Below are 250,525 nucleotides of genomic sequence, written 5' to 3' on the forward strand. Positions count from 1 at the left end.
TAGTATGATTTAATTAATCCCATTTGGGAAGACAATGATTACTAAACTGGTTGAATTTCCTTTATTTGCCATAAAATTAGTATTTTAAGTTTAAGCATGGAAATCATTATTGATGCGACTGGATATATTGTAATTTATGGGAATAATGAGTAATAGGATTACTCACAATGCAATGAATTATTCATGATCTCATTCAACCTTGGTTACTAACACATTACTCTTCACTAGCCTTGGTTTGATTAATCTGGATACACGATGTTTCACATTAAACTAACCTCCAATTTAGATAGGGAGATTAAATAACTTGGAAACTATCAATCCCTGTGGTCTAGTTGATGCACAAAGGCATCACTGTAAGCACAAAGACAAATATTGGTCCTTTATAAGGAATGTTAAAATTACTATTGTGCACCAGTTGGGGAGTGAATGTTTGAATAGCACATTAATCTGTTCGCAATAATAATGCATTGCGCCAAATTCATAAATTGACTTACAATCTGAATTTTAATGATTGGCTCTTAAAACTTTTACCCTACGTTTTGCAACATTGCAAACCCTTCTAATGGTCTTTACCTAGTACTAAATGCTCATGGTTATACACAATCTTTAATCATTAACATCAGAGCACTTTTGTTCACCACCCGTAAGGGTATAATGAGAGATTCAGAGCAGAGTGCTGCACAGCTAATGAAAATCTCTTCCATTTCAGCACCAGTTAATCCTAAACCTCACCACATTCCTGCTTATGACTCATAGCCATGCTCCAATCATCACATCTACATCAGATAGCAAATATCCATTAAACCAAGCAAGTTGTTTCTCATTTTGTCAGTCAGTCATCTTTGGGATCAGTGGGGCGTAGCAAGCTAAAGTGCATCCGTAATCGGATTTGCAGAGAAAGCTCTGGGTCCAAATAAAAGCAATTAGGGCAAACCCACTCCCCCGCCCCACAAAGGATGACAGAGAATAATCGTATAATGAATTGTTTAATAAAAAGAAAATAGGAGAATAGTTTTTAAAAATTTTAATGTTCTTTGCCAAATTCTTTGTCAGAAATATACAAGATCATTTTCTGCTAAAGGTACATATGCAAATCACTAACCTTTAATGGGCAATATTTCTGAATAGCTGAACTATTGCAGACTGCTTGGTAAGGCACAATTTGTTGCACTGGAAGTGCTTTTGTTCTGGGTAAACAACGGCCAACGGTATTTCAATTTTAATTCCAATTGATGTATGTTAGCATTACTAATAGCTCAAGATTAGTCAATAGTGTAAAAATAAAATTGGAGGTTTTGTTCTGGAAAAAGCATCACAAGCGGTAATCCAAAAGCTAGTCAGACAGTTAACTCTTGCATTTCTAAAACATCTGAACTGAATCACAGAAAACACGAGGAGGCTACGCAGGGGTGAAATTGGTCAGTGCCAGCAGTGTGAAACAGGCTCGTAGAAAATCGGCAACTGGATTTGCAGCACACCCAACCTTCTTTTCACTGAAGTTGATAGGAAGATAGTTCAAAATCTTTTTGGAGAGTGATTTTCTAGTCTTGTCACTTTTGCTCGGTTTGAAGTAAAAAAAAGAATCTTGTCGATGTTTTCTAAGATATTGGAAAGTAAAAATTGCAGTGAAACATTGGTTGCTGATTGACTACGAACCTGCATCACTTTGATGACGTAGATTAATTTGACCCCCGCACATTTTCAGGCGGCACGGTAGCCCAGTGGTTAGCACTATTGCTTCACAGTGTCTGGTGCCAGGTTTGATTCCTGGCTTGGTCACCGTCTGTGCGGAGTCTGCACGTTCTTCCTGTGTCTGTGTGGGTTTCCTCCGGGTGCTCCGGTTTTCTTACACAAGTCCAGAAAGATGCCCGTTAGGTAATTTAGACATTCTGAATTCTTCCTCTATGTACCCAAACAGGCGACGGAATGTGGTGACTAGGGGCTTTTCACAGTAACTTCTTTGCAGTGTTAATGTAAGCCGACTTGTGACAATAGATTTTTAAAATTTGAACTCACAGCGCTCCTTCAAACTAGTTCTATGTAGTCGACACTGATTCCCTCAGAGCAGAAAGTGCCTCATTTATATCAAATGACCCACGTGGGTTACGCGACATCCGCAAGTGCAGTCTGCCCACAGGCTATCAATGTAGTCTACATAGCATTGTATTGAAATGGTGCAAGACAAATTAAATTTGGCCCATAGTGTCTTATCACAGATGTCTTACACAGTGCTGCAAATTTATTACAAATATTTTGGTGCCAAATATTTAGATCTGCACTCAATCACTCAAATACACTTTTTTGAGCAAGGTAAATGGCTGAGATTTTATGAGTTGGCTTTAACTTTTTTTTATTATACACTATTGCATAGTATATGGTAGTCCTTCACTTTGAGACATTTTATGATTCCTCATTAACAAAGAAGCTCTACATAATGTTTCTAAAATGCTGTGCTATTCAATTCCCCGATCTCCTTTTGTGGGCTCTTTACAATGTGTTGCATTCTGCACTGAGGGGGCAGGAAGGAAACTTGCTTGCAGCTCTCTGCCAACACTCTGTGACCATCTGCTGGAAGGTGCTCGAGAGCAACTCACAGGGACCCTCTTTCCCAGTTTTATTTCCCCCTGTGGAGAGGTTCCTGGGCTCTACTCAACTTTCTTTTTTTACAATGGTACTGTCAATTTAATGATTTACCATACAAGGAATTACAGATGGAAACAAGAACCTGCCGTACTAATACTCCTGGCTGTAACGTGAATTTGTAGGACCGGAAAAAAAAGATCAATCAAAGCTGTTGTTATTTTTATCTCCTTATTCTGTTTTGCATGCTACACTAATGTCATCTACTATTCAAACTGAATGTCAAGAAATTCTCTACAGAATGTATCAATGCTGGGAATGGGTTCACAGGTGGGATAGTGGATACATTATTCTTGGTATCAGCTAAAGAACAATTGGATAACGAAATGGGGTTGGATGACCTAAATTGGGGGGGGGGGGGGGGGAAATCAAATAGCCATTACCATCTGTATACATCTGATGATTTTGGAGGACTAATTCTGGGAGACAGTTTGGTATGCATATGTATTGGATGAAATTGCAATCTTCATCCCAAGAGTATCAGGAAATACATTGGTTTGCTTTTTTACATTTTTACCTTGTAGCTAGCATGTTGTTTACTTAATAAATTAAACTTTCATATTCTATTAATTGATATATACCTTTATTTTACACAATTATATAGTATGACAAAAGATCATACATTTAAAAAAATTTACAACAAATCCCTTTACAACAACATATGAAAAATAGACATGAACAGAACACAGTCCTATAAGTCGGCACAGACACCACCTGCAATTACTTACAAAAGTCAAATGGTACAACCAGCAGTACAAGCTTTCTTCCTTTAGTTAAACAGTGAGGTAGATATATTTTAAAGATAAAGCCAAACAAAGTACAGTATTAAGAACAGAACATTTACAATCTTAAAATGAAATGTTACTCCAACAGCAATATATTATACAAATATCCAAAGTTGCAAAAGGTATGTACCCTCTGAAATTTAGAAAGTCAGAGCTGCCAATGTTCATACTCTATCATCAGAGTGAACCTACCATAATGTTTAAGGAAATCCAACTGCTACCAATTGTTTCAGAAATCTTTCTTACACAACAGTTAGAATCACTAGAATCCTTAAGCCAATGGCAGAGTGAGAAGGCAAAGATAAAAAAACTTGTTGTAGGGCATTACATTCAATGATTTTCTTTATGCATCGTTATGCTGTTAGGGCAAAATGTATTTTTATATATGCATATAATTCCATTACACAAAAGATTTTACATGCAACTTAAAAGTAGATTAACATGAACTTTGAAAGCATAAATTGGAAGGCATAATGTCACCCCTTTTGAGGCGGTCAGTCTATCTCTTAAATATTTTCAATTTATATTGTGAAAAAAGAAAAATATCCCTGCAGGGTATTTTTACAATCAATTTGGGAAAAGACGAGAAAGCAAAATATTACAGTGACAGTTACTTGAAAATATGTGAACTGTAATTACCACCTAACATCAAGCCATCAAAAAAATCTGTAATTTTAAGAAGTAGTCAATAGGACATGCCAGAAGCTACTTTATTATGTGATTTAGAGAAAATAGTCAGTCATATGTGAATGATGTAACCGTATACCTTTCAGCTTTTACTCAACTGGCTACCATGGTTTTAATACAGGCTTTTGGGAAAATTAGTAAATTGGGAGGTTGCCCTGGTATGTGGAAAATTAAGAGTGTTAAAGTGCTAAATTGCTCACTCACAGCCATTTCTCTCAGAAATGTAGTGAATAAGGGGCATAAAAATTAGTTGTTTAATAGGAACCGGTGTCCTTGCTTTAGTGAAATGCCCTGGTCACTTTTCAGTGCCATTACTTCCACACTGGATTTTATGAAGTTTAATCATATTATTCTGCTTGGTTTTTTAAAAATCATCTTTGAAGTCACATCTATTTATAAGTCCTTCAGTTACCAGCTTTGGAAAAATACACAGATTTGGTGTAGTCTCTTCAGTGGTCAATGGTGTCAGGAAAAAAAAAGCTAAAATATGCCTTTAGTATCTTACCAAAATATAAAAATGGGCCTTCACAATTACTTCCAAAAGGATTGGCTCTCATTAAACAAATCAACTTCGACCACCCAATCAGAATTTCTGAGGGGAATGAGTAAAAAGCTGCAGCAAAGTAGCAAAAGTACATGATAAAATTCAATGGAAAATTCACAGTTAGCATAATTAATACACATCTGTATAAATGAGTTTTCATTTATGTCATTTTGACATTAAAGGGAAAATTCAGCAATCCTGCAGCATTCCTAATGGGAAAGCCACCTTTCAAAAGGGAGTGCGGGTCAGAGATTGGCGACATCACAGTTGGCACAGATTATCCCACCTGTGCTCAGTTTTGAGTTTAGCTCCCCATTGGCAGCGTTGGATCACTGAATCAGCCTTTAGAACACTTGCACAGAAATTCAGAATACAATAAAAAATATAGCTTATATGTTACTAAAATACTCTGTACTCTGCTCGTGAGAGTTCTATAAATGTTTATATACAAGGAATACATTATTAATTCATGATGTAAAATACATTCAACTGTACATTATGCAATAATCAGTACCGTGAAGAACACAGTTTGCTGAACTGCACGAAACTGGACATTCATGATACAGGACAACTCAGAGGCACGCTCACTGATGAACACCTGCTTTCAAAAATACATACAAATAAAGCCAGGAAAGGAATCTAGAGTGTGCTTAAAATGTCCCATTTGTATCTTAAAATATTAACTTCTGCCAGATACTTGAAAAATAATCAGTTTATATCTTCGAATACACCTGTCCAACTCATTTGAGAAAAACAGCAGAAAGCTATGATTTGGCCGACATTGTTAATTTCATAGGATCCCTACAGTGCAGAAGGACTCTGCACCAGCCCTCTGATAGAGCCCTCTACCTAGGCCCACTCCCTTCCACATCCCTGTAACCCCACCTAATCGTTGGTCACTAAGGGATAATTTAACATGGCCAATCCACCTAAGCTGCACATCTTTGGACAGTGGGAGGAAACCCACGCAGACGCGGGGAGAACGTGCAAACTCCACACAGTCACCCGAGGCCGGAATTGAACCCGGATCCCTGGCGCTGTGAGGCAGCAGTGATTTAAAATCAATTTTCTTAAATGCATGACTACCTGTTAATATTCCTGGAAATTAAGCGTCATGGTTGGCAGAATATTATAATGGGGGGGGGCACATCGGTATATTTACAATATTTCTCTGGAATCTGTTTAACTCGTACAGATTTCTCTCTACGTGTGTTGCTGTTATCAGAGGTTATGGCCGGCATTCTCTGCCTGTTCGCTCCGGCGGGATGCTGAGATCCCGCTCAGTGAATGGACTTTTGGCTGAGCACCAAACTCTCCGTCCTCACTGGAAGCGGCGGCAGGGCGGACTCAGATCAGAGAATCCCGGCCTATGTTTTTATCTTCTGTTAATCAGCATGTGGTGTTGCCATTTCTACACTCAGCAAGTTGCTGGTGTTTACATAAAGCCCCGAACAAAAATAAATAGCTGCATTCTAGAAATAAAGCAGCACTGAAAAAAAATCTGGTACAAATTTCACATTAGGAACCCATAAATGGTCAGCAAGTTCCCAACTCAGGGTAATTAGTAGTTTTGTCACATATAGTGTTATGCACTTGAGTTAAGCCAGTTTGCCCAAGTATAAAGCAACTTAGACGATTTCTTGTCTTGAAAATAGGATCTCTGGCTTTCAAAGGAAGATCTTCCTTTTATCCTCAGGATAATAACATCAACAATTAGCCACTTTGAACTTTGCCTCTATACTCCATTTCCTCACAACTGTTTCCCTGCGGATTAGGCCGTACTGCTGCTTGAACAGGGAGTGCTTTGTGTGCTGCCAATGCTGTGAGCAGTGCTGCTGTTTTCTGACGCTGGAGGAGATGTGGGGACCTGTTGCCTCCCAGCCGCTTCACCTGCAGACAGGAGACAATTGTCAATTTGTTGACCAATTCACCAGGTGCAAAGGCTTTACATAAATTTAGTCATGGGATGAATAACAAGAGAACAGAAGTAAAATATTTTCTCTTGAAAATAATCATTTTGTCATGCACAGCAACAATAATTATTCAATGCTTAGTGTGTGGGATAAAGTTCCAGGCTTTATGTTCATAATCATCTCCTGTACATAATTCATCCTTCTGCAGGACCAGTCAACACTTCAATGCATTAACAATTTAAAAATGGACATAGCTTTCGAAAGCCATGAAGCTCTTTTTCTCTCCATCCCACTATGGAGATGGTTTTGTTTAATCAGAATCCCTTTCCCAGGCCTCTCAGCTCTGAAACTCACTGCCAAGTAAAAATAATTCATCACAGATTCATGCGAAAATCAGAACAGGCCACGATCCCCTGCTGTTATTCCAGATTGGTAACTTAATTCCACATTTAACCATTTCCCGAGTCATGTAATGGTAAATACTTTGGGCTGAATTCTCAGTTTGGGAGACAGTGGGCAAGGTTCGCCGGGCGTGTTGGGCTCAAGCGAGACCACAACGCGGCCGGAGAATCCTGGGAGAGGCCTGCAGCAAGCCTCCGTACAGCCTCCGCGCTTCACAGGATTCACCGGAGTCCCAGGAAACGCCAAAGTTGGAACTGTGCCTCAAAAGGGCAAGACTGAATGCACTTGCGGACGTAGGTTGTAAACCTACTTACAATCTACCTACCCAGGATCCACTGGCCTCCCTCGATTCTCCGGCCTCCCCAGGGAAGCTGCAGCCAGACGTCGATCAGTGCGGGTCACACAAACGTGGTCCAGGCGGAACTGCACCCAGGGGTCTCCTGGGCTATCGGAGATGCCTGGGTGGTCAGGGTAAAGTGCAGGGTGGCTCCCTGACCCTTCCCTTGGAATGTGGGCACCTTGGCACTGCCCAGCTGGCACCTTGGCACTGCTACCTTTAAGCTCACTTAGAGATAGGGGGCACTGTTTGAAAATAGCGGCCGGATCTCTGAGTGCAGCTCCCCAGTGTTATAAAAATTCTAAGTGTGGGCTAAACCGGTGAGCAACTCCCCAGGACCGAAAATAGTGACTAAGCATCATTGAATAGTGATGGGGACCTCGCCAGCAGAGCTGACAGGAAACTCCCTGAAAAACCCGCTATAAGTTAACTTAGAAATTCTTTGGGAGAATCGCGCCCTATGGAGATGAATTGCCACTGCTATGCGCTCTCATTGGGAGCGGGAATCCAGAAGCGATTCACTATCTCTTGCCATGCAAATGTAAGCATGGTGGGGATTGAGAGAGATTCCCTCATGAATCCTGCTGTGGGGCCGTCATTTTGCGAGGTCCAGCGGCTGGGCAATTTTGCCCCACCATCCACCACTGGATTTGCCGGGTCGCCCCAGCCACAGTAGGAGGATGATCCAACCCCACCACCAGAGATCCCCTTTACGGAGACCCCTACCAGAGACCTCCCACCACAGACCCCCATAAGAGAGACCTCCCATAAGGGGGACACCAAACAGAAATCCCCCATTAGAGACCCCCACCAGAAACCCCACCATTACACTTACCCCCACCAGAGATACCCCCATAAGAAAGCACCACCCCTCATTACGGAGACCTCTGCCTGGAAGCTGGAGAGCAGTCCAGACAGGGACAGTGAAAAGATCACCCAGCTGTGAAACTAACTGCAATGTTTATAAACATTTAGCTATGATTGACAGCTCTTGGATCACATCAAAAGCAGTAAAGGGCTCTCACCTCTTTAAAGGGCTGTCAATCATTGGTAGATGTTTATAAATATTGCAGTTTGTTACACAGTAGGGTACTTGAGATCCATTCAAGCGTGAAGGGAAATGTCTGCAAGCTGTCTATCACAGCTAGTAAAACCAATTTCACATGGACATGAATGAAAACCCTGCAGATGAAAGATCTGAGGGGATTTAAACCCAACCTAATGTGGTTTTTGCTGTTTAAGAATTACGGGGGCTGCTTTTTCTGCCTGAGCTAGCAGGTGTATGACACAGGCAAGTTTTAAAGCAGTGAATTTTTTCACTGTCTCTCTCTGGACCGCTCTTTAGCCCCAAGCAGGGATCTCTGTAATGGGGGAGGGGTCTCTGGTTGGTGGGCTCTCTTATGGGGCTTCTCTTGTATGTTCTCTCTTATGGGTGGTTTCTGGTGGGGGTCACTGTAATGGGGGGTTTTGGATGGGAGGGGTTTCTGGTGGAGGTCTCGCTGATCAAGTCTCTTGTATGGAGGGTCTCTCTTATGGGTATCTATGGAGGTGGGGGTCTCTGTAATGGGAGTTCCTGGTGGGGGTGTCTCTGGATTGGGGTCTCTCGAGTGAGGGTCTCTGTAACGTGGGGTCTTTGTAATGGAGGGACTCTGGTGGGGGTCACTCTTATGGGGAGTCTCTGGTTGGGGAGGTGGGCTGGATTTGCATTGTGGGGGAGGGGCACCCTCCAATGGACTGTGGGAGCAAACTCCCTTAAAGAGTTACCCCCTTGGCCCATAGCAAGGTCCACTGCACCAGAGCCAAGTGAGAAATACCTACACCAATTCTCGCCTATGTGAATCCTGGTCCAGAGGACTGGAGAATCATACTGTCTTGGAGAATCTGGTGCCCAGCCCAACATTAGGTTGCAAATGAGTCAATTTGACCTATTTGCAACCTCCCCCTGGCGCGGGGTGGGAATTTCAACATCGTTGCCAACGGGGGAGTGAAGCATCGGAACGGGATCGTCAGGATTTTAAAAAAAATTTAAAGTGCCCAATTCTCTCTTTTTTTCCAATTTAGGGGCAATTTAGTGTGGCCAACCCAACTACCTGCAGATCTTTCCACGGTGGGGGTGAAATCCATGCAGACATGGGGAGAATGTGCAAACTCCACACGGACAGTGACCCGGGGCTGGGATCGAACCTGGGTCCTCGCCGCCGTGAGGCAGCAGTGCTAACCACCGTGCCGCCCGGTGAGATTTTGCCGTTGCATTGGAAACTCCTCTGCGGGGTGGCGAATCCAGCCCCTTATTGAGAGAGGAAAGCAGCTTTTGAGACTTAACTGGGCTCACTAACTGTGATAATCAATTCACCATTCACTGAGGGATGAATTCATAGTCTGCATTGCAATATATGAATATAGCCGAGTACTACTAGAACTGACTCAAAAAACAGCATTCTGTAAAAATCAGGATCAAATTTGGAACAAGCCTGGTTAGCAGAGTGAACATGGTGGGATGTGCAGACTATTGAGGGTCTTTAAAAATAATCAGCCCACTTTTACATTGAAACAAATCCAACTCTGAGCAGTAAACTCCTTTTGTTTTGTTCGTATCTAACTGAGATATATGCTTCTATATTACAAATCCCTCTCCAGGAAATCCGACTGATGTTTTTCCATTTGCTTCAGTATGATTTGAGTTTGCTTTGTCCGAGTATTTTAATCAGGAACATTGAAAATTCTACAATTCTTCAAGGATTTAATCAATATTTCATTTTCTTCCCCTAGCCAGTAAGGAATAACGAGTGCTAACAATTGTTACAGAAAGAAAACCGTTTTTGCAGGAGTAATTTAGCACCAAAAGCTTGAATGCAGATAACCGATGTTTAGCAAATATTTACTACCTTATGCTAATACAACGAATTGGAAGCATTTCACAAATGAGGCTCCAAGTAACGCAAGAAGCTAGACTCTAATCCTAAAGATTTAGGGGAAGATGCTCACCTTTTTGAGATGAACAAATTTGGATCTTTGGTCATAATTCATAACAGGCACAGAGAGATGGAGAAAAACATGAATTAAATGGAACAATGTGTCCTCAACGAGTTGTGCTAGATGACACTGAACTGAGTTTCCACCTCCAGGGCTGAATAATAGTAATTCAGACAGCTGTTGTATCTTCTGCTGAATTTCAACGGATATTTTAAAGGCAACGGGCTATGTTCAGTACAATTGCATTACAGTGGAATATTTTGCTATTTTCACCCTCCAGTACTTCTAAGCTTTAGAAGTAAGAGAAAGTGATGATCAGCTATCGTCATTCTCTCTTTAGGGGAACAAATATTTTTCCCCTGGTGCAGGTTTATACATGCCTCACTGTTCCCTGTAACTTAGGAAATATTTCTGACCTACAGTCACACAGCTGTTTTATAAAATTAGTGTCAAGAGAGATGGCATAACTCTTACGAACTTTCGAACAAGTAACTTAATTTTATTGTATTCTTGAAGCAGAATATGGACTTGCTCTTCGACCTGAAAGAGCAGGTCAACAATGTGACCTGCCAGCTGCTCAATCATTTCCCTATATACAAATTAACGATCAATTCAGTGTTTCCAGTCATCCTTGATAAAGATGGACTTGTGCATGTATCTTGTACAAAGGAACACTGTTGAATGATTGATTGATTACCAGCTGCCTAGAGTTAATAACAAGGGCAACTCGAGGAGTTTTTCTGTGCTATTAACAGAGCTTTGAATACTTTAGAAATAAAGCAAAACAAGCCTTTCCTCAGTAAACAGTGAAACCAACCAGCCTAACTTCAGGCACTGGGACGTAATAGCAAAGGAACAGAATTTATAGTACAGAGATAAAACCATTCTTACTCAACCATTACAGTTTAATTAATCTTACAGCTAGCATTCTAATATTTAATTGCATTACCATCAACTAACTGAAACAATGGCTGAGTTATGTGCAACACATCAAGCAAGTGAATGAAACAGAACTTGCCCTGAACGTTAGAATTTTACACAACAAGAAACAGCCATTCAACTGATTGCGATCTACTTAGTTCCATACCTCTGCTCTTGTCCCTTACCCTTTAAAGCTTTCTTTTCCCCTTCAATAGCTACAATAGATTTTGTTTACAGCACTGGCATTCCTAGCAAAGCTCATTGTAATTAAAAAAATAAAAATTCTCCTAACCTCTTTGTTCTTTTGGTGGTGATTTTAAATTTAGGCTCACTAAAAAAAGACACACCATCAATTAATGAATTTAATGAAGAGATGTGCTCAGAAAATTGTTCAAATTAGTACAGAAATGGTTTTGGGGAAATTAATGTGATTGAAGGTGAACTAATCTCCAGTGCCTGATAATCTTCATCCCAGAGTACTTAAGTGGCCCTAGAAATAGTAGACCCATTGGTGGTAATTTTCCAAAATTCTTTGGACTCTGGAATGGTTCCTACAGATTGGAGGGTAGGGTAGCATGTGTAACTCCGCTATTCAAAAAAATATGCAGAGAGAAAACAGGGAACTATAGACCAGTGAGCCTAACGTTGGTAGTAGGGAAGTTCCTGAATCCATTATCAAGAATTTCTTAGCACAGGATTTGGAAAGCAGTGCTCTAAACAGTCAGCATGGATTTACGAAAGGAAAATCATGCTTGACGAATCTACTAGAATTCTTTGAAGATGTAACTAGTAAAATTGACCAGGGAGAACCGGTGGATGTGGTTTATTTAGCCTTTCAGAAGGCTTTTGACAAGGTCTCACATTAGGAGATTAATATGTAAAGTTAATGGGATTACAGATAGTTCCTCAAGATGGTTAGCAGACAGGAAGCAAAAACCTGGAATAAATGGGTCTTTTTCTGATTGAAAATGAAATGAAAAAAAATGACAGGCAGTGACTAGTGGGGTACCGCAGTGATCTGTGCTAGGATCCCAACTGTTCACATTATATATTAATGAATTGGACAAGGGAACTAAATGTATTATCTCCAAATCTGCACATGACACAACGTTGGGTGGGAGGATGAACTGTGAGGAGGATGCAGGTTTGGTCAGGCTGAGTGAATGGGCACATGCATGGCAGATGCAGTATAATATGGATAAATGTGAGGTTATCCACTTTGGTAGCAAAAATAGGAAGGCAGATCGTTATTTGAATGGATGTCAGTTGAGAGAGGTGGATACTCAGTGAGACCTTGGTGTCCTCATGCAACAGTTACTGAAAGTAAGCACGCAGGTACAGTAGGCAGTAAAGAAGGCAAATGGTATGTTGGCCTTCATAGCGAGAGGACTTGAGTATAGGAATAGAGATGTTTTACTTCAATTGTATAGGGCATTGGTGAGGCCACACCAGGTGTATTGTGTGCAGTTTTGGTGTCCTTATCGGAGGAAGGATGTCCTTGCTAGTAGGGGGTGCAGCGAAGGTTTACCAGGCTGATTCCTGGAATGGCAGGACTGTCATTTGAGGAGATACTAAATTGGTTAGGATTATATTCATTGGAGTTTAGAAGAGCAAGAGGGATCTCATAGAAACTTAAAACATTCTAACAGGACTAGACAGAGTAGAGTCAGAATGTTCTCGATGGTGGGGGGAGTCCAGAACTAGGAGCCAAAATTTGATGGAAAAGGGGCAAATCTTCGAGGACTGAAGTGAGAAGAAATTTCTTCACCCAGACATGGTGAATCTGTGGAATTCACTACCACAGAAAATAGTTGAGGCCAAAATGTTGTGTCATTTCAAGAAGGAATTAGATATAGCTCATGTGGCTAAAGGGATATGGGGGGGGGGGGGGGGGGGGGGGGAGAAGAGAGGTATCAGCCTATTGAACTTGGATGATTAGCCGTGATCATAATGAATTGTGGAGCAGGTTTGAAGGGCTGAAGGGCCTCCACCTGCTCCTATTTTCTATGTAAATCAATACCTCTCGTCTTCAAATATTGTCCAATTAGGGTAACCAACACTGGAGGACACCCAAACTGGACACCTTTGTGACATGCCTTGGGTGACATCATCACTTTTGCACATTCCACTCCATTGGAGGACCATGACGTGTTTGGGGAGGGGGAGGGGGGGGGGGGGGGGGGGGGGGGGGGGGGGGGGCAGTATGGGGTCTATGAGGGCGGAAGAAAAAAGAATGAAAATAACTCAACCTTTTGCACCCCTTCCACATCAAGGTTGCTGCAGACAGGAAAGAAACAAACACAGATCCCTGCCAGTGCTTTACCAAGGTAAGTGGACTAAGGGTCAAAATGTTGGATATAGGAACATGGAAAATAGGAGTAGGAGTAAGCCATTTGGTCCCTCAAGCCTGCTCCATCATTCAACTAGCTCATGGCTGATCTACTTCAATGCTATTTTCTCACGATATCCCTGAATCCTTTGATGTGTTTAATAGCTAGAAATCAATCAATCAATCTCTGTTTTGAACAATCTTCCACAGTCCTGAGGTAGAGAATTCCAAAGATGCACTACCTTCTGAGTGAAGAAATTCAGCCTCATCTCAATCGTAAGTGGTGTACCCCTTATATATGAAGCCATCCAGTAACAGAGTGGCCAGAGGGGCTAAAGACCAGCTTGCCTGGTACAAAGCTAGATGTCTGGGAACCCTATTATCAATAGAGTATTTATAAATATGAAATGGAGCTTAATTATGTAGTGACAAGAGTGTGCAAGCCCACTAAGTACTCAAAAGTTGCTTTATTAACGCTTCTTGCTGAGCAATAATTTAAGTAAGTCAATGTTTGCTTCAGATACTGTGAAAGATCTTTTTTACAACTGGAAACATTTTTATGATACAGATCTTGCCATTTCCTGGAGAACATACACAGCCCAGAAGGAAGTACATTACACCAGGGGGCACTGCCAATGGAACTTGTAGTAAAGCAACAAAAACGTATCTTGGATTTATGTTTGGTCTGTGAACAATGTTAATATTTCCACTATTTAGACTCTGCTTCTGTAATTAATTATCACAGTTCAATCAGGTGGGAATGTCAACATATTGGGCCTTCTCCATAATTACTATTAACTCTAGTCCATCACCAGATATCAGGAGCTGAATTTATGTTTTTGAGTCTATTTACGTCAGTTTTTTAAGTCTCCTTCCACTCCTGACATGTTTGAGAGCTCTTTTATGATTACCTCACTTTTTAAAGGTGGACTTCACTAAAGAAAAACCTGAGTGGAAGTCATTTTGTTTTTGGAATCAGATTTGAAAGACCGTGAATGAGTGAAAAACAAGCATCACTTTCTCCAACGCTTCAGTCTTCCTTTTCCCTCAACTGAGGACTCTCCCCACACCAGGGTTTACGGGGTCAGCAAGTGTGCGCGTTCTATTTCACACACTTCTGCTCTCATCTCTTTGCTTCCCTCCCAAAACTACCCTTTGCCCTCATCTTCCAGCTCACCAGCCTCTGTATTCAATGGATCATCTTCACATTTCCATCACCACCAAACATATCTTCCCCTTCCCTTTCAGCATTTGGAAGGGACTGTTCCCTTTGCAACACCCTGTTCAATGCCTCAGTCACTCTGATGCGTCAACTATTTCCTTCATTATAAGGGTTCTTTAGGAGGTGGCAGCTTTTCCTCGACTTTCTGGCTCAACGATAAGGAACTAGGTCAGCAGCAGCAGCAACCCGGGGGGGGGGGGGGGGGGGGGGGGGAGGATCTCAAGGGGGTATTGTTTAAGTTAATTTGCTTATTGTTAATTTATTTTGTTGTTTATTGGGTTTGGGGGGGGGGGGGGGGTTGTTGCATGCGTTGTTACGGGTGCCGGGGGGTGTTTATTATTGTTATTATTGTTTTGTTGATATATATTTTTCAAAAAATTCCAATAAAAATTATTTTATTAAAAAAAATCTATTTCCTTCATTACATTTCCATGTGAGGAAGTTTATCATCAGGCAATGATTCTTATATGATAAGAGTCCGTCCTATATAATATAGTCCATTCTATCTATTCTTCATTAGCTATTTGATTTCAGCAGCTCCACTGCACTAAATTACTTGCATTTTCAAATAACCTTCAACAATTTTAAAACACAAGTGATTTGATAAATGCACTTTAGTTTTTTCCTGATATTAAATTATTCCTTTGGTTATTTATTTCTACATACTCTTGAAGTTCCAACAATATACTTTCTACTTCATGCTTTGGATTCATTCAAACTAGGACTGCATAGTTTTCCAAATTCAGAAAAAGGGATGAAAACTGTGATTTGTATGTTCATTAATACTTTAATCTAAGTTGGCTTCTATTGATTCTTCCCATCCCCATCGGGCAGGATGAACCTGCTGCAGGGCGATAAGTGAGTTAAATAATTGACAAGGTACATACCTGTGTGTGAGTAAATGTACCACAAAGCTCCTGTCAGAAGTGCACCAATTACAAATGCTGCAAATGCAATTCCCACGACTGATGGGGTATCCAGGCCGTAAATGATATCTGAAACGGAAAATGGCGGCATGACACAGATTGACAGGGTAGAAACCAAAACAAAAAATCTTCCAATAGGGTTATCATTTAACAAAAAGATTGAGGGGGTCAACTTTGTTGTTTATGAATCACGTCTGGTGTTTAACGCAACATATATATGCAAACTGTGGTGTAATCGACTTGATTTCAGGCTTGATTTAACTCTCTTGCATTGTGCTGAATATTTCAAACTTCTTCAAATACTTGACCGCTGACATGGTAGAAGAAAAACTAAGCTGTTGCATATGCTTTGGTCAGAAAATTCTGCCTTATTTCTCGGTTTGAAAAATCACAATTCAAATAGCACAAAATTTAGGCTAGACAGGAACAGCAAAATGGTTAGAAGTAAAGCTCCTGAGCATTCGGTCTGCAATCTTAAACTATTGGTAGAAATTGTACTTATTGGAATCAAGATAACTTCAGAGGCAAATTGCTTGTGAGGGACATAATATGGAGCAAATGATAACTGAATATTTTCTATAGTGCAGTAACTAACAGACGCTAGGTAAGCCTGCATGTTGAGCTAAATTGAACCACCCATTTAACGAACATCATCCTGTGTGGTTGATGAACGTAAGGCCTATGCACAGTAGTATGACCCCAGCCAGCAAGCTCGCCACTAGTAGGCTACCACTGTTACTTTGGGTTGTGCTATTTTCCACTCAGCACAGAATCACCTCTGGTCATGTTGCAGTTACTATTTCAAGGTAAACAAAACAGTATTTCAGACTGGTTAAGGCTAATTGCCCAACTCTTTCAGTATTATCTATCACAGATAAAAACTTTGGTCAGCCTGAATCAATCAACATCAATGATGGGGATGTATTGGATGGTCAAGAGATTGGGGTTCCATTTAAAAATGGGGGCCCGATCTTCTCCTGCACTCAGGAGCTCTGGCGAGCGGAGCTTCTCAGTGAAGGAAATGGGACTAAGTACGGCCTCATCGGGGAGTTCCCCACAGAATCGCCGAATATAACCAAAGTCTTGGCAGATAGCATGGTGTTTCTTCACACTTTGAGTGCCGGGAAACACCCGGCTTAAAATGTTTCTTACAGGACACTGTTCCCATTTGGTTAGATCATGCCCAGTTACTGTTTCTCCCTTCACAGATGCTCCCAAGTTTTTCCAGAATTTTCTGTTTTATTTCAAATTTTCAGCAACCACAGTATTTTTATTTTGCTTTGATCTTCACTGTACCTGATCTTCACCACTCTTATGGATATGCTTGGAATGAGGTTGTGTGGGAGGTGCTTGTGGAAGAGAGAATGTTGGGGGTGGGGGGGGGGGGGGGGGGGGGGGGGGGGGGGGGGGAAGAGAAAGTCTGGTAGCACGTGGGAAACCCAGGGGCTGGATTCTCTGATCCTGCAGTTATGTCCGCAGGATCCATCTGGTCTCACAACCAGAAAGTCGGCGCTGCCCCCGCACCAATCCTCCGTCTGGTGGGGGCTAGCAGCCGCACAGCGTGAAGCCCACAGTTTTACCTGCCTATATGGCCGGAGAATGGCAGGTCTGTGGCTGCGCACACGCATGGCGGTGGCCTGCAGCGGCTACGCTGTGCAACATGATGCCGGGCCGCGCCAAACACTGCCCCGTGACCAGCCTCGCCAACACCGCACCACCCCCTACCAGCCCTGATGAAGGCCCCCCACCTGCCAGCAGAATGGCTCCCCCTGCTGTGGCGACGCTGGACTCAGTCCGCAGCCGCCACGTGAGGTCCTCGAACAGTGTGAGCACACGTGTCCCACGCCGTTGGGGACTTGGCCCATCGGGGGTGCGTCTCAGGTGGCGTCCTGAGGCCGTCCATACGGCATGCAGCGTACTCCTAGCTTACGCCGTTTTTGAGGGGGCGGAGCTTCGGGGATTCTCCGGCCGATCGCCGAACACGATTTTAGCGTCGGCGATCGGGAATTCAGCCCCTTAAGTCTGCTTTTGAGTTTTCACTCCATAGTGTACGTTTTCTGTGATTGACAGGTTTCCTGCCCAGAAATCAGCCTGATTGACAGAGCGCTGAGGAGTTGAGAGGGGTGTGAAATGTCCAATCCGCAAAGGGTGGGTGTGAGGTGCAGGGCTATTGTTGGGGGTGAACGCGAGGGGTTGGAGGAAGCATTCTGCTCCTTCTGGTCCGCACGAAATACACTTCAGCACTTACAGCCTCTATTTGCTTTATTGCCAGGTTTTCCAAGGCCTGGGAAACCCAGCTGGTCACAGTCAAACTTGTAAAGCAAATTAAATCGGAGAATTTTATCTTCATTAACATATTTAAAATGCTAACTTGCACCCTGTGAGTGGGCTGGCTGCCCATCCCTTGACCTGCTTCAGTAAAATTTAGAAGTCAGTGGGTTGAGCCAGTTGCTGTGCGTACTCAGAATCTTTGCCCATTTAAACCTCACCTTACTGCACCTGTTCTCCGATAATAAAACTCCCCCCATGACCTCAGTTGACAATATTAACTAGTCTTAGTGGTAGAGGAAAAACATGAAAAGCTTGTGGTTTGAACTTGAGCTGGTAGTATAATTAGAAAAATAAAGGAAAGCTTTTCTATCTCCTAATTCTAATTGCACATTCATTTGAATTTCTAATACATTTCTAAAAAAAAATGAAACCCATCGATCTATTCCCTATGCACTGAGTTTCTTAACGTAAAATTGCAAGTAAAATATTCTTTAAAGATCGTGTATACAAGTTTTTAAATGCTGCTTTCTATACATTGTTGTTTTTTTTAAATACAGCAGTATCTGTGTGTTAGAAAAGTCCGTAACTTCGAAAATTGACTGTTCAGCCAAAATAACATTTAATCAGTCAACTTACAAGGCTGTGGTCTCTCTTTATTAATCTGGCTGTCAGATATCACTGAAAAGAACACAAATTAAAGTATTTAATAGAACTATTAATTAAAATGTTTACATTTTTATGAGCTAGTACAGTATTAACATATATAATTCTACAAAGCAGTAAAGAATTTAATCTGCACTTTTTCTCAATTTCCATGCTTTACCTAGATAAATTTCTGGAAAGAAGCTGCCTGTTTTTATTGGAGAATAATGAAAAGAGCAAAGGACATTTGACACATCTATACAGTAAACAATAACCGTTTGTTAATTTGAAGACATTGCATCATGTAAAAAAGGCAATTTATTCATGGATGACTTTAATTTTCATGTAGATTGGAAAAAAATCAAATTGGCAGAGGTAGCCATGAGTAAGAATTCATAGAGTGTATTCAGGACAGTTTCCTAGAACAATATGTTGTGGATCTAACTAGGAATCAGGCTAATTTGGATTTGGTCATGTGTAATGAGGCAGGTTTAATGAACAATCTCAGAGTAAAAGATCCCCTCGGAAGCAGTGACCATAACATGCCTGAATTTAGCTTTCAACTTGAGTGAGAAAATTTGACCAGAAACAACTGTGATATACTTAAATAAGGGTGATTATAAAGGAATGGGGGAAAAGCTGGCTGTAATGGACTGGGAAAGACGGCAAGACAGTTGATCACCAAAGGCAGGCGTTTCTGAAAATAGTTCATGACTCTCAACAAATGGCGGCACGTAATTAGTACTGCTGCCTCAGAGCGCCAGGGGCTGGGTTTAATTCCGGCCTTGGGTGACTGTATGGAGTTTGTACGTTCTCTCAGTGTCTACATGGGTTTCCTCCGGGTGCTCCGGTTTCCTCCCACAGTCCAAAGATGTGCAGGTTAGGTGGATTGGCCATAGAAAATTGCCCCTTAGTTTCCAGGGATGTACAGATTAAATTATGTGATTGCAGGTATAGGGTGGAGTGGATCGGTGCAGATTCGATGGTCTCCTTCTGTACTGTAGGGATTCCATGATTCTCTGAAGATACATCCCATTGATGAGGAAGGATTCTCGGAAGGGGATAAATCAGCCTTGGTTAATCAAAGAAGTGAAGGATAGTCTTAAATTGAAAGAAACAACATATAATGTGGCAAAGATTAGTGGTAAACCAGAGGATTGGGAAGTTTTAAAAACCATCAAAAGAGGGTAAACTAGCAAGTAATATAAAAATGGACAGGAAGAGCTTCTTTAAATATATAAAAAGGAAGAAAGAGGACAAAGTGAACATAGGCCTCTTAGAGAATGTGATTAGGGAAATAATAATGGGGAACCCGGAAATGGTAGAGGAGTTAAACAAATACTTTGTGTCAGTCTTCACGGTGGAAGCTTTGAACTCTCTGCATCTTCCAGAAGAAAGCTTAACCAAACCGGGTTATTGGGATCTTAATGTTCTTCCAATTAGTTTAATTTTCAACTCAAGCATAAGGATCTACCATTTATTTATATATATATATTTTTATACACCGGGGTGGGGTGGAGGCCGGGGGAGGGGGGGGGGGGGGGGGGGGGGGGGCAGAAGAGAGAGAACAGAGAACAATAGACCTATTCATTTGACGTTAGCAGTAGGGACAATGTGAGATTCTTTATAAAGATTGTGATAATTGGACACTTAGAAACAATTATATGATTGGGCAGAGCCAACATGAAAGGAAAATCACGTTTGACAAACCTGTCCAGAGTTTTTTTGAAGATGTTCCTTGTAATATGGATAAAAGATGAACCACTGATGTATTTGGGTTTTAAAAATGTATTCATGGGCCAGCATCTATTGTCCCTCCCTGAGGGCATTTAAGAACCAACCACATTGCTGTGGGTCTGGAGTCACAGTTAGGCCTGATCCGGTAAGGGTGGCAGATTTCCTTCCCTAAATCACATTAAGTGGATTTTTAGGACAATCAACAATGGTTTCATGGTCATCATTAGACTTTTAATTCCAGATTTTTATTTAATTCAAATTTCACCATCTGCCATGGCGCAATTTGAGCCTGGGCTCCCAGATACCCTGGGTCTCTGGATTTCTAGTCCAAACAATACCAAGACGCCACTGCCTCCCATTTTCAGAAGGTTTTCAATAAGGCTACACACAGGTGAGTAAACACAATTTGAACACATGGGATTAAGGGTAACATACTGCTAATGATTGAGAAGGTTAACGGACAGAAAACAGAGAGTAGGAATGAACAGGTCATTCTCAGGATAGCAGGATGTTACTAGCGGGGTACACGGATCAGTGCTTGGGCCACAGTTTCCCACAATCTAGAAAATAATTTCGATGGCAGGGGGTACCAAATGTAATATTTCCACATTTCTGATGACAACAAAACTAGGTGGGAATGTAAGTTGTGAGAAGGATTCAAGGAGGCGTCAACAGAATTTGGACAGGATAAGTAATTGGGCAAGAACATGGCAGATGGAATATAATGTGAATAAGTGTGAAGTTATCCACTTTGGTAGAAAAGACAGAAAAGGCAGATCATTTCTTAAATTGTGAGAGGTTGGGTAACATTGATGTCCAAAGGGTGTCCTTGTTCATGAATCATGAAAAATTAGCATGCAGGTGAAGCAAGCATTGAGGAAGGTAAATGATATGTTGCCCTTTATCACAAGGGGATTTGAGTACAGGGGTAATGATGTCTTGATGCAACTGTATAGAGCAGTGGTGGACACCACAGCAGTGTGACCCGGGGACCACATGCAGCCCATCTGGGTTCTGAGTACGGCCCACGAGACATTGTGTTGACTGTTGCCACGTGCAGGGTGCCACATTCCACTGATTTGCATCTGTGTAGTACTTTTATTATCAAAATGACTGAAGTGATATGCACATAGAGCAAGGGCAAATTAAGTGAGGTACATGTTGATTGCACATAAAGTAACTCTGCACTCCTTCTGCTGTTGTTTTTGAAGTTTATGATAGTTCTATTAATATGTAAATCATAAAGCATTTTCTATAACTCATTCTGAAATATTCAGCGTTAATTAAATTAATTTAATCTTATTCATGGGATCATGTTAGTGAAGCCTGATTTTAATCTTGTGGCACACGGAGATGAAGGAGAGCCACTCATGCGGTCCATTCACTAGCCTAGGTTGCCCATCACTGGTATAGAGCCTTGGAGAAACCACACTTGGAATACTGTGCATAGTTTTCATCTCCTTATCTAAGGAAGGATGTACTTGCCAGAGAGGGAGTACATTGGATATTCCCCAGAGTAAACCCTGGGATGGCGGGATTGTTAGGAGGAGACGTCGAGTAGATTGGGTCTGTATTCTTTAGAGTTTGGAAGCATGAAAAATGATCTCATTGAAACCTCCAAAATTCTTACAGGGCGTGACAGGGTAGAAGTGGATAGAACACTTCCCCAACCTTGGGACACAGTCTCTGAATAAGGAGCATTTAGAAAATGAATTTCTTTGCTCAGAGGGTGCTGAATCTTTGGAATTATCCACCCCAGGGGGCTGTGGAAGCTCAAACATTGCACATTTTCAAGACAGAAATCAATAGATTTCTGGGTACTAATGACATCAAGGGATATGTGGATAGTGGGGGAAATGGTGCAGAGGTAGATAATTAGCCAGTCTGTGTGAAATTTGGAGCAGGCTTTGATGGGCCAAATGGCCTATTCCTTCTCCTATGTTGCTATGTTCATGATATAATCACTTGACAGTAAAGTGCATTTGGTTTTCCTCTCCCCCGTTTAATGTTTAAAAAGCACAAACACATAAGTAAGTCGTTAAGATGTTTTCCACATTGAAAGGACTGCTTGTTTTACTTAGAAAACAAAGGATAAACCAAGGCCATGTGTTTCAAAAACATGTTGCACATAAAGGGATGTATTAATCATTCCAGATGATGCTTATATGTTGTCATTGTAACAATATGTTGACAAACAGATAAACTTTATAGGCTCTATAATTCCATTCAGGGGATAGGAACATAGGACAGTACAGCACAGAACAGGCCCTTCGGCCCTCGATGTTGTGCCGAGCCATGATCACCCTACTCAAACCCACCCTATACCCGCAACCCAACAACCCCCTCCTTAACCTTTACTTTTTTTTAGGACACTACGGGCAATTTAGCATGGCCAATCCACCTAACGCGCACATCTTTGGACTGTGGGAGGAAACCGGAGCACCCGGAGGAAACCCACACACACACGGGGAGGACGTGCAGACTCCGCACAGACAGTGACCCAGCCGGGAATCGAACCTGGGACCCTGGAGCTGTGAAGCATTTATGCTAACCACCATGCTACCGTGCTGCCCTAATATTGCAGGCTTGGAGGAATGAACTGGAGTTTAGGATGAACTGGAGTTTAGGAGGGTTGAGTGTGGGAGGCTGAAAAAGCCGTGGCCAATCCAATCCTGTCGGTTTCCTATCACGCAGGCATGGTTAAAATTACTCATAGAGGTTTTGGAATGAAGAACTAAGCTGAGATCGTGGGCGGGCAGCTCGGCATCAAAGTTGTGGAGGGACAAAGGACAATTACTTTGTTCTTCCCGGTGTTTATATCATCATAAGTGTGGCTTATCTAAGGCTGAACAGTGGACAAGTAATCTGACATCACAGGGGCAATGGAGATGTGGTGAAGGGATTGAACTGGGTGGTGTCAGCATAAATGTGGAAGCCACGTCATTTATTCCAGATGGAGAGGGGGATCTAGAGATGCCAATCGAACGTGAAAAGAGAAATCATTGATAGAAATGTTCTGTCTACCCTCAGCTAGGTAACAGTGGAATCAAGCAAGGAATATATTGGCTCATTCAAATGGGCTTCCAATTACAGGCAATTTATGGCTTTGCTTCCGAGGTAAAGACCCAGGCCATACGCAGTGATTTTTAAAAAAAAGTGTCTTCACGGGTTCTATAGCGATTGTGATTCTATGATTTTAGTGAAAACAATTGCTCTTTGATATCAAAATAGTTTTAATGGAGCAGATTTAAACAATAACATTCATATGTCCATGCAGTTATAACCATTAATCTTCATTTCATTGGTCTTTTTAAGCAAAGCACGTATTTCTACCACAAACTAATGAAGTCCAAATGTAAGTAAAAAAGAAAACATACAGTTCAACCCCAAATGTTTGAACTTTCACTTGAGGGGTAACGCCATAGGTCAATAATTTTTCTTGCAAAAAACCTATATACTCCTTCTACTTGTATCTTGGTATTAAGCTAAAATAACAAACCAATTACCATTTAAATTGTACAAAGGGAAATTGACCACATTGGAATTAGCTCTCATTTGAGTGGGAAAGTAAGTTGGTCATTATTTTAAGATGTTTTATGTGGTGACAGCCTTCTGTCTCATGAGATGATGGTTTGTGGCATGGTGGTCAACTATGCTAATCATTGCCTGGTGTAGCTCAAGAGCCCCACTCTGGCATGGCAGTCTCTGCTCTACTTGCTGTAAGATAGTGGGCTGAGAAGGTGCATGATTCACTGGCCTTTGTTTTCTTATTTGGCTAGATGAGCTTTTAATTTCTGAACTGTTCCCATCACTTATGTGTGCCTCTGCAAAACTGGAGTGTCTTCTCCAGCGTGCGAGAATGGGCAATATTTTTGAAGATTCTGAGCTGCACAAACGTCAGGGACCGCCTCTCAACCTCCATCGCTGAGTTCAAAGTGCTGTATTTGACACCAGCTTGATTGCAAGAGTTGCCAGAAAGATGACCTGTTTGGACATCAGTCTGCCTTTAAGTTCCACTCCAGATTATTTTTCTCAGGATTTTCTCCCTGATGTTGTTCCTTCCAATGTTTTCCATGCATGAAATATGCAATTATGATAAAATAGGGGCAGTTAAGGTTACAACGCAAAAGAGTTCAACCCATAGAAGAGTTGGAAGTAACCAAAGACAATAAGATGGATGATTCCTCGCCCTGATATCCTCTTTAAAATGATATTACAGCAGGATAATTTGTATCGCACAGCTGTTTCCTTCCCTAAAGATTATCGATCATTAATAAATGATTTTGCAAGTCTGTAGACAGTCAGTAGGAGGCAAGGGTGCATATGTTTCTTGGATGTGGGTCATGCTGCTTTTTCCTGCCCATCCCCAAGCGCCATTAGGATGTAGATAATTCTAAAATCAAAATAATTTACTTCTGCATATTCTTGATTGTTCTACCACTCTCCTTGCTGCAGTGGATATGGATAGAGTTTAGGTTATTTGCCGAAGTTTGCTGACAACAGGGTGCCACGTTGGCGCAGTGGTTAGCACTGCTGCCTTACGGCACTGAGGACCCGGGTTCGATCCTGGCCCCGGGTCACTGTCCGTGCGGAGTTTGCACATTCTCCCAGTGCCTGCGTGTGTCTCACCCCCACAACCCAACGATGTGCAGGTTAGGTGGATTGGTCATGCTAAATTGCCCCTTACTTCGAAAAAAAAAGAATTGGGTACACTAAATTTAGATAAAAAAAACATTGCTGACAACTTTCACAAACTCAAGCTGTACATGTACAAACATATGTCGAGAAAAATGAGATCAGATCATCAGATCCATTAATGCTCATTCCATCTGACTTAGCTCTCTTCATTTGGAACAAAGGGCTGAAAAATGTACTGAATTACAGAACATAATCTTTAAAACACCTGTGAAGGATCCTGCAAAATCTTTAATCTCATACAATAAAAGTGGAATTTGACTTCATAATAATTCAAACATAAAGTAATGAGCCCGGGTGGCATGGCGGCACAGTGGTTAGCACTGTTGCCTACGGCGCTGAAGACACGGGTTTGAATCCTGACCCTGGGTCACTGTCTGTGTGGAGTTTGCACATTCGCCTCGTGTCTGCGTGGTTATCATGTATAGGTTGTGTAGGTTAGGTGGATTGGCCATGCTAAATTGCTGCTTAATTGGAAAACAAAATAATTAGGTACTCTAAATTTTAAAAAAATGTTTTAAAACAAAAAGTAGTAATGAGCCTATTGGAAACAGATGGATTTGGAAAATGCAATCCCTGCACTGGTAAATTTCCTTTCCTCTGACATCATCTCTCTGACTTTCTAAACCACAATCATTGTCGCTCTCCTCAAAACCCTCTTAACCCATCATACTCTCTACCCATCACCTTATCATTAATTTCTGTTCCACCTCAAAAGGTCCTTGGACTAATCCTTACCTCTCTTCTTTGCCCATCTCTCCTGAAACTCTACATTTCAAATCCTCCATTCAGTTCTGCTCATTGTACAGGAAAACAACTCTCGCCAATAACAAGTGACCCTTTTTCTATGACTGTGATGATGGTGTGTTATCCCTTCTGGTCTTCCTCAACCTCTCAAAAGCAGCTGGCATGGTAAACTACAATCCAGCCCCAAGTCTACAAACTTCCACTTCCAAATACTTATATGTAGCCAACAAATCTCGAGTAATACTATTTCTGCCCTACCCTCCCCACTCTCCCAACATCACCTGAGTATTTATCTTTGTGACCTCCTGTCTTTTTTCTATATGGGGTTCACATAAAATATATGTAGGTAACACCCAACAGTACCCCAGCACTATGTCTATTGATCAGTGCTGTCTAACTTATATTCTGACATTATGGGCGTGATTCTCCCACCGTGAAGCGCGCAGCGCAGTCCTGTTGTGCCGGGAGGTTTTTGGGAGATGCACAAATGGGCTTTACGCCAGGTGCAAAACTCTGTGCGAGTTACGCGACCTGCGGAGCCCGGACCATCTGGATAATGCCCTCGCTGGGCAGTCTGGCACTGCCAGGGTCAGGGGCAGTGCCCTAGTGCCAGTTCCAGAGTGCCTGGTTAGCACTGTCAAGGAGTGGGGCCAGAAAGGGGCCATGCCCATGAAAGGGGGGGGGGGGTGGTGAAGGGGGGTGGCCCCTCTCTGGCCCCACTATGAAGGGGTGTCATGAAGGTTGGGGGTGTTGAGGGGGGAGGCCTGAAAGGGTGGCCATAAAGGTGGGGGCCCCAGCGACCCTATAGCATGGAACTGCATCCCATGTCTAGGATGTCTCACTAATTCCTTTAGGTTAACATTGGAAAGATCAAATTATTTGTATTCAGTATCAGCTCAACTCTCTTGCCTGTGATTCTATATCCCCTTCCTGAAAATTTACTCAAGTTGCACAAACCTGTGTAACTTTGATGTCATTGTTGATTCTGAGCTGAACTTCAAACTCATAGTCCATCAACCAGACCACTTATTTTCAACTCCATCCTCACATCAACACCATCTAATGAAAGCTTTATACAAGCTTTTACCACCTAGAGATTCAATAACACTAATGGTTTCCTTCCTCTCCTATTATTTACCCTCCATAGAATCTACCTTGTTTCACACTAAGATCCACGCACCAATGTCCATGTTGTCCTCCAATGTCTCCCTGTTCCATATAAACCTAATTTAAAACTCCCATCTTCATATCATTCCATCGCCCTTAGTCTTCCTTTCCTTTACAACCTTCTCACGACTTACATCACATCTTACAAAACATCCCACACCTTATGATCTTTTGACTCTGTCCTCGATGCATCCCCTCATCAGTCACATACCTTTCAGTCACCCCCGTCCTACTCTCTTCCTGGATTCCCTTTCCTGCTTTTAAAACTTTCTGAAAACCCCTTGTTTTTCCCTGCAACTTAGCCTACCAGCTCTAATGTGCACTTGTTCCTTGTTATTTTTCTTGGGATGTTTTGCATGCTGAAAATACTGCAAATGCAATTTGTTATTGTTGTCAAAAACTAGATTCCAATGAAGACTACCTAGAATTATTCAAAACAAATTGGGACAACTGAAGAAAGGGTCCTATTTAAAAATAAGTCCAAATTGTTAAAGCATGTTACATCTCTTTTTACCAGAGGGACCCCTGTTGCGTGCTTAGATTGTTTAGAATAATTACCTAAATCATGGTTCTTATACCTTAAAACCACAATGAACAGCAAAAATAACTTTCCAACTAGTCAATTCAATTATCCGTCTGATCGCGCAAATAGCAGATCTAAATGAAATCATGTTTGGCCATAATTCCAATATATGGCAAGGACTGTACAAATCCTTTACTGAACACGTCTTCATTGCTGTAGCTTTGAATCTCGTGGCCTTAAGACACTCGACATGAAACAGAAAACACTGATGACAATCTGCATTTGTACAACCCCTGCTGTAAAATATTCTTAAGGTGCTTCACAGGAACATAATCTGACAAAAACCGAACATGACAGGTGACTAAAAGATTTTATGAAGTGTCTTAAAGGAGGAGAGAGGCATGGAGAGGTGGGAAGGTTAAGGGAAGGAATTGCAAAACTTGGGGCCGAGACAGCTGAAGCCACAGCTGCTAATGGTGGGCAAAGGGAGTTGGGGTGTACAAGGGCTCAGGATTGGAAAAGTACAATTACTGATTACAGAACTCAACGTACATAATTGGTTATGCGAATCAACAGACAGGAATTGTGTGCTACACCTGTACACTACCGTCAGATTTTTGCTGTTGACTCACCTTGTGTGTTGGGTATTTTTCCACGAATAACAGCCAATGGCTTGGTAAAAGACTGTCTGTTTCTCATCATAGCCATTATTATTTGCAAATTCACATTTATACAAGCTTCATCAGGAGGAATGCACTGCAGCATGAAATAAACAAACCAAGGTCAAGGAAATACAAATCCAACATTTGAAATGCCAATGTGTTATCAGCATTGCGGAGGACTGGTTAAATTTTATTAACCAACATGAATTAAAAGTTTTATTGCTGAAATTTGCGAATTGATATATTTGATGCCAATCAATTATGTTTTGATGTCAACTGTGGCAAACGATCTACTTGAAATGTTTTCAGGGCATTACATTTATTTTCCTTCTACAAAAATAATGAGCTATTTGTCTGCAAACTTCTGTACAGATTGATTAATTGCATACTTTGCATTGTTTAGTTCATATTTTTGGGATATATTCATATTGCAAAAAAGGAATTTAATAAATCAGAACATAATCTAAACTAAACCCAGTAAACTTTCTTGATGGTACAGTACAGAGTATTGCTGTCAAACCTTTCATCTTGCACTCCTCAGGACAGACGCAAGAATACCAAATTTCAAAGGGAACATAATTTCTACTGCATGAGAAAAGAGGTGCTGATTGGTTATCAAGTTGGCTCTGATTGGTTGAGATATTGCCATCGTAAATACACCAGGGAGCTATTGACCCTCATGCTTGCATGCCAATCAGAAAACCAATTGTGGTACCCATCAGCAAACATACAGTAATTTGGCTTACGTTTGGCTAGAGTTTCTGCTCCCACTCTGGTCGGGCAGGTTCACTGATAGGAGCAGACAATATCACGAGAAGTACAAAGTCATGTTTCACGTTGGCATAAGCACAAAATGTGATTGCCCCCTCCATGACAGGGGACATTTCCTGATGTTGAACATTGGGAACCTTATTTGAATACATTACCAAGTAATCAACAGGCCAGTACATTAGAATCACCCCTCCCCCCCCCCCCCCGGCCAAATAATCCAGCCATGACGGCAGAATGGGGGTTGAGGGGGGGGGCAAAGAGTGGATAATGCCCTGGTACCCCCAGGGGTGCCTGGGCAGTACCGGAGCGAAAGGGAGAGGTTCCAGGGCCTTGGTCACTGTGCACTGGTGCAGCCTTTAAAAATGGCGCCCTTAACCTTGTGTTGCTGGTGGGGCAGGTGAATCGGAGGCCATCCTGCCGCGATATGTCATTTGACCCATTCCTTGATTTTTTGTTTTTAAAGTCCCGAGCTATATGGCGGATAAAACCGCCATTATTGTCAGCGGCTTCATTGCCGTTTTTCCTGCTGATTTCCAGAAAAATCTCGCCTGAAGGATGTGTTATCTTCAAGGGGGTAAGTGTCAAAAATCTTCTAACTTGGGTGTTATCTGAACACATAAGTAAATTTGATTATTCTAACACTAAAGAAACATCTAACTTATGTAAATAGCTTTCAATTTGCACCTTGCTTGAATGTATTATATTTCAATTTCAACGGTTGAAATAATATATTTAGAAATAGCACAAACCTTGGGGAGATTAGGAAATCCTTGGCTTTCAGCATCCTTTTTGCTGCATAATGTAATTTCACAATGAAGAAAGACTAAGGACATGTTGTAGATGGGCTTAAACACAAAACTGAACCTCTTTTTTTCCATTTCTGCATGAGGTACTAGAAAATCGAGCTTCTGAGAACTGTAGAATTTCACAGATTCCTCCTTCGGACAAATGTTTTCAATAATGCTGTACTCTGAATAGGCAACAGGGTCCGACGATGCAGAAATGTAGCAGGTCTGGATAACAAAACTAAGTTCCGGGTCAGATTTGGTAACAGACACCTACGTGGAAGAAAGAATAATAATTTCTTATGAGAATACTTTTAAATCACACTACAAACTCTTCAAATGAACAAGTCAGCTTCAAAGAAGAAGAAAATTCAGAGATAAAGTCTTTTGCCAAGAAAAGATTCACCCTTATCCTAATTCACTCTCTTGCAGAAACACTAATTTTATTTTACCACAGAGTGCCTTCGGGTGAATATTCCCCACTGCTTGTCTGCTCCCATAATGTTACTACTGGGGAGAGTTCATGAAGCACCTCTGTAGTAGTGAATAACAAGGCACAATTTCAGGTTGGCCGTAGGGTCATTTTCACATCATCAGCTGAAAAATGAAATGAAAATCGCTTATTGTCACGAGTAGGCTTCAATGAAGTTACTGTGAAAAGCCCCTAGTCGCCACATTCCGGCGCCTGTCCGAGGAGGCTGGTACGGGAATCGGACCACGCTGCTGGCCTGCTTTAAAAGCCAGCGATTTAGCTCAGTGAGCTAAACCAGCCCCAACAGCTGGAGATGCAGATCAAAAATATAATTCTTTATGTAAAGGGAGAATGTGTAGAATGGTGGCAGATCTCAATCATGTCTAACTCAGAAAATGACCATGTTATACTTTCTTAATACTACTTTAAAATTGATGGAATAATTTGGCTGTCACAATTCTGACCAGAATTCTCCGGTCGTTGGGATTCAATTTTCCGGCTAGCAGATTACCCCGGCCAGTGTGTGTCCCGTCGGCGTGGTAATGTCACTGAACTAGTAATCCAGAGGCCCAAGGGACAGGAGTTCAAATCCCACCAAGGCAGTCAGTGGAATTTAAATTCAATGATTAAATCTGCAATTAAAAGCTAGACTCAGCAATGGTAATCATTAAATGATTGTCACAAAAACTCATCTGGTTCACTAATGCCCCTTGGGGAAAGAAATCTGCCATCCTTGCCTGGTCTGGCCTACATGTGACTCTAATAATAATAATAATCACTTATTGTCACAAGTAGACTTCAATGAAGTTACTGTGAAAAGCCCCTAGTCGCCACATTCCGGCGCCTGTTTGGGGAGGCCGGTACAGGAATTGAACCCGCACTACTGGTCTTGTTCTGCATTACAAGCCAGCTATCATAGCCCACTGTGCTGGTTGTCTCTTAAGTGCCCTCTGAAATGGCCTCGCAAGCCACTCAGTTATGAAAAAGGGAATGGTACCAGATGGAATACCTGGCATCGACCAAGGCACCAGAAACAACAAAGGAATATCCGGCTCTCAACCTTGCTACAACAGAGAATGCAGGAGCAACATCAGAAGTGTCAATCTGGTGAAGCTACAACACAGGACAATTTGCATGCCGAACAGTTGAGCCAAGGAACTCCACAATGCACCATATTTAGTTGTGAATGGTGGTGGATAATTACATCTAACTGGAGGAGGAGGCTCCACAAATATCCTCATTGATTGGTGGAGCTCAGCACATTACTGCAAAATTGAAGGCTGAAGCATTTGCATCCATATTCAGCCAGAAATGCTGAGTGGATGTTCCAATTCAACCTCATCCTGAGGTCCCAACATCACAGATGTCAGACTTCAAACAATTCGATTCACTTCACGTGATATCAAGAATTGGCTGAAGGTACTGGATATGGTAAAGGCTGTGGACCCTGATAACATTCCAGCAATAGTATCCATGCTCCAAACTAGCCACAGACTTAGTCAAACTGTTCCAGTACAGCTACAACACTGGCATCTATCCAACATGATGAAATGTAGCCTAGGTCCTGCACACAAAAAGCAGGACAAATCAACCTGGCCAATTGCCGCCTCATCGGTCTATTTTCCATCATCAGTAAAGTGATGAGAAGAAGTCCCTAATTGTGCGATCAATTGGCACTTACTCAGGAATAATCTGCTCAGTTTGGGTTCCGCCAGGGTCACTCAGTTCCTGACGTCATTATTGCCTTGGTCCAAACATGGACAAAAGAGCTGAATTCAAGAGGTGAGATGAGAGTAACTGCCCTTGACATCAAGGCAGCATTCAACCGAGTATGGCATCAAGGAGCCTCAGCAAAACTGAAGTTAATGGGAATCGGGGGAAAACTCTTCACTGTTTGGAGTCATATCTAGCAGAAAGGAAGATGGTTGTATTTGTTGAAGGTCAATCATCTCAGCTCCAGGACATCACTGCAGGAGTTCATAAGGGTAGTGTCCAAGGCACAACCACAATTTGCTGCTTTGCTAACAACCTTCCCTCCATCAGAAGATCATAACTGGGAATATTCTCTGATGATTGCACTATGTTCTATTCCATTTGCGATTCCTCAGATACTGAAGCACTGTGTCCATATGCAGCAAGTCTTGGACAACATGCAGGCTCTTGGCAAGTAACATTTGTGCCACACAAGTGCCAGACAATGAATATCCTACAAGATAGAATCTAATAATCTCCACTTGACATTCAATGACATTACCATCTCCCATTATCAACATCCAGGGGATTATCACGGACCAGAAACTGAACTGGACCAGTCATATAAATACTGTGGCTGCTAGGGTAGGTCAGGGGTTGGGAATTCTGTGGCGAGTAACTGACCTTCTGATTCCCCAAAGCCTCACTACCATTTACAAGACACATGTCAGGAGTGCAATGGAATATTATCCATTTGCCTGGATGAGTGCAGCTCCAACAACTCTCATGAAGCTTGACCCTATCCAGGATAAAACAGCCCGCTTGACTGTTTTCATTCCCAATACCTCTGATGCACAGTGGCAGCCTTGTGTATCATCTACAAGATGAACTGCAGCAACCTGCTAAGGCTCCTTCGACAGCACCTTCCAAACCTGTGACCTCTACCACCTAGATGTACAAAAGCAGCAGATGCATGGGGACACCACCGCCACCAAGTTACCACAATGCCACATATCATTCTGATTCAGAACGATAACACCGGTCCTTCACTGTGGCTGGGTCAAAGTTCTGCGACTCCCTTCCAAGCAGCACCTTAGGGGTACTGACACCTCATGGACTGCATCGGTTCAAGAAGGCAGCTCACCACCACCTTCTCGAGGGCAGTTAGAGATGGGCAATAAATGCTGGGCTACAAGCAACCCGTGTAAGAATAAAAACAATTGTTGTCAAATCAGCTGAGTATTTCTGGCATTTTTTGTTTTCATTTAAGATCCTAAAGCTTTTTTTAAACTGTTTAAGTCTAAACAAAGTATTGTATTCACCATCATTAAATTGCAGATAATTTTGTCATTTTTATCGTCTCAATTCAACAGTACAAGAAGGTTGTATTTGCAGTTCTTCAAAATAGATGAGGGAATGTGGTGAGCAATGCCCATGGTCTTGTGTGTAAAACGTTATGGTAAGCTGGCAACTGTACTATTGCTCCATAATATGCCACGTATTAAGCTGCAGGTTTTAGTTCACTGGCAATACAGGTTATGTCTTCTCTTGGCTCTCGTTCTAAACTCCAAGAAACAGTGTATGATCATTGGAGCAATAGAAATATTACACGAGCAATATTTAAATGAACCCTTCAGGGCTTGTGAGGTAAATGTATCATCTCAAATACAACATGGTCAATACATGATTAAGCAACTGAATGCTCAGCCATTGCATTAATCTCATGAACATAAACTTGGTGGATTTGGGTGTTATTTGTAACACTGCGGGGTCCGGTGCAAGTGATCCGGGGGGGGGGGGGGGGGGGGGGGCGGCGTTGAAACGGACGAGGATGGCGGTGGCGGGGGGGATGCACTGACCCTCCTCTGTCGGTGTTATTGGGGAGGGCAGGGGTGTCTTTACTATCACTTAAGAGATTGGGTTGGCCATTGAATACAGCACCCTGACCTCCGTGAAGCCGGGCTTGCTGGCGTGTTTCGGCCCCGCCCTCCTCACTGCTCTTGCAAATCACGCCACCCTCCAAAGCAAATGGACTAAGTAAGGGAAGATCATGATGGGAACTGTGCTGGAACAGTTGGCATGATTTGCACTGATGTTCTTGCCCTAAATGGTAAGTAGTAATTTTTTAGGAGAATTCCACCCACTGTTTCACAGCAATCAGCAATGAATAGAATGCAAATAATCTTTAAATTGGGTATGGTATTAACAGGATAGTGCAACATGAAAAGTTGCTAATTTTACAACTACAATTATACATTGAAATGAAATTATGGTCAACGTTATACTTAGAAGAATTTCTTTGGTCAAACGCCCAATATCATTTTGGACTTACTATTCCTACATTTTTCCCTGGCAAACCAAAGAAATTCAAACCACAAATTAACCATCTGTTCACTCAAATTCACGCATCAGATCCAAAAGAAGAACTGAACAGTTCAGCTAAAACCACAGCCTGCACAATTGTTTAGCTCATTCCCAAGCGTGCCAGAATGATTACCTCAACAAATAACGGGTGATTCTCTGAAACAGTGTGCACGCCTTGTGAAGGAGTACGGAACAGATCTGTGTTGTACAGTTCCATGTTCAAAGTTGCATTCTTGATTTGTGTCAGAGAAGGGACACGAGAACGGGAAGGCATTTCAGATTTCTTGCTGGGTGTGAAGTAGGTACAGTTAAACTGAAACAAAAAGGAAATTACTCCTGAAATATCCATACAAGCTGGCATCAACAATTAAACCATTTCTACAAATTCTAGTACACCACAAACTCTGAGGTAATTTGGCAACAAATGAAATATGATTCAAATAATTAACTTTGAAAATCCCACAAAATTATGACTGCCACAACTTCTTTAATACCCTAGGCTGAGAAAATTAAACACTTCTCATCACTATTCAGGAAACCCTGTGCATGTCATTGCAAAGGTAGCATCATAGTGGGCAGCATTTTAAGGTCAGGATCCTGACATCAAAGGCATCCTGGATTGTTTACACCCCCCCTCCCCCCCCCACCACCCCCCCCCCCCCCCCCCCCCCCCTCCCCACCACCCAACTCCACTCACCTCTTTGCCTCCTGTGGGGATGCTGCCTCCTTGCAATCAACATCTGATAATTGACCTTCATTGGCCTTTAAGTTACCTTAAGTAATTATCCACTACATATTGAGGCGATGATCCTGCTCAATTTTTCCTCTAACTGCACAAATTAAGAAAATCCACTTGGGTGTCTACCTATGGGACTGCACCCCAGGATGAATAATTTCCAAAAAGCTAAATAATAACCGTGATACAGTTACGTTTGTAATAAATTATTCACAAGCGACAGTTTGCAAATAATTATACAACTTCATGCTGCAGTTCGAAGGTATGGAAATGGCCTTTTTAACATGAAAATGGCTTATTGTCACGAGTAGGCTTCAAATGAAGTTACTGTGAAAAGCCCCTAGTCGCCACATTCTGGCGCCTGTTCGGGGAGGCTGGTACGGGAATTGAACTATGCTGCTGGCCTGCCTTGGTCTGCTTTCAAAGCCAGTGATTTACATTAACATGCAGTCAATGGGAAAGGGGAAATAATTAACCTATTAGGTTTTATTATTTCGATTCTTCATCAATATTATTTATGCTGGTAATGTCAGCTTAAAACTAAAAACATCACACTCACTCTGCTTATAAACAGGGGCTGTCTGAAGTTAGAAAACAGTTTATGGCCAGCAGGTGTAGGGTTAATGGTATTATCAATTCTTATTTGGAGGAATGTGAATTTGAGAAGGCAGTTGTCCTTGCAAATATGCACATTTCTATGACCTCTAACCTGTACTGCTTGCACAAAATACTTCAGAATGTAAATAAAAAATACGTTAGACATTAAACAGCGTACCAGAACAGTTTTCGGTCTGTTTCCAATTGGGTCATCACCATCACCCGGGAAACCGTTGTCTCCAGACTCTTCATTATCACCATACCATCCACTTCCTTCAACAGGGTACTCTAGCTCAATCACAATCTGTCAGAGAAAATTCAATGGTTCGGAGAAATCATTTGGCATTGTTGATCTCCCAAAGCATTGTTCATAATCAACAAGTAAAGAAAATATTTTTTTCCCCTATAATCTGTTACAATTTAATTTGTACACACTCTGTTCTAGCGTCTCGGACGATTACATCTGCAGGAAGTGTAGCCAATTGCAGCTCCTCACAGGCCACATAGATCGGTTGGAGCAGCAGTTGGATGCACTTAGGAGCATGCAGGTGGCGGAAAAAACCATAGACAGGAGGTTTAGAGATGTGATCACACCCATAGTTCAGGCAGATAGATGGGTGATCGCGATAAGGAGCAGGCAGTCAGTGCAGGAATTCCCTGTGGCTGTTTCCCTCTCTAATAGGTATACCGTTTTGGATACTGTTAGGTGTGGGTGGGGGGGAATTGGCTTACCAGAGGAAAACAATAACAGCAGCCAGAGCAGTGGCACCCTGGCTGGCTCTGTTGTTCAGCAGAGAGGATCAAAGCGCAGAACAACAATAGGTATAGAGGACTCTATAGTCAGGAGCACAGACAGACACTTCTGCGGACATGAAAGAGACTCCAGATGGTATGTTGCCCCCCTGGTGCCAGGGTCAAGTATGTCTCTGAATGGGCACAGAGCATTCTGAAGGGGGAGGGGGTAAGGCAGAAGTCATGGTACACATTGGTACCAATGACATAGGTAGAAAGAGGGATGAGATCTTGCATCAAGAATTCAGAGAGTTACGTAGTGGACTAAAAAACAGGACCTCTCGGTTTGCAATCTCTGGATTTCCCCCAGTGCCACGTGTTAACAAGAAGAGAAATAAGAGAATAGCGCAGATTAATATGTGGCACAAGAGGTGGTGCAGGAGGGAGGGTTTTAGATTCCTGGATCACTGGGACCATTTCTGGGGAAGATGGGACCTGGACATGTGGGACGGTCTACATCTGAACCAGAGAGGGACCTTGCTGGCAGGTTTTCTAGTGCTGTTGGGAGGTGTTTAAACTAATTCTGCAGGGAGGGGGAATGGAGATTAGCAGATTAGGGACATAGCATGACACAGAAGAGCAATCAAGTCAAAGGGAATAGAGCGGTAGTAAGTTTCAATGGAGTAAGACAAGGCTGGATGGCCTCCACTTTAATGCCAGGAGTATAAAATAAAAAGGATGAGTTAAGGGCGAGGATTGGCACGTGATATAGCAGCCATGATGGAAATAAAATGAAATGAAAATCGCTGGTCACAAGTAGGCTTCAAATGAAGTTACTGTGAAAAGCCCCTGGTCGCCACATTCCGGCGCCTGTTCGGGGAGGCTGGTACGGGAATTGAACCGTGCTGCTGGCCTGCCTTGGTCTGCTTTAAAATCCAGCTGTTTAGCCCTGTGCTAAACCAGCCCCAGACGTGGTTGAGGGAGGGGCAGGATTGGCAGCTCAACATCCCGGGATATAGAATTTCAGGTGAGACAGAGGAAGAGGTGAAAGAGGAAGAGGCATTGCATTATTATTTAAGGAGTCAGTTATTGGGATAAGGAGACATCAAATTAAGCTTTGTGGGTTGAGGTTAGGAACAAAAAAGGGACATCCACGTTGCTAGGTGTTTATTATACATCCCAAGATAGTCAGCGGTAAATTGAGGAGCAAATATGTGCGCAATTCGCAGAGGTGTGTAAAAATAATAATAGGGTAATTATATTAGGTGATTTCAACTTTCTCAACATTAACTGGAATGGTCACTGTGTTAAGGGTTCAGATGGAGTGGAGTTCTTTAAATGTATACAGGAGAACTTCTTAGCTCAATATGTAGAGGGTCCAACAAGGGACGGTACAGTGCTGGACCTAATTCTGGGGAATGAAGCCGGACAGGTGGTTGATGTGATGGTGGGGGAGCATTTTGGTGATAGTGACTACAACATGGTACAATTTAAGTTTGTTATGGACAAAGAAATGGACAGGTTGCAAAAAAGGTAGTGGATTTGGGGAGTGCGGAATTTAGTAAATAAGGCAGGATCTGGCTAAGGTAGACTGGAAAGAGTAACTTGTGGAGAAATCTACAGAAGAGCAGTGGGGGGCATTCAAAAAGGAAATGGGGAGTGTATAGGCCTAACATGTTCCCTCTAGGGTAATTGGAAGGAAAAACAAGCCCAGAGAACCATGGATGACCAGTACATTCAGGATACAATGAGAAGGAAAAGAGAGGCTTTCAGTAAATACAAGGGAAGCAAATCAACATTGTGGAGTACAGAAAGTGCAGGATAGAGTTTAAGAAAAGAATTAGGAAAGCTAAGAGGGGATATGAGAAAGCTCTGGTTGGTGAAAGTAGGGAAAATCCCAAGATATTCCAATGGGAAGAGGATAACCAGGGAGAGTACGGCCCATTAGGGACCAACAGGAAAATCTGTGAAAATCTGCCAGAGGACATTGGTAGGATGTTGAACAAATACTTCATGTTTATCTTCTCCCAAGAGAATGAGGAGGTAGGAACAGAACTCGGGGAGAGAGACTATGAGGTTCTTGAGCAAATTGTCATGCTAGGTGACAAGGTATTGGAGCTGTTGGCGGGCTCAAAAGTGAACAAACCTCCAGGTCCAGATGTATCGAGTCCCAGGCTGCTGTGGGAAGTGAGGGAGGAGATTGTGGGGGCTTTGACCCAAAGTTATAATTCCTCTCTGGCCTCAGGGGAGATGCCAGAGGACTGGAGAAGAGTTAATATGGTCCCATTATTTAAGACGGGTTGTAGAGATAAACCAGCGAACTAAAGACCAGTGAGTCTCACGTCAGTGGTAGGGAAACTATTGGAGAAAATTCTGAAGGAGAGAATCTATCTCCACTTGGAGAGGCAAGGTTTGGTCAGGAATAGTCATCAAGGCTTTGCCAGAGGGAGGTCATGCCTGACAAATTAGATTGAATTTTTTAAAACATGTAAGCAGGTGTGTAGATGAAGGTAGTTAATTTGATGTAGTTTACATGGATTTCAGCAAAGCCTTTGACAAGGTCCCACATGGGAGACTTATAAGGAAGGCAAATGAACATGGGATACAGGGTAACTTGATAAGGTGATTTCAAATTGGCTTAGCTGTAGGAGACAGAGGGTGATGAGAGATGGCTGCTTTAGTGACTGGAAGCCAGCCCAGTGGGGTACCACAGGGACCTGTGCTGGGTCCCCTATTGTTTGTCATTTATATAAGCAACATAGATGACTATATCGGGGGTAGGATCAATAAGTTTACGGATGACACAAAGATTGGCCGGGTGGTGAACAGTGAGGTTGAGTGTCTTGGGTTACAGGAAGATATAGACAGCATGGTCAAATGGGCAGATAAGTGACTGATGGAATTTAACTCTGAAAAATGTGAGGTGATACACTTTGGAAGGAGTAATGTGACAAGGAAGTATTCAATGAATGGCCTGACACTTGGAAGTTCTGAGGAATAAAAGGACCTTGGGAGTGTTTGTAAATAGATCTCTGAAGGCAGAAGGGCAGATTAATAGGGTGGTGAAAAAGACATATGGGACACTTCCCTTTCTCAATCGAGGCATAGATTACAAAAGTAGGGAAGTCATGTTGGAGTTGTATAGAACTTTGGTGAGGCCACAGCTGGAGTACTGTGTGCAATTCTGGTCGCCACATTATAGGAAGGTTGTGATTGCACTGGAGGGGGTGCAGAGGAGATTCACCAGAATGTTGCCTGGGATGGGATAAGGAGACATCAAATTAAGCTTTGTGGGTTGAGGTTAGGAACAAAAAAGGGACATCCACGTTGCTAGGTGTTTATTATACATCCCAAGATAGTCAGCGGTAAATTGAAGCTTTTCTGCAATGCCTGGGAGGGTTGTAGAGGTGGATTGCCTCACATCCTTTACAAAGTTAAGAAGAGTGGTTGGATAGACTTGTGTTATTTTCGCTGGAGCAGAGAAGGTTGAGGGGCTACCTGATTGAGGTGTACAAGATTGAGGGGCATCGACATGGTGGATAGGGAGCAACTGTTTCCCTTCTTTGAAGGTTCAGTTACGAGGAGACACAAGTTCAAGGTCAGGGGCAGGAGGTTTTGGGGAGATTTGAGGAAACTCTTTTCTACCCAGAGGTGGCGAGGGTCTGGAATGCAATGCCTGGGAGGGTGGTAGAGGTGGATTGCCTCACATCCTTTACCTGGATGAACACTTGGCATGCTATAACATCCAAAGCTATGGGCCAAATGCTAGCAAATGGGATTAGGTGAGTAGGTCAGGTGTATTTCATGCATCAGTACAGACTTTATGGGCCAAAGGGCCTCTTCTGCACTGTGTGATTCTGCTCTTCCAATACATTGCTACTACTTATTTCACAATCTATTCAACTGTCCATTAGTGGTCACTCTGTCATTGTGCCCCTGCTATCTGTAACCTGTGCCATCAAATTTTTTTGCCTGGTCAACTCCTTAAATCCTTTTGCCTGGTCAACTCCTTAAATCCTTACTTTATGACAGCATCTTTTGTTTCTCTCCCAGTTTTTCTTTATATCCTTTTATGCCTCCATTCTGTGCCCATTGATTTATGAAAAGTATTGAGATGCAACTTTACGTGCAGAATGCTGTAAAAGTGATTGTTTTTCACTCTTTTCTGTTTGGATTTTACTTCTCTCCCTATAGACCTCTAATTCTTTCTTTCATCTTCTCTGCAACCATTTGTCTCTAATTCTTTTACAATATGCCTGTTATTCTCTTTCTAAGCGGAGCAGGAGCTGGAAAGAAATAAAATATCTTTACCACGTAACATAGTAAGCTTTTGTCACGAGAAAAGCATTAGTTCATCTCGGCAACCATTCAAATTTCTCATCGGGTTCCTACTATGATTACAGAATTAACAGCCCTGGATCCTGATCCTAACAAAAATTGATCATTTCTTTTCATAAAAATAATAGGTAGAGAGAAAATTAGCCAGTGGAGAGCGGAGATAATAATTCTGAAACTACACTTTGGGAGATAAAATCCAACATTTCAATTTTTCTTAGGTGCATTATTGTATTTTAAATATTGATTATGATTCTTCTAATAACTTCTATGTAGCTAATCATTTGTAAAATAAAGTAAAGTCACTTTTTAAAATAGAAGAATGATCTTTTCCCAGATATTGGACATTTTTTAAATCTTTCGTGGAAGCTAATAAATACCCATTGGTAGACAATCCGAAGGACAAGATGAGAAATTAATTAAGCTTCAGTCATCTGGAACAAATTTAAAAAGGAGCAGTATCCATTGTTTTGCTTACCGAGTTCAAATAAATGGTGGAACCATCTGCAGCAGAGTATTTAGTTGTCTCACAGCTTGTGAGTGAAGACTCCAAAATGTAATGTGTAGCGTTTTCCTCTGCTTTGCATTTTGGATCCAGTAGAGAAACCTGTGTTACTGCAGTTGCATCGGTCTAAAGAAAAGGTCACAAACCATATTAAAAATACACAATATTCTTACAGTGTACCGAGGATGTGATAACATCTTCCCCCTCTGAGTAAACATGTCCATGTTGCGAATATAGTCCAATGCTTTTGCATTAGTGCTTTACACCCATCAATTAACACATTTTTGATTTTTATAATATTGGCAGTTCGAGTCGAGTGTTGCGGTTTAGAACATAGAACATTACAGCGCAGTACAGGCCCTTCGGCCCTCAATGTTGCGCCGACCTGTGAAACCACTCTAAAGCCCATCTACACTATTCCCTTATCATCCATATGTCTATTCAATGACCATTTGAATGCCCTTAGTGTTGGCGAGTCCACTACTGTTGCAGCCAGGGCATTCCACGCCCTTACTACTCTCTGAGTAAAGAACCTACCTCTGACATCTGTCCTATATCTGGTTTGATGGGACTGCAGGAAAAAACTGATATTACTGGTATTGCAGGCAGCAAATTCTGGAACAACCCCCCCCCCCCCCCCCCCCGCTCCCCTCCCCCAGGCATTAAATTTTTCCAGCCACAAGTAAGACTGAATGGCAAATGGCACAGCAAATGTGTTCTTTCACATTTTTATGATAAAAACATTGAGTGATTCTTCCCCAAACTAACGTTTTCCTTTGAGACAGAGGCTGAAAATCAAAATCACATTTTCCTTTTAAATAAAGATACAGTAGATTTGAAAAACAACAAAGAATGACTAAAAGGGGTAAACATTAGAGCACAAAAGAAAACTAGCTAGAAATATAAAAACAGATAGTAAGATTTGCTATAGATATTTTTAAAAGTCAAAAACGTGAATGCTGGTCCTATAGAAAGTGGGCGCGGTTTAACGGATAAAAGTCCCGTCGTGGATGGGTTTAGCGGGGAAACGCTGGGAACCACCCCGCTATCGAACGAGACTGTTATTCTCATGGGCCTCGGCGGGAACCTTCATTTTCTGCAACCCCGGACTCCCCAACCTACCTCATAAGGGCAGGGCACCGCTAGGCCCGATCCCTGATGCAGGCAAAATGTCACCATGGCACTGCCAGAGTGCCAGCTTGGCAGTGTCATCTGGACACCCTGGCAGTGCCAGGCTGGCACCCAGGTGGCACTGCCAGGGTGCCACCCTTCCCTTGGCCGACTACACGGGAGCCTTCGATCACCTGGGAGATTCCCCCAAGTGCCGTTTCGCCTTGTCCCCGTTTGTGGAGACCAGTGCTAACTGGCACCCGGCTGGGGTCACCTCAGCGAGGCCGTTAGATCCTAAAGGCTGGTAAGCTCTGGCAGAGATACATACACGTGCAAATTTAGGTCCCACACATTGTGGGTGGGATCCAGATGGCGATCTCGCGAGCCTTGGGGAACTGGGTAAATCTCAGGGCAGGGGGGAGGGGGCCTGTAGCGAGATTTACCAGCCGTGTCATGTCCCGAGTTGTGCGCGACGTGGCCATTGAATCGCACCCAGTGAGTTTGGGGACTTAAAATGGAAAATAAGGAGTTTGCAAATGAACTGAACAGGTATAAACACAGAGATAGTTGATAACGTTGGTTTTAATTTTACAAAGTTCCCTAAGATTCCCTTAGATCGGAAAATCGTAAATGCAACTCCTTTATTGAAGAAGACAGGAAGCAGAAAACCATAGGCCAGTTCACTTAACATCAATCAAAGGGAAAATGTTAGAAGCTTTTATTAAAGATATTATACCAGGGCACTTAAGCAGGAAAGTAAGTTGTGAAGAGGACATAAGGAAGCTACAAAAAATATAGATAAGTCACGTGAGAAATGGTATACAATGTGGGAATATGAGAAAATGTCCATTTTGGCAATAAGAATAAAAAAGAAGCATATTATCTAAATGGCGAGAGATTTCACAGCTCTGAGGTTCAGAGGGATCTGGCCATCCTAGTGCTTGAATCACAAAAGGTTAGCATGCATGTGCAGCGAGTAATTAGCAAAGCTAACAGAATGTCATTGTTTAGAGTGAGGGGAACTGAATACAAAAGTAGAGAGATTGTGCTTGGGGAGACCACATAAGGAATAGTGGGTACAATATTGGTCGCCTCGGGTGTAAAGGTGTTGGAAGCAGTTCAGAGAAGGTTTACAAGGCTAGTACCTTAAATGGGCAGGTTGTCTTATGAAAAAAGGTTGAGCAGGCTTATGCTTGTATCTGCTGGAGTTTAGAAGAATAAGATCTGGAGGGGTCTTGACAGAGTGGACGGGGGAAATCTAGAACAAGGGGGTCACTGTTTCAAAATAAATAGAGTTTCCCATCGGAGATTGGGAGAGGTTTTTTCTCAGCAGGTCATGAGTATTTGGAACGTTCTTCCTCAAAAGACAACGGAAGCAGAGTCTTTAAATATTTTTAAGGCAGAACTAGATAGATTCTTGATGAACAAGGGGATGAAAGGTTATTGTGTGTGGGTGGGAATGTGGAGTTCAGATTACAATCAGATCAGCCATGATCTTATTGAATTGTGCATCAAGCTCGAGCGGCTGACTGACCTACTCCTTCCTGCTGCTAATTCGTATGTATCAATTTTTAAAATGTCACGGGGAGAAGCATTAATTCTTTCAAGGTGCATACTCAACCATAGCGTTTTATTGAAGAGTGCTAATGTTATTCTTGGTTGTGTTAACTTTTGATTAAAGGAACTCTTTTGTGCAAACACATAACTCGGTGTTTAGCCAGCAAGGAACAAAGTTTGATTCTTAACTGTATAGGACAGCCAAAGAACATGCCCACTGGGTTTTGAAATCTTGTATGACACTGTAAATGTGAAATGACAAACACTTCACAAATTATCATGGCAGGAAAAGCATGCAATGGATTTAAACAAACCTGCAAACTGCTCTTTTCAATTGAAGCTATCATTCTTTCGCTCTCACATTGAACAGACAGGGCCACATTGTCAATGGTCTGAATCTCTTCTGGTTCAGATAATCCATTCCTCATCAGTCTTTCAAATGTACTATCCTGGGATCTCTGAGGCAGCTTGTGAGCTGTGTCCACCCTGTCATAATCTTCCGGGTTCAAGGGAAACGGAAAGCGAAAGACATCTGGTAATCCAGGAAATGCCTGATCAGATGACTGCGGCTCTCTCAGAATTGAAAATCCTGTTGTAAGAAATGATTCAACCTCCTCTTCTTCAGCTATGGCGGAAAGAAAAACAAGTCAATAAATAATCTTGACTTCTTCTAAATTCAAAGTTTCAAAACCGGTTTTCATTTTCGAGATCTAATTTACTGCAAAATTATAACTATAATAAACCTGCATCTTCTTATTTCACTCAGAGCACCCTAGAATATCAAATGTTTCAATAAAGAATGATCTGAGTGAAATAAGATTTAACTCATTTGACTGTTTTGAAAGGACTGTGTGCCGATTTTCAAATAGCTAGCAGTACTGCTACATAATAAATAACGATTCTGAACAGTTGGAACATAGCACTATTGTACTATTTAATATCATAGTATGAAACAGTAACAGTAATATTACTGTGCTATTACAATGCATTTTATAATGCAAAAATGCAATCTGAACAATACAGGCATTGTCCAATATTTCTTGTAGACTGGAATGAACTTATGTGGGTGTACATCATATATGTAGATTGAAAATTTGACATTTTAAATGATTTAAAATCATAATTCAGTCTACATTAACCCATTCACCATTCAAACCTTTTACAGTACCTGCCTAAGAAAAGAGCATGAGATGGTCCAGCTTGAGAATTTTTCCATGAATGGCATCAATGATGCCTTGAGCAACATATTAGCTTTCTTCCCCAGATAGCTTGACCAAGTTGACAGACTCATTGCCAGGAAAATGCCAATGTCTATGAGTCAATCACACAGGATCCAAATAGGACTTCCAGCAAAATATCACAGAGTGAAGCTGGAGCAGGGCAGAGCATTGGAGCTGTGAGTATAAAGAAAAACTTGCCTTGGAGATTCATGGCTGAGGTGAATGTATAATGGCAGCCATTCACCACTGTATTGCATTGTACTATGTTGTTGTCCTTGTGGGCTCCACCTATGGACCATTGTATGTATTACACCGCATTGTATCATGTTGTTGCCCTTGTGGGCTCCACCTATGGACCATTGTATGTATTACACCGCATTGTATCATGTTGGTGCCCTTGTGGGCTCCACCCCTTTGAGGGAGGTATATAGAGCTGCTGCCCTGCAGGCGGCTCTCAATGCATAGCATTCGCAGGCAGGCACAGTTCTAGCTGATTAAAGCCACAGTTCACTTCAACTCTCCATCTCGTGTGAATTGATGGTCGCATCAATTTAATGAGCTACAACATCGCGATGGAAGCAGCCCTCAAACCTGACCGACTGGAACTCGACCCACAGGCCGCTGAAGCCAAAGGGATATTTTCGCACTGGCTCCGATGTTTCGAGGCCTACCTCGCCGCCTCCTCCTCGCCCTCCATCACCGACGAACAGAAGCTGAGCCTCCTCCACACCCGGGTGACCCATCGAATCTCCATGCAAATCGAGAAAGCGACCACATACGCAGACACAGTCGCAATCCTGAAACGGCAATACGTGAGGCCGGTGAACGAACTAGCCACCTCCCTAGAAGTAGCGTTTCAGAGCCTCAACGCTTTCCCTTTCGACCATGCGAGCCCCTCGTGAACACCCGACCAGAGCATGCCCCAGGCCTGTGCCGCGCGGCTGCCCGCCCAACCCGGGGGGCCACCCTGCTATTTCTGCGGCCAGCACCAGCACCCCAGGCAGCGTTGCCCGGCTCGGAACGCGAACTGTAGCGACTGCGCTCCCCTATCTCTGCTTTCCTCTTCTGTTGGGACTGGACTTCCAGTCCAACCTCAGGAGCCTGACCCTAAAGTTCGGCTGCCCCTACCCCCTCTCACCGTTTGTAGTCTCGCGACCCTGAAGGTCGACCCTCCCCCGCTCTTCGCAAATCTCACCGTCGACTGTAAGCCCATCGCCACCAAAAGCAGGCGGTACAGTATCCAGGACAGGACTTTTATCAAGTCTGAGGTCCAGTGGCTCTTGCGGGAAGGGATCATCGAGGTCAGTAATAACTCCTGGAGAGACCAGGTGGTGGTTATCAGGACCGGGGAGAAGAACTGGATTGTTGTAAACTACAGCCAAACCATAAATCGCTACACGCACCTCGATGCGTACCCCTTCACCTGGATAGCGGACATGGTGAATCAGATTGCACATTACCGGGTGTTCTCCACGGTAGATCTGAAGTTTGCATACCACCAGCTCCCAATCCGCCCGGAGGACCGCCACTACACGGCCTTTGAGGCAGACGGTCGCCTCTTCCCCTTACTCCGGGTCTCCTTCGGCGTCACCAACGGGGTCTCGGTCTTCCAAAGAACGATGGCGAGTTGTGGACCAGTAGGGGCTGTGGGCCACATTTCCGTACTTGGACAACGTCACCATCTGCGGCCACGACCAGCAGGACCACGACGCCAACCTTCAGAAGTTTCTCCAAACCTCCCAAGCCTTCAACCTCACTTATAACAAGGAGAAATGCGTTTTCCGCACGACCCGACTAGCCATCCTTGGCTATGTTGTGAAAAGCGGAGTCCTAGGGCCCGACCCCAACCGCATGCGCCCCCCTCCCCGCAGCTCCCCATCCCCCACTGCCCCAAGGCCTTAAAAAGATGCCTCGGGTTGTTTTCCTATTATGCCCAGTGGGTCCCCAACTATGCGGACAAGCCCGCCCACTGATCAAAGCTACCACCTTCCCATTGGCGACTGAGACCCACCAGGCCTTCAGCCGCATCAAGGCAGATATTGCCAAAGCCACAATGTGCATGGTGGACGAGTCCATCTCCTTCCAGGTGGAGAGCGACGTGTCAGAGGTCGCCCTCGCCGCTACCCTTAATCAGGCAGGCAGGCCCATAGCCTTTTTCTCCCGAACCCTAAACGCCTCCGAGATTCGACACTCCTCAGTGAAAATGAAGCTCAAGCCATCGTGGAAGCTGTACGGCATTGGAGGCACTACCTCGCTGGTAGCAGGTTTACCCTCGTCACCAACCAACAGTCGGTAGCCTTCATGTTCGACAACACACAGCGGGGCAAGGTCAAGAACGATAAAACCTTGAGGTGGAGGATCAAACTATAATTACGATATTGTGTATCGTCCTGGGAAGCTCTATGAGCCCCCAGATGCCCTGTCCCACGGCACATGTGCCAGCGCGCAAGGTAACCGCTTCCCGGCCATCCACAACGACCTCTGTCACCCAGGGGTCACCCGACTTTTCCACTACAGCAAGGCTCGCAACCTGCCCTACTCCACCGAGGAGGTCAGGGCCATGACCAGGGACTGCCAAATCTGCGCGGAGCACTTCTATCGACCGGATAAGGCCCACCTGGTGAAGGCATCCCGGCCCTTCGAGCACCTCAGTATCGATTTCAAAGGGCCTCTCTCCTCTACCAACCGCAACGCGTATTTTCTCAGCGTCGTTGAGGAGTACTCTCGTTTCCCCTTTGCAATCCCTTGCCCTGACATGACCGTGGCCACCGTGATTAAAGCCCTACATAGTATCTTCACCGTCAGTACCTGCCTCGAGCAGGACTACCAGTTACAACCCCCGGGGAAACGGACAGGTGGAGTGGGAGAACGCGACGGCATGGAAGGCCGTCCTCCTGGCCCTACGGTCTAGGAATCTCCCAGTTTCCCACTGGCAGGAGGTCCTCCCAAACGTGCTCCAATCCATTAGGTCACTTCTTTGCACAGCCACGAATGAGACCCCTCATGACTGCCTATTTGTTTTCCCGAGGAAATCCACCTCTGGGGTCTCGCTTCCAGCCTGGCTGACGACACCGGGGCCCGTACTTCTCCGAAAACACGTAAGGAGCCATAAGTCCGACCCCTTGGTCGAGAGGGTCCAGCTCCTTCACGTCAAAACCCAGTATGCCTACGTGGCGCACCACGACGGCCGACAAGATACAGTCTCCCTCCGGGACCTGGCACCCGCAGGATCCCCCATGACGGTCACCTACCCCCCCAACCTACACCGAACAGCGCCCCGCCCCTACATGGCCTCCATCCCCCTACTATACCCCCTTTCCCTATCGCCGAGCTGCAGGGATAAAGCTCCAGAAGACACGCTCCCGGGGTCCACACCCGTGCCCGCATCAACGAGTTCAACACCCATGCCCGCACCAACGAGTTCAACACCTGTGCTCCCCGCAGCGAAACCAGAACTCAGGCGATCATAGCGCACGATCAGGGCGCCGGACAGACTAAACCTGTGAGCCACTTCACCCCCGCTGGACTTCAGTTTTTTAACAGGGGTGAATGTGGTGAATGTATTATGGCAGCCATTCACCACTGTATTGCATTGTACTATATTGTTCCCCTTGTGGGTCCCACCTGTGGACCATTGTATGTATTACACCGCATTGTATCATGGTGGTGCCCTTGTGGGCTCTGCCCCCTTGAGGGGAGGTATATAGAGCTACTGCCCTGCAGGCGGCCCTCAGTGCAGAGCAGTCGCAGGCAGGTGCAGTTCTAACTGATTAAAGCCACAGTTCACTTCAACTTTCCGTCTCGTGTGAATTGATGGTCGCATCAATGGCCGAGCCACTGGCAAGGCGAACTAGAGCATACCCAGAGGGGCAGAGTATTGGAGTGAGTATAAATAATTTATCATGGGGTTCGCGGCCTAGTCACCAGGGAGCAGAGCTGGAGCGGACCCAGAGGGGCAGAGAATTGGATTTGAGAGTATTAAAAAAAACTTTTCTCGAGGTTTCATAAGCGTAGCCACCAGGGAGCCGAGCTGAAGCGAACGCAGAGAGCCCGAGCATTGGAGTTGAGTATATATAACTTACCTTGGGGATTCGTGGCCTAGTCACTGGAGAGCGGAGCTGGAGAGGACCCAGGGAGGCAGAGCATCAGAGCTGAGAGTATAAATAACTCATATTGGGGATTCGCGGCCTAGTCACTGGGGAGCTGACACCACAGAGGCGGCGCATCGGAGTTGTGAGTATAAATAACTTGCCTCAGGGAATCCGCTGAAGCTAAATAAAATCTGAAAAACCTACGTCACAGGAAAACTGTGACCTGATTGGTTGCTAGGGAATCTGCATTAATTTGAAAAAGTTTGAAAATCGAATTAACTAAGTAGAGATTGCTGCGCAGACGACGTGCTGTAGCTGCATGATGTGGGAGCTGGTAGATTCCATTGCGAGCTGCAGTGACCATATCTGCACTGTGTTTGCAGCTCGTGGGATTTCGGCTCAGAGTTGATGAGCTGGAGTCTGAGCTTCGGACACTGCGACACATCAGGAAGGGGGGGTTATCTAAACACTTTGTTTCAGGAGGTGGTCACATCCCGTAGTTAAGTGTCTCAAATTCGGCCAGTGGTCAGGGACAGCAGCGTGTGACTGCAAATGAGGCAAGTAGGGGTACTCAATTCAGAAATGGCGGAGCCTCAGCTCATGACCTTGTCCAACAGGTATGAAGTACTTTCTCCCTGTGTGGATGAGGAAATGGACTCTAGGGAGAATGAGCAAGTTGACCACTCCACCGTGGTACAGGAGGCCATTCGAGGGGGAGGGGGAGGGGGAGAAGGGCAAAAAGAAAAGTGGTAGGGGATTCCATAATTCGAGGACCCATAGCATCCTCTGTAAGTCGGACCGAGAGTCCCAAAAGGTATCCCAACCTTTTGGTTGATCCCTGCGGGACCCCACTTGCCACAGGCTTTCAGTCAGAAAAACACCCTTTAACCATCACCCTCTCCTTCCTGCCACTCAGCCAATTTTAGATCCAATTCAGCAAATTTCCTTGGATCTCATGGGCTCTCACCTTCACTGTCAGTCTCCCATGTGGAACCTTATCAAAAGCCTTGTTGAAGTCCAAGTAGACTGCGTCAGATGCATTTCCTCATCTACACACCTGATCACTTCTTTGAAAAATTTGATCCAAGTTGATCAGACATGACCTCCCCTTAACAAAACCATGCCGACTGTTCTTGATTAATCCCTGCATCTCTAAATGCAGATTAATTCTGCCTCTAAGAACTGCCTCCATTTGTTTCCCCACCACTGACTGGTCTGTAATTTCCTGGTTTATCCCCACCTCCCTTCTTGAATAATGGTACCAAATGGCTATCCTCCAGTCCTCCTAAATTGTCCCTCTCAACCTCTCACACTATGGCTACCAGAGGTAACCTCTCCTCTGGCCAGAGAGAAACTGAAAATTATTGCCAGTGTCCCTGCTATTTCCTCCCTTGCCTCACTCAACAGCTTGGGATACATTTTGTCTGGCCCTGGAGATCTGTCTACTTTTAAGCCTGCCAGACCACTCAGAACCTCCTCACTGTCTATGTTAATCTCTTTGATTTTATTACAGTCCTTCTCCCTGACTTCTATACCTACACTGTCCCTCTCACATGTGAACACCAACAGAAAGTATTCATTTAGAACACTACTTACATCCTCTGGCTCCACACACAAATTACCACTGCGGTCCTTAATGGGCCCTACTCCTTCCTTAGTTATCCTTTTATTTTTAATGCACTCATAAAATTTAGGAGTTTCCTCTATTTTACCCGTTTTTCCTCTATTTTTCCTTTCATGTCCCCTTTTTGCTCTCCTAATTTCCTTTTTAAGTTCTCCTTTGCACATTCTATACGCCTTGAGGGCTTCTGTTGTTTTGAGCCCTCGATATCGGCCACAAAACTCCCTTTTTCTCCTTATTAAATGTTGCATATTCCTTGATATCCAGGCTTCACTGGATTTGTTGGTCCCACCCTTTTTCTTGATTGGAACATGTTGGCCCTACACTCTCCCTAATCCTTCTTGAATGTTTCCTGCTGTTCTGTCACAGATTGACCTAAAAGTGTCTGTTCCCAGTCCACTCTGGCCAAATCATATCTGATCTTATTAAAATCAGCCTTCCCCCAATTTAGAACTTTGATCTCAGGCCCATCCTTCTCTTTTTCCACAACAATCTTGAATCTAATGGAGTTACGTTCACTGTCTGCAAAACGTTCCCCCACTGATACTTCAACCACTTGCCCAGCTTTGTTACCGAAAATTACGTCCAGGGCCGCCCCCTCTCTTGTAGGACCTTCTACATACTGGTTTAAAAAGTTCTCCTGGATGCATTTTAAGAATTCTGCTCCCTCTAAACCTTTCACAATATGGCTACCAGAGTTAACATTGGGCAAATTGAAACCCCCCACTAACGCTACCCTATTACTTTTATACTTCTCTTAAACTTGCCTATTGATCTGCTCTTCTATTTCTCTCTGACTGTCAGAGGGCATAGAGAACACTCCCAGCAATGAGATTGCTTCTTTTTGGTTTTTAAGTTCTACCCACTTGGCGTCAGTTAAAGAACCTTCCAAGATGTCATCCCTCTTTACTGCTATAATCGTCTCCCTGATCAAAATTGTGCCACCCCCTCCTCTTTTACCTCCTTGCCTGAAGATCCTGAACCCTGGAATATGGAGCTGCCAATTCTGCCCCTCTCTCAACCAAGTCTCAGTGACAGCAATGACATCATTCCCCCATGTTTTAATTTGTGCCCTCAATTCATCTGCCTTGTTAGTCAGGCTCCTTGCATTAAAATACATACCATCCAATCTTGCCAAACTCCCTTGTGACTTAATTGGTCAACGCATTCTATACCTTCCTGACTCACTTGATGTCTCTAATATTGGCTGTGTATCTATCCCTGCGGAACCTTCTCTCAGGATCACAGGCCTCTGTCAAATTAGTTTAAACCCTCCCCATCAGCACTAGCAAACCTCCCGCAAGGACACTGGTCTCATTTCAGTTCACGTGCAGACAGTCCACCTTGTACAGGTTCCGCTGTTCCCAAAAATGATCCCAACATCGCAGAAATCTAAAGCCCTCCCTGCTGCATCATTTCTCCAGCCACACATTCATCTGGACTAACTTTACATTTCTATACTCACTAGCATGTAGCACCGGAAGTAATCCAGAGATTATTACCTTTTGAGTCCTGTTTTTAATCAACTTCCTAGCTCTCTCAATTCTGCTTTCAGGAACGCATCCCTTTTTCTGCCTATATTGTTGGTACCAACGCATACCACAATATCTGTCTGTCTGTCCTCCCCCTTCAGTAAGCCCTGCAGCCTTTCAGTGACATCCCTGACCCTGGCACCAGGGAGGCAACATATCATCCTGGCGTCTCTTTTGTGGCCACAGAAACACCTGTCTGTTCCCATTGCAATCGATTCCCCGACCAGCCCTGACATTCTTCCTCTTTCCCTCTTGTGCAGCAGAATCACCCATGATGCCGTGAAGTTGGCTGCCCACTGCTTTCCCCTACAGAGTCACCTACCCCAACAGTATCCAAAATGGTATATTTGTTAGAAAGGTGGATGGCCACAGGGAACTCCTGCACTACTTGCCGTCCTCTACTTTGCCTGATGGTCACCCATGCCCTTTCTGCCTGCTCAATCCTCACCTGCGGTGTGATCACCTCACTGAATGAACTATCCACAACTATGCTCAGCATCCGGATGCTCCACAGTGAGTCCACTCTCAGCTCTAGCTCCAAAATGCAGTTAGCCTGTAGCTGTAGTTGGACACACTTCCTGCACACGTGATCACCAGGGACAACTGAAGTTCCATGATTATTCATTAATGACTTGGATAATGACATAGAAAGTCATACATCCAAATTTGCTGATGATTCAAAGTTAGGTGGCATTGTAGACAGCCGAGATGATAGGATAAAATTGTAAGGAGCTATTGATAGACTAGGTGAATGGGCAAAATTGTGGTAGATGGAATTCAATGTAAGCAAGTGTGAGGTTATCCATTTTGGACCAGGAAAGGATAGAGCAGAGTATTTTCTAAAGGGAAAGAGATTAGGTAATAGTGGATGTCCAAAGAGACTTGGGGGTTCAGGGGCATAGATCCTTAAAATGCTATAAACAAGAGCAGAAAATAATCAAAAAGGCTAATGGAATGCTAGCCTTTATATCTAGAGGATTGGAATATAAAGACACAGGGGTTATGCTGCAGCTATACAAAACCCTGGTTAGACCCCCATTTGGAGTACTGTGAGCAGTTCTGGGCACCACATCATAGCAAGGATATTTTGGCCTGGGTTATGTTACAGGGGGGGATTACGCAAATTAGGCCTTTTGCGTTAGAATTTAGAAGGTTAAGGGTGATTTGATCGAAGGATTTAAGATATTAACAGGGAACGACAAGGTAAATAAAGATAAACTATTTCCACTGGTTAAAGATTCTAAAACTAGGGTATAAATTAAGGCCAGACCGTTCAGGAGAGATGTTAGGAAGAACTTCTTCACTCGGGTGGTAGAGGTTTGGAATTCTCTCCCACAAGCAGCAGTTGAAGCTGGAACAGTTGAGATAGATTTTTGCTAAGCAAAGATATTAAGGGATATGGGCCACAGGCAGGTATATGGAATCAGGCCACAGATCAGCCATGATCTCATTAGATGGCAGGACAGGCTTGATGGGCTGAATGGCCGACTCCTGTTCCTATGTTTAATGGTCTACTGTTAGCAAGCCAACCATAATTGTATTTTTACATATAGAAATTCCGCTATTTTACAAAATGACACTTCAATGCATTGGTAATAAGGAAATATAAAATAGCAAATTTTATATATTCATACTATCCTTCAGTTGTTGTGCCTGCAATATATTTTCAGTTGTAACATAGGTGAACTGGATGACACCACTGAAGTGTTTCTTGAACAGAGTTAGGGAAAATGTGTGCTGATGTTCAGGTTCCAAAATTACAGAATTCCCTAATGCACAATTCCTGTGGAATGAACCTTTGTGCAAATGAGATGCTGATGAACTCAATCAGTACGTTTTTTTAAAAAGTGAACTGAGCCTCTAATATTGGAATGTTTACAAGCACAACTTCCTGGAGTTAACTTGCCGCCTTGTTATTTTTGTTTTAGCAGTTACTTATTATTATTAAAAATAATGACATTTTACAATGGATTAGGTTGTTTTATGGATTTTCCAGGGCATGCTTTTTGCCAATGTTTCTTTGACAGACCCGTGTAAACCAACAACCACTATTACCTAGAGGTTCGAGTGCAGCACACGTAATGGAGCACCATCAAGGGGCAGATGGCGGTGTAGTGTAATGTTAATGGACTAGCAATTCAGAGATTGGTGGACTAGTAATTCAGTGTTAATGCTCCCTAATGACATGGGTTCAAATCCCACCATGGCAGCTCAGGAATGGTGACCATGAAACTATCGATTGTCATAAAAACCCACCTGGAATGTCCTCAAGGAAATTGGTCACTCTTACCCGTCTTTCCTGCACTGATGAGATGATGCATGGATCGGGGCACCATTTTTAAATGCCTTGTAACCTCCTTACATCCTCGTCACAAATTACTTTCCTACCCATCTTTGTGTAGTCAGCAAATTTAGCAACCATGGGCGGGATTCTCTGGTCCCCGACACCGAAATCGCGTTCGGTGATCGGCTGGAGAATCCCCGTTTGTGCCGAAATTGGGGGCAGCGCCGCTTTTGCGATGCTCCGTCCCCTTCAAACAGCCTCAGGACGTCAGCTGAGGCCCTCCTCCGATGCCCCGCGCCCGATGGGCCGAGTTCCCGATGACGTGGGACACATGTCCTATTTATTTTCGGGAACTCAGTGTGGCAGCTGCGGATTGAGTCCAGCGCCACCACAGTCAGATGGGAGCCGTTCCGCGGGCAGGGGGGGGGCTTTGGCGTGGGCTGGGGGCACTAGTAGGGGTTGATCCGGGGGTGGTGAGCCTGGTCAAAGGAGGGCATTATATGGCAAGTCGGATCCGGGTGTGGCCGGCGCCATGTTGCATGGAGCGGCCGCTGCAGGCTGCCACCGTGCGCATGCTCGGCCATGGACCCGGCAATTCTCTGGCCTCATCCGCAGATAAAGCCAGGGGGCTCTACGCTGCGTGCCCGCTAGCCCCCCCCCCCCCCCCCACTAGATGGAGAATTAGTGCAGCTTTTGCACAGTTTGCTTGGGTGTAAAACGCCATTGTTCCCATGCCAGCGTCAGCACATAGCCTCTCAAATGGAGTATCCAGCCCCATATCTTCAGTCTTCTCATCCAAATCATTTGTATAAATTGGAGTAGGCTGTGACCCCTGCACTGATCCCTGTAGTGTAGCATTCGTCACATCCTCCCAACCAGAAAAAGACCCATTTAGGCCAACTCTGTTTCCTATTAGCCAACCAATCTTCAATCTATGCCAATGCGCTAGCGAGTATAGAAATAGGAGAAAGCACAGATGAATGCGCGGCTTAAGAGTTGGTGCAGGAGGGAGGGTTTTAGATTCCTGGACCACTGGGACCTTTCTGGGGAAGGTGGGACCTGCATAAGTGGGACGGTCTACATCAAAACTAGAGCAGGACTAACATTCTTGCTAGCGGGTTTGCTAGTGCTGTGGGGAGATGTTTAAACTAATTCGGCAGGGAGAGGGACACAGACTGTCAGCAGAATAGGGACACAGCATAATAAAAAAATCAAGTCAGAGGGAATACAGCAGTAGTAAGTTTCAGGAGAGTAAGATGAGGCTGAATGTCCTCCACTTTAATGCCAGGAGTATTACAGGTAAAATGGATGAGTTGAGGGCGAGGGTTGGCACGTGGAATTACGATATCGTAGCCATCACTGAGATATGGTTGAGGGAGGGGCAGGATTGGCAGCTTAACATACCGGGATATAGAATCTTCAGGAGGGACAGGGGAGGGGGAGGCATTGCACTATTAGTTAATGAGTCAATTACAGCAGTAAGGAGAGTTGATATCTTGGGGGTGGTGTTAAATGAAGCTCTGCAGATAGAGTTTAGGAATTTAAAAGTATTTATTATGGTCCCTCAGATAGTCAGAGGGAAATCGAGAAGGAAATATGTGCGCAATTTGCAGAAATGTATAAAAATAAAAACAGGGTAATTATAATGGCTGATTTCAACTTTCCCAACATTAACTGGGATAGTCATTGTGCTAATGACTTAGAAAGAGCAGAGTTCGTAAAATGTGCCCTTTGTGTAGTTTACATGGATTTCAGTAAAACATTTGACAAGGTTCCACATGGGAGACTTGTAAAGAAGGCAAATGCACATGGGATTAAGGGGAACTTGATAAAGTGGATTCAAAGCTGGCTGAGCTGTAGGGAGACAGAGGGTGATGACAACGGCTGCTTTAGTGACTGGAAGCCAATGTCCAGTGATGTACCACAGGGATCTGTGCTGGTTCCCTTATTATTCGTCATTTATATAAATGACTAAGATGACTATGTGGCGGGTAGGATCAGTAAGTTTGCGAGTGACACAAATGTTAGCCGGGTGGTTAATAGTAAGGCTGAGAACTGAAAGAGAAATTTCGGCTAGCCGGGGGAACGAGCTACGGTATCTGCAGCTCAAAAACTTCTTACGAAAGGAGTCAAGGACGTACCCACAACCTCCACGACAGACACTACTGGAAGACCTACTGGACGCAATTATCCTAGATAAAGGGAACTGTAGCGACATGTATGACCGACTGGTAGAAAGGGCCGACACCGTACTGAACGCAACAAGAAAGAAATGAGAGGATAACCTGGGGATTGAGATAGGGTGGGGACTCTGGAGCGAAGCACTGCATAGGGTCAACTCCACCTCCACGTGCGCAAGGCTCAGCCTGACGCAGCTAAAAGTGGTACATAGAGCCCACTTAACAAGAACCCGTATGAGTAGGTTCTTCCCGGAGGTGGAGGACAGATGTGAACGGTGCCAAAGAGGCCCGGCCAACCACGCCCACATGTTCTGGTCTTGCCCCAGACTTGGGGAGTACTGGACAGCCTTCTTCGAGGCTATGTCCAAAGTGATGGGGGTGAGGGTGGAGCCATCCCAGATAGTGGCGGTCTTCGGGGTTTCAGACCTGCCAGATCTATTCCTGGGGAGGAGGGCGGATGCCCTTGTCTTTGCCTCCCTGATCGCCCGCCGTAGAATCCTGTTTGGCTGGCGGTCAGCAGCACCGCCCAGAGCTGCAGACTGGCTGTCCGACATCTCGGAATCTCGCCAAATGGAGAAAATCAAATTCGCCATCCGAGGGTCAGACGACGGCTTCCACAGAACGTGGGAGCCATTCATTCAATTGTTCCGGGACCTGTTTGTGGCCAACGAACAAGAGGAAGAATAGCCGGGTGGCCAAGAATCAGGGGAAAATGGACGGGAATCGGGGAAGGTAGCCGGGGGGGGGGGGGGGGGGGGGGGGGGGGGGGGGGGCTACGGGTTCGTTATGCTTATTTATTTTTCTTGTTAATTTATTGTTTTTGTATTGGAGGGGGGGGGGGGGGGGTTACTGTTTTTCTCTGTTGTGATAAAATTTGTTGTTGAAAACTTGAATTAAAATTATTCCAAAAAAAAAGGAAGGACAAAGCCGCAAGTAACAGTCTGATGGCAAGCTAAGGCCCAAAACCAAATTGTAAATAAATGCCTATCAACATGTGCTTCGGCCATATTGGGGAATGTAAAATATGTATGCCGGTTAAAGGGGGTGGCCACAGTTGTTATTATGAAGATGCTTGCCTGTAAATATACATGTTAATTTTTGCGTGTTTTCTTTTCTAATAATTTGTAATTTGTTGGCTATAAAGTATGAAACTCAATAAAAAACATTTCCAAAAATAAATTTTAAAAATAGTAAGGCTGAGAGTCTTGGGTTGCAGAAAGATATAGAAGGGATGGTCAAATGGGCAGAAAAGTGGCAGATGAAATTTAATCCTGAAACATGAGGTGTTAAACTTTGGAAGGAGCAATGGGAAGTCCTTAAGAACAAAGAAACCTTGGTGTGTTTGTAAATAGATCTCTGAAGGCAGAAGAGCAGATTAATAAGATAGTAAAAAAGGCACATGATACACTTGCCATGATCAATCATGCATAGATTACAAAAGCAAGGAAGTCATGTTGGAGTTATGTAGAACATTGGTGAGGCCACAGCTGGAGTACTGTGTGCAGTTCTGGTCGGCACATTATAGGAGGGATCTGATTGCACTGGAGCGGGTGCAGAGGCAATTCACCAGGGTGATTACGCCTAGGATGGAACGTTTTAGTTATGAAGACAGGTTGGATAGGCTTGGGTTGTTTTCGCTGGAAGGGAAAAGAGTGGCGGCGATCTGATCGAGGTACACAAAGTTATGAGGGACATGGACAGGGTGGATAGGGAACAGCTGTTCCCCTTAGTTGAAGGGTCGGTTACGAGGGGACACAAGTTCAAAGTGAGGGGCGGGAGGTTCGGGGGGGTGTGAGGAGAAATGTTTTTACCCAGAGGGTGGTGACGGTCTGGAATGCACTGCCTGGGAGGGTAGATGTGGGTTCCCTCACATCGTTTAAATAGTACCTGGATGAGTACTTGGTACGTCTTAATATTCAAGACTATAGGCCAAGTGCTGGCAAATAGGATTAGGTGGGCAGGCCAGAACCTTTCATGTATCGATGCAGACTTGGTGGGCCAAAGGGCCTCTTCTGCACTGGAGTAGTCTGTGATTCTATGTTACCCCCTAATCCATGAGCTTTTATTTTCTGCAATAGCCTTTTATGTGGCACTTTATCAAATGACTTCTGGTTTCATTGGGGAGCTGCAAATTTCCTCGGAGGATGACCTCGAAAAGCCCTGGGCCTAGAAGGCAGCTGCAGACTGCACCATCTTAGTATGGGAGTCAGCAATCTCGCCTGGGTGGTTGGCATGCACCAGCATGGGTGTGGCAGAGTGGTAGAAGCATGAATGCTGTTATATATAGAATTTACAGTGCAGAAGGAAGCCATTCGGCCCATCGATTCTGCACTTGCTCTTGGAAAGAGCACCCTACCCAAGCCCACACCTCTACCCTGTCCCCATAACCCAGTAGCCCCACCCAACCTTAAGGGCAATTTAGCATGACCAATCCACCTAACCTGCACATCTTTGGACTGTGGGAGGAAACCGGAGCACCCGGAGGAAACCCACGCACAGACGGGGAGGATGTGCAGACTCCGAACAGACAGTGACCCAAGCCGGGAATCGAACCTGGGACCCTGGAGCTGTGAAGCAATTATGCTAACCACTATGCTGCCCTAAAGTCAACGTCAGGAGTGGGACACAAACCCATGCCTCCAGAGAGCACTCCGACCGTAACGTTGCGCTTAGACCGCTCGGCCATCCTGACACGTTCAGAGAAGACAGCAATTTATCCTCCATGTCCCTGGAGGAGAGAATGCCTAACTGCTGTGACAACCCGCAAGCCCCTCTGAACATTGGTACCTCTTGTCATGGTCGTAGCTTATATTGTTAAAAAGCTGATCTTGCATGGCTTCAGTCTGAGATTTCAATACGGACATTGGATAGCTAATACTTGTGCTGTTGCTGCACTGTATTAGGATTACATCAACAGTGTGCTAATGGAGTTGGTCATCAGTTCCATGCTGGAAAGGGTGGACTCCAGGGTCTGTGCAAAGCCTTGTCCCACATTGGTGTTGGATCAGTCTGTCCTCCTGGATATTACTCACAGGCTTTCTGGCTCGGCTGTCAACGCATCAAGTGTTTTGCTGTGTATACCCTTCCATCAGCTTTCTTCTGTGGAGTGCACATCAAAAACCCAAGCTTCATTTCCATACTCTGCAACTGAATGGACGTGCCGCCTCAACCTCAGCAAGCTAGCACATGCGCTACTCTGTCTCACTGCCTTGGCTGCAAGCCACTCATGCCTAGTGTTACTCCAAGCACTGCACTGTCTTCTAAGTTACATGCAGTGCCAGAATCTGAGTTGGTGACAGTGAATGATGGTAGTTGTTGTGATTGATAGATTGTGGGCGGCATGGTGGCACGCCACACAGCGCCGGGAACTGGGGTTCGATTCTGGCCTTGGGTCACTGTGTGTGGAGTTTGAACATTCTTCCCATGTTTGCGTAGGTTTCCTCCGTGTGCTCCATTTTCCTCCCACAGTCCAAAGATGCGCAGGTTAGGTGGATTGGCCATAATGGGGTTATGGAGATAAGGTGGGATGGACAGGGGAGTGGGCATCCTCGTTCGATGGGCGGTGCAGGCACAATGGGCCGAATGGTCTCCCTTCTGCACCGTAGGGATGCTGTGATTTTACGGCCATGCTGCACCTGTAAAGCAACCCGCCGCAACGCAGCGTGGTGGATATAAGCTAGGAAACCTGGCTCCCGGGGTCTACCCGGCTTGCAACGCCTCGCGAGATCCAACGCAATCTCATGAGACGTTGCAGTGTGAATCCTGCCCGCTGTGTGCGGGATTACTTTTCATCAAATCTGCATATTAGAGTGAGACAGCAAGTCTCATTTTACTATGGAAATTCCTGAGGTACCCAAGGCGTGGGATCTATCGCCTTCGCCTTGGAGACCTTGGGCGAGCGCCGTTCAGTACTGGTCTCCACAAACGGGGATGAGATGGAACGGCACTCATTGGGGTCTTCCAGGGGATCAGAGGCCCCCAGGTGCATGCCCTTTGGGAAGAGTGGTTCCTTTGCCATGCTGGTGCTATCCAGACACTGCCAGCCTGGCAATGCCACTTGGGTGGCAGTGCCAGCTGGCAACGGCACTGCCAGGGTGCCAGGTTGGCACTGCCTAGGTGCCAAGCCAGCATTTACTGTGCGGTGGCGATCGGGCTGGGGGTGCCCTGCGCTTGGGAGGAGGGATTGTGCCAGCTGTGGTTGGGGATTGCTTCGGGGGCTGCTGAGATCAGCCGACCGATCTCTCGCTACACCGAGGAGTTCAGGCGAGCAGAGCTCCTCAGTCAGAAAACGAAGCTGTGTGTGGCACGGCTGCGCTTTCCCTGCTGAGGCCCCCTAACGTGAGTGCCGTTTTACAATGCTGTGTTTCTCAGCACTGCAAGCTCTGGGAAATACGCAGCTAAACGTGCTCGCTATGGGACTTTGTTCCCATTTAGTTAAATCATGCCCTGTATGTGAGTTATGCGGTTATACTGCAGTTTATGAGATTAGTGGTGAAAATATGACAACCGGAGATGAATCGACGCTGTTTGCAGTACCGCATTCAGGTCATCAGGACTTGGCTGCTGGTTTGGATCGCCATGGATATCTGTTGCCATAGTCTTTTCACATTTCATTTAGAATCCTCACAGTAAGAAAGCAAAGAGACATTTACACGATCCGTTTCTGCTGAATGTAAACTCGTTTTCCAGAAGTTAAAGAAACGTGTGCAATTTACTGCAGCAGTCTCCTCCTTCAAAATAACTTTGTGACCAGGAAACACCATGCATCCACTCTCATAATTATCTTACATCCTGGATCTTTTAAGAAGCCGACTTTTAGTTATTTCCAGAGACTCAGGAATGTAGAAATATAGGAAATAGGAACAGGAAGAGGACATTCGGCCCTTTGAGCCCGCTCTGTCACTCATTATGATCATGGCTGATCATCCAACTCAATAGCCAGTTCCCACCTTCCCCCCATAACCTTTCATCACTTTCACCCCAAGAGTTACATCTAACTTCTTCTTGAAAGCAGACAATGTTTTGGCCTCAACTACTTGCTGTGGTAGTGAATTCTTCAGGCTCACCACCAGGGTGAAGAAACCTCATCTCAGTCCTAAATGGTCTACCCCATATCCTCAGACTATGACCACTGGTCTGGACACCCCCACCATCAGAAACATCCTTCCTACATCTACCCTGTCCTAGTCCGGTTATAATTTTATCCCCCCCTCATTCATCTGAACTCCGCAGCGAATATAATCCCAACCGACTCAATCTCTCCTCATACATCAGTCCCGCCATCCGTTTGGTTAACTTTTGCTGCATTCCCAGTATAGTGCAAACATCCTTCCTCAGATAAGACCAAAAGTGCACAAAATATTCCAGGTGTGGTCTCACCAAGACCTGTATAATTGCAGCAATACATCCCTGCTCCTGTACTCGAATGTTCTCGCTATGAAGGCCATTGTTTACCCCCTGCTGCACCTGAATGCTTACCTTCAGCGACAGGCGCATGAAGACACCCAGATCTCGTTGCACATTCCCCCCTCTCAATGTATAGCTATTCAGATAATAATCTGCCTTTGTGTTCTTGCTACTAAAGTGATAACCTCACATTTATCATAGTGCATATGCCATGCATTTGCCCATGCACTCAGCTGGTCCAAGTCATCCCTTCATCTTTCTCACAGCTCACCCTCCCACCCAGCTTAGTGTCATCTGCAAATTTAGAGATATTACATTCAGTTCACTCATCTAGATCATCAATATATATTGCGAATGGCTGTGATGAGCAATTAAAAAAATTAAATAATACAAACAGCTTCAGTCCTTTTAATTAACAATTTAGTACCACAAATATAATTTACTCTGATGAACTCTGCGCCTCAATAAGTTGACTGACAATTGAATTTTGACTCTTAATAGAAGCAACAGAATTTTGAATATCTTTAGGAGCCAGTCATATTCTGACCAACATTTGTTGCAGCAATTAGTGCCTCTTGCCAACTTAATGTTGATTTCCTGTTGAGACGCAAAGATCTTTTTTTCATGATGCTACGGTTAGAAGCAACTTGTCTTCTTTGTGAAGGTCTTGCACCTGTTAGGCAGCCACTTGTTCTGCAGACAGTTGGATGGCCAAATTCCCCCACAGCAGCTGCAATACCTCTCTTGTCTCCATTAAGAATTTCTGAATCACTTCCAGCACTTCAGTTTCAAAAAGACCACAAATTTTGTACATCTTCAACTACCAAAATGGAATTTATAACTGTTTAACTAGGGAGTGTTAAACTGTCAAACCCAGTCGAGAAACAAAATAACCTTGGGCTGGATTCTCCGTGACGAAATCCAAGGTGACCCTCAGGGTCCTACAGACACTGTCCAGGAGGGGAGAGCACCAGAGGTTGACACGGAGCCTCGCTACAGGGAGATGGCGGTTATCCCCCCCTCCTGACAACAGCACATCTCGACGTCAGCGGGTGGAACAGGGTAGCATGGCAAGGCATGTCTTTGCTTCCACCACCAACTCGTGCAGCAAATTCCAGACTCCCACTATCCTCTACGTAAAAAAGGTTCTTACTCTGCCCCCACTACACCTTCTGCCACTTATCTTGCACCTGGTTTTAGAATTCTCCGCCTAGGGAAATAATTTTATCCTGTCTACTCGATCTCATCCTCTCATAATTTTGTACACCTCAATCAAGTTCCCCCCTCAGCCTTCTTTGTTCCAAGGAAAGTCACCCCAACCTGTCCCATCTCTCCTCATAGCTACACTTCTCTAGCCCTGGCAACATTCTTGTAAACCTTCTCTGCACTCTCTCCAGAGCAATAACGTCCTTCCTGTGATGTGGTGACCAGTTCAGCACATAATACTCCAGTTGTGACCTCACCAATGTTTCATAAAATTAAAGATATAATGTTGGAATTGTATCATGGAACCATAGAATTTACAGTGCAGGAGGAGGCCATTCGGCCAATCGAGTCTGCACCGACTCTTGGAAAGCGCACCCTACTTAAGCCCACATCTCAACCCTATCCCTTTGACCCAGTAGCCCCATTAGTCTACACTTCTGCCAATAAAGGAGAACATTGCAAATGCCTTCTCTACAACCTTGTCTACCTGAACTGCTGCTTTTAGCGACCTGTTTACTTGGAATCATGGACTCTACAGTGCAGAAGGAGGCCATTCGGCCCATCGAGTCTACACCAGCTCCTGAAAGAACATCCTACCTAAGCTCACATCTCCACCCTACCACCGTAACCCAGCAACCCCACCTAACGTTTGGACACTACGGGGCAATTTAGTGTGACCAATCCACCTAACCCGCACATCTTTGGACTGTGGGAGGAAACCGGTGCACCCGGAGGAAACCCACAGACACGGGGAGAACGTGCAGACTCCGCACAGACAGTGACCTAATCCGGGAATCGAACCCGGGTCCCTGGCAATGTGAAGCAATAGTGCTAACCATTGTGTTCTTGTGCTGCCCCTACTTGCATACCAAGATCTCTCACTTCATCTACCCCTTAGTAATTCCCATTTATTGTATACTCCATATAACCGTTTGATCTTCCTAAATGCATGAACTCACATTTCTGCGTTAAAATCATCTGCCAATTTACCACCCACTCCACCAACCCCTTTATATCTTTTTGGAGATTATTGGTGCCTTCTAACTAAATTGCTCGCAGCACCGAGAAACACCAGCTATCTATCGGGACTCTGTTTCAATTTGGTGCCTCAGCAGGGAAGGCCCCGCCGAGGCTGCACTTAGTCCTGTTTCCAGCACTGAGGAGCTTCACTCGCTGGAACACCTCAGTGCAGGAAGAGATTGGGACGCCATCTCATGACCCAGCCCCCCCCCCCCCCCCCCCCCCCCCCAACGCGACCCTTGAACCCTCCAAAAGTTCCAATTCACCTATAATGGGTCTTTGGCCTCCCCCCACAGCCCCGCACCTCACCGTACACGTGCAGGGCACCCCCAGGCCCGATCCTCATTGTGGGAAAAATGCCACCTAGCACCCTGGCAGGTGTCCCTGCCAGCTGGCAGCGCCAGGCTGGCATTGGCAAGATCCCCAGGTGGCACCCGCCATGCCACCCTGCCTCAAGGGCAAGCATCTTCAGATCACCAAGTCTCGCGTGATCTGATCTCCCGGCATCTACTGGCCTTTCGGGTGCAATGTAGCCAGTAGATTGCGCCATATTGCTATGAACTACACTATCCACTATTTGGCCAATCTTTGTGTTGTCTAAAAGCTTACCAATCATGACCCCCACGTTCACGTCCAAATTGTTCATATACAATACAAACAGTAAGGGTCCCAACACCAAACCCTGTAAAACACCTCTTGAAACAACTTTGCATTTGCAAAGGCATCCATCGACCATTGACCTTTGTTTCCTGTTACTCGACTAACTTTCTTACTGGCTTGCCATATTACCCTGTATCCCATGGGATTTAACTGTTTGACCAATCTTCCATGTGGGACCTTATCAAATGCCTTGCTAAAATCCATGTAGACAACAACCACTGCACTAAGAAGAGGCGCAACCATCACCTACTTTCAATGATGGGACTAACCACCAATGAGTATTCCCCATTAATGTCCTAGTATTATGTACCTTGAAAGGAACAACACTGTGGCTGCTGGAGCGATGTAGAGGCTGGGCACTATGAAACATATGGGGCGTGATTCTCTGTTCCGCCAGCCGCTTTTTCCTCGGCGGTGTGCCCTCGCCGGCAGTGGCATTCTCCATTCCCGCCACCTTCCAATGGGATTTTCCATTGTGGACACCCCACCGGGAAAAACGTGGGCATGGGTGCGCTATCGGTGCAACGGAGAATGCCGCCGGCGGAGAATCCAGCCCATGGTGTCTGGCCACTTCAGTTCTCACCACTATCTTCAGTCCATCACGAGTGTGTGTTGAATACTCAGCTGAATAGGTGCAGCCACAACTAAACTCAAGTAGCTCAACAGCACCCAAGACAGGGTACCATGTTTGATTGATGCCTCTGCCACAGAACAACAGATAGGAACTAAGTAAATGTTGCTGGTTTCACCTTGTTTGCACCATGCATTAAGTTGGTAACTTGCTGTTTCATCATATATACAAAAGCAAACTGAGTGCTACTCAGTGCAGGAACAGATTTGTGATTACAGTGAAGTGCACTCAGGCAATTATTTATAACTAAACCTAAAAGATTTCACAGTGTCGTTAATGCGAAAGAACATTCATTACCTAGACTTATTACAGATTTGTTTTGAACGGTCAGGGATGAAAGCATTACTAGTAGCTCATTCTAACTTGCTTTAATTCAACATTTGCATTAAGTGAACATTTACTTTTTGTTGGCAAAATTCTAGGTACTCAGAATACAATTCATGATAAATACACTCGTCAACACTTACCAGCTTCCTGAAGCCTTAAATGAACTTTGTTAGCAACGGAGGCTTTCGTATATGAAGTAATTGGACTGTGTCCATGTTCTCGAGCCCAGTGCAGAAGATCAATCTGGGCGGATGTCAAATCAGATGATGTCTTTTTCACCATAATCATAGATGCTTCTGTGTCTCGACTGTTGATGCTGTCTCGACCAGAGACCTTGATGCAATGGAAATAAATGTTCATTTAAAACTAATCTAATTAATTAAGAGCAATTACTTCACATTTGTTTGCTTCAATGAATCTATTCCAGAATTCCATATAATTAACATTAAATGTTACCGGAAATTAAGTATTTCAAAATGAATTCAACCTTTGAGCATGTTATAGAGAGATATTCAATTTGATCTTCAGCTAGAGCAAATGTTTATATGCTGGAATTCAATTTCAGATTTCCAGAATGTGCTAATTGTAAAATCATTAATCAAAATCCCATTTTATCTACAGTTTTAGCATCACAAAATCTCTCTACTGGCTTGAATGTCTGTATTTCTGGGGGTTATGAGTATAAATGAAATCACAATAACCAAAGCCACATTTATTGGCACTTTATTAGCACGGGGCTAAATAGCTGGCTATTAAAGCAAACCAAGGCAGGCCAGCAGCAAGGTTCAATTCCCGTACCAGCCTCCCCGAACAGTCGCCGGAATGTGGCGTAATTCATTTCAAGCCTACTTGCGACAATAAGCGATTTTCATTTAATTTCATTATAGCCCCAATCCTAGCTCATTCCCTAATAAACAGAGTATTTGGCATTGTTCCTATTACGGTTCTTCATCCCCAAAAGACAACTGATAGTATCTCTGCAGCTGTGGAGAGGATGTGAACTGTAGCAAATATCACAATGGCAGTGTGAAGTAAAATGAGTAACAACTTTATTGCACTTAAAATGTATAAACTTGGCTTTATGCATTAATCTAAAATTACACATTTGCAACCAAAATATATTTCACTGTAGTCAATCTATATCTTTTAACAATCCACAGAGCTTCGAGAGTACAAGCCAAATCACCCATTATTTCCAGACTTTTAATAAATGGGCTTACTGGTTTACATTCTGCTTGGAGTCATTTAAACCTGTAGTTACATTATTTAGTCATTTTACACAAAATGGCATCATCACTCCACAGGTCATGTGAACAAACCTATCTTCAGCCGCACATGCAACCCAACCGACAGACGCACCAACATTTAAAGTGCAGTATACAGTTTGTAACTGTATTTCTGACAGCTACATATTCCAGTGATCATGAACAGTGGTTAGCACTGCTGCCTCACAGCTCCAGGGACCTGGGTTGAATTCCGGCCTCGGGTGACTGTCTGTTCTCCCCTTGACTGCGTGGGTTTCCTCAGTGTGCCCCGGCTCCCTCCCACAGTTCAAAGATGTGCAGGTTAGGTGGATTGGCCATGATAAATGTCCCCTTAGTGTCCAAAGGTTTGGTGGGGTTACTGGTTTACAGGGATTGGGTGGATGCGTGGGCCTAAGTACGGTGCTCTTCAAGGACCTGTGTCGACACGATGGGCCGACTTGGTGGTTGGCCACAAACAGGTTCCAGAACAACTGGACTTCTATGGACTTTTTGGCCTCCTACTGGGTGTGGGTTTCAGTGGTGAAGTGAATGTAGAACACATCAAATATGAGGGATGGCAAACTCACTGCCGCCTTCCTGCTCACCCCGATCCAGTCTCCATATATGGTAGGTGGACAGGTACCACAATTGGCAACCATTGCACCATTTTTAAATAAACAATAAACACGCAATTGAGTTTGCGTCCAATCCAACTGACATTATGCATCAGCAGTACCAATTCCACCCCCCAAGCTTTGTGTGCCTCCCGTCCTGGCCTAAAGTGAATTGGACATTCTGAATTCTCCTTCTGTGTATCCATTGAGTGGCATTTGTATTCACTCATTTGAAGCTGGTCTTAATGACGCTTTTGTAGCCACTTAGCAGGCCCGGCACCAGATTCTCCGTGCCCTGACAATTCTCCGGTCGCCCAGGCCGGGAACCACGTGAGCGCGGATTACAACAGATATCATCAAAAGTGAACCTGACATGGTGAGCCCTGCAGTAAGCCAAGGGGGTAACTCCTTAAGGAGCGCTTGTACGCCAAGGTCTCTCACTTCATCTACCTGTTAGTAATTCCCAATTATTGTGTACTCCATATAACTGTTTGATCTCCCTAAATGCATGATCTCACATTTCTGTGCCATCTAGCCAAATTGCTCGCAGTGCAGAGGAACACCAGGCTATCTATCGGGACTCTTTTCAATTCAGTGCCTCAGTGGGGAACGCTCCGCCAAGGCTGCACTTAGTCCTGTTTCCTGCACTGAGCTTGGCTCTCAGCAACTCTCCCGCCCCCCCCACCCCAGTGGCCCTTTAAAACAGGAGACACTTCCCAGGGTCCCCCTAACTAAGAGACCGCTCCGCAGACCCGCCAACTCGAGGGACCTCCCAAAGTGCAATTCAGCTCTGGAGAAAGAACTTAGTCTCCCAAACGGAGAATTCCACGCAGTGGAGAAATGGATGAGATTTCCCGGATGTTCTGCTCCCTGGTCGCGGGTTCCCCAGTAGCAGAGGATGCGAACAACAGGAAACCCAATTGATAGCGGCGGGACCAAAGAGATCCCACTGCCAGCCAATGAAGGGCCGCCTCCACCACTGCAAAACACGCCATGAGGGGTGCGTAAAATCCCGCCAGTATGCCATTGGACCACAAAAGCAGGAAGCAAGAAAACAGTTTATACAGTGGAGGGAGGGAATTAGAGTCCACATTAAAATTAGAGAACTGGCTTTTGTGAAGCATCTTTCTGGTGCAACTGTGAATCATTTTCATCATAACTTCACAGAAATGATGTGCACTGTGTGGTGATCGACTGTGTAATTGTGTGTGTGCTTATATTAGGGGATGTACAGTAGTACAGGTTCGCCGGTAGCCCCTGCCGGCTAGCTCCGCCCACAAGGAGCCGTATAAATATGCATGACTTCTCCTGAGCAGCCATTCTACCAGCTGCAGTTGGAGGATAAACATCTAACTGTAATAAAGCCTCTACTGTACCCATTTGAGTCTTTAGTACGATTGATAGCGCATCACACTGCTACTATTTACAACTGTATTATGCATTTGCAAAAAAGGATATTTTTTCTGCATCGAGTGTTTTTGGAAGACAGCACTTTTGTCATCCTTCAAAGTTCCCTTGGGAAACCTATACACTTGGGCCTAGATCTAAACTTATACTGTTCTAGATCTTCCTGCACCATAAAACTCTTCAGTTTCCTTCTGAAGCATCTACTGTCCACCTGTAGTGTAAAGTTAAATCAATTGTTCAAAAGATGGTTTAACTGGTGGGGTGGAATTTTATGCTCTCGCTGGTAGTGAGCCTGGAGGTGGGAAAGGCATGTAATCAGGTGGTGGATGACTGGAATCACGCTGCCTTCCCACCTCTGTCAGAATTAAGTTCTGGGCAGGTAGGTTCATGGTGGACCTCCTGTGCTTCCACCTATTGAGTTCCTTAAGTGGTCAATTAATGAATACCAAAGGGCTCATCTCACCACTGCTGATATTATCCAAGCTGCAGGCAGGTGCTCTAGCCAGCTTGTCATTTTGGGGTTAGGTGGTGAGCCGTGGTGCTTGGTCAAGGTACTTAACATTGGGAAGTGGGAAGGAGACGACCACCGAGAGCAAACCCTTGCCCTCCCCTACCTGGCAAAACCAGCCCTCCCTCACATTACCTTCCTGTGGCCTGGGTCGCTCTGTCATTCTGAGGCTCAGGGCGTGTATTTCCTGCAGCAACCATGGCCTCCCCAGTGGTGCTGCTGAGCATAACAGCTAGCAGCCCTCAGTAGGTGGGACTTCCACCCTCAATATCTTGATTTGAGCCTCATCACTGCCTAATTGGTTTGTGGTTCAGTGGGCTTGCTGGAAAGAGGCTGGTCTCTCATCCACTCTGCAGCTGGCTGCCGAGGACCCCAGTAACGCAATAAGATTCTGCCCATTAACTGATAAGCTAATGGTACATTCAGGGAACCAAACCCAGGAAAATCTGTTACATAATCAAAGGGATCATACTCTGGAGTTACATACTAATGATAATTACATCAAACATAATCATATCTTATGTTACGGGCATAGCTGTGATGACAAGTGACATGAGATCAACATGGTTCGAGTTTCTGATTTGAGCTGGGTAACATCTTTCTCGCAGACTGGAAGGATCAGAAAGAGATGACAGTCAAATCTTAGTGAAATTATATCTTCTGTTGGCTGACTAGAGGCAGTGAAGTTTGCCTTCTTGGCCAGAGATGTTATAGTCAAAAATGGGATAACTTATAATATGATAAAATTTGTGGCATGGTGGCACAGATTGAGCACTACTGCCTCAGTGCCAGGGACCCAGGTTCAATTTCAGCCTTGGGTGACTAATATGGAGTTTGCATGTTCTTCCATATCTGTGTGGGATTCCTCCGGGTGCTCCGGTTTTCTCCCACAGTCCAAACATGTGCAGGTTAGATGGATTGACCATGCTAAATTGTCACTTAGTGACCAAAATGTTAGGTGGGGTTTGGGGATAGGGCGTGGGCCATGGTTGGGTGCTCTTTTGAAGGGTCGTTGCAGACTTGATGGGCCAAATGGCCTCCTTCTGCACTGTAGGGATTCCATGATTCTATATGTGTAAAAAAAATCAATCATGGTTGGTATCTAAATCTTGCAAAGATTTGGAATCTGAGGTAATAATGAATTTTTATATCTACCTTAAAAGTTCAAAGTCAACAGAATAAATGTTTTTCGACTGATGATTTATATTTCCCTATTTATTCAAAACAATTTTGCAACTGACTTTGGATGTTACGTTAGTATTAAAGCATGTATTTAAGTGAGAGAGAGAGAGGGAGAGAGAAGGCATTTATATACCATATGAGTTAAGGAGATAGGCGTGAGAAAGAGATTAAACTGCAAACGTGCAAATGTATATCATTTATCATCTATTCGAACATGACTGTTAATGGCTGCTAAAAGTAAAATGTTTTCTAAAACTACCATCAGTTGATAACATTTGGTAAAATAAACTGGACCATGGGAATATCACATCAAGCAAATCCTTTATAGACTGTTCTGTAGTCTATCCATTTTCAGACAAGAATACACACATTATATAAATTTCATGGTCCAAATAATTTTTCCATTGAAACGTCTGATCATTTCACAGGCATAATGCAGTGTATCTCGGCTAAATTCCCCATTTGTTCCTCATTCTGTTCCCCCTTATTGTGACCAAATTTTAATCCTTTCCCACTGAAAATTCCCACGAAATCATCGATACACAACTCAGAGTGTCGCTACGGTTGTATTGTTTTTAGAAGAATTCCCTTTTTGTTCTGTTATTCTGTACTTCGGAAAACAAAATCACGCTTAATAGTTCAATTGTGTTTCTTTTTATTAGAAACCTGAAAAATATCACATTTCATGCCTATAAGACACAGGAGCAGAATTAGGCCATTCGGCCCATCGAGTTTGCTCAGCCATTCGATCATTTTTTTAAAATAAATTTAGAGTACCCAATTCATTTTTTTCCAATTAAGGGGCAATTTAGCGAGTCCAATCCACCTAGCCTGCACATCTTTGAGTTGTGGAGGCGAAACCCACGCAAACACGGGAGAATGTGCAAACTCCACACGGACAGTGACCCAGAGCTGGGATTTGGGATTGACCCTGGGGCCTTGGCGCCGTGAGGCATCAAGGCTAACCCACTGCGCCACGGTGCTGCCCCACCCATTCAATCATGGCTGATATGTTTCTCATCGCCATTTTCCTGCCTTCTCTCCATAACCATGCTGTTGCACAGTGATTAGCACAGCTGCTTCACAGCTCCAGGGTCCCAGGTTCAATTCCCGGCTTGGGTCACAGTGCGGAGTCTGCACATTCTCCCCGTGTCGACGTGGATTTTCTCCGGGTGCTCTGGTTTCCTCCCACAGTCCAAAGATGTGCAGGTTAGGTGGACTGGCCATGATAAATTGCCCTTAGTGTCCAAAAAGGTTAGTTGGGGTTACTGGGTTACGACGATAGGGTGGAGGCGTGGGTTAAGTAGGTCTTTCCAAGAGCTGGTGCAGACTCAATGGGCTGAATGGCCTCCTTCCGCACTGTAATTCTATGAATCTATGAACCCCTGATCCCCTTATTAATCAAGGGGCTGGTTTAGCACACTGGGCTAAATTGCTGGCTTTTAAAGCAGACCAAGGCAGGCCAGCAGCACGGTTCAATTCCCGTACCAGCCTCCTCGAACAGGCGCTGGAATGTGGCGACTAGGGGCTTTTCACAGTAACTTTATTGACGCCTACTCGGGACAATAAGCGATTTTCATTTCATTTCATTTTCAAGAACCTATCTATCTCTGTCTTAAAGACACTCTGTGATTTGGCCTCCACAGCCTACTGCGGCAAAGAGTTCCACAGATTCACCACTCTCTGGCTGAAGAAATTCCTCTTCATCTCAATTTTAAAGAATCGTCCCTTCAGTCTGAGACTGTGGCCTCAGGTTCTAGATTTTCCTACTAATGAAAACATCCTCTCCACATCCACTCTATCTAGCCCTCTCAGTATCCTGTAAGTTTCAATAAGATCCCCACTCATCCTTCTAAACTTCAATGTACAGGCCAAGAGTTCTTAATCGCTCTTCAAATGGCAAGCTCTTCATTCCAGGGATCATTCTTGTGAACCTCCTCTGGACCCTTTCCAAGGCAGCACATCCTACCTTAGATGCAGGGCCCAAAACTGCTCACAATACTGCATATGGGCATGCAAAGACCTATGCAATGTCCATCTACCAACCCTCACTATTTCTTTCAGGCGTTAACTGTTCTGATTTTTAACTCACCTCTTTAATTACCTATAAATTAGTAGCCTACGGGGTTGCTTTCTGTATTTGCATCTATGTTTGACTGTTTAATAAAATTATGTTTATATCTCTATATTTTCATTTTACTATCAGCTGAAGTTCTTAAAAAAAACATTTACTTTCTTTTTTACAAAATAACATTGCATCGATTTCCATCTATGTTAATGTTTCTTGCAAATGGTCAATTTCATGGATAATACCAGGAAAATAATTTACATCGCCCAAATTGTGATCCAAAATCAGGGTTATCTGATTTACTCTCCTGCGTGACCGTACTGATTTCACACTGTGGATTGACAGCTGAACAAATACTTATTTGATAACCGCACTGTCATGACTAGCACATATTCTACCCCCCCCCCCCCCCCCCCCCCACTCTAATTTTCAAAAGCATTTTACTCATGTTACTGTTTGGGTTCATGCATCTCACAATAATTGAAACCATGCTTTGACATCAAGTTATTAAACCATTAGTTGATGAAATTTTTCAGAAACAAGGTTGTTTGTAAATAATTATTCAACAAGAAATCATCTATATTTTGCAAATAACCTTCAACATAAAGGAAGATATGAAATAGGAGTACAAAAAATTCTAAAACCTATATATATATATATATATATATATAAAACACTGTTCAGGGAATTTGGCTATCCTCTTGAACAAGTTAGGACAGTTGTCATCCAGGCTGTTATTTGTGATAACAGATGTTTTTCTTGCATTGGTAAAGAATCTTTTGGAACTGAAAGCAGAGACTTTTCCTGCATCATAAACTATAGCTCTTGTCAGCTCGCACAAACTATATGGATAATGGTAGTGGAAATTGGGCCGGAATTTTCCAGCCGTTCACACCGGCGGGATCTGCTGACGGCACACCCCCCCCGCCACAGGTTTCCCGGCGGTGAGGGGTGCATTCAATGGGGAACCCCTTTGACAATGACGGGGCCCATAAGATTCCGCCACCAACCAATAGCGGGCCCACTCTGCAAATCACGCAGCAGGTTGCACAGAAAACCCCACTAAGGTGCCATCTGTCAGCTGATGGTAATGGCAAATTTGAAAGTGACACTATAGAGAGAAATCCAGAACTTTTGAATGAGGGAGGCTTGATGACTACTTGAACCTTTAAATCTCCAACTGAATAAAATACCTATTCCAAAATGCTGGATTGAAAATTGTGTTTGCATATTTTATGTCATAATATTTGCATTATTACACATTACTACACATCTTGGAGGTGCATAGATTTGAGTTTCACAAATGTAAAATAGGATGATAAAATATGTCTAGAGTTTGCAATCACTGTTTTGGGCACAACAAAGAAATGGAGACATCAAGTTCTTTCTTATTTATTCCACTTGATTTTTTTTTTCTTGAAGTTAATTCTATTTCTTATTCTGTTTGACAAATGTTTTAGTTACTCAAAATAATTAAATTAAGGTCTATTTTTAATAAAATTCATAGAATTTAAACAAAAAGAAAAGCCACAAAATTTGACTTCATGGCATCTATATTTTTGACTCTTTTGGTGCCATTTTAGGTTCACACTTTTGGTGTTGCCTGTGTTGGATGCCGTTTTGGTGACTGTTAGTGTGGGTATTAAGAGCATACACTGCAAGTATTCAGAGTAGGCAGATTGTGACCTAATCAGAATGTGGCATTGATTTGAGACCACCAGTGCCATTTGTTGCTCTTGCGAACACTCCCTCTGAAACATGCACAGCTAAACATTAACTCAGCAGCAGAAAGAACCATCCTCCACCATGGACATTTAAAGAGATTATCAACTATATTCAGATTATACTCGGATTGATTTCTATTGCCTCTTGCTGAGTTTGTGGCAGTGCTTTGAGTTTCCTACTGATGTTTAAAATTGGCGAAGTCTGCAGGGAGTCTTGTTGCATCTGGTGAACGTCTTGGTTCTCACATCAAGCATTCCGAGAAGACCACTTGCTCCCAGTGCAATTACCATCCCCCTTTGTCTGACAGAATGACAGTGAGATTGGGCAGAGACAACACTATGCTCACATAGTGAGAAGTGCTCTCATAAGGAAGTCTTATCCACCGAGGATCATCAGGTAACAATTTGCTTACCTCAAGTTCACCAAGGAGCACTGTATACAACTTCTCCATTTTACAAAGGAGATGCTCACTGAAGTGCGCCACTTGATGCAGCAGACCCGAAGGCTCACAGCAGGACAAGAACAGCACCGCCAGCAGCAGCTACCATTGCTAAGAGTTTATTTGCGTGGAATCCTTCATGGCTGTAACAAGCGACATTCATAATATCGCCCAGTTCGCCGTCCGCTGCTATGTAAGACTGACATTCTGTATGCCAAGAGAGGAGTTTGCTCTGACCAGAGAACAACAGCCTGAGTGTGCATGTGGCTTGGCCAGTATGGCAGTCTTTTACATGGTGCACTCACGATCACAGGTTTGCACCCCATACTCATGCATTCGCACACTTAACAGCAGGCTAAGCATCATAATGAGCAGGCTGCATGAAGTTTATGTGCAGCCTGCATTGTATCACAAACCCGGAGTCATTTTAGGCCTTATCCAGCTTCTTCCCAGAAAGCTTTTTAGCAGATAATTTGCACATAGCAAGTTCCAACAAACAACAATGTGATAACGACCGGATCATTTTTAAAATTCACTTGTGGAATGAGCTTGTCGCTGGCAAGGACAACATTTATTACCCAACCCTAATTATCCTCAAGAAGGTGGTGGTGAGGCATCTTTTTGAAGCACTCCAGTTTGCATAGTATAGGTACATCCAGTGAGGTTTTTAGATGAAATGGGATGAAAGAACAGCAGCATATTTCCAAGTCAGTCTTGGAGGAGAACATGGAATGGTGACGTGTCCATGTGCCTGCTGCCCTTTTTCTCTAGGTGGTAGAGGTCACAAGGTTTGGGATGTATTATTGAAGCCTTAGTGAGTGCATTTTGTAAATGACACAACACTGCAGCCACTGTGCGTGGGAGTGGATGGGGTGTCGATGGTTGCTTGGCCTGGATCAAACTGGGTTTTTTGGACAGGCACTCGTCTTGGCAAGTGAATAGCATTACATCATATTCTTGCCTTAGAGATGGTGGTAAGCTTTTGTGAGGGGATTGATCAGTTGCCACAGAATACCTAGCCTCTGTCCTGCTCTTGTAGCCATAGTATTTATGCAGTTCCTTTAGTGGAGTTGATTAAGGGATAAATATTGGTCAGGATACCAGGAATGATGCCCTTGCTCTTCTTTGAATTAGGGCCATGGAGTCTTTTACATGATCTGAGAGAGCAGAATTGCCTCGAATTGTGAAGCACTCCCTCAGAACTGCACTGGAGGATTAACCTAGGTGTCAAATCTCTGGAGACATAATGGGCGGACTTCTCCAGCCACGCCTGGCCGGAGCCCGGAAATTCCCACCCGAGGTCAATGGACCTATACATGATGCGCATTCCGCCCGTGGCGTTTTTGCAGCAGGCATGGCCAAAGAATCCAGTCCTATATTGTTCACAAACAATTCCATGATCCTTGAAAGAAACAGATAGGTGTCTCTTTAAATTTAGCTTTCGGGTGCAAGGAGAAACTTTCATGGATTTCAATACAAAAGGTCTTAAGTGTGCTAAAAAGATGCTCGGAAAGAGCTGCTTTACAACAGCACTGTATATTCTGACACAAAAAACCCTGATAATGAGGCTGCCATACATGAAATAAATTTGAAGTGTAAGAGATAATGTAAGTTTATCCCACAATTATTGCCTATACATGTTGTAAGTTTTTTTCTTTTATCTTTAGCCAGTTTCATCTTTTAATAAAATGTGCCCATTTATCTTTGATCTTACTGGGGAGAGTTAAGCCAACTAGGATTAATTATACTTCCATATATGAATTTTGACAAGATTTTCTAATGCCTACATTGAATCAATGCTCAAGTCGTATTTGAACATGTGGTACTGAAACAAATTAAAGGGAAATATGTTCAATTATAGTAAATGTAGCACATGTTTAAATGTTTGACCTTCTCACCATATTATTCTGGAATATAAAAACTATATGGACTTATTACTTCCCAGGAAAATTATTTATACACAATTTATCTACCTTCAGCAGCATTGATGGATCATTGATGTGCATGGTAATGCAACATATCACAGAACTTGTGGATGTAATAAAATGGGAAATAAAATCTTCTTGGCGGTAATGAAACGGGGCACTGAAATACTCCCAAATCAGAAACAGCTCCTGGCTCATGGTTTAATAAAAATTAGTTGAAGAAAGGGATGGAAACGTGCTTCAACAAGAATGGAAAGCTGTGCAGAACTGAGGAAAGAAACAATGGGCGCAGTCTACCGGCCGTGTTGCGCCCAAACAGGAGCGCGATGCGGTCGGTGGATCCGAGGAGAGGACTCCCGCAGGCTTCCTGACAGCCAGTGCGCCTTGCTGAATCTAACCAGATCCCGCAGGGCCTTGTGATCAGTATCCCATCTACAATGGGCGGGACCAAGCCTCACGCACCCAAGTAGGTTTTAAACCCACTTAGGCGTGATTACTTTTTGAAGATTTCATGCAAGTGCAGAACTCAACAGCCAACAGCCTGAGGGAATCAACTGCTCACGACCATCAGAAAAATGCATTTCAGTATTCCATGTCTCATATTACACACTTTAGCGCCTTAACCTATTTTGCTCAGTAAAGTTGAGGAAGATGAAGCTCTTGCAAAGAATTAACTTCTTTCGATGATGATCTGTAATCATCAAACAAAAAGTATCAAATGTTATATTCTTTCAACTATCGCTTAAATATCAGGAAGGAGAAACAAGCTTTGACAGACTGAGGTTTGTCATAAGCTTTTGGGAGTTCAATTCTTTACACTAATTTAACATTTTTAAAAAGTCATCTGCACAATTTTAAACAACTTCTCACAAGCTCATCCAATGCCGAACTCAGTTTTATTAGTTTTCTGGTTAAGTGTGTTCTGGTTAAGAATTAGAATTAGAACAGTACAGCACAGAACAGGCCCTTCAGCCCTCAATGTTGTGCCGAGCAATGATCACCCTACTCAAGCCCACGTATCCACCCTACACTAGTAACCCAACAACCCCCATTAACATTATTTTTTTTTAGGACACTAAGGGCAATTTAGCCTGGCCAATCCACCTACCCTGCACATCTTTGGACTGTGGGAGGAAACCGGAGCACCCGGAGGAAACCCACGCACACACGGGGAGGACGTGCAGACTCCACACAGACAGTGACCCAGCCGGGAATCGAACCGGGGACCCTGGAGCTGTGAAGCATTGATGCTAACCACCATGCTACCATGCTGCCCCAAAGAAGGATTAGTTTACTGAACAGTATTTTATGCTCAAACACTTACAAACACTTCCAGCTTTCCGTAGACATCATGCGAGTTGATTACCCAATTGACTGCTTTTTCACACTTGAGGATCAGCAAAATATTTCTGGAAAGCATAGTGTCTGCAAGCGCAGGTCGTATGTCAATAACTATGTCCATCTTGAAAATCCTGCAATGGAAGAAAGTAATAAAGTTAAGTGAATATGCCAGAAATTTTACTTCTCCTGAACGTTTTCCAACTGAGCGTGTCTCTAGTGTCTGGCCAGTTGATTAAAAAATTGGATTTAATCCCAGACAATAGAACATGTGCAAAACAGCCTACGACGCAATATGCATTATAAAATGATTCACAATAACATTCACTAAAAATAAGTCTACACACTTTTTCCAGTAGTAATTGAAGGGTCAGCTTTTGCACAGGGTGAATTTTGACTATAAACACATTTATCTTAACTACAAGTTTAACTTGAATGTAAAAACAATATGTTTTGTTTTTTGATCTGGCTGAATGCCAGTCACAGTTTGGTTCTCTTTTTAAAAAGGAGGCTATTTCCTCTTCTATTAGCTACACATGGCCCATGCATTAAGTACACCTAAGAGTGCAGTCAACATGCTTCTAAGCCTCTGCCACTAACACCAACGGCAGCAGGAATGACTGCAGCTGATCTTGTTTCCTAGTTCATATATCTAAAAAGTACTCTGTCAACTTCATCATTTGGGTCACAACTGATCACCACACTGAGTATGAGAGTGGGCATTTTAGACCATTATGTAAACGACAGCAGGATAACAAAATGTTGCATTCCTATCTTCTGCTTACTTTCTGGGTTAAACTGTTGGAGGCTAAAAAAGGGTTATTAAAATGGGAATCCGCCAGAGAAATTTTAAAAGTCTGTTGCATATGTGATATAACAAAGTGAGCTTGTTAAACTGTGTGCCAACTGAGACCTCTGGCAATGGTTGCACAACACTGACGCAGTGCATTTAGGTACTATCTGACTGGTAGCAATTTGGTTCTGTAATTTGGTGTAACAGAGTCAGTTGGTAAGGTCAGAAAATTGTTGGTATTGATTTTGTCCTGGAGACTGAGAAGCATCGCAACAAAGGATCAAAGGAGCATTTCCATGGAAAATATAATGGAAGAGAAATAGTTTCTCAATTATGTATATAAATTAGAGGGGGCTTGCAGAGACAGTATTAGCACTGGAAAGTATAGTTACCATAGCTGCTGACTGAACTCTGCAGACTAAAACAGTTTGTTCAAACTGCCACAAATGACTGTGTGGTAAACCACTGTTACATCTTTATTAGGTGATGTGTGGTAGGACCTGTACTACAGGTTCGCCGGTAGTCCCTGCCTGCTTGCTCTGCCCAGTAGGCGGAGTATAAATAATGTGTCCTCCATTCAGCAGCCATTTCGCCAGCTGCTATGGGAGATCACACATCTTAGAGCAATAAAGCCACAGTTGTATCCAACTCTAGTCTTTGTTCAATTGATCGTGCATCAGACGGCAAAAAGGGGTGTTTTTCTTATAAAATCTTATGTACATTATTATTGTACATTTACATTTTCTACAACAGCAATCTTTCCTATAGAAATGCACGGCGCAATCTATCTGAATGGGAAGAGTCACGTAGCGAGCGTGTTAGCCGGGTGTTTTCTGGCGCTCTGAGCATTGAGAAACACCACGCTATTGAACTTCCACTCAGGTAGATACAGGGCCTCCACAGGGAACGCCCCGATGAGGCGGCACTTAGTCCCGTTTTCTGAACTGAGGAGCTCCGCTCGCCAGAGCTCCTCAGTGCAGGGAGAGAGCGGGGCGTCATGTTTAAATAGTGTCCTGATCTCTAGCTGCCCCCCCCCCCCCTCAATGTGGCCACTCACCTATAAGAGGGTCTTTAGGCCCCTCTTCAACCCTTGGCACCTGCGCAGGTTATCCCCAGGCCCGATCCACAGTGTGGGACAAATGCCAGCTTGGCACCTTGGTGGCACTACCAGGGTGCCAGGCAGGCAGTGACAATGTGCCTTGGTGGCACCAACAGTGCCAGAGTGCCACCCTGCCCAGAGGGCGAGCACTTGGGGGTCTCTGATCCCCTGGGAGACCCCCACGAGTGTCGCTCTGACTGGTTCCCATTTGTGGAGGTCAGCATTGAACAGCGCTCATCCGTAATCTCTAAAGCGAGGGGGTTATATCCCATCGCTGTGGGTAGACATGGGGAGAGCATATTACTGTCTCACTCTAATATGCAGATCCGCCAAAAAGTGATCCGCCCACAATGGGCGAGATCGCATTAGACCTCGCAAGGCATGGCAACCCGGGTCGATCACGGTACAGGGATCTCCTGGCATCTACCCACCACATTGTGCCACGCTGTGCTGCCTTTCGGGCATAATGCAGCCAGTAAATCGGGCTCACAATATTCAAGCTATCAGTTAGAAAATATGAATTTGATATTTAATGCTTGACAAATTGAGGCAAGCGAGAGGAAATTGTGGAAACTATTGTATCCTGGTTCAGATGACACAATGCGTCATCACAAACTGTTCACTGCTGGAAAGGCCAATTCCATGAATCCTGCAAGTTAGCACGTAGATGCCCTATTAGATAATGGTCATCAGGGAGTTCTCTGGACGTATATTGGTTCTATCCAAGCGATGAAAGTTTAACCAAGGCAGTGGATAGTTTACAAGCCTGATTGCAACATGCCAAAAACATTAAGCAAGTTTACAAATACAGTTTGTATAAGAGATGACGAAATAGGTTATAATGTTAGTTTTCAATTTTTAAATATTTATAAAAATTAGTTCATTTTCTGTTTCTGCTCCATAAAATGTGTGTTTAATAAGGAAAGAATGGGAGTTTTAACTTTGCTGCAACTGAATTGAAAGCTTTCATAAATTCCGAGATTAATTACAGTTTCAAGTGTAATCACCGGTTTGAAATATAATGCACAAATATATAAAAATATGTTTTATTAAGTGCAGTTTTGGGGTGTTCATGGCTCATAACATCACTCCAGATCCTCGGCATTGCAATTCGTGTCTATAAAGCATATTATGTGTTATCATCGAGTAACTCAGCATTTAAAGCATTCAAGAACAGAAAGCAAATACAAACGGTAATTTACCTGTAAGGACTGGAACTTGGAGATTCAAGTTCAATGATATGAACCTCCTTTTCCTCTGTTGGGTTGGATAGTAAGCAACCCTGTGCAGATTGAGTCTTAAGATATGCTGCAAGATAATTCTGGGATAGAAAGTTCTTCTTTATGGTGCATGTTGGTGGCAACAGGGGATCTGTAATAGAGGTCAGAAATATTGTCTACGGTTTTCTTAGTATCGCCAAAATTACGTTTATTAAAATCTCTCTTTGACATTCAGTGGCATTACCATTGCTAAAAACCACACTATCAACATCCAGGGGGGCTTAGCACTGACCAGAAACTGAACAAGACAAGCCATATAAAGTGTATCTACAAAAGCAGGTCAGAGACTGGGAACTCTGAGACGAGTAACTCACCTCAAGACTGCTCAAAGCTTGTCAACCATCCTGGAACTCTCTTCCTAACAGCACTGTGGAGGTAACTACACCACATCGAATGCAGTGATTTAAGAATGTGGCTCACCACTTGTCAAGGGCAATTAGGAATGTACATCAAATGTTTGCCTAGCTCAGTAAATGGATTTTTAAAAACTTGAAAAGCTTGACACCATCTAGGACAAAGCTGCCCACTTGATCAGTATCCCATCCAACTTCAACATTCACTACTCCACCACCGATACACAGTAACAGCAACAATGTGCACTGCAGCAATTTATCAAGACTTCTTCGACGACAGCACCTTCCAGACCCTTGACCTCTATCATCTAGAAGGGCAAGGGCAGCAGACGCATGGGAGCAGCACCATCTCCAAGTTCTCCTCCAAGCCACATACCATTCTGATTTGGAACTATAACGCCGTTCCTTCACTCTCTTCTTAACAGCACTGTGGTTGTATCTACACATCGACTGCAGCAGTTCAAGAAGGCAACTCTCCACTATCTCCTCAAATTGGGCAATTACAGATGGGCAGCAGTTCAAGAAGGCAACTCTCCACTATCTCCTCAAATTGGGCAATTACAGATGGGCAACAAATTTTAAATTCATCTTTATTGTCATCAGTAGGCTTACATTACCACTGCAATGAGGTTACTGAATAAAGCCCCGAGTCGCCACATTCCGGCGCCTGTTTAGGTACACAGAGGGAGAATTCAATGTCCAAATTGCCTAACAAGCATGTAATTACCTAATCACCCAAATGCAGGGCTTACTAGTAATGCAAACATCTCATGACTTAATTAAAATAAATATGCACTGGGGAGGTAACAAACATTAAACTCAAACCTTTACTTATACCTTAAACTTAACATTAAACCTTTACATCTTATCAGATCTACAACTGGTTCTGCACAGCATCAATTGGCCAATGGTTGAGTGAATTGTTACAACCAGTTTTTAACAGGTTTTCCAGGAACCCAGTGAAGGATTCTTCACATTTGTGAAGACCACAAAGGGCTTGCATATCGATAGCAATGCTGTGTCCATGGGCTCATTTGACATTGCTAGCCTATTCACCATTGTATGGCCAAACAGATGGTGTTGCAATGGGGTCCCCTCTGGACCCAGCTCTCACAAAACATCTATGTTGGGTTCCATGAAAAATATGTCTTTGATGAAATGACACCTAACCTTGCATATTTTTGATATGTGGTTAACACCGTTGCTATCTTCAAATCTATAGCAGCATGTAATAATTTGCTTGCATGTCTTAATGGGCTCCATACTGTGCTCAAATTCACCTTTGAAATGGAAGCAAAAATAAAAGCAAAATACTGCTGATGCTTGAATCTGAAACAAAAACAGAAAATGCTGGAAAAATGCAGCAGGTTTGTAGCATCTGTGGAGAGAAAAAATAGAGTTAAAGTTTCAAGTACGTAGGACTCCTCTTCCGTGCTCTGAAAAATTAACTCTATTTTCTCTCTCCACAGATGCTATCAGGCTTCCAGCAATTTTTGTTTTTGCATCTTTGAATAGAGCAGTCAAATTAACTCACTTTCCTTGACATATTAGTTGCAAAATATGCCGGGGGGAGGGGTTCTCTAACATAGTCTATCACAAGCCGACCTTCGCTGGCCAATATACGTGTTGGGATTCTTACAGTTCCACATGCTATAAGATAGACCGGCACAAGACATTTGTTCATGCAAGCTTGGTGCAAGATCCTGTGGGTTACCCAAATCAGATCATTTGGTGCTGCATATCATGCAAACTCACCAACGGACCTAAGAATGTCACTTTTGGCCCGGATAGGTGCCAAACAAGCCAGTTTACCCTGGAAGGGCAAGATTTCTCAAAGATTTGAGCAACAAGTGAAGTTAGCTGTTTCATGCATCTACTACGCAGTAGCAACACAAGTGGTATTTGCCACTAAGAGGAATTTCTGCCTATCACACAAATAAGAAATGTGGTATATGAATTTCAGTACGGTGCCAAGTTGTATATCTCAAAAACTGGTGGATTGTATCAAACAGCATGTCCCTTCCACTGTATGCAACGGTTAAGGTGCAGACTGTATCCAACCAGCCCGCACTGCAAAGCTGAAAACTCAGTGCCCAACATTCGATGTGATTCTGTGATTGGGCAATATTTTCTAAATAATCCTCAGCGTGCTAAAAGTTATGCTGACAACCAATTTGAGATTATCAGTCAGGCTCGCAATGTAGCGCATTTGCATCAACTGGAAAATAAATATGGTAATACCCATGGCCCTGTTCTTTGAAGACAGAAAGAGCATGTATGCACACTGTGCATGTTTCAGCTAGACAAAATAAGCGATAGCCATTCGCTGGTTCATCTTTCATGGCAATGTCTTGATCGATCAGAGTCAAGGTGCCTGGTTTAAATTTTCGAACAATGCTTGATTGTTAACTGTCAGTGATTATTAACTAGTACTTTCTCCATGGCAACGCCTCTACCAATCAGAGTCCACTTGCAATTCGATCAGCACTCTCTTCTGATGCAGTAAAAAGTTGTTTGCCCTGACATTGTTATTCTTGCAATTATCCTGATAAATACAAGACAAAATCTTCAACAAAATAGCTTTTCTCAGCGATACTCGATTTCTGTACTACTTAACGACTATAAAACTTAAAACGGTTTAGAAGAAAAAAATCAAAAGTTTGATCCTTCAGTATACTAAATACTAGCTTAAGACATATCCCTTGTTATGAGCAAACCACAGTGATTAATATAGCTTGGACTACTGGATTCAAACATTCCTCATTATAAAGCAAGATTGACCTACCTTCACCCACTTTGATGTAGATGTTATTAGCCTTATTCAATTCAGTGAAAGAAGTCACAGACCCATACATTCTTTTTGTCCACTGTAGTAAATGTTTGCTGTCTTGGGGCAGAGAATGCTCTTCCAATGATCTTGATGACGTAAAGTTTACTGTTGGAAACTGAACAGTAGAATTTTCAGATACCTAAGGGAAGGAAGAACAAAAACAGTTCTTAAAGCTACATCTTTCCATCAAATCAAAAATCAATTTTTTTCACATTATTGAGTGGCAAGTGATATTGTTGAGCATCATGTACTCTTAGTGCATTCTATGTGTATTAAATGTGTTATTACTACTCCTTTTTGGTGTAGTTGCAGAGATGCAAGTTTACCTAGTTCATATTTTGGAGCGAGCAGCTGTTAAAACTAATAAGAAAGGAAGATCAGCATTTATGTAGCACCTTTCAAAACCTCATTGTTCAAAAGCGCTTTACAGCCAATATAATGTAGGAAATGCCAAATTGAACAGGAAAAAAACCCTGCAAATGATGGGTAGAATTTAATAGCATCCCCTCCTCCCGATTGGTGAGTTTGAATTTGGGCAAGGGGGGGCGGATTTAATTGGGTGGGAAGATGGAGACTCTGTCCCCTTTCCACCTCTGCCCAATGATGTCCTTTCATTTAATGCCCACTTAAGGGCCTCATATCACGACCGCTGAAAATCAACTAGTGGCGCCAGGGGAATCGCCATGCAGGAAACTAGGAAAGCAAATTCTTGTTGAGTTTGCTTGTGGCCTCCCCAGGGGAGGGGGGAGTCCCTTCTGCAAATGCAATGAATGCCTGATCTAGGCCCCCAACAACGGTGCGTGCGTGGGGGGGTGGGGGAATGCTGAAAGACCTTGGATTGGCTGAAAGGTCTCGGCGAGGGTTGAATTTCTGCCCTGGGGTTCTAAACCCTAGAGAAGTCCCGCTACTGGCCAGTTAACACAGGGGGCTCACACTGGCTCTCCTGCGAGTGGGCAAGACTCCCATACCTCGGATTAAACTCCACCCAATGGTGTTGGAACAACGGTAAACTCTTTTAAGCCCAATTAAGCTGTGAAGTTCACAAACTGAGTGCTAAAAAGGAAATCAGGCGTAGAAATGTAATGTATGGCATTTTGGATGGCACAAAACATTGGGAACTGCGTTCTATGGGTAGAACGGTACCCACAACAAAAAGAATCAAACAGACAAGGGAAGTTTCTGACAAAAATTTAGAGGTATGCTATTTAAGGAAACATAACAGCACAGGTAGAACATTTGTTGATAAATGGAACAAACGGACAGGAGTAATGGATGATGTTTGGATTGGAGATGGGGTTAAAAGTGGTATATACTATTGGTTAATGCTCAGTCCACTTTTCTTCTCAATGCTTAAATGAAGGCGAAATTTCTTACCGAGGCATAATAGGGAGCTTAACCCCGAATCTATCCCAAGTCACTCAATGTCAGTTTACGTTTTAACTGCCTGCCACTCTCAAATATAAAAATTGACATAAACAACTGGAAATCAGCATAAGTAACTGGGTCCATACAGAAGTGTTGGACATCAGTACATTAATCACAACGCGACAGAAGCATTTCAATTTTCAATGTGACTGGTGACATAAAAAAGAAACACAATACAAAGTGAATCATAAACCCTAGACCAAAGGCTGAGCACTAGGTTTGTTATGAATACTTTTGTCTCAGCCATTTTTCCCTTCATATAGCAACGAAACCAATTGCTAATCAGAAAAATCCATCTGTATGCCACTCCTTATAAAACATCATGTCAATCTTTGGGTAAAAATAATGGTTAGGCTATCAGCACTTGTATCATTAAAAAATAAATCGGGAATCAACTTCCAGTGACTGCACACTGCTGCTGACACGGAACTCAGGATGTTACTGTCCAAGTTACCCTTCACCTCTAAAAGCCGCGTACGAACAGTACTGAATCTCACTGAGACATGACACTGAAACACTTGAAAAGTGTGAAACTGCTGTAATTAATTGGTAAGTACTCATTAAAGTTCCAAGAAAGTGTTCAGTCTTACCTGTTGCAGTGTAACAGCATGCTAAGTCTTAGTTGGCTGGTTAGGTCAGTTGGCCAGATGGCTAGCATATTGTTCAGAGTAATGCCAACAGAGCAGGTTCGATTTCTGTTGTGGCCGAGGTAGACTTGGGACCTACCTCCTCACCCTGTCCCCGAGAGTGAAAGATTATACTGTAGCAAACTGGCACTTAGAAAAATTGCCCCCCAAAAAACTGTTCAAGATGAAGCAACAGCAGATGATGAGTTTAAGAACTGCTGTCAGGCAGTGAACACATGAATGAATTAAGTCTTCGTCAAGCATCTTCAACAATGAAGATTTATTTTTCTGGTGTGGAGTCTCCTTCAGATCTTGATTATTGTTGGTAGTTTGAAATTTTTAAAATACATTTTTCTGTCGCTTTTATCTTTCCCTCTTAATCCCATATATTGTTTCCTCTCTATTTTGCTTGCTGTACACAATTTGAACTATTCAAATGTACAGTATCTTTTTTGACAAAGTCCACAGAAAGGACTTTCCAAACTGATCAGTTAGGGAGATGCAGAGTTGCTTGTCCTATTCCAGATACTCTGTAAAAGTGTACCGCACCAAAATTATTTCTAATTACCGCCAAATTCCAGTCTAGAGAATATCTAATGGCAATTGCAAATTTAATGAACAGCTGCCCACAGCCTTTGGTTATAACCTAACTTGAAAAAGTGAATTTATTTTGTTACAGTTTTTGAAATGTGAAAATAATTGCGAGAAATAAACAACTGTGCATTAGTGAATGAATGTACAACACCTCTGACTTAAAATTATAATAATGATTCAAATTTGGCAACAGAATCTAGCCCACAGTCACTGGCTTTATTATAGCAAGTCCAGTGAATTTTATGTGATAAACAACATGTGCCCAGCAATCTGTATTTTGATATGTCTACATCTGGTCTAGACAGTCTCGCTGCAACCTTTTTTTCTTCTCTGCAAAATAACATGCTGAGTTGTAAAAGGTAGAAAATAAGCTTACAATTGAATTTATTTCATCTATTTATTACTATTCTTTTCACAAGCCATTTTCCAAACATTGTGCATCTTGTACTTTTTCCATCTCCAGCTCCCTCAGTGCGCAGTCCATTGTTTTTACGGTATGTATTTTTTCCCCCTAGTTTCCTGAAATGAACATCCCACTACACAAATTTAATGCAGATGGATTGAAGTACGACATTCCACTGATCGGTGCCAAAAAGTTAGAACGTGGAGACAACCAGCTGTTTAACCTTTAGACATTATCCTTAGGAAATTTGGCTATGTTAGTGTGATTGCAACAAAACAAAATAATAAATGCAACGTTCAGTATAGTACAAAGTAGAATAAATCATAATTATGGCAACAACAACTTGCATTTGTATAGGAATTTTAACCTACTAAAATGTCCCAACGCATTTCATAGGAGCGTTCTCAAAGTTTGATACCAAGCCAAATAAAGAGGTATTAGAAAAGGTAACCAAAAATAAAGATCCAGATGTAGGTTGAGGCAAGGTAGGGAGATAGAGATGTTTTCAGGGCTTATGGTTGAAACAGCTGAGAATGCAGCCACCAATAATGGGGGGGGGGGGGAAGTCGGGGAGATAGAATAAGCTAGAATTGGAGGAGTGCAGAGATTTCAGACGGTGGTAGGGATATTGAAAAGGTGAGCAATGGAGGAACTCCAATTGCAGATTTACAAGCTGAGATGTATGTCTCTTGAACATGCCCCACCAATAAATTAGTTCATGGCTGATCTGTCTGAGGTTTTTGAACTCAATGGAAGATGCGGTGCTGTTCTTCCAGTTTGGGCTGGGCTTCACTGGAACACTGCAGCAGGCCAAGGACAGACACGTGGACACGACAGCAGGACCGTGAGTTGAAATGGCAAGCGACAGGAAGGTCTGGGTCCTGCTTGCAGATGGATCGAGTGTTCTGCAAAGTAGTCACCCAGTCTGCGTTTTGTCTGTCCAATGTAGAGTGGACTGCACTGGGGGCAGCAAATGCAATAGACTAGATTGAAGGAGGTGCACTTGAAAAGAGTGTTTAGGCCCTGAGGGGGTGAGCAGGGAGGACGTAAAGGGGCAGGTGTTAAATCTTCTGCGATTGCATGGGAAGAGGGCGAGGTGTTAGGGGTGATGGAGGAGTGGACCAGGGTATCCAGGAGGGAACGGTCTCTGCGAAATGCTGACTGGGGGAGTGTGGGGAAGATGTGTTTGCCATTGGAATCATGCTGGAGTTGGTGGAACAGGTGGAGGATGATTCATTGAATGCAGATGCTGGTGGGTGAAAAGTGAGGATATGTTGATGCCACTGTATAAAAGTTGATGCCATTGTATGGAAGTTATTTATCTGTTTTGGGGCAGCATGGTGGCACAGTGGTTAGCACTGCTGCCTCACAGCTCCAGGGTCCCAGGTTCAATTCCTGCCCTGGGTGTCTGTGTGGAGTTTGCACTTTCTCCCAGTGTCTGCGTGGGTTTCCTCCGGGTGCTCTGGTTTCTTCTCACAGTCCAAAGATGTGCAGGTTAGGTGGATTGGCCATGGGTTATGGGGATAGGGTAAGGCATGGGCTTGGGTAGGGTTCTCTTTCCAAGTGCCATTGCAGACTCGATGGGATGAATGGCCTCCTTCAGCACTGTATTTTCTATGACTCTATGATTAGAAGTCTGCGAGGGTGGCATTGCCTGCGGGTGGTGGACCCTCAAATTTACTTGGAGATCGGGGTGGCACCCTTTCAAAACGGCACCACAGTCTCTTGAGGAACCAGTCTCGCCAGCGGGTTCAGCTCCCCACTGCTGAAAAAATGTCTAAGGGCGCGATTCAACTAAAAGGGAACAAAGTTCCATGGCGAGTACATTTAGCCCAGTGTTTCCCGGCGGTTGCAGCGCGCGAAACACATGGTTATACAACTCCACTCACGTTAAATAAGGGGCCTCAGCGGGGGATGCACGGACGAGGCCACACATTGCCCTGTTTCCTACACCGAAAACTCTGCTCGAAGGAACTCCCTCCCGATCTACACCCCGCCCAAGCCCCAATTCTGTAAGGAAGAGTCCCTCAACACACGCACCGGGCACCCTGGTCCAATCGCCAGCACCCAAGAAAGGCCAGCTTGCACCGTCAACCTGGCACCCTGGCAGGACCCATGGCAGTGCCACCTGGGCACCTTGATAGTGCCAGGCTGGCACTCCCAGGTGGCACCAGCAATGCCAGGGCACCACCCTGTCCAAAAGGCATTCAGCTGGGTGCCTCCGGTCCTCTGGGAGACCCCCATGAGTGCCGTTCCGTCTGGTCCTACTTTGTGGAGGTCAGTGCTGAATGGCGCTGCCCAAGATCGTCGTGGTGAAGGGGATGTATCCCAAAGCCTCAGGTACCTCGGGAATCTGCACATTAGAGTGAGACTATCTGTCTCGCTCTAATATGCAGATGTCAAAAAGTGATCCTGCTCACAATGGACGGGAATTCCATCACAATGTCTCTCGAGCTCGTGTTGGATTTTGCGAGGTGTTGCGAGCCAGGTAGATCCCAGGAGTGGAGTCTCCCAGCGTTTATCGGTCACGCTGCTTTTTGGGCACAGCGTGGCCACTGGATTGTGCCCAAGTGTGGGAGAGACCTGCGAGAAACTCCCCAAGGCCCCAAAAAATTACAAAATGTAGGTGAATCCAGGTCTAGATCTCACTCAAAAAGCCAGTGGGTCAATCACCAAACTCACCCAAAATGACACTTAAAAATGTTTTGGGTGAATCGAAGTTCCCCACATATCAGGATCAAAAGGTACATGATGCATTTCACTTGTGATTAATGTGAGACACAAGAATGGCAAGTAAGCGTATTAATACATCAAAGCTTATGGATGCAATTAAACCATACTTCTTAAAAGGAAATAAAACTTTCCAAAGCAAAAATAATTTTATAAATCTGGAATAGTTTACATTTTACGAATTAGTTTATCAGAGCATCCACGTTAAGATAAAAGATCAATTGTACTTTTATCAGCTGTAGAAATAGTTCTTTCCACACAAGGTTGTGTTTTATGATATTATTAGTGTTACATCTATGGTCATCTTTAATCCAAGTGTTGAAGAAAGTAGGATTGAACTCAAAATGTCATGAATAGATTGGCATCCACTCTAAACACAAATTCTGTTTTGATGGTTGGATGATTCACTCTGGTTTCCTAATGCATAAAAGCTTACCAGTATAGCTACAACTGCACATTAGCACCAGAGACCAAATTCCATGAATCCGGCAGAAAAACCACGATTAAAGGGAATGTGGTTAAAAGATGGGCTACAACTACTGTAGCCTCGATTTTGCAACCCGTGCTCCGAGTGTGACTTCATATTGGAACATCAAATTTCATCCCATGTGTATTGCAATGGAGAAGAAAGCAAGTGCATATATCATTACCTAATAATTGCAGGTTTCCCATAGATTAGACCAAGAAAAAACAAACGCAGATGCCAAATTCAGGAAAACAAAACAAGAAAACAATCCTATGGATGTGGCATCATAACTGACACTTGGCTAGGTGTATCATTAAAGGATTGACAGTCAGGGTCTCTTCTCTCTTGCAAAAGGCTGAGAAATGACCTAATAAAGGTCTTTCAAATTATGAAAGGTTATGAATTATAAAGGTTTACTCAATGGTGAAAGTCTGGTCTTGTAGTTTCACCCCAGCAAAGGAGGAAGACATTTTTTTAAAAATAATATACGGTTAATTGTCTTTTGATTGTCCTTGTAGCATAGATTTTAAACATTGTTACTGATATAGGTGAGCTGGTTTCTTGGAAGCGGTCAGATATAGATGTTGTAATTATTATGGGATCTCAGTTTGCTAGTCGGTTTCTGATAACAGCTGGCTTCTGGAACTGGATGACACACTAATTCCAAAAGAGAGTGAGGGGGAGAGAGAAAGCCCTCAGCTTGTTTTCTTTGCTGAAGGTTTCTTGACACTGCCTGTTTCACTTGTAATCTCTCTCTAGTGGTTGGCAGCCTTACCTTGAAATACTTCACCCATTGTATTTCTAGGAGGCCTTGGGTGGGTATGCCTGTGGCAGCCATTGTTTCAACATCCAGTACTTTGCTTTTTTAATGTCTCTCCTTAGACAGTTATGACTTTCAATGGGCATCCAGATTATAGCAAATGTCTCTCTCTTCGCCCTCTCCCGAGGCCGATTTGTTTATTTCTCACCCCCACTTTGGAATGTGACCTTGCATTTTTGAGAACTTCGCTCTGTCTCAGTTCAAATTGCAAAATTTCCAGTCAATTAAAAGTTGAAAATTCATATTTTCAAAATAAACGGGCATAACCTCATAAAACTACTCAACCAGCTTTTCTATTCTATGTACTTCATATCTCTTTATTTATGCATCCACTTTGTAATTCATCCCAATCCTTATGCAATGTGATGCATCAGTCTTATCGTTGCCCTCACTGAAAACATTGCATCAATTATGTGAATACCTGACCTTCATTTACTCAGGTCTCTGTTTTATTGAACTATGAGAAGGTGATTATGGTGATTGTAAAAATTGTGACTTTGCCGCATGATGGAACCATCAATTCTACGGACACGTGCTTGTAGGATTAGAATAGCGGTTTTAATATACTTACAACAGAGCCAGCCTGTTAGCCATTGAACTGTCGGTGAACTGGCTGGCTGACTCTGTGGCACGGATCTTTATACAGCAGCTCCAGGGGGAGGAGTTCTGGGCGGAGCCAAGGGGGGAGCCCAGTACAAACTCTCGAGTACTCCCAGAGCTACTCCCCCTGGTGGTCAGGTAGTGCAACTGCACTTACAATATTGATACATATATATATATATAATTGGAACAGTGTGACATTGGTAACTATAATACCATGTGAATCTCATTCACCACACCGCAACTAAATCATATCCTTTTATTTTGTCTTCCAGGGGATTCAGTGATTGGAATGCACTTAACTCTCTTTGAAGCAGTTGATGTTTGTGAACATTGTGGTCAGAGCACATCAGAGTTACTGAACCATAAAGGAAGGCTCACAGCTGTGTGTGTGGAAGCTGTCAATCACAACCCACTAAAGGAAATAAACGAATGGTGACTAGCCGTGGGACCTCATTATCGGCCCACTCGATCAAAATGGTAGCCCGATAGTGGGATTCCCTCGGGAATCGTTCATAATCCTCACCTTGCATAAGTTTTTATGGCGAAGGAGAGTTAATTGCTTCCTGATCTGCACTCAGTTGTAATTCACCTCCGGTGGAATAACATCTTGCAGGCCTGGGAGAAGGTCGCAAAGAAGGTCAGCTCCACGGACAGAGAAATGCCATCCAGTGCAGGAAGAGGATGAATAATCTCATTCGCACCACCAGTAAGTCTACCTTCAATCCAAACTCATACCCTCATAGTGGCATCACTCACTCAAAAGAGCCAATCAGCTGAAGGAACTCATACAATATTAGCAGGGGAGATATCAGCATTGAAAGCCTATTGTCCAGTATCTCATCTATCATCCTACATACACAGCATTTTTAGCCCTTTCTGTGGGGTCTCAGCACACAAGTAAGCATGCATGCTTCCCAACCTCTGTTCCATCCCATCTAATCACACCACATCCATTTGTCATCATGCAGGCCAAGCCTGCGCACAACAAGAGGGAGGGATCCCAGATTGGAGGAGTGATGCCAACATCTAGGAACTTAAGCAAGAAACCTCCGAGTTGGCAGGGAAAGACAGAGATTGCTCTTGTGGTGAAGGCAAGATTCCAGTTAGAAAGTACAGATGAGTCCTCCATGTGTTGATCATATTAGGTCATTCACAGTGAATGACATGCTATGTTGTATGCAGCCGGTCTCTGAACTAAACCTATAGGCAGAATCCCCCCCATTGCAGTGGGATTTCCCGTGGCAAAGTGGGCTTGACATCGGCTGCTGCCGGGATCTTCCAGTCCCACTGAAGTCAATGGTGATTTACATTCCTTGTCCACGCCGCCGTCAGGGAACCTGCGGCTGGGGTCAACTTTGGCAGGACAGGAAACCCCGCCATCAGGAACGGCTGGAGAAATCCGACCTGGGTTCTATCTCTTGCAGGAGGCAGCAGCAGGCCCAAACAACATAAGCACCAGCCCCCACGTTACCTGTGGAGACATTTGAAGACTCATCACAACATTCACTTGCAACCTCTACCAGCACAACGGCACATACCCCAATAGATCATGGTTCTAGATTCGGCTCGGGATCACATTCTGGGTAACACATCATTGGCACGTATCCGCAGCACTCAAAAGGCAGTGATAGCCCAGGTCTCTGCCACCTGGAGAACTGCTGGAGAACAGCCATCCGCTGAGTGGGAGTCAGATGATGAGCCTCAAGGAGCATCCATTACTAACATGCAAGAGGTGCAAACAGGCAGCGAAATGTCAGGAAGAGTTGAGAGAGGCAGCCAATAGGCTACAGTGAAGGATAGGTGAATCCGTCCGCATCCTGTCTGATACTGTGGCTCTGAAATGAGAGTGCCTCTAGGTCTCCATGGGAAGGGTGGTGGGCGTCTTGGAGACCATGGTCCAGAAGGTCTGCCGGATTTGCACCTGGGCCTTTACTCCATTATTATAGGCATTGGATACTCCATTATTATAGGCATTGGAGGGATCTATCAGTGGCAAGGCAAAAGGGGAGTGTGGCACAAAGACCTCCCTCGAGGTGCCCCTTCTCCCCAATTGCTCCTGCAGCCTCACGTTGTACTCCAAATATCAGTGACCCCAATTGCACCGTCTCAATAATCTCTTCCGGAGTTCTTTCAGCTCAGACTCCACTTCCATGTTGGTATTCTAAGCGGTGGGTGCCACCTGTTCGAGCCAGAGTCTAGCAGTAAGCTCCTCATACACTACTTCAGCCCACTCCCTTGAAGATTCTTTTCAAATTTAAGTTTTGAACTACACCATACCTTCGGAGTCTCAAAATGGTAGTGCTGCATATTTATTATAAGACCAGCTTTGACTCTCCCCCGTCAGAGTTCTTCCTGCGGTCTCATGATGCGCAGGTACGTTCTCCCCAATAACCCTGAATCGAATTGTCATTGTTGTGGACGTTCCTTCCCTCACCTAAACCCATCACTGTTGATGTCCTCTGCCCAATGTGGACTTCATCCCACCCTATCTGCATGGTCACTTACAGAGGTGACCCCCCCCCCCCCCCCCCGTGGGAGGAAACCGGAGTACCTGGAGGAAACCCACACAGACACGGGAGAAGTGCAAACCCCACACAGTCACCCGAGGTCGAAATTGAACCTGGGTCCCTGGAGCTGTGAGGCAGCAGTGCTACCAGTGTGCCACCGTGCCGCACCATAACAGCTCATTTTCACACAAAAAAAACCACACGGTATCACCCCTCGCAGGTTCCTCAACAAAAATAGAGGGTAAGCCTGAGAATGTGTTATCATGTCCAGAACTTTGTCGTGGCAATGATCTGTCCATCAATGCGTTATTTGTTCCACGTATCAGTGCCATTCTCTTCCAGGAACCACAGCTGTGCAGGCCCCTCACACACGGCCAATCTCAGTGGAACCAAATCCTAGCACCCACATATTCCGCTGCCACTCAAGGTGCAGTTGAACATCCTTGACTTCCAGCGTGTTTAACCCGCAGGGATGTGCCAGTTACAGGCAGCACTCACCACACCAGCAACAAAAGCATCAGCAATCCATGAAATAATTTTTTCAACGGCATTATCAGGTGGCTCATTTGGATCAATGTCACACACCAGGTCCCGCAGCGTCTTCTTGTTTCAATCCGGATTGCCTTCTGGACTCCAACATCCCCCTGAGCCCAGTGTTCCAGGAACCTTAGAATAAATTGTCCATCTTTCCGGCTAAAAAAAAGGAAGGAAAAAGCAACAGCAGCCTCCAGGCATTTGCAGCCACCAACAGGAGCAACCAGCAAATACAACCTGCAGCTGTGAAGTGTTCTCACAACTAATAAGGCCAATTCCTTATTCGCCTTCAGCTGTGAATCTTGAAACTTCTCACAGTCAAAGGGAGTTAAAGTCACCTTCAGCATATAACCAAGAACAGGACTTTGTCCAGGAAGTGTTTGGTAGGACAGACAGGCAGCAGCTGGAGTTGCCCTGTTATGGGTATCCACAATATTTAAAGATGGCTTGAAGGCCTCATAGACAAAAGCCCCTCAACTCCTCTCCCCTGGCCTAGGTGCAACCCACAACCTGGAATGCAGCAGCCCCCCCAACCGAGCACCCCCCACCCCGCCCAAGTGTTTAACTTGTCACGCAATAGTTTTAATGGTTTGATGGCTACTTTAATTATTTCAAATGTATATTTATTCAGTGTTTTTTGAAATAATTCATAAGACAATAATTTAAATATATCAGAACCAGGTCAGTCATCTAAAAATAGAAATATAAAATTCAAGTTCTAAGATCAAATTCCAAAATTCAGGTCACCATTAAATTGAAAAGAATCAAATAGAAGGAGATAGTCATTACGCAAAGTCAGATCAATTACTAAACATGGCTGTATTTAAGCTTTGGTGCCATTGAGTACAGTAATTATTTGTTTTTAAGGAACAAACAAGGCTCATGTGTTTAAACATCTGGAGATGTTTAATTAGTTTACTTTTCGTTGACGCTGTAAACTTGAGTCATAAATTCAGTAGAACGTCTGTACATTTTTTCCATAAATTGGGGAACCAACTGTTACAGAAGATGAAAAGTGTGATCATTTAACTCACGAGCACTGCCAATAGCTGCATCTTAAAAATGTAGACTTTGTACATCAATGTGGAAAAACAAAACAATTTTAATCAGAGCATGCTAAGTAATTTTGAGTTGCCACTCCACATTTTTCCACAATGACACCATGGAAACTTGATGTACTATGTTTCAAATTTTTAACTATCCACCTTTAGTGGCACTGGAGACTTTACAGTGGCACCCATTGATACAGAGATAACAGGAGAAAGTCAAATAAATATCTACAGAAAGTTTCCTGCTTCAAATACCCCTCCAATGAGCAGAAAATAAAATCAGGTGAAAGAACTTTTAAAATGCAAAACATGGCAACTTGCTCACTTACATAATGATGTGCAACCCGAGTATACTTCTCGACCAAGTGATTTGTCTAATGTCACTGGTAGAAGTCTCCCAAGACATCTTGGGGTGATTGTATCAGAAATAGTGGGAATATGAATTAAATCAATCCAAGAGACATTCCCAATCCCAGAAACAACATTAAAAGCTGGGAAACTTTCAGCTGCAGGTAATAACATGGTTCACTGGGTTTAAAAACAGTTCCTAGGATTAGTATAATTATGTACCCCCATTCTTGTTGAAATTCTCTCAGGTTGGTTCCTATCAGTGACATTATTAAAATGGCCACAAAAAGCCATGGTGCAATATGAGATCTTCCTAAAAGAAAATTATGATTTTTGTTTTAAAACATCAGGTTAAAGTCCAACAGGTTTGTTCCGAATCACTAGCTTTCGGAGCACTGCTCCTTCCTCATCTCTTCCGCATCGCCACATCTTTGTTTTAAAATGCAGAGAACAAAATGGCATTGCGATTTCCAAGGTTGTAGTCAATCTGGCTTTAAGGAGCATGAAGAATGGAAGAGAGAACGCTTTTCCCATTTTCCCTGTCGATCAAGATGTCCATGGAGTATGAAGTACTCAAAGTACACTCAACAGATCTTCCTTCCCTTTAACAAGCAAAATGTCTTGTAATTTAATTCTACTGGATTAACAATGCTTCTGGTGTTATCTGCGTTCTTAATCATTACATTACAATCATCTACAACATCCAAAGCAGTTTGTTCTTAGGACATGGAATGAAGTTCTGGGTAGCACAAAAGAGTCAAGAACGATGGAATAGGGCAGCACGGTGGCACAGTGGTTAGCATTGCTGCCTACGGCGCTGAGGACCCGGGTTCGAATCCTGGCCCTGGGTCACTGTCCGTGTGGAGTTTGCACATTCTCCCCGTGTCTGCGTGGGTTTCACCCCCACAACCCAAAGATGTGCAGGATAGGTAGATTGGCCATTCTAAATTGCCCCTTAATTGGAAAAAATAATTGGGTACTCTAAATTAAAAAAAAACAAAAAACGATGGAATAATTGCAGAAACGATTGATTATCACGATGATAGACGGATGGGTTGAAGGAAACTGTTGAGGGTGTGATCTACCCGCCACGTCCCGTTGGAATTGGATTGGGACTCGGCCGGTAAATGCCGGGAGAGACCTTCCCCAGGCTTTCTGACGGCCGTTGCGACTCTGAGATCTACGAGACGTTGTGGTCTGGGTCCCACGGCACTCTGTTTTATTTTGGTTATATCGCGCCCATGACTTCAATCAAATATGAACTTTTTAATGAAATTCTGCATTTTGTGCTCGATAGTTTACAGCTGCAGGGGGCTCAATTTTATAGCCCCCGAAAACAGGCACCCAAGATGATAATGCACGATTATCCTACGACCATTAATTGCATGCAGATAGCACACAAAATCCATGTTACCTGCTCATTGGAATGATTGCTTTGTGCAACTAGAGCTAGGTGCGCAACAGGGAGCCCAAGATTGCAGCTTGCTCGCACCAATAAAGCTATCCTCTCTGGAGTCAAGTCCCAAGGAATTGAATGTAGTGCCACAAGAGGATCAATGGCCTTCTGAGTGGCCAAGATCAGTGAACGCATCAGGAAATGTAATATTGTACCAACTGTATTACTAGCCTCAAAATACTTCTCAAATGACCATACCCTTATCTAACCTCCCAGCAATCAGGTGATAGACATCACCTCATCTCCACATTAGCACTGCTACAGGCCTTTCATCCACATATCATGGCTCTACGATAATATACACAGAGATTGCACCACCCTTAATGACACACTCTGCAGGACACAGACACGTGGCGCACAACTGGGGTAGCAGAAGCTAACTGGAGGGAGACAGCCACGCTTGCAGGTCCTAACCCCCAAGGAAAAACGGGTGCTATTATTGGGATGCGCGTTGCTGAGACTGTGGCCAGTGGTGTGGCTGAGAGCATCAAAGATGGCAGTGTTATTTTACCTAAGTGTCCTTTTCAAAGAACAAAGAAAAGTACAGCACAGGAACAGGCCCTTCGGCCCTCCAAGCCCGTGCCGACCATGCTGCCCGACTAAACTACAATCTTCTACACTTCATGGGTACCATATCCCTCTATTCCCATCCTATTCATGTATTTGTCAAGATGCCCCTTAAATGTCACTACATCTAATGCCTCACTCTCGTCAAATTTGCAACCTGAAAATGGTGTAAATATGTACCTCATACGTTCTCTCCCTCCTACACCCTAAAGATACAACATGAACATGGCCAGGCAGTGGAGGGACATCAAGAAAAGTGATGAAGATGACAAAACATGGTCATCTGATTTCATACATGCAGCCACCAGCTCAGGTACTGACGTTGAGTATAACTTAGAGGATAGAGGATAGATTAAAGATGGGATCTGCATGTGATGAGGCACTGGGCACGAGAACACTTCAGCCAGGGCAGGCAACAAGGACAGATGCTAATTTGCAGAAGGGTGTGGTCACTCTAGATCACTCTCTCTCTTCCTCTTGCTTATGCTCTTGCTCCTCAGCTGCTTCCTGTGTAGCTGATGGCAAAGCGTGTCCCCTCCAGATGGCAATGTTGTGTAGCTTGTAGACCGCTACCAAACCTGTCAAACTGCAACTAGTATGCATATAGCTGATGATCCCTTGCACTGGTGGGGTTATTTTTCTTGCTGTTGAATGAGTGTTCAGCTAGGGTGTTGAGTTCCAAAATTGCATTTCCTGCTGTTGAATGAGTGTTCAGCTGGAGTGTTGAGCACCAAAATTGCACCCCTAGCATCAAATTAGCGTGGCACAAGGATTGACATCATTATCTGCCTGCTCTGGAAATGTCTGGTGGATCTGCACTGCCCGCATTGCTCACCAAAATAACATTTGGCAGGATTCACCAGGATTCAAGTGTCTGTGTACAGTCTGCACGTTCTCCCCGCGTCTGCGTGTATTTCCTCTGGACGCTCTGGTTTCCTCCCACAAGTCCAGAAAGACGTGCTGTTAGGTAATTTGGACATTCTGAATTCTCCCTTTGTATACCCGAACAGGCGTCGGAATGTGGCGACTAGGGGATTTTCACAGTAACTTCATTGCAGTGTTAATGTAAGCCTACTTGTGACAATAAAGGTTATTATTATAAAATGCATGCCATGTGCCAGAGATGCCATTTTGAAGCTCTAAGTGCATTTGCAGCAAACAAAAAACAGGCCCAATTTCTTGCTCGTTGAGTGTCACAGTATTACATACAAGGAAATATTATTCATTAGTTTCAAGTAATAGTTGTTACTAAACGCATACACAACGTGCAAAGCAGACATTTATTTGCGTGGGTGTTTTGCATAATCAGTTTACATGTCTGAAACATAATTTTGACTCAGTTAAACAGATCTGCTTTCATTCTCAGACCACATTGAACAAATTCCAGCTACTTCCAACTTGTTTGGAGTGCCAATTTATGGGTTCAACAAAAGCAGTACTTCTGAGATAAATCTGCAGTCTGAAAAGTACTAGAACTTTATCAGGTAATTTCTATATTATATCTATCTTGTTCTGAGTCAATTGACATCTGGATCCATTTAAATACAATCACAAAGTTCACCTTCTGATTTGAAGATAAATGCTATGCAGTACAAACAAACAACACTTGTTTTTCAGAAAGTTTTGTCAGCTGGCCAAAAATCTGTGTGAAGCATCAGGATGCAGTGGTTTAATGGTGTGAACTCAGTTTAATGAAAGTCGATATTTGGCAGTCTTGTGCCAGTAAAACTAAAGTCTGGCGAATTGAAAAGAACAGGGGAGTATTCTGAAGCTGTAGATAATGAAACAGTCCATGCCATATGCAGCAAGACCTGCACAGCTTGGGCTGAGAGGTGGCAAATGATAATTTCACCATACAAATCCTAGGCAATGACTATCTCCAATAAGAGTATTTAACCACCTCCCTTGATATTCAATGACATTACCACAGCTGAACCACTCAACCGGTAACCCCATAAATGCTTTGTCAACTAGAGCAGTCAGAAGTTGGATTTGCTGCACGAAGTAAACCTCCCGACTCTCCAAAATGTGTGCCATATCCAAACATCACAGGTCAGGCATGTGATGAAATGTTCTCCACTTGCATGGAAAGGCTCTACTCAACAAACTTGACACCATCTGGGACAAAACAGGCCATCTTACCAAAAGTCAATCACGCTCTCCACCACCAGCTTACCGTGGCTGCAGTGTGTACTACCTGTAGGATGCACTGCAAATTGCCATTGTTTCTTTGACAGCTCACTATCCCGACTTGGAAAGATACTGCCGCTTCTTCAATGTGCTGGGGCAACATCCTGGAACTCACTCTCTAACAGCACATTGTGTGTACCTACACCTCGGCAGTTGAAGAAGGCAGCTCACCACCACCTTCTCAAGAGTAACTAAGGGTGGGCAATAAATGCTAGCCTAACCAGCGACGGCCGCATTCCGTAAATGAATTTTTTTAAATTTCAAAGCACCTCCCAAACTCGTTACCTCCATCACTTTGTAGAAAAGTGCCATCCTGCCCACAGATGATTCTACCGTGGGCATATATCACCAGCACTCATTGTTACAGATTCACAAACCTGTAACTTCTTTTAACAACGGCGATTCACACTCTCACTCAAACCTTTCAGCCCACAGGTTACTATCTCCCCAATGGAACCCTACCTCGAGATGGAGAGCAGACCAGGAACCCCCCCCAAGGGGGGCAACCCGGGGAAGGGAAACACATTCCATCACCCAACAGACCCTCCATCTGACCCAGGTGAACACAGTTACTCCTGCCCTAACCGACATGATCAAGCAACCACTGCCACTATACACGCAGTCGAGAATATTGAAGAAGACAAGCCAATCAAGGATTAACCAACCACACCCAGACATGCGCCATTACACATTTTCCCCTACCCCAACAATTCCAGAGGTGCCAACCACAAAGATGAATTACAAGGAACCCAGTCCTCTCTAGGGTATATGATTCTGTCTCAACCTTCATGGGAAATAGCACTGATTCCATAATCCCAAAATAACAAAAATAAAGAAAATTTTAATAGTTTTAAAATGCAATATTAATAGTTTAAACTGGAGACTTCCCTACCCCTAATGAGGACTTACAGGACCACACCATCCACCACCACACCAAACCATTCACCCGCCACACTGCAGTGGTGCTACTCATCTTCTCTATGAAGAAAGTGTATCTGAAACATACTCACTCTTTGTAAATGCAAGGATTACAGCACGTTAAAAAAAGGCTAAATGAGGTAGATACTGCAACAACTTCATGTCACATTACCAACTCAGTATGTTTTTTGTCATAACAGGATAACGTGCGACATCCATCATGGTAGCACAGTGGTTAGCCCTGTTGCTTCACAGTGCCATGGACCTGGGTTCGATTCCTGGCTTGTGTCACAGTTTGTGCAGAGTCTGCATGTTCTCCCGTGTCTGCGTGGGTTTCCTCTGGGTGCTCCAGTTTCCTCCCACAGTCCAAAGATGTGCAGGTTAGGTGGATTGGTCATGTTAAATTGCCCTGACAGTCCAAAAAAAATTAGGTCAGTTATTGGGTTGTGGGGATAGGGTGGAGGTGGGCTTGGATAGGGTGCTCTTTCCAAGGGCCGGTGCAGACTCGATGGGCCTTATGGCCTCCTTCTGCGCTGTAAAGTCTAACGATTCTATGATATCGCACACGCTTGTCAGGAAAATAGACAAGAACATAAAATCAGTGGCAGAGTCACAAGGGAATAAAGTTTGGGATTATTGATGAACTGCAGGACAATCTCACCATCCATGGAGCCTGGAAAGCCCAAAACCATGACAGGATCATTGGGTAGCATTAAGGATCCCTCCTGAGTTTCATCAAAGTGCCTGCACCTCCAGCACGCTGCTGCCCAGAAGCCCAGGTAACACGTGATCCCCGCGTCATTTATATCTTCGATGAGAGCAGCTTCAGTAGAAACACGATAGCAAGGATTCAAACATGGAATTCTGAGAAAGGTGAGCACGGATGTGGAAAGAGACAACAAATGCAAGATTACATCGACCAGTGGGGTCATGGTGGTATGGATTGCTCAGGATCTGGATACGAAGCACTTGAAAAGAGATGGGGAGACGGCCAAGAATATTTTACATTGCAATCAAGTGGTTTATTTGAAGAAAAAGGGCACGTTAGAGTTAAGGTAATCGCTTACAGGGATAGAAAAGTTCGAGAGTAATAAGGATAACAGCCACCATCCACTCAAGGATTGAGATAGGCTCCGTGTGTAATCCTACAAATATGATGATAAGGATGCCAGCTGCTTCTGCATGCCAAGTAAGCATTTCTCTGGCTGAGAAACTGAGTGCTGAAACTGTCTGGAACCTGCCTCTGACTGAGGAGATATACTGAGGAAGGTTCTATTTAGAAATTTTCCATGTTTACCAAAAGGCTCAAAAAGTTGGAAAACGGAGCTTATGACACAGCTCTTCTGGCTCTTTTTTGTGTGCTCTCATCAACTGGTTGTCTGGAAAGTGTAGAGATGCAGCCCTTTGGACTCAGGTTGCCCACTTCTGAGAAAACTAAAGAGGGATTGGAAACCATAGATCAATATTCTGCACAAGTATAATATGCTTACTATCTGGAATTTATTTGCAGGTCTTCTATATGCCTTACTGAAAGGGCTAGTCTTCTCCATCTTTGAATCCTTGCCAGTCCTTTGGGCATACTGCCCGAATGACTGTGGGCAACAAGTCTGCCTTGAATTTTCCTTTCTGAGAAATTTGTCAAGAATATGTTGAAGACAAAATAGCACAAATAGATATGTTTCTGATACTGACTGAGCGGAATCTCATCTGTATCCCAACATAAAAACCTTCCTTATACACTGCAATATAGAGTGTAGAAAGCACCTGTCAGGATGGTGATCAGCAAAGTAATTTATATTTTAAAAAAATTATTAATTCACAGGATTCAGTTACTGCCCATTGTTGTGTTATGCTGCTTCGGATAACACAGCCTGCTACTTGATGCAATCTTAACTAAAGGATGCTCCAGACTCTGAAATGAGTTCAACGTGTTTATTGAACTATTAACACAGTTCTCAAATGAGTTTGACCGTGTGCTAATCTAACTGTAGTGACTCAGTCTAACTGTACCAGTTTGCTCTAAGCCATGTGCTGGGGTGTGATGCTGCTGATAATCCTGCGTAACTCTCTAGATGTCTGTCTGTGGAAAGAGGCAGGGTGTGAGTGCCTCATCCCTTTTATAGTGTTTACGTCATGCCCCCTTGTGGTAATGCCACCTCTGAGTGTCCTGACTGCCCATTGGTTGTGCCCTATTCTGAGTGTTCATTGGTTGCATGTTTGCCTATCACGACATCCATCACTAATTGCCCTCGAGAAGGTTGCGTTGAATCACCTTCTTAGACCCATAGTGCTGTTCAAAATGAAGGTTCCAGGATTTTGATCAAGCAACAGTAAAAGACCAGCAATATAGTTGCTGCTCTTGACCTTCTAGATGGTAGGGGCTGTGGGTTTGGAAGGTGCTGTCTAAGTGACCCAAGCCGGGAATCAAACCTGGGACCCTGGAGCTGTGAAGCAATTGTGTTAACCACTATGCTACCGTGCTGCCCAAATCTTGGAATTCCCCCTCTAACCAGACTGTAGGTATACACCTGCCCCTCAGGGACTGCAGCAGTTCAAGGCGGCAGCGCACCACCACCTTCTGAAGGGCAACTAGGGATGGACAATAAATGCTGGCCTAGCCAGCGATGCCCACATCCTAGAAATTAATTTTTAAAATAAAGATAGTTAATGAAGTTGCTAGATTAAATGGGAATCTGCAAAATGTATTCCTGGATATTCTTTTCTGCACTAAGTGAGGCTGTGATTATTAGAAAGGTATCGACTTTTGTACTTTTGGTAACCAATTTTAGGATGGAACTGCTTGATGTTTCCTAAGTCTCTGAAGAACACCTCGTCAAGTTGGCTCAATTGGCGGCATCCTTGTTTCTTGAAGTCGTAAAGCCAGCATCCTTGTTTCTTGAAGACGTAAAGGTGTAGGTTCCAGTCTTACTTCTGTTCTTGAGCACAGAGTCTAGAGTTACATTTTAATGCAATATTGTCTTTGGGCAGACAATAGAGATGCCACAGCAGTTTTTACAAAAGAACAGATCGCTCCCATTGTCATGGCCAATATTTACCTCTCCACCAGCACCGGCAAAAGCAGATTAATTGGTCATTTATCCATCTGTTGTGTGTAGAATGTTTCAGAAGAGTAGCCAAATTCATCTGCATGGTCTGCAGTGAATACATTCCAAAGTATATTAATTGTATGGAAGTGTTTATGACACCAGAGATGTGATGAGGTGCTACATAATTGAGCTCTGCATTTCTATTTCTCTCATAAGTTGTCTTTAATTAATTTGAGTAATTAACCATTCTGTCACAAAGAAATCTGATGTAATGTTCCTGTGCCAGTAAAGGTACAAAACATATAGTTAGATTCATGTTGGATGAAGGTGTTTGGATATGTGGGGGTTGGTTTCAATTCCCACTGTGATTCTAATAATAATAATAATCATTATTGTCACAAGTAGGCTTACATTAACACTGCAATGAAGTTACTGTGAAAATCCCCAAGTCACCACACTCCGGCGCCTGTTTGGGTATATGGAGGGTGAATTCAGAATGTCCAATTTACCCAACAAGCACATCTTTCGGGACTTGTGGGAGGAAACGGGTGCACCCGGAGGAAACCCACGCAGACACGGGGAGAAGGTGCAGACTCCGCACAGACAGTGACCCAAGCCAGGAATCAAACTCGGGTCCCTGGCGCTGTGAGGCATCATTGCTAACCACTGAGCTACCGAGCTGCCCATTAGAGGGGGTTACGGCCAGAAGAATGAAGAAAAGGCCTGAGCCTGTGGCCATTGCTTCGCAACTGGAGGCCCTTTTTTAAGGGTAGAAAAGTTATGATGTTTTAGTTTTAGTTGGATTTATTGCAGTTGGAGTCAGGACACAGGGGAGTAAACATTTCTCAACTTTGCCAGGAGAAGCTGGACAGGACAAGGGAATTGCAAAGATGCAGCTTTCCTAAGGAATAAGTTGTAGTCCATCTAACCAGGGAATAGGGACAGAAATAATTTCTTAAGACAACTGAAATTCAGGGATCAGAGATAATTCGAGGAAGAATAACAAAGTGTTCTGAGTTAAAGATACAATTGCAGTAATCAGATTTAAAGTGGGACTGAAGACTTCAGAGGTAAATGAAAGGTTTGATGCCATTCTACTAGAGACTGAGAATCAAAGAATAAAGCAATTGTGAAAGGTTTGTTCAACGGTCAAGACAAAGAAATCCTTCCTGGACTGGATTCACTGCTAAAAGTGGAGCGGAAGATTTGTTTAAAAGTGTCGTTTGGAAAACTGGGACTGGACTTTGGAGTGCAAACCGCTAAGAGAAAGCATTATTGTGAGATAAGATATTAAAGCGTGCTTTTGGGAATGGAGTTTGGAAATTTTCATGAGACAATCATTTGGGGAATTCTGAGGCGAAATCCATAGACACTAACTTGGGTTCAGACAACAGTGTGTGTATTTGGCCACCACCAATCTGTGTGTTTATTGAGACTAAGTGTGAATGAGACCATTGTAGATTAAGATGTACTTTGTAATTTGTGTTAATCATAAAATCTGTGTGTTTTTGTTAAAATAACAGGGCATAAAGGAATATTGGACCACAATCTAATTTTTTCATGTTTAATTAACAAATTATTCTTAAAACGAATTAGTAATCCTGTGACTCTGTTACTCCACGATTTATAAAAAAAAGTTAAAAAGGTTCTGGTCTTTTGAACCAGAGTTCCATTTTGAAATGTTCCGTCCAGTTACAATATCAACAGCGATATAATAGTTTGCATTGGATTTAAATCCAGGACCCTAAATTGAAAAGACCCCAATTCTCCAAAGGGCATCTTCTCAGGTTTATGGTGTCCCAAAACATCTGAACTCGGTCTCCACTGTGATGATTTTCCAGTCTGCTTTGAGCACCACAAAATCATGGACTCAGCCTTGAGATTGGTAAACATGTAAGAAGTTAAACCATTGCCATTTGCAGGATTAGATTTTATCAGGAATTCCTTTTAATGCCCAAAGGGATCAAATTGTTATAATACAATATACCTCACACATTCAGATAGTCACAAAGCTTCAAGGACAGTTTCAAATTAATATTGAAGTACAGTAAAACAGGGAAAAATCATTCAATCTTTTGACGATAAAGACGTAAAACTGATCTTGTCCATGTTATAACTTTGAAAACAGCAGAGTTATAACCCCCGAGCTCAGGTCAGCAGCAGAGGACGTTGCACAGGACAACATTTTGAACATTTGTGGCTGTATTTCCCAATATCAGCTGGCAGTGGGCAAAGCTTCGACCACCAGCATGTATCCCACAGTGAACCTTTGCAAACTTTCCACCTTAAACCTGGCACCAAAGGTTATTTATGGCTGCTGTAGAACTAAAGACAAAATCATTTCTATTTGAACATCCATAACAGTTTGTAATAGTATTAACATTTTTTTTCCCTATTAGCTGCTCTGCATTGTACTGGCGTCTACTTTCTTCTTGGAACTTGTTTACTGTTACATACAATGATTTTCTGTGCTCGCTTTCAGAGTTCACCTTCATGACAAATTACAGGAATCTTTCAACTTACATGGAACAAACGTTGGACTCCAGGTGCCAGTCTTTCAGCCTTTATGATCCACAGCACAGGTCGGTGAGAATTCAGCACAAAAACCAAAGGCTTTTGATGAACTTCAACAGAAAAAATGGGTCTCAAATTCAGTGTCACCTTTGGGGAAGAAGTGAAAAAGAAATACCGTCACTTATTTTGCCCCAAATATTGCACAGACATTCTTTCATGTAGGCATTCACTACACAGTTTTAGGTTACTTTCATTGCTGTTGCCATTGTATACGTTTAGTGAACCAGAACTACAACATGTCTGTTGTCAGCCTAATTGTTGAATATCTTTGTGAATGGTTAATAATTATACACAGCTAGACCCAGATTTCTAGAAGATCAATAGTGTTTTCAACCGGTACTGTCTACTACAAGAACGAGGGAACAAAAGTACAAAACTGCAGCATCGTATTTTTGAGAACGTTTTCTGCTCTCTGGTAAAAGGGTTAAACGATTAAGTAAAAAAGTGAAAAGTTATTCCTCGTTTGGTCACTTTAATTCGGAACCAGAATAATGCCAAGATGGTTTCACAGAATTTTTACTGTGCAGAAGAAAGCCTTTCAGCCCATCGTGTCTGCACCCGCTCTCTGAATAAGCAATTTACTGAGTACCATTTTGCCATCTTCTCCCCCATAACCCTGCACATTGTTCCTTTTCAAATTAGTTTCTTAATTGCCTTGATTAAATCTACCTCTCTCAAACCTTAAGTATTTGTTGCATGAAAAACTTTTCTAATATCGCTGTTGGTTCTTTTGCAAATGACTTTAAATCTGTGCCCTCTATTTTTGATACTTTCACTCTGTCCAGACCTCTTACAAATCTCCTCCGAGCCTTCTGTTCTCCAAGAAAAACAACAAATATTTAATAACAATCCATCTTCATAACTGAAGTTCCTCATCCCTCGAACCATTTGCGGTAATATTTTTTGTACTCTCTCCTATGCTTTCACGTACCTCTTGAAGTGCAGAACACAACTGGATGAACTAGTGTCTTAGTGCCCCTATTAATAAAGCCGAAGGTACCATGCACTTTTAACCACTCTTGCAATCTGTCTTGCCACTTTCAATGATTTTTGCACATATATACCCAGGTCCCACTGCTCAGAACGTACCCTTTATTTTATATTGTCTCTCCATGTTCTTCTTACCAAAATGAATCACTTCACCTTTCTCTGGATTAAACAAATGGTGTGTGTGCTTGGCTCAGGAGTCAACGGTGCAAGGCTAACATCTGTGCGATTGTGACTGAATGCCACCAAGTCAGAATCCACCTTAAAAGTTACCTGTCTGCCAAATCCACCAACTTGTTAATGTCCTTTTGACTTTCTACACTATCCTCTTCAGTTCTCAATGCTGCCAAATTTCGTTCATTCTCAAGTTTTGGAATTGGGCGGGATCCTCTAGCTCAGGGGTGGGCAAACTTTTCCGTGCAAGGGCCACATTCAGAAATTCACAATTTTAAAGGGCCGCATAGTATATTAAGTAAAATAATCACTTCACCCGGTTACGATTCTGGGCGCCTCATATTAGAACATAGAGCAGTACAGCACAGAACAGGCCCTTCGGCCCTCGATGTTGTGCCGAGCAATGATCACCCTACTCAAGTCAATGTATCCACCCTATACCAGTAAGTAACCCAACAGCCCCCCCAATTAACCTTAAAAAAAAAAATTTTTTTTTTAAATAAACATTTTTTTTAATAACTTGGTGGGCCGCATAAAGACCTTTGGCGGGCCGCATGCGGCCCACGGGCCGTAGTTTGCCCACCCCTGCTCTAGCTGCACCCGCCCGATAATCGGAGAATCCCGCCCGAGGTCAATGGACTTTTTCATGGTCCGCGTCCCGCCCGTGGCGATCTTGCGGCAGGCGGGGTGGAAGAATCCAGCCCATTGTGTCCCGAATACCAAGGTCTAGGTCATTTGGGTAGTTCAAGTCTCCCTTATAACTACTCTATAATTTTTGCACCTCTCTGAGATTTCCTTGCAAAGTTGTTCCTCTAAGTCCTTCCTAAAGTTTATGTATAAATATGCAAATTACATTTCACAGCATGCTGGTAACTTCCTTACACAAGTGTCTGCTATAACTCCCATGACGACCCACTGGGACGACCAGATTAAACTCCCCATGAGCCTGGCCTCCGCTAAGGGTGGAGGACCATCAGCGGGATAGTTAACTCAACATTAAAAATCGGCCCAGGCAGAGACAAGCTGTAGAATCGCCCTGCCTGACACTGGGACTGTATTTGTATATACTTTACTTTTGGTAATAAATATTAATTTGACTCTCCTTTTTGGACTCCTCTGTGACTACTGAAGTGTCAATAAAGATAATTTAATTTAAAAGTGGGTAATATAGTCTTAAATATTTAAAAACATAACTCATATTTATATCGTCCCTTCAGTGCAAAAAGAAATCCCAAAATGCTCGATGGGGCAAAGTCAGACAAAAGTGGATGCCCAGGAGGAGGAGATATTAGGAGTACTGTAGTGACCAGAAGTTTGGACTTTAAGAAGGGACTTATTAAGGATGATAAAAATGTGTATGCAGAAGGGTTTAACAAGGGAACCTCAGAGCATAGGACTTTTATGACTGAAGGCACAAGCATGATTTGCAGGTTGAAGGGAGAGAAGATGCATAAAAGACTAGAGTCCGAAGAACGGAGAGAAGCTCAGAGTGAGGGTCAGGAGAGTTGTACGGTTGGAGGAGGCCACAGGGGTTGGAAGACATCAAGGCAGCAGAACTTGTGAAATAGGATATTGTATTATATTTCAAATTATGTTTATTACTAACTATTTTATCCTCCTCGTTGTGAAGTTGCTCAATCGTTCACACAATTCACAAACCAACATGTCTCTGCTCCCGGGTCTCTTGCCGTGGGAACACGATTCCTTTATAGATTTTACCGCTCTGTTAATAGGTTTCCTTCCTTGACGACCAATTCACCAGGTAGGGAACCCACTACATGGCACAGAATCAATGAGAATTGAATTCTATTACGCTATGGTGCAGTAGCATCCATTCTTAACATATAAAACCAGCTATATACTTAAATGTAGTTGTATGCCATGGTAATTGAATAATTACTATTTAGAAGTTTTAACATGTAATTATAGTATTAATATACAATAACTGTCACAGGCAAATGCCCAAGTTTTAAAATTAACAACTGCATTCAGGAAAGCCGTGCTCTCAAGCTAATATGTTGAAAATTATACGCTATAGTGCTGGTCATCTGGCATAGGCTCCACTGCTCTGCTGCTTTTAGTTTTCAAATCCGTCCCAAAGGGAACTAACTGTCTGAAAAGCCTTCATTCATCCAGACAAGGTCTGTCTTCTCAGCTAATCATTTTCACTGCCAGTTAAATTGTATTTTCGTGAATCAGTGGTAAGCGTAGTGTGCACTGCAAATTCAGGGCCACAACAAAACCAGATTCTGCAGTGCTTTCACTCCTAAGGGGCACTCCCCTAATTGTTTACTTGATCATAAAGTTACAACCATTTAAACAAAGCAGTTTAGATTCAGGATACTAATTATGACCTTAAATCACATACACATGGATTAGAGATGTTGTTGGCATTACAGAGCATAGGTGTGCTTATTGGGGGAATCAAGAGATCATAAAATAAAAAGGCCCTGTAAACATTTTGAGGATATTTAAAAATGTTTACTTGCTCTGCATTTGACAAAAGGGAAAACAGCATGAATAACCCTGTTTACATGGAGCGTATCACAGAACTCTACAAAGGCATCAAAATGAGTGCCAAACATCTAAAGATTTGCAGTCATTTTCTGTTATTTCCTATACTTGGTAAAGATTCTGTTTGTCCGTTCTACTCAGATAATGGCAACAAAATCAGAAGAGACTTTTCTTCAGAGGCCCCACAATAGGCATACTTGATGTCAATAGGCCAAAGACAGCTGCACAAGTTTCTGTTTCCCAGGAGATGATGGTTTCATGGAAGGCTGAGAATTGCCACAGCAACAGGGCTATAAAAACAATTCTCTGATTCAGGTCTCCAGATTCTGTTAAAGCAATTCGTAATGTATCACGAGAGCAGAACAAAAATGTTGAAAATGATCAAAGTTAACAAGGCCATTAAAATGTCATTTTGTTTCCACCTTTAAGGTGACAAGTCACAACCTCGAATTGAGTTACAACAGATGAAAGCAAGCGCAATCGATCTGTAAACTGACTGAACTGTTTCCACTGACAGAGTCCACTGATAAACCACTTGGTAGATTATTCATAACAACTATTCCAAATTTACACTAATCGCCGGCTTGGAAACATTCTTAGTTATATCAAGTTTCGCTGCAACATAAGCTGTCTACACTACAACAGCTGTTGTATGCTGAACTACAAAAACTTATTTTCAGACAAATATTCCTTAGAAGTTATACAGAAATAAAATGCTTTGGTCATGGGGTAATGATACAAAATATCTTGCATGTGAAAACAGTCAGGAAGATTGATTGATGTAGCAAAAATGGTAAAATGTATTTTCCTAATAGTATAATTCTAATGTTTAAAGGTACCTGACAAATGCTGGTCATGACACCAACAGGAAAACACTTCAAAGTTTAATGTAGAGTGAAGATCCAGAATGATCCAAACCTATTACAACTTTGTACACAGCTGCACGGTATAATTTAATTTTAGAATCTGTTTTCACTGCAGCCCTGTCACAAACAATATTTCACTGATATACGTGATGGCATATCTGAAAGTCCATGGGCGGGATTCTCCGACCCCCCCGCCAGGTCGGTGAATCCCGGCTCGTCGCTCCAACGGCAGTTGCCAAATTCTCTTGCACCGGTTTTCGGGAGGGTTCACGCTGCGCCGGTTGGAGGCCGTTAGCAGCCCCCGGGCAATTCTCTGGGCCCCGATGAGCCAAGCAGACGCCCGTTTTGGCCAGTCCCACCGGCGTGAAATGGACATGGTCCATCACGGCGGGACTTGGCTTGTCGGCCGGCTAGCAGGGTCCTCGGGGGGGATCTGGTTCCACGGGGGGGGCCCCCATGGTGGCCTGGCCCACGACCGGGGCCCAGCGATCTGCAGGTGGGCATGCGCCATGGGGGCACTCTTTCCCTCCCCGCCGGCCTCTGTAGGGCTCCAGCATGGCCGGCACAGAGAAGAAACCCCCTGCGCATGCGCAGGAAACACGCCCGCGGTTCTGCGCATGCGCGGGACCACAGCGTCCCTTTGCCGCCGGTTAGCATGGCGCCATCCCCTCTGGCGCCGGCCTAGCCCCCGGAAGTTGTGGAATCGCACCGGAGTGGTTCGCGCCGTTCTTGGCGCCAGCGTCTGGCCTTCCCGCCGTTTGCAGGAGAATCCCGCCGCATATTTTTAAACTCACTTTGCCTACAGTTTAATCTATTTTGATAGATTTTCTTCCTTCCAGCATTATGCCTACTCTCTTTTTGATCCTCAGCATAGGCAAAATGCCACCTGGGCACCCTGACAGAGAACCAACCTATCCAGAGCCCAGCCAACCAGAGACCCCAATCTCCTGGTGGCCCCTGTACCCCTGGGAGACCCCCACAGGTGCTAGTATGCCTGGCCCCCATTTGTGGTGACCAGGACTAACCAGGGCTCGCCCAGGGTCTCCAAGTTACATTGTGCGCCTTGGGTTACTCCGACGAGTGCATATTGAAGTGTGACTGACTGCAATACTTTAATATGCAGATTAGCCAGATCTGGGTCCAACCCATTGTGGGAAAGATCCAGATCACGATGTCTTGCGAGATCCTGGGCGAAATTCTCCGACCCCACGCAGGGTTGGCGTTCTCCGACCCCACGCGGCCAAAAACCGGAGTTGTGCAAATCCCGCCGGCAGCCTCTGAAAACAGCTGGCGCCGGAGGGATGTCATTGATTTTTTACTTTCAACAAATCTCCGGCCCGGATGGGCCGAAGTCCCACCGACGTGGCCACGGGTCACGTCGGCGGAAAACAGAGTAGCTTTAAAACGGCGTCAACCGTTGATGATGGTTGACGCCGTTCAGTGACCTAGGGCGAGTGCGGGTGGGCGGGGGTTGCGGCGTTTGGGGTGTGGGTGCGGCGTTTGGAGAAGGTGCGGCGTTTGGGGGTGGGGTGCGGCGTTTGGGGGGGGTGCGGCGTTGAGAGGGGGGGTACCGGCGTTGAGAGGGGGGGGTACCGGCGTTGAGAGGGGGGGTACCGGCATTGAGAGGGGGGGGTACCGGCATTGAGAGGGGGGGGGTACCGGCGTTGAGAGGGGGGGGGTACCGGCGTTGAGAGGGGGGGGTACCGGCGTTGAGAGGGGGGGGTACCGCCGTTGAGAGAGGGGGGGTACCGGCGTTGAGAGAGGGGGGTACCGGCGTTGAGAGAGGGGGGTACCGGCGTTGAGAGAGGGGGGGTACCGGCGTTGAGGGGGGGGGGGGGGGGTACCGGCGTTGAGAGAGGGGGGGTACCGGCGTTGAGAGAGGGGGGGGTACCGGCGTTGAGAGGGGGGGGTTGCGGCGTTGAGGGGGGGAGTACCGGCGTTGAGAGAGGGGGGTACCGGCGTAGAGAGAGGGGGGCGGCGTTGGAGGGGGGTAGGGGTGGTGGGGAGGGGGGTAGGGGTGGTGGGGAGGGGGGTAGGGGCGTTGGAGGGGGTAGGGGCGTTGGAGGGGGTAGGGGCGTTGGAGGGGGTAGGGGCGTTGGAGGGGGTAGGGGCGTTGGAGGGGGTAGGGGTGGTGAGGGGGTAGGGGCGGTGAGGGGGTAGGGGCGTTGGAGGGGGTAGGGGTGGTGAGGGGGGTAGGAGCGTTGGAGGGGGTAGGGGTGGTGAGGGGGGTTGGGGTAGGGGGCAGCGGCGTGCAGGGGGGGGCGACGGTGCGTTGGCCCCGGCCATCCGTCGCCCCCCCATCTCTGCACGCCGCTGCCCCCTACCCCAACCCCCCCTCACCACCCCTACCCCCCTCCAATGCTCCTACCCCCCTCACCACCCCTACCCCCTCCAACGCCGCCCCTACCCCCTCCAACGCCGCCCCCCCCTCTCAACGGCGGTACCCCCCTCTCCTCTCAACGCAGGTAACCCCCCTCTCCCCTCTCCTCTCAACTCAACGGCGCAACACCCCCCTCCCTCCCTCCCTTTCTCAACTCCGCAACCCCCCCCCCCACAAACGCCGGGTCTCTTCTCCTCCCCCCCTCCCCAAACGCCGGGTCTCTCTCTTCTCCTCCCCCCCACAAACGCCGGATCTCTCTCTTCTCCTCCCCCCCCCCCCAAACGCCGGGTCTCTCTCTTTTCCTCCCCCCCCCCAAACGCCGGATCTCTCTCTTCTCCTCCCCCCCCCCCCAAACGCCGGGTCTCTCTCTTTTCCTCCCCCCCCCCAAACGCCGGGTCTCTCTCTTCTCCTCCCCTCCCCCCCCCAAACGCCGGGTCTCTCTCTTTTCCTCCCCCCCCCCCCCCCCAACGCCGGGTCTCTCTCTTTTCCTCCCCCCCCCCCCCCCCAACGCCGGGTCTCTCTCTTTTCCTCCCCCCCCCCCCCCCGCCCAAACGCCGGGTCTCTCTCTTCTCCTCCCCCCCCCCCCCCCAAACGCCGGGTCTCTCTCTCCCCACCACACAAACGCCGGGACTCGCCATTTCCGCAGCGGGTGAAACTGACGCGTATCGCGTCAGTCCGCTGCTGGCCCTTTCGGGAATGGAGATTACCGGCTTAAAAGAAGGCCCTGACGCCGGAGTCATCAGCACCGCTTTTCCCCGCCGGAAATAGGCGTCACCTCGGTCCGCGGAGAATTTCGCCCCCTGTTAGATCTCACAAGGTGTGGTGAGCTGGATAAATCCAGTAGATTGGGGCAAAGTTTGAACTATGAATTGAAACTATGCTAAATAGAAGGAAACAAATGCTTTGATATTCAAATACAAGTTCTTTAGAAATTCAGAAAATTTGAACTTTTATACAATTATTAAGATACAAATGAGAAACCCCATTTTCAAACTTTAAACTTGCAGTCACCTCTTCTCGACTACTCTGGATATTCTCAGATCAAACTCAACTGAAGTTACAAGGGAGAATAACAAACCTTTCAACATTTAAATTTAATTTCCTTAAGGACCATGATGCAGAAGGCAAAACTATTAGCATTTTTAAAAAACAATAGATTTCCGAAACTGACTTTCCATGCTTTCCTGTTTAGGAATGCTTCTTAGGAAGCAATTGGAAGTGTGATTTTGCAATATGGTGTGACTGGTTGGACCCACATTTCGAAAATTACAGGCATATAGCCTCTAATCTTTCACCCATTTCCACAGGAAGTCATGTAGTGCCCATCTTTGATTACCCAAATAGATAACCTGTAAGTACCAGATCACACAACCGCATTTATGTTATGTTTGGCAATTGTTACAAACAATAATGCTAGTAGAGTTTCCTAATTTGTTTTCTATTTTCCACATAAAATGTACATTATTCAAAATGAGTTATGCTTGATCAAAATAGCCATCCATTTACTGATAAGCACCGAAGTGATCTCAAGAGGTCAAGAGTCTAGAGGGGCTGGTTTAGCACAGAGCTAAATCGCTGGCTTTGAAAGCAGGCCAAGCAGGCCGGCAGCACGGTTTGATTCCCGTAACAGCCTCCCCGAACAGGCGCCGGAATGTGGCGACTGGGGGCTTTTCACAGTAACTTACTTCATTTGAAGCCTACTTGTGACAATAAGTGATTTTCATTTCATTTCAAGAGTCCTTACATATTATTGCTAACTATCTCAAGAGATATTTTAAAAATCAGCTAACCGATTCACCTTCTACCCCCTCAGGGACAGGAAACATTTGTAACATATTGCTACAATGTGTTTTTTTTATTGACATGCACATGTTCAAATCAACAATATATACAGGTGTTATTTTCCTGAAATGGCTGTACATACCTCCAAAGCACATGACATTTAACAAAAGTTTCAAGGGAGAATAATGTCTCCTGTTTGTCAACTTTGAAATTTCAGTTGTAGACAAACTGTGATTGTCAATAAAACTGGAATTCCCTCAGGTAATCTTCACATCCAAATATTTGCTTAAAAAATATTAATCAACCCCAATGTAGAATCCCAAGTAGAATAATTAGATTTCAGAAATACTGAATGAAATTATACATTTTATAGGAAGTACAAGAAATATATGGAGATATGCTTGCAATGATTTCCACATTAAATCCCATTATTTTATCACATATCCCAAAGTATGACCTGAAAACTTCAAATTAAATGCACCCCAATTTAACCCATATGTTACAACTTTGTGTTCAATTACACAAATTGTTTTAGACGACTGGAACGTAGGGCAATCAACCCGAGACACTGGGCAGTATTTAATAGAGGTGACAGAGATCAGACACTTAACTGGGCAGCAGTGCGCCTCGACCAGGATCACGGGCCCCCAGGGTGGAAGTCACACGCACATGAGCTATCACCCTTTGCTGCTGGCCAATCAAAGGCCGGCAGCTCTGCATTGTTTGGCAGCACCCGGACATAGAACATTACAGCACAGTACAGGTCCTGTGGCCTTCGATGTTGCACCGACCTGTGAAACCACTCTAAAGCCCATCTACACTATTCCCTTATCATCCATATGTCTATCTAATGACCATTTGAATGCCCTTAGTGTTGGTAAGTCCACTACTGTTGCAGGCAGGGCATTCCACGCCCTTACTACTCTCCGAGTAAAGAACCTACCTCTGACATCTGTCCTATATCTATCTCCCCTCAATTTAAAGCTATGTCCCCTCATCCTAGTGGGCCCAGGAGAGGTGCAGGTCACAAGTGAGTACTAGTGGAAGGGGTGAAAAAACATGTGGTGGTTTGCGGGGGCAGGGGGAATGGTGGATGAGAGTAAGGGTAGCTGGGTTGGCTCTTAGCGAACTTTAAACACACGTAGCTTCCTTCAGGCTCATGTGATGAGAGGACCCTGTGTATGTATACAAAGCTGGGTTGTGGTCAGTTGTCTCTTCTGGCTATCTGTCAGAACACTCCTCACTGCACAGGGATTGAGTGACTTTGAACGAGGGAACCCCCCCCAAAGAAGACCATCAGCAGTCTCAACAAAGGTTTGCCTTTTGGGCTGCCCACATGGCGAGTTCCCCACCCAATGCTGGGTGAATACCAGTGACAATGGGATGAGGTCTTCAAATGGGCATTCGTAGGGCGGGAAAACCATTTCCAATCCTTCCTGGCCAGGACTGAATTGGGACAGAGGCAGAAAGATAGCCGAGTCCCCACACACTATCCTCCCACCCAATTAAATGCCTACCATTACCAAACATGCCACAGCGGAGGGCATTAAATTCCACCCACCACATCTGTTTTTCTCTCTCTACAGATGCTCTCCAACATTTTCTACTTTTATTGCAGATTTTCAGAATCTGCTGTGTTTAACTTTTAGATATCATTTTTTTTCTTTTTTTTAAATTAATTCATGGGATGTGGGCAACGCAGGCTGTGCCAGCATTTATTCCCCATCCCTAACTGCCCTTGAGGGACAGTTAAGAGTCAACTACATTGCTATGGGTCTGGAGTCTCATGTAGGCCAGACCAGGTAAGGACGACAGATTTCCTTCCCTAAAGGACATTAGTGAATCAGATGGCTTTTTACAACAATCGACAATGGTTTCATGGTCATCATTAGACTTTGAATTCCAAATTTTTACTGAATTTGAATTTCACCATCTGCCACGGTGGGATTTGAACCCGGGTCCCCAGCGCATTACACTGGGTATGCAGTTTACTAGTCAGGTTACAGTACCACCGTAAGACAAGGCCTAGGATTTTCCAGCCCTCCCATGGCATGTTTTCTGGTAGCAGAGGCGACATGTCTTTGGCTGCCAGCAGGATCTTCTGGTCTCGCCACCATGTGTTTGGGGGGGGGGGGGGGGGGGGGGGGGGGGGGGTTATCTTCGTCGGGACCAGTAGATCCCTCCAATGAGAAGGGCCAGAAAATTCCACCCTATGTCACCAAACCTATACATGATGGTGGCTACATTTCTGCAACTTAGGGGGCCATATGTTTGTGTAGCTTCAAAACAGCAATGCAGAACTCAGACTAGAAAATATTTTCAGAGTCATCATCCCAGTCTTTCCTAATTATAACTGACTTTACTTCAACATTCTATCATTGACAAAACGTTAATGCAATAAATATTTAAAACTAATTCATTCAAACAGAACAAAACCTGTCACAAAACAATTACTTTGGACAAACACAACATGCTCCCAAAAACTATTTCGTCACAACCAATCTGCCAACCTCGGTATATTTTCAGCAGGATAGGTTATCAGAAAAATATAACTAGTCTTAAATTTACAATAAATTTTAACATCACCTTTATCATGCTGACATATGTACAAGTGTATTTGGAGTACATCAATCCACATAAAGAAAGCCACACTGAGCAATGAATGACAAGGCCTACAGTTTAAACTAATATTGAGATTTATCAGCTGCTTTTTCCTGCCTCAGATTAACAAAGGAAGAAACAAACATCAATGATTTTCACGTGGGGGAACAAAAGTGTGGAAAGAAATCTGTCAGCACAACTAGTTCAACGATATACCAGTTCAAAAGAAAATAATTATATTTGGACTAGATCCACCAAAGGAATCTTACTTGCATTTAATGCTGTGCCACTTCGTGAAGAAAGCCTTTCATGAGTACAGGACATAAAGTGCTTTACGGTCAACAAAGTGCTTTTGAAGTCTAGTCCTAATGTAGGGGATATAGCAGCCAATTTGCGCACAGCAAACTCCCACTGCAATGTGATAATGACCACATAATCTGTTTTTGTGATGTTGATTGAGGGATTGGCCAGTACAGTGGGGGCACCCCTCTGCTCTTCTTCAAAATAGTATCACAGGATCTTTTACATTCATCTGAGAGAACAGACAGGACCTTGATTTAATATCTTATGTGAACTTAAGATTGTTGTGAACAAGTCTTGGAATGGGACTTGAACCCATATGAGTACCAATTGAACCACAACTGACACATATTTGGAGTGATGTTACAAACTACTATTTACAGTGTTTCTTGCCATTATACAGCGCTGACAATGAAGGGTTGATCAATCAAGCAAATAAAGACAAGACAATGCCTCAGGTTATTTGCTTCAACTGGATGAATTGATCCAGTTTTCTAATAAACATCTAAATAAAACAGTAACAGAGGTAGTATTTGAATTCATATTGCACCATATGCTGCATGGGAAGCGCACTGATGGTGTGTCCATAATGATGAACGGTAAGAAATAACAGGATATTGATCCTGTAATGATGAAGGGACAGTGTTATATGTCGAAGTCAGGATGGTGTATGACTAGGAAGGGAACTTGCCGCTGATAGCATATTCAGGATGCCGCTGCTCTTATCCCTCTCAGTATAAAGGTCGCAGAGAAAAGGGGTGCTGCCAAAGTAAATACGCCAGTGGTATAAGGGATGGGTAGCAAGTTCAGTAGCAACGGCACTGGTCAGGTAAACAACTTGCTGTTGAGCTTCCTGAGTATTATTGCAGCTGTGCATATTGCTGAGCATTCAATCACATCCTTGATTAGAATCACGTAGCCAGTGGAGAGGCTTCTGAGATGTCACAAGCAATGATCTTAAGTTTGCCAGCGTGTGGCCATGTGGCAATCCAGAATGTACAAATGGCCGCATAAACCAATGCTCCATTTAAGATGTGTGCATGTGCAGCTGCACAGCAATCTTAAATGGACTGCACAGTGTGACAAACAGGTTGTGCACAACAAAAAATTAGAAGAATATTACAGTCAAGCTAAGTTACTTCTCAAGGTACCCGAACAGTTCAAAAATCAGAAAAAACACCTGTCCTGATCTTCCTGATCTTATGAGACGGAGGTTCATTGCTGAAAATGGTCAAGCCATGCTCCTGCCCCAAGGAAATTCAGCAGAGATGTCCACAGATGAGATCAGTAACCTGGTGATGAGTTCTTGAGTTCTCCATTGTTAGAGCTACTTGACAGCATACTCAGTTGAATGCAGCCTCAATGTAGCTCCTTGATGCCACACTTGGTCAAATTTGGCATTGATATCAAGGGCAGTCACTCTCACCTCTGGAGTTCAGCCCTTTTTTCCAAATTTGAACCAATGCTGTAATGAGGTCAGGGGCTGAGTGGCCACACTGAGCGTCAATGAGCAGGTTATTGCTAAGCAAGTGCTCCTTGATAGAACTGCTGATGACCCCTTCCATCACTTCACTGATGATGGAGAGTAGACTGATGGGGTGCTAATTGGCCAGGTTGCTTTTGTCCCGCCTTTTGTTGACAGGACATGCCGGAGCAATTTTCCACATTGCTGAGCAAATGCCAATGTTGTAGCTGTGTTGGAACAGCTTGACTATTGCCAGGGTGTATAGCCTTTATAGTATCCTTAAGACTGGCATCTGTAATGTTGGGGATCTCTGGAGAAGGCAGGGATGGATCATCTACTTGGCATTCTGGCAAGAAGATTGAAGCAAATGCTTCAGTCAAGAAGATTTGCACTGATGTTCTGGGCTCTCCCATCATTGAGGATGGGATATTTGTGGAGTTTGCCCCTCCGATGAGTTACTTAGATGGTTGGATGTGGCAGGTTTGCAGAGCTTAGATTTGATCCATTGATGGTGGAATCACTTAGCTCTGTTTATTACATGTTGCTTATGCTGTTTGACATGCAAGTAGTCCTGTGGTGTAGCTTTACCAGGTAAACATTTAATTTTTTAGGTATGCCTGATGTTGCTCCTGGCAGGCCTTCCTGCACTCTTCATTGAACTAGGGTTGATTCCCTGGCTTAGTGGTAATGGGAGAGTGGGGGGTATGCTGGGCCATGAGGTTACAGATTGTGGTTGAGTACAATTCTGCTGCTGGCCCACAGCACCTCATGATACCCACTCAAGTTTCTAGATCTGTTCAAAATCTATCCCATTTAGTACGGTGGTGGTGTCAACTGGTCAACAGTGGTGCCATGAGCCACATTTGGTGATGACAGTGAAATCTCCTACACAGAGTACATTCTGCACCCCTGCCATCCCTAGCGCCCCTCCAAGTGGCTCAATATGGAGGAGCACTGATTCATCAGCTGAGAGGTGGTAGTACATGGTCATTCGCAGGAGGTTTCCCTGCCCATGTTTGACCTGGTGCCATGCAACTTTGTGGGTTCAGAGTCGATGTTGAAAACTCCCAGGTCAATCCCTCCCGACCACATACCACTGTGCTGCTACCTCTGCAGCAAGCAGCTATGTCCTTTTCAGTCAGTAGTGGTGCTACTGACCCACTCTTCAATGTACATTGAAGTCTCCCACCCAGCGCAATTGCAGTGCCCTTGCCACCCTTAGTGTTTCTTCTAAGTAGTGTCCAACATGGAGGAGTACAGATTCATCAGCTGAGTGGGAGCGGTGGGCAGAGAGGTCCATCCAGTTTCATTACTTTTAATATATTTTCCAGTGATTTCATACACTGGAGTGGTTGCTAGGCCATTTCAGAGGTCATTTAAGAGTCAATCACGTTGCTGTGGGTCTGGAATCATATGTAGGCCAGGCCAGGAAAGGACAGTAGAAGTCGTTAGCACTGTTGCTTCACAGCGCCAGGGACCTGGGTTTAATCCCCGGCTTGCATCACTGACTGGGCAGAGTCTGCACGTTCTTCCCGTGTCTACGTGGGTTTCCTCCGGGTGCTCCGGTTTCCTCTCACAAGTTGCAAAAGACGTGCTTGTTAGATGAATTAGACATTCTGAATTCTCCCTCCGTGTACCCGAAGAGGCGCCGGAGTGTGGTGACTAGAGGATTTTTACAGTAACTTCATTGCAGTGTTAATGTAAGCCTACTTGCGACACTGAAAGATCATTATTAATAAAGGACAATAGTGAACCAAATGGGTTGTTCACGGCAATCAACAATGGTTTCATGATCACTGTAACCAAGACTAGTTTTTAATTCCAGATTTTTAAAAAATATGAAATTTAAATTCCACCAGCTGCCATGGTGGGATTTGAAACCATGTTCCCAGAGCTTGTGCCTCTGGACTACAAGTACAATAGTTCAGTTCTCCACTTCAAAACCGAGGATGGCCTTACCACAAAGATAAGACAGGGTATTGCCTTGAATTGGTTGTGTCTAATGATTGCATTTGTAAATGTTTAGAGCATAAAAGTCTCTTCTTATATTCCAAGCTACACAATCTATATCAAGTGTACAGGATAAATTTGACTCGTCCTAATACAAGACATATATTATATTCTAAATGCCACTGGAGCTCAATGGAAAAAGCAAATGCTTCTTTGAAAAAGTGATTTTGAAGTGACCTTGGCATGCTATCTACCATATTGCACATTGCAATAGTTTTGTACCCACAACTCCCCATATAGTAAACAGGACTGCAGGAAGCTGAAGTCTGACCAATGCATGACTATTTTTTCTGAAAATCCTAGTATCTAAATAGCTGCCAAACTAAGCTAAATCCAGAGACTGGCAACTTCAGAAATGACTTTGAAAACAAGTTCTTAAAATTCTACTCCAGAACAAACACTGATAGATTAAAAGCAACTGAATCAAGCTGTGGCTAAGCTGGCTTAAAAGGTTAACTGTACTATGAACTGAAAGCTTCTATTTACAGTGTATTTCGTTATATTGAAAAAAAAAGCAGAGAAAGCATTAGGAGCCATTTTCATTTAATGGTGCATCCAAATTAATTTACCACAAAAATTGAGACTCCTTAGGTTGATAAAACATGCTAAACACTGTTCAAATTCTTACAAATTAGACTGAACACACTAATTGTATAATTTTTGTTTGAGTTCAAGCTGCAGATGAGGAAGTCACACAATGGACAGTCCAATCATAAATTTAAAAGTCTGCTAAATTCCTGCACGTTATCCATACCTCTGGCATCACAATTTTATCACTAAGACTTTAAACATCAAAATGACACAATTTATTTTTATAACAGGAAAAAAATGCTTTACCAGAAGTCTTGTTGTTAAATCAATGGAATAATTCGAAATGCTACTTGGGAAAAAAAATTGTTACTTTCTCTTTTGTAATTCAAATTTCTGAAGTCCAAACTTGGGTAGTAATATACATAATGCAAAAAGTACACATTCCACAATAATGTGATCAAAGTTATCAACTCAATTATCTAGTTTCTTTTATTACAGTTTTTACTTGGAGTCTAGGGGTGGGATTCTCCCAGCCCTGGCCAGAGAATCGCTGTGACAGGCCACGCCACCCCGACGCAGAGCGGAGAATCGGCGCCACTGCCACGCGCACACACACACACCTCCCCCCCCCCCGCACGATTCTCCGGTCTGGATGGGTCGAGCGGCCGTAAGAAAAGAGCCATTTGTTCTAACCTGCTCTGGGCCGTCGGGACCTCGGCATGGAAGGGTCGGGTGGCGGCCTGTGGGGGGGGGGGGGGGGGGGGGGGGGGGTCTGACCCCGGGGAGGGCCTCTAATGTGGCCTAGCCCACAATCGGGGCGCACAGATCGGCGGGCTGGCCTCTGTGGCTGGGGGCCTCCTTTCCTACACACTGGCCCCTGTAGTCCTGCACCATGTTGCATCGGGGCCGGTGCGTTGAAGGAGGCAACTGTGCTTGCACGCATTGGCGCCGGTGCCACTGCGCATGTCCTCGTTGGCACCAGCACAACTGCGCATGCACGGATCCCACTGCGCACAATTCGCGCCGGGACCGGCAGCTGGAGCGGCACGTACCACTCCAGCGCCGTGTTGGGCCCTGTAGGGGCCAGAATTAGCACTGGGAGCGGCCCGTTCTCGCGGTCGTAAAATGCGACGGTGTTTACAATGGCATGGACACTGCCACGGGATTGGAGAATCCCGCCCTCAATCTCTCCCAAAAGCTAGCCTTGGGCTTGATCTATTTGTCCAGAACTTTGTTCACTGAAGGCCAGGTCTGTAGCCCATCCAGCTTCAGTGTACACAATTATCCCAAACTCCAGCAGCATGCCAGATAGCTAAATAATTTAAAAATTATGTTGGGGGAATATTTCAAGTGCTTTAGTCAGATAAAACTTGAATGAAACCCAGAGTGGTTGTGCTGTGCAGGTAAGAGTGTAAGTGAGTAAATGTATGGTGGACTGCAATGATTTATGAACTCCTGATAGCTTTAGTCATTTGAATATAATTCATAATTTTTTAGAAAGTGTTTTAAATTGAGTGAGAATGAGTGTGAGATCCAAGGACAAATCACAAGCACTACGTTTAATGTTTGCAGAGATCTCCTGGAAAATTACAACCAATGTTGCCTGAACTGGGATTCCAGCCAAATGCCATGAATCCATGCCCTCCTCTCCATTCTGACTGACGTCAGGAATCCAACAATAAGCCCCAACATTTTGCAACTTTGGTGAATCAGTGAAAATGATTTTTTTTTTTAATTCATACGTCTTATTGGTATATAAATGTTGCTGAAAAAAGAGAAAGAGCTGCAAGAATATCAAGAATACAATTTATACTGTTTGAGAAAAGGAGTGCTAATTGGCAAGTTGGCCGATTGGTTGAGGATCTTCAGGCAAACGGCCAGACATATTTTTTGAATAAAGAAAAGCATGGAGCAACAATAGCTTCCTGTTGCATTCACCATGACAACATGTTGACCAATCAGAGCTGACTTGCCAACCAATCATCACACATTTTCTCATGCAGAATAAATTGTTGTTCCCTTTGAAATTTGGCACCCTTGAGTATATTCTGATGAGTGCAAGATGAAAAGCTGAGACACCATGGCCAGAATTCTCTGTTCCGGACTCCAAATATTCCGTACTCTAAATGCTCCCGCTAGCGAAGAGTCGGGTCTGGTCCCCGCTGGTGCTAGGTACGCCCCCGACATGCCATTCTATGGCACTTGGAAAATCTTTTGGTGGAAATTGTTTTTTTGTGCCATTTCATAAAACTACCTACTGTAAGACATTCGTTGACTAACTTATGAGGCAGCTCCTCGGAGGACAAAACGGCAGAGGCTGCGACTGCCGCAGACATGCTGGCCAACTTTGATAAGCAGTGGAGGCGGATAGAAGAAAAACTACACAAGTCATCTGATGACACTCTGGGCCCTCTCCAGGTGAAATTTAAAAAAACGACAGAATCGGTTAAAAAAAACAGGGCAAGGTGATCGAAGGCATGGAAAAAGCGCAGACATGTCATGGAAATAGCTTGCCTCACGAGAAGCTGAAATAGTGACGGTGACTGCTGAAAACAGGATGCTGAAGGCCAAAGCTGACGACCTCAAAAACCAAGCTAGGAGGAACCTTGGAGTTGCCCGGGGGGGGTAGAGAGAACCCAAATCCTCTGGCGGCACGGTGGTACAGTGGTTAGCACTGCTGCCTCACAGCTCCAGGGACCTGGGTTCAATTCCGGCCTCGGGTGACTGTCAGTGTGGAATTTGCACTTTCTCCCTGTGTCTACGTGGGTTTCCTCTGGGTGCTCCGGTTTCTTCCCACAGTCCAAAAATGTGGTCAGGTGGATTGGCCATGCTAAATTGCCCCTTAGTGTCCGAAAGGTTAGGTTGGATAACTGGTTACATGGTTAGGGTGGAGGCGTGGGCTTAAGTAAGGCGCTCTTTCCAAGGGCCAGTGCAGACTCGATGGGCCTAATGGCCTACTTCTGCACTGTAAATTCTATGATTTTATGAACCCAACTGCATGACTGGCTCGAATGTTCGGGAAAATGATTGAGGAGGGTGGGCCCACAACCCGTCCGAAATTTCTTGCCTACCACGCAGCATGTTTTGTGATGGCGGGGGCAGCTCAACATTGGCCGCTGGAAGCATCGTCTGGTCCCGCTGAAGTCTACGCCATTTTGCATGGCTCATCCACCCACCATTGGAGAACCTGCTACGGAGTTCACTTTCGTGGAACTCGGAAGATCCCATTGAGGGAAGGTCCATAAAATCCCACCCAGTGGCCAGAGTTTTCTGGCCATTCCCGCTGGCGGGATGCCTCAATCCCATTGACAGCGAACCCTGCCGCGCTTTTCCGGCGGCCGCGAGAACATACAACAGGAAAACCCGTCGACAGCGGCGGGACCAGAAGGTCAATGGCGGGCTGCCCTACAAAACATGTCGCTTGGGACATGGAAAGTCCAGCCCATTTTTAATTTTTTTTATAAACTGATTTTATTTAGCTACATTTTAAATTTAATTCTACATCCAGTTAAAAAAATGTCGCAATAACCATTAGAGGATGAGGAGCTTGTTTGTGGAAATTCATATTTTAAAACTGTGCAAGTCTGCAAACTTACTAAAAGTGCACTAATTCTGATTCTGCATTCCTGGGTTAGACTGAAGACTCAATGGAAGACTGCAACTCACCAGCCTGTGATTTTCTGTCCAGTAAATTTAAGGACACTTGCTGGAAACTGGTGGCAGATATCTTTAAATATGTCAAATGTTGTCACTAGGGAAATTTTAAAATCGAGACCCACATGGAAAAACACTTGTGGCTTTCCTCTTCTTACCTAACTCAACACATTTCGCTACTATTGTGCTTCCTTCTGATTTATAGCAAAAACAGCAACTTGTGCGGTTTTCAGCCCAACTCTGGTATAACCAAGAAATACCTTAGGGGTGCTGTGAGCACATGCGTGTGTGCGTGTGCGTGTGCGTGTGTGTGAAGGCACACTCTTTTACAACATTTAACTGCTGTGCAGCAGGTATGTTTAAAGGTCACAGCCACTTTGAGAAGGAAAATATGGAAAGGAAAGGGAGGGGGTGGGGTAGAATAATTGGAAAATTCTTCTTCTCAAACAAACAGAAATCGGAGATTTTTACATTAAACTGTAGTAACAATATTAATAATCATGTGGCAGGTGCAAGTGCGTGATATAAAGTTTTTTTTTATCAAGTATGAAAATCATCTTATCCATGAGGAAAGCTCAGTAGTTCCACTGAAATTTTAGACAAGGTGCTTCCTCTGCTGTGATGCAATAGGAAGAAATGGGCTTCTTTCTCCTTTTTTAAAAATCATCCTTTTCCCTCAACTCAACTGACTCTCTCTTCTCCCTACTGAGCAGATTAATCATCTCTCTCTCTTTCAATCCACCCCTCATCTGACCAGTGGAGCAAATAAGGAAGGGACCGGGGAAAGAAAAGCCAGCCGTATACTCTCTCGTAATGGGATACATGCATAGTTACTACTGTACTAGGCATGCCTTGCTAATCATACCACTACAGCCTGTTTGCGAGGGGTACACCCGTGGCAGAATGTTTACAGCCCCACATTGGTGGGTTTGCGAGTGGGCAGGGAGGCATAAAATTCCCCGGGTGGCCTTCTTGCCACCATCTCACCTGCCCCGACCTGTCCACAATTTTACACGGGTTCGATTCCCGGCTCTGTCACTGTCTGTGCGGAGTCTGTACTTTCTCCTCATGTCTGCGTGGGTTTCCTCCTTGTGCTCCGGTTTCATAGAACATAACAGCGCAGTACAGGCCCTTCGGCCGTCGATGTTGCGCTGTCCTCTGAAACCCCTCTAAAGTCCCTCTACACTATTCCCTTATCATCCATGTGACTATCCAATGACCATTTGAATGAGTTTAGTGTTGGCGAGTCCACTACTGTTGCAGGCAGGGCATTCCACGCCCTTACTATTCTCTGAGTAAAGAACCTACCTCTGACATCTGTCCTATATCTATCTCCCCTCAATTTAAAGCTATGTCCCCTCGTGCTGGACATCACCATCCGAGGAAAAAGGCTCTCACTGTCCACCCTATCTAATCCTCTGATCATCTTGTATGCCTCAATTAAGTCACCTCTTAACCTTCTCTCTAACCAAAACAGCCTCAAGTCCTTCAGCCTTTCCTCATAAGATCCTCCCATAAGTCCCGAAAGACGTGCTAGTTAGGTGAATTGGACATTCTGAATTGTCCCTCTGTGTACCCGAACAGGAACCCGCCGGAATGTGGCGACTAGGGGATTTTCACAGTAACTTCATTGCAGTGTTAATGTAAGCCTACTTGTGGCACCGAAAGATTATTATTAAAAGGTTAATATGGAGACAGATAGACCTGGGAGAAATTAACAAAAGGTTTCCATTGGTTTAAAAATAACTGAAGTCATAGATTTGATTGGAGAACCATCAAATTTGCAGACTATTTTTCCAACTGCATTGCATACTGGATCATCAACTGTAATTCATTTTTGGAGCACTGAAAGATTTTTGTTTAATTTTCAAGAACAAAATTCTGACTAAGAACTGCACTTTTCCCCAAAGAATGCTGTTGAAAGGGCAGGAGACAGTGGCCCTCATTTACCATCAACACTTTTAGGAAAAAGATTGCTCATATCATCCATTTGTTACTTTCTTTCTCAAAAGTTTTAATGCTATTGCTAACTTCATCTGGCGTTAGCTTTGCCTAATATTTGTTTCCATTGGGCTGGTTTAGCTCAGCTGGCTGGACAGCCGGTTTGTGATGCAGAGCGAGGCCAGCATTGCGGGACTGGCTGAGGTTATTCAGGAAAACCCCGTCTTCTCAAACTTGCCCCTCGCCTGAGGTGTGGTGATCCTAATATTAAATCGCCACCAGTCAGCGTTCCCTCTCAAAGGGGAAAACAGCCTATGGTCATCTGGGACTATGGCAGCTTTACCTTTAATGGTTTCCATTGTAGAATGGGCACGTTTTCATATTAGACTAAGCAAATCACAAAAGATGAGGGGGAGCACCAGTCTTTTTAAAGCACATTCTCCGCCCGCGATGCGTTCCCTGATAGATGGAGAATCGGGCATCAGGGGAAAATCGGGATTGGCATCTGCAATGCCCCCACCCCCACTTCATTCATCTCCCTTTACGGTTCGGTGTTAAGAGCGGTGAAACCCCAATGTTTGCAAACATTGACCACAAAGTGAGGGAAGTGCGTTCCAATCACTCAAGCTTGTGGTGTCAAAGGGGTCTCTGTTGGAGGGGGGTCTCCCTATTACATGGATCCCAGTGTGGAGTCCCCCTATTCCAGGGGTCCTGGGGGGGGGGTCCTACCTTTACAGGTGTCTGTGGTGAGGGGGGGGGGGCAAACACAGATCTCTGGGGGAGGCAACCACTGTATTTAGGGGTAAGGGGCCACTCAGACAATCTTGAGGGTGGGGTGGCTGCTGTATGCGGCTGATTTGCGGTGCTCGGTGGGAGCTGGCCAGCCGCCGGACCTCGCTATCGGGCTTCCCGCTCAAGATGGCAGCCAGATAGCGGGATTCCCTGGGAATCCCTCATATTACATGCCATGCATAAATTTGCATGGCTTGGAACACTGAATTGCTTACCGGTTTGCACTCCCGGGGGATTGTAAACTGGTTGCATTTCAGCTCCTGTGGGATAGGGCGCGATTCTCCAGAAAGATTAGGGCGCGATTCTCCAGAAAGATTTCTAAGTGTGATAGTGAGCGGGAATTGCCGCGAGCTTCACAGCACTTGGCCCAGGGAAGCCGGCAACACTATTAAACGTTAATTGGTCCACTGAATGAGGCCCACAGACTTTTCGCCGCAAATGAAGTCTCACCAGCTGATTCGCCGGGACCGCGCTCGCCAGCCTCCGCTAACAAGGTTGAGCAGCACTTACTCAGCCAACCACAGCCAGCTCACAACAAAGTTTCTGAGGAGACCAGCCCCAAGATTCGGGGATGCTCCTAGACGCAGTAGAGGCCAAGAGGGATGTCCTGTTCCGAGAGTCCAGGAGGGTATCCAGTGCTGCCTGAGACGAGCTGTGAGCGTGACCACTTGCAGGGAAGGCCGCTGAATGACAGGAGGCCATTGGATATGAGATGGCTCTCGTTAATTGTATGGAAATAGGGCTTAAGTGGTGATAATTGGTTTCTCGCCTCGCTATAGCAAGATCTCGATTTTGCCTACAGGAGCGGGCTGGTTGCATTGCAAACTGTTTGCCGCCTGGTGCGGTTCTCGTTTTTGACCTCCCGCTAGTCACTGGCCTCGTTTCGCTTGAGGGAGAGCACACAGTCTCTCAAATAGAGAATCTAGCCCATAGTTCCAGATTGCCCCCATTGTTTAAATTCATAGCAACTAATTATCGAGTTTTGTTTCCATAGTGAACAGAGGGACTGTAAAACCGTGTCTCATCATCAATGGGTCTGTTAAGTTTTCCTCATTAGTTTAATCACTAAAAGCTTTCTAAGTAAGCACTTGGGTGAGTGGACACAGACTTTTTAGGTCAGTTGCTCATGAATCTCAGTAGATTTCCCAACGACCTTTAACTATTACAACACTTGTAACAATTATGAATGTACCTTCAATGCAGCAAAAGACATGACAACCATCAAAACATACCACTTACTGAAAAAAAAATGCTCACCAAATCTTAGTGTGTGTGCGCAACAAGAACTGTAAGCACCATTTATGAGTGATCATACTGTAACAAAATGATAAGTGATACAATGACGAATTCCACCATGGTTTACATTATTGCTTGCATGACTATTTTTAAAAATGTTTGTTTTTTTTAACCCAATCATATTCTGTACTATTGCAATTGAAATGTAGATAAATTACAAATTGCATAAGAAACAAGAGCAGAGGTTCGACATTTGGTCCCTCCAGCCTGTTCGCCATTTAATAAGATCAGTCTGATCTGATCTGTCTTTAACTCCAGTTTCCTGACTATCCCCCATAACCCTGGGCTCCCTTGCATATCAAAAATCTGTCAAACTCAATCTTAGATATATCCAAAGCATTCACTGCTCTGTGAAGTAGAGAGTTGAAAAGATTAATGTCCATCTGTGAAGAAATTCCTTCTCAACCCCACTTTAAATGTTTATTCGGACAAGATTAAGAGGTGTTAAGAGGATTAAAACTTTACTCGTTAATACTATAAATGGCTATGCTTGATTGACACTTTTGAGATTAAGATGAGCAGTTTTTTTCCAAAGGAGATTTTCAAAGCCTGTTTATTGTGTCAGTTTCAGGAGCATTTCAAATATTTGTCAGACTTGCCAATGGGTCACTGGTTCTGTACATAGTGGATACCATTAGAGTGGCTCCAGAGGATTCATGAGGGGCATGGAAGGATATGGGGAGGTGTTGAGAATAGGTGGGGATTGAGGGGCAAGGGGCCTTAAACATGTTACAGGACAGGGATGATGTCCCAATGAACCATGGTGGCCCTTCAATTCAGCCCGGCTTGATAATAGCAGGTTTTATAGAACCATGGAACCATAGAATTCCTACAGTGAGGAAGGAGGCCTCGGGTCTGCGCTGACCTTCTGAAAGGGCACCCCATCTAGGCCCACTTCCCCACCCTATTCCCGCAACCCTCTAACACCATCTAACCTGCACATTTTTGGACACTAAGGGGCAATTTAGCACGTCCAATTCACCTAACCTACACATGTTTGAACTGTGGGAGGAAACCGCAGACATGGGGAGAAAGTGAAAATTCCACACCAGTTACCCAAGTCAGTCCCTGGCTGCTTTAGAAGACAACGTTCCAACTCCAGCCTCACCTTGGCTCGAGGAGACTCAAACCTTGTAGGAGTTCCCCGACTTTCAGTAGTCAGGATATGGCCCTACTTGCGGTTTCTAACACTTAAGCAGAATATCCAGCCCACTTAAGGGCGTCATTCTACTGCTGCTGGTATTAACACACCAGTGGATGGTGCCTCATTATGTGGAGAGCACGACAAGCAAGCTTGCGCTGGGTTCACATAAGGGAGATATTAGGAAATTGAGCCCAGAGACAAGATCCTAATGTAGCAGGCAATTAAGGGGTTAAACAGACCGAGGATAAAAAACCTGCTAGGACAGAGTCAGAGGGAAACGACCACACGTGGCCGAGTTACATTGTCCCAGTCAGGCTTAAACTCGCTAGTGGGAATATGCAGGATGCCGCAGATCCATTGTTCTTCGGGACAATCTTATCTGACCAGCTATTAGTCCATTACAGAGTCTGATGGTCTCTGTCTATCAATGAGAGATTCGATGCATATCAATATCTTGGCTCTGTTATTTTGTATAAAAGGAAGTGGGAAATCAGCCACGGTAACAATGATAGGCTCAAGTCTGGAACCCTCAGAGAACCCTTTGTTTAAGGGATTGGACGGAGAAAAAAGGGTTCTCAACAAACGTCCCTGACAGGAATAAAAATTGTTTTGTAAATCCAAATATTGCCTTTGCATGTCTGAAAGTGGCATGAGAGAGGCATGTTGATTTAAAAGTGATGTTTAATGGGAACTAGTGTGTGAAGGTTAAGAAACTGCATGTAATCGGTTAGTGTTAGAGCTGAAATCAAAGTTTAAATGTTATTTTCTTTTAATAAAGTTTGTTTATAAAATAACCAAGCCTTAGTTCTCATATTATCACTCCTGGAACGATCTTAAAACTTAAAAAAGTTACAGTCCTGATCCTTCTCTTAGCCACTGTTGAGAGCTCACCAGGCGTCCGTAACTGACAAGCTGAAACTTGTTTTCTGACATCACTACATTCCAGGGTTATGTTACAGCTGAAATCCAGTTATATGATCTGGGAGGGAAAATAAACACTGATCTGCACATAACTGGGGTGGCAATTCAATGTGAACTAGTTTTTAATTAATCAGCAACTCCTTTTGAACTGGCTTGTCCAAAAGGGGGAAATTAGATTTCTGGGTTGTCAATTAATCATGGGTGTGCCCTGTTGTGACCAGATTAAGTATTCTAGGTCTGGTTTGCACAGGTTTGTGTTAAAGCCCTTAGGATTGAATATTATTCAACCCTAATCCAGAAAACATAGAGCATACAGTGCAGAAGGAGGCCATTCGGCCCATCGGGTCTGCACCGACCCACTTAAGCCCTCACTTCCATCCTATCCCCGTAACCAAATAATTCCTCCTAACCTTTTTGGTCACTAAGGACAATTTATCATGGCCAATCCACCTAACCTGCACATCTTTGGACTGTGGGAGGAAACCGGAGCACCCGGAGGAAACCCACGCACACACGGGGAGAACGTGCAGACTCCACACAGACAGTGACCCAGTGGGGAATTGAACCTGGGACCCTGGTGCTGTGAAGCCACAGTGCTATCCACTTGTGCTATCGTGCTGCAGAGTAGGGCCAGAGGTTCAATGGGCAATATTTAGTTTAGGCAATGGGGATCTCGTGAGAGCCCTGTGTCACCTCCTTTGGGAACGGCCACTGTTGAAGTGTCAATCAGGCACTTAAGTGGCAAGCGGTGGGCCTCCCGAGGTTTCTAAAACCCCAGCGGCGGAAATCCCCACCCGGAGAGCTATCAGATATTCAGGTTGATGATCACGGAGAGGACTCAGTGGGGTGTGGAGGGGGGCAACAGTGATGTACACTTGTACGAGGAACATTAAAATACCCTCACCACAATCAGTCTGAAGCCTCTGGCTCTTGGTTCTGTGATGCGGACCGACCGACAATCCCATGCCCCATCCCGTCAGACATGACCCCACCCTCCCACACACCCTGCCCACGCACACCCAGCCACGGACATGTGCCCGGGGCTAGGGGCCCATCTCCTGGGTGATTGATGGTTGTCCGCTGTGGTGCTGCCTCCCGCAGTGTTCAAATAGTGCCCATGCATCATGGTGTGATTGGGTGCTAGGCAATGAGCCCCACATGCTATATGGCCCACCCACCCACAGGGATCCACTTGGGATGTGTGAAGTGCTCACTCAACCACGATTGCCAATTCCCTATGAGCAACAGCCGTCAGCCGCATGGTCTGAGGCCTCCAAGATTAGTGGGAGTTATGGGTGATAGGTGGGAAAACAGGCAAGGACTAGACTTGCCTCCGGAACGGGAACACACGGTCGACTCCCTGCTCCTATCAGCGCAGCCCCCACCCCCCCCCCCCAAACATCCCATGGTGGCACACCCCCAAACAGGACTGCACCCCCCCCCCCAAACCGGTGCCAACCAGTGCTCTCCCCAGCCCAGGGGAAGCATGCCCAATGCCTCTGGGCTCACTGCCTGTGAGCAAAGATGGTCGCTCACCTCCTCGGCTCCCCGCAGCAGCCCATCCGCCAGGTTTTGGAAAAGGAGTGCTAATTGGCACCAGCATGACCACTTGCTGGGGAGGCCGCAGGATCGCAGGAGGCTGTTGGATATGGAGTGGCTCCTGTTAAGAAGTGGTTTCTCGCCACACTACGGCAGGACACAGATTTTGCCTACGGAAGCTGGCCGGTTGCATCGCGAACGGTTTGGTGCCTGGAACGTTTCTCACTTTAGGTCTCTCCCAACATTCACCGGCCTCATTGCGCTCTCGCGAAACAAAGTCAGAGAATCACACCCCAAGACTGAAACGGAGATCGGAACCTAAAACCTCTGGGGAGACCAAAACTGGCTGAAACCATATGAAAGGACATGGAGCCATCAGAGCTTAGATAATAGTACCAGTGGTGTAGAAGACATAGGCTAGAGGATACAACATAGCTGCTTACTAATTTGCTTTACTTAAAGGGTGTACATGAGTACGAAAACCTAGGAGAACGTCCAACTTGATGTATTTACACTGCCCTTTTCTTCTCCTTTGAAGTCGGACTTTAACAATGAAAAAGTACCCTTGCAGTCCCCGAGGGACATGGTATTTCAGATTGATATTTACACCTCCCAGCTTTCAGACAATGACCATATCGAACAGGGAAAAGCCCAACCACATCAGCCTGACCTTCAACGTCATCACCATTTTTGATAGCTCCATCAATTTGGTGACCAGAAGCTGAATGCCACTAGTAATATTAATTTTTTGCCTAGAAGAACAGCAGGTGCTGAGTATTCTGACGAATGGCACACCCTCTTTAAACATCCAAGTCACTCCATGACACATGATACACCAGACTGATCTTGGGCTTCAACTCCATTTGCCCACCTGCTCCTCATTAAATGTTTGTTAGTTGAGGCTCCTTCATTAAATGTTTTTAAGATAAAGATAGATCGTTTTTTGAAGAATAAAGGGATTAAGGGTTATGGTGTTCGGGCCGGAAAGTGGAGCCGAGTCCACAAAAGATCAGCCGTGATCTCACTGAATGGAGGAGCAGGCTTGAAGGGCCAGATAGAACATAGAACATAGAACACTACAGCGCAGTACGGGCCCTTCGGCCCTCGATGTTGCGCCGACCTGTGAAACCATCTGAAGCCTATCTGACCTACACTATTCCATTTTCATCCATATGTCTATCCAGTGACCACTTAAATGCCCTTAAAGTTGGCGAGTCTACTACTGTTGCAGGCAAGGCGTTCCACACCCCTACTACTCTCTGAGTAAAGAAACTGCCTCTGACATCTGTCCTATATCTCTCACCCCTCAATTTAAAGCTATGTCCCCTCGTGTTGGTCATCACCATCCGAGGAAAAAGACTCACTGTCCACCCTATCTAACCCTCTGACTATCTTATATGTCTCTATTAAGTCACCTCTCAGCCTTCTCCTCTCTAACGAAAACAACCTCAATTCCCTGAGCCTTTCCTCGTAAGACCTTCCCTCCATACCAGGCAACATCCTAGTAAATCTCCTCTGAACCCTTTCCAAAGCTTCCACATCCTTCCTATAATGTGGTGACCAGAACTGCACGCAGTACTCCAGGTGTGGCCGCACCAGAGTTATGTACAGCTGCAGCATGACCTTGTGGTTCCGAAACTCAATCCCCCTGCTTATAAAGGCTAGCACACCATATGCCTTCTTAACAGCCCTATTAACCTGGGTGGCAACTTTCAGGGATTTATGTACCTGGATGCCGAGATCTCTCTGTTCATCTACACTACCAAGAATCTTGCCATTAGCCCAGTACTCTGCATTCCTGTTACTCCTTCCAAAGTGAACCACCTCACACTTTTCCGCATTAAACTCCATCTGCCACCTCTCAGCCCAGCTCTGCAGCTTATCTATGTCCCTCTGTATCCTATAACATCCTTCAGCACTATCCACAACTCCACCGACCTTCGTGTCATCTGCAAATTTACTAACCCATCCTTCTACACCCTCTTCCAGGTCATTTATAAAAATTACAAACAGCAGTGGCCCCAAAACAGATCCTTGCGGTACACCACTAGTAACTGAACTCCAGGATGAACATTTGCCATCAACCACCACCCTCTGTCTTCTTTCAGCTAGCCAATTACTGATCCAAACCGCTAAATCACCTTCAATTCCATACTTCCTTATTTTCTGCAATAGCCTACCGTGGGGAACCTTATCAAACGCCTTACTGAAATCCATATACACCACATCAACAGCTTTACCCTGATCCACCTGTTTGGTCACCTTCTCAAAAAACTCAATAAGGTTTGTCAGACATGACCTACCCTTCACAAAACCGTGTTGAGTATCGCTAATCAACTTGTTCTTTTCAAGATGATTATAAACCCTATCTCTTATAACCTTTTCCAACATTTTACCCACAACCGAAGTAAGGCTCACAGGTCTATAATTACCAGGGTTGTCTCTAATCCCCTTCTTGAACAAGGGGACAACATTTGCTATCCTCCAGTCTTCTGGCACTATTCCTGTCGACAAAGACGACATAAAGATCAAGGACAAAGGCTCAGCAATCTCCTCCCTGGCTTCCCAGAGAATCCTAGGATAAATCCCATCTGGCCCAGGGGATTTGTCTATTTTGACATTTTCTAAAATTGCTAACACCTCCTCCTTTTGAACCTCAATTCCATCTAGCCTGGTCGACTGAACCTGAGTGTTCTCCTCGACAACATTGTCTTTCTCCAGTGTAAACACTGACGAAAAATATCCATTTAATGCTTCCCCTATCTCCTCTGATTCCACACACAACTTTCCACTACTATCCTTGATTGGCCCTAATCTTACTCGAGTCATTCTTTTGTTCCTGATATACCTATAGAAAGCCTTAGGGTTTTCCTTGATCCTATCCGCCAACGACTTTTCGTGTCCTCTCCTCGCTCTTCTTAACTCTCCCTTTAGGTCTACTCCTGCTCCTTGTTCTTATTTTCTTATGTGCCTTAGTTCCCCAAGAGACAAAATAAATCTGTTCATCCCAGCCTTAAATATCGCCAACAATGGGGCATCCACAACCCAAAAATTCCCAATCCTTTTGAGTGAAGAAATTTCTCCTCGTCTTAGTCCTTTGAAAATTTCTCCTTGTTGCAGTCCTAAATGATCGGCCCGTATCCTGAGATTCTGCCCGTGGTTTAGTTTCCCTAAACAATCTCTCAGTGTTCACCCAATCATGCCATTTCAGAATTTAAATAGCAAAGTACAGGCCAGCATCGGTCATCTTTCACTTGTTCTGAGTTTTGTTACATCTTTGTTTCAATCTCTCCCAGCTCCCACTAATCACAGTTCCAGCTGTTCCACCCCCTCTTATGTATATCACATTTTTCCCTCTGTACAGTTCTGAAGAAGGATCATGTGAACTCAAAACTTAACTCTGTTTTCTCTTCCTATGGATGCTGCCAGACCTGCTGACATTTTACAGCTTTCTCTGCTTTCCCTTCACAATTTTGCAGCTTGCAATGAGATCACTGCTCATTCCTCTAACCTCCTGAGAATACAAGCCCAACATAGGACTTCCTCCTGATCACAGGGATCAACTTAGTGGGCCTTTGCTGTCCCGCCTCCAATGAAAGTATATCCTTTCCTACATTTGGATACCAAAACTGCACACAGTACTCCAGATGTGGTTTCACCAAAACCCTGCGCAATTGTAGCAAGACGTTTTATTCTTGTACCTAGTAATAAAGGCCAACATAACATGCAATTTGCCTTCCTAATTGTTTGTTGCACCTGTATGCTAACTTTTGCGTTCCTTGTACAACATCAACCTAATTTGTCTATATCCCTTTGCAGCCTCCCTGTGTCCTCTCCACAGCTTACCTTTCCATCTAGCTTTGGAACATCAGCAAACTGAGATACATTGTCTCTTCATTGCGGTCATTAATATCACTGCAGCATTCCAATATTTACTGCCTGCCAACTTGAAAAAGCCCCGTTTATGCCCACTCTGTTTTCCATCCATTAACAAATCCTCAATTCATGCTAATATTTTACTCTCAATTCCATGAGCCTTTATTTTGCCTATTAACCTTTTGTGCACCACCTTATTGAATGCCTTTTGGAAATCCAGTATATGACATCTACTAGTTCCCCTTTATCTACCCTACTAGTTACACCCTCAAAACACTCCAATGAATTTGTCAAATAGGATTTTGCTTCAATAAAACCATGTTAACTTGTTCTAATCATACTATGCATTGCTAAGTGCATTGTTAAAACTTCCTTGATAATAGATTTCAGCATTCTCCCAACAACTAATGTTAGGCTAACTGGCATGTAGTTCCATGGTCTACACACCAAAGTTAGGAGTCTGACAGAATACATAACACTCATCTAGATGGGCGAGTCTGCAACAATTCTCAAGGAGATCAAAAACTACCGAGGACACAGCGGTCCTCTTGATTGGTACTGTGCCATTAGGGTCAGTATCCAGTCCTCTTTATCACAGTTGTGCTACTTACTGCCTACAGGATGAATGGCAGCCATGTGCCAAACTGACCTGAACCTCTTAGAACACTGGTTTGGTATTGCATCCAGTTTTCACCATGTTTCAGGAAAAATATAAGGGTCCTTGAGTGGGTGCAGAGATTTGCCAGAATGTTTCCATGGATGGGATATTTTAGCTACAAGGTTAGATTGGAAAGGCTAGTGTTATTCTCTTTGGAGAAAAGGAGATTGAGGGGAGATGTGATAGAGATAGACTTGATTATGACAGGTATAAATATGGTAGGCAAGGAAACACTGTTCCCATTCATTGGTGGAACAAGAACAAGGGGACTCAGATTTAAGGTTTGGGGCAAGAGATATGGCGGGTGAGATATAAGTAAGAACTTTTTCATGCAGCGAATGGTAAGCCCCTGGAACATACTCACTGCTCGGGAGGGTGTTGAAAGCATAGGTGATCAATATTTCCACTTGAAGGATTGAGTGGGGGAATGGAACTGGGTGGATTGCTCCAAAGAGAGCTGGCATATACTCAATGGGTCAAATGGCCTCCTACTGTGCCATAAATAACCCACAAATCTCTACCTCATATATGCTCCATCACCAAAGAGGACAACAGCAGCAACATTCTGAAGGGACAGAACATCGGGAAAGGATTTGCCCACTATGTGGCATACTCCTGCTCTTGCTGTCAATCTCCCTGAACCCTCTCAAAGAACAGTACTGCACGAGAACAGGTCCTTCGGTTCTCCAAGCCTGCACCGATCACGATTCCTGCCTAAACCAAAACCTTTTGCACTTCAGGGGCCTGTATCCCTCTATTCCCATCCTATTCATGTATTTGTCAAGATGCCTCTTAAACGTCACAATCATGTTGTCTTCCACCACCTCACCCGGTAGTGCGTTCCAGGCACTCACCACCCTTTGTGCAAAAACCTTACCTCGCAAATTTCCTCTAAACTTTCCCCCTCTCACCTTAAACCGGTGTCCCCTAGTAATTAACTTTTCTACCTTGGGAAAAAGCACCTGACCATCCACTCTGTCCATGCTACTCATAAATTTGTAAACCTCTCTATCAGGTTGCCCCTCAACCTCTGTTGTTCCAGTGAAAACAATCAGAGTTTATCCAACCTCAAAGCTAATACCCTCGTTTACCAGGCAACATCCTGGTAAACCTCTTCTCACCCTCTTCAAAGCATCCACATCCTTCTGGTGGTGGCAACCAGAATTGTATGCAATATTCAAAATGTAGCTTAACTAAGGTTCAGTACAGCTGCAGCAAAACTTGCCAACCTTCATACTCAGTGCCCCGACCGGTGAAGCCAAGCATGCCGTATGCCTTCTTGACTACCTTATCCACCTGCATTGCCATTTTCAGTGATCTGTGGACTTGTACGCCCTGGTCCCCCTGTGCCCTCCACCCAGGGCAGCGAGGTGGCACAGTGGTTAGCACCGCTGCCTCATCGCACCAGGGACCCAGGTTCAATTCCGGCCTTGAGTGACTGTTGATTTTGCATGTTCTCCCAGTGTCTGCGTGGGTTTCCTCCAGGTGCTCCGGTTTCGTCCCACAATCCAAAGAAGCAGTTTGTCTGGATTAGCCATGGTAAATTGTCCCCAAGTGTCCAAAGATGTGCAGGTTTGTGGGATTACAGGGATAGGGTGGGGGAGTGGGCCTAGGTAGGGTGCTCTTTCGGAGGGCCGGTGCAGACCGATGAGCCAAATGGCCTCCTTCTGCACTGCAGGGATTCTATAATATGATTGCTTAAAACGTCCCCCTCCCACATTACCTACTTGTGGCCGGGGTCAATCTGCTTTTCCCCTCCTGTAAAGAAATCATGAGTACTCTCAAGTACTGCATACCCTATTGATTTTCTCTGATCTAATATGGTTGTTGCAAAGGGATTGATTCAAGCAAATCACTCTGCAATCCTGGGACTCGTGCCTGTCCTTCTGGCAGCAGCCACATCATCCCCAGTGGCGGTGCTGAGCCCAAGAGCTGAGTTCCGTCCCTCGCACGCCTTCCCCAAGGTCTTGATCCAAGGGGAAGGCCCAGCCCTGACCTCACCGCTGCCTGACAGGCTTGTGGTACGGCAGGCCTTCCTAGAAACAGGAAGTATGGGTCTCTCACAGGCTCTCCAGCTGGCCAGGAGGAACCCCAATGTTTAATCAAGATTCAGCCCAACAATTTTATTACCACACACAAGTGACAACACAACACAACCCAATATAAATGTCCAATCAGAAGTATGACAGCAGTTTGTTCTGCAATGCTCAGGAATCACCTTGTTATCGATCAGATCCGTGAACTTTTTTCTAAAAATAGGGTTTCTTTGTTTAAGCATTCAACAAACTTCTTTACAACTTGCTGAACTTTTGCACAATTGTTGGCAGATTGATATCGTCACATTCTCGGTGACTTAATTATCCCAAAGTCTATCAGTTTTTTCATCTGGTAGGGAGAATTTAATTACACAAGGCAAAAGCAAAACTAATCCAGACGGTTATTTTTAAAATTTCTTTGTAGAAATTAAATCCAATCTGTTTACAACAAATGTTTCAACATCTGACAGATACAGAGAAAACGCATGACTTCCTTGCATCAGTTCCTTTGCAACAACCATTGTAGACTAGAGAAAATTCACAGAGTGTGCAATAATTGAGAGTAGTTCTGATTTCTTTACAGGAGGGAAAAACAAGATTTGGCATTGGAGTCGATAAATTTCTATGTGGCCCAGAATTCCAAATTCATTGGATTTCAGACCAAGTTCTGAGGTGGATCTTGGCTAAATCAACTACCAGGTTTAATGTTTAGCTTCTAAAGTACAGTCTGCATTCAGTGGAATTAAACATCCTCTTTGGATATTAAACAAAGTATTCCACATTTCGTCTGACTTCTTTTCAACTTCAATCGCAACAAAATTGGATCTAATATCTTTGTTTATGCAGATGTTCAATAAGTATTGCACAGTATTTGACCACATTGTCATTCCTCAAACTTGGATAAGTATAGTCTGAACAAAGATACGCTTCAAAGTGATTCAAAATCCTGAATTATATTTTGATAAAAACAACGTTGGAATATAAGCATTAATGATCAGAGATTCTATTTTTGGGGCAGGCTGGAGTTAATTCAACTAACAAATCAGCATCGCTGGTCCGCATCATTCAATTACCAGCTACAATAACTCAAATTTTGTACTGTTCTTGAGTTCCGATTATCAACATAAACTTTCTGAATTTGGGAATTATTACTTTGTTTAAACATATTAATCCTAAATGTGCTTCAGCCCTTTTGTACATCTGCAATAACCACAAAGGTTTTCTGGTTTATCAAGTATAAATGAACGCAGGCCAGCACGGTGGTGCAGTGGTTAGCATTGCTGCCTCACGGCGCTGAGATCCCAGGTTCAATCCCGGCTCTGGGTCACCGTCCGTGTGGAGTTTGCACATTTTCCCCGTGTTTGCGTGGGTTTCACCCCCACAACCCAAAGATATGCAGGGTAGGTGGATTTGCCAAGCTAAATTGCCCCTTAATTGGAAAAAAATGAATTGGGTACTCTAAATTTATTTTTTATAAAGTACAAATGTATGTATTAGGAAAGGGTTCACTGCTATGAACTAAAACATTTGCAGGTGAATTTCAACCCTTATATCTCCTACCATTGTTCATTTACAAAGGTACTTCATTAAGCTAAGTTCTGACCCTGGATTTCCCATTCGTAAAACATGTGGAACAAACAAAGCTGCCACCAGCCAATCAATCCCCAACTTCCCACTTCTTCTTAATCATTTATGTGCACTTATTGCAGATTAGATTCCGCTTACCTCCTGAAAGTGGTGCTTAAGAAAAAGATGGATAACATTTTCAAAACTGCACACATTTTACAGCATGACTAAGCACACACTGTATTGCAGTGAGAAAAAAAATTGGACTTAGTAATAAATTGGTCGGCAAGACTGGCAGAAATGAGAAGTAAGTAACCATTTATATCAAAACCCACATTATACTGGGTATCAATTTCCAGAGTTGTAGGAATTGCACTTTCAATTCACTGGAGCCTTAGCAGATGATGTTTTTGTACGATGAATAGACCAAATGGGTGTGATGGATAGAAGTTTAGTCAGTTACTTTTTTATTCTGAACAAAGGAATTGACACCAACTTTTATGTAATGTTGCAAGTACATTCTGGGCGGGATTCTCCCATACCCGGCGGATTGACGCGAGCCAGTCCAGCGTCGGGCCGCCCTAAAGGTGCGGAATCCTCAGCACCTTCAAGGGCTAGGCCTACCCCCGAGTGGTTTGCGCCCCACCGGCCGGTGGGATACGGGCTTGGTGCCACACCAACCGGCGCCGAAGGGCCTCCGCCGGCCAGCACATGCGCGGGAGCGCCAGTGCGTGCTTCCGTCATCCCCGCACATGCGCGGGAGCGCCAGTGCGTGCTTCCGTCATCCCCGCACATGCGCGGGAGGGTTCGTCTCCGCATCGGCCATCGCGGAGGACCACAGCGGCCGATGCAGAGAGATAGAGTGCCCCCACAGCACAGCCCCGACCGCAAACCAGGCCACCACGGGGGCACCTCCCGGGGCCAGATGCCCTCGCGACCCCCCCAGGAACCCCAGAGTCCACTCGTGCCGCCAGGTCCCACCAGTAAGGGACCTACTCTGATTTACGCCGGCGGGACCGGCTACAGACGGACGGGTCTTCGGCCCACCCTGGGCCGGAGACTTTGGACAGCGCCGGACCCCGCCATTCTCCGAGACCGGCGACTCACACCGGGCCGGTTTTTGGGATGGGCAGGAGAATTGGGAGGACGGCGGGGGCGGATTCACGCCGACCCCTGGCGATTCTGCCACCCGGCTGGGGGGGGTCAGAGAATCCCGCCCTCTGTAATGAAGAAACATCCTCACAAGCAACATTTCCAAATGCAGCATCAGTTAAGTTAAAAAGTGACCTGAACTTGTGAACTGATTTAAACACGATTCCCTGGTCCATTAAGATTATATTAATATGTTTAACTCAGGATTGCAGTCAGTTACTAATCAAGTTACATCATGGAAATGGTAAACAACATTTTTATAGTGCTTATATCGGACTTCAAATTCAGATATTCTATATACCTTTTATAGAAAAATAAATACAAGTAGTTTAAAGCTATCCAAAACAATGTAAATTTCTGGGTATAAAATATGGTTGGTCAAGAGATAATCTGAAATTAAGTATAATGTTTTAAATCACCATAGTTGGCATTTAGAAAGAACATTGTTGACGTTAAAGATGAGTTGTAAAACTTTGTTTACCACTGAAACCTTAAAGCAAAATCTGATCTCCATACTTTGTTTACACTCCTCAGATCTGTTCAGTTGCCAATATCCAGCCCTACAGCTTCCTGTTCATTCTAAAGTCAGGAACACCAAGCATTGCAAACAATGCTATTAGAATGGTGAAACAAAGGAAGCAGACAAGTGACGCCAAGTATCGCAATATGTTACAATGAAGAAGAGAACCCAGTTAGAAAGTGGCACTGCCAAATCGCAAATACAATGGCCATTTTGTTTGGCTGCAAATATGTCACAAAAACTAAATATATGCCCTGCTAAATTTAGAAGAGAAAATAATTTCAATTATATTCAAGACCGCTTAAAATGACACAGCAAGTATATTTGGATTATACAGCAATCAGTCATTAATAAATCTGATACAGAATTCAGGAGAAACGTCTTTACCCAGAGAATGGAGAAAACGTGGAACTTGCCAACACAAAATTGAGGTGAATTCCATTAGATGAATTTAAGGGGAAGTTAGAACATTATGGAGAAAAGACTAGAAGGATGTGCTGGTGAGATTAGATGAATTAAGGCGGAGGTGGCTCATGTGGAGCATAAACACAGACCAGTTTAGCTAAATATCCTGTTTTTGTGCTGTAGATTTTATGGCTGGAATTCTCCAACCTTTGGGCAGCGCCATCTCCGCCCATGGGTTTTCCAGCGGCGTGGGATGGCTTCAATGGGAAATCCCATTGACATGCGGCGGGAAGAGAGAGTTCCGCCACCAGCAAATGGCACGCTGCCAAGAAACACGCGGCTAGGGGACCGGAGAATCCCGCCCTATGTCTGTGCGGTGAATTTGGCTGAAATGTATCAAAATAATTTTATTTTCCAAATTTTAACCGTATTAACTAAAATCCTCATTCAGGGGTAATCTCGGAAGATGATACAAACATTGGACAATAAACTACATTTAGGGTGCATTATTGAAAGTGCAATTATATCATTGTCAACTTAATGTAACCAATGAAAATACAAAGTACAGAAGTAAAAAGACACAGGATACTGCTTCTGTAATATTTATTAGAACACAAAAATGTTCATAAATGAGGACCAGGCACAAACTTAATATTTGGCCCTTGTTCATGCAAATCAAATACTTTATAGTATTTAATTATACTACTCCTACAGTGCTTCATTCTTCATGGACTTACTACAGAAGGGAAAAAAATATAGCTAAATCCTAAGTTGTTGAATTTATCTTAAATCTATATTTCTTGGGCAGCACGGTGGCACAGTGGTTAGCACTGTTGCCTCACAGCACCGAGGTCCCAGTTTCGATCCCGGCTCTGGGTCACTGTCCGTGTGGAGTTTACACATTCTCCCCGTCTTTGTGTGGGTTTCGCCCCCACAACCCAAAGATGGGCAGGTTAGGTGGATTGGCCACGCTAAATTGCCCCTTAATTGGAAAAAATTATTTGGGTGCACTAAATTTATTTTTTAAAAATCTATTTTTCTTTAAATTATCTACAGATAAACCTTTATGTGAAATTATGGGCAACATGTTGCACAGTGGTTAGCACTGTTGCCTCGCAACACGAGCGACTCGGGTTCAGTTTGAGGCTTGGGTGGAGTTTGCACTTTCTCCCCTTGTCTGCGTGGATTTGCTCCAGGTGCTCCGTTTTCTTCCCACATTCCAAAGTGCAGGTTAGGTAGATTAGCCATGGTAAATTTCCCCTTAGTGACCAAGCATGTGCAGGGTAGGTGGGGTTATGGGGTTACGGGGATAGGGTGGGGGAATGGGCCTAGGTAGGGTGCCCTTTTAGAGGGTTGGCACGGTCTCGATGGGCTGAATGGCCTCATTCTGCACTGTGGGAATTCTATGGTTCCATGGAAATGGAGAACAATTTTTGAACAAATGAATGTACAAGCGTGGCTCTTTTTGTTAAATTGTGACTTGCATTCACCTACTTTTTGCAGGCATGTTCTACACAGGACAGAAAAATCATGATAGTGCCCTCAAAACTGCAGCTAGATAGATTTTTGCGAAGCAATGATATGGGCCAAAAGCAGGTGTATGGAGTTAGGCCACAGATCAGCCATCAGCATTAAATGGCGGAACAGGCTCGAGGGGCTGAATGGCCTACTCCTGGTTCCTATTTTATATCTCACATCAATCCACTGTTATACGCTCTGCACTTCAATCAGTTCCACTGAAGTCAATGGAATTATTGAGACTGAGTTATAACAGGCAACCCATACATTTTAACCCATTTTTCTCCATTGCCCCAATTGAATTTCCATGCCATTTCTCTCCAGCACTTGCTGCATGCTCCTTCCAGTAGCTAACTAAAACTGGCATCAAAGGAGATAACACAACCCAGTGATAAAGCTAGATCATGTTTTCAATATTTTTTGACCAAATTTCCCTGGTAAATATTCAAAAAGAGAATAGTTTACTACCTCAGCTTGCATGAGGTTTAGGAAGCAAAGTGGCAATTTGCCACTCAAAAATTTTAAAAAGCTAAATGTACATAGGGAAGTCTAACCAACAGAAGATGACATTGGTTAACCTAGCACAGCACATTAAAATATTCAATGACAACTTTCATATAAATAGCTATTTTACCATACAGGGTAATTAAATATCCCATGGCATTTCATGGGAGTGTTACTAAATAAAATTTGACACAAAAACATGCAAGGAAGTAACCTCCGGTTGCGACCTGTAGGTGGAGGTCGCACATTAGGTGGCTGCTGCTAGAGTCTCCGTTTTTTACACTTGTATGTCCGGTTCCAGGGGTAGTTTGTGGATGAGTTGGTGTGGGGAGTCATAAGGAAAATAAGGAATGTCAAAACTCCAGAAGAAAGCTGCTGGGAAGAAGGGTGCGGTTGTGCTTCCTGTGGGTAGAAAGATGGCAGGGACTGGGTTGTCAGGTGGGACCACTCCCCTCATGCTGGAAACTCTTACCGAGGTGATGTCGGTGGAGTTTGAAAGGCTATTTGCCAAGCGTATGGAGGTCCTTCGAGGGAGATGATGGCTTCGCTGAAAGAGTGGGTGGAGGAGGAGATTGCCCCGGTAAAAGCGGCAGTGATGAAGACGTTGGTCGAGTTGCAGGAACAAGGAGAGAAGCTGAAGAGGGTGGAAGAGGCATTGTCACAACATAGCAACCGGTTCACCTCAATGGCTGAGGAGCTGCAGAGGGTGGTGAAAGTAAACAAAGTATTCAGAACTAAGGTGGAGGACCTGGAGAACAGGTCGAGGAGGCAAAACTTGAGAATCGTGAGCCTGCCCGAGGGGTGGAGGGCCCGAGGCCGACCGAGTACTTTGTGAAGACGTTTGCTGAGTGGAGATGGGGTAGGGGGAAGAACCCTCCTGTAGGCTGGCTGGTAAATGGGAATGTGGTAGGGGGAGGGGCAGCGGTTGTTAGAGCCTGGTCAAGCAGGTTTTGAAGGGCCAGGGAGGTGTAAATGATGGGAGGGGAGGATATCGATGCAGGTGAGGTATTTACCAGAGGAAGTGGATGGGAAGGGGATTCGGAGGGGGGGAAATCAACAGTAACAAAAGGATGGTACAGGCCTGGCCAGATGGGCAGGGCCCGGGGTAATGGTGATCGTGGATAGGAGGGGCTGGGAGGGTGTCAAAGGCCCCAGTCAGAATGGTGACGTGGGATGTGAGGGGTTTGGGGGACTGGTGAAGAGAGCAAAAGTTATTGCGCACTTGAAGAGTTTAAAAGTTGACGTGGTGATGCTGCAGGAGATCCATTGTAGAATGAAGGATGAAGTGAGGCCTAGGAAGGGGTGGGTGAGTCAGGTGTTTTATTCGAGCTTTGATAATAGTGCTCAGGGGGTAGCGATCTTGGTGGGCAACAGGATGAGGTTTCAGACGGAGGTGGTGGTGGCAGATTAGGGGGAGCAGGTACGTGATAGTGACAGGTGCATTGGAGGGGAGGTTGGTGGTGCTGGTGAGCGTATATGGCTCCAATTGGGATGATGCAGGGTTCGTGAAGAGAGCGTTGGGTGCCATCCTGGATCTGGATAGCCACGAGCTGATGGTAGGGTGGATTGGAACATAGTGCTGGAGCTGAGGATGACCTATAGTCCATGGGGAAAGCAGTGCGTCAGTTGAGAAGAGCGAGGGGGGCTGTTTACAAGTACAGGGAGAAGGCAGAGAGTACGTTGGCAGGTCAGCTCCATGGGGAGGCTGTGGTGAGGGAGATAGTTTGGGTGCAGGACAGGACGGGGAGTTGGTGGTGACTCCGGAGCAGATTAATAAGGTGTTTGAGGAGTTCTATAGGGTCTTGTATAAGTCAGAGCCACCAGATGAGCAGGAGATAAGGGAGTTTGTGGGTGGGCTAGACTGCTGCAGGCAGGTGCGGGGCCAGATGTTTTAGCTTTCACATTGCTGATTGCTCGCAGACGGGTCTTGTTGGGGTAGAGGTCAGCTATCCACCCTGTGCCTTGGCATGGCGGGGGGGGGGGGGGGGGGGGGGGGGGGGGGGGGGCCTGTTCGAATTTTCGACCCTGGAAACGGTGTGATGAAACTTGCTTTTTGGGGGGGGGTGATCGTTCGACAATTCTTGGGGTTTGTTTATCATGCATTTTCAGGAGTTGGTTACCGCTGATTATTGGGGTGGGGGTTTTGATGGGTTGGAGGGGGGTTTGTGGGGTTGTTGTAAATTGTAAAATTGTTGAAAATTTGTGAAATAAAAATACTTTTAAAAGACACATACGGAAATATTAGGACAAATGACCAAAGGCTTAGTTGAAAGGTGCATTTTAAGGAGTGTCTTAAGAGGAAGAAAGAGGGCAGAGGTGCAAAGAGGGCAGAGGTGCAGAAGCTGAGGGAGGGAATTCAGAGTTTAATGCTAGACATCTGACGGCATGGCTGCCATCGGTGCAGAAAATGAAATTGGGGATGCTCAAGAAACCAGAAATGGAGAAGCACAGACAACTTAAGGTTGTACGGCTGGAGGAGGTCACATAGTTTGAGGGGGATGAAGTTAGTGCGCTATGAAAACAGCGAGCATTTGAAAAATGAGCACTTGCTGGATTGGAAGCTAATGCAGTGAGGGGTGATGGGTGAATAGGATTTAGTGAAAGTTATGACATCGGGAACAGATTTTGGATAACCCAGGTTTATGGAGGGGAGGAAATTGGAGGCTGGCCAGGAGAGCATTGGAATGGTCAAGTCTAGAGGTAACAGAGAAGGATGAGAATTTCAGCAGCAGTTAAACTGAGGAATCTTATCTGACATCTAACATAAGCACACTAAATGTTATGTTACTGGTAACCGCATCCTTTATAATACAATTATTACATAAACAGAAACTGGAGCACAACATTAAATGGATTAGAGTGAAAAATATAGATATTTTTCAATTTTCCTTCAGTAATTCTGTCAATATTATAGTTTACCTCATCATGACGGTTGATGCCTACTCCGGTACTTGTTGCTTTGTTGTGGTGGTTGTGGTCTGTTCCAGTACTTTTTAAATTGATTATGTGCACCTCTTGAGGAAGGCCTGTTGTTCCTCCACTTGCACAGCCTGATGACACAGTGAAGCTCTCCAGCAAAGTTTTAACTGGGTGGGATTCACCAACTGGTCCAAGCACACAGTCACTTCCCGCTAGAGGACCTGCAGACAATGTCAATAAAACAAGTTTACTAACAAAAATAATTGCAATTTTTTTCTAATTGTGAGCAGCATGTACACGGATGAGATACACCGCTTGATGCAAACTGTACCACTCCATTTCCCACCAGTTTAATCTGCTGGTATAACTGAACACTTCTTGCTTGCATGGCTGTACAGAAGAAACCAGTGTCATATTGGCACGATTAGTCCAACAAGGAGATTAGACAAAATCGAATTATCAAAATACACAATCACATTTGAAATAACTACTGTAACTCTGAAGATTAATTGAAGGAGTCCATAAGGAGATCGGCACGATCCCTTCCCTACTGCCCCAAGTAGTAGATTGTAGATTGCATTTTCACCTCTGGCCCTCAGTCTGAAATCAAAGCAGCTTCAGTACTTTTTTGTTTTAAACTGATGGCTGGAAAGTGGGACAATATTTGGGCAGTTTCAGTTTTATTTGGCAGGAATTCAAAAAGCAGTGCCAATTTCATATTCCACTTTTTTCACAAGAACTGACGTCAGTAATGCCTTGCTCATTAGTCAAAAATGTTCATCTATAGGTTGCAATGAGTACACTTGGTGGGAGTAATGTGCATAGAGGAAGGGTAGTTTGATGTGGCATGCATCATTTGTGACCTGAATGCATTGATGCAGTCACAAGATGAAATTGGGAGGAAAGAAATTGCATTCTTCATCATGAATCCAGCTGCCTAGTTTATATTAAAGTAAAAGACAATATACAATTTACATTCAGAAGTTACATTTCTAGATGCTATTTTGGTTTTGGGAGGGTAAAAGCAATTTAGAATACTAGTTACCTTTGAACATGCACTTTATATTTGAGTAAGATTGATATGTGAAAAGGGACATTTATTTTAATCAATGCCATACTTATTAGCAGCCTATTCAAGTATCCTTAACAAAGTCTTAGGACTATAAAACGGAGAATCTGATTTCACTTCAGAAGTTTATGTTGGTTCATCAGATATAGGAGCAGAATTAGACCATTCAACCCACCGAGTCTGCTCTGTCATTCAATCATGGCTGATATGTCCCTCATCTGCTACAGACTCAGTGCTGGATGGCGGAACCAGCCAGAGCATCTCCTCCGTAGAACACAAACTAGGAGCAGAGAGTAGGCAATTTAGCCTCCCGAGCCGAAATACCTTCAATGTGATCATGGCTGATCCTGTCCTGGCCTCAAAACCGCTGTCCTGCCCATTCTCCATAACCCTTCAACCCATTACCAATTAAAAATCTGTCCAACTCCTCCTTAAATTTACTCACTGTCCCTGCATCCACTGCCGTCTGGGGCAGCAAATTCCTCAGATTCACAACCCTTTGAGAGAAGTAATTTCTCCTCAAATCTATTTTAAATTAGCTACCTCTTATTTGAAGATTATGACCTCTCGTTTTAGAATGCCCCACAAGAGGAAGCATCTGCTCCACATCTACTTTATCCATACCTTTTAGCATCTTGTTTACCTCAATTAGTTCTCCCCTCATTCTTCTAAACTCTAGAGAATATAGGCCTAAACTGTTCAATCTCTCCTCATACGACAAACCCCTCATCTCTGGAATCAATCTAGTGAATCTCCTCTGAACTGCATCAATGCCACTACATCTTTCCTCAAATAAGGGGACCAAACTCTGCACAATACTCCAGGTGTGGTCTCACCAATGCCTTGCACAATTGCAACAACACTTCCTTGTCTTTATACGCAATTCCTTTTGCCATAAATGCTGACGTTCCATTTGCACAAGGACACCCAGATCCCTCTGCATCGGAGCACCCCAAAGTCTCTCGCCATTTAGATGATAGGTTGCCTTCCCATTTTTCCGACCAAAATGCATGACCTCGCACCTATCCACATTAAACTCCATCTGCCACATTTTGACCCACTCTCCTAACCTATCTATATCCGTTTGTAAGGTTCTTATTCCCTCACTGCAACTTGCTGTTGCACCTATTTTTGTGTCACCTGCGAATTTGGCTATAGAACCTTCTATCCCTGTATCGAAGTTGTTAATATAGATTGTAAATAGCTGTAAATTAACCTTCTGTGCAGCACCTTATTAAACACCTTTCAGAAGTCCAGATATACTACATCTACAGGATCCCCGTTATCTACTTTGTTTGTCACATCTTCAAAGAACACTAGCAAATTTGTCTCACGTGATTTACCCTTCATAAAACAATACTGATGGATAGCTCTTTGGTTTTCCAAATGATATTACGTGCCTGATACTGGATTCCAACAATTTTCCAACAACAGATGTTGAACTAACTGGACTGTAATTTCACAAATTCTGCCTCCCTCCATTTTTGAATAAGGGCGTTACATTAGCATTTTTCAAATCCACTGGAACTTTTTCCGTGTTCAGGGAATTTTGGAATATTATAAGCAATTGATCCATTCTCTCCACTGCCACTTCCTTTAACATCCTAGGATGCAGGCCATCAGGCCCCTGGGGGCCTGTCTGCCCTCAATCCCAAGAATTTGTAAAGTCCCATTTCCCTATTGATGCTGATTATTCCAAGTTCCACACTTTGTTATCTCTGTCCTATAGGAATGGTAATAGTGCCCTCCACCGTGAAAACTGAGGCAAAGTATTGATTTAGCATCTTTGCCATTTCAGTGTTCCCCACTATTAACTCACCGGTTTCATCTTCCAAGGGAGCAACATTCACCTTAGCGACTCCCTTCCCTTTTATGTACCCGTAGAAGCTTTTGCTATCCTTTTCGATTTTCTGCGCTAGTGGTTTTTTTCGTAATTTACCTTAGCTCTTCTTATTACTTTTTTTTAGCATCTCTTTGTCAATGTTTGAAAGTTTCCCAATTTTCCAGCCTGCAACTGGACTTTGCAATATGATATGCCTGAAGTTTTGTATTTATAATGTCTTTGACCTCCTTGTTTAGCCATGGATGTTTTTTTACCCCTCATACCATCTTGCTTCCTCACTGGGATATATTTCAGTTGTGAGGAATTCAGCATCTCCTTAAACAACTGCCACTGCTCATTCGCGGTCGTACTTTTTAGCCTTCCTGCCCAGTCTACTTGGGCCAAAACTGTCCTCATGCCTATTTAATTTCCTTTGTTCAATTCCAGAACTCTAGTGTGGGACTCCATTTTCTTGACCCAAACTGAATTTTGAATTCTACCATACTATGGTCACTTTGGATCCTTAACTATGAGTTCATTAATTAATCCCATCTCATTACACAATACCAAATCCAGAGTAGCCTCCTCCCTGGTTGGTTCCCCAACATATTGTTCCAGGAAACAATCTCTAATGCATTCAATGAACTCTACCCTTGTCAATTTGATTCCTCCAGTCTATGTGCATATTAAAATCACCCATTATTATTACCGTACCTTTCTTGCAAGCCCTCAGTATTTCCTGGTTTATACTGTGCCACAAAGTAGAACTACTGTTTGGGGACCTATAGATTACTTCTATCAAGGACTTCCTTCCCTTTGTTATTTCTTATTTCTAACCAGGCTAATTCCACATCTTGATCCCCAGTGCTTATGTTATTTCTCATTATACCACAGATCCCTTTCCTTACCAGCAGGGTTACGCCACCTCCTTTTCCTTTCAGTGTATCTTTTTGAAATATTGTATGTCCTTGGATATTCAATTCCCAGACCTGGTCTCCTAGTAACCATGTTTCCGTAATCCCCACCAAATCTATTTGTGCAGTTAACTCATTAGGTTTGTTACAAATAGGGCAGCACGATGGCGCAGTGGGTTAGCCCTGCTGCCTCACAGCGCCAAGGTCCCAGGTTCGATCCCGGCTCTGGGTCACTGTCCATGTGGAGTTTACACATTCTCCCCGTGTTTGCGTGGGTTTCGCCCCCACAACCCAAAGATGTGCAAGAACACACTAAATTGCCCCTCAATTGGAAAAAAATCAATTGGGTACACTAAATTTTTTTTATTTTTTTTAAAAAGGTTTGTTACGAATGCTTCTTGCATTCAGATACAAAGCATTCAAATTTGTTTTAATATAAAATTTCCCCACTCTTCTATAATTCCTTGGTGCATAAAGATATTCACATGTTCATCACTTTTATTTTCTGGCAACCATCCGCCACATGATAATCTGCACTTTCATCTCCTTCTTTAAACTGAGTTTGCTACTTTCTCTTACAATTGAACCCGCACCCCCTATTTAGTTTAGGGGGTCTCACAATTGTTGCAGTGTAAATGCAGCTGAGGAGATCATGTTTTCGAAGAAATCCTTGCAGACCATTATGCCATTAATTTTGAATAAATTGAAAATCAATTCATTGCAGTTTATAGCAAGAATGAGACCATTCTGCCCATCATTGAGGTGTTAGTTCAAATTTAAATCAGGGTTGCTCCTTCTTTATTTAATCTTTCTCCCAACAGGCCTCAATTTTTTTCAGATAATAAAGCCATAGCCCCAATTTCCTATGGATAAATGTTTATATTCCCTAATTTCGTATGAGTATGAAAAAGTTTGCACTGCTGTCAAGTCCTTGATTATACTTCAATACTTGCTGTCTTATAAAAAGGTACAATTAGGCAGAGCACGTACTGCTTAAAAAAATGACTAAAAAGTGAGAGAAGAGGAAGAGGAAAAGCTTTCCCAACTGCTTACTACACAAGTTAACTAAGGACATTGACACCTTGGTGCCGTAACCATTCTGTAATTATATGATAACAGAAGAAAAGGAGGAAGATACGATCCTGGTCTTTAATATGCTCAGAGGATTGGATTGGATTTGTTTTGGATTGGATAATTATGGGGGAGTGATGCCTTGGCCGCATTGCACCCGGTGCTAATCCCGCCATGTCTGGGGATTTACGAGAGAGCCCCGAAACGGGTTTGGTGCCTCATGCAAACCAGTTTACCATTCTCCCAGCCCGCTTCAGCTGTCATGATGAAGACATTGCCCAGAAAGGGCGAGAACCTGAATACAATTCATTTGCATTCATTTTAATCTGATAAGAGAGATTAATTCCGACGTGGCCTTCTCAGCCTGAAGTGCTCTGTCTGACAACTGAAGAGCAGTCCAGTGAAAACTCAAGCAGATACACTTTCCCATCCCTAATTCATGTTTAGCGGATTGTTTATGTTTCCTTCACCCTTGAATGTATCTCCAGTATCCTGCTTTCATGCTAATGACAATATTTATAAACACTTTTGCTATGATTGACAGCTTCTCACCACATCAAAGGAGTTAAGTGCTTTCTGCAATGAGCAAAGAGGAAGTGATAGAGCAAAGCTAACAGCAAATGATTATGGTCCTATTAAAGACAGATGCAGGCTAAACTATAATTTATTAAAATTTATTCTTTCCTGGTTTGTGGGTTTCACTGGCTTGACCAGCATTTGTTGCCCATGCCTAATTGCCCTTGACGTTCTGATGGTGAGCCACCTTCTTGAACCACTACTGTGCATGTGGAGTAGGTACACCCACAATATTTTAGGGGTTCCAGCATTTTGGCCCAGCGACAGTGAAGGAATGGTGATATTGTTCTATCAGGATAGTGTGTGGCATGGAGGCAGAACTTGCAGGTGGTGTGTGTTGCCATGCATCTGTAGCCTTTGTCCTTCTAGGTGGTAGAGGTAATGGGTTTGGAAGATGCTGTCAAAGCAGCCTTGGTAAGTTGCTGCAGAGCATTTTGTAGATGGTGCACACCGCTATCACTGAGCATCAGTGGTGGAGGGAATGTATGTTTACGGTGGTGGATGGGTGCCAATCAGGAGTGCTGAGCTTCTGAAATGTTGCTGGAGATGCACTCATCCAGTGGAGAGTAATCCTCCAGTGGAGAGTATTCAATCACACTTCTGACTTGTATTTTGAAGGTGATAGACAAGCTTTGGGGAGTCAGCAGGTGAGTTACCCGCCACAGAATTCCCAGATTTTGACCTGCTCTTGTAACCACAAGATTTATATGGCCAGTCCAATTCAGTTCTTGAGTCAACGGTAACTCCCAGCAAGCTGATGGTGGGGGATTCAGCAATGGTAATGTCGTTGAATGTCAAGGGGCGATGGTTAGAATTTATCTTGTTGGAGATGGTCATAGCATTGATATTGGTCCCTGGCACTTGTGTGGCACGAATGTTACCTGACTTTATCAGCCCATGGTTAAATATTGTTCAAGTCTTGCTGCATATGGACATGAAGCGTTTCAGTATATGAGGAGACACAAATGGGTTGAACATTGTACAATCAGTAAACATCCCAATTCTGACCGTACGATGGGCAGGTCATTGATGAAGCAGCTGAAGATGGTTGGACCTGTGATACAACCCGAGGAATTCCTGCAGCGATGTCTTGGTACTGAGATTGTGACCTCCAACAACCTAGATATGATTCCTATCAATGGAGAGTTTTCCCCCCGAATCCCCATTGACTCTAGCTTTGCGAGGATTGCTTGATGCCATACTCGGTCTATTGTTGTCTCAATGTTGCTCCAGTGGGCAGCTTGGTGGTACAGTGGGTGGCGCAGTGGTTAGCATTGCTGTCTCACAGCACCAGGCCTGGGTTCAATTCTAGCCTTGGATGACTGTCTCTGTGGAGTTTGCCCGTTCTCCCCATGTCTGTGTGGGTTTCTTCCATGTGCTCTGGTTTCCTCCCACACTCCAAAGGTGTGTAGGTTAAATGGATTGCCCATGATAAAATTGCCCCTTCATGTCCAAACATGTGCAGGTTAGGTGTAGTTACAGTAATGGGAGATAGGGTGGGAGAGTGGGCCTAGTTAGAATGCTCTTTTAAAGGGTCGGTGTAGACTAGATGGGCCGAAAGGCCTACTCAGTGACCCTGGCGGATAACAAATGGAACATCAGTGAGCAGGTCATTGCTGAGTAGGTGCTGCTCGCTAGCACTGTCAGCTACTCCTTCCATCACTTTGCTGATGCTCAAGAGTAAACTGATAGAGCGATAATTGGCCTGATTGGATTTGTCCTGCTTTCTGTAGACAGAAATTTGCCACATTGCTGGGTAGATGTTAAGTGTTCTAGCTACAGGGCAGCACGGTGGCACAGTGGGTTAGCCCTGCTGCCTCACAGCGCCAAGGTCCCAGGTTCGATCCTGGCTCTGGGTCACTGTCCATTTGGAGTTTGCATATTCTCCCCGTGTTTCTGTGGGTTTCGCCCCCACAACCCAAAGATGTGCAAGCTAGGTGGATTGGCCACGCTAAATTGCCCCTTAATTGGAAAAAAAAATGAATTGGGTACTCTCAATTTAAAAAATTCACCACCCTCTGCAAGAAGTCGTTTCTCCTCATTTCAGTTCCAATTCTACCGCCTCTCAACCTATAACAGTGACCCCCTCGTTCTAGATTACCCCACAAGGGAGTACATTTGGTCTACGTTTATTCTCCCAATCCCTTTTAGTATTTTATGTACCTTGGTCAGATCCCCTCGCATCCTTCTAAACTCCAGCAAGCATAAACCCAAACTGTTTAATCACTCCATGTGTTAACCCTTTCATCCCCAGAATCAATCTGGTGAACTTCCTCTGAACTGCCTCCAATGCCACCATATCCTTCCTCAAATAAGGAGACCAAAACTGGACATAATACTCCAGATGTGGTCTCACTAACACCCTATTCAATTGCAATACTTCTCTACTTTGATACTGCAGTCCTTTTGCAATAAACGCTAACATTCCATTTCCCTTTTTTATTACAGGCTGTACCTGCATAACGATTGGTTATTGAAATGTAACAATTACAAAAATACATGAAACGGGTTAACAGAATCTTTGCGTTTATCTCGTGCTGGATTGGAATTCAAAATAAGGAATTAATACTTCATTTAGAGCTATTCAATTTTGCTAATTAAGGACAAGTAACTATCTGCAAACTGCTTCCCAAGGTTTCAGTTAAAATTTTCCAAGTCTAATATTCATAGATTTTTGTCAAGTAAGGATATTCAAGAAGATACGGTCTGGAAAATGAAGTTCAGGTACTGATCAGCCACAAACTGAATAGCAGAACAGGCTTAAAGGAGTCAATGGCCTATGTTACATTACATTTTAAATCTTAAGGAGTAATCTTAAATCTTAAACAGTATTATCAATCCCACTACAAATTTTGGATCCAATAAAGGTTAGTTTAGCAAATATTTAGTGAAACAAAAATAATGTCCTTTACAATAAAACAACTGCATTCACTTCACTGCAGTTCATGACCTCTTGATGTACTTACTCCAAACAGATTTCCTTCCACAGCACGATTGTTTGCAAACATCAATTCTGTTTCTTAAGCAGGAGGTGTTCTACTGTTGGACAGGCCCGGTCCTGCTAACTATGATCCCCTTGAGATAAAGCACTCTAATGACTTAGTTAAGCACTGCCCAAACTTGTCCAATAAAGACATGTTTGAATGTTGATGGAATTAGGTTCATAGAGCTTATTAATTTATCACCACAGGTACCAAACCACAACTCTTAAAGAAAATCACCAGCAGCTGTACAGTGTGACTTTTAGTAGGGATAAGCATAGCACCATGGTTTTCAAATAAATGAAAATCTGTCTGAAAAGGTCAATGAAAGACTGGAAATTTAATCAGGTTTTAAACGAATGCTATCACAAGAACATGAAGTACAGATACATGTTAACATGCTTTACAAGGTTGAATATTTTAATTTTTTTTGCATGCAAGACAAGAGAAAATAGAATGTTCCGATGCAAACAGCTGTACAGGGCATAATAACCTTGAATTACAATCAGACAAGCATGATGCAGTAAGAACACTTAATACCAAAAGCAGCAGGTTAACCTGACTTTTTGCACTCAACTAGTGAAAAATTGTTTCAACAGGCAGAGTTCAAAATTTACTATGGCAACTGTGCATGTTTGCTTCAACGCAAGTTAATTTACTTCACAATGTCAGTCTCTTGGGGGAAAAATAATAACTTGCGTTCCTCAGCAAAGTACAAGAGAACTAGACTGAATGTTAAAATTTGAGTACAGTATTTTAAAAGGCAAAGACAAGAGCTGGTTACCAACAGAAAACATGTAGGATAATATCCAGTATATGTCTTCATTTTCTAAATAGCATGAATTAAAAACTAAAAATAACAGTTCACTTGCAGGCAGAGTTGTAGTTGTCAACTTTACCTTATGTGCAGGAATTTGACAAAATCAAAAGTAATGAGAATTCAAACCTTATGGCATTGCCTTGGGTCATTAGGTCACCACACTCTGCAACTCCCTTCCCATGCATTCTCTTAGCATATATTGTTCAATTTTCAAAGGTGCCAATTAAACCGATTCTTTCACTGCATCTTCAGACACGATTCAAAACTCTCCTTCCAAACGTCTGCTCAAAAGCCTTTTCAATCCCTTGGTCAAGCAACTCTTGGTCAAGCAACTCTTGGTCAAGCAACTCTTGGTCAAGCAACTCTTGGTCAAGCAACTCTTGGTCAAGCAACTCTTGGTCAAGCAACTCTTGGTCAAGCAACTCTTGGTCAAGCAACTCTTGGTCAAGCAACTCTTGGTCAAGCAACTCTTGGTCAAGCAACTCTTGGTCAAGCAACTCTTGGTCAAGCAACTCTTGGTCAAGCAACTCTTGGTCAAGCAACTCTTGGTCAAGCAACTCTTGGTCAAGCAACTCTTGGTCAAGCAACTCTTGGTCAAGCAACTCTTGGTCAAGCAACTCTTGGTCAAGCAACTCTTGGTCAAGCAACTCTTGGTCAAGCAACTCTTGGTCAAGCAACTCTTGGTCAAGCAACTCTTGGTCAAGCAACTCTTGGTCAAGCAACTCTTGGTCAAGCAACTCTTGGTCAAGCAACTCTTGGTCAAGCAACTCTTGGTCAAGCAACTCTTGGTCAAGCAACTCTTGGTCAAGCAACTCTTGGTAAAGCAACTCTTGTGATATTTCGCTTTATGGAATAGGAGTTACAAAATGCATACCACATATCAAAAAAAAAGCAACTAGAATTACACAGCATCTACAGCACATAAAGGCTATTTGGCCCACCTGGTAAATGCTAGTGTTTGTACTCCACACAAGCCTTCTTCACTCACTCAAGCTGCCTGTTCCCACCCAGTCCTCAAATCCCTCAGTCCCTGCTCTGTCATGTATCTATCAAGCCTGCCCTTAAATGTGTAGCTGCTGAACTTCAGCCAGTCGATTTCAGATTCCAGCAACTGTAGTCATTTGCTACTATCTATTCAGTAACTCTACCATTCCCTATTATCTACTGTGCATTTACTCTGTTCATCCTTTCGTAGTCTTTTCCCTACGCAATTCTCCTTTGAATATTTATGCACACAAGAATACTTCACTATTTATTGTTATAGCCTTTATATTTGTACTTCACAGTTCTACTATGCCTTATATATAGGGAAAGGGGCTGTTCCACAAATAATCAACACGTGGCCTCCTGTACTAACTGCCAAAGAACAGCATCAACTGCCTGAAGGAAAACTTGCAAAAACTACTGTACTCGTAAATCAATCCTTACAGAAAGAAGGATGTGTTCATGCGGCACAGTATTCCTTGTCCTAGAAGGGCAGAAATCTGCTGATCCTTAACCTCACGATGAGACATTTAAATTTGAGGCACTAGGACACCAGAAACCAATGTAGATCAGCAAGCACAGGGTATAGGCACCAAGTAGAGATACGGATGAGGTCAAGTATCAAGTATATGGGGATGGAAGATGGGTAACCTGACATGAGAGCAATGGTTTAGTTTATTTGGAAGTAACAAAAGTATGGATGAGGGTTGGGGCAGGTGCGCAGAGGCGGGGTGGAGATGTGTGATGGTTAAGAAGGTACAAGTGAACAGTCATTGCAAATGGAGATGAGAGGTGGTTGGAAACGCAGTTCAGGGCTACAATGCTCAGGTGCTAAGGTGAGATAGTTGAAGATTCAAGTTGAGATAGTGGCACAGGAGGGGAAGGTGGTGAGAAATACAGCATTAGCACACACGCAAGACTGGACTCATATCTTGACATGATGTTGCAAAGTGGTAACATGTAGATGAAGAACAGGTATAAAAAGACTGAGCTGAACAACAGAATCTGGTAGCTATGTTCTTCAGAATTCAGCCTACTTGGTCCAAATTCATTCTACCGATAGCAGCCAGTGACTGTGATCTTAAGGATACTCTCCTACTAGATAACAATAAAGCACATTGACATCCCAGCTGTCTTAATGCAGAGGAGGAATACTGGAGTTTACAAACTTTACATTATTTTAAAAAGAATGACCCTATCAAGAATACCATTTGAGACACAAATGGAAAGAGATACCTGACAATGAAAATAAATTACGGTACCTGTAAAATAAAGGTTCTCAATAAATGTTCCAAGAATTTTTAAAATTCTGAAAAACTCTACCTTGCCAATTGAAAGACTATTTGAAGCTATGAATAAAGACAAGCAGTTCTGTTACAGGACAAAACATTTATGATTAAATTTATCCAATAACTGTTATAACTGACCCCAGTTCAATCCACACTTCCAGCAATAGTCACTGAGTGTTCAATTTCCACTTCCCTAACTCGGAGTTAATGTAGTCAATTATAGAGACCCTACTGTTGTCACAAAACTTGGCTTTAGCCATGGTCATTGCCAACATGTTGCTCACTGAATTCAGCCACTGGGCCACAAGGAGAAAACCAGAATTTATTTTTATTCCCAAGATTATTTATTTTAATTTCTATGGGGTCTTGTGACTACCATGGAAGATCAAACTGTCAAGCCTGTTTTGGAACAAAGATGGCAAGCTACTTTTCACTCGTGTTGTTAACTATAGTTTCAACTATATTTTGATCCCTTTCTGCCCCACTACCAGCTGCTAATCTGATCACAATCTTGGAAAATACCTAATAGTTAGTAAGGCTCCTGCTCCAAAATCTGCATTCATTAATCATATTAGGTTTTTTACCCAAAATGATTCAGAGTATGCCTTCCAAAAATCAAGTACACTCACTCCTTCAAAGACAAGCAAACTGGGTGTATAATTCTGATGCTAAATTATCTGTCACAGTGTCAATTTGTATGTATGCACCATTATACACAGTAAATCATTTGGTAGGAAATCGCTCCATACTTCCATCCTGCAACGGTTACAGTGGTTGCATGCTACTTCTGACCCAACTATAATGATGACTTTTGAGATCACTTCATTTTAGTTTATCATTGCCATATTAAGTATCTCAACAGCACATGTTCTTAGTTCTAAATAAAAGCAGAAGGGATAATCTTTTTAAAACACATTTTGCTGGTTATTATAAAACTGAGCTACAGAAAAAAAGATTACTAATTGTGTTCTTCATTTTCGCCACTTCAACTGAGTAACTGACTACTTAGATACTTTCTCCACATCAATTAATTGTGTTCACTATTCCCAGAGTTGTTTTAACTTCTAACGTGAATTGAAAGAAGATTGGCACAGTAATTGAAATAATAAGCTAAAACAGGCTCTTGTTTTGATAGAGACAGTATTCGGAAAAGGTTACTAAGATTTATGTGAGACTTTTCCCCCATCCTATTCGAGGTAACGAGATCCAAAACAAAGGAGAGAGTAAAGAAAATAGCACAAAAAGGCCAATTTGACACCCGAGGATAGTTGCAGCAATTTCATGTGCTTGAGTTAAGGATAATTTCTCATGAAACTTATGCTGTGATAAATATTGGGAGTGTAATACAGAACAAAATGAGAAATATTAATTTATCAGCCTGCATTTTATGGTCAGTAATGAACAAACTGCGCTCACCATTCATACTTTTGCAGCTGCTTGCAACTCTTTGAGGGCTTTCAAGTGACAACGTATAGTCATTATGTGTATGAGATAGTGCAATAGACCGAGGGGCTTGTGTGAAAGAGCAAGCAACAATATATCCCATCAACTAGTCAGACTGAAGAATCTTTACTGAGACACACACAGAGTCTCAAGGGTCCTTCCTGTTTACTCCGTTTGTTCCCTTATTTCCCCTTTCTTTTATTCCTGCCGTTACATTTGGACATCTCACTTTTCGGCAAGAAGTCTGTATCTTTAATTCAAGCAGGAAGAAGGCTGTGCTAGTTTAAACAGAAGCTGCAGACTGGCCAGTACCAGTGACAGAGAGATGGGTTGGGACTCTGTTTGATTGACTGACTGGTGGCCAATGGATTGGCCCAAAAGGCTGTGCTCTGCCAGTTACAGGTGGTGCCCGGTAACAGATCCTACTCCACTGGAATGTTTTTCAGAGTTCCAAGATTTGGGTTTGGCTTCAGTTTGGTTCTGGCAGAATGGTGACGGAAACATCCAGCTAACTCGCCGCAGAAAGATCCAGCTAACTCTCCGCAGAAGGTCACTGTGAGAGCTGTCTCTCTCTCTCCAGAAAGTCTCTGGGTACTGTTTTTCTGGAACTACAAAGGCCTGAAGACAAACCATGAACTGAAATCACAGCTTGGTGAGAAATAAGGGGCAAAATTCTCCCAAAACGGGAAAAATCGTCAAACCGCCGTAAAACCCGGGCGGGTTTTACGGCATCGCGCCCCTTCCCGACGGGGGACCGATTCTGGTCCCCCGTCGGGGCTAGCAGCCCGACGTCGGAGGCTCCGACAAGTCGGGCTTAACGAAAATCGTTAAACCCGCTTGTCGGACTTAGCGCCGGCTGACGCGTCATATGACGTCAGCCGCGCATGCGCAGGTGGGAAGACGCCACCCGCGCATGCGCGGGTGACGTCACCGCGTTTTTGCGCGAAACCCGCGCATGCGCGGTCCGGGTTGCCCCTCAGCCGCCCCGCGTATTGATACTGCGGGGCGGCGGAAGGACAAATAGTGCGCGGGCATCGGGCCCGCTGCCCGCGATCGGTGGGCACCGATCGCGGGCCCATGGCACCCTTGGCACGGCCGTGGTACTGCCGTGCCAATCGGTGCCATGGTTATTTTTTTCCAGGTAGTCACGACGTTTTTACGAACGGCAGGACCAGGTGTGTTTGCCGTTCGTAAAAAGGTCGTAAAGGGCTGGGACTTCGGCCCTTCTAACAGCTGTGAATCGCTGCCGGCCGTAAAAAAACGGCGGCAGCGATTCGTGTCGGGATTTCGGCGGGGGGGTGGGAGAATAGCGGGAGGGCGTCAAAAAAGTCTGGAAGGCCCTCCCGCTATTCTCCCACCCGTCGTGGGGGGCGGAGAATTTCGCCCAAGGTGCCTCTCCAGGAGAAGGTGTAAGTAAAGGATTTCTAAACTACAGAAAAACCTGCACAAATGAATCCACAGAATTGATCATTACAGGCTGCAAACCAAAAACTTCTCTGCCAGCTTGAAATACTTACTCCAATGTAAAATCATGTACAGAAAGGAAATTAAAGTTAGGATTAAGAGAGATAAAATGTATAAATGTTTCAACAAGTATTAAAATCTAAAGGAATGAGAATCTCCATTTGTAAAAGTTAATTTTGTGTGTCAGAGGAGCTGTTTGGCAACAATAAGCACAATCATATTTTTAAAATTCACTTTTATTTGAATGAATAAGCCCATTTTTTGTCATATTTAGTGCATAGAAAGTGGGTAGGTGCGAAGTCCTTCACTGAAGATATCAAGGTATCGGTAAAGTAAAGTTTGTGGGGAAGATAGGGAAACTGGGACAACTTCCGATTTGTGTTTTATTTTACACATGCAGATGCAAGAGGTTGCTGTCTGATTTACTCCATAACAACTATGTAAGCTGATTTAATGTCATTACTGCAAACTATGGGACAAAATATGTAAAAGGAAAGAAATGATTAGGAATGATGAGATGGAATATAAATATAATGGCAGTGAACAGAAACAGCAAGATTCTTATCAGCCTAGGGATAGAAACACTTGAAAATCTATGAGAGGGAGCGAATAGTAGAGATGCTTAACAATCATCTTGCACATTTTTAGATAACAAATACTATAGGAATACCCAAGGGGGATGTAGAATATCTGAAAGATTTTTGCCATCAGAAATGTTTGAATAGGCTGGGGATTTATAGGGCAGCACGGTAGCATGGTGGTTAGCATAAATGCTTCACAGCTCCAGGGTCCCAGGTTCAGTTCCCGGCTGGGTCACTGTCTGTGCGGAGTCTGCACGTCCTCCCCCTATGTGCGTGGGTTTAGTCCGGGTGCTCCGGTTTCTTCCCACAGTCCAAAGATGTGCAGGTTAGGTGGATTGGCCATGCTAAATGTAGTGTCCTAAAAAGTAAGGTTAAGGGGGGGGTGGGGTTGTTGGGTTACGGGTATAGGGTGGATACGTGGGTTTGAGTAGGGTGATCATTGCTCGGCACAACATCGAGGGCCGAAGGGCCTGTTCTGTGCTGTATTGTTCTATGTTCTATCTATACTTTGAAACAGAGGATTGAAATGCAATTTGATTGTGGCCACAATTAGATAGAATGAATAGAAAGAGCCTATTGGCCTCAATGGAGGGGCCAATAGCCAGGGCGCATTGATTTAAAGTAGAAGGAATAGTAAAGGAATTTGGAGAAATGTTTACACCCAGAGGGTGGAGGATTTCTGGAACTCACTGCTTGAATGGTTGGTAGAAACGAAAGCCCTCATCATACTCACAAAATACTTGGATTATATACACCTAAAGCTTTGTAACCTACAGGGCTATGGACCAAGAGCTGTAATGTGGGATTAGGCTAGAAAGTTCTCTCTCGACTGGCATAGGCACAGTGGGCCAAATGTTTTCCTTCAGGGTTGCAAATTTCTATGATTCAACATGAGTGTTTGGATCATTTTCACTTTGTGCAGTAATGACTCCGTTTGTTTTCAAGTCTTCAAAAATAAATAGTGATGTTAAATTATTCCCCCATCTCTTCAGAATCCAATTAATATTTTAGGCAGTGAAAATGAACTAAATCAGTAAATGGATGGGTGCTAAAACTGAGAAACGCCCTTAACTGAGTGTACAGTGACATGAGAAAAGAAAATACTGCAGATGTTGAACATCTGAAATTAAAATTGAAGTTGCTGGAACTACTCAGCGGGTCATGCAGCATCTGTCCAGAGAAACAGAGTTTGCATTTCAGGTTGACAATGACCCTTCAGCAGAATTGAGGAAATATTGAAATGCAATAGGTTTTGAGCAAGTGAAAGTGGGTGAGGAAGAAAGAACAAAAGGGATGGTTGGTATTGAGTGGAGGGCAGGAGAGTGTAAATGACAAAAGGTTTCATGATAATGGCTAAAATGAGAAGATTTGGTGGGGCGGGGGTTGGGGGGGGGGGAAGCATTATTTGTCAAATGATTGTGGCAGATATGGAAAGGACAAATAAAATCCTTTCATATGTGTTGGAATGAATCTCTGAAGGTTGCTCAGCAAACAAAAGTGTGGTATCCTTGAAATAAAAGGAATGGCAAAGAAAGAATGCAGGAGACTTCCAGAAGGGCATAGAGAGGTTTGTTGAATGGCAACTATGTAGCAGATGTTGTTCAATATAAAGATGTGTACACTAATAAATTCTGTGAAGAAAAATAATAATAGTATAATTTAGCCAATGGTATTTATTAGAGAGTGGAGGAATAAAGAAAGCTCAAGGGAAGCACAGATGCTTAGACCTAAAAAGATGGACATACAGGCCGAAAAGGCTAGAAAGAGGGAAATTGGGTCTGGGTGATATAGACAAAGGAAATTAACAAAAAAGTGATGTTGATTTCATATTAGACATTTTCAGGTCATATTTTGGCAATTACATGCACTTTTAGACAGCCTTATTACAGAAGGGTATTAGCATGGCCACGGATTAATGAAAATAATATTTGAAATAAAAGATTTAAGTTATGAACGAAATGTGAAAGAGTTGGGGGGGGGGGGGGGGGGGGGGTGACCACAGGAACAGAGATGACCAAGAGGGATATTTAAAACATTCAAGATTATGACAGAGTCTGAAGTGTAAGTCATTAAAACACTTTCCACTCATTGAGAATTCGGTAACAAAATGCACAGTTCCATGATTACCAAAACAACAAGAGACAAATTATAGAAGAACGGTTTGCATGTAAAGAGGTGTTATAACATGAATGCATTACCACAGCTAGCTACTGAAGAAGAACCACATTATTAAACAATAATTGGCTAAGCATTTACAGCGTAAAATACAAAGACTACAGAAGTATGCTTCGTGTAGATAGCATAATTTGCAGAACTATCAGTGGTACAGTCACCGATGAACAGTGGCAGCAATGAGTACCATCGACAAGATGCACACTGCAGAAACTTACCAAGGCTCCTTAGAAAGCACCTTCCAAACCCACTACTGCTCCCATGTAGAAGGATAAGAACAACAGATACCTGGGAACACCACCACCTGGATGTTCCCCTCCAAGTCACTCATCATCCTGACTTGGAAATACATTGCCAATCCTTCACTATCGTTGGGTCAAAAATCCTGGAACTCCCTCCCTAACATCACTGTGGGTGTACCTACACCTCATTCACCAACAACTTCTCAAGGGCAACTAGGGATGGGCAATACATGCTGGCCTAGGCAGCGACGCCCACATCCCAGAATTTTTAATTAATTTTTTTTTAAAAAAGGGACGAACTTTCGCTATGGTGTGGAAAGCTCAAGTCGGGTAAACTGCTGATTTGGCGGGCCAATTCTGCTCTTGGGATTGTATGTGCGTGTGGGTGGGATGTTTGGTAGACCCATCTTAGTTTTCAGAGACTACAAGATAGTTTTATCAAATATTCTTAGGCCCTCTAAACTTCGCCACCACCACCACTCTCCCCCCTTCACCACCCCCCCCTCAATCCTATGCCAATTTATCCTGCCCATGTTTCCTTGTACCCTCTTGCAACTTCATACCTCCAAAAACACCCACCTAGTATCTGCAATGCACAGGCCTTGGGAGCCATACACCTCACCCTCATGCCATTACCATGCCACTCCAAAGCAACTCAGTATCCACTACAGACAGACATCAGGAACCATGCAGAGATTTATTTTTTTTTAAACTTTGATCAGTCTGACTCTTGATACTTAAAAATTTCTCATTCATAGAAACCCATTCAAAGTTTTAAAAATGTCAAAAAAGCAAACTTTGATTCAGTAACCACATCAACTCATTTGATGGTCTCTTAAAACTGTCAATAACATTTGAACTCCACCCCCCCCCCCCACCCCCATTGAGATAAGTGATCCTGAAGCTTCTGAAACTCTGCCAAGCATTCAAAATGGATTCAGCTATAATAAGAGCCTTTTGGAAATGTCAATGATATCTACTGAAACTGAAGGAAAAGTTATTTTGTTCAAAGCTACAATAGTTGACATGTTAATAAGTGCACTCCAGCAGTATGCCCTTGATTTATTTAACACTACCTAACAGCCGCGGCCTGGTTTTCTTTTACATGTTAAAGGGGCTGGGCGTTTAAAGCAGATCTGATCTGCCCTTCGACATTATTTACGTCTGATAAATCAGTTTTTTTACTCCCATACTGCGGATTAAGGCTCTTTGAACAGCAAAAAAGGAGTCTGTTTGAACACAGCATTAATTTTAAATAGCTCTGCTGAGTTTGGGTTTCGCGCCTGTATGATTCACACCCTTCCCCCTTCCCCATGCTGGAAAAAATGGGACCTGCCAGAAATGGAGGCGAGATTTCGGAATCTGCATCCGTCCACTATTTCCAAAGGCTTCTAGGAAAGGCCTGACTCCACAAAACTCCGGCCCATAGATTTCTCCTGTGCAGTAATTTCTAAATCTCTGCATTATAAAGAAGTAGCCAAGAACCATACAGCTATGTTGCAATCTCCATCTGTTTAGCCTGTCTTTGTACTGGAAGAGTGAAAGAAAATGAAGTTATTAATTTACAACGTTCGCATCCTTCCATCTGCGCAAGGTGATGGACATGAAGCAAATCAAATCCATTAGGGATGGGATAGCTTCATATGGTGTTCTTTGTATTAAGTTTCAAGAGTAAAACATTTTACAGCACAGATGTTCATCATCAAAACATCATGACAAACTAGCTGCATGAAGTGCAGTTCTACTGAACATCTGAATAAACCAGGATATTCATCTGGTTATTTTCCGTAAACAGCCCACCAAGGAAGGATATTGCTTTTCCAGTTTGTCATATTTGAAATTAAAATGCTAGGGGATGGGAACATAGGCAAAGAGTCAAAGAAGGGGGAATCAAGGACAAGAACAAAAGACAGAAAGGGGAATAAGAAAAGTGAGAGGCAAAGAAATTAAGGGCCAGAATCAAACACGGCTTCAGTGAAAAATAGTGGGAACGGAACAAGTAATGTTAAAAAGAAATGCCTTAAGGCTTTGTGCTTAATGCGTGGAGCATTCACAATAAAGTGGGAAATTAATCATGCAAATAGATGTAAACAGGTACGATATAGTTGAGATTATGGAGTCATTACTGCAGGGTGACCAGGGATGGGGACTGAACATCCAAGGGTATTCGGTATTTAGGAAGGACAGACAAAAAGGAAACGGCATTGAAGTTGCATCGCTGGTTAAAGAGGAAATTTCCACAATAGCGAGGAAAGATATAGCTCCATCAATGTGGAATCTGCGTGGGTAGAGCTGAGAAACACTCGGGCAAAAAACGTTAGTGGGAGTATAGACTCCCAAAACTGCAGTAGTGATGTTGGGAATGGCATTAAACAGGAAATTAGAGACGCATGCAACAAGGGAACATCTCTGATTATGGGTGACATTAAGCTGCAACTTGATTTGGCAAATCAAATTCGCACATGCCCCTGAGCATCAATGAGGCAGAGGTGGAGATGGTTGACAACTTCAAATTCCGAGGTGTGCACATCTGTCCTGGTCCACCCACGTCGACCCTACCACCAAGAAAGCACAACAGCACCCATGTTTCCTCAGGAAATTTATATTTGATATATTGATACTTACCAATTTTTACAGATGCGCCATAGAAAGCATTTTAACTGACTGCATCACAGCTTGGTATGGCAACTGCTCGACCCAAGACCGTGAGGAACTACAGAGTCGTATGCACAGCTCAGTCCATCATGCGAACCCGCCTCCCATCCATTGACTATCTACAACTCCCGCTGCCTTGGGTAAGAGGGCAGCATAATCAAAGACCCCTCCCGCTTGAATTATTCTCTCTTCCAACCTCTTTCATCAGGCAAAAGATACAAAAGTCTGAGAACACACACCAACAGATTCAAAAACAGCTTCTTCCCCACAGTTAGCAGACTCCTGAATGGCCCTCTTACGGACTGAACTGATTTCGCTATGAATCGTCTCTACTGTTGTAGCACTATACTCTTCACCCGATGTCTATGTATTTAATTGTGTATTTATTGTATGTCCTATTTTTTCCATGTATGGAACAATGTGCCTGGACTGTATGCAGAACAATAGTTTATCACTGTACCTTGGTACATGTGACAATAAATCTAAATCTAATCTAATAACAATACTGTAGAGGAGAAATTCCTGGAGTGTAACAGGATGGTTTTCTAGACTAATACGATGAGGAACCAACTGGAGAACAGGCCATCCTAGACTGGGTATTGTGTAATGAGAAAGGAATCATTGGCAATCTAGTTGTGCGAAGCCCCTTAGGGATAAGCGACCATCATATGATAGAATTCTTCAACAAGGTGGAGAGTTAGGTAGCAGGTTTGGAGACTAGGGTCCCGGGTCTTAATAAAGAAAACTACAATGGTATGAGGCGCGGGTTGGCTATGATGGATTGGGAAACATTACTTAAAAGGGATAACGGTGGATGAGCAATGGCAAACATTCTTGGACTGTGTGGGCGAACTGCAACAATTGTTTATTTCTGTCTGGCGCAAAAGTAAAGGAAGAATGGTGGTCAAAACATGGCTTACAAGGGAACTTTTAGATAGTATTAGATCCATGGAAGAAACATACAAATTGGTCAGGGAGTTCAGAATTCAGCAAAGGAGGACAGAGGGATTGATTAAGATTGATACGAGAGTAAGCTTGCCGGGAACATAAAATCTGACTGTAAAATTACTATAGGTTTGCAAAGAGAAAAATATTGATCAAGACAAATGTAGGTCCCTTATAGTCAGAAATAGGGGAAGTTATATTGGGGAGCAAAGACCAACTAAACACATACTGTTACGACACCCTGGGCCAGTGCACAGTCAATTCCAGCCCCACAGGCCCCGGAGTCCCAACACAAGTGAATTAACCAATAATTCTTATAAAAATTCCTGAAATCTTTGGTCCTTGGCTGCCCAATAATTACATTCACCAGATTTGCAAGTTGAAACACAGTTACTATTTATTTATAACAAGAATAAAGATGAACAATGCAGTAATTACAACTGGATAACGAGCAAGTTAACCTACTTTTACTGTCCAACCCTCTACCCACACAAACAAGACAGACAAACACAGAGGAATGGAAAGGGGTAAAAATAATAAGGATTAAGGTCAAAAGATAAGATTCAGATGATGAGTTCTTTGCCATATAGCTGATAATGGTCTTCTTGGCAGAATCATTCACTCAGTACGGTATTTACATGGAGCAGGCCTTCTGGAGAGTCACTTCAGTTCTTATCAAACTGGGCCTTCAACTCGAAGGTTCACAATCAGGCCTATTTCTTTCTTGATACCTCACATCAAACCCTACTTCCAGCCCGTGGTTTGACTTCAAACCTTTGCAGTCTCAAAAGAATATCACCCAGGCTTACAAGAGAGAGAATTAACCATCACAGTGGCCTTATGAAGAAAGTTTAGCTTGGTCTTTTGGGAGAGAATTAGTTTAAATCCTTCACTCAGATTGCGGAACCAAAACTGAAACTAAAATGGAACCTTGTGGCTCCAAGAAACATTCCAGTGAGGCAACATCCAATCACCACATGTTACTGCGCAGAGTTCAGCCTCCTGGGCCCATTCGCTGCCCACCACCCACATCAATCAATCCGAGTCATCACTGAAGTCAGTCTAAAATAGCACGGCCTTCTGCTCGAATTAAAGGCATACGCCACCTTCCTTAAAGACACATGTCCATGAATCATCCATGGATCAAAAACGAAACAGCAATTTGCAGATGACACAAAGCTGGGTGGGAGGGTGAGCAGTGAGGAGGAAGCCGAGATGTTTCAGTGTGATTTGGACAAGTTGAGCGAGTGGGCAAATTCATGACATAAGCAGTACTGTGTGGATAAATGTGAGGTTATCCACTTTGGTGGCAAAAACACAAAGGTCATAAATTGAGAGAGGCAATGTGCAACAGGACTGTGGCGAGGAGAAACTTCTTTGCCCAGAGTGATGAGCCTGTGGAATTTGTTACCACAGAAAGTACTTGAGGCCAATGTTTTCAAGGAGTTAAATATAGCTCTTGGGGCTAAAGGGATCAAAGGATACCGGGGAAAGGATGGAACAGGCTATTGAGTTGGATGAGCAGCCATGACCATAATGAATGGTGGAGAAAGTGCGAAGGTCTAAATGGCCTACTCCTGCTCCTATTTTCTATGCTTCTAAATGAATTCTATAAACATAGAATTTTGAATGATGAAATGCTCAAATGATCCCAATTCTCATCTCTTTTTGTGAAGGTGGCAATATAAGCTGGAGGATGACAGCACCAAAAGCATCAATGAGTAAAACAAGATATTTGAGCAATGGACACAACTTATTGTCTGTATACCTTTTGGCTGTGGGCAGATCAGTAACACGGTGTACCCGAACAGGGGCCGGAATGTGGCGACTAGGGGCTTTTCACAGTAACTTCATTGCAGTGTTAATGTGAGCCTACTTGTGACAATAAAGATTATCAGAGCTGGCCAACAGTCCAAAATTAAAATTTCTAACAAGGGTCACTTGAATGCAGGTCTGAGCCAAGCCTGTTAAGCTTCTACTCACACTAGTCCAGGAATAGAAGAATCCATTTCAGTACCCTTGCTGGGTGTGTCAATTAAAATGACAGTCCGGCAAGGAGAAAGAAAGATCGAAAAAAAATCTAAAATCAATTGTTTGAAGAGCGAAAAGAACAAATCAACTGCTGCGTTGTGGAAATGGGGCAGCACAAGTGGATAGCATTGTGGCTTCACAGTGCCAGGGTCCCATGTTCGTTCCCCGCTGGGTCACTGTCTGTGATGAATCTGCACGTTCTCCCCGTGTTTGCGTGAGTTTCCTCCGGGTGCTCCGGTTCCCTCCTACAATCCAAAGACGTGCAGGTTCGGTGGATTGGCCATGATAAATTGCCCTTAGCGACCAAAAAGTTTGGGAGGGGTGATTGGGTTACGGGGATAGGGTGGAAGTGAGGGCTTAAGTGGGTCGGTGCAGACTCGATGGGCCGAATGGCTTCCTTCTGCACTGTATGTTCTATGTTCATGTTCAAAAAAAGCAAAAGTCACAAGAAATAATTTTCCGAAGATAGCATTACTCCATAAAAATTATGTTGGAAGCTGAAATCTGAGAATTAAGACATACACGTGTTGATACACTGAACTGGATTATCCCTATAAGAGGAACAAATCGGGCATTTGTGTGAATCAGATTTCCAAGGACAGTGAAAAAAAGAGTTAAGCATTATGCAAAAAAACGATGGAAATGGGCAAGAAAAAAAACAGGTTACCTTTAAGCAGTCAAAGTACTAGGTGCAGACACCTTGGATGAAATTTAATGCCCTCTGCTATAGAGAGTTTTTTTGGCAGGGTGAACTTAATTGTGTTGGAGGGTGGTGGTTGGAGACCCTGCTGCCTTCCTGCAATAATGTCCATGATGGGAAGGCTCACAAATAGACTTCTCCCCTTTAAATGGGCAATTCATGCCCACTATAGAGCTGCACACGTCACTGCTGGTACTGCGGGGGGGGGGGGGGGGGGGGAAAGAGAGAGAGAGAGAGAGAGAGAGAGAGAGAGAGAGAGAGAGAGAGAGAGACTATGCAGGGGAGCCTGAAAAGCAAATCCTGTTGGCGTTCATTGTGGGCTTCCGGGGTTTATGGGGACATGTTTAAAGGTTTCTAGGCAATCCTAGTTCTCGGGTGTGTGTAGTACTGGCTTCAGCCACCACCTCTCATGTAGAGCTTGGTCCCAAGGAAGGCCCAATGCTGCCCAGTTAAGTGCAGTGGGCAGTCCCAAAAAGAGGTAACAAGGGTTCTCGTTGACTTTCCAGCCAGTGAGTGAAACCCCTATTGCTTCCATTAAATACCATCGCATTTGTCAAGTTAACTTGAAGGAAATATTATATATTAGCAATGTATTTACTGTCATTGTTTACATTAGGTACAGACAGGTCCAGCATTTTATTGAATAAATAAAGGATGTCCTATTGGATAGAAATCAAAGAATTCAAAAAATTAATTGTTCATTTATTCATTATTGTAGAATGCAAGAAAGAGACAACTAAAATCATCTGAAGACCTCTTCCGGGTTAGACCCTTGAAGAAAATGTATTTCCAGTAATAAATGAAAGATGAATATTGCTTTTGTAATAATCATCCAAGATATGAACAAATCTAGTACACAAAAATATTTAAATAAAATCATATACTACATGAAAAACATATTTAAAGGGTTGGGGTTGGGGCAAGGAACACTTGTAAAAATAGCTTGAGAAGAGACACAAGTTTATTATCAGGAAGGCAGGTTATCTAACTTAGTTGATTAGAAAGCAACACAGTGGTGATCAACAAAGATCACGGCTTGGTCACACTGCTGCCTCACAGCTCCAGGGACCTGGGTTCAATTCCAGCCTTGGGTGACTGTCTGGGTGGAGTTTGCACTTTCTCCCCATGTCTGCATGCGTTTCCTCCGGGTGCTCCGGTTTCCTCCCACGTCCAAAGATGTGCAGTACAATATGTTCCAACCTATAACTTATGTATATATTAAACAAAATTCCATTAATGTAGCTGACATCAAGGGGCAGCACAGTGGCGCAGTGGTAGCACTGCAGTCTCACGGCGCCGATGTCCCAGGTTCGATCCCGGCTCTGGGTCACTGTCTGTGTGGAGTTTGCACATTCTCCCCGTGTTTGCATGGGTTTCGCCCCCACAACCCAAAGATGTGCAGGGTAGGTGGATTGAACACGCTAAATTGCCCCTTAATTGGAAAAAATGAATTGGGTACTCTAAATTTTAAAAAAATAAATAAAAATGTAGCTTACATCTGTTTCGTGTGATCTGTAATTTATATAACATAATGGTTTTCAAATTTTTCTGCCGGACTTCTACTTTAATGACCTCGCAGGCAGGTGTAGTTTGGAATATGCAATAAAATTATTTCTAAAATAGTCTACATTGAAAATACTACCAAATTTAACCAAAGCAAAAATCGCTTCCTTACAAGATGTTTTGAAATATTTTGCTTACTAGTTTGTTTCAATCATGGATGATATTGCAAAAGCAATATTAATCTTTAGTTTGATTGTTTCTTCAAGGATTTAGCCAGAAAAAGACCTTCAAATAGTTTTAGTAATCTTTTTCTTACAATGCAACAAAATGAATTTAACTTGCAGTATCCTCTTCAATGATTCTTTCAACGACTGGAGTGGAATAATTCTGTGGAAGCTACATAGCGGACAATGACATCCAATGTTTGAGCTCGTATGGTTATGGAACCCAAGGGAATTTGGTTTCCATGTAGACTTGCAAAATAGATAAGCCTGTATTCTCCACTGTTCACAGTAATCCAGCAGAAACTTTCAATGAGTCAGGAAAAGTTAACCTGCCCATTTTATGGATCTTTCTTGCTGGACGATTTCCAGCAAATAATCACTTCACCATGCTGACTCTTGTGAAAAATTATAGGTCCTGCTAAGGTGCAGTAGCCGTTCACTTTGATCTGTCACCTAAATCAACCAAACAAAAATAGTAGTATTGTCCCTGCATAAACCCTGTGGAAAATGGCTGGATAGAAAGTGTGGGGGTTATTTCTTATCTGCGCAAGCTCAACTGCCTCAGATAAACTGCAATGGTTGTAAGCATTTCTAAGACAGAGGAGTGTATTTGTGGACTCAACACAGAATTGTTATGGTGCAGAAGAAAGCCATTCGGTCTCTCACGTCTGCACCGGCTCTCCAAATGCCTTTTCCTTGAAACCTTGCGCATCTATTCAAATCATCATCCCTTGCCCTCTTGAATGCCTCCACCACACTTCCAGGCAGTGCATTCCAGATCAAAACCACTTGCTGTGTGAAAAAGTTTCTCCTCTCATCACATTTGCTTCTTTTGCAGATCTCTTTAAATCTATGCCCTCTTGTCCTCGATCCTGTTACAAGTGGGAACAGTTTCTCCCTATCTACCCTGTCCAGCCCCTCAAGATTTTGAACACCTCTCTATCAAATCTCCTCTCAGCCTTCTTCTCTCCAAGGAGAACAGTCCCAAGCTCTCTAATCTATCTTCATAACTGAAATTTCCCACCCCAGGAACCATTTTTGTAAACCTCTTCTGCACTCTCTCCAATGTATTCACATCCTTCCGCAGTATAGAATTGTACACAATACTCCAGCTGGTGTCTTGTACGTTCAGCACAACTTACTTGCTCTTGTACTCTATGCTTCTATTATTAAAACCAGGATTAATACTGGATACTGTATTCTTTATTAACCATTCTTTCCAACTGTCCTGCTACCCTCAATTATCTGTGCACATATATGCATATGAGATTCTGAAACGCACCTGTGCTGACTACTCTGAATGGCCTTGTGGAAGTAGGCATCCTTGAAATTCGTTCTGGCAAGCCAGTGTCTTGGCACAGCCCCTGAATGAAATGAAGTATTATTACACCTTGCAATTCCATGTTGCTTTTGGAAACTATTCAACTCTGGGAAGTCTAAAATGGAACAAAATCTACCCAATCTTAGAAATAGGAGAACGCAAATCACCATACGCTAAATGTATTCTCTGAACCCACTTAATCACCACAGATGGCTGCAAAATCCCCACAGATGATCTGACAAGGCAATTTAAAAAAAGTAGGAAGTGCATTTCCCAGCTCGTTTCCCTTTCTGACAAGTTGGCCAATTCTAGCTCTTGACCATTCTCTCTCTGCACCCAACCTCCCAGTCAGGCAACCCGAACTCTGTCATTGCTGCAAACCATCCTGGCAGGTAGCGGGTTAGAAAACAAACTGCTGAAAATGCACGCAAAGCCACAAGTAGCAGCAAGAGCATTACTGGTCTGGAAAAAGAGTTGTAAAATCTAAAGTGAAGGTTGCAAAAGGGGACTTGAACCGTACACCTCGCAACAATAGTGAATTGCGATGGGATTAATTTGCGTGATACCACTTAATTCTGAAAGCTCGTGTGCTGGTGAGATTGAGAATCAAGGAATAGACCATGGGTAAATAGCCTCCATCTGCGACTAGCAAATGTGTGCAATCAGGAGATCAACAGAAGGAAGTAACTGCACAGAGGTAAGCTCTGGAATAAGTTTTTTTCTGGAGCAAAACGGATTGTGGATGTGACAGGACCAGGTGATTGGCTCAGAGCTGCCTTAATTGTAGCTTAGCCTCCTTCATAACTCGCACATTTCATACAAAAACAAAATACTGCAGATTCTGAATATTTTGAAATAAAAACAAAAATGCTGGTAATACTCAGCTGGTGAGGATGCACTGCCAGCTTTTCCCACTATATTTTTTGACAAATAGTCAAAATAATCCTGGAGGTGGCCCCACGTGTCACGCTGATGGGCCGGACTTGCCAGCAACCTCAGCCAAAAAGGGTGTCTGGGACATAAAAATACACTCTTTCCCCCCTCCCCTATCTCAAAATAGTTGCAAATGATCTTTGCAGTCTTTTCGATGGTGGTTGGATATTTGATTAACTGCTATCTTACAGAATTTGCAGGCTTCCGAAACAATAATGGTCTCTCCTTTATGATAAATCAACAATTTATTTGAATGCCATACTCATTTGTATGGTAAATAACAGCCCATACATTTCAGAAAAGCACAAGATAAAGTCTATCTAATAATAATAATCTTTATTATTGTCACAAGTAGGCCTACATTAATACTGCAATGAAGTTACTGTAAAAAGCCTCTCGCCCCACATTCCGGCGCCTGTTCGAGTACACAGAGGGAGAATTCAGAACGTCCAAATTCCTTAACAGCACGTCTTTCGGGATTTGTGGGAGGAAACCGGAGCACCGGAGGAAACCCACGCAGACACGGGGAGAACGTGCAGACTCCGCACAGACAGTGACCCAAGCCGGGAATCGAACCCGGGTCCCTGGGCTACCGTGAACACAGGATTAGAGCCAATATGAATTATGACTAATGGATACAACAATGTGAACATTATTGTTTGGCAACAGGTGGATCTCATTGACTAAACAGTTTTTTTTTAAAATAAGCTCTTGTTAACGAATTCCTGGCAGCAGCTCAGTAAAAACTGAGTGGCCATGGAAGCGGTCATCGAATAGTGGGTCCCAAGCGGGCGCAGAAGCGGTCATCGAACCACAGGTCCCAAGCGAATGCTGACGCAGTCATCGAACCACAGGACTCAAGGAGGTACGAAGCAATTATCGAACCGTGGGCCACTTCTCAAGTGCTGAGAAGGCGAAAGCTGACAAGGCAGAACTCAAGTTTGTTGCAGAATGGGGAAGTGAAGGGAATATCGTAAACTAATAGGAAAAATGCACCAAAAAAAAGAGGGGTGGATTCCAACAGACAGAAACTGCGAAGTAAAAATGGGATTATGAAATATGCCAAGAATGCAAGCAGGTAAGGTTTACAATTCTCACAAAGGATCAACTGTATTGACTAAATGTCATTTTCAGTTCCTAAAAGTGATTATGAATTTATACCAGTATAAAAGTTAGGATTAATACCTCAAATATAGTTCTGTGAATCAAAAAATAAACACACCATACATGAAGCTCTCATCTCCTCGGTAACTACAAATCTTAGGGAATTGAATAGCACAGCATTCAAGTTCTAATTCCAAAAAATGGAATAAAGGAAGTTAACACAGCAACAGAGTATGTACCTTACTCCACATGTAGCCTATACCAGGGTGTTTCAAACTGCGGGTTGCAACCCGTGGTTGGGTCACGTGGGTGTCAGGAGAGTCACGGAGCGATGTGTTGCAGGGTTCCTGATTGCGAGGGAAACACCCAACAGTTATGACCGGCTTAGAATGCCGGCTGCGACTGACTTTTAAATGGAATGATGCAGTCTTCCAGCTAGTATTGGCGGCAGAGAGCTGGTCACCTACCTGGCATGTACACTAATGTCATACGCCCTGTAAGTCCGTCCTTTTGACGAAAAATCACAGAGAACAGATTCCTCCATTTTCTAGCTGCAAGCAAACAAGGCAACAGTATTGTGAAGAACTTAAAATGGATCATTTTGATATAAAGAAGAGGGCCAGAGACACAAACAGGCCAGAATCTCACAATTGAATCTGTTGGAGAGAGATGCACAGGAGAGTCCACGGCAGGATAAAGCAGTGCAACTATTAGCTCTGTACAGAGCTCCAGGGCCTCTGAACAGCCAACGAAGAAAAAACTGAAATCGGGAAGAAAACAGTGTAAAGATGATTTCTTGAGGTATGGCTTTGTTCATTGTGCCAATCCAAATCAGGATGCAAAGCCCATGCGTCTTATATGCAATGAAGTACTGGCAAATGCAAGTTTAAAACACTCAAAACTTCAAAGGCATTTGACGACTAAGAATGGCGAGTTCGAGGACAAACCTCTTGATTTTTTTCAAAGGATGCAGAGAGAATTTAAATCATCAGCTGAAGTCCTTTGCAGAAATGTAACATCGATTGATCAAGTAAGTGAAGACTAAGCAGGCTCATCTGTCGCATTAAAGGCGAACGGAAATGGTGTGTCGCAAAGGTCGGCCGGTGGGAGTTACAAAGGTCAGCCAGAGTGGTCAGCCAGTTGGTAAAAGTGGGTCCCGGGGAAAAAAAAGTTTGAAAAACACTGGCCTATAAAACACTAAGTACTGCACTTATACCCTTAACTTGACAAGCACAACTCAAGTTCATTATGTTTTTTAAAAGCATTTTAATATCATATCATCAGTGGTCTTAGATGCCCCCTCATTATTCTTCTCTGCAATGGTGCTCGTGGGCACTTCGCTTTCAACAATAACCCAATACATCAGTTCGATAGTAAAAGTTTCTTTCTTTATAAGGGATTAGTTTTACCATTTTGGTTTAGCCTAACAAGCCACTCAGTTGTATCAAACTCAGGCTAACTGAGGTGGGCAATAAAGACCAGTCTTGCCAGTGACACCCACATCCCATGAGTGAAAAAAAATCTCAATGCAATTTGCTCTCAGTTGGTATTTTAAAATGTGGAAAAGTATTGCTATGCAATTTGCCTCTCCATTTTATAATGATTCTCCAAATCACACAAAACTAAAAATGCTGGAAACAAATTTGTATCACGTGAATAACAGCCATCTTATATGAATGGTTAATACAAGTACTGACTCGAAGAACGGAACTCTTCCAATATGTGGCAAAGATTACCAACATCTACACTCAGACTCTGACAGCTTCCAATAATTATTATTAATAACAATATAAATACAGTTTTCAGCATTCATCTTAATTAATTCAATAGCGCTTGCGAATTTAAAGGTCTTTTAGAAGGCAGGTACTCAAGTGAATAATATTTGCAAAAGTTAAACTGACAAAAAAAAAAATCAAAGAATTCACCCTGGGCTGATCATTTTTAAATTGTACTTCGAAAGCTAAACGAGACCAGTACATCTCATTCATCAAGTTTTGCTCTCTTTTTGAATTCCATTGCAAACAATATAGATTTCCTGAATTTATTTCCTGTTGTGTGGAGTCAAAAATATAAATCAAAGTGTATTAAAAAAGCAAGATCAAAAATTGGAAGATGGTCACACTTCATTACTACAAACTACCAGGGAAGGATGAGCTTATTACAGGTTATGTTTAATGAAATCCAAATTATTTTAAAGCCTTGTGATGACAGATGTTATCACAATGTGATCAGGTTTTTGAAGTATTTGTAACTGTGGTTGCTATTCTGTTTAAAAGCAAAGTTGTCCAATTTTCAGTCCACCTTAAGGAGGAACTGGAGCCCAAGTGATTGAAAAACAGTCGTATAGACACTGATGTCATCCTGCTGGAGAACAGAGCATGTTATTGATGAAAGAGATATGAAGAACCTCATCAATAGTGTAATGGCTGCAGCAGAGAATTTTGTCTTACTTATAACAGATGTTGCAAGTTAACTATTTTCCAACAATCTCCAGCTTGAATCAATGTTTTGAACTCCATGGGAATAATTTCACAGTCAGATGTTAAATCTGACTGAGGAATACCAAAGCTTAATTGCCAAATAGAACTCATTTTCCTCTGTAGTAAATTATAATATTATTTTTCTTTTTAATTACCATGCATGTCTTTTATATAAAAACTAAATATAGGCGCTTTAATTATGAAGCACCTGGGTGTAAAAATCAATGGTTTACTGTTACATGCAAAGTGTTGAGGAGCAAAACCTCAGCTCACAATCCCGCTATCCAAATTTTGATATTCAACCATCTTACAAGTTTATTTTGAAGAATTTGCTGTTTTCCAGCTGCGTCCAATGTCCCAAATCCAGCCTTTTCATACTTTAAAATACTTCATTGGCTGCCTTACAATCCAACCGAGTGACATTTGAGCTCCGTCACTTTATTCAATTACATCAATCAATGCTGAAAGCCACAGATGCATCTGAAACGCATTCAGCATTCACTGCTTAACATTTTATAGCATATAGATTTCATATAATTCACAGTGCAGAAGGAGGCAATTCGGCCCATTGAGTCTGCACCGGTCAAGAGCACCCTACTTAAGCCCATGCTTCCACCCTATCTACGTAAACCCAGTAATTGGACACTAAGGGGCAATTTAGCATGGCCAATCCACCCAACCTGAACATGTTTGGACCGTGGAGGAAACCGGAGTGCCCGGAGGAAACCCACCCAGACAGGGGGAGAAAGTGCAAACGCCACACAGTCACCCAACCACTGTGCAGCCATGCCGCTCCAAAATTGGATTGGGATTTTGTTTATTGTCACGTGTACCAAGGTACAGTGAGAAGTATTTTTCTGTGAGCAGCTCAACAGATTAAGTACAAGAAAATAAAAGAAAATACAGAATAAAAGAAAACACATAATAGGGACACAATGTAACTATAGCACTGGCATTGGGTGTCATAGCACCGGCATTGGGCAAATATAACTTTCAATTAACGTACAAATCAAAGTAGTATTCTTACAATTATGATATGGATCTTTCCTGGGCCCCATGCTACTGGCATTGTCAATTATTCATTCTTCTCATGCAAATTTATTTTCTTCTTCAAAGCCACCATAGTCAGAGCATTGCCGACAAGAACTTTAAACCACCCATCCTTCACCCCCCCCCCCCCCAACCAGTCTGAAATTTTCATGAATCTGTTATTAGTTCTTTCCTGCTCCTCAAGTTTTATTTGCTTTTCAGCGGCATCATCAGTAAACATAGTTCACTTCAACAGGTATGCCAATTCACTCAGCTCCGCTTCACCATCATCTTCTCGTGACTCCTCCATTGCGGAACTTGCTTGACAACCAGCTAAACACTAGAAAGACCACAGCTGTCACCATTGTCTTCTTCAACTGTTGAAATCCTGTTCCCTACCCACTGATTTCACTGAGCCAGATTGTTCTCCTGTTTGCCATCCTATCTAACTTTCAGCTCAGTTTGAGATCCAATAAGATCTCCATCACCAAAAGGTTTGCATTTTTAATGCTTATTTTCAACCTCTACAGCACTGTCTGCTTTCCCACTTCCTCTGTTGAAACTCACTGTCAACGGCAGACAAGTCCAATCTCTTTCTTCACCTATCATAAAATTTAACTTGCTCAAAACAAGACAGCATTACCTATTTCCACACCAAGTCTCACTCAATGTTCACCTTCTAAACCTGGAAGTGACATTCTAAACTAACTTGTCCTCAGTTTCTCCTTTTTATTGACACCCGATTTCCCCAAGTTTAAAATCCTGGTTTTGTATTCTCACCCCAACTTCATTTTCTGTCATTTAAAACAAAACTGGTTTAGTACCAATTCGGTTCATTTGATACATTGGTCCAGATATAAAAATCCTAGCTCCATCTCAAGTCATTTTTTTGATTGCATGCTTTTATCATCAACGTCCATGTTTTTTCAAACATTTTTTACCCCGGGAACCACTTTTACCAACCGGCTGATCTTCGCGACCCAGGCCAGCCAACCTTCGCGACACACCATATCCGCTCACCCTTAATGCGACAGGTGAGCCTGGTCCTCAGGATCTCACTTGCTTTGTCATTCAATGTTACATTTCTGCAAAGGACTTAAGCTGATGATTTAAATTCTCTCTGCATCCTTTGAAGAAAATCAAGAGGTTTGTCCTCGAACTCGCCATGCTTGGTCTGCAAATGCCTTTGAAATTGAGTCTTTTTAACTTCTTTGGCTGCATATAGCACACATGGGCTTTGTATCCTAATTTGGATTGGCACAATTAACAAAGCCATACCTCAAGAAATCATCTTTATACTGCTTTCTTCCCAATTTCATTTGTTTCTTTGTTGGCTGTTCACCAGAGGCCCTGGAGCTCTGTACAGAGCTAACACTAGCACTGCTTTGTCCTCCCGTGGACTCGTCTGAGCAGCTCCCTCCAGCAGATTTAATAGTAAGATCATGGTCTGTTTGTTTCTCTGGCCCTCTCTTCCTTATATCAAAACAATCCATCATCAGTTCTTCACAGACTGGTTGCCTTGCTTGCTCGCAGTTGGAAAATGGAGGAATCTCTCCTCAGTGATTCCACGCCAAAAGCATTGACATACAGGACGCATGACGTCAGTGCATGTGCTGGGCACATGATCTGCTCTCTGCCATTGTTTCTGACCGAAAGACTGGGTTGTTCCATTTAAAAGCCAGTAGCAGCCATTGCGCACTTCTCCTGCAATAGAGAACGTCGCAATCGATCACTCCCCAACCCTCCTGACACCCACACAAGATCCACCTGCGGGTCATGACCCGCAGTTTGAAATACCCTGATCTATGTAATACTCTGACCGCAATCAAGAATCAGCCTACTAAAAACCACAAGCAAGGAGCTGCCCAGTAGCATAACACATTTAATATGCTCTATATGGCATGGAGTTTAACTCTAAACTTCCACTAACATCTGTAAATGTGTTTGATTATCTTGGCATCTGTGCCAGGACAGTACCAAGGTGCCTTGTGCCTGGAACGGAAAGAAGTGGGTGAGAGGAATTACTAAAATAAATAAAATTCAGCACTTCAGCAGGCTCTATTAACTAGTAACTTAAGATTCAATGCATCAATTCATCCACAAAAATATCCGCATTAACTTATAATGGAGCTAGGATCTATGAACACTACCCATAATAAAAATGATACAAACAATTGAATTACATACTTTATCTCTATTACACTGAAAATAATCTCAAGCAAAAATCTACAAACATGCCCATGTGAATGGAAATGATGAGGCAGAGGTTGGCTGGCATCACCCACGCAGTAACCTTTCAATAAAAAACTGACTGGTTTTGGAAAGCAAGAAAAAGAAACCACACAATGTTCATTGTATATATTTTTGTGATTCTGTATTTTAAAGATGAAAGCAAAATAAAAGTTGCAAACTTATTTTAAAAATGCAGAGAAGATGCAACACTTTTTGAATGTGTATTGTTTAATTGCAGCAAAAGTCTTGTCACATATTTCAATGCTTGGAACAGAAACAAAATATATTGTTTCACTTAAATATCTACGTCTGTTTAGAAAAGAGCCCCCCCCCCCCCCTCACCGCCAAGACCCTGTGCTGGATTGTTGCTACTGAGGCTGTTAGCTCGATTAAGACATTTCTTGACCCGTCTAAACCAACCTGGTTAAAAAGTACCCCGAAATGTGCAGTTTTCACTCTTGGCAGTGGGTGTAGGATAGAGAAGTAGACCATAGGCGGCCATGGTGAAATGCCAACGGAAGCTGGTTAGATTGCCTACCTCAGTTCTCCGGGATTTCGTTCTTTTTGTTTTGGAAGTTGATTGGCCCGCTAGCCCTCATACTTTCTCAGCCATAGCTCTTACATGTCAACAATGTTAATCCATGCCCCACATCACACACACATCCCATGGTCCCTCGTGCTCTCCATAAGTGGATGGGGACTAACCAGCGTCCCCATCCACTGCCCTTGGTTTCTCAAACTATCTATGCCAAATCATGCTCTCCATCCAACCCCCTCCCAACCCTTCATACCACCTCCATCGCCAGTCCCCAGTGTCCACAATGGCAGACCTCAGGAGCCATGTGGAGCTGCGGAAAAAAACCTTCTAAGACTCTAATACAGCTCTTGCTCCTACACATAACGAATAAATCACCCCATTCATAAAATCCATTCAATTTCAAATGGCTTATCTCTTACAAAAACACATTTCTACTCAGCAGCTACATCAAATCCTTTAAAAGCCTATTTAAGCAGTCAATCAAATGTTAACTCAGAACCGCTTGATGAGCTAATTATAGTTCTTAAAACACAGCCAAATCATTCATAATGACAGAATGATAAGCATTAGGGAAATGTCAGCAAAGAGCTCCATTGAAACTATAAGACCAGGTGCTACTAATTTCCCAACCTACAGTTGTAAATCAAAGCAGTCAAGCAGAGTTTTTTTTAAAACTCTTCCTGACAGCTGCAGCTTTAAGTAGCAGAGCATTTACAAAACTTCAGATTCTGGCAGTTATTCACCTTTCAAGAACCTTTGCATCTCTCCATCAATAACCACCAAAGGTGAGGCGTGTGTTCGAATGGCCCGGCTAAATTCAGGTTTCCTGCCTCTGTGATTTACATCTCGCCCCCTTTCTCTGACCGGCAGAAAATTGGAATTCCACACCTGGGTCTCCCCCTATCTTTATTCAGGGTACATGGACTCTTACCAACTCTGTGAAAATCAACCACTTGTCTTCAAAAAGTAACATTCTCAACATATTTGTCCTCTGTTTTACCTTTCCATCTCTTTCATATTTCAGTATGTTTTAAAACTTTGCAGTTCTTCAACTTTTTATTTCTTTTGAGTTGTCTCTTTTACCGTGGTACTTTTTTGCCCACTCATCTTTTCTATTTCATCTCTTTCATTGCTTCGGTATCTTCAGTTAGTACTTTCATTAGTTTGTGCAGATCTTTTCTTTCAAAGCCAACAGCAAAATTCTAAAATTTCATTCATTTCCACTACTATAGTTATATTCTGTAGCCTTGTATTTCCAACCTAATTCATTTATTTCCCTTTCCTGTTCTTTCAGCCCTTACATAACATAGCCAGGAAATATTGTGGTGCAATTTCATTTTCACGTAATTTTCTGAATGTTTTGTTTTTCTTTCCTTGCATCCATAATTTAGCCAGCAATGACAAATTAACCATTTGAATTTTGACGTACCACTCGAATCTATCATGCAAAAATACCTGACGGCAAGTTTGTCGCAAATGATCCGTTTGAAAAACTGGTCAGCTTGAAGGAAAACGTAAACACTTGAAGAAGAGGAAGATACAAAGCCATGGTGAGAGGGTTGGAGGGCGAGGGGGGGGGGGGGGGGGGGGGGGGGGGTTAGGATAATTTTGGATTGTTCTGGAAGAAAGGGGACATGGGTAAAATGACGTCCTTGTGTGCTGGAAATTTCTACAGGTCTATATGCAAGTAGTGATATTAGGTGACACCAAGATTGGGTTTTTAAAGCCTTCAGACTGTGGGAGGGGGAACGGTTTAACGGAAGCAAGCATTCACACCTTTGAGGTTATGCAAGAATAATGGATCCTGTGGTGAATCTTAATATGCAATAGTGAAAACTAGGTTTTAAAACCGTTTTCAAAGCATCTGTGACAAAGCACTCACCCGCAGATATTCCACCTAGCAACATAATGAACAATGTTGTTCGAATTCCATTTGAAGTCATCATAAGAATACAATGCAGTAGCATGTACTGCATTTCACAATCCACTGAAGATGACTTTTATCTTCCAATACAGCCAAAGTTGTCGAGCGCAGATGGTACGATTCTAGCCACAGTAACTATACGTGTCAGCAAGACTGAATGATTAAGACTTGTGATCTTCGTTCCTTCACAAACCTAAAAAGGAAAATGTAGAGGATAAAAATTAATGTTTAGCTCCATTTTACGAATAAAATGTGACTCTAATCAAAGAGACAATTTCCCTGTTAAGTTGCGCTGGTGCACCAACAGGTACTACTCTGGCCTTGTTCTGGGATACATAAAGCATGTACACAACCATGCATAAACAGTTAAGATTGGGCAGTAACCAAATTTTGAAAGCAGCATTGAGCATTAAAAGGAGTGGTCGGCATCATGGCACAATGGTTAGCACTGCTGCCTCACAGCTCCAGGACCCGTGTTGAATTCCAGCCTCGGGTCACTGTCTGTGTGGAGTCTGTACGTTCTCCCCTTGTCTGCGTGGGTTTCCTCCGGGTGCTCCGGTTTCCTCCCACAGTCCAAAGAAGTGCAGGTGGATTGGCCATGCTAAATTGCCCCTTAGTGTCCAAAAAGTTAGGATGGGTTTTGGGGGTGGGGTGGAGGTGTGGGGTTCTCTTTCCAAGAGCCGGTGCAGACTCGATGGGCCGAACGGCCTCCTTCTGCACTGTAAATTCCATGATTCTATGGACATGCATCCTCCAAAATGCCAATGTAACAAATAGTTCAAATATTTTAAAATATGATATCCTCTGACTATAATGTTTTGCTGCTCACTGTAGGAGTGGCATGTCTGAGAAAATCAGAGGCCGATGACATCAGAAAGCACAGGTTCCAATTTCACCCTGAAATCAGGTATTTTATTCATAAATTTAGATTAAGCCATAATAATACAAATATTTAGTAATTTTCTAAATATTTCCCTTCCAACAATTTCACGTGTTAGTTTTTGGAGACAGCACGCTCTTCCCTTCACCATGGAGCCAATATATTATGAAAATGAAAATCACTTATTGTCACAAGTAGGCTTCAAATGAAGTTACTGTGAAAAGCCCCCAGTCGCCACATTCCAGCGCCTGTTCGGGGAGGCTGGTACGGGAACTATGACTATTATAGACCATAAGAAAGAAGAGGAGTATGCCATTCAGCCCATTAAGTCTGCTCTGCCATTCAATAAGATCATGTTGATCTGACTGTGGCCTTAACAGCACTTTCTTACCTGTCCCTCATAACCCTTGACTCCTTTTCAAACATAAATCTGTCTAATTCAGGCTTCACTACTCTCCATCGAAGAATAGAATTCCAAACACTAACAAACTTTTTGAGAAGAAATTATTTCTCATCTCCATCTTAAATGAGAGAGCCCTTTATCTTTAAACTGCGCCCTCAGTTCTAGATTCCCCAAAGGAGGAATTATCCAATTTCTAACCTCAGGCTATGCCCCCTGTATGGAATATATAGAAAAAAGCTCCAAAGCTCCCCTTCACTGAGCAGAATTTTAGAGAAGATCTGACACATCCTCTTCATAGAAATTGAATCATAGAATTTACAGTGCATTCACCCCATCGAGTCTTCACCGGACCTTGGAAAGTGCACCCTACTTAAGCCTATCCTCATAACCCCACCAACCTTATGGACACCAAGGGCAATTTAGCATGGACAATCCACCTAACCTGCACACGTTTGGACTGTGGCAGGAAACCCAAACACCTGGAGGAAACCCACGCAGACACGGGGAGGAAGTGCAAACTCCACACGGTCACCCAAGGGCGGAATTGAACCAGTGTCCCTGGAACTGTGAGGCAGCAGTGCTAACCACTGTGCCATCATGCCACCCACTTCCACCCACTTCCTCTGCTCCCTCCCTTTATCCTCTCCCTTCATTTATCTCTCTCATTGTACCTACCTACCTACCTCTGACCAAGCTTTTAGTCACCTGACATATCTCCTTCTTTGGCCCAACATAATTTTTGTCTGAGTACACTCCTGATTAATTTGCCTTAAAATATTTTGCTATGCGCGATGCGCTACATAAAAAGCAATTGTAGTTGTACCTCTCCTCTACTTCACCCATTCTCTTCTACTCAGCTTCCTATTTGTTTTTGAATCCCCTCTCCATTTTCATGGAATTCAATCATTCCCATTTGCTTGATGCAAATATTTCCTTATTCTCGACTTAGATTAGTTCAGTTTATCTCGATTCAATGGACGGGATCACAGTGTGTTTTGCAGAGGCCAGTCCCACTGCTGTCAATGGGTTTTCCCGTTGATCGTTCCCTCCATCGCTGGGGAACCCGCGACAGGGAATTGCTGTCTGTGGAGCCAGAAGATATTGATGGGAACCACAGAAGATTTCGACCAATGAAAATACTGTCATTATAATTGAGGTTATTTATCAGATCTATCACAACACTGCACATCCTATGAACTATTTTTTGAACTATAGTCACTGTTATGTGAGTAAACACTGCAGCCATATTGAGCAAAGCTGAGTTCCAGAGTTAATTTGTTTTAGGTACTGATCGTTGAGAATGGAATGTTTCCCTGCACACCAAGAGAATTTCCTGCTCTTTTTTCAAGTAGCATAGGATCATTTACATCTACTTGGATCAACCAGAGCAGACAGACTTCGCCACACGTTTTTTAAAAATTAATTCATGGGAAAGTGGGCATCATCAGTTTTCCCCCCATCCCTTGAGCTGCGTGGCCATTTCAGAGTAACACATTGCTGTGGATCTGAAGTCACAAATTTGGAGCAGATGGCAGATTTCTTTCCCGAAAGGGAAGTACTGAGCCAGACGGATTTTTACAACAATCATTTCATAATTATCATTAAACTTAAAATTTCACCATCTGCATGGTGGGATTTAAACCAGAGTATTACCCTGGGTTTCTTGATTATTAGTCCAGTGGCAGTACCGCTATGCCACCGACTCCCCCTTAAGGGCATCATCTCTCATAAAATAGCATTTCTTAAGAATTGCACGAAGGTATCAGACTAGTTTATATACGCAAGCCCTGGAGCGGGGCTCCAATCGGCACCTTGCAAATCAAGAAATGTGAGTTCCACCAACTTGGCGGAGTTGATATTTATTTTACACCAAATCAGGGCTTGTACAAGTTGAATAAAATATTAAAAACATAGATTTGGCATGAATAATGGAATGCTAATTAAATTCAATAAAACATCAATAAAAATTTAACATTTGGTCAGAAAGCCACACAGATCAGAAAGGCCAAAATTCAACAGTTAATTGCTCTCAAGTTCTCACTCCTAGATCACTAACTCGCACTGTAATTTGCGCATATGGTGGGGTGGGGCGACATGGTGGCACAGTGGTTAGCCCCAGTGCTTCACCACACCAGGGACCCAGGTTCACCTCGGGTGTCTGTGTGGAGTTTGCACTTTCTCCGTGTCTGCGTGGGTTTCCTCTGAGTGCTCCTGTTTCCTCGCACAGTCCAAAGATATGCTGGTTAGGTGGATTGGCCATGCTAAATTGCCCTTAGTGTCCAAAGGTTGGGTGGGGATACAAGGCTCGAGCAGGGATTGGGCCTAGTTAGGGTACTCTTTCAAAGGGTCGACACAGACTTGATGAGCCAAATGGTCTCCTTCACTGTAGGAATTTGTTGATATAGAACATCAGATGAGAACAGAATTTGCCTCAGCTGCCCACCATATCAAAACCCCTATCTAGATGAACTACCAGAGGGATGTCTTGACCATGGCATTTTATCCTTCATTTCATTTCATGTCTTGACCATGGCATTTTATCCTTGCAAAAATCAACACCTTATTGACAGGAAAGAGGAAAGATGTACAAATGGTATAACAATGTGCACATTTGAAAATGAGCTCCATACTGAATTGCTGGAGTGTTAGTAATAATCAACTCAATACAACAAATAGAGAGCAATAAAAAATTAAGCCCATTTATAAGAACATAGCCATGGTATTACCTAGAATCTCTGTAATTTATTTTCTTTGTAGAACAGATTACATCACTTCCCTTCGGCATATTTCAAACAAGCAATAGCTTAAATATCTAAAATTATTTGCAATACGCCCCAAAGGGTTTTTCAAAGTAAATTCATTGCAGTGTTAATGTAAGCCTACCTGTGACAATAAAGATTATTTACATTTTACAAATGAGCACTAACAAAGAAATCAAATGAACCAAAAACAATCCAAAACTGTAACCTCAGCGATTCAGTATTTGTTAATGCCAAACTGAGGATGCGATTCTCCAACCTTGTTGCACTCTCGCTCGAGTGAAACGAGGCCGGTGAATAGCGGGAATGGCTAAAAACCAGGCGCCAAACAGTTTGTGATGCAATCGGCTCACTCTGGTCGGCAAAATCGGGATCACGCCTTAGTGTGGCAAGAATCCATTAATCACAAAGCTGCCAACCTTTCCCAACAGAAATCAGTATTCCAGATACCAAAAATCAGTATTTTGGCAGTAAAATCGGTATTTTCATTTCAAAGAAAAATGCCCACCAATCTGAAATACAGCTTTATACCTTTACTGCATAAATCGAAAACACAAATGGAAAATGCAAATCCAACCGTGCAACTGGGCGTAGCACCACCATGCCAACCCCTGGACTGTGTGCACCCGTCCAGGGGCAACCCTTGTCCCTGCCCACCTGACTACCCATAACCACCACCGACTTCAGAGGCCGCTGGCAGTGTGGCTGAAGGCTATCATTAAGAGGGAATTGGCAATCATAGTTAAGTGAAGACTGCACACAACCCACATGGATTCCATGAGTGGGCGGGCCATGTAGCATGTGGGAGTTATTGCCGAGGATCCCAATCAGACAACGATGCCTGGACACTGTGCTGAACACGGAGGAAGGCAAGACCACACACGCAGCAGCTCATATCTGAACATCCAGGGGAAGGGCCACAGCTCCGAGGACATGTCTATGGCCAGAGGGTGGGGGAGTGCCACGGGAGGGGACCAGCGCCAGGTCCAGGTGATGTTATGTGGGTGTCCGGGGTACAGGGTCTGGGGTCCAGTGAGGGACGCCTGCTGCAGCCGGGAGTGCTGAGGGGGGTGGGATCAATGGGGGGGAAATGAAGGGTTCCTGGGTGGGTTCCACCCCTGTTTGTCTGTCTAACACCCTCTCCCAATTCCTTGCAGAAATGGAAGCTATGGCAGGGATTACTGACCCAGCAGAACTTGCCCCAGTGGTGCTGCTGCTAGGCAGAGTGGCCAGACGCCGGAGACAATGGCAGCAGCAGCGGTGTCTGCAGATGCTCGAGGCAACGGCCCACATGGTGGACCCCACCCCACACAGAGGACCCAGCCATCCTTCAGGCCAGGGAGTGACCCAGAGGGGGAAGAGTCCTGCGACAGCCCAGGGTGTACAAGTGTCGCTCGTCATTCGAACAGATGACGGACAGCGCATGCAGCAGGAGGCTCCGCCACAATTCGGGGTCTTGGCACCACATGCAGAAGGAGGACACCCAACCTCTGTGGCCATCAAGGTCACCGCAGCCCTGAACGTTTACACCTCAGGTTCGTTCCAGGGCTCAAGTGGGGACCTGTGAGGCATCTCACAGGTCACAGATGCCCTGTTGCCTGGGTGGAAAACTACATCAACTCTGACATGGACCACGCCCAACAGGATGCCCAGGCAGCAGGTTTCTCCACCATCACCGGGATGCCACAGGTCCAGAATCCAAAATGTGCAGATTAGTTGGATTGGCCATACTACATTGCCTTTAGTGTCCAAAATCACCCTTAGTGCTGGGTGTGGTTACTGGGTTATGGGGATAGGGTGGAGGTGTGGGCTTGGATAGGGTGCTCTTTCCAAGAGGCAGTGCAGACTCGATGGGCCGAATGGCATCCTTCTGCACTGTAAATTCTATGAATTCTATGAGCTACTGGGATTCTGTCGGTACCATCAGCGGGTCACTATTGAAGGTGGGGGGGTTGATGATAACCCACTGAGAGACGAGAGCCGGTGCTCCTCAATCTATGGCATAATCTGACCCATGCCTGTCTGCTGAGTGCTCACTCACACCAATCACCTACACCCGGTGTGTCTGGGGAGGGGGGAGTTGCCTGGACAGATGGGCCAAGGGTTCGGAGGTCAGCCCGCATTGCAGAAGAAAGTGACAGAGGCATCATACTGGTTGCGATCAAGAGTGTTTAATGTGTTTTACAATTCCCCATTCTCCCAATGGTGCCGCATGCCCCCCCCATCCCCCCTCCCCTCAGTGATCCATGATGTGCTTGACCCGCCTAGCTTTACCTTACGCCTAGGTGCCGCCCCAGATTGCACACCAGAGGTGGAGGCAGCCAGCTGCTTACCTCGTCCCGTGGCCTTCGATGCCACTGGTTGGTGTTCTGGGGCTCTGGGTTCAGAGAACCAGGCACACTTGTCGGCGCAGCCTCAGGAGGGGTGGAAGTCGGGGCAGCTGGTGGCTACCGTCGCAACTCCACGGGACGGATATAGGTTGGCACCCAACGCCCCCTCCTCCCTGTTGGTGCCCTTAGGGCTCTCGGGTTCACCTTGGGACAGAGGAGCAGCTAGTTCGAACCCCGGCTGCCCCTGCATCATATGGCTCTGCCAGCCCTGGAGGCATCCAATACCTGCACCATCGTATCGACGCCCTCGCCGATGTTCCTCAGTGACTGGGCCATTCTCTGCAGCGCCTCAGCAATGCCCACCTGCGACTGGGACAAGCTCCTCAGCATCTCGGCCATTTCCATCCGCGAGCAGGACATGTCCCACAGAACCTCATCAAGGTCAGTCTGGTACTGGGTGACATCCCTCAGCGAGTCGGACATTATGCCGAGACCCTCAGCCATGGCGTCACCGACTGCGTGACTCCGTGGACACCTTCACTAATGCTGCCGACGTCGTGCACCAGGCTCTCCACTGAGGTTGCTACCCTTGCAGTGTTGGTGCCACCCATTGCCAGCAACACCTCCTTCGCCCGTAGTCTCTGGTACTCCTCCAATCAGCTATGGATCGGCTGAAGTGTCACTGACATCTCCCTCTGAATGTGCTGACTGCACCCCAAGTCTTCATCAGCTTCGGGATGACCTCTTCCATTGGCTCACCATCGGGTTGGAACCCAGCTGGGTCTTAGGATCCAGCAGACCTCCGACTGCTGTCTCCCCTGGGGGGTTCCTGTCTCCATCTGATGTGCATCCGCTGCAGTGTGCTGCTCACCAGATTGTGCCCCCGAAGCATGTCCATTAACTTTCCCACTGAGATGCATGAACCCGCGCTGGTGGAGGGTGGGGATGACAACTGTGACACCTTGATCACGTCTTCCTCAGAGCTCCCCTCCGAGGTGGTCTCCTGGGAGGCTGGAGAGGGTGCCTCCCAGGATGGGCCTCCGCGTGGGTGACCCGCCCTACCCTTGGCCACCCCAGTCACCTCCAGGGCCCGTTCCTCGAAGGAGTTGAGGAATCTTAAGTCCGGCATCCCTCCACCAGTCTGGGCCCTCTCCAATGATTGCGGGTGAGCTTTTCCTGAGGAGACATGAGAAGGCTTCATTAGCTACAAGCGTGGTTCGAGTGGGGTGTGAAGGAAGGGTTCGCGGTGGGGTCGGTTGGGGTTGAAGGGAGAAGGGTTTGCATGGAGAATTGGGGGGGGGGGGGGTGAATGCTCGTGTGTGGGGCAGAAAGGTCTGGGGGAGGGGTAGATAGAGAAATACAGCACAGAACAGGCCCTTCGGCCCACGATGTTGCGCCGAACTTTTGTCCTAGGTTAATCATAGAATTTTGGACAATTTTTCATGGCCAATCCACCCAACCTGCACATCTTTGGACTGTGGGAGGAAACCGGAGTACCCGGACGAAACCCACGCACACACGGGGAGAATGTGCAGACTCCACACAGACAGTGACCCAAGTCGAAATCGAACTTGGGACCCTGGAGCTGTGAAGCAATTGTGCTATCCACAATGCTATCGTGCTGCCCTTAAGAAGTTAACCTACACTCCATTATTCTACCCTAATCCATGTACCTATCCAATAGCCGCTTGAAGGTCCCTAACGTTTCCGACTCAACTACTTCCACAGGCAGTGCATTCCATGCCCCCACTACTCTCTGGGTAAAGAACCTACCTCTGACATCCCCTCTATATCTTCCACCATTTATCTTAAATTTATGTCCCCTTGTAATGGTGTGTTCCACCCGGGGAAAAAGTCTCTGACTGTCTACTTTATCTATTCCCCTAATCATCTTATAAACCTCTATCAAGTCGTCCCTCATCCTTCTCCGTTCTAATGAGAAAAGGCCTAGCACCCTCAACCTTTCCTCGTATGACCTATTCTCCATTCCAGGCAACATCCTGGTAAATCTCCTTTGCACCTTTTCCAAAGCTTCCACATCCTTCCTAAAATGAGGCAACCAGAACTGCACACAGTACTCCAAATGTGGCCGTACCAAGGTTTTGTACAGCTGCATCATCACCTCACGGCACTTAAATTCAATCCCTCTGCTAATGAACGCTAGCACACCATAGGCCTTCTTCACAGCTCTATCCACTTGAGTGGCAACTTTCAAAGATCTATGAACATAGACCCCAAGATCTCTCTGCTCCTCCACATTGCCAAGAACCCTACCGTTAACAGCTGTATTCCGCATTCATATTTGTCCTTCCAAAATGGACAACCTCACACTTATCAGGGTTAAACTCCATCTGCCACTTCTCAGCCCAGCTCTGCATTCTATCTATGTCTCTTTGAAGCTGACAACAGCCCTCCTCACTATCCACAACTCCACCAATCTTCGTATCATCTGCAAATTTACTAACCCACCCTTCAGCCCCCTCATCCAAGTCGTTAATGAAAATCACAAACAGCAGAGGACCCAGAACTGATCCCTGCGGTACGCCACTGATAACTGGGCTCCAGGCTGAATATTTGCCATCCACCACCACTCTCTGTCTTCTATCGGTTAGCCAGCTTGTTATCCAACTGGCCAAATTTCCCACTATCCCATGCCTCCTTACTTTCTGCACAAGCCTACAATGGGGAACCTTATCAAATGCCTTACTAAAATCCATGTACACTACATCCACTGCTTTACCTTCATCCACATGCTTGGTCACTTCCTCAAAGAAGTCAATAAGACTTGTAAGGCAAGACCTACCCCTCACAAATCCGTGCTGACTATCCCGAATCAAGCAGTGCCTTTCCAGATGCTCAGAAATCCTATCCCTCAGTACCCTTTCCATTACTTTGCCTACCACGGAAGTAAGACTAACTGGCCTGTAATTCCCAGGGTTATCCCTATTCCCTTTTTTGAACAGGGGCACGACATTCGCCACTCTCCAATCCTCTGGTACCACCCCTGTTGACAGCGAGGACGTAAAGATCATTGCCAACGGCTCTGCAATTTCATTTCTTGCTTCCCATAGAATCCTTGGATATATCCCGTCAGGCCCGGGGGACTTGTCTATCCTCAAGTTTTTCAAAACGCGCAACACATCTTCCTTCCTGACAAGTATCTCCTCGAGCTTATCAGTCTGTTTCACACTGTCCTCTCCAACAATATGGCCTCTCTCGTTTGTAAATACTGAAGAAAAATACTTGTTCAAGACCTCTCCTATCTCTTCAGACTCAATACACAATCTCCCGCTACTGTCCTTGATCGGACCTACTCTCGCTCTAGTCATTCTCATATTTCTCACATATGTGTAAAAGGCCTTGGGGTTTTCCTTGATCCTACCTGCCAAAGATTTTTCATGCCCTCTCTTAGCTCTCCTCCTGGCTATCTTGTATCCCTCCAGCGCCCTGTCTGAACCTTGTTTCTTCAGCCTTACATAAGTCTCCTTCTTCCTCTTAACAAGACATTCAACCTCTCGTCAACCATGGTTCCCTCACTCGACCATCTCTTCCCTGCCTGACAGGGACATACATATCAAAGACACGCAGTACCTGTTCCTTGAACAAGTTCCACATTTCACTTGTGCCCTTCCCTGACAGCCTATGTTCCCAACTTCTGCACTTCATTTCTTGTCTGACAGCATTGTATTTACCCTTCCCCCAATTATAAACCTTGCCCTGTTGCACGCACCTATCCCTCTCCATAACTAAAGTGAAAGTCACAGAATTGTGGTCACTACCTCCACCAAAATGCTCCCCCACTAACAAATCTATCACCTGCCCTGGTTCATTACCAAGTACTAAATCCAATATGGCCTCCCCTCTGGTCGGACAATCTACATACTGTGTTAGAAAAGCTTCCTGGACACACTGCACAAACACTACCCCATCCAAACTATTTGAGCTAAAGAGTTTCCACTCAATGTTTGGGAAGTTGAAGTCACCCATGACTACTACCCTGTGACTTCTGCACCTTTCCAAAATCTGTTCCTCCACATCTCTGCTGCTATTGGGGGGCCTATAGAAAACTCCCAACAAGGTGACTGCTCCTTTCCTATTTCTGACTTCAACCCATATTACCTCAGTAGGCAGATCCCCCTCGAACTGCCTTTCTGCAGCTGTTATACTATCTCTAATTAACAATGCCACCCCCCCCCCCCACCTCTTTTACCATCCTCCCTAATCTTGTTGAAACATCTATAACCAGGGACCTCCAACAACCATTTCTGCCCCTCTTCTATCCAAGTTTCCGTGATGGCCACCACATCGTAGTCCCAAGTACCGATCCATGCCTTAAGTTCACCCACCTTATTCCTGATGCTTCTTGCATTAAAGTATACACACTTCAACCCATCTCCTTGCCTGCAAGTACTCTCCTTTGTCAGTGTTACCTTCCCCACTGCATCACTACGTGCTTTGGCGTCCTGAATATCGGCTTCCTTTGTTGCTGGACTACAGATCCAGTTCCCATTCCCCTGCCAAATTAGTTTAAACCCTCCCGAAGAGTATTAGAAAACCTCCCCCCCAGGATATTGGTGCCCCTCTGGTTCAGATGCAACCTGTCCTGCTTGTACAGGTCCCACCTTCCCCAGAATGCGCTCCAATTATCCAAATACCTGAAGCCCTCCCTCCTACACCATTCCTGCAGCCACGTGTTCAACTGCACTCTCTCCCTATTCCTAGCCTCGCTATCATGTGGCACCGGCAACAAACCAGAGATGACAACTCTGTCTGTCCTGGCCTTTAACTTCCAGCCTAACTCCCTAAACTTGTTTATTACCTCCACACCCTTTTTCCTACCTACATCGTTGGTACCAATGTGCACCACAACTTCTGGCTGCTCACCCTCCCCCTTCAGGATCCTGAAGACACTGCCCGGTTTAGGTCGTTAACCGCTTTTCAACACTGGAGGCCAGTCCTCCTGATCACACTCTCAGAGCTTACAGCCGCTGCCACTTCATCCCAGGCAGCAGTGGCTGCTGCAGTGTGGCTCACCTTCCGGGTAACAGGAAAACTCTCCCAGCCTCCCCAGGTTCGCATCACCGAATCTTGGGACTGGTCTCCTCAGTGCCATTGTTGCGAGCTGACTGGGGTTGGTGGAGCAAGTGCTGCTCAACCTTGTTAGTGGGGGTCTGGCCAGCATAGTCCTGGCGAATTGTAGGGGCAGCAGGGTAGCATGGTGGTTAGCATAAATGCTTCACAGCTCCAGGGTCCCAGGTTCGATTCCCAGCTGGGTCACTGTCTGTGTGGAGTCTGCACGTCCTCCCCCTGTGTGCGTGGGTTTCCTCCGGGTGCTCCGGTTTCCTCCCACCAGTCCAAAGATGTGCGGGTTAGGTGGATTGGCCATGCTAAATTGCCCATAGTGTCCTAATAAAAGTAGGGTTAAGGGGGAGGTTGTTGGGTTACGGGTATAGGGTGGATACGTGGGTTTGAGTAGGGTGATCATGGCTCGGCACAACATTGAGGGCCGAAGGGCCTGTTCTGTGCTGTACTGTTCTATGTATGGTGAGCCTTCAGTGGTGGCGAGAAGCTGTGGAGCCTTGTTAAGTAGACCAATTAACATTGAATAGCATTCACTCAATATCCAATTCTCAGAAGCAAATAAGAAAAGACTAAACAAAGACTAAACATAGAACATAGAACAGTACAGCACAGAACAGGCCCTTCGGCCCTCAATGTTGTGCCGAGCCATGATCACCCTCCTCAAACCCACGTATCCACCCTATACCCTATACCCGTAACCCAACAACCCCCCCCCCCCCCCCCCCAACCTTACTTTTACTAAATTAAAATGCCACTTCAAATGTTTAACTGGTGAAGCATGTTAATTTTCAATTGAAGCACTGTGGCAATGAAATGAAGAAAACCAATTGCTCAAGGGAGATGGAAGTAGCTAGCAGTTGCTCAGGGAGGTGGATGGAACCCGCTGGCCCAGAGAAAGGAACATTTTGAGGTATTTCCTATTTAAATCTTTGCGAGAGTACAATAATGACTATGCAAGATAGAAGCTGGTTACTACCTTCTTCTTTCCAAACGATTTCACTGGCTCTCGAATTACAAAATAATTTTAACTGTTTCATGCTTACAAAACAATGAAAATTAAAAGAGTGCAAATTATAAATTTGAAACACGCATTTCGTATAAAAATCAATGAATTGTGAAAAAAATGAAATGAAAAAAATGAAAATCGCTTATTGTCACGAGTAGACTTCAATGAAGTTACTATGAAAAGTCCCTAGTCGCCACATTCCAGCGCCTGTCCGGGGAGGCTGGTACGGGAATCGAACCATGCTGCTGGCCTGCTTTAAAAGCCAGCGATTTAGCCCAGTGAGCTAAACCAGCCCCTAATTGTTTATCATATAATGGTAGAATCTTCATCCATATTATATTCAGCTATTATTTATTGAAACCGTGCACCCCTCACTGGTCAAATATACTTAAAAAAATATTCTAGCTTATTTTTATCAACTGTTGATAAACTGTGATATTTAGTAGCCAAAAATAAAGCAACTGTTTTAGGTAAATAGCGGGGTAGATACAGATCACACACTGAATTAACTAAGATTTACCTTCATTGCCTATTGGGTAGGGTTAAGTTTCTATTTTTTGGATGATGGTGCCAAACATACTACATCTAATTTACTACGCATTTTCTGAATCATTCCATCATCTAAAAACTATTTTCTACTTTTTAGGACAATTTGGAAATTTCTATTGTTCAGCTGAAAAACAGAGACTTTAAAGTTTGGATTAATCACTACAAGACACTGGAAAAAGAACAAAAATCAACATGCACATCAAAACAAACAAATTATAAAAAAACATTGTGTGCAATGGTACTTTATTTTCTCCAAATCTGCAGTAACCCACATCTGCCACAGAGCTAATCTAAAACATATGTCTGACCATTGAAAACAAAAATCATGGGTCTGAATCCCCAATGTGTTATTACAACATGACGAAGTGTGAGTAGCAATTTCTTAAAAGGGAAAGTCCACTGACCACATTTCAAAAACTTGAAATATTTTACTGCAACTGCTTTTTTCTGAATACAATTGATTTTACTAATACAAATGCATATGGATCATAAAACTTTGAAATAAACACAATGATAAACTCTTCAGTGTTTCCAGTTATAACACTGCAAATTGCACATTTACACAAGATCTTTTCAAATTTATACAACATTAGCAGAAGTGGAGACCAAGGAGATATTTTGCATATAAAATGACTTTGCACGCAGAGCGCTGATTAGTAACATGCAAATGTTTATTAACCAATTTCACCACTATCATTCAAAATTTCCAACCAGCATTCATCAATTTCACTATCAGCAGATGGCATCCACAGCAATCTAATTGTTGACTAGCTTAAGGATAGTATTTAAAGAGGCATGTCTTCATACGACAAACTGTTTCATGTTCATCATTAGGCTCTTAATTCCAGATTTTTTTATTGAATTCAAACTCCACACCTAGATTTGAACCTAGCTACCCAAAGCAGTACCCCAGGACTCTGGATTACTAGCCCTGTGACAATACCACTAAGCCACCACCTCCCCCTGGGCCCAAACATCTCCAGATGCCTCATCAATGAGCTTCCTTCCATCATAAGGTATGATGTGGCTCCTTAGGCAGCACCTTCCAAACACAACCACTGCCATCTAGAAGGACAAGGACAGCAGACACATGGGAACCCCACCACCTGAAAGTTCCACTCCAAGCCACTCACCAGCCTGATTTGGAAATTGCAGGGAGATGAACCAGAAATGTCCTGAAGCATTTTGCAACGGTGACATACTTGAGTGATGTATATTAAATTTGTATCAGTGCTTTCACTATAAAACAAAGATTTAATTGAATCATTTTGCCAAGATGGTGAGTGCCCTTTTAAGAACCTCATCTCAGGGAGCCAAGCAACAGGTATCCAGTGTAGGCATATGTATGTGATATATGATAATACTCCAATCCTTATTCACACATTCTTAGGCATAAAATCAAAATTCAGCTTAGCTTATTCCTTTTTTAACTATATCCACCCAGTTTAGCTTTATCACAAATTGAAGCCATTTTGGGTGCACAGACACAGAAATGATGAAGAACTGACTCCCACTCACATTAAAACACTTCCCAGGGAGAGCAACTTTGCATATTCCCATGTGCAGGTCTCTTGCACTGACCTTAATACTATCTATATTGCTATGCAGTTGACAGCATGGCTGTATGACCAGCTGCACATCACAAATCATGGATACCATTATAGGGGCAGTAACTGCAATATAACTGCAGGCCACAACTCTCGTTGGTTTGTGGCAGAATCTGATTTATATTACTGCAAATATGCTTTTCAACAAATATGCTTTTGGTACTTGAATGAGATTACATTCAGTGTGACAAAGAATTAACCCAACAAATATTCGCAAAAACACTTCAACCTTTTTCTAAAGCACTTTGGCAATTGTGTACCAGAATAGTTACAAGCCATTATTGTTTCCTATGGGTGTATATTTCTGTCCTCGATAGTAAGGTCCTATGCCACATCATTCTCCTTTCTCTCTCCTTCAGGTTCTGGTCCAACACATCATTCCTCCCTTGGGTTTTTGTCACACAAAGCATGATTAATCTCTCTCTTCCTCTAAAGATCTGATTTCACCATCTTTCTTTCAAAGCGATGCTACCTTGCAGGCCCGAGTTCTGTGCAGCAGTGTCTCTGCAACTGAACTCCAACATTGATTATCAAGTAGTTTCCACTTAAAAGTTAAGCACACGATACGCAGTAAAACTGAAAGGAAGTGATATCAAATCAACATTTGCACCCAGTAGACCACATGGATTTGAGTATTGTGCACTGCTTTATCTTTGGATTGATTGCAGATTAATTTTAACCTGTGCAAAACACAAACTCTCAACATTTACAAATCGTCCTGATGCTCTGCTGAGTCTTAATTTAATACCTCAGCCCTTTTCAAAGATTCTTCACAAGCAGTTATGGGGTCATTGAGCAAGAGTTCTGTTTGTATATTTAAGGGTGTAGGCATAGAAAACTTCACTTTGAGAGAGTCTTGGCTCAGTGAGCGCATTCTCATTTAAACCAGAAGGTTAGGTTCAATCTCCACTCCAGAGACTTGAGCACATAATCCAACATGACACTTCAAGTGAAGCACGAGAGGGAAGGCTGCACTGTTGGAGATACTGTCTTTGTGATGAAATAATTAAACCAAAGACCTGCTTGCTACTAAAGATGTGTTCCCAGTGTTCTGATCAATATTTATCCCTGCTGTCTGTGGGGGGCTTGTTGCGTGCAAATAGGCTGCCACATTTCCGACATTAACGCAGTCACTTCAAACGGTATTTCCCTGCCTGTGAAGCTCAGAATATCCTGAAGTCCTGGAAGGCATTATATAACTTCAAATATAATTTCAAACAGCGGAGCACAGTGTAACTCTTCACTATTTGCTTGCATTTCACTAAAGAAATATCACACAGATGCCAAAAAAATAGGTACAATATAACCACACTATCTACCTCTCCAGTTAGCTGATGTTCCTCCTTCATCTGTTGCTTAGTTCCGTCATTGCCATGCCTGTCTAGGTCACTGACCATTTCAGAACTTTCAGCAGAACTTCTTAAAAATATAAACTCACAATCCGCAATTTAATAAAAGTGAAAAGAGCAGTTCTTACCCATGATATACTATCCAAGTAGGTAACACAAATCGATAGCCAATAACAATCACAGATGCCCCCAGCAGATGCATTTTAATTTTAGTTCAGCTGTGTACCCCACGCAAAGCCCAATGTTAGGACAATGATGGAACTGACTGCCGTCGCTTTCATTAAATGAAAACTCAAAGCAATCGGCCACTCGTCGGCCGCTACTCCCTAACGTGCCCAGGTCCCTAACTGGATACTAGGCGATTCCCATTTCTGGCAATAAGATATTTTGCAATCGATCAGTCAAGGTGCTTCTTAAAGATAACGCGGTGTCTCCTGTTTATCCCCTGCACCAGACAGGGTAAAAGTCTTAACAACTTAAAACTGCTCTCTCGCACAACTAACAGAAAGTCCTTTCGGAAATAGAAACTGTGTTACTGGAGCAAAGGTTTCCACAGTTACAAACTGACAAGCTTATCGATGGAGATCAGACACACGTCAAGTGCAAACATTTAACAAAAATGCTATTTCGCGCACTTTTCCCCCACGACATGCAGCTTTCAGCCTCGCACAACCCGGTGCCAATAAAACCCGTCTCTGCAAAGATATACCGGGGAGGGCAGATGGGCCACGTGAAAGATGTCAGAGACCACCACAAATCCCCTCACACGGTGCAGGCTGCCCAACTTTCCCCCAGCAACTTGCCCCAGCCCCTGGTAACTTGCCCCCAGCCCCTGGTAACTTGCCCCAGCCCCTGGTAACTTGCCCCCAGCCCCTGGTAACTTGCCCCCAGCCCCTGGTAACTTGTCCCCAGCCTCCTGCCGCGTTCCCATCAAAGTCTCTCCATCAGACGGAGGATGGTCACCTACCTCGAGCTGTCAAAGGGATGCAGCGGAAAACACGTCTGCAGCAAGGCCCCGGTCGGCAGACCCCCGCCCCCCAGATTTATTAACTCTGACACTTGGGCGTTTGAAAGGAAAATAAAAGCGGCGGCGTCCCACACCTGGCGAGAGGATGTCAGCTTGGCCCCTGGCAGCGGCTGCAGCGACGGGATCTCTCTCTGTCTCTGAGCTCGCTTCCCTCCCCAAACCCCCCGCCTCTTCACACTGACCAACAGGCAGCCTGTGCGCATGCTCCACTCGCCCCGCCCCACCCCCCCCCGCCCGCCCCCCCCCATCGCCCCGCCCCCATCGCCCCGCCCCCCCGATCGCCCCCGCCCCCCCGATCGCCCCGCCCCCCGATCCCCCGCCCCCCGATCGCCCCGCCCCCCCCCGATCGCCCCGCCCCGCCCCCCGCCGATCGCCCCGCCCCCCCCCCCCCCCGATCGCCCCCCCCCCCGATCGCCCCCCCGCCCCCCCTCCCGATCAGCCCCGCCCCCCGCCGGACCACCCCGGCCCGCTGATAACCCCGCCCACCGTCAGACCGCCCCGCCCCCTGATAACCCCGCCCCCCGATCACGCCGCCAGATCGCCCCTCCTACCCTGACCGCCCCGCTCACCCGCCTGACCCGCCCCCCTTCTTAGACGGCCCCGCCCCCGCCAGGACGCCCCGCCCCCCGCCAGATCGCCCCGCCCCCCGCAGCCAGGCCGCTGATGGGAGGATCCGGTGCCGTCCTGCAGCAAACGCACCGAATGTGAGCTGCTCGAAGCCTGAGTCCAATTCCACAGCCGCTTCGATATTTCCGCAAAAGGAACAAACAGTAAGATCAGGTTGTGCCCTACTCAAGTGTCAGAGACCACTCGCAAATTAGTAAGCACGTTAGCATTTTTACCTGGAGAATTGTACTTACCACAAAGACCAGGCTGAAGCATTTGCAACCATCTTCAATCAGCCCCCTTCTGAGGACCCCAGCATTACGGTCTTCAGCCAATTGGATTCACTCCATGTGATATCAAGAAAAGGCTAAAGGCACTGCAAACACTATCGACCCTGACAACATTCTGGCAATAGTACTCAAGACTTGTGCTCCAGAACCAGCTGAGCCCCTATAGCCAAGCTGTTCTAGTACAGCTACAACCCTAGCATGCGCTTGATAGTGTGGAAAGTTCCCCCGTATGTCCTGTTCGCAAAAAGCAGGACAAATTTAACCCAGCCAGTTACTGCCCCATCTCGATCATCTGTAAAATGAACATCAGCAAAGAAGGTGTCATCGACTGTTATCAAGCAGCCCTTACACAACAATAATCTGTTCACTCTCAGTTTGGGATCTGCAGGGCCACTGAGCTCCTGATGTCATTACATCCTTAGTCTAAACATGGACAAAAGAGCTGAACTTAAGGTGAGGTACTGTGTACGTTCCACTGTCCGCATGAAAATATGTTTCACTGTACTTTGATATCTATCTACCTAGATGAAGGTTACTGCCCATAACATCATGGCAGCATTTGACTGACAGGTAGCAAGCATCAAAGAATGCTAGCAAAACTGGTCAATTGTCATCAGAGGAATTCTTCACTGGTTGGAGTCACACCTAGCACAAAGGAATGTTGTTACTGGAACTCAGCTATCATTCGCAGGGCATAACTGCAGGAGTTCCTCAGGGTAGGACAACTATCCGAACTATCTTCAGTTGCTTCTCATCAATAGTGTTTCCTCCATCATAAGATCAGAAGTAGGGATGTCCACTGATGATTATACAATGATCAGTATCATTCACAGTTCCTCAGTCCATATGTAGCAACTTTCAGTCTTGCATTGATAAGTGTCAAGTAACATTTGTGCCACACAAGTGCCAGGCTAGGACCATCTTCAATTAGAGGTAATCTAACCATCTATGCTTGACATTCAATGGTATTATCATTGCTGAATCTCCCACTATCAACATTTTGGGGATTATTTCTGACTAGAAACTGAACTGGACCAACCATATATATATTGTGGTTACAAGAGCAGGTCAGAGGCTGGGAATTCTGAGACAAGGGTGGCATTGTGGTTAGCACTACTGCTTCACAGCGCCAGGGATCTCGGTTCAATTCTGGCCCAGTGACTGCCTGTATGGTTTTTGCACTTTCTCCCAGTGTCTGCGTGGGTTTACTCCGGGTGCTCCAGTTTCCTCCCACAGCCCAAAGAGGTGCAGGTTAGGTGGATTGACTGTGCTAAATTGTCCAAAGTTTGGTTGGGGTTGCAGGGATAGGGTGGGGTAGTGGGCCGAGGTTCAGGTGCTCTTTCAGAGGATCGGTGCAGACTTGATAGACCAAAATGGTCTCCTTCTGCACTGTAGGAATTTATGATTCTGAAGTAATTCACCTGTCTCCCCAAAGCCTTTCCACCATCTACAAAGCATTGTGGGGGGTATTTACAGCATACAGACTGTAGCAATCCAAGAAGGCAGTTTCGCCGCGACCTTCTCAAGGACAATCAAGGATGAGCAACAAATATTGGCCTCGCCAGCAAAGGCTACGCCCTGCAAAGAATAAAAAAGAGGAGGGTGGGGGCAAATGTTGAATTAAGATTTTGGAGAGTAAGGAGATTGCTTAAGCAATGCATTATGCAATAAACTTCTCACTTTGGTATGAGACTGATACATTTTGTTATATAACTATCAGCTATTTTGAAATATGAAAATAAACACTCCATGAAGGAATATTTTGCTGTTACATATCTGAGCATTTTCATCCACACAATGAAGATTGTAATGTACAAGAAATTGTACTGCATTAAATTCAATGGGCTATTATTCTGTCCACGTAAATATTTCATTCCACTGATTTCTGAGCTCCCATTACTCTGGCACTTCCAGTTTGGTGTCATCTTCACCAATTTGCATTAAATTTTTGAATCCAAATCATTGATTTAAATTAGAAATTGTCGGCCCAACGTTCAAACCTTTCCACCACTCATTACACCCCTCTACCATCTTGACATAACTTATTTGACAAGTAGCTTTTGTTTTCCACCCTCCGCTAATTTCCTATCCAAGTCTTGAATGCCACAGTTTTGAATTTAACTGGTTGGTTTATGTGTCTGTCAAATGCTTTTTATAAATCCCGGTAAATCATATGTGAGGTGATATCTCTGTCCATTGTATTTTCTTTGAAACCAAGGTGGTTGTCCATCCAGGAACCTCTGCTTCCAAATCCACAATGGGAACGGTTTACTGGATTGGGATAATCCCTATTTACACTTGATAAATGATTCTATTATTAACATAAAACTAGTGGGTCTATAGTTTCCTGTTTGTTTTTTGTTATCCTTTATAAATATGGAAATTACTTATGCTGATTTCCGTTCTACTGGTTTATAAATCTGCTCCAAACATATTAAGGGTCAATTTAGCGTGGCCAATCCACCTACCCTGCACATCTTTAGGTTGAGGGGGCAAAACCCATGCAAGCATGGGAAGAATGTGACCCAGAGCCAGGATCGAACCTGGGACCTCGGCGCCGTGAGACTGCAGTGCTACCCACTGCGCCACCGTGCTGCCTCATATTAAGTATTCCTGATAATTTTCTATTTTAAGCAAGGTTAACTAATCTAGGACTTACATCTCATTTATAAAAGATTGTCTCTTCAATGTGCATGTTACTCACATATTTGGTTGTGAATACTGGGAGAAAATAGTCAGCAGTGGCTGAGTCAGATTCAAATTGCACACCAGAGACCCAAACATAAAATCCAAACTGATGCTCCAATGCAACACTGAGGGAATACTGGCCTGTCGTCTTATAGATCAAACTTTAAATGGAGGGTCCATCTGCCATTTTGAGTGGAACTGAAATAATCTAGAGTACTATTTCAAAGAATATGAGTTCTCTCAGGTGTTCTGACCAATAACACTTTTGAAGTATTTAATTGGCTATAAGGTAGTTTGGGAGGTTTCGAGATCATGAATGGTACTGAGTAAATGCAAGTTCACCTTTTGTTAAATAATATGCACTATCTTGTGTTCATCCTCTGATTCAAGTCCTTAGGGCTGGTTTAGCTCAGTGGGCTAGACAGCTGGTTTGTGATGCAGAACTAAGTCCAGCAGCGCAGGTTCAATTCCCGTACCAGTTTACCTGAACAGGCACCAGAATGTGGCGACTAGGGGCATTTCACAGTAACTTCATACTTGTGACAATAAAAGATTATTATTATGTGCTGTTCACGGCTCTTGCTCCTTCTCTTCCTGTTGGAATACTGAAAGTGCTGCAGTACTATTACATTTTGAATTTACAACACTGCTGATCGGGTGCAGATGCATTATCCTGACATTCGTCTGGAGTTTGGGGCTTCCAATCGACCAAAGTGCTGCTGCTTTAAAAATATAAGGCCACGAGGACAAGAGTACAAGAGTAAAATGTGTATCTTCAAGGAGGTTTTTTTTTTACTAACAAATCGGGAGAAGTATGTAACTAAGAAAGTACTCCTCATAAACTGGACCCATCAGACCCCTTGTACTGAAAGGGAATTTACAGAGTCAGTTCTCTTAGCTGATCTGTAGAGTTCGAGGCTGGATAACCGAATAGCAATAAGACCATAAGACATAGGAGCAGAAATAGGCCATTCAGCCCACTGAGTCTGCTCCACCATTCAATGAGATCATGACTTATCTGATATAATAATCATCAATTCCACTTTCCTGCCTTATCCCCATAACTCTTGATTCCCTTACTGATTAAAAATCTATCTCAGTCTTGAACATACGTAACAGCCAGCCTCTGTAGCCCTCTGCTATAAAGAATTCCAGAGATTCAAATTCACTACCCACCGAGAGAAGAAGGTCTTCCTCGTCTCTGTCTTAACTAGGTGACCCCTTACTCTGAGATTATGACCTCTGTCCCTAGACTCTCCCAAAAGGGCAAACAACCTCTTAGCATCTACCAAGCCGCCTGAGAATCCTACATGTTTCAATCAGGTTGCCTCTTAATAGTCGTCACAACAATTCTATGTATTTTCTTAGGACTGGGCAAAATAATGACCAGTGATTTATGGAATGTCAGTACAACCTCGTTAGACCTGAGCTCCACAATTTACAATCTAACATTTGCTAATTGCTGACATGCCATAGGGTTGGCGTTTTCAACATTTGGTTAGGGAAGACCCTGAATATTTTCTCTAGTTTTCATCTATTAAACTATAATCAGTATTTCATGATGTAGTAATATACCAGGGCACATGTTCAGAGTTGAAAGGCAGATATATATTGCTGAAAATTGAAAAATCAAATTGCAGTATAAATTTTTGTTCCCTTTGAGATTTTCTTGAAAATTTGTCCTGATGAAGGCAAGGTTAAAAGCTTAGGCAGCATTTCTCTTTTTACAGCAATACCCAAGTTCTGTACTACCAAGGGACTTGTAGGTGTATATGTTTAACTTTTTAATTGAAACTCAAGATGCCCCTCTGCCAACAGGGAAGATAAAATGACAATGATGTAATGGAACACAGGCAATGTGTCCCAAGACATCTTTGTCATTTAATTTCCCTTGCTTTCTCACCTCTTTTGCTCCACCTGCCCTTCTCTGACACCCCCCTTTTGAACTGCACAAACCCCACCATATTTCCACCTCTTGATCAGTTTCTCTCTCCACACACATTGCTGCGTTTCCCCAGCATTTCTGCTTTTATTTCAGATTTCCAGGATCAACTGTATTTTACTCTATCCCGTTATGCAATATATTCAATCCTGCTTTTAAGAAAGTCGCACCCAGTATTTTCCAATACAAGTAAGGATTAAAACATAGATGAAACGTAGCATAGTGGGGGAAGCACGGTAGCATAGTGGGGCAGCACGTTAGCATAGTGGTTAGCACTGTGGCTTCACAGCATCAGGGTCCCAGGTTAAATTCCCCGCTGGGTCACTGTGCGGAGTCTGCACGTTCTCCCCGTGTCTGCGTGGGATTCCTCCGGGTGCTCCCGTTTCCTCCCACAGTCCAAAGACGTGCAGGTTAGGAGGATTGGCCATGCTAAACTGCCCTTAGTGCCCAAAAAGGGGTTATTGGGTTCGGGGGATAGGGTGGAAGTGGGTCGGTGCAAAGAAGATGGGCCAAATGGTCTCCTTCTGCATTGTATGTTCTTATGTTCTATGAAACATAGTGAGGAAAATATCTGTTAAAAGCAGAAGTACTCTGGGAATCTTGAAAGTTCTTCGCACGGTAAACTATTAGCTCCCCCACCGCCCGCCCCCTCCTCTCAAGCACATTCACTTTCACAAAAAAGTAGTTGAGTTCTATTTTGCGTCCGCAAGAATTATTCCATGTGTTGTAGAAACTAACCAAGGGAAACAACACGCGCCCAGGCAAGCTGAGTACACGGGGCATTGATCAAAACACCCATTGAACACAGTTGCAAAAAAGGAATCAGCTACATAACGCGTCATTGTAACAAAATTTACCGTCTGAAGTAATGGAAAACATCAACTAAAAATAATCTCAAGCTATCACATGGTTACATTGTTGTACCACTTTCCTAACTTGCCAGCCGAGTGTTTGGGAGAAAAATCCTAAACTTCTGACGATTCTAAACTTGGTTTAAAGTTACAAGATCTTATTTCACTCATTTCAAACCATATTTAAACAGTAGTAATGTAACTTGAATAGGTTCGGGTACACGTTAGATCGTAAGATATAGAAAATCAAACTGATAAAAAATCAAAATGTATAAACACAAATATGAACCATGATTTTTTTTAAACCTGCATTAGTGCCCGAGCAACTAACGTTTGTCGCTGTTCGCTTTTTAAGGTATGAATTACCTGTAAACAGTTGTGAAATCCAGGTTCCGGTTGTAGCTGTTGAGCCTATATTTATGTTTTAAATTTTTAGCAGCTCTTTATAGAGAGCTGCTGGAAGAAAACACATCCCACAGTTGATGTCACTTCGCGGTTTGGACAAATCAGGGCAGTCAAACAAACGGTGCATCGGGCGGATAAGATTGGGGAGTCTGGGCAGGGTGAAGAGTAGTGTATAGCTGCCATCTCCTGGAAAAGAAATGCAATGCAAGTCACTCCTTTGCCCGTTGGTTACCATTCTGCTGCACATAGAAAAGGGCGCTGAATATTTTAAGAATCCCTCACCCAATTTTGTTTGTGCTGGGCATGAAGAAAATCAATTGATTAGTTATTTATCCAAACTCCCCTCCCCCTTCGACGAAAGCGAATAATTTGAAGAATACTCCCACTGATACTTCCACCAGTTTATCAATGTCAATATTAGTAATTAGGTTAATAATTAGGTTACAGGGCGGCACGGTGGCCTAGTGGTTAGCACAACCACCTCACGGCGCTGAGGTCCCAGGTTCGATCCCGGCTCTGGGTCACTGTCTGTGTGAAGTTTGTACATTCTCTCCGTGCCTGCGTGGGTTTCGCCCCCACAACCCAAAAATGTGCAGAGTAGGTGGATTGGCCACGCTAAATTGCCCCTTAATTGGAAAAAATAATTGGGTAATCTAAATTTATTTAAAAAAAAATTAGGTTACATTTCTTGTTTGTGGCATTACGTAATGAGCGTTTTTAAGGACGAGAAGACAATTATTGTCGTGCACTGTTGCTCGTTCTAGGTGAGTGTGCTTAACACTCAATTTGGCTCTGTTTCGTTACTTAGCTCTGGAGTCGCCAGGTATCGTTAAGATACCGCCACAAGCTTCAAGGTCAAGTTCAAAGCAATAAAACCATACACCAATTAGTAAGTTCAAACAACTGAGTTTATTATAATACAATTATAATACTACCCATGCACACGCTAAGATGATTAAACTATTCCTACCGCTAAATAAACCAATACTTATCTCGAAGGGAACTGCCGGATCAGGGGACAAGGTCTGCTGTGGTCTGCAGACTTCAGGTTGGTACGGGTTAAAAAGGGGTCAGGAGTGTCTATCTCTGGTAGCGATCGTTGTGAGACTTACTTGCTGGCGGCTGCTGTCCCAAACCTCTCCTCTCTCTCGTTCAAGGTCTTCATGGCAAAAGCTGGTCGAGATGCTGGTCCAGAGAGGAGGGCTGGTTAAGAAGAATGAACTAAGTGTGGGACCTGTCTTTTATAGGTCCCAGGGCTTCGCGCCCTTTTGGGCGGACCCTTTTCCTGCTGGGAATCGATTGGGTCTCTTCCCAATCGATATGTTTGAATCCCCCCAATACTGAGGCTGTTCCTTGGCTACTGGGCGGGCCTTCAGGTGCTTTGTTTTCGAACCCCGCTGGTGCGGGGTGTCTGGTTTCCCATACACTGTTGCAATCACTTCCCCATTTGTGTCCATTGTCCCTGGGATCGTTCCATTGCTATGTTAACTATCCCGGAGATTGCCTCATTAGTATGCGGAATGTTCGTTTCGGTGCTGTCTGCTCTCTTAGCAGACAGAATACACATTGGCTTGGTGCAGCCTGCTTGTGCTGTTAACATTGTCCATTTTAACCTGCAAGCTTTGCGTTCCTCCATTTTGTATTGAGGGAATGGCCAACACTCGGTGGCTACAGCACCCATTAAACATAAACATCGCAAATATTACAATTAATCTTTAATAGTGTCACAAGTAGGCTTACATTAACACTGCAATAAAGTTACTGTGAAAATTGTTAACAATGCACCTTTAATTAATATTTTGTTCACAATCATTTAATTTGTTAATTTTCTTTTTTTTAATTAATGTTTTTATTTGTTTTCACATTTTATATTACATATTTCAGGCGATAAATTACAAGTTTCATCTCCATGTGTAGTATCATTTCATTTCATCTTACAAAAGCAATCGAGGCAAAATTAGAATGACAAAGGAGAGATATCCCAAAGAGCGAGAAAATCAAAACCCACACAAACAAGGATCATTATACATATGGGCGGAACGGTAGCACATTGCTTATTAGTTAGCACTGGGTCTTATAAGTAAGCACTGTTGCTTCACAGAGCCAGAGTGCCATGTTCGATTCCCGGCTTGGGTCACTGTCTGACTGTCTGTGCGGAGACTGCACGTTTTCCCTGTTTCTACATGGGTTTCCTCCGGGTGCTCCGGTTTCCTCCCACAAGTCCCGAAAGACGTACTGTTAGGTCATTTGGACATTCTGAATTCTCCCTCAGTGTACCTGAACAGGTGCCGGAATGTGGCGACTAGGGGATTTTCACAGTAACTTAATTGCAGTGTTAATGTAAGCCTACTTGTGACAATAAAGATTATTATTATTATTTCCATCTGCCTGTTTTTTTCTCCCCTCAGTGGCTGTGGGCCCCATTTGGCCAGTCTGCCTCAGTTGCCCTGTCTGTTGTTGGCCCCAGTCTGTATTTCCATGTTTTGCTGCTCCCTCGGGTTCTCCGTTTGCTCCCCCCCCCCTCCGCTTTCCTACCCCCTTCCTTTCCTTTGTGACCTGAGGCTCGTCTGTGTATTCCCCCCCCCCCCCCCCCCCCCCCAGTCCCATTCCGTTGGCTGTTGGTTACAAATAGGTCCTAGAACAAGTTGGTGAATGGCTTCCACGTCTTGTGGAATCCCTCTTCCGACCCTCGGATGGCGAATTTGATTTAATCCAGTTGGGGAAATTCCGACAGGTCTGCCAGCCAGTCTTCAGCTTTAGGTGGTGCTGCTAATCACCAGCCGAGAATGATTCTCTGGCAGACAATTAGGGAGGCAAAGGCAAGGGGTTGGCAAGGGGTTGGCTTCCCCCCCCCCCCCCCCCCCCCCCCCCCATGAAGAGTTCTTGCTGGTCTGATACCCTAAAAACTGCCACTTTTGGCCTTGGCTCCCCCTCATCGCCACAACTTGGACCTTGCCTTAAAGAAGGCTGTCCAGAACTCGATAAGTCTGGGGCATGCCCTGAACATGTGGGTGTGGTTGGCTGGGCCTCTCTGGCACCGTTCACATTTGCCCTCCACCTCTAAGAAGAACCTGCTCATTCAGGTTCTGGTTTCGTCCAGTCTGTGCCCAACTTTCAGCTGCATTAGGCAGGAGGAGGTGAGGTTTGCCCTATTCAGTGCTTCACTCCAAAGTCAACACCCTATTTCTATTTCTAGTTCCTCCTCCCATTTTTCCAGTGCTTCATCCAGAGGGGAATGTAGTAGTCGCCGTACAGGTCCCCACAGTTTCCCCTCCCTAAGTCGCCCACATCCAACAGTTCCTCTATCAATAAATGTTTCAGCGTCCGTGAGTATGATACCGTCTCCTTGCAGAGAAAGTTTTTAACTTGTAGCTGTTGTGACACATTCTCTTTGGGCAGTTGTAGCCTCTGTCAGTTCCGCTAACGTCGCTCGTCTGTCCTCCGTATAAAAGTCCTAACCGTCAATGTCCCCCCCCGTCCTGTCTCCACCTTTTAAAGGTGGCATCCATTTTGGCTGGCGCAAACCTGTGGTTGTTGCAGATGGGGGCCATGGTGGACTTTTCGGTCAGGCCGAAGTGTTGCCTTAACTGGTCCTACGTCCGGAGCGTGGCTATTACCACTGGTCTTGTAGAGTACATGGTTGGCGGCGATGGGAGTGTTGCTACGGCCAGAACCCAGGGGGATATCCCAATGCAGGAGCTCTCCTTCATCCTCACCCATTCTGTTTACGTCTCCCTTTTCTGCGCCCAGGATGTGGCCATTACCACTTTCGATGTGGAGATGCCGGCGTTGGACTGGGGTGAGCACAGTCAGAAGTCTTACAACACCAGGTTAAAGTCCAACAGGTTTTTTTCAAACACGAGCTTTCAGAGCGCAGCCCCCACCATCATCCACCCCCACCATCTGGCCTGGACTTGCAAAATCCTACCAACTGTTCTGGCTTGAGACAATTCACACCTCTTTAACCTGTGATTATCCCTCTCCCTGGATCTGTAATGATTTGATTATCTGCAAATGCTTGCATTCCAAGCATTATCCAGCATCTCTGACTTTGTCTATATCAATGTTTCTGGAACATACCTCTCCATTCACCTGAGGAAGGAGCTGCGCTCCGAAAGCTCGTGTTTGAAACAAACCTGTTGGACTTTAACCTGGTGTTGTAAGACTTCTTACTGTGATTACCACTTTCAGCAGTGCCTGATGCTCAATATTAGCCGAATACCTTGACAAAGCCAAGATCTTGGCCAGTATGTTCATGTCTACATTAAGCAGTGAAATGGGCCTGTAGGACCCACATTTGGTTGGGTCTTTGTCTTTCTTGGTTAACAGCAAGATTGAGGCTTGTGCTATCGCTGGTGGCAGTGTTCCCCATGCTAGCGAGTCTGTGAACATCCCGCGCAAGTGCGGTGCAAGTGCTGGTCAATCTTTTATAGAAGTCCGCTGGAATCCGTCCGGCCCGGGGCCTTCCCCGCCTGCATGGAGTTAATGCTCTCCATGACTTCACCCAGTTCTAATGGTGTTACTAGCCCCCTTTTCTTGTAGATACGCCCCTACACGCCGGGGTTTCCATTTGTTAGGGGGCCATCCAAAATGGCCACGGTCACCATACTCACCATGAGGCCATACCCCTGCACTCCAGGGTTTCTCTTTGTTCAGGGGCCACCCAACATGGGCACCAACTGCCATGTGGACGAGCCCCTGCACTCCGGGGTTTTCCTTTGTTTGGGGGCCCTCCAAAGTGGCTGCTTGCGTTGCCATTTTGCTCCTCGTTGTCACGTGTGGCCTATTGTAGCCAGCCTTCTCCCACCTTGTCCCTTTGTTTCCCTTATGGTTTTGCCCCGTCCCTTCCCCACCCTTCCTATTGTTATCGCCCATTCCCCCTCCCCCATTAGCCCCCTTAACTATCCCCCCGTCGGTGGTGTGTGTCCCCCTGTCGCCAGTTGCTCTCTCCCTGGCAGGAGATGCGCCGCGACTCACCCTCACTCGTAGCTCCTGGTGCGAGCTTTCCCACGAGTGTGTGATGGCCCCCCTCTGGTCGCCTTGAACCTACCCTTCGCCCGCTATATCTCTTCCCCCTCTTCCTCCTCCTCACCTTTTCCTGCGCTCCACTGCCCTAGCCACTTCCTTCCTACATTTGGTTCCCCAGTTCAGAGCGAGGCGGTACAGTCCCGTGTCTCAAGTCCTTTTAGTTTTTCCCGGCAATCTTTTCACCAATGCTTTTGCTGCTGTCTTCCCAGCCCATTTTTCTGGGCACATTTTCCCGCGTTCGCCGGAGCTATGAATTAGTGCTCTACGCCCTGGAATGTGACCCATAGTTTGGCCAGGTGCAGCATCCCTGCATGTTGTTTTTATACAGTGCCGGCTTGGCTCTGTTGAACTCTGCTCAGCGCTTGGCCAGATCCACACCAATATCCTGGTAGATCCTGATCTGGTGCCCTTTTCAGTAGTGGTCTTTGTCTGCCTGGCCCAGCGCAGGATTCTTTCCCAGTCTTGGTACCGGTACATTTTGGCGATTATTGCCCTCGGCTGCTCTCCGGCCCTGGGTTTCGGCCATAGCAACCTGCGGGCTGTCTATCTCCGGCGGGTTCGTCTTCAAGCCAGTCATGTTTGATGGAGGTCTAGTTTATTTTTAAGATAAGGAAAAAGAAACGTCCTTATCACTCAGATGCAAAAATCGCCTACAGATCTGCCCCCCCCCCCCCCCCCCCCCATCTGCTCCATAAATGCCAATTACACCTTTGCCACCCCTGATGGAATCAGAGACTTAGGTCTAGATCGGTCCAATCGAGGGTTGAAAACACAATTTAAGTGCCCCCCCACCCCCAAAATTAGCTGATGTGATTCCAAGTCAGGAATGGAAGCCAGTAGCTTGTTAGTAAAAGCTGTATCATCTGAATGTGGAGCATACACATCAACTAGGACCACCAAGGTGCCCGCTAAAGACCCATTGATATCACATGTCTCCAATTTGGGTCCGCCAAGATCTTAGCAGCCAAAAAAGGAAATTAATCAAAACTGTGCCCCACCCTGGCCCTATCATCGAAACACGAGTGGAATACCTGTCCCACCCATCCATTCCCCAACCTTGTCCGGTTCCTGACCCGCAAATGGGTTTCCTTCAGAAACACGACATCAGCACTTAATATTTTCAGGTGAGCAAATTCCTCAACATTTTTACTGGGCCATTCAACCCCCTCACATTTCAAATGACCAGCCGAATTGGGGCCATCTACGCACCCCCCCACACACACCCAAGTCAGCCATTTCCATGAAGAAAGGTAATCCAGCGACCATTTAAAAAGTACAGGCACCAAGCAAAACCAAGGTGGCCACCAAACCCTCCACCAGGACTAAACGAAGAACAAGCTGTAGTCACTGTCAGAAAACCATCCCAACCCCCACCCTCTCATCTCCCAACGACACCACACCCAAATCAACAATCAAACAATAAAAGGCAGACAAACTCCCCAGCCCCTACCTCAACTACCCATGACCCCAAACAAAACAAAAACCTTAAGCTCATCTAAAACTACAATAAAATAATGAGCTGCCGTTACTTCCACCACTTTGCATCCGTTATCTAACTCTTCAGTTAGCAGGGTTGCCCCCGTCCATATTAAAGACAAATAAATAGACATAACACTATGAAGGTTGGCCGGTCTGGGTTGCATAGGTCAGCTGGCGTGGGCCCCGAAGATCGGCTGGCGTGGGCCCCGAAGGTCGGCCGGCGTGGTTCCCGAAGGTCAGCCGGCGTGGGCCCTGAAGGTCGGCCGGCATGGGCCCTGAAGGTTAGCCGGCGTGGGCCCCGCAGGTCAGCTGACGTGGGCTCCGAATGTCGGCCGGCGTGGGCTCCGAAGGTCGGCCAGCGTCGGCCCCCGATGATCGGCCGGTGTGGGTCCCGAGCCAACAAGTTTTAAAAACTCTGGTCTAGATGGCTGAATGGCATGGCTGCCAATAGAACAGCAAAATGAAGAGTCCAGAGCCTGAGGAACAGAATATTCCCAAGGGTAATAAGGTTAGTTGAGGTTGCAGAAATAGGGAGGAGCAAGGCCATAAAGGTCTTTAAACACAAGAATGAGAATTGGAAATTGTAACTGAAGTAGCGAAAGTAGCCCAGCCAGTACCAGAGAAATGGGCAAGTGCAATAGAATATGGATAGCAGTGTTTTCAATGAGTTGATACTTACAGGAGATGGAGAATAAAGGCTACCAAAAAATCATTGGAATAGTCAAAGTTGGATGTAACAAAGGCATGGATGAGTTCAACAGCAGTGCACCGAGGAAGAATCAAATACAGAGATGACAGCCTTTGTGATTGAGCAGATGGGCGCGATTCTCCGCTGCCCACGACGGTTCGGAGAATAGCGGGAGGGCGTCCCCGACATTTTTCACGCCCTCCCGCTATTCTCCAACCCCCCGCCCCCACGGCTGTCCCACGACACAAATCGCTGCTCGCCGTTTTTTACGGCGAACAGCGATTCTCCCCAGGCCGATGGGCCGAGTTCCCAGGCCTTTACGGCCGTTTTTACGGCAGCAAACACACCTGCTTGCTGCCGTCGTTAAAACGGCCGCAACATGCCCGTTCTGGGCATCCAGGGCCCCGATTGGCACGGCAGTACCACGGCCGTGCCAAGGGGGGCATGGGCCCGCCACCGATCGTGGGCAGTGCGTCCCTCTTTCTCCCTCCGTCGCCCCGCAGGATCAGTCCGCGGGCGGCCGAGGGAGATGACGGCACCTCGCATGCGCTGGCTTGAGCCGTCCAACCCGCGCTTGTGCGGCTGACGTCATCGTGCGCGTCAGCCGCCGTGATGCTTGGCGCACCGACTTAGCGACGGTCGCTAAGGCCACGATGCCGTGCTTCACGGGGCCCCACTGCTAGCCCCGCCCGGGGGGAGAGAATCGGGTCCCGGGAGGGGGCGCGGAGGCTGCCGTGAAACACGGCCAGTTTCACGGCAGCCTTTACGACTCGCCGCATTTGCGGAGAATCGCGCCCACAGTGTCAGAAACGTATCTTAGAATTAAACCTGAGACTTGGGAACATAGAAACAGGTGTAGGTCATTCAGCCTATAAAGTCTATTCTGGCATTAAATTTGATAAGGACTGATCTATATCTCAATTTAATTTACTTGCTTGTGTTCTATATCTCTTGATACCCTTATCTAACTAAATGTATCAATTTCAAGTCTTGAAAGTTTCAATTCTGTCACAATCCAGTCATCAGTGAAAGTTCCAGATTTATCCTACTCTTTGTGTGAAAAAGGGCTTCCTGATTTTACTCTTAAATGGACCAGCTCTAATTTTAAAATTATAACCTTTTGTTCTGTATTTCCTCAGAGGAAATACCTATTGAATCTATTTATTATTTTAAATATCTCAATTACATCACCCCTCAACTATTTTAACACAAGGTCAAACAAGCCAAAGTTATATAATCTATCTTCATAATTTAACCCTTAAACTCTGATATAATTCTGATGAATCAGGATGCCTTTTGAGATCAATATATCTTTCCTGGTGTTTGGTGCTTAAGATGAGATGCAATACTCCAGATGGATAGAGACATTGGCCAGGGAGAAAGATTAATCTGATAGCAAGGATATGGAATTTGTGGCAGAGGGCAATGGCTTCAGTCTTCATAATGTTTAACTGGATGGTTAAGAGTGAAAGAAAGAGAGGGCCGTCTCAATCAGCTGGACAAAGGGCAGCACGGTGGCACAGTAGTTAGCATTGCTGCCTACGGCGCTGAGAACCCGGGTTCGAATCCCGGCTCTGGGTCACTGTCCGTGAGGAGTTTGCACATTCTCCCCGTGTCTGCGTGGGTTTCACCCCCACAACCCAAAAGATGTGCAGGATAGGTGGTTGGCCATGCTAAATTGCCCCTTAATTGGAAAAAATAATTGGCTACTCTAAATTTTAAAAAAAGAAAGAAACAAATCAGCTGGACAATGGAGGATCGTGTGACCATGACAAAAATTGCAGAGAGACCAAAGAAGATGAGGAGAAAAAACGGCACCGTGGTTAGAATTTGTGACTGATCAGAGACATTACAATAATGCAATAGCATATTTGAATACTTTAGCTGCAACCTCTCTCCAAACACAAATCCACATAGTGCAGTGCGTGGTCGGATATGACATTTGCCGAGTATTCCGACCCTCACGTTCCATGTGACCAGTCTGGTCAGGGGCCTCCAGCCGCCCCACCCTATCCCACCCTGATCAGCCATACCCTAGTCATAAGGGAATCCAACAGGGCCCTGCCTGATCCAGATTCCAGGTCCACCCAAGATGGCCACTGTAGTAATCCACAGGAGGCAGGAGTTCCGTCACCACACCAATATTTATTAACAATAACGATATTACAGGAGCAGCTACAAACAGTGCTGCTAGCAGTCCAGTCAACTTAAGACTGGCTCACAAAGCCTACACAGGTGATTATATGGGCCCCCTCAATGAACTATCATTGAGGGAGCTCATATTCCAATTGGCCAACCAATAAAGCCAATTGGAGTTCATTACACCCCTCCCCACCAAGGTCCGAGGAATTCCTGCCAGCTGGCATTCCTCTGAGCTTCTTCCTGCTCCTCATGTCTGGGTCTGTTACCTCTGTGTCGTCCGCCGGGTCGTTCTCCGAAGTGGGCGGGGTGTACCTTATAGGTGCCCGTCTTTTCCTTGACGACCTCCTTGGAAGTTGTTCTTCCTCCTCCTTGGGGAGAGGTGTCGCGGCGGCCTCGACGAGCGTGTCCATCTCCGACTCTGACGACTGGATGACGGGGTCTGGAGAAATTGCTCGGGGCTGGGGTGTGGGTATCCTTTCCGTCTGGGCTATCCCAGCTTGAGGCGGTCCTGCTTCGCCTGCCTCCAAGTGTGGTTCCGCTGCCCTTATTTGGTCTAGGTGTTTCTTCAGCACCTTACCTCCTATTGAAACCTCATAGGATACGGGCCCTGTTTGGCACTCTACCGTGCCTTTGACCCACATTGCTCCATTCCTATAATTCTTGACCCAAACCGGTGCCCCCACCTGAAAATGTCTCTGCTGCCGACTATTATCATGCCCCCTGCATTGGGCCTCCTGTTGTTTCTCCACTTTCCCCGTTAAATTTGGGAAAAGGAGACTCAGCCTCGTTCGCAGCCGCCTTCCCATTAAGAGTTCAGCTGGCGGTATGCCTGTTGTGGAATGCGGTGTGGTCCTGTAATCAAACAGCCAGCGGGAGAGCTTTGTGTCCATTGACGCTGCCGGCTGCTTCTTGAGTCCCGCTTTAAGTGTCTGGACCGCTCTCTCTGCCAGGCCGTTGGTCGCTGGATGGTAGGGGGCCGTTTTGATGTGATGGACTCCGTTTTCCTTCAGGAATTTTCCAAATTCCCCACTTGTGAATGCCGTTCCGTTGTGCGACACCAATACCTCCGGAAGTCCATGTGTTACAAACGAGGCCCTGAGCTTTTCGATTGTCGATGCTGTGCTTGCCGTGTTTACCCGGTGGACGTCCAACCATTTGGAGTAGGTGTCCACTATCACCAAAAACATTGAGCCCATGAAAGGGCCGGCGTGGTCAATATGCAGGCGGGTCCACGGTCTGCCTGGCCATTCCCACGGGTGCAATGGCGCCGCTGGTGGCACTCTTTGCCCCTGTTGGCACTCCTGGCACCGACGTACCAAGGCTGCTATGTCTGTGTCCAAACCTGGCCACCAAACATAGCTTCGAGGTAGCATCTTCATTTTAGACACCCCTGGGTGTCCGTGATGTAACTCGGTTAGGATTGCCTGATGGCCCTGAGCTGGGACGATTACCCGGGCTCCCCATAATAGGATACCGTCTTCTACGGTTATTTGGTCCCTTCTGCTCCAGTATGGGTGCATCTGGGGCTCCACTGGTCTTTCCAGTTCCCCTGTTAGCAGTAAATGCTTCATCTTGGCTAAAACTGGGTTTTTTTGCGTCCACAACCGAATATGTTGTGCGTCTACTGGTAGGGTGTCCAAAACATTTAGAGTCATTACTGTCTCCTCAACCTTTAGTATTTGCGGCGAAGTGTCCGGGAGGGGAAGTCTGCTCAAAGCATCTGCATTTGCTACTCGAGTTCCCGGTCTGTGCTCCAGAATGTATCTATATGCCGCCAGTAGCAACGCCCAGCGTTGGATTCTAGCTGATACAATCGGGGGTATTGACTTGTCTTCTTTTAATAACCCTAATAACGGCTTATGGTCCGTCACTATGGTGAATTTCCGCCCGTACAGATACTGGTGAAATTTTTTTACTGTGAATATCACCGCCAGTCCTTCCTTCTCGATTTGGGCGTACTTCCTCTCAGCCATCGCCAAGGTCGTCGAAGCATAGGCTATTGGCCGTTCTTCCCCATTCCTTCCTCTATGGGCTAAGACGGCTCCTACCCCATAGGGGGATGCATCACAAGTGACCACCAACTCCTTCCTTGGGTCATAATGCTCTAGGACATTTTCGGATGACAGCTGTTCCTTAATGTCCCTAAATGCTCGGTTTTGGCGGGTGGACCATTTCCATTCTTGCCCCTTTTTTAGTAGCTGGTGGAGTGGTTCTAGGATGGACGCCCTATTTTCAATAAATTTGCCATAATAGGTTACCAACCCTAGAAATGATCGTAACTCCTGGACCGTGGTGGGAGCTGGGGCTTCTTTTATTGCCCTTACTCGGTCTTCTAATGGGTGTAAGCCTGACTCGTCTACTTTATATCCCAGGTACATCACTTGTGGGGCCAGAAAAACACATTTTTCCCTTTTTAGCCGTACGCCTGCCTTTGCGAAACGCCTGAGCACTTCCTCCAGGTTCCTTAAGTGTTCCCTGTTTGTCCTACCTGTGATTAAGACATCGTCCAAATAAATCGCCACCTGCGGTAGTTCCTGCAGAATATTTTCCATCGTACGCTGGAATATAGCGCAGGCTGATGACACTCCGAAAGGTAGCCTAGTATAACGGAAAAATCCCTTCAGGGTGTTGATCGTAGCGAACTTCTGGGAGCCCTTGTCCAGTTTTAACTGCAGGTAGGCGTGGCTCATGTCCAGTTTCGTGAACAAAAGCCCACCTGCCAATTTGGCATATAGGTCGTCTATTTTCGGGATTGGGTATTTGTCCAGCAGTGCGTATTTGTTTACTGTCTGTTTGAAATCTCCACAGAGACGTATCGAGCCGTCTGGCTTCAAAATTGGTACCACCGGCGCTGCCCATTCTGAGAACTGTACTGGTCTGATAATGCCGTTGTGCCGTAACCTTTGTATTTCGTCATCTACTTTCTTCCTTAATGCAAAAGGTACCAGCCTGGCCTTACAAAATTTCGGAAAGGCTTCTGGGTCCACATGCAAAGTTGCTTTGGCGCCTATGATTTCCCCCAAACCTTCCTGGAAGACCTCCGGGTATTTTTGGAGTACTCCACTCAACTGCCTGCTTCCACTCTGGAAAATTTTCATCCAATCTAATTTTAGGTCTTTCAGCCAGTTCCGTCCAATTAAGCTCGGTCCGGAGCCCTCTACTATAGTCAACGGTAATCTGAGCAATTGTTTCTCATATTCCATGGGTACATGAGTCGTGCCTAGAACTTCCAGGGGTTCCCCCGTGTAGGTTTTAAGTTTTGTCAATGTTTTTGTTAGGGTTAGTGGCTGGAGTCCATCTTTGATTTTTCTAAATGCTGCCACTCCCATTACTGATACGGCCGCACCCGTGTCTATTTCCATTATTGTCGGCCGCCCATTCACCCGTGGGGTAATCCTAATGGGTTCTGCTTTCTTCGTTGCAATATTATATAATTGTTCCCCTTCGGAGGAGGATGGGGCGTCTAGGTTGTGTACTTCCCTGCGTCCCCACCTGCTATTCCTCTTTTGCCACCTCCTTCTAGGGTTTCTGTCGTTATTACCCCACTCTGTCTGGTGCCAGAAACGGTCCTTCTCTGTTGGGGGAGCCTCAGCCGGTACTTCCCTCTGTCTCCAGTTAGTCCTGGCAGACTTGGGGGCAGTTCTGGGGTTTTCCTTTTTCCCTCTATTTCTCAGGTTTTTCCTGAGGGCGGCTATCTGGTAGCAGGACCCGTTGTGGTAGTCCCTCTCACAGGTATCTACCTCCATTGGCGTGCCCTGTAGTTCCTGCGCCCCACTTGCTGCCTTTTCTAGGGACAGTGCGAACTGTAACGCCTGCCTGCAGTCTAGCTCTGTTTCCGCCAACAGGCGTTTCTGTATTGTGAGGTCGTTTATACCACACACTAACCGGTTCCGAAGCATTTCATTTAGCGTCGGGCCGAACTCACATTTTTCTGCCAGCCTTCTCAGGCGGGTCAAGAAATTCGTGACTGACTCCCTGTCTTCCCGCTTCGCTGTGTAGAATCTGTACCTACGCAAAATGAGGGGTGGTTTTGGGCCGTAGTGCTCTTTCACCAATTCCGTTACTTCTTGGAAAGTTTTCGTGTCCAGCGCATCGGGATACGTCAGACTACGTATAATGGCAAAAGCTGAGGGTCCGCACGCCGACAGCAGGATACGCCGTCTCCTTTTGTCCGTCAGTGTATCATTTGCCCGGAAGAAGTAACACATTCTCTCCACATACTGGGACCAGTCCTCAATAGCCGGGTCGAATGCCTCTAACCTTCCAAAAAACGGCATTTTTAAAATGGCAAGGCTTACCCTCCGAGTGCAGCAGCTGGTCTCCGCAAAATTCTTAGTTTACCTCGTCGCCACTGTAGTAATCCACGGGAGGCAGGAGTTCCGTCACCACACCAATATTTATTTACAATAACGATATTACAGGAGCAGCTACAAACAGTGCTGCGAGCAGTCCAGTCAACTTAAGACTGGCTCACAAAGCCTACACAGGTGATTATATGGGCAATGGAGGATCGTGTGACCATGACAAAAATTGCAGAGAGACCAAAGAAGATGAGGAGAAAAAACGGCACCGTGGTTAGAATTTGTGACTGATCAGAGACATTACAATAATGCAATAGCATATTTGAATACTTTAGCTGCAACCTCTCTCCAAACACAAATCCACATAGTGCAGTGCGTGGTCGGATATGACATTTGCCGAGTATTCCGACCCTCACGTTCCATGTGACCAGTCTGGTCAGGGGCCTCCAGCCGCCCCACCCTATCCCACCCTGATCAGCCATACCCTAGTCATAAGGGAATCCAACAGGGCCCTGCCTGATCCAGATTCCAGGTCCACCCAAGATGGCCACTGTAGTAATCCACAGGAGGCAGGAGTTCCGTCACCACACCAATATTTATTAACAATAACGATATTACAGGAGCAGCTACAAACAGTGCTGCTAGCAGTCCAGTCAACTTAAGACTGGCTCACAAAGCCTACACAGGTGATTATATGGGCCCCCTCAATGAACTATCATTGAGGGAGCTCATATTCCAATTGGCCAACCAATAAAGCCAATTGGAGTTCATTACAGCCACCACCACCTCCCTTCGTCCCATAGCTCAACAGAGACCTTCACCACCAGCAGTCCCTCTCCATAACCCCACTCCCTGCCCCTCTTCCCCACTGCAACCACCACCCCAGCAACACACCTACTGCCCTTCCCCCCTCACCAACTCCTCCCCATCCCAAACAAAGAAAACCCACCTACCTGAAGGGCATTATCCCAACCAACAAAGAAAACAACCCCCCCTCCCGCAATCCCGAGCCGCGGTCTTTCCCCCCACTTCACTTCCGTTAGCCAGCACCTCTGCTAGCAGGGTAACCCCCCCCCCCCCAAACCTGGGGTGAAACACAAGGTATATTTTCAAAAATTCCAGACACAGTCCCCCCCCACCCAAACCTGATTTTAATCTTGTACACCAAACCAATCCTTCCCCATCCCCCCACATTCCCAACCATTCCAAACGATTGCTTTGAAACATCAAAACCCATACCCCAAACACAGGGGAACAGATATTAGAGCTATACAAAATATCACAGGAAATTCCAACGAAACCAACAAAAAACTTCACCATACAGGTCAAACTACCCCAAACTTTCAAATGTTCCCCAGTCCATGTTCCTTAATAAAGTTATTCGCCCCCTTCAGGGTATCGAAATAATGGTTTCTGCCCCCATGCGTGACCCAAAAGAGAGCCAGGTACACCATTCCAAACTTCACTTTGCTCCTAAAAATAGCCAACTTGGCCTTATTGAACTAAACTTTCCTTTTTGCCAGTTTCACTCCCAGGTCCTGGTAAAATCTAATGGTGTGTCCTTCCCAACTGCACTCTCATGTTTCCTTTGTCCACCTCAGGATTTGTACCTTGTCTAAGTACCTGTCGAGTCAGATTATAGTCGCCTGTGGTGGCTCCCCGCTCTATGCTTCTTCTTCAACTTCCGATGAGCCCGGTCCACTTCAGGAGGGCGTGCAAAGACCCGGTCCCCCACTAGCTGCCCAAACATCTTTGCCACATACTCTGTGGCCCTCATTCCTTCTGTGCCCTTGGACAGCCCAACGATCCTCGGGTTCTGTTGTCTGGAGCGATTCCCCAAGTCATTGATCTCAACCTTCATGTTTTTTTGCCCCTTCGCCATCATCATCACCTCTGCCTATAAGGAGGCAATCCGGTCCCCATGATCTGAGGCTATCTCCTCCACCTTCTGGATCGACGAATTCTGCACCACCAACTGCTGTTCCACCCTTTTCAGAGCAGCCTGAATTGGTTCAGTCACTTTTACCAGATTGTCCGTGACCGCCTGGCTTTGCTTTCTAAATTCTGTCATCAGGAACGCCACCAACTTCTCAGTCATCCACTGAGCAAGCGATGACTCTACAGGTCCCTCTGCCATGTTTTCCCCTCCTGTGTGTCCTCTGAATCCACACACACACCTCGTTTGATAACTTTCAAATATCCCACACCGGACGAGGAATCCTAATTCTGCCACTATATCACTTTTCCACCTGCACAGCAGTTGAATGGACAAAAGGGGCCATAAACCAGGTCCTCAAGCAGGAGCCATCTTGTGTGTGATCTCTTACTTCATGGCCACCACTGGAAGTCAGCACATAATACAGGGTTGATAGCAGTTTTGAAATCCCCGCATGTGCGAACTGAACCATCCTTTTTACAACTGGGATGATTGGAGTTGCCCAATTGCTGGTGGTAACAGGCTCTACATCAAAATTAGAACATTTGCTATTTTCTCTCTTACTCTAATTTCTTCCTCCATATTGCTTTTTTAGTCATTCTCTGTTGTTTTGTTAAAATGTTACAAGATCCAAACTCATCTTATCGCCGTTTTGGTAGATCACTGGAGTTTCCACACATACGCTGACACCTAGTGGGTGGCACTTGCTAAATCCCGCATTTGTAGTTCTTCAGGTGAGTCCATGTGCCTGTATGATGAAAAGAATGATGCGAAAACCCCAATCCTATGACCCAGAATCAGGGTACGATAATCGGAGAAGATCTCCAGACAGAGGATAGGGGGAAGAGGACAGTGAGAGGTGCTAAAGGAAGTCTCAGATAAGGAGATCAAAGAAGGCAGCAGAAGGTTGGTGATTCCATGCTGCAGGCTACTGACACAAAGGTACTCCTTCGTACCTTGGTGCAGTCGAAGAGCTGAAGTTGCTCCTGAGTTGTTGCTGTTGCTAGAGTGCGGACTCGGGAATCCAGGGAATGGAGACAAGATTGAAACCTGTGAGGTGGACCATCATTGAGGCCATCCGAGTTGGAGAGAATTCCAAGGTGAGATCTTCAAAGGTGAAGACTGACGCCAGGATGTGTTGTTGATAAATCTGTGAGATCTGTCTTGGTTGAATCTGCCATTTATTTTGCAGTGTTGAGTGTTTGACCACAGTGAAATGAAATGAAAATGAAAATAGCTTATTGTCACGAGTAGGCTTCAATGAAGTTACTGTGAAAAGCCCCTAGTCGCCACATTCCGGCGCCTGTCCGGGGAGGCTGGTACGGGAATCGAACCGTGCTGCTGGCCTGCTTGGTCTGCTTTAAAAGCCAGCGATTTAGCCTTGTGAGCTAAACCAGCCCCAGTGTGCCTATAATTCACATGTACTCCATATTAACCGAGTATAAAATAGATGTTTAAATTATTTTTATCTTTTAGACCTTGCAAAGTTTATTTTTCTTTGTTCAATATCCATGGAATCTTGTGGCTTTGTTCCCTTTGCAAGTGACTTGGATGTCAAATTTTACCTACTTTAAACAGTTACTGGTCCCGAACCGGATCATATCAAAAACTTGGGATTTGGCCCACCATCATAACAAAATTATATCCGATCTGATCTCCCATTAATCTTTGCAGAATTGTTCGTTTTTCTTTTCAATTTGATACTGTTAAGAGTCTTTTCTGTTTATTTCCTTTGTTCCCATTTTTTTTGGTCCATAGAGCCATATTCGCAATGCGCTTTTAAGCAGAGTACTGAAGCTGACGCACCTTGCTTGACAGGACATCGTGTTCCTAGGTGCTGTATTTTGGAGAGGAGAAACAGACTCATCGGTGCCGAGTGAACCTTAGGAACCAACTTTGAAGGAAGTTGCTTCGATTGGTTGGCTGGCACCTGTGGGTTGGCCAGGGTCAGTGTTCTGCCTGACAACAGTCAGTGATTGGTTCCTGCGAGCTGCTTTCTGAGAGAGCTTGGCAGAAGTGATTAGACCTTGGAAGTGAAAGGGACAGCCGCTCTCTCGCCACTGAAGTAAATAACCACTTTATTGTTCTAAAACCAGTGCATGCCTGGCATATCTTTGCTGTAAAGTTGAACTAATCCGGAATTTACAGAGAAAGTAGACAAACTTGCCAGAGAAAAACCATCTTAGACCAGAAGCAAAAAGTACCGAAGCGAAAGCTCGACCTCCAGAAAGACATTAACTGGAAGCCACCTTAACTTATCAAAGGTCCTTCGTCCTTTTATTTTTTTAAATATTTCTTTACCTTTCAATCACCTTTTTACCTCTTGGTTTCCTGTTGTATGTGTAGAGAGTGGGGGTAGTTAGAAAGGGGAGGGGAGTTGGTAAAGGAATATTAGATAATCAGTTACATTTTCTGTCAGTTTAATTATAAAACTGTGCATAATAAAAGGTTATTTGTGTTAAAGTTACAAACCTTGTGACTGCAGTTTATTGGGCTCAGCCAAGGACCTCAGGTATTTTAAATTAATTTGATTTGATTTATTTATTGTCACATGTACCGAAGTACAGTGAAAAGTATTTTTCTGTGGCCAAGGAAACGTACACAGTACGTACACGGTAGACAAAAAAAAATAGTAGATAGTTACAGTGAATGCAAAAAACTACACAGTGACAAATAAATAATTAGTTACAGTATGGAACATGGCAAAATAACAAATTAACATCTAATTTCACATGTGTTGTGACTCACGGTCAAGTGGGGCTGGAATTGGCCAGGGTATCATGACAATACTATCGCTAACCTCCTTAGCTGCAGATGGTACATTAATCTCCTGTAGCCATTTTTTTGTCACTCGGATGTAATTTTGCAGAGGATATGAAATATCGCGTTAAATCTTTGCCACTGCATCTCTGCTGACTTACATAAATATTAACATGCGAATTAGAAATAGGAATAGGCCATTCAGCCCCTCAAGCCTGCTCCACCCTTCAATAAGTGATCTGATTGTGGCTTGAACTCCACATTCACACCTACCTCTAATAACCTTATTTTAAGAAAAATTAGAGTACCCAATTCTTCTTTTTCTAATTAAGGGGCAACTTATTGTGGCCAATCCACCTACCCTGCGCATCTCTGTGTTGTGGGGGTGAGACCCACGCAGACACGGGGAGAATGTGCAAACTCCACATAGACAGTGACCCAGGGCCGGGATCGAACCTGGGTCCTCGGCGCCGTGAGGCAGCAGTGCTAACCACTGCACCACCGTGTCGCCCCTGATAACCTTTAACTCCTTTGATAGTCAAGAAACTATCTTAGAATCTGCCTTAAAAATGTCCAATGACCGGTGCAGACTCTATTGGCCTCCTTCTGCACTGTAGGGATTCTATAGACCTTGGGTGCAATTTTTTGTCGGCGAGATCTTCCGCTCTGCCGGTGGCGCACACATGCCCTTAGGTTTCCTTATGGTATGGGGTCGTCACAATGGGAAATCCCATTGGCCGGCTGCGGGAATGGAGAATTCTGCTGCCGGCAGGGTCGCGCCACGCGGGCAAATGCGGCTGGCGGACTGGAGAGTCCCAGCCCTTGTCTCCACTGCATTCTGGGGAAGAGAGTTCCAAAGACTCTTCACCCTCTGAGAGAAGAAAGACCTGCCCCTTAACCTAATTGCCTTGCTTTTATTGATGTCATTGTTGAAAACCCAACTTTGCGTAAGTAGGTTGTGCTGAATGAGACCAACACCTTCAGTGCTGCAATAGAAACAGTGTTATATTCATTGGACTATTCATACCACAATATCTCCAGAGATATTTCATTTAACTTAGTTCTGAGGAAACTGTGTGATGAAATGTCAATGAGCTTGTCTGGTAGTTTTGATGGGACCAAAAGTGACAGTTTACCTTCAATATTCTCATGAAAGGGATCTATAGCCCACAATATGTGTTTCATTGAGAGTTCTGGGAAATAAGTATTACATTTGTTATGATGAACCTGAAAGCTATGTTATTAACTGTCGCTTGATTACTTCAAAGTCAAATTTTATTCTTGAATGAGAGACTGTAAGAGCGGAAACATATCTGTATTCCCCTCACAAACATGAACTTTTCAGACCTGTGGATTATTTTTGACTGCATCAATTTTTTGTTGCTGAACAGAAAAAAAGGGGTTCTCCCACCTTGCATAGTTTTATTCATTTCCAGTTTAACCTTCCACAAATCATCATTCAGCACTCCGGCCAGTTCAGGTATCTTATCAGCAAGTAAGAACGTCTTCCTTGAAATGAAATATACGGGTAAGCATTCTACCCCAAGATAGCTACCCTGCCTCTGTATGCACAAGAACAGAATTATGTTCTGCAACCAATTCCTCACAAAGTGCTGCAAAACACTTGGGTTGGGATTCTCCATTGGCTGACGCTGAAATCGTGAAACACGATTGGGCAGAGAATAGGTTCCAACACCAAAGTCGCAGCAGGCGCCCATTTGAAGCCAAATTGCAATTCTCGATCACCTCAATAACAGCGTCAATGAGGTCCAGAATGCATGTACAGTACACACATCATTAGCAGGCCCAGCCTGGTATTGTCCGGGGCCTCCACTATTCTCCGCCTCCGATGGGCCGAGTTCCCGACAGCACGGTTCACTTGTGCTTTAAAACATCGTGAAATCGGCGTCGTGGCTGCTGTGGGAGAAGGGGTACGGAATGTGTCCAACATCGCCATAGTTTGCTGACAGTTGTGCTGCTGGCCAGGGTGGGGGGGGGGGGGGGGAGGGGCTTCTGCCAGGGCCGGGGGGAGTAGAGGGGTTTGGCCAGGAGGTGGGCTGTAGGATCGGGGTGGAAGGGCACAGAACACCATTGCCACAGCTGGCAAGGCAGCCGTGCAGTTGCGCACCACGATAACAGCCCACTGTGAACCAAGAGCCACTGGTTGTAAAGGTGTTCCCCCAGGCCACCCCCCTGGATGCCCTCTGGTCCCAGCTGACCCAACGGCTGTATGGACGCTCTCCAGCACAACCAGTGCCATCTTGTTGGCAGGGATGAATTGCTTCACAGCTGCAGGGTCCCAGATTCGATTCCCGGCTTGGGTGACAGTGCGGAGTCTGCATGTTCTCCCTGTGTCTGTGTGAGTTTCCTCCAGGTGCTCCAGTTTCCTCCCACAGTCCAAATATGTGCAGGTTAGGTGGACTGGCTATGCTAAATTGCCCTGAGTGTCCAAAATTGCACTTCATGTTTGGTGGGATTACTGGGTTATGGGGATAGGGTGGAGGTGTGGGCTTCGGTAGGGTGCTCTTTCCAAGAGCTGGTGCAGACTCGATGGACTGAATGGCCTCTTTCTGCACTGTAAATTCTATGATTCTATGAGTGTGTATGGGGATTTTAATGAATATGTGCGGCTGCAGCTTGTCAGTCTCCTGAGTGTTAATACGGACTTGGCGAATCCCGCACCGTTTTTCATTGAAATCAATTGCGTTCCGCATGGTGCAGGTAGCCCCTCCACAGTCGCTGAATCGATCCAGGTTCAGTGCCAGTTTTCCTGTTGTGAAAGCCCACGAATTCTGCGTTAACACTTAGTCTCAGAAACGGAGAATCCCGTCCCTGGAATTTGTTGCGCTGTATTTAATACAATTAGCAAGTGTTACCATGATAAAAGCCTGATTCAATACCTTTTGCAGCAAATGCCTCAGTGTAAAAGCTATGGACAGAATCTCGTGCCCTCCCCCCTGATGAGTTTGGGGCAGGGCAGCATTTAAACAGGTGGGAGGTGGGGAACCTGCTGCCTTCTATTGTGTTTGGTCTTCTATGCCTTTCAAAGGAATTCACCAAACACCTAGACTTGTCCAAACCAGGATCTTTATTGAATCATACGTGTTAAGATAGCGATATGTTACAGAGCAAGTTATCATGGAGTTTCTTTGTACTCCTCTGGAACTACACCGAATACGACTGTTTCACCTGTATGTCTTACTACCATCTCCATCTGGTGATGGCCGGATGTGCCTCCACTTATATGGGAGTCCCTGGTCACAGGACGAAGCTCTTGGGACCGCATGGTGTGTCTGCACATCACCTGCTGGTAGGAGGTTGCACACCATCTAACTATGATATTCCTTATAGGCATATCACAACACCTTCCCACCTCTATCTGGAGTAAGTCTGGGGCATGAAGGGCCATGAACATCCTTCCCACCCTTCTGAAAATTGATGCTTTTAAAGGGGCAATTAATGCTTTCTAAGTGCTTCATCCCACTTTCACTGGTATGAACCCAGCAGTGGGTGGCGGCTCACCATGAAAGTACACACACAAGCACATTGTGAGCTCCCAAGACACCAAAGTCTCTGATCAAAGGATCCAGCATTGGGAATGGATGACCCGCTGAGAGCCATCCCCGCCTTTACTGCCAACTTCCTTTGTCCACCTCACCTGCAACCCCCACATCACTCCTCCTTCAGCGCTCAACAGCATGATCTTAAGTGAGTGGTACAGAAGCAGCCACTATCCCCCCCTCCCCCCCCCCCCCCCCCCCACCCCAGTGCACAATGGAGCTGCTGGTTTCTGTTTGGCTGAGAGCTCTTAGTGAGCAGAACATCTGTCCCCAGGATCCTTGATCTCAAGAGACAGCCTGCTGCCTGCCTGTCAAGTGCCTGAGTGAAATAAGATGCAGCGGCCCTCCAGAAAAGAGTTAACAAGGGGCTCTCACCAACTCTCTAGCCGACAGCTAAGGCCTCCGTCACCTCCACAAGATTCCAGCCAATGTTTCTAAATACCACAAGGTGCAGTGCTTTTAGTATTTGCACAACATAAGAATGCTTTCATTTTTTGAACACCAGAATGCTTTCTGGTGTATGCTTTTCAGTGCAAATTGTCCAGCTGATTTCTGTTGACGTCATATCAATCAACAATTCGAAAATATTGCCCGACTTTAAAGTTCTTTGTTAAGTAAAAGATGTCCTTTTATTTCCTAATCCACATCTCTAGCAGATGGGGCATTTTAGAAATGCCTGTAGAATTATCAAGTTGCATAGTAGTCATCGTCTTGCAGGCATTCAATACATTGTAAAATTGTCTTCTGACATTAAATCAGTCTATCATTTGACAGTGATTTAGGCATTGGCATTTTTTGCAGTTCCTTGGGCTTCTGCACTCCAGATATTTCCCTTGCAATTTTCTATGGCACATTTTATATGTCAACTCCTCAACAATCATACATTACTTTTTTGTTTGAGTAATTTTCTGTGCCATTTAGTAGGCTGAGAATAGGAATTGTGGATTTACTTTCTGCTCGGGTAACTACCATTTCCTCAACTTTTCGCTAAAACAAATATGAATATTTGTTGGCAATTAAATGTCTCGGAAATTTGGTGGGTTTCAATGATTCAATGGACAATATTTGTCCAGAAACTACATACTTTGCTTTTATTATATCTTCACTCCCAGTAAATATAAAACTGAAATGCAAGTAGCTAACTTTGTATTTCCTTAATTTTGTAGAGTTAATGGCAGCTTTTATATTTATTTTTACTCATACTTTCACCTCCTTGGTATTCTTTAGTTGAACTTTTTTGTGGTTTTGAAGCTGCTGATCGCATTAAATTTTATCCATATCTGGTACTTATTATGTGTGTTTACAATTATTTATCCTGTTCTTTATAAATGATCTTATTCCAACAACAATTTGTATTTACATAGCATCTTCAATAATCATAAAACATCACATTGCAGTTCACAGGAGCATTCGGAAGCAAAGTCGAACACTGAGCCACATAACAAGATATTAGGGCAGGTGGGCGAAAGTGTGGTCTTTTAAAGAGTTTCTTAAAGGAGGAAAAGGTGGTGGAGAGATATAGAGTGTTATGGCACAGCTCATGGTGAATGCCAAGCTGCCCAAATCCCAAAAGATATTCTTTAAATAGGTGCCAAAACGGTTTGACAATTTGTATATTATGAGGAGAGGTTCTGAAATTAGGAAAATATGTTCCCAACTACTTGTGATGATTCTACAGTAAAGTAAATGTTTATTTATTTTTTTTAAAGAAAAAAGAAAACAAAATGACACTTCTGACCAGCTATCCTGCTGTCTTCTGGGAGATCTAAGCAGCTAATCCCAGACATAGGCTTTAGTATTTCTTAAATGTGTTCCTTCCAGGAATTGATTAAACTTCTTTCTTGACTTTTGGTATTAGGCTTACTTACCTTTTACAACTTGTATATTCCCCCTTTGAACCAAAACAACCCATTTAAAACTACTCCTGTTCTTGCTTTATATTGAAGTTCCTCGTGGTTCATTAACATATGAAAACCACTTCTTACTGTTAGTTTAGACTCTTGCAGTCACTGACTCTTACTCCAATAACCATACTTACAACCCCAACTTCCAGAACACAAATATGATAATGATATTACCAAAATAAAAATATTACAATTCCTTGTTTTCTTGACAAGAGAATTAGAGTGGAAGTCCAGAACGCAAGTCCTTGATAGCTGAAGGCACAGGTGCCAATAGCGGAGAAATTGAAACCGGGAAGACTCAACGGGCCACAATGAGATGGGTATTGATATCTTGGAGGGTCTGGGGATGGAGATTACAGAGGTAGGGAAGGGTCATGGAGGGACTTGAAAATAAGATGTGAATTTTAAAATCAAGGTGTCATTTGACCAGGAGCTAATGTAGGTCAGCGAGCACAAAGGTGATGGATGAATGGGCTTGATACTGGTAAAGGCATGTTCAGACTGTAGATGACCTCAAGTAAATTGAGGAAAGAATGTCAGAGGCTGGCAAGGAGTGCATTGGAATAATTAAGCTTACAGGTAACAAAGGCATGGATGAAGGTTTCAGCAGTAGATGAAGTGCGGCAGAGCAGAATCAGTTGACGTTACGGAGGTGGAAACAGGTGGTCTTTGTGGCAGTGAGGATATGATGTGATCAGAATAGCTTCTTGGTGTTGTGAACTTACTGGTTCAGCTTCAGATGGTTACTATGGAAAGGGATGGACTCAGTAGCTAAGGAGTGGACTTTGTACCACAGCAGAAGACAATGTCTTCATCTTCCCAGTGGTTAGTTGGAGGAAATTTCTGGGCATTCAATGCTGGATGTCAGGACAAGCAGCCTGATAATTTAGCAACAGTGGAAGATTCAAGAGAAGTGACAGTGAGGTAGACTTGTGTGTCACCAGCATACATGTGAAAATGAATGCTGTGATTTTTTGATGTCTTTGCGAGGGACAGCCTGCAGATGCGAAATCAGAGCCCGCCAAGGATAGACACCATAGAGAACAATGTGGGAATGGAAAGAACATAAGAACATAAGAACTAAGAGCAGGAGTAGGCCATCTGGCCCCTCGAGCCTGCTCCACCATTCAATGAGATCATGGCTGATCTTTTGTGGACTCAGCTCCACTTTCCGGCCCGAACACCATAACCCTTAGTCCCTTTATTCTTCAAAAAACTAGCTGGGCGGAATTCTCCGCTCCCGGGAAAAATCGGGAGGGCCGTCGTGAACTCAGCCGAGTTTCACGACGGCCTCGGAGGCCACTCCTCGCCCCTGGCGGGGCTAGGAGCGGCGCTCCATAAATCTCGGCCGCGGGGATGTTGCGCCGTGAATGACGCGGCCGGCGCGCCTAATGACGTCAGCCGCGCATGCACAGGTTGGCCAGCTCCAATCCGCGCATGCACGGCAGACGTCACGACGCTGACAGCTCGAACACGCGCATGCGCGGTGGCCATCTTTCCCCTCAGCCGCCCCGCAAGACGTGGCAGCTTGATCTTGCGGGGCAGCGGAGGGGAAATAGTGCGTCCGATTGAGACGCCGGCCCGACGATCGTTGGGCACCGATCGCGGGCCTGTCCCCACCTGAGCACAGTCGTGGTGCTCTTTCCCCTGTACTCCCCCCACAAGCTCGAAACGGGCATATCTCACCCGTTTCACGATGGCAGCGACCAGGTGTGGATGCCGCCGTCGTGAAACGGTCGCGAACGGCAGGCCACTCGGCCCATCCGGGTCGGAGAATCGTCGTTCGCCGTTATTCACGACGAACGGCGATTCTCCCGAGTGGGGGGGGGGGGGCGAATCACGGGGGGCGCCAGGGGGGCGTGTATCCTGTCGGGGGGCCCTCCAGCGATTCTCCCACACCGCGTGGGGAGCGGAGAATCGCGCCCTCTATCTTTACCTTAAAAACATTTAATGAAGGAGCCTCAACTGCTTCACTGGGCAAGGAATTCCATAGATTCACAACCCTTTGGGTGAAGAAGTTCCTCCTAAACTCAGTCCTAAATCTACTTCCCCTTATTTTGAGGTTATGCCCCCTAGTTCTGCTTTCACCCGTCAGTAGAAACAACCTGTCCGCATCTGTCCTATCTATTCCCTTCATAATTTTATATGTTTTTATAAGATCCCCCCCTCATCCGCCTAAATTCCAACGAGTACAGTCCCAGTCTACTCAACCTCTCCTCGTAATCCAACCCGTGAATTTCCTCTGCACACCCTCCAGTGCCAGTATGTCCTTTCTCAAGTAAGGAGACCAAACCTGAATACAATACTCCAGGTGTGGCCTCACTAACACCTTATACAATTGCAGCATAATCTCCCTAGTCTTAAACTCCATCCCTCTAGCAATGAAGGACAAAATTCCATTTGCCTTCTTAATCACCTGTTGCACCTGTAAACCAACCTTCTGTGACTCATGCAGTAGCACACCCAGGTCTCTCTGCACAGCGGCATGCTTTAATATTTTACCGTTTAAATAATAATCCCGTTTGCTGTTGTTCCTACCAAAATGGATAACTTCACATTTGTCAACATTAAAGAGAATCTTTTGTAAGTAACAGTGTGGTTATGATAAGATAGATAAGAATTTAAGCTGGCAATTGCAGTCTAAACCAGCTGGATGATAGTAGAGAGGCATTGGAAGAAAATGATATGGTTAACCATGCCAAATGCTGCAGATAAGTCAAGAAGGACAAGGAGGGATAATTTACCTTTGTTTTAGTTACATAGATTGTCATTTATGACTTTGATAAAGGCAGTGGGTACTGTAACATTGTGAAAACTTGATTGAAGGCATTCAAATAAGCATTAATTGCCCACTTAAGGGCCTCAACTGATGACTGGGCAGGAAAGCCTTTCCGTCACAGACTTAACTGGGGTGGAGGCAGAAAGATGGAGGGGTCCCAACCTGTAATCCTCTTGCCAAATTAAATGTCCTGCAAATTTAAAATACCAGATATCAGGTGATGGGTGGGAGCCAGCTTTTCAGTGTTTTCTTGCATTTTTTTTAATGATCTCTTTAATATGTTCGATATGTTTTGGTTAGCTGGTGAAGTCATTTTTTAAAATATTTTTATTAGTGATTTTCCAATATTACAATAAATTATACAACAAAACCCATATTACCCCAGCAGATTATACTCCAAAACCAACATAGCACAAACCCCGATCAACTGTCCACCAAGATAAAAAAGACAACCGAAAAACAAACAGAATTAACTAAACCACGAAACGCATCCCCTAGCAACTTACGGTGTTTCATTCCTTAAAGTAGGTAATGAATGGCTGCTATCTCCAGCAGAACCCTTCAGCCAACCCCCTAACGGTGTTCTTGACTTTCTCCAGATACAAGAATTCCATTAGGTCACCCAACCATACCGAGGCAGTGGACGGAACCGAAGACCTCCACTCCAGCAAAACCCACCTCCATGCAATCAATGAGGCGAAGGCAAGGACATCTTCCTTCACTCCCGTCTGCAGACCTGGCGGTTCTGACACCCTAAATATAGCCACCAAGGCTCCAGCTAGAAATTCAGAATTGCCGACATGGTGTTGAAGAAGGAGATCCGAAAGCTTACCAGTTTGGGGCAAGACCAAAACATATGTGTGTGATTGGCCGGTCCACTCGAATTTGTCCCCTCCACAGCTCAAACTTCGCCGACAATTCCTCCAAGCTGGAAAACCGTCCCTCTATAAACAAATCTCCAAATCTCTCCAGCCCCTCCCTATCCCGCCCCCGAACGTGGCGTCCAGTCTTGACAGCTCAAATAAATGATTGGCACAGGTGGGGCCAATCTCGACACAGAACCAAGCTTAAAATACTGCCTCAATTGTCTCTATACCCTGAAAGTGGGTATGACCATCGGGTTCGAGGAATACCTAGACAGAGAAAATGAAAGTGAGGCCGTCACCAACGCACCCAGACTAGACCCCCTACACGCCTCTATCTGCCCCCTATGGAATCTGGGTCACTACATATTCTCAGCGTTGACTGCCCAATAATAATGCAAATTCGGCAAAGCTAGGCCCTCCGACTGCTATCCCTTTGTAGAACGGCTCAAAGGATTCTTGGGGTCTTGTCCGCCCGTACGAAAGATATCAGCGAATTAACCCTCCAAAATAAGCTTTAAGGAGGAAGATAGGAAAACATTGAAACAAATACAAAAACCTGCGAAGAAAATTCATTTTGATAGACTGGACTCTGCCAACCAAGGACAGAGGTTGTCACACTTTTGCAGATCGAACTTAACCTTGTCCACCAAACTTGCAAACTGTTTATGTAACTGGGCCCCATCATGGGCCGCCCGGACTCCCAGATACCTGAAGCTAGAGCTGGCCAAGCGAAAAGGCAAACCCCTCAAGTTGGCTCGCTTCCCCCCGGGGTTAACCAAAAACATTTACTCTTTAACACTGAGGTGTTGGGCTGTTGTAGTGACCCAGATTCCATATGGGGACAAGTAGAGGTGAGGCCGTGTAGGGAGTCCAGTCTGAGTGCATTGGTGATGACCTCATTTCCATTTTCTCCGGCTAGATACTCCTTGAAGGCTGGCCCCCATCTGTGCCAATCATTTATTTGAGCCAGTGAGATTGAACACCACATTCGGGGTGTGGGAATGGAAGGGGCTGGAGAGGGATGGTTTGCCAGTTTGGAGGAATTGTCAGTGAAGTTTGAGCAGGATGGGGGTGGGGGAACTCATTCAGGTACCTCCAGATAAAGAATTTTGTGCGGACGATGGCCGTCCCAACATTCCTGCTGGAAAGGATACTGTCGCTGGCGGGGTCAGAAGAGGGTAGCATATCTGGCATTTATGGGCAAATTGTGTCTGAAGATTCGGACTTGGTGGATGGAGTGAAGGCGGAGTAGCAGAAGGAACTGGGGTCTATAGTGGATGATGAGGTGTGGAGTGAGACCCTTCATAGAGTGAATTCCACGTTTTCATGTGCGTGTTTTGGTCTAATCCAGTTTAGGTGGTGTACAGGGGGCACCTGACCAAATCTAGGATGAGTGTTTTTTTCCCCGGAGGTAGAAGACAGGTGCAAGTGATGTTCTGTGGGCCGGCCAATCACACACACACATGTTCTGGTCTTGTCCCAAACTAGTAAGCTTTTGGATTGCCTTCTTCAACACCATGTCAGTGATTCTGAATATCAAGCTGGAGCCTTGTCCTCTGGTGGCAATTCTTGGGGTGTTGCACTCGCCGGGGCTGCAGACAGGAATTAAGGCAGATGCCTTCGCCTCACTGATTGCCCGGAGGCAAGTTCTGCTGGGGTGGAGGTCTTCTCGGTCTTCTCTCCGCCCAGCGCCTCAGTATTCTTGTACCTGGAGAAAGTCAAGTACACCGTTAGGGGGTTGGTTGAAGGGTTCCACCGGATGTGGCAACCATTCACACTTATTTTAAGGAATTAATCATTGCAACTGCTTGGGGCTTGGGGGCTGGGAAAGTTTGTGTCTGGGGTTCTTTTGTTTGTTTTCTGTAGTTGTATTTTTTACCTTGGTGGATGGGGTGGGTACAATTGGTTGGAGATTTTGTTTTGTTGGTTTTTGGGTATCATCTACTGTGGGTAATGTGGGTTTTGTTGTAAAATGTCTTGTAAAAATGGAAAATCTTTAATAAAACTATTTTTCAAAAACACCTTCTCAGCATTGGCTTCCCAATAAAATAAAGCAAATTCGACAATGCCAGGCCCCCCGACTGCCATTGAAGAAACACCCGACGAATCCTCGGAGTCGTGCCCGCCCACATAAAGGACAAAATCAACCAAGCAACCCTCCTAAAGAAAGATTTAGCGAGACATTGAAACAGAAATATTGGAAGAATATTAATTTTGTTCGACTGGCCTCTGCCACCTGGGACAAAGGACGGTTGTCCCACTGATGCAGATCGGACTTAACCTTGTCCACCAGACTTGCAAAGTTCAATTTATGCAGTCGGGCCCAATCATGAGCCATCTAGGCCGGGATTCTCCGAACCTGCGCTGGGTTGGAGAAAGTCGAATCCCCCCCGACGCCGGCTGTCCTATTCTCCAGAGCTGTTTTCCGTAGGCTGGCGGGATTCCTGGCACGCCAGTCGGGGGCCGTTGACAGCGGCCCCCTGGCGATTCTCCGGGCCCCAATGGGCCGAGTGACCATAAAGTTTTGGCCAGACCCGTCGGCGTGAATTACTCACCTCATGCACAGCGGGACCTGGCAGGTAAGTGTGCCAGTCCTGGGGAGTGCGCGGGGCGGATCCAACATCGGGAGGGCCCCCACGGTGGCCTGGCCCGCAATGGGGGCCTACTGATCTGCGGGCGGACTGGTTCTGTGGGGGACCTTCTTTCCTCCGCGCCGGGTTCCTGTAGGGCTCCGCCATATTACCCAGGGTCCGGCACAGAGAAGGGAACCCCCACGCATGCGCGGAAATACGCCAGCCGGTCCAAGCATGCGTGGAGCAGCGCCAACCACTCTGGCATCAACCTAGCCCCCGAAAAATTGGAGAATTCCTCACTTTCGGGGGCTATTGACGCCGGAGTGGTTGGCGCCGGTTTCCCCGTCGGCGTGGGGACATGGCCCATTTTTGGAGAATCCCAGCCCTGGACTCCCAAATATCCGAAGCTAGATCTGGCGAAGTGAAAAGGCAACCATTACTCCCCCCAAATTGACTCTCCTCCCCGGGAGGTTAACCAGAAAACATTCACTCTTTTTCAGATTCAATTTGTAGCTGAAAATGAATCAAAGCTCCTCAATAACTCCATTGTATCACTCGGAGTGGGGACTGGGTCCGTAACATAAAACAGCAGATTGTCAGCATTTCTGAACACCCTAGGCTCCACTCCTCCCCTCTTTATCCCCTTCTACGTACCCAAAGCCCTCAAAGATATGGCTAAAGGTTTAATCGGTAACACATATAGACTGTCTAGTCCCCCCTTTCAAATGGAAGTACCCCAAAATCAAGGTGTTTGTATGAATACTAGCCAAGGAGGTCCTGTACGGCAACCGTATCTATGAACCCAATTTTGGCCCTAGACCGAACCGCTCTACAACCACAAAAAGGCCCCTCCACTCCAGCCTGTTTAATGCCTTCTGGGCATCTAGACACAATCACCTCCGACGCAGGCTCCTCGGACAGAGAGAGAACACATTCAACAGCCTCTGGATAATGGCAGTTGACAACTGCCAACCCTTGACAAAGCCCATATGATGCTCCACAAAAGGGGCTGGTTTAGCACACTGGGCTAAATCGCTGGCTTTTAAAGCAGACCAAGGCAGGCCAGCAGCACGGTTCAATTCCCGTACCAGCCTCCCCGAACAGGCGCCAGAATGTGGCGACTAGGGGCTTTTAACAGTAACTTCATTTGAAGCCTACTTGTGACAATAAGTGATTTTCATTTCATTCATTTTCATTTCATTTCACAATTAACTTTGGAAGAAAGGGCTCCAGCCTTACCACCAACACTGTAGCCAGTATCTTGGCGTCTACGTTTAGCAGCGAAATAGGCTGGTATGACCCACACTCCGCTAGGTCCTTATCTTTTTTCAACAGTAGTGAAATGGAAGTCTGCAAACGTGTAGCAGGCAGGGATCCGCGGGACAGAAAGTTGTTAAACATGTCTACCAGTAAGGGAACCAACTAATCTGCAAACTTCTTATCGAATTCCACTGAAAACCCATCAAGCCCAGGTGCTTTACCCGTTTGCATCCACTAATACCAGCCAAAATCTCCTCCGGGACTAATGGAGCCTCCAACTCGGCACATTCCTCAACCCCCCTCCAGAAACTCCATCCCATCCAAAAATGTCGACATATCCACCCCACCCCACCGAGGTTTCTGACCTATAAAGATTCTTGTAAAAAGCCTTAAAGGCCGCATTGACTTTTTCTGGGGCAGAAACCAAACTACCACTTGAATCTCTAATCTGAATAATCTCCCGGGAGGCTGCCTGCTGCCTCAGCTGATGAGCTAACAGATGGCTGGTCTTCTCCCCATACTCATAAAAAAAACCCGAGACCGCCACAACTGTCTCACCGCCTTCTCCGTTAACAATAGATCAAACCATGTCTGCAGCTTTTTCATGCCCACCAAAAGCTCCGGAGTAGGGTCGGATGAGTACCTGTGGTCCACCTCCAAGATCTCATCTTTCAGGTGGGACATTAAACCAAGGCCTCAACAACCTGCTAGTGTGGATGCAATGGATCCATGGCATTATTTTATTTTTTTTAAATTTAGAATACCCAATTCATTTTTTCCAATTAGGGGGCAATTTAGCGTGGCCAATCCACCTACATGCACATCTTTGGGTTGTGGGGGCGAGTCCCACGCAAACACGGGGAGAATGTACAAACTCCACACGGACAGTGACCCAGAGCCGGGATCGAACCTGGGACTTCGGCGCCGTGCTGCCCTTCCATGGCATTATTTTGAAGAACAGATGAATCTTCCCTGGTGTTCTGGCCAATAGTTATTCCTCAGTCAACATTAGCAAAACAGGTTAGCTGGTTGTTATCACATTGCTGTTTGTCAGAGTTTGCAGAGTGGAAATTGATTATTGTATTCTCTACATTACAACAGCGACTACACTTTGGAAAAAAAGTACCTCATTGGCTATAAAGAGCTTTGAGATGCCAGTGGTCATGAACAATGATATACAAGTGTAAGTCTTTCTTGCTGTAAAATTAAGTGGCACAAAAAAAACCAATATACAAATGATGTCTTACAGTAAGTACAGGAATTGACTGCACACGTACAGTCTCTGTATCACTGAGACTATTGCATTTGTCTCAATATACAGGGTTTTGCATGCATACAGAAACAGATGTTTCTTGGACAAACCAACTGGCAGATCCTCTGAATCTCCACACTGACCTCCAGGGGATCATCAGTTCCAAGTTGAGAATTCCTGATCTAGGAAAACTGCTCCCTAAAGGCCCATTGTGGGTATAGTTTGTTTTATCACAGACACTCCCAGTCCTTCCTGTCATATTGGCTTCTCCTCCTCATCCTCCTGCTCCAAAGCCCTCTGGAAATATTACTGCAGAAAATAAAGAAAGCGGAAATCAGTTGAAATATTTCACGCAAATGGTTGCAAGAACACAAGAGGCAGTTCTTAAGAAAAAATGTCACCAATGGGATCCCACAGGGAACAGTTCTGGGATTGCTTTTGTTTGAATTTTATATAAGCTATCAGAAGTTGGAAGTCACAAGCACAGTGGCTAAATTTATAGATGATATAATCCACTGAAAAAGATAGACTGCATATATGAACAGGGTAAGCTACAGGCTGAATTTAATACACCAGGGAGTTAGGCAGACATGTAGCAGATGAAATTTAATACAAATAAATTCCAAAAGGCTTCACATGTGAACAAACAATCTAGGAAGCGGCATTCCTTAAATGAAGAGGAAATAATCTGCATGGGTAATGAGCGAGACTGCAGGGCCTGATTGACACATTGAAGCTGTTGCAACAAATAGGCAGTTAGTAAAGCAAATTAAATACTGGGATGTACTTAAAAAGTCAATATTGAGCTAATACGGTGAGAAAATCCTGTCAATTTCTAAATCATTGGTGCAACCACAGCTGGAATACCTTGTATCATTCTCGTGATCACAGGGCAAAATGAATGTTGCCGCTATTGAATAGTACAGGAGAAGGCAACCAGAATGATTGATGAACGATTATTATGTAGATTTTCTTTTTAGCTCTAACATTTTAAAAAATAAATTTAGAGTACCCAATTATTTTTTTTCCAATTAAGAGGCAATTTAGCGTGGCCAATCCACCTAACCTGCACATCTTTGGGTTGTAGGAGTGAAACCCACGCAGACATGGGGAGAACGTGCAAACTCCACACGGACAGTGTACCGGGGCTGGGGTTCGAACCCGGGTCCTCAGCGCCGTAGGCAGCAGTGCTAACCATTGGGCCACCTTGCCGTCCTTTAGCTCAAACATAAATTGGGCGTATTCTCTTTCCAAGAGAAGGTTGAGAAATGATATGATTTCTTGTTTTATAATTTTAAAGGTATCAGATAATATCAACCATGATGAACAGTTTCATCTTCTGCAGAACAGTTGAACCAGAAGCCACATCTTGCATTTGAAGGGAGTTAAGTACAAAACCAATCTGGAGAAACATTGGGCCTGAATTCCTTGGATTGGTAATCAGCATCAGATTGCCCCTCTGTGCCCAATTATTGGCGTGAATTTTCTTCCCAGTCTGACTCAGGCTGGGCGAGATCAAAGCAGTACAACACGCCCTCAAAGCCCAGTGTCAAAGTCCAGGAGAATTGAATTGAAGGGCTCATGCCCTATGTTAATGGCACAAGCTGCTATGAACCAGGTAAGTTAAAAGGTCCCTTGAAATTGACTGTGTCTAAGGTAAGTGATATGATTTGTGGGTTGGGGAAGTTCGGAGGGCGTGGGCATTCATAAAATCAATGCCCAGTATGTGTTCTGCTGTGCGGGGCAGATTGACTAAAACAATGGGGTGTCTGGTGGAGATGTTCCCTAGCTGAATTGATACAGGGGCTGTAATGTGTCCCTGCTGCGAGTGACCTGTAAATCCGCTGAGTGTAATTGTGGATGTGGTGGGCCACGTGTCTGCCTGTGCTGTAGTGGATGAGTTAATGGTTGTGCGGGACCCTCCTGTGTCCCAAAGTAATTCTATGGGCTTCCCTCTAATCTTTGCTGTGACCACCGGCCTTCCGGATCGGTCCCAGAGGGTGTCACAGACCCAAGTGGGGGAGCCCGAACACCGTCAGTCCGTTCCATCCACATTGGTCTGTCCTGACTGCGTCTCTATACTGTGTATTGGCTTTGCTTTGTTCCTGTTCAGAGTGCCTGTCTGCTGGCCTCTCTGAGATCTCTGTGGGCCGTTGCATTCCCTTGCGAAATGCCCTAACTGTCCGCAGTTGTAACATTCCTGCGACTTCTGTGGGGGGCTGTTCTTTCCTTCATTTACCCATGCGGGGTTTTGGTGCGCTCTTACTGCCTGTATATCTGCTGCAGCCTGAGCTTCTTCTGGGGTCTTTACTTTAACCTTACCTTGGACGGATTGTTCCCAAGCGCGGGACAATCTTTTCAAAACCCATTTTTCATTATGGGCCTCTTCTGAGGGGTCATAACTACTGCAGACATTCTGTCCTGCATCTGTGGCGTGGGAGATTATGGTGCGGGTCCATTTAACCATATTATCGCGGGTTAAATGTGCTCGGTCTAAATCGCCAAAAACGGCAGTGAAATGAATCCACAGCCTTCCTGCGAATGCTGTGGGATGCTCTGTCCTCTTCTGCCTACACTTACTTAGGCCTTCGACTGGGTCTCCTCTATTGTACCCTATCGCGTCTAAAATAGATGTATGCATCTCCTCTAGTGTGCCTCCTCCAACGTTCTGTGGGTCGGGGAGGGCTGCTACAACCGATGAGTCTAAACTCAAAACTGTGAGCTTCACTTGCTCTCGCTCATCCAGGCCGTACATGGTAGCCTGCTGTTTCACTTTTGCGAAAAATTGGTGGGGGTCTGCAGTGGGGAGGAAAGGGGTGATTTTCTCACACGCATCCCTGAGTTGTGTTACAGTTAAGGGGGTGGTGTAGGTGATGTCGGGTGCGCCTTCTGTGGTTGCCTTTCTTTGGGTGGTGACTGGGTTCATAGGTGCGGGTGCTATCTGATCTGTGGGGGGGTTGGGGCGCTTTCCTTTTCTGTTGCACTGCTGGCGCACATGTTCCCTGAACATAGCGCTGCGCTGTCTCGCTCAATTCCTGCCAATCTGGGGCATTTTCCTCATCTAACTGGGTTCCAAATGTTTCTTGGAACCCATTCTGTACGGAAAGCAGAGATTGCAGCTGCGCAATCTGCTTCCTACACTTCGCGTGATCCACTGTGCTTTGCCTTTGCTCAGTGGTGGCAGCATGGAGTGCTCTTAAAGCTGCCTTTAGGTCAGAGCATTGCCTTTGCAGTGCCTCTACCTGCTCCTCTGAATTTTCCCTTATCAGAACTGCTCGCTGCACATCCTGATAGGCTTTTTCATACTGGGTTTGGGAACTGCTCAGATGGGCTAGACAAGACTGATGTGCCCTCGTGGCATCATCCACCTCTCTATCCTTCTCTGCCAGCTTCCTTCTTAACTCTAGGTTTTCCTTTTCGATGTCCCTGACATCCACTTTGCTCATCCTATTCCTTTCCTCTAATTCTTTGCGGAGCGTCCGAACGACCTCCTCTGTGCCTCGCAATTGTGCCAAGAAGGACACAATTGCCATCGGCTTGCGTGCTTTTCCTAAACTTTTCTTATGAATTTGAGAAAGGTTCTCCCACCAAGTATGTCCTATACTCCGGGGACCTGTCTCCTCATTCACACAAAGCCCACTCCAAAGGGGCCATCCTTTCCCTTGAGATATTTCCTGAGTTCCAGCTCCCATACGGGACACTGGCCTACTCTGCTACTATTGGTCGCTGCAACCACAAACTGCTCTGGGTTCATGAGACGTTCCATTGCCTGCATGGCCATTTCCTCTTTCTCTCTTTAATTTGGAACAAGGGATGATAAGGTAATGCTTTTAAAATACGGGTACGGCTTTCGCTATGTTCCGATTATAAAACTCCCGACAGTTTGACGCAACAAAAATCTCTCGGTTTAACCTTACAGCCCTGTTAGTTACGCATGCAGAAACACACTTCCGAATTATGACTATTGATTTGAACTCCTTGAGCACTTGTGGTTTTTCCTTTTCCCAATTGGATTTCCAATTCAAATTTCTGGGTTCTCTCGGAGTGGGGGGGGGGCCACTTTTAATCGAGTCCCGGCAGAGTCTGCCACTAAATGTTGGTCGGTCTGGGTGAGTGTGCTTAACACTCAATTTGGCTCTGTTTCTTTACTTAGCTCTAGAGTCGCCAGGTATCGTTAAGACACCGCCACAAGTTCAAGGTGAAGTTCAAAGCAATAAAACCATACACCAATTAGTAAGTCCAAACAACTGAGTTTATTATAATACAATTATAATAACTACCCATGCACACGCTAAAAGGATTAAACCTATTCCTACCGCTAAATAAACTAATACTTATCTCGAATGAACTGCCGGGTCAGGGAACAAGGCCTCTTGCTCTGCTCTGGTCTGCAGACTTCAGGTTGGTATAAGTTAAAAGGGATCAGGAGTGACTATCTCTGGTAGCGATCGTTGTGAGGCACTTACTTGCTGGCGGCTGCTGTCCGAACCCTCTCCTCTCTCTCGTTCAACGTCTTCTTGGCAAAAGCTGGTCGAGGTGCTGGTCCACGGAGGAGTGTTGGTCAGAGAGAAGGGCTGGACGAGAAGACTGAACCATGTGTGGGACCTGTCTTTTATAGGTACCAGGGATCCGCGCCCCTTTGGGCGGACTCCCTTACCTGCTTGGAATCGATTGGGTCTCTTCCCAATCAAAATAGAACATAGAACATAGAACAGTACAGCACAGAACAGGCCCTTCGGCCCTCAATGTTGTGCCGAGCCATGATCACCCTACTTAACCCACGTATCCACCCTATACCCGTAACCCAACACCCCCCCCCCCCTTAACCTTACTTTTATTAGGACACTACAGGCAATTTAGCATGGCCAATCCACCTAACCCGCACATCTTTGGACTGTGGGAGGAAACCGGAGCACCCGGAGGAAACCCACGCACACAGGGGGAGGACGTGCAGACTCCACACAGACAGTGACCCAGCCGAGAATTGAACCTGGGACCCTGGAGCTGTGAAGCATTTATGCTAACCACCATGCTACCCTGTTTGAATCCCCCCCAATACTGAGGCTGTTCCTTAGCTACTGGGCGGGCCTTCAGGCTCTTTGTTTTCGAACCTTGCTGGTGCCTGAGTGTCTGGTATCCTTTACAATGTTGCAGTTGCTTCCCCAATTGTGTCCATTGTCTCTGGAATCGTTCCATTAACATGCTAATTATCCCGGTGATTGCCTCATTAGTATGCGGAATGTTCGTTTCGGTGCTGTCTGCTTTCTTAGCAGACAGAATCCACACCTGCTAGGTGCAGCCTACTGGGGCTGCAAACATTGTCCATTTTATCCTGTATGCTTTGCGTTCCTCCATTTTGTATTTCGGGAAATGGCCAACTTCGGTGGCTACACAGGGCATTGGGATTGGGTCATAAATCAGGGATGGTCAGGGTTTGGGTTGCAGGTCAAGCATGTTGGGTTCAGTGGGCATCGAGTATCAGGAGGGATCAGGCCTCAGAGGATTTAGTGGGGTGGGGAAGGGTTGAGGTTTGATGGGGAGAGGGAAGTGGAAGACCTGTGTTGGGTAGGCCTCAAGCTGGGTCCAGTCGGGCCTGGGAAAAGGGTGGATTGCAGCGTTGTGAGGGCATGAGTCCATAGTAGTGATGGAACCATCAATTCACCAGACACGTGTTTCCGATATGAATCTAGGCTTTAATCAACTTACTTCAGATCCAGCTTGTTACCCATTGATGAACTCTTAGTGAACTCAGGCTGACTCTGGACAAGGGTATTTATACAGCAGCACTAGGGGGAGGAGTCGTGGGCGGAGCCCAGTACAAGTTCCTGAGTACTCCCAGAGCTACTCCCCCTAGTGGTAGGATAGCGCTACTGCGCTTACAAAGACAGTGTGAATTATCATATATATATATATATATATATATTACATTCACCACAAGTAGGCAGGATGATTCATACTGCAAACAGCAGTCAGGCTTTGGTGGGTCAAGTTCAGAGTAAGGGGGCATCCCATGTGGGGAGTGCTAGTCAGGGGGAGTTTCCCCTGGGAAGTGTGGGAGAATCCCGTGGGGGTATCGGTCTAAGTCTGTTCTAACCTCCTGGGGAACTATTGAAAAGGTTTTAATCCTTATATCTTTTTCTAGATAACTATTGGTGTAACCCTGTCAGAACCCTGTGAAGTTTAGAATTTAAAATCTCATTTTCAGATGGTTCCCAATGTAGGGTAAGTTTGCACTTCTCGGTGACTGCCATGCAGACCTTACCTGGGAATGTCCTGAGGTACCTTGCCCAGTCTGACACTGGGGAGCTTGGAGATTACGGCCTCAGAATGATAGTAAAACTATGGAACAGGCCTGGAGAGATGGTGTAAGCAAGTCACATTGACTCATGCAAATGTGAATCGGACAATTTATTTCAGAAAATACTTTGAAATGCAGTATATAAATAATTTGAGACATGATTACCTACAAAGTGTAGCATGTTTAGGAGGAATAGGTGTCTTTGGATCTATAGTTCCCAAAGCTTTCCGCCAGTGAGGGGTTTCGATGCATCATTTCTGGCTCTGTTGCAGACAAATCATTTTTCTTATTGTCACAAGTAGGCTTACATTAACACTGCAATGAAGTGCCGGGAGTGCAGGAGGCAAAAGAAGCCGGGGTTCTGGCCTTTGCGTCCCTAGTAGCCCGGCGGAGGATCTTACTTCAATGGAAGGATGCGAGGCCCCCAAGCATGGAGGCCTGGATCAATGATATGGCGGGGTTCATCAAGTTGGATAAGGTGACATTTGCCCTGAGGGAATCAGTACAGGGGTTCTTTAGGCGGTGGCAGCCTTTCCTGGACTTCCTGGCAGAACGGTAGGATAATAGGCCGGCAGCAGCAGCAACCGGGGGGGGGGGGGGGGGGGGGGGTTTGTTTCGGGGGAAGGGAGAAATGTGTATATGTGTTTATTGGATATGCCGGGTGTTTATCTATCTCTCCTTTTTGTCGTTACTGTGGGGGGGGGGGGGGGGGGGTTGGTTTTGGGGGTTAGTGTGTTTTTCTTTTTGTTGTTGTTAATATTGTTTTGTTGTTGTTATTTTCTGTTTTGGATATGTTTTTGAAAATTTCAATAAAAATTATATTAAAAAAAAGACACTGCAATGAAGTTACTGTGAAAAGCCCCTAGTCACCACATTCCGGCGCCTGTTCAGGTACATGGAGAAAGAATTCAGGATTCTCAGCTGGTACGAGAATTGAACCTGCACTGCTGGCCTTGTTTTGCATCACAAAACAGCTGTCTAGCCCACTGAGCTAAACCAGCAAATTGTGCAAATTGATACAGATTAAATGGAATGATCAGTCAACAACAATAATTTGTATTTACATAATACCCTTGACATAGTAAAGCCAAGTCACTTCCCAGGAGCATTATCAAACAAAATTTGACTGAGCCACATAAGGAGATACTGGAGCAGATGAGGTAGGTTTTAAGGAGTGTCTTAAGGAGGAAAGAGACATGGAGAGGTTT

At 44.5% G+C, this 250,525-nt stretch overlaps 1 protein-coding gene across 3 annotated transcripts; it reads right to left on the reverse strand.

Moving 5' to 3' along the window:
* Positions 1–3,201: 3,201 nt before the first annotated feature.
* Positions 3,202–210,576, reverse strand: tgfbr3 (transforming growth factor, beta receptor III). Of its 3 annotated transcripts, none has more exons than XM_038793815.1 (17): positions 210,453–210,576; positions 186,676–186,910; positions 149,671–149,891; positions 107,569–107,706; positions 84,718–84,901; positions 81,502–81,670; positions 78,394–78,541; positions 66,098–66,290; positions 44,094–44,404; positions 41,086–41,238; positions 35,719–35,844; positions 34,341–34,520; positions 29,644–29,952; positions 28,094–28,217; positions 18,587–18,628; positions 15,641–15,748; positions 3,202–6,546 (listed from the first exon to the last, which is right to left on the reverse strand). In XM_038793815.1, the coding sequence occupies exons 2-17, from the start codon at positions 186,767–186,769 to the stop codon at positions 6,428–6,430; spliced, it is 2,619 nt and encodes an 872-aa protein (XP_038649743.1). In that variant the 5' UTR covers positions 186,770–186,910; positions 210,453–210,576; the 3' UTR covers positions 3,202–6,427. The 3 variants fall into 3 exon arrangements, with proteins under 3 accessions (XP_038649743.1, XP_038649742.1, XP_038649744.1); XM_038793814.1 differs by lacking the exon at positions 210,453–210,576 and adding an exon at positions 203,650–203,867; XM_038793816.1 differs by lacking the exon at positions 210,453–210,576 and adding an exon at positions 202,811–203,122.
* Positions 210,577–250,525: the final 39,949 nt, after the last annotated feature.

This window comes from Scyliorhinus canicula, chromosome 4 (genome assembly GCF_902713615.1).
Source record: "Scyliorhinus canicula chromosome 4, sScyCan1.1, whole genome shotgun sequence".
In the NCBI taxonomy this organism is placed as follows: domain Eukaryota; kingdom Metazoa; phylum Chordata; class Chondrichthyes; order Carcharhiniformes; family Scyliorhinidae; genus Scyliorhinus; species Scyliorhinus canicula.

Bases quoted from the DNA above. Each gene is read 5' to 3' on its own strand.
- tgfbr3 (XM_038793815.1), bottom strand. From the start codon at position 186,769: ATGCAGTACATGCTACTGCATTGTATTCTTATGATGACTTCAAATGGA. The intron at 84,902-107,568 runs GTAAGTTGAAAG...TCCTTCCCTTAG, and splicing joins GAGTCCAACGTTTGTTCCAT to GTATCTGAAAATTCTACTGT. The intron at 41,239-44,093 runs GTTTGTTTAAAT...CCTTTTCTTTAG, and splicing joins TTGAAAAGAGCAGTTTGCAG to ACCGATGCAACTGCAGTAAC.